Source organism: Eublepharis macularius, chromosome 3, assembly GCF_028583425.1.
Source record: "Eublepharis macularius isolate TG4126 chromosome 3, MPM_Emac_v1.0, whole genome shotgun sequence".
Taxonomy (NCBI): domain Eukaryota; kingdom Metazoa; phylum Chordata; class Lepidosauria; order Squamata; family Eublepharidae; genus Eublepharis; species Eublepharis macularius.
The window spans coordinates 154,329,404-154,617,761 of record NC_072792.1 but is presented as its reverse complement, the minus strand read 5'-3'; the positions used below and the strand labels follow the sequence as shown (position 1 = coordinate 154,617,761).

Genomic DNA, 288,358 nt, shown 5'->3' with positions numbered 1-288,358 from the left:
ACCAACTTATTTATTTCAAAGTGCCAGCACTGCAATTAAACCTGAATACTGAGGTTTTAGTTAAGAAAAAACAACTCATACAGTTGTCCCAACTAATTAACATCTCTCTCTCTCTCTCTCTCTCTCTCTCTCTGCTTGCCCTGCTTGCAAGCACTCTCTCTCTCACTCACTCAAGAGCCACGACTGAAAGTAAAGCAAGTTAAATCAAAGCATGGTTGTTGTGGGTTTTCCGGGCTGTATAGCCGTGGTCTTGGCATTGTAGTTCCTGACGTTTCGCCAGCAGCTGTGGCTGGCATCTTCAGAGGTGTAGCACCAAAAGACAGAGATCTCTCAGTGTCCTCAAGCAATCGGACACTGAGAGATCTCTGTCTTTTGGTGCTACACCTCTGAAGATGCCAGCCACAGCTGCTGGCGAAACGTCAGGAACTACAATGCCAAGACCACAGCAATACAGCCCGGAAAACCCACAACAACCATCCTTCTCCGGCCGTGAAAGCCTTCGACAATAAATCAAAGCAGTTTGCCCTTCTTTAGACCAGCAGCTTGCAAGCACTCTCTCTCTCTCTCTCTCACTCATGAGCCACGACTGAAAGTAAAGCAAGTTAAATCAAAGCAGTTTGCCCTTCTTTAGACCAGCATCCCTGCTTGCAAGCACTCTTCCTCTCTCTTTCTCTCTCTCTCTCACGAGCCACGACTGAAAGTAGAGCAAGTTAAATCAAAGCAGTTTGCCCTTCTTTACACCAGCATCCCTGCTTGCAAGCACTCTCCCTCTCTCTTTCTCTCTCTCTCTCACTTGCTCAAGACAGAGCCACGACTGAAAGTAAAGCAATTTTAATCAAAGCAGCTTACTCTTCTTTAGAAAGCCAGCCCCAACAGCCTCGCTGCTGCCTCCGCTTCCTGCTGCTAAAGAGATGGGCAGCAGGGAGGCAGCCTTGAGGAAAAGGAATCATGTGGGCAGGGCCAAAACCCATGTGATCTCTGCTCAGAGCTACTGGAACGCCGTTGCAGGCATTCCCCCTCCAGATGAGCCCTGGACCTAGCGATCGGCGACTTGGCTCACATGCCCACAGAGAGGCCTCTGCGTGCCAGCTGTGGCACGCGTGCCATAGGTTCACCATCGCTGTCTTATACAGACACACTCTGTATACACCTGTTCTCCCATTGTGGGTACGCATGCACCGCTAGGGAGACAGAGTACACTTGAATATAAGATCACACAGAAAGTAAGGGCCAAGCTAGAAGTGACGAGTTACACTTGAATGGCAAGTGAACAGACTCTCATGTATTCCTCCTTGTTCACTTGCACTCCACTTGCACTCCACTCGATCACTATGCCACTATGCCACTATGTGATCGAGTGGAGAGCAAGTGGAGCACAAGTGAACAGGGAGGAATACATGTGAGTCTGTTCACTTGCCATTCAAGTGTAACTCGTCACTTCTAGCTTGGCCCTAAGTCATTTGAGCATCCCTGTGTAAGATGTCTTGTGTAGAGAAGGTCCCAGCCTCCCTCCCTGGCAACTCTAGGTGTGGATGTAAAGTGCCATCAAGCCACAGCCACCTTATGGCAACCCCTTCAAGGCAAGAGACAAACAGAAGTGGTTTGCCATTGCCTGCCTCAGTGTAGCAACCCTACTGACTTCCTTGGTGGTCTCCCATCCATGTACTATCCAGGGCCAAACCTGTTTAGCTTCTGAGATATGATAAGATTGGGCTAGCCTGGGCCATTCAGGTCAGGGCAGCCCCCCCCTTCTGATAAAGAAGATCAAATAGCCAGAGTTGGGAAATTCTCTTCTCTGCCTGACGCCCTTGAGAACTGCTGCTGGTCAGAATAGAAAAGGTCAAGCTAGATAGACAAATGGTTTGACTTGGTATAAGGCAACTACGTAAGTTTATTTATTTTAAATATTTTTATTCTCTCACTCAAAAGATTGGGGCAGCTCACAATTGTAGAACAGGACAATAAAAATCATCTCCCCCTTCCCCCCAACGATTTTAAAAATACAAAGCAATGAGCATCTGAAATTCCAAAAGAAGCATTAAAAATGCGGTAAAACAAAATGAAATCAATACAAACCAAATAAAACCCAGTCAACGAAACTAATAAAAACTATTATAAGCAGCCAAAAAAAAAGTGCTCTGAAACTCAGAGTGCAAAAGAAAATCATGGGGAAACAAGAACGGCAAACCAACGAATAAGTAAACAACTTCAGCTAGTATGAAAAGCTTAATAAATTTAGTACCAGGAAGATGGCTGAGGGAAACGCATTCACATTTGAGGTGTCATTACTGAAAAGTCCCTGCTTCTTGTAGCAGCCTGCTCTACCTCCAAGCAAGGAAGAAAGCACAGCAGGATCTCACAAGACGCTCTCAGCTGACAGGCAGGTATATATGCTCAGAAGAAAAATAAAGGAGAAAATGGCGGGGGGGGGGGAGTTGATGACCTGAGTCCCATGTGTTGATGTCACTTCCTGTGAACTTCCTCTCACTTCCTTATGTCACCAACAAGGGCTCAACTGTGCATCTTCACTCACCTCAGTATCACAGCTCCTGCTTCCTTTCATAGCCTTGGGACCTCCAGTACTTTGCCTTTTCAGAGCTGGACTTACCATCTCTCTAAACAATTTGTTTCTCCACAGGCATGCATTAGTGTTAATGTGCTCCCTGCAGCCATGTGAGGCTGAGAGTAACTGCTTCTTTTTAAAAAAGGGAAAGCTCAGATAAGCTCAGAATGATACCTCAAGGAGAAGGGGCGCTCCTGAATTCCCCCAAGACATTTTCCTGTGCAAACAAAGCACAGAGGGGGATTTATTTTGTCAACGTTGCTGCAAATTCAGGGAAAATCAGGGAAATAATTACACTCACATGTAGTTTTCATGAGAGAAAACAGCATTGGGGGAGGGTAGGAGCCTTTTCTCCCCCTACAGCATCGGTCCGAGTTCATTTGATCTCTTCTTTTTAAAAAAGAAGCAGTTCCCCTCAACTGATACGTGGCTGTAGGAAGTACATTAAAACCAGTGCATGCCTGTGCAGAAACATATCATTCAGAGCCAAGCTACAAGTGACGCCTGACACAGGTTGGACACTTGTCAGCTTCCCTCAAGTTTTGATGGGAAATGTAGGCATCCTGGTCTTGCAGCTGTAATGGGGAGCCAAGCTGTAAAACCAGGATGCCTACATTTCCCATCAAAACTTGAGGGAAGCTGACAAGTGTCCAACCTGTGTAAGGCGTCACTTGTAGCTTGGCTCTTAGAGAGACCCTTACACTAGCATTCCCAGGTCCCTCGGGGCCTAAAGGAGGGGTAGGGGGATCTTGAGGGGGGGGGTGCCGGGGAAACTTACTATTTTTGATGGCAGATTTCAAGCCATTAAGCAAAAATATTCCCCGTAGGGGCCTTCCCTTCCTTGTCGTGCCAGGAATGTGGTCATTCCCCGGTGGTACAACAAAAGCTCCGGAACACACAGGAGCATGCTCTGGAGCTTCCATTCCCATTTCTTTCCGGAACACACAGGAGCATGCTCTGGAGCTTCCATTCCCATTTCCTGCACCCCCCCCCCACTGGCCAGGTAAGAGGTGAAGGGGGGGGCTGGGAGCTGGGGATGCCCTGCCATGATTGGAGGAGCTGGGAACCCTACCTTACACACAAGCTAAGTAAGCTATGGCTATAGTTTAGGACCTCGTATCATGAGGGGCAATTCAATACAAAAATATTATTGCATTTTACTAAAACAGTTTTGGTAATGCCATAGGGCCTCTTAAGCTTGACATTGTTTACGGACTCCTCATGCCTTAATCAGAGCCGGCGCCAGCGTTTCTGGTGCCTGAGGCAGCCTAAGGGGTGTTGGTGCGCACTCGCGCTTTGCACGCATGCATGCATCTGGACTGTGTGATGATGTCACTGCATGTGATGTCATTACGTGGGCAGGGAGAGTGCACAGGTGGCTTCCCAGCCCTCCTGTTCAGTTGCCCCATGCCTCCCTGGCCGCCTGCTGTGCCTGGCCCGCAGCTGTGTGCCGGCAGCGGCAGCACAGAGCAACTGAGCGGGTGGGCTGGGAGGCTGTCCACTCAGCTGCCTCATGCTGCCACTGCCAGCATGTGCTCCTGGCAAGGCGCAGCAGCTGCGGGACAGATGTGGCAGGCGGCCAGGGCAACACGCATGCATCCTCCCTCCGGCTCAGTTGCTCCACGCGCCACCCTGGCCACCTGCTGTGCCTGGCCCATAGCTGTGTGCTGGCGGCGGCAGCAGTGGCAGCAGCAGCACAGAGCTCCTGGCTGGGTGCGGCAGCATGGGGCAATTGAGCTCCATGGCGCACGCCCCTGCCCCCGGCACCCCCTCCGCCACCTTAGCGCTCGAGGTGGCTGTCGGCCCAGCCTCAATGGGCGCGCCAGCCCTGGTCTTAATCCAGCTGTTACTTTTTGCTATGGCTTTGAACAGGGTTTTTTTTCTGGGAAAAGAGGTGGCGGAACTCTCAAGAGGAAAATGAGGAAGAAACACACAGGATTCTTTGAAATCATATTATTTTCAAGCACTATTGCCAAATATTTTCAAGAGGTGCTGGAACTCCATTCCCCCGCGTTCCCCCTGAAAAAAAGCTCTGGCTTTGAGAAAAGCATGGCTCTGGTTACTAGGAAATGGGAATGGCCTTGTGCCTACTGCCTGAGAGCATACTAGACCGCACTATACGTTATCCGTGGTTTAAAAGCCACATCCTAATCCTAAAGGTATAAATAAGACATAAGGAACAAGAAAAAGCGAAGTTAAAAAAAGGAAGTAACAACAACAAAAAAACCTTTGCTAGGTTTGCTAAAATTCAGTGCTACAACAGGTGAGCAATGCCTTTTATTTAGTGGAATCTCTTGGAACAGTGAGTATGCATTCAAGTTCCTTAGAACTCTCATGCAGGCTACATGTTCAGGGGGAAAGTTGCAAAACATGGTGGAAAAGCCCAATAGTCTGTAGTTTGTCAAAACAGCTTAATTCAACTCTAAACAAATAATTTTTTGAGTCCCAAATATCTCCCCCAAACATTCCAAACAGCTGGAAAGATTTCTTTTCCTGCTGAATTTTTGCCAGAGCTTCTCAAGTTGTATATGTGCATATGTATGGGGGAAGAGTGGCTCTGCCTCCTGTGGCAATAAGATTACCCCCCTCCAAGTGGGGCCTAGAGTTCTTTTGGAATTACAACTCATCTCCAGGCTACAGAGTGTCCCAGGAGAAAATGGTAGTTTCAGAAGGTGGACTCTATGGCATCAAATTCCTGCTGAGCATCCTTCCCTCTCCATACTCTGCCCTTCCCAAGCTCTGCCCCCAAATTTCTAGGAATTTTCCAACCCAGAGTTGGCACTCTACCCATAATTTACAGTCTATACATGCACAACCCAAAACATGAACTGAGAGATTAAAATGGCTCTGGAAGAAGCCATGCTGAGTAGCACTGGGGAGGGAGGGGTGATGTGTGCACCTCTATGTCACTTCCAGGGAAAACCTGGTGATGTACAGTAGCTCTAGGACTCACCAGAAACCCTATGGTAAAACCATAGAGTTCCCTGTGATTCCTAGAAGTATCTCACATCATTTTTAGGTTTTCCCTGAAAGTGATGTAGTGCTGCAAATACCACTGCCATTTAAATTTCTCCCACCACTACTTGGAGCAGTGGCAGGCAACTAGGGCTGCTAGTGGGAGGTTTCCTGCTATACTATTTATAGTCCCACTTTCTCACTGTGACTCAAAGCAGATTACACAGTGTTAGTACAGTCAATTTCAAAGACATTTCAATACACATGTAACAGGGTATATACATGCAAATTTGCAAAGATTTAAAACCAGCAGAGATTCAACACTGAGCTGAAGAAATGCTGAAACAGAGCATAAGCAATTCTGACATATTAAACAACACAGGAACTATCCAGTAGGTTCATATATAACAATAGTAGTAGAGTCTATGGTCTATCATACTTATAGCAACAGTAATAATTATGGATCTCCCTGTTCCTCCCTATTCTTTTACTGGTGGATCTCTTTCAGACCACTTCCTTGCAGTACAGCCTTCCTATCTGAGTAAAAAGCCCTCTAGAATAATTCAATTTTGCATCATTTGTGGAAGGCCAGGAGAGTGGGAGCTTTTCTAACCTCCTCAAGTAGACCATTCCATAAAGAGGGGCCACCACAGAGAATGCACTTGTATGGGCAGCTATTGATTTTACCCATGAGCAAGGTGGCACCTGCAGAAGGCCCTGGTCAGAAAAGCAAAGCTGCTGTAGCAGAACATAGGGAAGAGAGGGGGTCCTGTAGATATGATGGACCAAGGCTGTGAAGAGCTTTATATGCGATAGCCAATACTTTGAAGTGATAGGTAGCTAATGGAGTGACTGCACAATGAGAGTAATATTCATGCTCCTCCTAATTCCCGATAATAGCCAAGCTGCAATATTCTGTACCAACTGGAATCTCTGAGTTAACTTAGAGGAGACACCTATGTACAGTGCATTACAATAGACAAGTCTAGATGTTACCATGGCATGGATCCAGATGGCCAAATTGGCCATGTCAAAGTAGGAGGCCATCTTCCAGGCTAAACTGAAGTTGTGGAAAGCATTTTTGCAGCTGCCTTAACCTGCTTTTTTAGCAGTAGCACTGGATCCAGTATAACCCCTAGGCCAGTGATAGTGAACCTTTTTGAGCCCGAGTGCCCAAACTGCAACACAAAACCAACTTATTTATTTCAAAGAGCCAGCACTGCAATTAAACCTGAATACTGACGTGTTAGTTAAGAAAAAACAATTCATACAGTTGTCTGAACTAATTGACTTCTCTCTCACACACACTCACTCACTCACTCACTCAGGAGCCACGAATGAAAGTAAAGCAAGTTAAATCAAAGCAGTTTGCCCTTCTTTACACCAGCAGCCCAGCTTGCAAGCATTCTCTCTCTCTCTCTCTCTCTCTCTCTCTCTCTCTCTCTCTCTCTCTCTCTCTCTCTCTCTCTCTGGCTGATTCCGCACACGTTGGATAATGCACTTCTAATCCTCTTTATAGATCATTTGGAACGGATTTTTTTGTGTGCGGAACAAATAATCCACCTCAAACTATTGATAAAGTGCATTGAAAGTGCATTATCCAACGTGTGCGGAATCAGCCTCTCTCTCACTCACTCAGGAGCCACGACTGAAAGTAAAGCAAGTTAAATCAAAGCAGTTTGCACTTCTTTAGAAAGCCAGCCCCAGCAGCCAGGTTACTGCCTCCGCTTCCTGCTGCTAAGGAGACGGGCAGCAGGGAGGCAGCCTTGAGGAAAAGGAATCATGTGGGCAGGGCCAAAACCCATGTGATCTCTGCTCAGAGCTACTGGAACGCCGTTGCAGGCGTTCCCCCTCCAAATGAGCCCTGGACCTAGCGATCGGCGACTTGGCTCGCATGCCCACAGAGAGGCCTCTGCGTGCCAGCTGTGGCATGCATGCCATAGGTTCGCCATCGCTGCCCTAGGCTCTTAACTGAATCTGCAAAGGTCAGATGAACTCCATCGAAAGTACAGAATACAATGTCCTTCAAGATCTCTGCCTTCCCAACCAGCATCACTTCCATCTTGTTTATGTTCAGTTTCAATTTGTTTGCTTTCAGCCATTTGACCACAGCTGTTAAGCGGTGACCCAAGATCTAAACTGCATCCCTTGGTGATTTGAATAGTGAGATATAGAGCTAGGTATTATCTGCATATTGATTGCATCCAATTCTGTAGCTATGAATTAGTTCTCCTAAAGGCTTTACATAGAGATTGAATAACATGGGGGATAAGATTGTGCTCTGTGAAATCCTGCAAGATAATTCCCACTCTGGAGTTAGCTGGTCCGCAACAGCATCCCATGGCCCGGCCTGAATCCCAACTGAAAAGGGTCCAAAGCACCAGAGTTACCCAAGAAGTCCTGGAGTTGGTCAGCTACTGCTCTCTCAGTCATCTTGCTCAGAAAGGGCAGGTGAGATATGGCAGTGATAGTTGGCCACATCATTTTTGTCTAGGAGTGGTTTTTAAAGTAGGGAGCAGATAACTGCCTGTTTGAGTGGTCAAGGGAATATGCCCTGAGTTAATGACTGATTTATGATAGCCCTCAAGGGCTCATTTATGTGGTCCTTACATGAGTTTAACAGCCAAGAGGGGCAAGGATCCAGTGCACAGGTGGTGGCCTTCACAGATAGAGTTATACCATTGTAAGCCCATTGACTTAGAAAGGTGTAACTATACTTAGGTTGGTACACCATCGCTCTTTTCAATCATATGCTTTAATTAGAGTTTTGGCTAGGTCTTAATCCTAGGAATCAAATATAGTTTACTTTATTGGGCAGGGCTGGGGACCTATGGGACAGAACTCTCCTTTTCACAGCCTTTGTGCTTTCCTGAGGCTTAAGTAATTTCTAACATGCTTTGTTCGGCCCTCCACTTCATTTGATCTGGCCATTTCCAAACCTGAGAAATGCTCCCCCTGAGGGCTGCTCACATTTGCTTTGAGTCGCTCCCTCCATTTTAGTGAAGGTGCAATGTGAGAAAACGCGCTTTAAAATGACTGCCTCCTGACCATGTCTTGCTGATGAATCGGAAACGCTGGGGGTGTGAAACCTTGCCTCTCTGTGAAACTTCAGCCCCTTTTGTTCTCATTTATTCATAGCGATACTCCTTTGCATTTGTTTGGGCTTTTTTTCCGGGCCCGGGGCCGCCTTCCACATTGCCTGCTTGAAAACTAGAACAAGCAGCCTATGACATGTTTTCAAATGTCATGCCATGCATTTAGGCCTCTGCTGAGTATAGTTGCATCCCCTTCCCCTGCTGGCCCACCCACTCTGAGACCAATTCTTCTGGAAAACACAATGGCCATTGACCTCAGAATGTGTGTAGCAAATACCATTCCTTTTTAATGTCTCTCATTGCTTCTGGGCAACACAGACTTTGTCATTTGGGAATTGCCCCTCAGTTGGCAGAAAGCCAGAGCCAGCTAAGATATTCCCATCTGAGAAGGGCAAACAGAAAAGTGTAGGGAAAAGCGTAGGAGGAGTCTTTTTAATGGCACATTGGGCTGTAATGAGGGAATAATGGAGGAGATTACCTATTAATCACTCATCTGGTGTTAAGATTCTATGATTCTCTGAAGATGATAGCATTTTGAACAGCTTATGGCAGTTCAAAAGAGAAATCACTTACTGAGGCAACAGCTTTCTTCACACACTTATCTTCAGATAAACAGATTTTTCCCTACTGTTCCAAGATCCTTCAATAGCTGACTGGCTGGAACCATCAATGGGACAAAAGAAGAATGTGTATATACTTTGTGAGAAGCAGAACCACTTTCATCTCTCCCGGACTGTGCATAGACATACACTAAAGAGAGACTTTTTGTGTACACAGTTTTCAATGTATACCTGATGGTAGCACATGAGTGAACCCACCACTGATGTATCCTACAGACCCAAAGCTGCTGCATTGCTGCTGCAAGGAGTGAATTGGAACGTCAGTTTACTGGGAATGTTCCTTGTGGGCTCCTGCCCTGGAGGGCCATGGACAGCTGGGATTTAGAAGCATCACAAGGGCTGCTCATCCTAGCTGCTGGACATGTAGAACTTATACTGAGCCAGGCCACTGGTCTCTTCAGTACTGTCTAGTCTAACTGGCAGCAGCTCCCCAGGATCTCATGCAAAGGTCTTTCACATCACCTGCTACTTTTTAATTGGCAATGCTGGAGGTTGAACTTGGGATCTTCTGTAAGCAAAGCCGATCTCTACCAGTGAGTCATGGACCCACTCCTGGGGGCAGTGATAACAGCTGCATGCTTGCCTGATGCCACCTCTAGCCAGGTGCTGCCTTCCCCACACTGCTGCTTGATGACAAAGGGAAGAAAAATTTCCTCTACTTCTTCTAGTGCTGCCGTCCTCCTTTCAACTGGAGTTCCTCAAAGACCTATCTTGGGTTTGCATCTTTCCCCCTGTATTTCCTTCCTCTTGGTCTTCCTATTCATTCTTTAGACATTATTTGGCATGTTGCCACAGGTATGCCAACAATAAGCAGCTGGTAGCATATGGTCTCTTGTAGTTTTGAGGTTTTCCTCCTTTCCCTACATTGGTTCCTTCTTCCCTTTTCTCTCACTCTGGGCTAATGCTTCTACTCTCTCTTTCATCCAGGCACCAAACTTTGGTATCCTCTTTGGTTTCTCTCTCTCTCTTTTTGACTCAGGGAGGCAGACCAACAGCTCAGTTCCAGATAAATCTGAGGTTGTGACAAGACATAGCAATACAGGCAGAAATATTAGAAAGGGAAGACAAAGATAGATCAGAAGATAAGCAAAGCTGCATTTCATTTATAACCCACTCAATCCATTAAAAACAAGCAAGACGACTTACAACAAAATCAATTATAGTATATATTTTATTCACTTCATTTATCATCTGCCTTTCTCATTGGGACTCAAGGTGGATTATAAGACAATGCAAAAAGACCAATAAATATACATGAAATGACCAGTACCATAAAACTAGATTACACACTTAGCAAAACAATGAAATAAAAGCAGTATCATATTGTCAATAAACAGTTTATTGTGAAGATGAGAAAACAAGACAGACAGGAAGAGATCACCGACAATTGTTCACAGATAATTAAACGAATTGCCCTTATTTTAAAAGTACTCTCTTGAACAGTTCAGAAAATAAAAAGAACCCAATATAATATAAATTTAAAAATTAAACTGGCACAGATTATTCACTTTCCATCCCCATCATAAAAACACAACAGACCAACCAAAAAATATACCAGTGCCTTATAGTCTAACAAATAAGCAAACAACAGAAAGAGAAGGGAAGGCTCTTCCTACAGACAGTGATAAACAGCAGAATTAAAAACAGAAATTGCAGATTCACTTCTGAACACTAACAGTGCAATCCTAAGAAGAGTTACTCCAGTCTTGTATTTATTTATTTCGGTTCACGACCAGCTTTAAACTAGTAAAATGAGACATTCCCTTATTCGTTAAGAATTATACAAGTTACAACTTCAGTTAAAGTAGCACAAATATAAATATTATAAAATCTAATTAGCATATACCACATATCTTACAATTATCATAAATATAAATATAGCCCTGCATAAACACTTAAAAATTAGAAAGCAGAGATCTTAAACAGCCACCGTATGGTAACCCCCTAAAGTGATCTGAATTAAAGCCCAGATACGCCTAGCTGGTGTTTGTTGCGTAATTTGATCACCATCGCACAAAATTTAGCTGTTGCCTTAGTAGTGGCTAAAGATTCATCTTTTGTTACTCCAGTCTAAGCCCATTGAAACCAATGGGCTTAGACTGAAGTAGCCCTTCTCAGGACTGCACTGTAAAACACCCTTAACAAACAAATTAGAAACAACAACAACTCCCATTCAAATGCATGTAATCATTGAGAATGTCACCCATTCTGATAAACTGACTCAATCTCCCATGCGGACGATGACCTCTTTGAATCAAGTTGTTTTCACAATATGCAAAATGTATCACGCAGCCTATAATCAAACTCTCTTTGTGTGATTTCATCACTCAGTTTGCTGCAGACACAAGAGTATATCATAACAATTATGCAGCCCTTTGGAATCTACGTGCTCCTCGGAACTTGCACATCATGCTAAAGACAGGTCACACTAGCTAAACCAGCTCTTTCTGAAATGCAAAAGCATTTTGTTTTCTAGTAAAGGGAGAATTTAATTTAAAGTTGCCTCATGTTTCCAAAAGTCCTATGTACAATATACAAAATAAACAACTTTTAGTTTGTGACAGTGATCAACAGTCAAAGTTAAGTAGCGCCTACCAGCATGATGAATGGGAGCAACTTGCACTCATTCCAAAATACTCTATCAATGGAATTTCAGTCCAACATAAGAAAACCATTAAAAATATAGACAGTTGAATTTTACTACATCTTTATGCTACTTGCATTTGCTAGATTTTTTTTGCAAGCACTCATTGTGACATGTACCACTGGGATAGGCTATTTCCAATTATGGTCTCAAGCAACTGTAATTCAGTTTTGGGCAAATGATGCTAAAGACATGGTGAATACATGCGTGGCACCAGGCAAATCCTGCCATGGTTACATCACATGTGGCTACCAGCACAGGTGGTAGATAGTTCAAGAAAAGGAGAACTGTGGTCTTGGTGCACACAAGAGATGAATTCCATGAGCACTTAAATTAATTAATTTATTTATTCAAAATATATATCCCACTTTTCCTCAAGGTCCAAAGCAATAAATCAGCAAAATAAAAAAATTAAATATTCCTCCATACACATTAAAACAACCACTAAAAAAAGCATTGCACGTTTCCAGTAGTTGTACACTCCTAATCTGGTTGCCATACCTTAGACAGTCCCATTAAGCACACCTTTGCCTCTCAAAAGGAAAGACGAAGGGCCAAACTAGACGTGCTTATTTTTAAAGAGTTGGATCTGGGTTTCCTTCATCCATACAGCAGCTGTGGGGGAATGGCTTTTAAAAAATAAAACAGAAGACCTCATCTGGTCTCAGAATGCCACTGGGAAGGGCGGGGGGGGGGGGGGGAGAAAGGACTCCTGCCTCCTCCCCTGGCCATTTTCTCAGGCCAAAACTGCACATAGGGGAGCTGTTGCCCCATTTCTGCTGCTCCACATGCAAAGAATACTCCATGTGGAGTAGCAAAAATGGGAAAATAACTCCTCTCAGCACTGTTTCAGCTTGAGGGGAGAAGCAGGAGCCCTTCCTCCCCCTGCAGTGGAATTCTGATTCCCCAGTGGGCTCTTCTTTGTTTTTTAGTAGCCATTCTCCATAGCTGCTGTGTAGCTGTGGGGAACCCAAGCTGCACCCAACTCTTTAAAAATAAATATCTCTAGCTTGGCCCAAAGACACATGGAAAAAGAGAAAGGTTAATTAAGTTCATTAGAAGAATAAAAGTCACCATTGGCCCCAATCACTACCTCCAGAGAAAGGATGTGGTTCCCCAGCCCCCAAAGCTGTCCTCATGCTGAAGTATTGGATGCCTACAAAGACATAATGAGGAGCTGGGAAGGCAGGTCTGGGGCAACAGGGACAGCAGTGCAGTACCCCATTCTGCACCCTAGGCTGGACCTAGCAGGTCCCTGCCCTGAGGTCTCCCTTTCTGTGTTCCCACCAAGGCTACATTGCTGCCCGAGGTACCCACATATGCTATCCCATGTACTGCATGGCCAGGGACCTTTCTGTGAATTTCATGCACAGAAGTACCCTGTGGGGAAACAACTGAAGCAAAAGTGCTTAAAGAAAAAGGAGGATGCTGTTTTGGGGAGGCGGTGGTGGTGGTGGTGGAACCTGCTGCAGAGGGTGATGCTTCTGCAGCTCTTCTGCTCCTGGCACTTGTTCCAGCAAGACCACCAAGGAACTCTCCACAGCCATGGATCCAAATGTGCTTGCTTGGTGAGCTCCATGCTCATGTGTTGCTGTGCTTCCCAGTATGTAGTCATCATCAACCCATGCCATGTTCCATTCTGGGATGGGGCTGTGGCTCAGTGGTACAGAATCTTCTTTGCACGCCTGGCTTAATCCCTGGCACCACTTGTAATTTGGATGAGGTGGTTAGTGAAGGTGTCATCCTGCAACTGGGCAAGATTGACAGCTGCCCATACCTGAGAATTCCTTGACAGGGCTCCCACCTGGTGGAATGGACTGCCTAATATGGACAGGAAAGTTCCTGTTTTTAATCATTACTCAGAATGTGGGAAATGGAACTGTCAAGCAGGGCCTTTTTATAATAGGGAATAAGGTTGTTTACCTTAGATTAACAGAAATTTATTCTTATGAGGTCTTATGAGGTCAAAGAAGCTCCCACAAGCTTATCATTCCACAGAATGTATAACATGGAACTGCTCTGAAGGGCATTTTATAACAGGCTATAAAGTGGCTTTATATTGGTCAGTTCGCACTGCTTTGTTTCCATTATAATTACACTGTTGATTGTATTGTTTGCCAGTTTTACGGTTCTGCTCTGTTCCATTATTTGTATCTGTTACTCTGGTTTTAATGCATTACTCTTTAATTTTGAGACCCAGGTTTTTCACTGTCTGTGTTACGTTTTCTATCTTTCTGATTAGCAGCCTGAATAGTTCCAACTAGCCACAGCTTGGGACGTAAGCAGGGTTAGTAACTGGATGAGAAAACACCAAGCGAGACCAGAGCCGTTTCCACACAGCTTACCTCTCTTCGTAATGTCCCGGTAGATTGCACAAAAAATGCGGAAGATCGCGTTTCCTCACGCAAGATTTGCGTGATGTCACGTGACATTGCACAAATCTCGTGCGAGGAAACGCGATCTTCTGCGGTTTTTGCGCGATCTACTGGGACATTACGAAGAGAGGTAAGCTGTGTGGAAATGGCCCAGGGCTGCTATGCTGAAGAAAACAATGGCAAACCACCTCTGCTCATCTCTTGCCTTAAAAACCCCGTGTGGGGTTGCATAAGTCAGTTGTAACAGGATGGCAATTAAATAGTGTTTTTACTGCAAGGTTTTAAATTGTGTAATCTGTCTTGAGCCTCTGAGAGAAACGCAGCATATAAATGAAGAAGATGGATAAATGGATAGATGTGAAAGCCCCGCACTGGAGACCCTGGAAACTCACTGCCCACCTGAGAAGACAACACTGCCCTTGATAGACCAAGATAATAAAATAAACAAACAGATGAGGCAGCTAGCAGTGACTGATCAGAGTCATCAGTAGTTACAAAGTGATGACAGGTAGCTATCATGTGATACCAGCCAGGTGATGTACTTCTCTGTAAATGTCAAGGGCACCTGGGCTGGCACAGTGAGTCAGCACTGTGTGGGGATAGGCTACTGAGTAATATATAAGGATGCAGAGTCTTGTATTGTAAAGAGCTCCAGCTCTGCGGGTTGCTGGCGAAGCACTTTGTCAGCCAACTGTAACATATCTGTAATGTATCCACCTGTAAATTGTATAATACACCATTTGTACTGAAGCTTGGTGTGTTGTGTCTTCTTTTGAACTCTGCCACTGAGGCCTGTGTAGCATACTCAAACCGCGACATGTTCTGGCTCAAGATAAGGGAGTTCCACGAGTGTTCATATGTTCCTTGCTATTGTTAGGTGCAATACCATATGAAAGTGCTTTGTGATGCGACTAGAGTGATTGGATGGACGGCTGTGCTGTTGTCCCTGAAGACGGGATGCTGAATGCATTGGGGGAAAGCTTGCAAAGATAGCAGGAATGGAACTTCTTCTCTAGAAAGAAGCATCAACTGCATGGGGAGCCAGGCCTGGAGAAGATCCAGACTAGACCATGGTGTTTAGGCTGTTCTGTAGTTTTTAAAATGCTAATTAGCAGCCCCAGGCAGTTACTTTGAAAAACATATCTTTGTAGCTGATGAAAGGAGGTTCACTCTTGAAAGCTTATACCCTGGAAAATCTTGTTGATCTTTAAGGTGCTACCGGACTTGAACTTTGAAAATCAAGTTATAGAAGAGCAGTATGAGGCTTTTAACCCTTTCTTTCCATGACTCTTACATGATTTACAGTTTATCTTCTGCAAGATACACACAGAATCGAGGATGCTTCCCCAAAAGAACTGAGTGCAGCTTTGGAAGGGATTTTTAAATTGTGGAGGAAACATGGGAGGGAAAGGTTAAATGCTCCCCACCCCTCTGAGATCTTCAAAGCAAGCAGCCTGGGGATGTTCATTCATTAGCATTTTAAAATCTGGGTGGAACAGCCCATCCTCTTTCTCATTTAAACCAGGTATGTTCAGTTTGAATGTTCCCGAAGACAAAACATGTGCTGATGTTTTCAGAGGACAATAGTGACAGGGCATTAACTTCTGCCTCCCTTTCAAGACAGTTCCCAGAGGATTACTTTATTTATATATTTGTATTCTGTACTTCATCCAAACAAACAGGTTCTTGAGGCAGCATTGCCTTATCAGGTCAGGCAGCCCATTCTCACACACCTCCCCTTCCAGTTGATACGGTTGCCGCAAGAGGAACAGGAGTGGCTTCATGCACTGTAGCCATGTATGCTCAGGGCCATAGACCACAGACCATGGGTTGGATCCCATAAATCATTTCCAGGCACATGAGAAAATCATCACAAGTAGCCCTTGTTCTGCTCAGACAACTTGACGGTATCCCATCCTGTATTTTTGCTTGTGCAGGACATAACACAAGGTAGATTTAAAAAAACCTCCTCCTGATAATGACTTTCTGCGATCCAATTATATCACACCTTCACATTGGACTGTAATGATGGCATCAGATAGTCTTTTGCCTCTTTGATTTTTGTACATAGCAACAGTGATAAGAAATGATACATCAGTCCTCCATCTAACAGCATCTCTTGAGCAAATGGAATCGCAGCTGGATGGGTTTCCCTCGTCGGAGAGCAGCAACTTCCACTTCAAGTGTGCTGTGTTATGAGTGGGGCACAATGGGCAGGTGGTCTTTAGCATAGAAGGCCCAGTTTGGTGCAGTAATGGGTCATGTGGGTTAGCACAGGGGAATGGCTAAGTACAGCTGCACACAGTGAACATGATAATTGTCCTGCACAAGTGAAGGAGGTGGACTAGATAGTGGCTTAGCAGTTGCTCGCTGATGGCAGGCAATCTCCCAGGGGTTTGCCTGGTTCCCTGCTGATTGCTGGCAATGGGCAGGAGATAGTAAACCCCCTCCCGGCGATCCCCCGCTGCCAGCAGGCAACCTGGGAAAGCACGGACAGGCTGAGCTTCTGGCAGGGCATGACAATGTCACTTTCTGAAGTGACATCATTGTGCTAGCCACAGGCATATTCCTATGATTTGCTGGGGCCAAATTTGGCCCCAAACGAGGCAGAATAAGCCTTGCACAAAGTGAGAGGAAATGACACCAGGTAATTCCCACATTCCCCATTATCAATTACCTCCCACCAGGAGGGTATAGGAACCTGGGAACCCTAACTAGATGGCATGGGGAGTGATTAGGTGAAGCTCCTCACTGCTAAGGGAGGGACCCAGGCATTACCTGAAGCTACAGTGTATACCCACCCACCCCCCAAATAATTTCCCTTCGCTAGCAGGACTAAATAATGAAGCAAAGTGGTGGGTGCTGGTGGGGCTTGATTGCTGCATGAGGAAGAAGTGAAACTACACGTGGTGCTGATCCCGGTAGAGATGCTTCATGGTACCTCCATTCCCATCCCTCGCATCCTCACACCTGAAACTGCCTCATACTGAATCAGGCCATTGGTCCAGTAAGATCAATATTGCCTACTCAGGCTGCAGGTCAAGGTCTTTCACATCCACTTCCTTAATTTAACTGGAAGTGCCAGGGATTGAACCTGGGACAATCTGCACACCATGCAGATACTTGACCAGTGAGCTGCAGCCCATCTTCCTGCCATGCAGAAACCCTCCCAGCTCCATCCTCAGAAGCAACAACAGAGTCCTTTGTGGTACCATGCATCACCATTCCAGCTGATCGACCTGCCTTCTGAGGGCATGTGAATGCCCCCTCAAGGAAAACACTGAAACGTGGAAAGGGAAGGGAGCAGGCAAAGAAGTACTCAGAGACCTCGGACTGTGACCCGAACACTGACCTTCACCAACATCCCTTTCCCCCTTACCCATCCCCTATATGTGCATTTGGGAGAACAGTATCCCTGCTTGCCTCTTGGCTGAAATGCATGCATGCTTCTGAAGGGTTCATCTTCCACTTGGCTCTGGCCTAGCTTCCCTCTCCCTCTCTGCAGTTTGTATACTAACCATCTTCTCCCTCCATCCCAACATTGCTTTGTAAGAATGTGTGTGTGTGTTATGTGCTGTCAAGTCGCTTCATACTTATGGATGCCCTATGAATAAACAACCTCCCAAATGTCCTGTTATTAACAGCCTTACTCAGATCTTGCAAACTGGAAGCTATGGCTTCCTTTATTGAGTCCAGCCACCTCATTTTGGGTCTTCCTCTTTTCCAACTGCCTTCCACCTTCCCTAGCATGATTGCCTTTTGTGTAAACTTACTGTAGTGAAATGACACCACCCCAGGTGTCTGTGTAAAAACACACCATGTTGCAGGGTGAATGCAAGGTAAACCCACCTTGCTGGATAGACAAAAGGTTGCAAAACCAGCTTTTCCTTCTTGTTTCAGTTTGCAAAAAGTAACAAGATGTCCATTCATCAGCTGATGGACCTAATTAGAAGGACAAAAGATACACCCGGAGACTGCACTGTAGATGAGGGAGAGAGTTAGAATTTTCTAGGTTCTGATAATTTCCTACCATATAACAAAGGAATGTTCCAATAGACTATATAGAAGAATCTTGGTCCTTTGTTAAGGAATATGATTGGAGCGCATGATGGGAATATACGGTTAAGTTAGAGGTGTGTGAGACCTCAAGGAGAAAGGGGAAAGCAATCAATTGTCAAAGAGGAGAAAGGAGAACATAGCCTGAACAGAAACCTGAGCTGTTTCCATGCATGTTGGATAATGCACTTTCAATGCACTTTAGCAATCCTTTGGAAGTGGATTTTTTGTTTCACACACGAAAACCCAGTTCCAAATGATCGCTAAAGAGCATTGAAAGTGTATTATCCAATTGTGTGGAAGTAGCCCTGGACTCTTTAAGAATATACTGCCTGCCTCTGGCTTCTTCATCTAACTGGAGCGGGGGGGTGGGGGGACTGAAGTTTTAAAACTGGCCTAGTCTAGAAGATCCATGTGTCACAATTTAATTTTCCAGTGCTCAGATGTTGTTAGATAATATACTTCTTTTTTTTACTCAGTGATGGCTTATCCTAGCAAAGTTACATTTTTCTTTTTCTGAAATCGGTGTTATTTGGTCTCCACACCTACATATGTTTCATAAGTTGGTACATACTTACCAAGTTAGCAAGAGGAGGTAGGTAGCTGCCAACCTAAGGGTGTATAACTTTAACAAATGAGTTCCCTAAGTTTTTTCCTACTTCCATAGTGGTTTGGCATAGGAGAGCAATTTTTAATTTGGAAAGGAGTCTCTTAAGAGACAGGAACAGATGTCTGGGGTGCAGGTTACCAAGCAAATGAATCTCTAACTTGTGACTGGATGGTAGCAGCCAAAAGGAATCCTAGACGCACTGAGGGTGGTGGGAGTGGAACACAGGTGGAGCGATCAACTCCTCATTGCAGTCGAGCAGCTGGAGACCTAGAAAGGCTTCCAACCAACCTCCCCTTTCTCCTTCCACTCCTTGGGGATCTCTAGTAGTGGTGAAAGGTGTCATCAAGTCACAGGTGACTTACAGAGATTCCTGCTGGGATTTTCAAGTCAAAAGACTAACAGAGGTGGTTTGCCATTGCCTGCCTCTGCATAGCAGCCTGGTCTTTGCTGGAGGTCTCTCATCCAATTACTAACCAGGGCTGACCCTGCTTAGCTTCCGAGTTCTGACAAGATTGAGCTGGGGATCACTAGCCCTAGCATATAGGATGGTATAAGAACCATCCTGTCAAGGAGCAACTAAACTGTGCAACTAAACCAACTGGTCACACAGAACAATCACTCCCTCCAAACATTTCCTATGTCTTTGTAATGTGTCCTTGAAAAGCTTGTTCTCTGGAGCAAAATACATGATACGTGTGACATGATTTGGGACTTGGGTGCCCAACCCAACACATTGTCACACATAGGATCAGTGTAACTCACCTTGGAAGTGTGATGTTGCTCCACACAGCTCCAAACAATACAAGGAAGTCTCATGAGCAACACCACACTTTCAAGGTGAGCTACACTGATCCTGTGTGAGATAATGAGATAGGTCAGGCACCCGTGTCCCAATTCATGTCACATGCATCTTGTATTTTGGCCATCAGATGGATTTGTGTGCATCAATGACACTACAAAACACCCCCTTCCTTTCACTGGTGTATCTCCTCAGTCAAAACTACATGTATGACAGAACAGAACAAATATTTCTGCCGTCGCCATTATCCTTGTCAACGTACACAAAAGCAAAGATGCTCTGTTGCTTCTTTGTTTGGATAGGCTCACAAATTTTAATTACCATCCTTGAATGCTTTAAAAAAAAGTCAAGGTTTTTTTTTTAACATTCAGAAATGGATGGGATTGAAAAGTAAATAATTTATGCCGGTGTGGTCTCCAGTGCTTTTCCCACAACAACGAAGATCATTTTTCTGAAAAAAGACTATTTTTCTGTCCAACGGCGGGAAGAGGGGACTTAAAAAAACAGGTTGTCTCTCAGTTAGGGATGAGCTCTCTGCAGCCAGAAGCCATTTATGTTTCCTCTAGATTTCTCAGAAGTGCTCCAGAGCTAAGAAAGTCATGGTCAGTTTTCATTTTGTTCTTAATCTAAACTATGAATCATTCTCACAGAGAACTGAAAATTGACTGAGAGCCAAGCTACAAGTGACGCCTGACACAGGTCGGACACTTGTTAGCTTCCCTCAAGTTTTGACGGGAAATGTAGGCGTCTGGTCTTGCAGCTTGGCTCTCCATTTAATTGAAGTTTACAGAGTGGCAGTCTATGGGAGGGAGAACATGCGGTTGGGAGGGGAGTGCAGGCGTCGGGCTCTTGCCGGGCACCCCCCTTCCCCTCTGCTGGGGGTGTGGGGGGTTCTGTAAACTTCAATTAAATGGAGAGCCAAGCTGTAAGACCAGGATGCCTACATTTCCCATCAAAACTTAAGGGAAGCTGACAAGTGTCCAACCTGTGTCAGGCGTCACTTGTAGCTTGGCTCTGAGTCTTTCTTAGACACTGAAAGTTTTAGTCCTGGAATTGGAATGAAAATCCCAGAATGGGAGACAGGTCATTGAACACTGGTTGGCTACCCTGCCTTAGTCACCTGCGGACTAGGCCCCATGGAGGTCCACCTCCTATAATTGTACCCTCCTATTCTACTCATCATGTCATCTCCTCCATGGCTGTGACTACGTTCACTCACAACCTTGCAGGGAACTTTCTGCTCTGGTGTGATGGTTTCTTCCATAGCATCCAGTTGGGAAGGAGATGTGGCTCAGTGGTAGAGCATCTCTTTGACATGCTGAAGGTTCCAAGCTCAAACTTTGGGATCATCAGTTAAAAGGTTCAGGTGGTAATGATGTGAAAGACCTCTTCCTGAGACCGTGGAGAGCTGGTGACAATCTGAGTAGACGGTGTGGACTTTGATGGACCAAAGGTCTAATTCAGTAAATGGCAGTTTCATGTGGATTTGGACATCTATGGGTGCATGGAAGTCTTTTTAAAAATCACATGAGTGATTTAAAAAGTGGTCCTGTGGTTATGATGCAGGGCAGAGGCACACTGGATATTGTCAAACTTGACACCTGTGCCATTTGCATCATGGCTGGGGTCAGAGAGAGGGGTCAAAGCCAGGAAAGGGCATCAGGGCAAGACAGACACAGGCAGGCCAATTAAGCACAGGAGGGACACTGGCTTCTGTGCAAAATGGAGACTACACAGCCAGATGTGGTGCTGGACAACCAGAAGGAACATTGCCCCAGATCACTGGTACAAACAATGATGGAGTGGGGTGGCTGCCAGTATCACTGCTCCCGGCCATCCCACCTGGATATGTGAAAACGCCAACAAGCATTTTAAAAAACCCTTAGCCAATTAGTGGTATGCTGGCTAGGGGAGAACTTAGGATCCATTCTTCCTTCAGTGTTTCAAATGGATACATCCTTCCCAGCTACATGGGATGAATGGTTTCCCATGTTTCCTCAGCGTGCTCGATTCTGTATGCTTTCCTGCAGAAGGACCAGTCCTTCCACAAATCTATCTACATGCTGACACACTGAATTACAGAGGGAGGTTTTAGCTGTTCTCTCAGGTTATAACATCCCAGTAACATTTAACACAGTCAATGACACAGAGGGGAAAAAAATCAGAAAATTAATTTCATTGTGAATTAATGAATGATTTGCTGATTGCAGCAAGAATGAAAACAAACCCCACCCCAGAAAATATGAAAACAAATTCCTGAGCTTTGCATGCCTTGGGGAATATGGAAATTATTCCAATAGATATCAGAAAGCATTTTTTGAGTTGTTGAACTCTAATTTTAAGATGGCAGATACATTACATCATAATGTAATTTCAAATCTTTTTGTGTACTGTTTACTCTATAATTAACAAGAGCCAGTGGGATGTTGTGGTTAGAGTGTCTGGCTGGGATCTGGGATGCCAGAATTCAAATCCCCACTGGGTGACCTTGAGCCAGTCACACACATGCTCAGCCTCACAACGCAGTAACGATGAAATGGAGGAGTGAAGAAAGATGTAAGATGGTTTGGTGTCATCTGAAATAAATAAATAATAAACCCCCCAGTGTTTCCAATCAGGAGTGCTGCTGAACACAGTATAAGAGTTTTTGGCAAAAGAAAAATAGCAACTGCTGCTTGCCAAAAAGGGTAGTGTTCAAAGCTCCACTTCTAACCTGCCTGCATTCTTCCTCACCCTCTGACTCTTCCCCCTGACTCACATACGCCTCGTCCCACAGAGCCATCCCTTTGCACCCTTCTCACATTAACAGAGGTTGCATCCACCCTGGATCTCAAACTGGTGTTTCTTTCAGAGCATACATACAACTTCATTCTCTGATTTATCCACTTTTCAGGGTTCATCCTGCTTGGCCCTGATCTTTCCCAAATGAGCCTTGCTATAATCTTTCCAGAAAGATTGCAGTCCAAGTGGATACGAAGGCCTTTTTAACCTCCCACTCATCTCAGCACCATTTTACTGCCATCATCCCTTTCCAAGCACTTTTTTCCTTGCCAAACCACCTGCAAACTTTTGGTTGGCTTAAAAAACCCCAGTATCTGCTATATTGCTGTAGCATTATACAGAACACTATAGCAATATAGAAACTACCATTTTTACAAAACCAGCAAAAAGTTCTCTGCTGGCACAAGGGGAAGGGAATGATAGGCATGGAAGGGTACAAAGGAAAACACAGAGAATATCCCTGTGTGGACACACTGTTGCTGTTGCAAATGCCTCTGTATTTGTAGCAGCAATGAGTGCCCAATGAGGAATCATTGCCGTGTGGACACAGCACAAGGCAGAAAGTCCTGAAACGCAATCTATTCATGAATTTCTGCCCATCTCTTTTTACATATTGAGACCCAGTGCTGTGAGAAAAGTGGCCAAGGCAGGGCCATGTGCCCGATGCAAAAAAGCAAGAAGTCCTCTGATGCACGTCAATAATTTTGTGTAAGGGATTATTTTTGGAAGGAGCAGTTTTACTCACAGTGCTCCAGGACTCTGCCCTGGAAGCAAAGCTCACTGTATGCGCACAACATACTTTCCTCACCACAAAACAACTATCATCCGCATCAATTTCCCTGAAATTAAAGAGGAAGGGTGACCAACTCTTCTTTAGAAACCAAGTGCTGAGAGCTAAATAGGGATCCTGAAAGGCAGAGGAAGAGTCTGCTGGTAAACTGTGGACCGATTTAGAGAACGATGGGAGGAAAGCAGAGGCTTGAAGGGCTGGAGGCACCAGGCGATTTGAAAAGGGAGGGCACATGACAGTATAGCTAGAAAGGGGAGTTCGGACAGACTGGGGAGAGGAGCTAGAGACTGGAACATGTTTGCATTTAAACATGGGACTCCAGGGGAAATGGGATTCAATTGGTGTCTGAAGGAAAAGAGATGAGGCTTGGAATGCAATTCAGCAAGCTGGGGCTCTGGAGAACCTACAGGGAAGGGAGGCTGGAAAAGCATGCTGTTTCACATAAGAGGGAACTCCTATTTTTCACCAAGCCACTACTCGCTGGGAAGTCTGAAAAGGCAGAGGCAGGGGAAGACTGGGAAATGAAAACAGCCCAGGAGTGAGCCAAGATGAACAGCACCTGCATGCCCCTCCCCCCCACCATGCTGTGTCTTGGGAGCAGAACTGGGCAAGGGAGGGAGGAACTGAGCCAAGCTGAGGCAGCTACTGTTTCGAGAGTATTGAGAATGAGAGTAAAGAGAACAAGAGCTTCTTGCTCTTCTACCACAATCACTAATAGTAAAATAGCAGATTCCGCCCCCTTCCCCATGTCAACCACAAATGCAGCAATACCAGGCCACAGACAAGACTGAGATCTGTACATACACAGGGAACACTCCAGCTCTATAGGGGGGAAATGGGAGAGGCAAAGCCCCCAACAGTCTGGATTAACTGGAAAGTTTAGCTCCATAGGCGTATGAGAAGGGTGGAGGGGCACAGTCCCCCCTGCAAGTGCTGTGGACCTGCCACATCCATAGCCTGACAGCAGTCTGGAGATTTGGGGCAGCTGGAGTCCTTTTTGGCCTTCATTTTAATTGCATTGGATACAGGCAGCCTGTGGTCACCTTTTGGAACAAAGTGATCTCATAATCAAGTTGCCCAGACCCAATACAGGTTTCCTCAGAGTTCAGTAGGGCTTCTTCCCAAATAAGTGTGCATTAATTAGCACTTTGGCACTGTGTAAATGGTGCTATCTCCTGACTGGATGGAAGTAAAATAAGTTCCAGCATGCAGCATACACATACATGCATATATTTATGACTAGACATGGGCACGAACTGCATTACGAACGCAAAAAACCCACGAGCCGCCTGATCGTCCATTCACAATCCGGCAGTTCATGAGCGTCTAAGTTCAACGAACCAGCATTCGTAAGAAGCCCGGTTCGTTGTGCATGTCCGCAGTTCGTGAAGCCAGACAGTCAGGCGCCATCAATCAGTTCTCTTGGAAACAGAGTCGGGGGAATGCCTGAAGTCTGTCTGCACTCCTTCTGTCGCCCTGGAAACCCAAATTGAAGCCCAGCTTACCTTGATTGGCAGATCTTCCTTCCAACCATGGAGCTGCAAAGTGGTTACAGCTTGGGAGAATACACCCGGGGGAGGGAGGGGGAGGGGTGTTCTGTAGCCATGGGCACTCCAATCTCATCCCTGCAAACCCTGATAGGCAGCTCTTACGGCCAACCACAGACCTCCTGTGTTGCTCTATGGGACCTCAGCTTAAAAAAAGCACTGGGCTCCCAGGCTGGGTTTCACTTTCAGCGAGCAGTGGAGTGTGACAGAGCTGTTGCTTGCTACTTGCTAGCCTTTGGGGAGAGAGACAGAGAGAGTATAATTGATCTTGGATTTTGGGGATAGGCATCTATCTTCTCTGGTTCCAGGGCTGCTGCCTGGCTCTGGGGCCAAGCTCAGTGGGCACCTCGGCTGAGGGCTCACAGTATTAATAGTGCCTGATCGAGTCAGGTCTCTGGCAGTGGTGGGCTAGGGCTCTAGTCCTTCTTGACCAAACTTAGGTGCTGGCTGGAGGAGAGCCTGCTAAACACTCCCCGTGAATATGGGCTCTCTAATTCCAACGGGGGCCGTTCTGACCCCCACAAACCCCGAACCCCGAACAGGTTCATCAGAGGGAAATGTTCGTCACAGTTCATGAGTTCGGGTTCAGCGGCGGCACCAAACCACTAACTGCAGGTTTGTTATTTTTTTTTGGTTCATGCCCATGTCTATTTATGACACACAGAGGAGGAAGAAAAGCAAAATAAACAAAAATAATCCTCAATTGGAGTAAAATGACTCTCTCAGAATGAAGGCAAGTGTTACAAGAGGTCTGTCTTTGATGGGATGAGGAAAGAGCACAAAACAATTCGGGGTGAGGGGGGTAGGCAGAACCTAGTAGCTCGGCCTTCAACACCTAAGGCAGAGAAACCAAAGAATTACTATGGAACAAGTCAGAAGAAAGGACTACTGAGGGCAGTAGAAAACTCACAGTGAAGCACCACACCATATTTCTCAGTGCTATAGATGAAGTAGCACAGAGGAGCTGTGTTTTTCTTATAGGTACTATGGGAATAAACTTCCCCTGTTTGAGATGGTATGTGGAATTGCACCACAAAATATTGAAGCAGAGTTGGGCATCTTCTGTCTACCACAAAAGTAGAAAAAGGTACTTTAATGTCTTTGTAAAACACCAACCAGTATCAAACAACTACCCACATTCCCACTCATCTCAGCTGTATCCTGGCTCATACCCACAACATATTACCGACCAAGTGAAAAGATCTCATGTGATGGAGAAATGAAAATGGAACTCTGATACTGTTCCGACAGTTGAAGAAAACAATACCATTTGTCATGTTAGTACCTTACCAACTTCCCCTTTGAAATGATTTGTTTCTACCACTGACTTTTCAACACGTCAATGGACAGATTTCAAGACTAACACAAGGAGGTGAGAACTGCCTGACTGTGGGACCAAACGTCCACCAAGAACACTTCTGTTCCAAACGCAGCAAGCCAGAGGCCTCCAGGAAGCTCCCAAGCAGGACACAGCCAGCCTTCCCTACGGTCAGTTCCCAGAGTCTAGTACCCAGAGAGGTATGTGGCACAAAGCATGGACTGCTAGAAGCATGGATGGAATGGTTTCTTCATGAAGACACAATTAAAATATTAACAGATATGGGGAGCAATTCTAAGCAAGGCTACTCAGAAGCAAGTCTCATGTTATTCAATAGGACTTACTCCCAGGAAAAATGTTTTTCAGATTGCTGCTGTGACATCATAACTATTAAAACAACAATAAATAATGCAAAATCAAAAAGAGTCCAGTAGCACCTTTAAGACTAACCAATTTTATTGTAGCATAAGCTTTCGAGAATCACAGTTCTCTTCGTCAGATGCATGGAGGGCAAAAAGAAACTGGTCAGATATAGAGGAGGGGAGGGGAGGGCAGAGTAGATGCAAACAGCTCCTTCTGATATGGAGATGCAAACAGCTCCTTCTGATATGGAGATCAGTTTGCTTCTGTTAAGGAAATCAGTTACCTCTGATAATGAGATAACCATTCATAGTCCCTATTCAGTCCCAGCTTGACAGAGTCAAATTTACATATGAATTCCAGTTCAGCAGCTTCCCGTTAGATTTTGTTTTTGAAAGGTTTCTGTTGACCTACAGTGACCTTTAAGTCTTTGATGGAATGTCCTGGTAGATTGAAGTGTTCTCCCACTGGTTTCTGGACGTTGCCATTTCTAATGTCAGATTTGTGTCCATTTATTCTTTTGCGTAGAGGTTGGCTGGTTTGTCCAATGTACAGAGCAGATGGACGTTGTTGGCACATGAGGGCATATATCAGATTGGAGGATGAGCAGCTGTAAGAGCCAGAGACAGTGTAGTTGATGCCATTGGGTCCTGTAATTGTATTCCCTGGGTAGATATAAGGGCAGAGCTGGCATCTGGGTCTGTTGCAGGGCCTGGTACCTGTGCTGGTGACTCTGCTAGCCAATTCATGATTGTAAGCGAGAAGTTGTTTAAGGTTGGGGGGCTGTCTGTAGACAAGGAGAGGTCTTCCACCCAGGGCTTCTGAGAGAGAGGTATCATTTTCCAGGATGGGTTGTAGCTCACTGATGATATGTTGGATGAGTTTGAGCTGGGTTTGAAAAATAATGCAGTCTTCTTAAGCATAGTTACACTTTTCTAAGTTCACTAAGTTTATGGGCTTAGAAAGGTATGACTTTGCTTAGGACTGCAGTATCTCTGCAGTGATACTGGCTCCAGTCCAGCAACAAATTTCTACAGGTTTATACAATTTTTTTTCCAGCATGTTTATTCTTGAGCAGAAAAGCTTTATAAAACAAATAAACATATCACTGAGGATGCTGTTATTTATTAAGAATTTTTTTTCAAATTTAACCAGAAATAATGTGAAAAGCCTTGTGAGATATCTCATAATATCTTTTAAAAGATTCTGGCCTGTTACAAGATTATTTTTATTACAATTTCACATTCACTATTCTTTCTCATGGCATCTCTGTTGAGTGTAAAAAATTATAATGGGACAGAACCTTTCAAAGGATGTAGTTGAAATGTATTACACAGCACTTCCATGTTTTGTATAAGACCTTTCCAATTTGCAAAGACTTCATTAAGAATTATATATTCTCCTGAACATTTTTTGTTCAAAATATATTGAAATTTTTGAAATGGACAAAGTTGCATACTGCTATAGAAGTTCATTATCACTTCGGATAGTTGTGCTTCCCTCTTGTAAAATCCAATCCACATAGGTGTCTTGTGTGCCAAAAGCTGCTATGTAGTTCTCTGTGCAGAAACTTCGGCTGGCAGGCCTGAGATCACACCAATCAAAAGAGGCAAGCCATTGACTTCTGCATGCAAAAGCACCTATCCATCCCATTTCACACCAAGACAGTGGACCCTCTCACCATCTCTGCTCACTCTCTTTCTCTTTTTCCCCTTTGTGGTTAGGTCCTACGTGAGGTTCCATGTTCAACTGATCCATGCCCTGTTCACCATATGCAATGCATACACACCCAGCACACAGTAGGAGGTCCCTGGATTCATCTTTATCAATGGTTGCACATTACTTTGCATTTGGGATTGAAACTTCTGTATGCTATTAGTTGATCTCAGCAGGAATAACCTTTGGAGAATAACCTTGCTTATTTAGCAAAAGAAAATATGTGCATACGTGTATATAAAAGTAATAGTCAAGATCAAACTTGCATCTTCCTCTCAATGTTTTCTGATTTAATATTTCTGGCAGCTGCTCAATGTCTGAACATGTTCTTGTATGTTTTGTGGGCTTTTAAGGTGACAATCATTTTGCTGAATTTGGACTGGCAAATTCACAAAACAAGATATTTAATTATAGAGAAAAAATGATTCTGTCATCCTCAGTCTTCTCAGATGTGCTGTAGCATGAGTGATGATGCCTTGAATTTGTTTTGATTATTTATATACATGGGCAATGCCGTTTTTCATGGTCTGACTCTGTTCTACAAAAGGACATCACCTATACACATATCTTTTTCAAGGGAGAGCCCTCTGTGGCAATGCAGTGTGTGTGCATTCATATTCACAGCATGCCATCATTTGCAACACATGAAAGAACAGTTCAAAAGCAGCCACCACTTTCATGTGATGCCTTAGAGCAGATGCATACACTAAGATAGCTTGTTCTTCTGCACTCACAGCACAAAAAACTTAGCTGATTTTGTTTTTCTTGCTTTTCAATTTTAGAGTAAAATGTCTGGTGAGAGCTGTCAAAACTCTGGCTGGCAAACCTATTTCTGCTGCTGTTACTATTACTGCGTGTCTCTCAGCTACGGAGAAGAGAAATAACCAAAGTGCATACCAGCAAGTTAGATGCTGGTTCAGCCATCAGTCTTGTGACAGTCTTGTTCAATCCCTCCAGAAGTGTTGCATCAATACTTATGCACTAGTCTCTGTTCATTAGGATCATAAGAGAAACCCTGCAAGTGCCAGACCAGTGGTCCATCTAGTGCAATATCCAGTCTCACACAGTGGCCAACCAGTTGCTATGGAGGATCAATAAAGGCATAGAGGCTGAGGCCTTACCCTGAAGTTGCATCCTGGCTAGAGATGGGCACAAACCGAAATATGAACCAAAGTTCAGCACGAACCAGGCCGGTCCATGATTCGCGAACTGGCAGTTTGTCAGAGCCCATTTCTGACAAACCGCCATGAACTTTAGGCCAGTTTATTTGGTTCGTTTTTCAGTCCATCACTGCAGACAGCCTGGCACCGATCAATCAGTTTTCTAGGCAATGGGGGTTAGGCTTTCTGCAGACCTGCTGACCTTGAAGTGACCGTCTGCTGACCCAGAAGTTATGATTTGCTGACCTGGAAGTGATATTTTCATGAACCGGTTCGCAAACCGGGACAGGTTCATGAAAGTTCAACATCTTAATCACTCATGTATAGAAGTATTTCCCCTTATCTGTCCTGAATCTAGTGCCCATCAGCTTCATTGGATGCCCTTGAATTCTACTATTATGGGAGAGGGAGAAAAGGTTCTCTCTGTCCACCCTGTCTACCCCTTGCATAATTTTATAAACCTCTACCATGTCCCCCCTTAGTCATCTCTTTTCTAAACTGAAAAGTCCCAAACTCTTCAGCCTTTCCTCATAGGAAAGGTACTCCAACCCCTTAATCATCCACTGTACTTTTTCCAGTTCTACAGTGTCCTTTTGATGATACAGTGACCAGAATTGCACACAGTATTCCAAATGAGGCTGGACCATAGATCAATATAAGGGCATTATAACATTGGCTGTTTTATTTTTAATCCCTTTCCTAATAATCCCCAGCATAGTTTGCCCTTTTCACTGCTGTGCACACTGAGAGCTGATACTTCCATTGAACCTCACGGTTTCTCTTCATCTCAGACTCAGCAAGTCATCATCATACATTTACCTATACTCACCATAATTTGCCATACTGTTGCCTACACACACAATTTGTGGAGATCAATCTGGAACTTTTCACAGTCAGCCTCGGTTTTCATCATCCTGAATAGTTGTTTGTCATCTGCAAATTTGGCCACTACACGCTTCATCCCCAGTTCCAGATCATTTATGAAGAAATTAGCACCAGCCCCAATATCAATCCCTGTGGGACTCACTCCACTGACTTCTCTCCATTGTGAGAACTATCCATGTATTCCTACTCTTCGCTTCCTGTCATTTAACCAATCTTATATATTTTTTAAAGGAAGAAATCTTTTAAGTGCAAAAATTCTCTGTGGATGATTGTATAGAGGGAAGATTCTTGGTAGCATCACAAGAGACCAGCCAATCAGGGCTGTGCACTCCTGGATTCTGCTTCAGACTTAATAGTACTTGTTTTTTAAAAAAGCTGAGCTTTGGAAAGGAATTGGAATGTTTATTCTAATCCCAGTGGTGGAGTTTCTGGTGCAAGTCTGCTCCTTTAAATAGCATGTATGTATCCTCCAGAAACTAAGGGAGCAAGCCAAAGTGGGAGTAAATTTGGGAGTAAATATGATGGTACTCAGAGAGACTTGCTTCTGAGTACACATACTTAGGATTGGTTTGCATGGTTACACACCTGGGTGTAAGTTCTATTGAACACAATTGGGTTTACTGCCAAGAAAACATACTAGGGGGATTAGGTTGCATTGCTAATTGGATATAAATAGCATTATACACAGCTGTAAGCAGTCATTGCATGTAGTCTTAAGGACTGGCATACTGATTAGTCAATGATTATCTACTGATCTATTTGACCGTTATCAAATATTGCATGAAGCTACGGATGCCACTGTAGATGTCAGTTTGAATTTTAATGTCATTATGGTGTTGTTTGATAGCAACAACTGCCTTTAAAAACTGGTTTTTAAGTTATTATTACTTTACTTTATTTCTGCTTTAATATCATTTATTATTATTGCTATATTCTTATCCTGCTTTTCTCTCCAATGGAAAGGCTTACAACATCATTTTTCTCTACTTAATTTTATCTTCTTAACAAGCCTGTGAGGTAGGTTTAGATGAGTTTGTGTGATTGGCTCAAGGTAACTGAGCTTCCATAACAGAACAGGAATTTGAACCCTGGTCTCCCAGATCCGAGTCCAACTTTTAACCACTGCACCACATGAGCTCTTGAAAATGATTGCCTCTGATGTTCCAGGATAGCAGCCAAAGAGAAAATTTATTTAGTGACCTTTCCCCATCGATAAAAACTTTTACCCAACATTGTTAACAGTTATAATTCATTGAGTTACTTCATTTGTTTCACAACAACAGTTAATTAATTTTAGTAATTCTTAGTATTTGTTTGTGTGTGTGTGTGATATGATGATTGGTCAAGTTGCTTCTGACCAGTCAAATACCTTACCTTACCTTACCGTACATCTATATTATTCACACTTTTTTTGGTATCGGAATTCATGCTGCACTTCTGCCAGAAAGGAAACTGCATTCAGTGAACTTCAGAGAGACTAGCTCAGAAACAGACATTCTCTGGTACTGCCAACTTTTTTTTTTGATGGAGCTTCTGTTCCTTTAATAGTTGCATGAGGAGAGGAAATTCAGCAGGTTCAGCTTTCCCCATCAGGGAAATGTCCTTGCCAGGAAAATGTCATGCAGCTACGGGGAACAGCAAAAGGGCCCTCCCCAACCTCAAGGAAATTGGCAGTCCTCTTCAGAGCACATTGGAAAGGGTGGAGTTGGCTATAGTTGAAAAATATTCCCAAGACCAAATAATTCTGGAAAAGGCAAGTTCTTGTTTTGAAAGAGAAGTTTGTATTCCTGTTCTTTTCTAGCTTGGACTCAGGGTTGAATGCCGAAATCTTGTAATACATTGCAATCCTAAGCAGAGTTACACCGTCCTAAAGCCATTAAAGTCAACTGACACAGCATGCTGTGACTCTGTTTAAGATTGCACTGTTTGTTTCAGAGCTCAACCATGGAACAATTCCATGGCAACAGAGTCCTCCACCCCCCCACCAACGATGTGTAGGGCTGGGTGGGTCTCTCCACCCTTTTTATGGAATTCAATCACTGCTTTAACTACCCTTTCAGGGAGAGCAGAGTTGGCGTTAAAACATGAGGAACAGTCCTTAAATCAAAATCAACATGCATGTGATCTGATCAAAGAGATAAAGCCGTTCCAACCACTCTGGATGTGCCTGTAGTTAGAGCTCAGGTCAATATGCATCAAGCCAGACATCAGATTGGATTCCTTAGAGTTCCTTTAACAAAAGGGGAGGGGTGGATTTTCTTTGATTCTCCCTTCCCTCTGCAGATCCACAATCTGCCCCATGCTGTTCCTGGGGGTCCCTTTCACCCAGGAGCAGTTTTGTGGGGACTATTTTGGGCTGCGGTGGAGGGGGAGGCAAGAAAATCCTGCTCTGCATTCAGAAACCTTTCTGGCCACAGAAATTCTGAGGGGGATCCAAGCCATTCCTTCTCCAATACTATGGAAGGTCTCTTTTCTGTGAAGAACCCAGACAATGTGGCTTGCTTATTGATTTTAAAAACGTATAGGCCACCTTTCCAGACACCTGCCCAGAAGGCTAACCAAGTAAAACAACATAAATAATACAACCACTGTAAAATTATTATTATTAAAACAAGGCATAGAAACAGCATGAAGACCACAAAAACCAGACCAAAATTATATCCATTAGTTCCTCTTAACATGTAATGTTTATAATGTTTACCATAAACAAGGAAGATTAAACAGCATTGTCATTTGATTTGTAATATCCAGCACAAGAAACAAAACTCTCAAGGAAAGCAATCCTAGCTGCTGCTTTTCCAGCATCCTTTTGTTTTGATCTTTTGCTTTTCAATGAAGACTACAAATCTTTTTGAACAAGACTGATTTTGGAATCACTCCAATGAGCCCTTACAACTGCATTTCCAAGCACACAATTTGAGTATGCCTTGTTGTATTCCCTGGAACTTACTGCTGAGTAAACCTACTTGGGATTGTATACATCAAATCTTGATACTTCTACCAGCAATCTTGCACAAATTTGTCCATTCATTTAAGAACTATGCAAGCTGACAGCTCAAGCCCAGCCCAAAGACATGCTGAAATAGACCAGAAATTATGTGCGTAATGTTCCAACAAGAGCTGCGCCTTTCACAAATCATGACACTCTGCTGATATTGCAGGAATGTTATGTTGGTGCTGCAGGCCAATGCATTACCACAAATGTTTGTGGGGGCAGTCATAGCAGCCAAGTGCCCTTTCAAAAAAGAAGCAAACATTAAGTGAAGGGATTTGAGATAGTGAGTTTTGTCCTTTGCAAGAAGAATAGGTGAGATCTTAACTTGACACTAGAGTTTTACTGGATCTTGGATTTTTTTTTTTAGGATAAAGGCAAGGCTCTTGGGCTCTTAAATGTGACTCACTGGTCCCTACTAGTTGTACAGAAAGAAGATAAATATTTAAGAAAGAAATCGTATTTAAATAACATTTTATAAAGTGATTGAAAACTGTGCTACCATGTAATATTTTTTCGGTGAACCAAAACCCAAAATAGCATTATTCGCTAAACAAAACTATACAGCACCACTATGTAAGAGAAACAATATGCCATTTGTTTCTGAAAGTTATCTACAAATTGCTGCTTTGTAAAAATGTACTGTTTGAATCCCTAGCCACTCCAACCTCAATGTAGTCTGAAATGGAACTCACTTCTTTCCATTCTACCTGATGAAAATTTCTGTACAACTCTTTCCATTTGCCAAATTTCCCCCTTCTCTCTTTTCCACCCCAGTTATATTCTGAACTTCACATTTCTAAATGACCTCCACATCTGTTGCTCACCAGCTATGGGAAAATGAGAGAAAGATGTGCATGAGGAGAATGGAAGGGGAAAACAAAGCTAGGAGAAGAAACAGATGCAAGAACAGGGGACTAGAAAAGCAGGAGAGGGTGAGAACAAGGGCAGAAGAGGGGAAGATCAGGAAGGAAAGAAAGGGAAAGAATACAGGTGAAGTTAAAATGAGGATAGAGACTATAGCAATCTTTTTGGCGCTGCTGAAACCCATGGTGACTTACCAAGGAAATGCAGTTGGCTTCTGAGGGCCCAGGTGCTTAGCCGGCCGCTCATAGTCAGTGGGGTTGTAAGCCCTCCCCGCCTGAATGAAGCCTTCTGTTTCCAGGTCTCTGAGTCTGGATGTTGCAGGTGGTTCTTTTAAGAGTGCGTCACTGACCACAAACCCAGCCTCTGTACCATGAAACCACTTCTTGAAACGCTAAAAAACCAACCCTGAAGGAAATATCTGCAAGGGGAGTAATGAGGGCTCTTCCTTCTGTTTTACAGGATTGTTGCAAACAGAGCTATAATAAATTAACCACATATGGTTATTAATAATAGAAGCAAAGTTTGCACCAGTAAAACCAATCTATTAATTTCAACAGTAAAGTGCTTCACTGCAGTGTTATTTGTATCGACACTTATTTGAGGATTAAGCTTCTGGAGTTTTCCTTTGCTTCCCCCAGCATGACGAAAACAAAATAGGGACTTTTCCATACTTTGACTTGGAACAGATAACACTATTTCCCCCCTTTCTTTCTGGAGAACAAAAGTGTAATGGACAGGACTGGCTCCATCTCTGCTTGTCCTGAGAGACAGCCAATGGAAGCAGGCAGAATGCTGGGCCACTGTGAGTGTCTGTTGGAGGGAAAAGTTGGCTCTTGGGAGCTGCTGAAGGGAGAAGGATTTTGTTCTGATAATTTGAAATATTCTCTGTTTGGTTTTTAGTTTAAAATCCATTCACTCATATGCTCCTTCTTGTAAATAAAGTTTATTTTTGTTTTGTTTAACCCTAGCTGGCCTGAAGTTGTTAGCTGAGGGGGAATATCTGACACATGCAAAAAAACTCTGGTCATGACCAATGGGCCTAGTGGATTAAACAGTGGCAGTATATATTGAGGGAAAGTAACTTCTGGGTTCCCTTTCTCCTAACAACCCTGGGCTGTAACTGGGTGAGGAGAGGTATGTATAGGGAACCTGCAGCCTGTCTGGTGGAGCCTCTGGAAGAGGAGAGAGGGGATATTGTGAGGATTTGAGTCAAGGCTCTCTGCCTACTGTAGTGGAGGCTAGACAGGTGGCGTGTGGTGGTAGACTCCCGGCTTTTACCTGCCTGCGTGGCAAAAGATGTTAAAGGTTTGTGTTTGTGTGAGAGGGGGTCTACCCACATCCACCAAAAAATTTACTGGTACTTCAGAACTATCCACCTAGTCTCAGCATCAGCTGTCAATAATTGGTTGGATATTGATTAAAGTCCACATCCTTGCAGTGCTGGAGCTTGACAGCATCCATGGAGGCATTCAAAAGCAGTATGACTTGTGCTTTTTCATACTGTGACACACCAAAGTCACAATATTGTTCTATATTATGACAATTCCTGTACATTATATATATTTATAGCTAAAGTAAGCTGTTTTTCTGTCCCTTCTGATACAACTAGGTTGTGTGGATTTTTCCAGTGCCACAAAAACATTTTGTCAGGGGTAATCTTCCAGTTGTTGGGATATATCCTAGCAACAGCAAATGATTTGTGAAATTTAGGGAGGTTAATGCTAACACCGGACTGACGTGCACAATTTTTTTGATAGGTCCCATTGAGTATCTGGGACAAACTGTGAACTTTTTGTGGTATTTGGGGGCGGGTCTGGTAGACTGAATACTCCCACTTCTATTGGCATCAGAGGATGCTTGATCAACTGCTGGTCTTTGAGTTTTCAGCTAGGCATACATGGCACGTGTTCCCTGGGTGCCTGCTGGTGGCAGGCAACCTCCAGAGGGCTTGCTACTTCCCACCGATTGCTGGGTGATTGCTAGGTGAGGGGGCAAATCCCCAGGAGTTTGCCCACCATTGGTGGGCCTCTGGTAACCCTAGCCCTGGTTGTAAAGAAAGGAAATAAAAAAGCAAACCCAATTAGTAATCAGTGGGGAATATGGATTACCCTCAGGGAATGGGATGCACATTGTGCTTAAAGGGGTATAATGCAAGAATGTCTGAGTGTTGTGACTCTCCCCTATGTAAAAAAAAAGTTGTCCTGAAGGGTGGTATATAAATCGAATGTTATTATTATTATTATACTAACAGTCAAGCTGCAGCATTTTGCACCAATTGGAGCCTCTTAGTTAACTTAGATGGGAGACCAATGTATAGTGGGGAATACAGTATCTTTCAAGATCTCTGCCTACCCAACAAGCATCACTTCGGTCTTGTCTATGTTCAGGTTCAATGTGTTATTTTTCAGCCATTGCGCTATGGCTGTCAGGCAGCGATCAAAGATTTCTACTGCATCCTGTGAGGACTTGGATTGTGAGATATAGATGAGTTTTTCAGATTAAGAATTTAGAAATTAGAAGGAATATTACTGCAGTAACATTTCAGAGTTACTGCCCTAATTGTTTGATTTAAAAAGTTGGAAAAGGAATTAGGAGAGCTGAAGAGGGAGAAAGTGGCTTCCACAGCCATTTGAGAGAGGAGGATGCAGCGCTACGATCCTTCTCTGTAAACTTCCTTGTATGCTTGCCAAGATTTAGGTGGAGATTTTTAGATTTAGAATTTACAAATAAGAAGGAATGTAACTGCAGTAATGCTCCAGCATTACTGCCCTTTTGGGAAAAAATGGTGGAAAAAAGTTCTTGGAGCTGAGGAGGGTGGGTGTGGTTACCAGTGGACAGACCAATCAGCTCTTGGGGGAAAGGAGGGGGGGATGAAAAGCAGAATGGGAGTATGGTGTTTCACATAGACATAACATGCTGCAGTGTCGACTAGGCAGCGGCTTTAAAAATAAATTGTGGAATGTGCGCACAGAAAAAAAATGGGGAAAAGATGGACAAATGTCGTATCTGCACCCCATGATTCTCTTGCTCGTATGGAACTCTGGAGAACATGGGAAGCAGAATGAAATACGAAACACTGTAAACTGACCGTGGAAAAAAGGGCCTATATCATTTATTTAACTGAGTAAAGTGTTTAATTGGAATCTGCCTATGTGTATTAATATCCTTATGTATATTCATATTAATTTTTCCAAAACAGAGGAAATAACAATGGTTTCCATTTGTCATGTACATTTTTATGTGTTGCAGGATAGATTTCATGTTGACCCAAACAACATTATTGTTATATTATTGGGGTTTGTGCCCAGGTATGTTAATGGTGTCAGTTGCCATTTCTGTTTAATAAATGGAGTAGGATTGGTTTGTAGTCCCCATGGACAGGATTTTGGATTTGGTCCAGTTGATCCACAGTTCTTCCTACAGTTTAAGACCATGGACAGATATGAAAAATGAATGCACAAAGTCATCTGAACTCTCATTACTTCCAGAGCCCTTCTCTGGATGTAAAGCATTTGAGGATCACAGGCTGTTTCTCTGGTGAAGAAGTTGACGGGTTGTAAGTTTTCAAATTCAAAGCAAAATGGATTTTTAACTCAAACAGTATATCCAGTAAAAGTGATGCTCTGTGTATATATATAGATTTCTAAAATTTCTAGATATTATATAGGACTCCAACTTGGAACAGCTATCCCTAGAACCTACTAGAGAGGAGTTTAGTAGTCCTGCACTTGAGCTCGAGTGGTGCTGAGGACCAGATCCAAGATGTAAACAGTGCTGAAACATATGGAGAACAGGGGCCATAGTGCTATGCAGCTCAGCATTCATTTAAATGGAATATCATTCATTTCATAAGAAAATTCTCAGAAATGAAGAGAAATGGGGGAATTATTTTGTTTATAAAGAATAGAATAAATAAGATGTTGCAGTTTTATAAAATGGAATAAGATCACATACTGACTTATTGTATATAGCTTATAAGAGGTTACAGTCTGACAAGGGGGGAAATGTATGAATATATAATCAATATATAATTGCTAAAATAGTTTGTAGATATGGAAACATTGATAAAGCTAGGGATAAGTAGAGAGGATTGCTATATTAATCAGTTACATAAAGAGATACGATTAAATAGTGTAATAATAATGGAATGAGGAGTTTTTCCTTTTTGATTATTAATTTTTATTACTAAGTATGGGGAAGGAGGTGGGAGGCACTAAGCATGTGTAGTATATAGTAATGGGACTTAACAGTTGCAATTTTTATTGCTATGTAGATAAATATTGAAAAAGATTAAATTTTTGTGCACTCTATATTCTAAGAACTCTTGTAGCGGTAAGTCGCAAAATCTTCTTGACCTTATTAACTTTTCCCTCCCCCCTTCTTTCTTTTTGTATCCCTGTTTTTTATTTTGATAAAATAAAATAAAACAAAATATATATTTTTTAAAAATTCTCAGAAATGAAGAGTGGTTTATCAAAAGAAAATGGGAAGAAAGACTGAAGAGTGTCATAGCTCTTCAAAGTGCTGGGAAGTTCATTGAAACTCAGTATATTTGCAAACCTGAAATTTAGCATTATGTCAGTCATCAGCCAGAGAAACAGAATCCTCCACAGACAAACTAGGGCATTCTGCATACTCAGGAGAACCCCCAGGTGGTTTTAATAAAAATAAAATTAAAGGACCAAAAAATCCCCTGCCTGCCAGAGGTGGTAGCGGGGTGGGCCTTGGAGTACTCCAGACTGATAGTGCTGGGGGACTTCAACATCCGTGTTGATGACGCCTCCTCTGTGCAGGCTGTGGACCGGGTGTCTTCCATGGCAGCACTGGGACTCTCCCAATTTGTGTCAACCCCTACACATCAAGCAGGCCACACACTAGATTTGATCTTTGGGATGGGGTTAAATGCAGATCTGGAAGTGGTAGAACTGGTGCCATGGTCAGACCACTCGGTCCTGAAGGCTTGGCTGGGGATACCACCACCCCTCACAAGGGCGGTGATCTTATTTATGCTTGCTCATGGAGACTTACAGACCCGATTGGGTCCCAGAACGCTTTGCGGGATCTAATGTTCCAGTTTTTCGTTAAATGAGCTGGTGGAGGACTGGCAGTGCCGGCTCTCTGAAGCCATTGACGAAATCACCCCCTGTTGCCCTCTTTGCTCCCATGCAAGACGGGCTCCCTGGTATACAGAGGAGCTCCAATGGAAGAAGCGGGAGCTAAGACGGCTTGAGCGAGTGTGGTGACAATCTCGGGTGAAGGCTGTGAAGAAAGAGTTTTATGCAGCCTCCATCACGTCAGCTAGCTCACGCCTGGCAAAATTGTTTAATGTGGTTCGGTCATTGGTCTCCTTGCCAGGGGGAGGCCGTCAAATTTTGAATTCAGATATTAGCTGTGAGGCTTTGGGGAGCTTTTTTGCTGATAAAATCTTGTCTCTCCGCTGTGACTTGCCACAGTTGATTCAGTGAATGAGCTAGAGACCTCTTGGCCGCCTTCGGGGCCAATATTTGATCATTTCAGCCCACTCTTTGGGGAGGAAATTGACAGGACCCTGCGATCAGTTAGGCCCGTCACATGTCCCTTGGACCCATGCCCATCGTGGCTGGTAAAGGCCAGTGCTGAGGGGCTGCAGTCCTCACTGGAGGCCATTGTTAACTTATCCTTGGGCTCTGGGGGTTTTCCTGGGCCATTAAAGGAAACTGTGGTGAGGCGTCTTTTAAAGAAACCATTGCTGGACCCCACTGACCTGGTCAATTACTGCCCGGTTTCGAACCTCCCATTTCTGGGAAAGGTGATTGAGCAGGAGGTGGTGGAACAGCTGCAGGGCTTCCTGAAGGATGTCTCGGCCCTAGACCCCTTCCAGTCTGGGTTCTGTCCGGGATATGGGATGGAGATGTTGCTGGTCACCCTCACAGATGATCTTCGTAGACATCTGGATTGAGGCAGCTCGGCACTGCTGATATTGAATCGGCAGCATTCGATACAGTTGATTACGATCTTCTGACTCACCGCCTCAACGATGTGGGGATACGAGGGACTTCCTTACAGTGGCTTGTCTCTTTTCTCCATGTTCGTGGACAGAGGGTGGCACTTGGGGAGAAATTGCCATCCCACCACCCTTTAGTGTGCGAGGTCCCACAGGGAGCAATACTCTCCCCATTGTTGTTTAACATCTATATGCGCCCCCTTGCCCAGTTGGTGTGAAGTTTCAGACTTGGGTGTCATCAATATGCCGATGACACCCAGTTGTATCTGATGATGGACAGCCGGCCCGACTCAGCCCCAGATGTCCTGGAACATGCTTTTGCAGCCGTGACTGGTTGGTTGAAGCAGAGTTGGCTGAAACTGAACCCAACGAAGATGGAGGTCCTGTACTTGAGCCACGAGGGATTAGGTTCGAGACTCGATGGGGCTCCGTTAGTGCCAGTTCCAAAGGTTAAGAGCCTGGGGGTGATCTTGGATGCCTCCCTGAAAATGGAGGCACAGGTCACAGAGGTTTTTTTTCTATCTGCGGCAAACCAGGCATCTTGTCCCTTACCTGTCAACCCGTAACTTAACTACAGTGATCCAAGCAACGGTCATCTCTGTGCTAGATTACTGTAACTCACTCTACGTGGGGTTGCCCTTGAGCCTGACCTGGAGATTACATCTGGAGATTACAGCATGTTGTTATGAGTGCCAAATAAGGCGCATATAACACCGTTCTTACGTGAGCTGCATTGGTTTCCAGTGGAGTACCAGATCAGATTCAAGGTTCTGGTATTGATCTATAAGGCCCTGTGTGGACTGGGACCAGCGTATCTTTGGAACCGTCTCTCCCCATATATTCCCCGGAGAACTCTCCGATCAGGGGACAAACAGCTGTTGGTGGTCCCTGGCCCCAAGGAGGCCTGCCTAGTCTTGACTAGAGCCAGGGCCTTTTCGGTCCTGGCTCCCACCTGGTGGAATGCTCTACCTGCTGAAATCAGGGCCCGGCAGGACCTACTATCCTTTTGCCGGGCCTGCAAGACAGAGTTGTTCCGCCAGGCAAATGGCTAAGGCTGGGCCTCCACCGGCCTGAAAAAAAGGATGTATAAAATCTTAACCCTCCCTGTGAAGGCTGTCCACCATCCTGTTTGAAATGTGTATTAATACACTGTTATTTCAATGTTTTAATGTAGATGAATTTTTAATTGTATTTTAATATGTTGTTATCTGCCCTGAGCCTGCTCGCGTGGAGGGCGGAATAGAAATGTGAAATAAATAAATAAATAGTGTAACCCCCCTGCAAGATGGGAACATGAGGAGCACAGCCACAATCCTGCGTGACTACCAGCCACTCCTCTCTAACAGCTGTTACTGCTAACCAAACACTTCCCATTCCTGTTGCCTTGTAGGATCAGAAACCTCTGGGGCATCCCCAGCAGAATGTGCCAACACAGTTCTAAAGCAGTATCCGAAAAGGGATGGGTAAATATTGGCTCTGAAAGTAAACTGTGTCCCCGAAGAGGTGCATCCTTTCCACCATATGGGAAACTTCAATGGCGAAGTGGAGTTACGGGAACTGCAAGAGTGCCATGGGAAGAGGTTTGGAACCCAGTTGCTATTTGTTGCTCCTATGGAATAGTACTCATTGTTGTCCTCATGCTACCTTAAGCTCTTTGCAAGAAGTCGTCCAACAGAGGGAATGCCAGGAGGGACTGTATTCACAGTGCCTTGCCAACCATCCGGCAGTCCGACAGCACAACTGATGGCCACAGTGACCAGTGTACTTGCAGCTGCCCTTCTGTGAAGTAGTGGCCAATTCTTTTGTTCCATGTACTGTTGCAGGCTGCTTAGCAGACTCTGACCAACAGTTTGTTTTTTATGTCATATCTGACTGGTTTTTCTCCCAGCAAGAATCAAAGAGGGTTGCAATTATTAACTTAAAAACCCATATGACAACATGATGAAAGCATAACGACTCTAAAATAGCGGAAAACTCAGATCCCTAATACAACCAAAACCATCTGCAAGGAGAACTCTCACAGAGATGTCCACCTAAATAGTTCTACATTATGTACTTTTAAAAAGTAGCAATGAGGGAAACTTTCTGACTTTGTCTAGAAGGCCATTGAACCAGTGGGAGCCATCACTAAAAAAGTTCTAGATTAGGCAGTCACCAATCTCGCTTGCAGATAAAATGTTAAGCAAGCCTTGTTCATCAGAGTAAAGTTGACACACATTGTGAGAGATGGTCCTACAGGCATCTGGGTCTCAAGCCAGTGTGGTATTGTGGGTAAGTGTTGGATTAGGATCTGGGAGTAAAAGGTAAAGGTAGTCCCCTGTGCAAGCACCGAGTCATTACTGACCCATGGGGGGATGTCACATCACAGTTCATATCTCCACTCCGCCAAAAATGCTCGCTGAGTGACCTTAGACCAGTCACATTCTATCAATCTAACCTACCTCACAGGGTTGTTGTGAGGATAAAATGAAGGAGAGAAGAATGTAAGCTGCTTTGGTCCCCATTGGGGAGACAGGGTATAAATGCCATAAATAAAATTCAATAAAAATAAAGGTAAAGGTGGTCCCCTATGCAAGCACCGAGTCATTATTGATCCATGGAGTGACGTCACATCATGACATTTTCTTGACAGACTTTTTGTTATGAGGTGGTTTGCCATTGCCTTCCCCAGTCATCTACACTTTACCCCCAGGAAACTGGGTACTCAGTAAAAATAATATAGGTAATATCCAACATATTGAATAACCAACACCTAGAAACTAATAGGTAACATAGCCTAACCTACTTCAAAGTGTTGTCATGAGGATAAAACAGAGGAGGAAGGAATCATGTCCACCACTCTAAGCTACTTGGAGAAAAAGTGAAATTTTAAAAAATGTGACGGACGAATATGAGAGTAGAAATAGAAATTCTGAGAGGGGAAAAATTATTTACAGTCATGGATATGTTAAAGAAAAGGAATACCTAGCAAGTTAGAAAAATCATAGAATACACTCAATTAAGGGGGGGATAGAATTCTTATTTTAACAGCATATTCACATACCTGTTCCAAAAGGTAGCAAATAAAACACAACAACTAGCAGGAACTAAGTATAAATAAATGAATTTTCACTTAATTTCAGCTACTTGCTTTAACAGAAAAGTAGGTGGCTAAAGCCAATCACAGAACAGAAAAACTAAGCCATCCCCAACAAGATGGGTCTACATACTTCAGATTTTTTAGGTATATAGTAAAATATGACTTTGAAAATGAACCAAAAGAAAAAAAAAACCCAAATGGCCTGATTAGGACTGAGCATACTCCAGGAGGCACAGAATACTGAGAGAGCTGAAAATAAGTTGGAGAGGGAGAAGCAAATACAAAAAGCTTTTATATTGTAGGGAGGGAGTCTTAGATGCTTTGCTAAAGAGTTAAAGACCATAGACTTCACCACTATGTTGCCTTACATTTTAAATATGTGCCCGTATGAGCTACCTGTGTTTCATGTTGTCTAATGACAGCCCTAGAATCGCTTATGTTCTGTTTCAGCATTTCTTCAATTCTGTATTGGATTCTTACTAATGTTACATCTTTGTAAACTTGTGTTTATTTACCCAGTTGTTTATGGAAATGTCTTTGAAATTGACTGCACTAATCTCACACTGTGTAATCTGCTTGGAGTCTCAGTGAGAAAGGGAGACTATAAATAAATAAATAAATAAATAAATAAATAAATAAATAAATAAATAAATAAATAAATAAATAAATAAATAATGTGTGTGTGTTATGTGCCGTCAAGTCTCCTCTGACCTATGGTGACCCTATGAAGGAAAGACCTCCAAAATGTCCTATTATTAACAGACTTGCTCAGATCCTGCAAATTGGAGGACGTAGCTTATTTTATTGAGTTAAGCCATCTTGGTTTAGGTCTTTCTCTTTTCCTACAGCCTTCCACTTTTCCTAGCATTATTGACTTCTCCAGAGAATCTTGTCTTCTCATGATGTGACCAAAGTACAATAGCCTTAGTTTTGTCCTTTTAGCTTCTAGGGAGAATTCAGGCTTGATTTGATCTAGTACCTACTTATTTGTCTTTTTGGCTGTCCATGGTATCCGCAAAATTTTCCTCCAGCACCACATTTCAAATGAATCAATTTTCTTCCTGTCAGCTTTCTTCACTGTCCAACTTTCACATCCTTACATAGTAATGGGGAATACCATAGTTTGGATTATCTTGATCTTGGTTCCCAGAGAGACATCTTTATCTTTAAGGATCTTATCTAGCTCCTTCACAGCTGCTCTTCCAAGTCTCATTATTCTTCTGATTTCTTCATTGCTGTCTCCCTTTTAGTTGGTGATTGAGCCAAGGAATAGATAATCTTGAACAATTTCAATTTCCTCATTGTCAACTTTAAAATTGTGTAATTCCTCAGTAGTCATTACTTTTGTCTTCTTGATGTTCAGCTGTAATCCTGCTTTGGTGCTTTCTCCTTTAACCTTCATCAGTAGTCGTTTCAAGTCTTCACTATTTTCTGCCAGTAACGTGGTGTCATCTGCATATCTCAAACTGTTAATGTTCCTTCCACTGATTTTCACTCCACTTCCTTCTAGATCTAATCCAGCTTTCTTTATGATATACTATGCATACAGATTGAACAGGTAGGGTGTCACAGCGGGTTGAGGCACAGGGAAGCTATCTGTAGGCTGCCACCACTCTGATACACAGGTTTCCTCTGAAGGGTCCAGAGCACCCAACTGACCCCTTCTGTTTTCTCTTTCCTAGTAGGTTTGATTTATAATGTGACTTGAGGAAGCAGGCAGAATTAATAAAGAACTTTATTTAAAAGGTTTATTAATGACTTGTGTTCAAAACTTTCTAAAATAAAGGGAATAGTAAAGGTTGGTGAATAAACAAACTAAAAATAACACAACTCACTTCACATCAGAGAATCACCCAAACACAATTGCTGTCAAAAACGGTGAAGTGGGTTGTATTATTTTGTGTAGTACACTGCTTTCATGCCCTGCTGTGCCTTCCTACTGTGTAACCTAAAGCAGTTAAAGAAATAAAGTGCTTTTGACAGCAATTTTTTGGGGTGATTCTTTAATGTGAAGTGAGTTGTGTTATTTTTGTGTAAGATACTGCTGCCATGCCCTTTGGTGTGCCCCCCTGCTGTGTAACCTAAGACTGTTCAAGAAATAAAGTATTTTTGACAGGAATTGTGTTTTTGTGATTCTCTGATGTTAAGTGAGTTGTGTTATTTTTGTGAGGTGGAATGCTGGAATGCCTTTTGGTGTGCCCCCCCCCCCGTGGTGTAACCTAAAGCTGTTCAAGAAATAAATTGTTTTTGACAGGAATTGTGTTTTTGTGATTGTCTGATGTTAAGTGAGTTGTGTTAATTTTTCTGTGTGGGGGACTGCTGGTGTAATGTGTCATAATGCTTTACCTACTTGTACTTTGAAAGGGAGAAAATAATTTTTTAAAAACTTTATTTTGTGTTGTTTGTGTTTTATTCTTTGTTGTGCAGTTGGTTCCCATCATAGGGAACAATGGGGCTGGCTGGCCAGCCATCTCTGTAGGTGGTGGGGGAATTTGAGGGAGGGTGTCTGTGGTTCAGGTGCTCTTTCATAGGGACCAGCTGGCACTCAGAAGTGTGCCCACCATTGTGGCACCCCTGGGCTGTGCAGAATTGCCCAGGGAAAGAGAGTTTAGAAGTTCCCAGCATAGGAACAAAGGGAGAGGGCTGGCCTTTGCCAGCCTGTTCCTGGGGTTATGGGTGTGGGGCTGCTGGGGGTGGATTTGGGTCTGTGAGGGGCTAATGTGGGGATTTGGGTCTGTGTGTGGCAGCTGGGGGGGGGAATTGGGTTTGTGTGGGGCTGTAGGGGGTGGACTTTGGGGGCTGAGAGCACCTACTTGGGGAGGCCATGAAATGCCCCCCCCCCAAAGTGGGAGCTGGCTGAGCCTTGGTGGGGGGTGGGAGTAGAGGTGGGAGAAGGGCCCCTGAGAGTTGGGGGGCATTTTGCATGCAAAATGCCACCCCTGGCAAGACAAGCCTCCCCCAGCTCTAAGTAGTAGAGAAAAGAGCACCTACTTGGGGAGGCCATGAAATGCCCTCCCCAAGTGGGAGCAGGCTGTGCCTTGGTGGGGGGTGGGAGGAAAGGTGGGAGAAGGGCCCCTGAGGGTTGGGGGGCATTTTGCATGCAAAATGCCACCCCTGGCAAGACAAGCCTGCCTCTTCATTTTTTCCCCATAGGAAAGAATGAAGAAGATTAGCAGCAGCAAGCTAAAAATACGTTCACGTTTCCCTTTCTTAGGCAAGGATAGGGGGACCTGGTTTGGGGGGCCATAACATGCCCCCCCAAAGTCCAATCGGTCTGAAACTTGGAGGGTTGTTAGAGAGGAGTTAGAGGAAGGTCCCCACCAATTTTGGCTTGATTCGGTGGGAAAATGCCTCCCCCAGGCATCCGGGAAGACGGAGACATTTTCCCATTGAAAAACCCGAAACAATACCCGAACTGCTAAACCCGAAACGACTAGCCGTTTCGGGTTTTGCTGTATCCGAAACGGATTCTCGTTTCAGGTAAACCCGAAACGAGAAACCCAAAACGGTGTGCCTTTGCACATCCCTACTCCCCAGGAGTGAACACTCTTCCACTTTGGTGAGGCCTTTTATCCCGACTCTCAAGCACCATCCCCCTATGTTGGGGCAATTTTTCCTCAGAATCTTCTCTTACCAATCACAGGGGCCAAAGGGAACCTGGGAAATGTAGGCCCTGCAGTCACTTTAGTGCAGGTTTCTCCAGAGCCACTAGGCCTAAGTTCATAACATAGGGAGATAATATGTTTTCTTGTCTAACACCCTTGCCAATTGGCAACTGTTCTGTTTCCCCATATTCTGTCTTGACAGTAGCCTCTTGTCCTGAGTTCAGGTTGTGCATCAACAGTTGTTGTGACACTCCCATTTCTTTTAAGACTCTCCATAGCTTTTCATGATCCACACAGTCAAAAGCTTTTCTGTAATCTGTAAAACGCAGACAAATTTTCTTCTGAAATTCCCTGGTATGTTCCATTAGCCATTGTAAATTTGCAATGTGATCTCTAGTGCCTCTTCCTTTTCTGAATTCAGAAAAGGAACAACAACAATCTCTGAATCCCGATTTTGAGAGTGGAGATGTCAAATAGTTCCCCCTCTCCCACAATTTCACGTAGTGGATCCCAGTTTGTTGATGGCTATTAGCCATGGTTACTAAACAGCAACCATGTACAGAAGCTACATACCAAACTGAATACAGCCGGTTGCTGGGAGAGGGAGAAAGGACAGTGGGTGAACTGAGTCTCTGCACCCCTGCTTGTGAGCTTGCTGGGACATGTATCCACTCTACGGTTAACAGAATGCTAGAAATGTCCTTGATACTTATTGTACTAATCTCACACTGTGTAATCCACCTTGAGTCTCAGTGAGAAAGGGAGACTATAAATGACATACAAATAAATAAAAATTAAGTTGGGTCAACACCATGAACCAGTAAGGGGGGGGGGGGAAGAGCTCCCAAAGTCTTCAGCTTATAGAAAAATTGAAGAGGAGATCAGTGGCACTGAAGTGACCTCTGGCAGCTTAAAGTTTATGTTTTTGGAATAAACTATGTCAATCTCTAAGGTTGGGTCTGCACTGGTCATAGGGTTGGCCAGGTTCAGATCAGGAAATTCCTGGAGATTTTGGGGCTAGAACCTGGAAAGAGAAGAATTTGGGGAAGGGAGGGGCCTCAATGGGGTATCATGCCACAGAGTCTACCCTCCAAAGCAGCCATTTTCTTTAGGGGAACTGATCTCTGTGGCTTGGGGATCAGTTGTAATTCCGGGAGATCTCCAGCCACCACCTGGAGACTGGCAACCCTATCACTGGAGCAGCAGGATTTGAGTCCAGTGGCACCTTAAGAGACCAACAAGATTTTCAAGGTGGAAGCTTTCCAAAGTCAGAGCTCCCTTTTTCAGTCTTTAAGGCGCCACTGAATTCCGGGCAAAAGATTCAACAAGAGATCTAACCCCAACGTCTGGGGGATGATTCTCCACGGAAGCCCTCACAGAAAACAAAAAAAGACTTCCTTTCCACAGCCGACCAGCGAGTCCCAACCGAGGCTTACTAACCCAGGCCCAAGTGATATTCGGAAATGAAAGACGCACCGCTGCCTCGCTTCTTTCCGAATATCGTTTGCCCCTGGACTAGCTGAGTTTGTTTGGGACTCGCCGCTCCGCGCCCTGTCAGGGCAGGGCCTGCCGCTCTAGGCCCGGATTACCCAGCGGGCCTCTCTCGCGCGCAGGCGCGCTCGGGAGGCAGCTCAGGAAGAGGAAAATGGAATAAACAACCCCGCCGCCGCCGCCGGAACCCTCGAGCAGCCTGGCCGAGGCTCCTCTCCTCACGCCTCACCCTCCTTGGTGGGCTCGCTCGGCCCCGTCCGCAGAAGCGCCCGCTTCTGTCCCCTCCTCCCGTCGGCGGCCCTCGGGCTGTGACAGCGGCGGCAGCGGCTGCTCCCGCCTCCCCGCCTGGCCTCCCCATGGTGCCGCGGCCGGCAGCAGCGGTGCCTCCCGAGGCGGCCTCGCTCCCGCTGCTGCTGCTGTAGCTGCCGCCATGAACAGCGGCGGGCTCCCCTGCTCCTCTCCGGTGGTGGCGGTGGCGGCGGCGGCGGGGCCAGCCGTGGGGCCCGGGGCGGGGGTTCCGGCGGCGGCGAAGCTCAAGTTTTGCCGCTACTACGCCAAGGACAAGACGTGCTTCTACGGCGAGGAGTGCCAGTTCCTTCACGAGGAGCCCGCCGCCTCCGCCGCCTGCCCGGGCCCTCCGCCCCCGGCCGCCCTCGGAGGGCTTCCGCTCGGCCTGCCGCCGGGCCCTGCCGCGCCGCCCGTCGCCGCCTCGCCAGGGCATGGAGGTGGAGGCGGCTACCCGGGACACGGGGCGGCGGCGCCGGTGTCTAAGAAACCTCCCGACCTGGTGGCGGGCGGCGGCGGCGCACACGGAGGAGCAGGCGGCGGAGCGGGGCTGGACGGACCCCGGCTGGCCAGTGAGTGCGGGCGAGGCTGAGGCGGCGGGCGGGTGTGTCTCTGGTCCTTAGCCTGCGGCCCTCTTCCACCAGGAGGCAGCGATTTCAGGGGCGGCCTACGAAGATGCTCCAGTAGAGGAGGTCGCTGGTACAGGAGGGGAAGCGGGTCGGAGCCAGAGAAGGCCCGTTCGTGTTTCGGGAGAGGGATTGAAGCCCAGGTTATTTGCGGTATTGAAAGGGAATGCTCTTTTTTTCCCCCTCCCATCTTCGCCCTCTCATGGCTGTACAGTGAGGGGGGCTGACTTGACCTGGATTTAGGATGAGGGAAGGCTAAACGAAATGATGGTGTGATGTGGTGGAGGATTTGGGGTCAGGATGGGGTGTGAGTTTGTGTGTTGTGTTGCTTTGAGCTGTATAGTTATATCACGGAGAGGCTATTTTAAGACGGACAGCCGTGTTGGTCTGGCGTGGAAGAGCAAGATTCGGGTCTGGTGGCACCTTAAAGACCAATTAGTTTTCCAGGGTGCAAGCGTTCAAGAGTCAAAGCTCCTTTCTTCAGATATGTTGAGGCCTTGGGTCTCAAGAAAGGTTCGAGGTGGATCACAAAGATATTTCAAAACTTGTAACTGCAGAGTGTCCAAAACTGAAGCCCTGTTTATAAAAAGGCCTTTCTTTAAAAAAAGAAGCAGCAGCTTGCCTTGTGTGTCAGGATATGTTTGACTACTTGCTCTCAAAGTGGGTAAGCTGTAGAGTAGCGATTAGCGGCATTTATTTATCTGTTTACCATTGTCAGTATAGTGTGTGCACACCCCAGAGTTCCACCCGTGTGTCTGGTCTGCGTCTGCCAATTTGCTGTTTTAAAGTGGATTTCCTTGCTTTATAACATAGGTAGTAGTGGAGTATCGCATGAGAAAATGGGCAGTTGAAATTTTGACCTACCTCTTTGTTTCTTTTCCTTTTTTTTTTTGCTTTGACTTCTGTTAGGAAAATGTGTAGTACCTTATGAACGTTTCAGAAGGGAAATAATAAACATTGTATCTCTTAAGATGTTTGAGAAGGTATCAGTCCGTCACTAAGGAAAAACTTTGTTGAATAGATTAGAAGTTCAGTTTGACAATTTTATAATATCCTTTCCCAACAACAATAAATCAGTAGGATTCTCTGCCTCTTCCCTATTTCTTTAGTTGCTAAAGTTATTAATTTATTCTGTCCTCTGGAACCTGGGCTTACATATTGTAACCTGACATCCTCTTCTAACTCCTGCATATTTCTAGGAGAAATTGTAAATATATTTGTATTGACCTGCGCTATAAAACCTTGCATGAAACAGCATTTGTTAAATACAATTCTTCCATGTAGGTTATACAAGAAGAAATGCCATTATAAAGCCACTTTTCTCTTTTAGTAGGATTTTTGAGATGAAATAGTCTGAAGAAGAGTCTGTAGGGAAAAACATGTATGTGCAGAATACTTAACAGAGTAGTGTAAAATCTGCAGTATCACAGTATTCAAATAATAGCAATAAAAACCCCTTCATTAGGATAACTTCACTTGGATAACATCTCCATTGTGCAGTAATTTGCAGTGGAGGTTCACCTAGATGTTAGCATTAAATTTATTAAGAAATGAATATGGTTTTTGCCCCCCCCCTGCCCAAAAGGGATAAAAATGGGCTTTTCTGTGCATGGGATAGTACCACAGCAGCACTATTGTTGAAGTCCTTTGTCAGCTGGTAATACACATTGATCTTTACCTTAAGGTGATTACAGAAAGTCATTGTGTTGTAGAAAAAGTAATAATGTGTATTATGCTGTTCTCCAATATTCTATACCATTTTATACCTGTTATAATGCAGTCCTGTGCAAAGTTACTCCAGTCTAAGTCCATTGATTTCAGTGGGTTTAGACTGGAGTAATTCTGCATAGGATTGCTCTGTTAGAGTTCCAAAAGTTGAAGGGAGTCTATTGGTTGCCTAGTCCAACCTGCTCAATTCAGGGAATCCAAAGCTAGAGCGTTCTGGACTTGCCTACATTTTGACTCTGTTAGGTGTTTGTATTGCTTCTAGTCTGTAATTCTTATGAAATGTCTTCAAAGTGATTTGCCACAGATTGGATGCAGGAATGATGCTCTTCTTAATTAGTGATACAAGCTTTGCAAAAAACATTGTAACTTCAAAGGGAAAATGAATTGCATGTTATGGTTTTACCATTCATTTTACCTGTCTGAGATGAAATTTGCAGAAACGTGAATGTATTATGCTTTAATACAACACACACATAATGGGAGTGGCTATTAGAATATACTGCTATCTTAATCAAACTCCTGGGCATTGAAGAGATGGTTTTCTGTAGAATGTTCCAGCCATGAGATGTATGTGTTCTCATGCATTTCATGTGCCACATTTAAGTCTTGATAGAATGTTAATCTTTGGTGAAAAGAATGGCAATCCAGCATAAGGTACAAAATTTACAGTAGTAGTAGATGCTGATTTTTACTTGGCCTCAGAGACTGAGTCATCTTGCTTTTCTAAAATGAAATCTGATTGGTTCTGATAGCCACAGTATTACTACCCTCTCAGCTAGCAAGAAGCATATTTTGCAGGCTTACTGTCAAAGCAACTGTGAGCTACTCGTGCCTTTGTAGGAATCCTAAATAGTTAAAGAAAACAAAAGAATGCCATCTTTAAGATGAGCTAGTAAGGTTTTTTCTCTTTTTTTAAAAAAGAAAGAACTATTAAAGCTGAACGTTTGAGCTGTGTTTCCTGTGGTACTCAGGCAAAGCATAACACCTAGAATATGGGACAAAACAATTAAGGATTGAAATTAAAATTAATGTTTCTATTATAATTACAATGATTTGGTCTATTGAAAGAATGACCTTACAATACTCAGTGTGATTTGTGTGTCAATTATTTGTGGCCTAGCAATAGCACAGTTGTTACTAAGAAATTATCTGGGTTTTAAAAAAATCTACATCATAGAATACAGCTTTATTTCTGTAATAATGCTGGTTGACTTGTGCACTAGACTCTTGAAGGTTGGCTTTACCTTTACAATATTAAATAAAGATTGGTAGCCATGTTAGTCTGCCTGTAGCAGTAGAAAAGAGCAAGAATCCAGTAGCACCTATAAGACTAACAAAACTTGTGGTAGGGTATACCCTACCACAAATTTTGTTAGTCTTATAGGTGCTTCTGGAATATTAAGTAAGCACTGAGAATTCTTGAATAATGAGTTGTATATACTACCTTGGTTCCATTCACAAGTTAGACATTGATTCCTATTTAACAAGTCTCACTGAGACAATCTTTTGTAATATATTTGAAATCATTGTCCAGATGTGTAATATTCTGTTGTTGCTGGACAGTTTAGTACTTAAAGGCTGCATGTATGTCAGAATTTTGTGAAATGAAAAAAGCAAGGGCTACTGACAATTCAACTGAGTACAAATAAAGCATATTAAAATATATAGTTCTAAATGTTGGTTTTAAGTGAGCATATGACCTTACAGTGAAGGTAATTATCAGATTCTATTTAGTGCATTTTGAATGCATTAATGTGTTTGTAAGCATGTTGTGATGGAGGGACCATACCAAATCAGATCTGTGGCAGTTCGTGTACCATTGTAACGCTGCTGTATAATTCTTGTGTGTTAAGTATGATCATTTCTATTCTTTGTACTTAACAAAAATGCTAGCAAGAAAGGGATATGTCTAAAACAACATGAGGATAATGAAAAAATGTGATAAATTTAACTTTCATAAACCGATATGGTTTCAGAGTAATTGGTATTTGATAATATGATGCTGGCCACTGTGTTTTTAGTGGGGCCTGTGGATTTTTAAAGTGGGTCCATTAAACCAGGCAGTGTTATAAGACAACAGAGTCTCTTTTTGTTGAGAGAGGATACATTGAAGATGATAGAATTAAAACTGGTAATAGTATTTTCCTTTGCAGTACTGGATTTGGGTATGGGGAATGTTCTGTATTGGAATCTAAGAAAAGATTGAGTCAGGTTAATTAAAACTGCTAATGGGCCTGACTAGATAGCCTTGTTTGAAAAGAGAGGAGATCTTGGAAGGTTTCTGAATATAGTTTTACTCTCTGCCTTAGCCAAAACTGCTTTTTAAGAGATATAGGTAAATAGGATGGCTTGAGTCTTGGTGAAAAAGATAGAACTTGCACCTGTTAAAATGCTGTGTGCATCACTGCATAAAGGACAGAAAGAAGTAGAGTAATAAATCATACTGCATGAATGGATATTTGGGTCAGTCCAGCTTAGAGGTGTTCCATTGCCACTTGAAAGGGAGTTAAAGAACACAGATGTGACTATTATGTGCAGTTGACTTTAAACATATTGTGGCTTTCTCTAACTGAAAAGATATGAGAATGCTATATGAAATTGATCTAATCGCCTATTTCTGGCATTTTCTACCTAGAATTCTAATACTGGGAATCACAGTAACTTGGCTGCAAAATTTCTTTACAGGAGATGAATGGAAGTATAGTAATATGGTATAGATGCTGCTGTAGCATGATATCTAGTTCTTATCTCTCTACTCAGAATTTGTTTCAGAAGCTAAACACAGACCTACCTGAGAGATACTGGATATAGATTTTTTGAGATTATTAAATTTACTCTCCATGTGTTATTTTTTTTGCACCTCATCATTGTCTTGAAAGATCCTCTAGAGTTATTGAGTGATGGTGTTCATGTGAGGAAAGACCAGGAGTACTTTTCACCGTTGGAAGAGTAATTCTCACATTTGGGTCCTAGGTGCCTGATGAGAAAATGGGCTAATAAATGTTTTATATAAGTATATAAAAGCATTACTCATATTTAGCAACGGAGCTTTAAAAGATTGCCTTTTTATTTTAACATTGCTAGAAAATGTTGCCTAAATGTTATCTTCGTATCCTTTGCTGTCAGTGTAATTCTGTTTATTCCAAAACTTTGACAGAGCACTCCCAAGAACTCTAACACTTGAGGGATACTGAGGAAGATATCCCTGTTCTGTAGTTGGTGGATCCTAACTCAGGCACCAGATAAAACTCAGCTAAAAAGGAAGGTTGTATCAATAGTGCAAGTAAAATGTTCTGAGAATGGGGTGGGTGGGTAAAAATGTACATACAGTTAAAAGAAATAGCCCTGTGGGACCCCATGTTGCATTTGGGCATTAATTAGGGTCCCAAGTCTGAAAAGGCCCTGGTTCAAGGTTTCAGTTATCAAAGAGGAATGTTTTTGGAGGTGGCTGTCTTTATTTTATTTTATATATTTTACTGCATTATTAGCAATATAGGTTTAATATTTAATATGTACTACTTGACACTCTTGTCCTCTTAATACTGCCACTTCTCACCGTCCTCCATTCTGCAGTTCCCCCAACAATATACCCGGGCAGTAGAAAGCCATTCAGCTGTGCTGTTGCTGAGCTAGTTGGGAGCTACTTGAAATGCAGTTGATTTTTGTCTATGTAAACATGCTAGAAGCTCCAAGTTTTTAATATAGAGTGACATACATAAAATCATTTAGCAGTTTTTGGAGAGTTTTGTTGTTGTTATTTTTGTCTAGAAGTTATCATTGATTTGAGAGTCAAAGCTCCCTTTTTCAGATAAAAGCTTGTGAAAGCTTATATCCTGAAAATATTACTGGTCTCTAAGATGCCACTGGACTCAAATCCTGCTATTCTGCTGCAGGCCAACATGGCTACCTACCTGAAACCATTGACAAATATTTTGTGCAGTTGTAATTAAAAGCAAATTAAAACAGCAACTGTCAACTTTTCTCTAAAACAGACTATGAATTTGGTAGTAGATGGGATATTGGAGACCTCTCTGGTTATGGTCATAATATTAGCACATAAAGCCATAGAATGCAGCACTGACTGTAATACTGAGCAATGCACACAGTACTCTTGATGGAGGCATATGGCTGAGGTTTCTAAAATGGAAAAATAGGTCAGCAGTAAGCTCCACATAACCAGCACTTTTTACTAAAGTGAAAAACAAATATCTGTAGCTATGCATGCTATCCTGCATATAAATGCAGGTTACAAGCACTGATAGTGAATAACAATACTTAATTCAGTTTTATCCATTATCTTAACCTGTAGCATGTGTTGCACTAAAAATGTTGCATTGCATTTTTGACAATCCAACAGAAGCATCTAGTATACATTCATGTTGAGCAGAGTAACTTTTAACCTTATATATTGTCTGCTTTTGCATCTTCCACGAAAAGCAACATTTCTCCCAAACAGACATTTTAAATTTCTTTTTAAAAATGAGACATTACCAGACTTCACTTATATAAAAGTGATGAAACAAACAGAACTTCTAAGATGTGCTAATTTGCATGGGCTTGTCAGGAAGACCCACTTAATTTTTTCATTATTCAGTCACCTTTAGGTCTGTTTATAGACTTCCTCTCTTCGCCAATCTCTATAGGAGATGAGACTCGGAGTAGTGGGTCTTGGATTCATATGTTCTGTCCTTTGCTACCTTCATCATGTTCAGAAGGTAATCACTGAACCCAGAGGTTATGTAGTTAAACCCAGATTCTCCTTACTTTAGGTAATGAAGCCTGGAGGTGAGTGGGGCAGGGGTAAAACTTCAGTGGCCTGTTTATTTCTTTCTCCTATTCCTGCCTTTTGCTGTATGTACAGCTGGTACAGGTTCCATTTCTTTCCTCAAACAATTGCCCTTTCTAAGGCCAGATGCTTCAGCAAGTAAATCAGTATCAAGTATTTGGAGCCACTTCTTCCATCCTACCTTTTATGTACCTTCTATCTTCAGTACTAGTAGGATAAAAAGAGAATTTCTACTGGTATAGGGTGGGGAAAATGGTATCATTACTGGGTCTCCTTAATAACATTTCAGAAACTTTTCTCTTAGTTCACAGAAAATTATATGCCTATAAAATAACTTTCAGTGCATGGTTGCTCACCCTTTGCTCCATTTGCCCAGTTATTCTTATTAGTCCTTACCCCCAGATTTGTTTATTCTAATTGTAGAGCTGGTCACATGCACCTGCCTTGGCTTAGCTGTGTCATCGAGACTGCCAATATGTAACGTCTCCCCTTCCCACCCAGAATAAAGGGCTTCTTAATCCTTGGCGGGTGAATGAAAAAAAATGCATTCATATGTTTGACCCTGTGCTAAACAAAATACAGCATTTTAGGATAGATATAGTTTGTCACAGCTCTTGCTGAGGGCAGCTGAAGCTTGCTGAGAGTATCAAATTGTGAGGCTCATGGCGGTTATTATTGTAGCAGTTTTTCTCTTGGTTATAGGTATGTATGAGTTTAAAGTACGTGTGGTGGGTGGAGAGTGCCTTCAAATCATAGCTGACTTACAGCGACCCCTGGCAGGGTTTTCATGGCAAGAAACTAACAGAGGTGGTTTACCATTGCCTGCCTCTGCAACCCTGGTCTTCGCTGGAGGTCTCCCATCCAATTACTAACCAAGGCCGACCCTACCTAGCTTCTGAGATCTGACAAGTTCAGGTTCACTTGGGCTTTTTAACTTGCATGCTAAGTGTCTGTAATGGTGGTATTCTCTAAAGTTAGTTTTCCATTTTTTTTCCAGTTCCAGGGATAGATGGAAGTGCCCTAGCTGAAGCTAGTCTTACAGACTCCTACTTCAGTACCAGTTTCATTGGTGTTAATGGATTTGGAAGTCCCGCGGAAACAAAATATCCTATGATGCAGGTAATGCTTCATCTGAGAAGCTTTGCAGCTAGCATGAAGTGTACCAAGGATTATAATTATTTCTGCAGCAAATTAGTTTCTTTTTATTGTTTGTTTTCCTTGCAACTTTGGGTCTATCTGAACTTGTCAACTAGTTTACAATGGATCAGCAGCTGGTTAATTCTTCCTACCAGTTTTGGAATCAATGCAATAGGAACTGGGACTTTGCCATCCTATTCAGATGCTGCTTCTCCATGCCAGTCTTTACAGATGGTGAGATTGGGAGCAGCTGTTGGGCTTACATATTTGGTTACCTACCCCTCCTCGCTGCACATAAGGCTGTGACTGCATTGGCAGATCCCATGTTCATTTGAGCATGGGGTCTGCTGGCATAGTTATCTTTGTTCTGAAGGCAGGGATGGTTTGGGAGAAGAAAGAAGGTCATGGAAGGAGCTCTGAAGCCAGATATCTGTTTATGAACTACATAAAGGTTTCAGGAAGCATTAATGACCAAAAATGTCTGTAGTTCCTTGGCTGATTTTTGTACCTGCTCTTGGTTTCCCAAAAGGTGATGTATGTGACTAGATGTGAAAATGTGAAAAGTGTAGTAATTCTGTAAATTTGGAGCCCTTTTTTCAAAGAAATCTTAAGCAACAAATCTTGCTGATTCATCCGTTGTAGGAAAACTAGTTACTGCAGCCTGTATCCGTGGAAAATGACCATGAGTTCAAGTTGGAGACAGGCAAATAATAAGTGTGAAAGACAGTCGGTAAATGAAAGTTTCACTACAATGAAGTCAGCATAGTAGTGTTGAATAGATATGTCCTGAGTTTTGTCTGCTTTTTTTACAGCGAGCAGCATATGCAGTATTTGAGGTATGGTTGAGGTGGGAGATTGCTTCATTAGAATTGACTCAATCATACAGGGCAAGCCTCCCCAGACAGAAAAACTGAAGCAAAAAGTGGAAAACCACAATCCAGGGAAATGAGTACTCACTAAAGTGAACAGATTAATTTATAACCTTCTATTAGGTATATTAGTGTAAAGTGTACAAGTGCAGAATCAATATAGACAATGTTAATATCTCTAGCAATTAATATAAGCAATGTTCTCCTACAAAAATACATCCATACAAAAATACTTCCATACAAAAAATACATGCTATAAATGGTACTCTATTCCACTATAGGCAACAGCCGGGCAATAAATAACCAAAAGTCCAACAACACCATGGATTGTATAGTTTTATAGGTGCGTGAATCCATGGTGCTCCGTGTAAATGTACAAAATCCAACAGGTAAGTGAGGGACAGGTCAAAGACCAAAGTCCAAACTGAACATTCACTGTCTTTTTCTTTCTGTAGATGGATCCAGAAGTGTCAGGACTTAATCCTTCAGAGAACTCGACAAGCGGCCAGGCTGAAGTTCTCTTGTTTCATATGTTACAATTTCATCAGGGGTCCTCAGTCCATGTCACCCCAGATCAGCAGACACATATAACGCTTCCCTGTGTGTCAGACCTGGCGCACCAAAAACCTTGGTTATTTATTGCCTGGCCGATGCCTTTAGTGGACTAGAATACCATTTATAGCATGTATTTTTGTATGAATGCTTTTTTTAGGAGAACATTGCTTATATTAATTGCTAAAGATATTAACGTTGTTTATATTGATTCTGCACTTGTACACTTTATACTAATATATCTAATAAAAGGTTATAAATTAATTTGTTAGCTTTAGTGAGTATTCAATTCCCTGGATTGTGGTTTTCCACTTTTTGCTTCAGTCATTAGAACTGACAGCATTTGAACTCCAAGGTTAAACTCAGAGGCTGCGAGTTAAAAAAATTATATGTGTGTGTTGGTGGTCATCTCGTTTCTTGGATCCCATAATTCATAAAGCGCAAATTGTCAGTAGCAAAACTAGTGGGCCAATGATAAATTCTCTAGGGAATGTTGATTTGCAGATCAACCCTGCAGCAGCATCACAGTTAACAAGTCTCTTTTATTTACTCAAATGTAAGGCTAGTGCACCCCCCGTAGATCATCCAGAAAAGGGGTCATCTTATATTTGCATACAGTTTAGAGCTATGTCCAGTAATTTTTTAAAAAATGTGTATAACATTTTTTAGGATGTATTTGCTGGGGTCAGCTACTTAGAGGGCCATATCCACGTGGAGCCAGGGGAACTGCTGCCTGCAGGGAGCCAAGAGATGCTGGTGGAAGGGAAGGGGTCCCCAGGAGAAGCTGACTCTCCAGGAGGGGAAGGCCTGCCTCAGGTGGAGCAGCTTGTGAATGATGTCCTTGAGCCTGAGAAGGGCCAGCAGAAAGCAGCAGCAGCAGCAGCTGGGAGAAGATGGGGCTGTGAGGCAGCTTGACCAGGCTGATGGTGGTAGGTTAGGAAAGCAGCAGCAAGAGGCTCTTTGTAGTGGCAATGCAAGAAGGATTTCCAGTGTAAGTGGCGGGACGGGTGCTGTTGTCTACTTCCTGGCCTGGCTGTATGATGCTCTGAATAAATGCCTGTCATCAAGCTAAATAGTGAGTCAGGCTTGTTCTTGAGCTAGGGGGAGACCCCTGGCACTTGGACATCTGCCTCACCTTCTAAGGGCTTAGTGCTCCTGGCAATCCAGGCACTGGCCAGCCCTGCCATAGGTCATCTTATATTCAGGAGTACCATCTTTCTTTTGAGTAAAGATGATATAAATCTATCTAATCTTAGAGATTGGCTTGTTACTTTGTCTCTTCCTGGGTGTTGTTTCTGTCCTGCTTTGTTTTAAGGTTGCATGAGTGTAAATGATTGGTGCTTTGAGTATTTTGTACTTAATTTGTCTTGCATCTATATGCAGAATGAATTTTTGTAAGGTTCCTCCATTGCACATATATTGCTAAACGGAGCCAAAATTTGAATACTGACTTCAGGTCATGTTACTCCTGTTTACTTTGGCAGCTGAGTGAAGGTCAGTTCCAGTGTAAGTAATCTTGGTACAGTTAAAGTAATGTGAGCAATCAGCATTTGCCAGCTGTATTCTGGAATCTCTAAAATGGTAGCTTTTATATCTGTGTGCCTAAAAGTAGTGACCATTTAAGGCTTCGCTCAGTCGTATGCGCTATTAGTTCCTCAGAAAATTGTTTTGTTCAGTTTCAATGAGTGGCTAACTTTATTCTCCAGCATCTTTCTTCCAGTGTTCTATGATTGTGCAGTAATTGTGAATAGTCTCTGAACTCCAGAGGATCATGTAATGAGCGTTGTGTGTCCATCAGAACTTTTAATTTCTGGTTCTTAAATAGCAGCTCTCACCACCATATAGAGTGCTATAAATCAGTGAGACAAACTGTAAAAATGTATTTAAGTACATCCTAAGTAGGAAACCAAACTGGAAGGAGGTTGAACCACTGGACAATAAAAGAGTTGGAGGATTGCTAAAGGAGGATCAGGAAATTGTAGTGGAGCACAATACTTGCTTTTCATTGATCTTTACTACAGAAGGACAGCTACCCGTTCTACAGCTGCTCTTCTTAGGGAAGGGTTCTGAAGACTGAATCAAATAAAGGTGATCAGATAAACTTCTATGGCTAATTGACAAATAAAAACGAATGTTGCTGAGACCAGCTGACAAACACCTAAGTCTTCTTAAAGAATTCAGATGAAGTATTGTTTATCTTTTAACATTAATATGGCAGCTTGGCCCAAAACTGTACTTCTTTCCAGAAGGGATCTAGGAAATTAAAGACCAGTTTGCTTAATGTATGGATAAATTGGTGGAAACCCCTTTGAAAGTTACTCACTATATAAAAAATACAAGCCTTGCTGAGGAAAAATCAGAATGGATTCTGCGAAGGCTTTCTGCTTCACTATTTTTTGTTGTTCTTTGAGGATATTAAAACTATATGGAAAAAGAAGAGGTGAAACTTGGATTTCCTAAAAAAAAAACCTGTGACAACCAAAAATCTGAGTAAACTTAGTAGTCATCAGATAAGACTGCTCCTCTTGTGGATCAGTAATTAGTTAAGCATTGACTTACTCATTCGTGGAGATGCCTAGGGATTGAACTTGGAAGTTTTTGCATGCCAAGCAGATGCTTAACCACTCTGCTATGGCCCCTCCACAAATGATGGAAATTATTAAGATGGTGGAAAGCAAAGTGGATTGTGAAAATCTCCAAGAGGCTCTTCAAGGTGAAGAGTGGGTTGGACATCAGTGTAGCAAATGAAGTTCACTGTCAGTAAGCGTAAAATGAATTGTATTTGGGGCTAGACTGATTTTGTATATCCACTGGGGTTTGAACAGTATGTGAGCAATTAAAAAAGGTCATGGGTTTGTGGTGGATAGTTCAATTAACTTGGTAAATATCAGTGGTAAAAAAGGCAATTTTCATGCTAGGGATCATTGGGAAAGGGATCAGTGATGTGTTCACATTAAGAATCCTGTGTATAATTCTGATTGCTGTACCTCAAAAAGGATGTAGTGCTAGAGAAGGGCAACTGAAATGACCATGGGTCTAGAACATTTTCATTATGTGGAAAGGGTAGAGAATTTAGTGTTCAGTTTGGGGAAAAATTGCATAAGATGTTTATAAAATCATACATTGAGCAGAGGAAGTGGATAGAATGTTCTCTTTTCTATAATACTGGAACTCACAGGTACCAATTGAAGTTGCTGAGTAATAGGTGCAGATCTGTCAAAGGAAGGTACTCTGTAGAATGCATACTCAGTAACTTTCAGGGCCGGCGCACCCATTGAGGCAGGCCTGGCCCCCTTGTTGAGTGCTGAGGCACTGGAGGGGGGCGGGGGCGCGCGCCACAGAGCTGGCGTGCCTGGCCTGCAGCTGCTGCCGCCGGCCAACCCTGTGCCACTGCCAACACACACCCCTGGCTGGGCGCAGCAGCTGTGGGCCAGCCATGGCAAGCATCCGGGGCGGCGTGCGGAGCCTCTGTGCGCAGTCCCAGCCACCCGCCAGCCAATGGAGGCGGCTTCGTGATGATGTCACGCAGTGACATCATCACGCAGTCTGGGGGCAGGGCGTGTGAGCGCACATAGTGGCAGCCGCGGGCGCCAGGGTTTCTGGCGCCCCTGGTAACTTTTAGAATTCACTGCCATATAATGTAGTGAGGACTCTTCAATGGCTTAAAAAGGGATTGGACAAGTTCATGGGAGATAGGTCTATCGGTGGCTCTGACAGCAAAATTCAGCCTCCATGTTCAGAGGCATTGAATACTTGTGTGGGGGCTTCAGGCTCCATATCCTGCTTGTAGGCATTCTGGGGGAAGTCTCATTGACTATTGTGTGAAACAGGATGCTGGATAGATATACCTTTTGTCTGATCCTGCTGGATTGGTCTTAGATTCTAAGAGATGAGGTGGAGTTTTGTGTTCTAAAATGAAGTTACAACAAAAGTAAGATGTATGATATCTATTGTATGTATATATGCTTTTCTGCTATACTCAGCTCAAAATACGGCTGTTGGAAAGAATGATGTATTGTGATATTCCCTATAGTGCAAAAACTCTGTGTATTAAATGTGATACCTTACTATATTTCCCTGTAAAGAGAAATTGTTTGTCAAATATGGAGAACTAGCACCAGTGCCTGTTGTGTGAAACAATACAACTGGCTCTTGCTGTAGGGTCTTGGGAGACTGTATTCAGGGCTGCAGCACTGTAATGCCCTGACACTGTGCCTCCCCGGCTCCTCAGAGGCCTGGAGCAGACGGCAGGGAGGCCTGGCACAGCCCTCCAAAGGCCCTGCAGTGGCTGCAAAGGCACGCCAGGCTGGGCTGACAACTCACCTTTTATGGGGGTGCAGGTGCACCCGCAGGGCCCTCAGTGCGCCTGTGCCAGGATAAAAAGTGAGTAGTTGTCAGTACGGCTCGGCTTTTATGTAGTAAGATAAATCCATACTCAGGGATGTTGCCCAGCAAGGAATGTAATAGCTTTTACTGAGTTTACTGTACATGCTAGTAGTGAAAGAGCTACAAACTCCATCAGTTCTCCCAGTTAAAAGGAGCTCTTATTAGGTTCCTCAGTTAATTTCAGCTGAATAGACTGAGATATGGACAAAGGACACTTTAACTACTCCCCATCTCCAGGAGTATGTGAACATCTGCATAAGGCTGTGCTGAACTGGTGACTACTATTGCAGAAAAGCAGTATAGAAGGACTGTTGCATAGCAAGTAGTATAGAGGGTTAGTTAAGTAAATGTTCTCTTACTGTGCTTCTCAGCTATCCTTGCTCACGATGAGGGATGGGTAGATGGCTTTAAGAAGGCCCTTGTCCCAGTCTCTGGTTTTGTTTTTTTACATACATGGAGGTGCCTTCAAGCTCTTTGCTTGTTTGCTTTGAGTGAATGAGTGGCTGGGCTGCTTAACGAGAGATGGACTTTAATAATAACCACTCTTCTAGACATATTAGTGCCCCACTGTGGTTGAAAGTTAAATATTGCTCCTGTAGGGATAAGTAGATAGCAGAAAGACAAGCCATTTCTCTATTACTCAGCTCAAAATATGGCTCTTGGAAAGAATTTTCCTGCATATATTGTGTACCTAGCCTTCCCCTCTCCCCAGGGTAATATGACATATAGGGTAAATCATTGTTGTCCATCCTCTTTGACTTCTATTAAATATTTGGAAAGTGTCATCATGTTCTCTCCTACTTTAACATGTTCTTTAATTTCATCATTTGGCTTGCCTTTAGCCCTTAGATCTTTCTTGTCTTTTGATTCCTTTTGTGGTGGAACAACCCCACTCACTCATGAGTTCTGATCCCTCTTCTGCACCCTCTGGGGTTAACCAATTGTAGTCCAGGTTTTTGCTTGGCACATACCACTCAACCCTTGGAGGGGCTTTCTCTACTTCTCATACCCGCTGCCACCACTTGGCTTTTTTGGGAATTCCTCATGGAGAGGGTCAAGTCTCCCCCATTAGTTCCTTCAGCTTCCAGATCCAATTGGCCAAAGAAACCCTCTTTTCTGTGCTGGGAGATTTTATTATCTCCCTTTGTCTATCCACTGGGCATGTCAGAGAGGCTTTTCCTGAAGCCAGAGGAAGAGTCCTCTGTGGCGTTTTAGACCTCCAAATCTCTGTTGGTGCCCTCCCCCCCCCTCCTGCCCCTGGCACCTGGAAGTGTCAGCTTTTGGCAGAAAGTGAAATCTGCATAACTAGCTGGGTGCAGCTTAGAAACTGGGGGGGGGGGTGAGATTTTTGATACAGTCCAAATCTGAAAATGAAAGCATTTCTTCACACCTTTCATAGACTGACATTGCATATTCATGCTGTTCTCTGCATCTGCTCATTTTCCATGTTGTAAGGCCATATAAATGCTTTCCCATATGAGTGCTGAGATTTTGACAAATTTCTGCCTGTCCTGTAGGACAGTTATACAAGCATCAGGCCCATGTGGTACTATTTTTTCTTTATCATAGTTTCTGCTGAAGCACAGGAGTTTGGTCCTCTAGGCCCAGGAATTCAAAAGGTAGTGTCTTCCAGATTCTACCTTCTTGGTAGATTGCAGCTCATTGTGAAGTAGGGATGGCAAAATAGAAAAGGAAGAGGTTTATTGGGCAGTGATTGATGTTTCTGCCTTTCTACTGATAAAACTGTAGCAGGAACCTAAAGAAACAACGTCTAGGGCTGTTTGGCTGTCTCAGCAAAAAAGTGGGAACAGATCACAGTGATGATGAGGAAATAAAATTCTAACCCTGGTGAAAGTCAAATTGGAGCAAACACATAACCAACCATGTAAAAAAGGACTGTTAAACGACTCTTGTTTTAATCCTTGAACCAAAAGCTAAGTTAAGAGTGGTGGCTCTTTCAAAACAAGCAACCCTTCCAGAGTCGAGAAAGAACTATTGGGGTCTTCACTGGTTAAAATAGGGCAGGGTGGTTGGAAGGTTAAGCTCAGAGCAGTCACATTTCCAGTGAAGATATTTGAAAGAGTGGCGAAGCCAGTTGGGTGTACTTCAAAGTCTGTAAAAGAGTTTTGCAAAGCCTGTGAAAAATAGGTAGTTGTCCCATTGACAGTCTGAAAATCCTATTCGCATCTGTCTCCTCTGGATTCTACAGGCATTTTCTTCTTGTTTCCTGTCCTATTACCTGGGCCAGAGATAAAAATATGCTTGTCTTGAAAAAAAGAAAAAAGCTGAGATGGTGTGCCTGCTGCCCATTTAGAATCTCTGGAGAACAAGCCCTTTATATAGTTTCTTGATTCGGTATCTATTGGACAGAACCACCATATTTTTCAGAGCCCTTTAGTGAAGTTAGTCGAGAGAGAGAGAGGGGGGCGGGGCTGAATATGATGGAGGATCTTATGACGTATTTGACATTATGACATATTTGGAACCATAGCAACAGTGTGGTGCATACTGAATCAAAGGATCAGCATGGAACTGAGTGTCCTCTGTGTGGAAGTGAAAAAAAAAGTGTGGGGGGGAGGGGGGAAGGGTGTAGGGTTTTTTCCCAATCTAGTTCTGTCAGTATGTTCCGTCTTGTGGTGAGCACTTACATTTGTGGAAGACTTTGACATTTGGAACTATGTAGTTCTATAAATCCTAAATTTAAAAAAAAGACTACTTGTATTCTAGAAAAGGTTTTGTTTCTTGGTTGTGTGTTTTTTTACCTCTTCATAGCTACCTCTATACTGAAAACATGATTTTCAAGTTCTTAAGATGGGTTCAAATATTTTTGCACAGCATTGACTTTTAAATTTTTTTAAAAAATTAATCAAGTTCACTGAGACTACTGAAATAGTTTGTGTCATGGCATTTCATTTTTTAAAAAAAATATGCAAAAGTATCATTGACCAGCTTGACCAGCTTAATCCTGTCAAGTACTACTGGTTGGCAGAAGGACTGCCCTAGGATTTGAGGAGCCCCTTACTCTGGATGAGATTGCCTCCCCCTCCCCCCCTGAAAGTGCAGGTCCATAGTTTGGGATTCTGCTGCAGGTGGGCCTACTAGCTGCAGCCTTTCCTAGGCAGAAGAGATCTAGTGACCCTAGGGGGCGCCCTGGTAACACCTAGATTAGATTATTGCAATGCATTCTGCATGGGGCTGTCCTTAAAAAGTGCTCAGAAACTGCAGTTTAGTATAGAATACTGCAGCCAGATTGCTAGGTGGAGTGGGTTGTAGGAACTCTGTCACTCCAGTCTCGGTCCGTCTACACTGGCTCCCCATTTGTTCCCTGGGCCAATTCAAAGTGCTAATGATGACTTTTAAAGTTTGGAACAGAGGTATTTTCAGGACTACCTACTTGTGTACAACCTACTTAACCACTACAGTCATCTTCTGAGGCCCCTGCATCAGATGCCCCTGCTTTTTGAATTTAGGTGGGTGGCAAGCTGAGAGAGGGCCTTCTTGGTCATGGCACCAAGATTATGGAACTCAGTCCCCAGAGATATTTGTCCATTAGCTTCTATCGCTGGGATAAAGACTTTTTTGTTCTGCTTTACATTCTCTCATTGCTTTCTCCTTCCTTCCTTTTATTTTAATTTGCTGTTTGGGATTTTATATATGCATTAACTGATTATAGCTGATTTTATGATTGTATTTTTTATTATGTATGTATGTTCTAACTTAACTGCCTAGGTAACATTGATTTGGCAGGAAGGTAGGATATAACTATGGGGAATGAATGACTGAATGCCAGTCAGGCAGCTGAAACTTTGTTTGCTGTCGTTGATTCTAATTTTTGTTGGCTAAGTAGGTTCACACAAAGTGGCTTCCCACATTTGAGATTTATCTTCACAGGATGTATCCTTTGTTGATCTTTGTGTTGAAAATAGTGAAGAATTAATGGGAGATTAATGTAACGTCTTCATACCCTTTCTCCTTTTACATTTTTTACAGCTGGAACCACTGACATAAAAGATATTTCAGTCTATGTTACCAGTACAGTACAGTACAGTACAGTATACTATTACTTCCACATATTTATGCTGCTCATGGCTTTTTAAAAATACTCATCTAGTTACTGATTTCTTCTTATAACTTTTTCTTTATTACCTGTCTTACCTCACTTTTAAGTCAAAATTGGTTCCCTGTGCAACTCTCAGGAACCAAAATCCAATGCAGATGACAAAGTTCAGTATTCCTCTGGTGGTTTCTTGATCTCCCTCTGGCCTCAGTGATGGTCCCCAGGAGCTAGAGAGAGGAGATTCTTGCTGAAACTGGATTCCGGGTGTCTTGTTTCAACTTTCACCAGTTTGCATATCCTAAGATAATTATGCTTTCAGTTAACCATCTTGTAACAAGTATCCATTTTAAATATTGAATTAAAGCTACAAATGGTCCAAATAACTTTTTTCAAAGACTGCAATTTTGTTTTTTCACTTTCTGCAGAGGATGACAAATAGCAGCAGTTCTCCTAGCCTTCTCAATGACAGTGCCAAGTCATATGCGGGCCATGGTAAGAGCGTTTTTGTTCTTAAAATCTGTTTTAAAATGTTACATGGAAAATAGTTGAGAGAGCTCTTTAACTGGAACCAGAACATTAAAAGTTTAACTTTACCTCAGTTAGTGTTTTTCAGGAGGTGGCTTCTATAGATTTTTCTGATATAGTTAACCCAACCTTCATGTTAATGTTAATATGAAGGATGGGCTAAACATTTTAAACAAAGAAATGCCTTTTAAAGCTGAAACAGCCTTTCGCCATGATCCAAAGAGAATTACTGAAAATGCAACCAAAGACTTGGACATACTTGGGAAATGCTGACAAGATCTTTATGGTCAGCCTATAGATTTGCTTTTGAAAGTCCCCTCAGTTACACATTGGGTAATACAGTTGATTTGGATCTCATCCTTTTTGAATAAAGTAGGATAAGTAGAATGAATTGATTAAATTCCAAATAGTTAAGAATACCTAAACATGCCTTGTTCTGTTGTGTTTTGGTGGCCAATAAGTAGCCAGTTGAACATTCAGAATGTTAGAATATTTCCTGTCATGTACTGATCATGTAAACATGGAGATATCTTTTTTAAAACTCAGGTGACAGAGGTAATGCTGGTTGGAAAGGCAGAAAGCTTGGCACGTGTTGATTGGCCAAGGCAAGCTTTCCATAGTAAATCAGACTAGAGCTTGGGGACCTGACTTTGTTAATGAATAAACAGGTTGGTGCTATTCCTAGAAGTGCCTTCTTTCAAGTACAGCTAGATCATAAACTGGCCCCTTATCTAGACTCCACTGATCCATGCTACTATAACCTCCAGATTGGACTACTGTAATGAACTCTGTGTGGGGCCTTTCTTTGAAGACATCTGGGAAACTCCCACTTATACAAAAGGCAGGAGCAAAGCTACTTTCTCAGGCTGGCTGCTTGGAATGTAATTCCAGTCTTTGTCAATTGTTCTAGCTGCCTATTCTGGGCTCAATTCAAAGGGCTAGTTATTACCTTTAAAGCTCTTCGTGGCCTAGGACCCTCATATTTATCAAACCCCATCTCCTTGTATCTTTCCCTGCACCGCCCTTAAAACTGTCCATACATCTACTGTGAGATCATTTTTGCACTTTTTCTGTGGTGGGACCAGTCCTTTAGAATGACCTGCCAGAATGGGTAGTAAGGAAGGCATCATCACTTTATTGTATTTACTTTCCGTGCATGTAAGACAGTCTTATTCAAGTGTGCATTTGGAGGAGGGTAAATTTCTTCAGCAGATTTGGCTATGCTTGTTCTAATCATTTATATTTTATATCTTGAGAGCTTTTACATTTGTAATTTGTGTATTTTAATTTTGGAAACTTGGATTGTTATAATTTGTGTCTACACAAGTTAGTTTCTACATTGTTAGTTGCCTTGAGTCTGAGGAGGTAAAGCAGATTAGACATTTTAAAAAATAAATAAATGAATTAGAATGAATCCTTGTGAATATGGAAGGTGCCAGACGATTAGATGTAGACATTTCATAGAATTGCCAGATACACATGTTAGCGTTTGGTTTTTGCTTCCTGATTATTGAGTAGTTCAAATATACACCTCTACCAGTTTTCAGGCTTGTCTTTGCATCCCTAAGAGGGATGCAAATGTACCCCCTCTCCTCATGGCCTTTCAGTTTCCTGTTTTCCCCTACACAGCTGAGTTGAGGTTAAAGAGACATTGCAGCTCAGCAGTGAACTAGAAAAAACTCTTCAAGACCTGTAGGACAGGAAATGCAAAACTCAGCTTCACCCCCTCCCTGGATTGGCTGTGGGTACAGTAAACCACATGGATGCTCTGCCCGCAGCTCCCCAGGCTTCCTCCTTTGAGCTGAAGCAAAGGAAGTTTCTCTTTGCTCCTGCTCAAAGGAGAGAGCTCCAGGAGCCCCATGTTGTGCTCAGAAAGAGTCCTTACATTGTGGGGAAGCTTCAAAAAGAGTGGCGGCATACTGCTTTCCAAGCACTGAAAAATCCATGCATAGATTCCTAGGCTGCTTCTAATCCCAGACTTGGAGCACTGTTGGAGCATTTTTCTAAAAATTGTAAAACATGGCTACAAAGGATAGAGGAGACTTTTCGAGAAACTTGGCTGAATCACCAGGCTTTAGGAAAAGTCCAAACAGTGTTTAAAAGGGTGAATTTTAAAAAATGAAAGTACAAGCAATGTGTGCTCACATACATTGCAAGAAGGAAAAGCATTCCTTGCTGCACATGTTCTCATGAAAACACATTTAGAGGTCTCTGCCGCCAAGGTAGCCTGAAACATATACGGATAATAAGGAGGTCAAGGTAGTGGACAGGAAGGAGGGAAAGGAAAACTAAGGCAGCAGCATTGCCATGGAAGAGGCAGAGGATTTTCCCCTTTCCTGTGAGTTCTCACAGGTAATCAGTTTATTTATCCTAAATACAGAACAAGGAAAATAATCCTAGAATGTTTCCTAGTTAGTGTTTTAAGGATTTATATTGTTACAATAATTTCACGAAATATTGTAAAATTTTAACATTAATTTTATTATTTAATTTTTCCTCATACCTTTTGGTTCAGAAGGATGCTCAAAGCAGTTTACAGAATAAAATTAACAAGTAAAATCCAGTTTCTTCTCTCATCTTAGATGTACAGCATTGCTCTAGTGTGGTTTCTTACTCTACCTTAGCAGTGGGGTTAGCTTTCGTTGGCCCTTTTGACTGGCCATGGGAAGGGCTGTGAGCTGAATTTAGCGTATGCTGTGGATTATCATGTGCTTTGCTATAGGTTGCTGCATTATGGAGTCTGTAACGGCTAAATTTTTTCCCACAGCTACCGCACGCTGAGTTGCTCATGAGAATAGACCAGTGTTTTGTGTATAGTAAGTAAGAGCAATCCAGTGAGATAATTGTTTCATTTTACAAGAGACACATGCTTTCTAGCATTTGGCTAATTCACCCTATACATTTGAAGTTACTGTGGTTTTGGCATTTGACTAGATAATAAAAGAAGTAGTTGTCATGAACTTTCCATTTAATTGGTTTGTTCAACACGTCTGCTCCTCTGGTCAAACTCTGTTCTGTGTGACCAGAACTGATAAACTGATTTGGTCAGCTGCAGCTCACCCCTTCCCTGAGCCTTTTCTGAGCAGGCCCCTGCCTTATGAGATGAGTTTAAGATGATCTGGCAAGCTGCAATTGTTCAGGGGGCCTTTTCACTGATGGTTATAATTGTAGGCTCATTTTGTATGCAGCAGTTTGGATAATCTTTGAGTTCTAATGCTTAATCTTTACTTTGTATTGTTTTTTGAAAGCCAGATTCATCTTGGGTGTGGAAAACTGCTGCAAGTGTTGCACGGATCATGGTTGTGAATGAATCCATAGGGATTGGTGCCAGAAAGCTTTATTATTATAAAACATACTGCCTGTGATTCAGCTCACCTCAATAATGATGACTAGTTTAAGTGACATTTACATGCTGTTAACTTTAGGTGGATTGAGGCCACTGTTTTACCAATTCTGGTATAATGTGCTATACTCTGGTCATTTCTTTTCAAGAAACACTTCAGTAAAGGTTTTTTTTTTAAAAAAAATTGAGACCATCAATTTTGGGTGTTGTTTCAGTTGAGGCCCAAGAAGATGTAGGTATGTAATATAATATTTGTAGACCAATATCCAAAGAACCTCGATTTAGTGGTTTGAACCTGACATGAAATAAGCCCCTTGGCAAACTGCTTTTAAAGCAAAGGGAAGCTTCATGTGCAGTTTGACATGGCCTGGAGCTCAATTGTTAAAAGGAAAGCGGTCAAAAGTTTCAGTGAGTATATGGAAGACCTTGTATGAGCCTAAAATAAAGTAATTAAAATGTCTTTCTCAACCCTGACTATGGTTTATAAATTTTAAAATCTGAATTTTATTTTTTCTAAATATAATGTTAAAGTATATATTCTGTGTCTTTTCCCCTTAAATTTTTGTAGATCCTCTAGCTTCACCTGCCTCATCTTTGTTTAATGACTTTGCTGCTCTCAGTTTATCTCAAAGGAGAAAGGTAGGTATTAACAAACTTTCTAATTTTTTAGTATCTAAATAACAGAGGAATGTATAGCACCATTCACAAAATTAGGTGGTTTTTGGAACCCCCTCAATTCCTTACATGGAGAAACTGACAGCAATTGGGGACTGCATCACTGGGTATAGCCCCTTGTAGTTCAAACTTCCTAGGCTTGTGTCATAATGTATTTATATAATTGTTTTGCACCCCTGCCTCCTGTAACAATCCCAAGAGAGGACATTCTTTCCTGTTGTACTGCAAATAGGAGTCCAGATGCTTTCCTCCTAAAAGTTACTAAATTAATTGAATAGTTATGAATTATTTGTGAAGGGAGAATGCAGCAGTCCACCATACCCATAGATTCAACACAGTGTAAACAATGTATTGGGTTTCTTATTTTCTGGTTAGCTTGAAACTGCTTCAACAATTCAGGTAGTTGGAAAATTATAATCATTCTCCCATCTGACTACTGTCTCTTCTTTTTTTGCAAGTTAGTGATTTTAACAAGTTCAGTCACCTTTTTAGGAAATGCTGCTGTTTGTATTTTGTCCGAATCAGATAGTTTTTCCCCCTTTCTATCAGAACTCCTGCAATTTACAATCATAGCTTGAATTTTTCGAATTGTTACACAGTGTCCTTTTATTGATATATTCTTTGTTTATCCAATTCGGCAGGGTAACAAATGAATACTTACTTGGTGCTTTCTCATGGTGACAGTAGAGAGGAAGAGCAATCAAAAGAATGCTCACAGAATTATATAAAAGCCAGTCTTTGCTTGTTTTTGCAGATGTTAAATAATTTATATCAAATCTTCAAATTACAAAGAAATGTCTTCCTTTTCTTTTTAGGACAGGGTTTGATAAGGTGTGAGTAATCGGATCCATCAAGATCCCTTGCTCTAAAAGCAGTGAGAAATTACCAATTTTCAGAGGAACCAAACGACTACTAAAATTCATGGCTCCTTCCCCCCCGTATGAAATGACATACAATACAATTAATTCTACTCAATTGAAGTGGACAAGAAGTCGTTTACTTTTAGCAATTACACTGTGCTCCCTACATAAATAAGGTTTTGCAGGTTTTGGAATTGCTGCAAAAATTCTGTCTAGTATTACTAGAAATCACCAATTCTACAAATCTCCTACAAACCTGGACAGGATCATTTGGAGGCACAGTTGCTATCAATAAGTTATTACCACTTATGTATAAAAGGCCACTGAGACTTGCACAGTTGCAGCAGCTCCCCCCCCCCCAAAAAGCCTACCCTGATCCTGCAAATCAAGGTAGTTGAGTATTCCTACACCTGTTAGTTCTTTGACCCATTTACCCTTGGGCTGCAGTGTACAAGTGTGTAAAGTCAATGGTTTCTTTATTTTTTGGAATATTCAGAACATTAATTGTTCTTGGTTTGAGGAAACCATTTCATAGGCAAAATTGAAGAGGTTGGGAATACTTGAAGTTCAAGATCTGTAGAGATTTTTGGTTAAACCCTCATTCATTTCTTTATAAAAACAATTTTGCTTGGCAGATTTTTTCCATACTGAGGACCAGGGGCGTCGTCAAAGGCTGGCATGATTGAGCACATGCTGTGAGGTCCAAAACAAGCCCATCAAAACCAAACTTGGCTCATCTCCTTATGGGAGTGACCAGTGGAGGAAAGAAAACATAGGAGAACCTGGCTTTGCTGCCTCCTCCAGGTCCTGATCCAGTTGGGAAATGGGAGATTACCCTTCTGGTAGAGAAGCAATAAGAGGATGGGATAGGAAGGAAGTTGCAAAATGTGTTGTGGGGAGTGAGGGAAGGGGAGAAAACTGAAATGAGCCCCATAGACACCCTGTGTCCAAAGACCCACAAATATCTGCAGAGTTCCTGTTCAGACTCTCTCAAGTTGCCCAAATAAAGTATATAGGGAGCTTCCTAGCTCTTTCAGTTTGTCTCATTCTCAGTATGTTGAGATCAGTCTTTTGGAGAATGTTTAAAGAGAATCCCTGTTCAGTTGTGGTTCAGTATATATAAAATATGTGGTATACCTAACTTCAGCCAGTGCAGCTAAAGAAACAAGGATTAGGTGTGCGAGCTAGTTCTGAGACTGTTACCACCAATCCAGACTGTCTTGCAGATATGTTGACCTTTTTTGCATTGTACCTTTGCATTGTGACTCCCTTCTTTGCAGCACCCCTCCCATCTTCTGACTGGGATATAAGGGTTCAGGAATTTCCATTCCTACTTGTCTGTAACGAAGGGAGCTTGACTCTCAAAAACTTATATCCTGGAAATCTTGTTGGCTGTTAGGGTGCTACTGGATTCAGAACCATAGAGCTTCAAAACCACTAGAACTTAACTCTTCTCTATAGTTCCCAGTAGCTCTCTTCACACATTTAAAATTATTCTGGAACATTGGAGTGGCTGTTGGATAAATGGTGACTAATGCAGTAAATGCAGGATTGGCTCAAGCCCCCCCCCTCTTTAAATGAATTGACCTGTGCTCCCCTCTCATTTACATAGACAACAAGCTAGCTGTGTGCCTGCACCAGAAATGTGCACAGTGTGTCACCAAGATTCTTACCTTGCTGAGGAAAGATACTTGTGGAATTTTGAAACCTCTACAGCTGTCGAGTGTATATATCTGACTAGGTGGCTCTGGGTGACTATTTCAGTACAGTATGTGTAGATGCATTTCATGGCAGCATTACTATTTTTTCTTCCTTTTGCATCTTCACAAAAAAGGAGTCTGCACGTAATGTGATAAGCCATTGATGGTTTCATTGGGCGTGCAGTGTTTCAAACAGGCTTGAGAATATTGGCATGGTTGTTTCAGATTCTGATAAGTACTCTGTTCGTTTAGACAGTTTAAAACTTCCAAATTAATGTACAGACAGCGTTCAGTTTCTTGTATGTAACTTTCTTGCCTCCATAGCTGCTAATTTGCTCCTTTAGTGCTTTTATTACCATGTTTTTTCATTCAAAAGGAATTCTCCAAGAATCTTTAAGGAATCTTTAATCTACCTCTCTGAGATCTTTTTCTCTTCTCTGCAGTCTGAAATTGTTTGAGAGTTAAAACTTTGGTGCACCAAACAGTTCATATAAGTAATCCCAAACAAATGATTCTGCACCTTTAAGAAGGTGTAATATTGGTTACGGGTTCTCTTGAATTCCTGGCTAGTTAAAGCTGAGCCACAAAGTAGCTGTGCATCGACAAATAGTCTGATGAAAGAGTCCCTTTTGCAAATATTTTTCTGCCCATGAACTTCTTAACCATATTCAGTGATACATGGGTACACGTCAAGAAAATATTTTTTACTAAAAGTGGGTTAGATCAATCTTAATAAACTATGCATTCAGTATATTTTAAAGCAAGTATAGGTCTAATCACTGCAGATAAACCACCCGTGGGATATAAATATAAGATTCTACACCATTTTTTTTAAAATAAAATTTACTTCTTTGCATAAGCTGATCCTGCTTTGTGCTGCCTGTGTGTAACTTGAAAATAGGTGTTTTCTGCATGGTCACTTTACAGTGTTTCAAAATCTATTCTGCTTCCCCTGTTCTCCAGAGTTCCGCACGTGCAAGGGAGTCATAGGAAGCAGAAACAGCCTTTGTCTGTCTTTTCCCCATCCCCCGCACACATTCTGCGATTTTTTTTTAAGCCACTGTCCAGTCACTGCTGGTACGTATTATGCCCATGCAGAATCAAAAACTACTGTTCTGCATCTTGTGCCCCCTTCTTCCTTCCTCCCAGGAGCTGATTGGTCTGTCCACCAGAAACCACTCCCACCGTCCTCAACTCTCTGAACTCCTTTTCCCCATTTTTATCAGTAAAGCGAGATAAGGGTCATAAGGCTGCTTCTCCATTCGCTTCCTCCCTCCTGGGTATGCGCACACATTTTTTTTTCAAAGCCAGGAATGAGTCCTAACATTGCTGCTTATTCCCTGCTGGCTTTAAAAGCCAGGAAAGGGTTAAATGGCTGCTTTCCCCTTTTTACACAGCCCTTTGCAAAACAGAGTCTCAGGGAAGCTGCTGAGATGGAATGAAGCAGCAGCATTTATCCCTTTCCTGGCTTAGTTCTAAAAAAAAAAAAGAGAGAGTGGAACAAACAGAAAAAGTACATGTTTTCCTCCAGAAGTCCACCCCCAATTGCCTTTCCAGTGGGCACAGGACAGCCCAATCAGCAAATACCAGGGGGGGGGGGGATGGGTTCCAACATTGCCATGTTACGACACATGTCTCCCCCCCCCCCATTTTTTAAAAAATGACATTAGCTCCAGTCCCCACAAAATGCAAATCCAAACAGACACAACTCAACGCGTCAGCAGGCACCAAATTTCCCCGAGGTCATATAGTGCAGAATGATGGGACCCTGAACCGTTTCAGCACTGATTGGCACGAATGCTCAGTATCGCTGACTTAGTGTGCCATGTGGAATGGGCCATAGAATGAAAATTTGTGGCTCTTTAAAGTCTAACATGTTTATTGAAGCATATGTTTTTGTGGGCTAGCATGCTTTTCAACTGATGAAGTAGGCTCTAGCTAGGAAGCTTGTGCTTCAATAGATTTTAAAGAACCAGAAGACTCTGTTTTGTATTTGCTGCAACAGACATGACTCGCCCAGTGGAATTTGTGGTTGTATATAGCCATCTGCTACATTTACATTAAATCCTTCTCATGATGCTTGAGCTGTTCTAGAGTAGTACCATAAAACATTATTTTAACAAAAATCTGAATTCTGTGAATGATCGTGAACTCACCTGGGAATTGACATAATTGCTGTGTGTCACAAAAATGGCAGCTAACAACTTGTGAACTTTTGGAGAAACAGTCCCCCTGCCCCGCCCCCGGGTTTACTTAGTGAAGCCATAGCTACCTTTTATCATTATTGGTGAAACAAAAGTTTTCAGCCCAATCAAGGATGTAAACATCAATCTGTGACTCAGCCTAGCATGCAGTTTGTACTGAAATTTTTTTCATAGAGTTGAATGTTCAGAAATGTGTGTTAATACTGTTTCTGTATCACTTCAAACTGAAGATTGGTTTTGCACGGTATCATATAAAAATAATTTTCCTCCATGTAGAAAGACAGCATATCAAGGAAAGTGCTATGCTTTAACTCTTCCTGATTTGTCTGTTTTCTACAGGGAGAGGATTTATTTTGTATGGAGGAACACTGGGTCATGTACGTCTGTATAATCCAGTCTGGTATAATCCAGACAAAGGTTTAGCCCCTCACCAACATTTGTGAGATCTAGTCCACATTCATCAGTCTGCTTATCTATGCCATTCTTGAATATTTCTGCACTTGTTACACAAGGCATATGAAAACTACAACAAAACTGCAGGAAATTACAGAATAGAGAAGCTGCTGAGTTATTTCTAGAGCTATCTTTAATATGTCAAATTCTCAACATGTCCAAATCTGTGGATATGTGGCCAGCAGCAACCATATACCACACAAGTTCCATGACTCACCCAGGCCCATCTGCTCACTGACGTTACACAGCAACCACCCCATGAAAGCCAGTGTGGGGTAATAGTTAGAGTTTAAGGCTAGGGTCTGAGACACTCGGGTTCAGTTCCCCATTCTGCCATGGAAGCTCAGTGATTGACCTTGGGCTAGTCACATATTCTGAGCCTAACCTACCCCACAGGGTTGTTGTGAGGATAAAATGCTTTGGGTCCCTATTGTGGAGAAAGGTTGGGATATAAGTGAAGTAAATAAAATAAAAAGTATTGCTGAAGTTGAGGGATGTATAAAAGGAAGGATGGTTGGTGGGTGGGTGGGAAGGAATCAGGCAAAATGAGGATATGGGAATTGCCAGGAGGAAGGACATAGGGGATGCAGTGGAAAGTGAGGTACCCCCTGAAAGACCTTGCAAGTTACTTCACTATGCAACTCACTCATCCAACCTAGGCAGCAGCATGCAGCTTGCCCAAGCCCAGTTGCTGGTGCCACACAGCTGTGCCAGACTTTTCCTGCGGAGAGGCTGCCCAGGGGAAGGAAAAGCTGAAGATGGGGAAGGGGCTGGTGGGTGGGAAGGAGAGAAGGAAACCGGGAAAGGTGAGAGGCTGTGGTGGCTTTCAGGAAAGAAAAAGAGGAAATGGGGAAAGGAAAATGAGATGTTCCCACAAGCCCTTGCTTTCTCCTGCTTGTCTGTCTGTATTGGAGAGGAGGGGAGAGGCTTGAGGTTTATTTTATTTTGCATTTAACTGGATTTTTTCCTTTAAAATTATTATTGTTGAACCATGTGGAAAGGTGGGGTATATATATTTAAATAAACAAATGAAGTGAGCTTGATTTCCATGTGGGACAGATCCATTCTGCTGAACCATCTTTAAAAGCCCCTCTCAGAGTCTACAGTCTAAAATGAAATGTTGTACTTGGTTTTGTGATGATAGAACTGTAAGATTAGAATTATGTCCAATGTACGTCACCACACCACAATTCTGGTCACTACACCTCAAAAAAGATATTATAGCACTGGAAAAAGTGCAGAAAAGGGCAACTAGAATGATTAAAGGGATGGGACACTTCCCCTATGAAGAAAGGTTAAAGCGCTTGGGGCTCTTTAGCTTGGAGAAACAACAACTGAGGGGTGACATGATAGAAGTTTACAAGATTATGAATGGGATAGAGAAGGTAAAGAGAGAAGAATTTTTCTCCCATTCTCACAATACAAGAACTTGCGGGCACTCAATGAAGTTGCTGAGCAGTCGGATTAGAACAGATAAAAGGAAGTACTTCTTCACCCAAAGGGTGATTAACACATGGAATTCACTGCCTTTCAAGCATAGACAGCTTCAAGAGGGGACTGGATAAACATATGGAGCAGAGGTCCATCAGTGGCTATTAGCGACAAGGTATAGATGGAACTCTCTGTCTAGGGCAGTGATGCTCTGTATTCTTAGTGTTTGGGGGGGGGGCAATCAGTGGAAGGGCTTCTAGTGTCCCTTCCCCACTGGCAGACCTCTTGAGGACACCTGGTTTTTGGCCACTGTGTGACACAGTGTGTTGGACTGGATGGGCCATTGGCCTGATCCAACATGGCTTCTCTTACGTTCTTATGTTCTCTTACGTGATTCAGACCTACTGAAAGCAGCCCAAGAAGATACTGTAATTTGAACAAATGGTGTGTGTGTTGTGGGGGGTGGGGTTGCTTTACAGGCTCCTGCATGGCCATTTCCCCAGAATCATCCCTGGTTGGTTTTCCTCTTTTGAAAAAGTAGCTGGGAAGGTTTAGTTTTTAATATGAAAATAGCTGGAGGGGAGAGTAAAAATGGTTAAGTAGCTGCTCCCTCTTGCAAACTCAATCTCTTCAGGATGGTTTGGGGTAAAAAAAAAAGCCAGCTGAAAGTTAAATCTAGATTGGACGTTAGTAGGGATAGATGCTATCACTAGATCCACTGCTTAAATATCATTCTTCAAGGCAGGGCTCTCCTGACCAACTTGCCCTTTAAAATGGATTCCTTTGAGGAATTTGCCTGTATGGTGTGATCTGAAGTGATCCTCAAGATCTGCTTAGAACTAGTTGGGCACACCTGTTAGCTCACATCAATCTAATAAAGAGTAATCTTTCTCCATAAACATACAAAGCAAAGAATTTACTATTTTGCAGAATAGAAATTCAGTTAATCTAGACTAGTGCATCCATGCTAGATCAGGCCAATGGTCCATCTAATCCAGCATCTGGTTACACATGGTGGTCAGCCAGATGACCTCCCCCAGAAGTGGTGTTCAGAGAGTTGCTACATTTAATCATCATGACTAATAGCAATGGATGGACTTCTTCCCCATGATTTTGTCTAATTCCCTATTAAAGTCCCCATGTTTATGAGTAATTCTTATTGCCTGTGTTGCCTTTACCTAAAAATATGCCCATTGTTCTAATGAGCAGGGTAGAAAAAGCACAAAACCCTGGTCTTTCCCCTAACTTTTGCAGCTGTGCAGCTACTCTGTGTAGCCCCTTTCCAACTTCTTAGATCTATGGATTTTTATACATTCCTAGTCTACTAGACCTACCATTTTTACACATTCCTAATCTACTAGACCTTCTTTATTGAAACGATTTTGGTCAGTTAAACACCATGTTTGATAGCCATTGAATGACTGCAGTAGACACATGAACTACCTACAAATATTGGGTTTGATTTATGGGCCTGTTCAGTCCATGTACATTTAGCTCAGGAAAAACTAGAAGTGGACCATGGGTCTCCCTGTTTTTGGTGTGGTGGGAAGTAAAAATTCAGTTCAAATAGCCATTTAGTTCGGTTGTTTAACTCTTCGTTTAGTGAGGGGAGCAGTGGAGACAGCATGCAAGCCTTAGGCCTGCTTCCAGTCTCCTCTTCTGTGGAAGACTCCCAGAAGGGAAATTCTGTTTTTGAAACAAGTTAGAATCTTTTTTTTTGTTACAAAGTTTGTGGGAATAGTAGTTGCTGTGGATTCTTGAAGCTGTCCCTAACTCTTCTTTAATCTGATCAGATTGATCTATATCTTCCCTAATGCATAGTTTCAGTTTCAGATGTTTCAGCAAATTAGTGTATCACTTTAAAGATGAGAGAAATTAAAACTAACTTGAGAAGGAATATTTAGGCACCATAGAAAACATCCGTAACAGAAGTTTTAATGTCAGTCCTTCATAGAAAGGTCCCTTGACCTCAGCTTTGACAGCTGTTATGCAGGTATTCTGAATCAAAAGTTAGAAAACATTGAAGATACTGACTTGACTTGTTTTTCACTTTAAGCTAGTTCCTGTGTAGTGGCATTTTACACAGGTATTTTAAATACAGTGGAATGTATGTCATAGGAATAAACTGCAATATTCCTGTGGTGTCTTTGTCAACTATTAGGTTTCCTTGAAGGCTTTAGAGATGATGACACCTCAATGCCTGCTGCCCCTCCTAAAATTGCCTGCAAGCTTTGCACCACATTTCTTTTGGATTCTAGCCCGCCAAGCATCTCAGAAAGTTGGCAGGGCCATTGTAAAGCAGGGCTTGTTATTGGTTGCCCTCATTCAGATGAAAGAGGTTTTCTTTCACTGATCAGGAGGACTGGTAAGCACTTGGGCTTTCTTCATCACTATGTGTGGTACCATTCCACTTTCAGGCTTTCCTTCTTCCTAGGAGGTATATGGAGGGAGGTATTCAATTTGGCTCCACCCCCTGCAGAAGCCATTTTGGGCTTGGCTCCACCTCCTGTGGAAGCCATCTTAGGGGGGCACCCCCCCTCTAAAATTCCAAAGATGCCCATAGTCTTAAAAAGATCGGGGACTCCTGTTGTAGTTGCTTGAATCCTTGTTTTATTTGCCATGACTCTTCTCTAGTGACATCAGTGCCTAAGTCAGGTAACTGCTGCTTATTATATACTTCTCAGGTAATAACTGCATTCATTGAGATTCATGATTTTAGATTGTACAGGAACTCACTTGGGAGACCAGCTTGTGAACCAGATGTTTGCCCGCTTTCTGCACAAACAGCTCTTATTCTCAAATGCATTATTGGATGATGACCTTGGGCTGCACTGTTTTGTATGAAAGTACACATTAACATCTTTCTACAAATTTTAATAAAACAGCTTTCCTCTTTTACCCTTGATGGTGGCATCTAAATCCCTATGAGCAGTTTTACTGCCAATTTTATATCTGTTTTATAGTTTAGAGCGTTCTAGGAGCATCTAAGTAGAAGTATCTAATGCATGCTGATTCTTTCCTTATATGCAAGGTTAATTTCAAGATTTACTGATTTCTTATAATTCATGAAAAGCTGTTCATCTGAGGCAAACAGAAACTTTCAGTGTGCCAATTCTTCATCACATAAAAGAAAAAAAAATAAAGGTTTTATTGGTTGGGGGAAAAATAATTTGATCCCTGTGGTATACATTCACAAGAACAGTTTGCTATTTAGAGCAGTATCACCGTTACGATTGACTCAAGTGTCTGCCATGCCTTTGTCTGCAAACTAGGTCTTAGTTCTTTAGTACAAATTCAGGACTGTGGTAGTACACCAAAGCCTTGTTCAAGGTCTTTGTCTGGTAATATTGTGTTTATATACTTATGGCATGCTTTTCTGTGTGTGTATCCATTATTTTTACAATTTTGTAAAACCATGTATGCTTGAGATTCTTGTTGTCTCTGTGAGTAGTGAGTCGTTAAGAATGTCTTGAATTGGGAAAATAATGTCCAGTTTTGAGAAGTATTCTGCAAGTGTTCCATCTTCTGTGTTTACCACTGAGTCTATTTCTGTTTCTAATTTATTGATTTTGACAGCAAATAAGTGAGGAGGATACCTCAGTTTTATAAGTGTTTTAATGTTAAATGTGTCTGTGTGATTAAATTTTTATTCCAAAACATTTTGACTAGCACCTATAAAGTTACTGAGGCAGTCAAAATAAGGTATCTGACTTTCTTTGGAATGAGCTCTTTTTTCCTATTTCTATTTTCAGAATAGCTTTTCCCTGCCAACATATTAATTTGAACAGACGCTATTTTGTGTCTTGCCCGGTGATTTCAAAATCTGGTTTTGAAACTCTTAATGTACTGTGATTTAAGGACATTAGGACTTTGGGGTTTTGTTCGAACATTTGTTTCCAAGATCAAGGCCTTCTTGACTTCTGGAAATCTGTTCACAGTTTCAAAGTGTGTCAGCCTGCTATCCTTCCTGGCAGGATTGAAGGTATATGCATAATAGGAAAGTTTCCAAGCTGATAGTCCAAATCCCCAAACCTTCTTTTTCTATTTTTGAACAAATCTAGGAAGTGATTTTTTTTTCTAAGAAAAAGCCACATATGACAGGACAGATTGTAAAGTTATGATGTTTTTGATTGTTGACCTATACAGTGTTTCTATTCCAAAGTATAATTAATTGGGATTGAAGGGAACAGTCTCAGAAATTTTACTTGCAAATTGTTTCCTATTCCACCAATCCAGAAGACAACCAGAGATATGTTAGCTCATCTAGTTTTAGTTTTGAGTTTCAGATTAAGGGATGTTGGGAGTGCCCTGGTTTTTTTCCTTCTTTTCCGTAGCCCAGGAAGTATCGTCTGGGGATGCTGGAGGAGAGGATAGTTCCTGTGGGATCAAAGGCACGAAAATCAAAGAATCCTATTGGCTGCCTGACTGACAGGTGTAAAACAGGAGTACCCATCAATATGGTTTGGTGGAACAGAGTCACAGAAAACAATTTACAGGTAAAATTAACTTTTTCCTAGTCACTTTGAATATGTTGACTACTATTTTATTTTTGGAAAATGCTCAAGTCAGATACATTTAGAGGGTTGAAAGCTGTTAAAAATTTTTCACAAAAATAATAAATGAATGACATGCAAAGTGTTTGACAATACATATTTCTCAGCTCATGTGATATGAGTTTGATCCAGACTAAATTTTGTACTCATGCAAGGCATTTTTGTCAGTGGAACAAAAGGTTCCTGCCTCTCCCTCCATCTGCAGCTCACTGATCTGCCCCAAATGCTGCTCCCGGGGGATGGGACCCTCAGTAGCAGCACAAGAGGCAAATCAGGGGTCTGCAGAAAAGAGGGAATTGGGGAAATTAGACTGCCCCTTATGTTAGTGGGAAATTTAGCCTGGATCCAACCCTATGTCTTCTGTTAACATGTGTGGTAGTGGGAATAATAGATTTAAACAACGTTACAAGTTGAAGCTCATTTCTTATGTGAGAGAATAAAGCTGATTATTAAATATTCACGTGAGAAACTGCTAAATAGCCTGTTCAGTTAGTTGAAGCACTTTAGATCATTTAAGTAGGAAATACATCTTTAGAATTAAGTAGGCATGCTGAGCTCCAATAACTTAAGACTAATGTATAATCCAGTCCAGGAAAAAGGAACACAGTTAACCTCCTGTTACAGCCTTCCCTTTATGACTACCTCCATTGGTTTGAATAGATCTCAGGTACTTCCTTTCCTGTGATTATAACCTTAGGAGCTTTATAGACTACAATAAAATTGTGAGTTGTTATTACAGGTGGTAACATTGCTGGTGTCTCTCCCTGACCCTGTATTAAAGAACTAGGTAAATACTCCCCTGTTATAGTTGTACTAGGCTGGCAATGAGGACACTACCAAGCCTCAGAATCAGGTAAAAATAAACATAGAATGAAATTGTTCACATAAGGGCATGCATTAGTCTTCAGTTGATTTTCTGAGTAGCCATAGGTGTATGTAAGTGGAGGTGGTAGACATAAATGCTTAAAACAAATAGCTGAGAAAAGTTGTAAGCTGAATGCAACTTCTGTGACAGCACTCTATATGGCAGTTGTAATACCATGCATTCACTTGTTGGAGACTTTTTGGATCTTTTGAGTCATAGAATTGCATTTTAAGTACAGCAGAAAAATGCTGCCTATGAGAGAGGCATTCCGATCACTTGCAACAAATGAGTGATTATATTACTTGTCCTTCAAATAAGCAAAGCCCTGGATATGGGATATTCCCTTGATTATGTCTTGTATCTATTTGGTTATGGTATACAATCTTCTTTTACATCAAGAAAGTGAAGAAGAATCCAAAGTTGATGAAACTTGTAGTAGGGACCTCAGGAGTAAGAGGAAGGAATAACTCCTAGTTGCCTTATGTCAACAAATACATTCTTCCTTCTGCAGCTCTTAATACCACAGGAAGCTATTGCAGTGAATAAAGCTGGTATAAAGGGCAAGATGCAGGTATCAAGTGTGAAGATCTCAGATCAGGTGGCAAGGAAGATGATGGAAAATAACCAACATTTATCATTGAATGAAATGAAAAGAACAAATAGTATTGATATGTTTCAGTTTTCTTATAATGCTAGACAATATAAATGAGGTATAGTTGTATTGTTGCACAAGAATGCAGAGAACTTTTTCTTAAGAGCTGCATAGTATGCTTTGAGAGGTTTCTGGGTTGTAATGACCTGATATTTCATTTATAATTTGAAGCTGGAATATGCTTTCTGCAAATAGCTTCATATTTGAAAAGGGTATGCAGAGAGAGAGGTAGGTAAAGGTAGTCCCCTGTGCAAGCACCAAGTCATTACTGACCCATGTGGGGACGTCGCACCACAATGTTTCTTGGCAGACTTTTGTTATGGGGTGGTTTGTCATTGCCTTCCCCAGTCATCTACACTTTACCCCCAAGAAACTGGGTACTCATTTTACTGACTTTGGAAGGCTTTGGAAGAATGGAAGGCTGAGTCAACCTTGTGCCGGGAAGGCTGAGTCAAGCTTCTGCCAGGATCGAACTCAGGTCGTGAGTAGACATGGGCACGAACAGCAATACGAACGAAAACCCCCCACGAACAGCCTGTTCATCTGTTTGCAAATGGGCTGTTCGTGCGTCCCCATTCCAAACAAACAAGTGGTCGTCGCGAGCCTCATTCATTGCGTTTGGCTGCTGTTCGGGAAGCCAGACACTCAGGCGCCTTCAATCAATTTCCCTGGCAATGGCAAGGACTGAACTCTGTCTGAACTCCTTCTGGCTTTCCTTCTGACTTTAACCCTTCAGCTTCCAGCAGACAGTCCAGTTTTTGCCTCTCAGAAGAGAAATAGACAGCAAAGGGGTGCATGGATCATACTTTTCTCGGACTGCAATCTCTCTGAAACTTGGGGGGTCTTCAGAGGACAGTGAGGGTTATGTCCTCTGCAAATTTGGTTGGCATTGGACATTGGGAAAGTCAGTTTTGTAACTCCTCAAAGTAGCTTCCAACAGGCAGTACAGTTTTTGCCACTGAAGAGAAAATGACAGAAAAGGTGGCGCTGCCGGCTCAGCAATTCTCTCTGTCCCTCTTGCACCTGGCAGCAGCAGCCCGGTGGGGCAGGGGGGTGAGGGCTGGCGGTTGTGGGGTGTTTAAAGGGCCCTGCCCCTTGCATGTGGCAGGAAAGGGCCCTTTAAACTATCAGCTAGCAGGTGGCAAGGGGGAATCCCCCCTGCCACCTGCCAGCTGATTGTTTAAAGGGATCTTTAAAGGGCCACGAACACCGAACATGTTAGTTAAGGGGACATGTTCGGTTCTGTTTGTTGTTCGTGGATGGCAACAAACAGGGTGTTTGGAATTTCCCCCCCCCCCCATTCATGCCCATGTCTAGTCGTGAGCAGAACTTGGACTGCAGTACTGCAGCTTACCACTCTGCGCCATGGGGTTCCTTGCAGAGAGAGAGAAAATGGATTGTACCCTGACTAGCCTTATGGGTTTAGGAAAGGGGTAGTTGAACAGTGGTCTCAATTCAGAGAAGCATGGTGCATATTAAGAGGCAAGCTTTGCATATTGCCATGGAGGGATACTGACACATTTCAGACTTTTTCTTAAATGAGCCCACAATTATGCTATTCTATTGGGTAGTCCAGGTTTCTCTTCATGTATACAGCCTAATAGAATGCAGTTATAGTTGTTTCAAAACGCTACAGATATATATTAAAATAGTTATTTAATTGACTGCCAGCATAAGGAACTGATATACAGATTTTGTCCACATAGTAGTCCCTTTTTACCCTTGGAAAAACAGTGACTGCAGGATTGCAATGAGAAGGAAGGGAGGGTGGTCAGCGTCTGGAGAAATAGAGTATGCAGGGAGAGCTGGCAGATACTGTTCTGACAACTAGATGTAACTCGAAAGTTTCTTTGGGTTTTGGTGTGGGGTTTTTTTGCTGAAGAGGATGAAGAGGCAAAACTCGATTTCTTTAATCTGATATCCTGATTTTGTGGGAACAGAAAATTGTAGTTTGATAAAGAATTTCTATATTTTGCATTGTTAAGGATTTATCAGACAGTTTGTTGAAAGGAAATGGCACCATAGTTTTCCAGTAACTAGGTTTGTGAGTACTCAAGATCCAGATTTCATTTATTGAGCCACATTTTTCTCCCAGACTATGGCCTCTATGCATCTTACAAAATCAACATAAAAATATAATCTTAACAACAACAAAAATGCAGTAGCCTCAGCATCCTGGAGGGGTTCTGTCTCCACTAGCCTGGCTCACTCAACCCATAGTCTGTAAGCTTCATGTCCTTCAGCACTAGCCTTTCAGCTCATGTCAAAGGCTATTGCCTCTGGCCATGTCCAGGTTTAAATACCTGGAACAAGAGGGAACAGAAATTCATCTGGCAGAGGAGTTCCCAGATGTTTCCCCCTGCTTGAGTCTCCCCTGTGTATATGGATGTTGAAGGCCTAACTTTATAAATTTTGTTCTTGCACATCATGTGTAGTAGGTTTTAGAGTACTGTACTTCTGGTCTGTGGTATAATATGTAACTTGCAATTTCCATAGCAATACAGAATTGACTTGTATAACAGAAGTTTGTATACGTGTTGTTCTTTTTGCATTGCAGATGGGGAGGAAGGGTAGACATGAGGAAGAGACTGCAAGCTGGTACAGTCTGTGTGTATAGCTGGTGTAAAATATGGTGACGGGGAATCCCAGCCCTATTATAGTAGCTGTTTAAACAGGTGATCTCTAATATTGTGCCAGTAAATTTTGGGGAAATGAAGACAAATGGACCCTTTGTTGTTTAAAAGATATGTTTTTTTAAAAAAACTCGTCTAGGGATATGTCTGTGTACATATGTATAGTATGTAATGAAACAATAATTTTTCTTACCTCAGAGTTATATTTGTCCCTAAAATAGTCCATGTTTGTGGCCCGTATCCTCTGAACCACTGAGGAAGTAAGACCAAGTGGTAAGGGTCAAAGTGTTTGTGCAAAGTTGTAACTGATGCTCATACTGTGAAACTTGGCACAAGCAGCAACATCTTTGCTGCTTTAGTGTAAAACTGGAAATATGAAAATTGAACCCCCTCCCAAATAACAGCTATGTAGAACAGGAAAATCTCAAGCCGATATTGCTCTTCTAGTCATCATGTGCACTGTATCTGCTGGCTTGGCTTGCCAGTCTCCTCCTCTTGTCTATACGTCTTTTCCATTTGTAGTGGAAACCAATCAAGGGACAATGTGTATGTGAACTATCACCTGAAATAACACACTGTCTTCAGACCAGCCAACATATATGTGGATTGCAAAGTACTTTGAGTATTCCTTGATTATTCCACTGCATCCACTTTCTTTGGTGTGATGATGAAAATTAAAATTAATCTTCATGATTGGTGAGATTTTATGGTCTAATCATTCTGGAAAATATAAAAACCATCATCGTAGACGTGTGATTACAGTGATCTCTCTTGTTCACTGTGGCTTTTTTATTCACTTTTATTCACTCTGTTCTTAATGTGCACTTTTTTAGGCAGGACCATGTCTAAATGTTAGACCAATGAAAATTTAATATATACGAGTGAGTGGTTTTTCCACACTTACGATTTTTACTGTATTATTGGAACTGCCTCGATACATCAGAATCTCAAAGGGTGGGTAGGTGAGAGGTTGATGCCTTTTTTTAAAAAAATCCATTTATCAGTTGAATTTGGTAAGTAAAATTTCTAATTTTGTTTTGTAATTGGAGATAACTACTGCCGGCTTGATTTACTGATGCTCCAATGAATATTTGCAGTTCCTGACTTGGCAGGCCATTTGGCAGGTGTTTGTATACTTCAGTGTGTCAGAGGCCTAATTAGGTTTATGATGTTCTTTCTAATCTTGGAAATAGGTTTAAAATATATTTATATAGGAAAACTTGTATCTATCTAGTTGCTTCCTGGACTGTTCTACTTTGGCCTCTCTTCTAAATAGATACAAGGGAGAAATTTATTAAATACTGTGTTGGATCCCGCCTAAAATTTTCACCTATACCAGGGGTGGGTGGATATGGTTGCAGATTGCCTCCTCCCACATTAGGCCTCCGCTCATGCGCTCTCTCTTCTTTCACACGCACTCTCACACTCTCTCTCTCTCTCTCTCTCTCTCTCTCTCTCTCTCACACACACACACACACACACACACACACACACACACACACACACACTACAGTTGAGTGGGGAGATGAAGTTGTGCTTTTATCGATGGAAATGGTAGGTGGTGTCCAAGCTTTTGGTTTACAGTATATTAAAATTACTTATATTTTAATGTAGCTATTTGTTAATATGAACCTGAAAAGGAACAGAACAGAAGGGAGAATGGATAATTTACGGAAAGATGTAGAATAAACAGGTTTTTGAAACAAATTTCCAAGGGACAGCTCAGGTTGTCTGTTGCATCTAAGTCTTGTGGCAAAGACTGACATTTATTATGACATAAGCTGTGGTTCAATAAATGTATTAGTCACAAACACTCATGCCATAGTAAATCTATTTTGGTTTTACGTTATCACAAAATTGTTTTTGTTAAGTTCTTGTTGAAGAGCTAGGGCCAGTTCTATACAGGTTATTTGCCCCAGGTTTGATGCAGTTGGAAAGCAGGGTTTTTTTCCTGCTTTCCCACAGGATTGATATACATTCATGCACCTCTCATGGTTCCCCCAGCTTTTCTTTGATCTTTCTCAACTCTACTTTGCTGTGAAGTTTCAGGAAAGATCTCAGCAAAGCCTGGATGGCTGCCATGTTTGTGGGAAAGCTTGGATCACCAGGGAAATCCCTGTCCCAAATCACCAAAAAGGAATCCTGCCATAATCTACTAACTACTAAAGTAGTTAAGATACTAGAACAAGTGTCACCATTATACAAGTAATACAATAAAGTAATAAAATAAACTAATACAAGAAGAAAAAAGAGAAAATGAGAATCAAAAGCACTGAAGATACCAATTGCACTAGACACTTCATTGGACTTATCTGAGATTCACATAATCCAGCAACATTGTGAATTTTTAGCAGTACTTTTTTAAGTGGATGAAATAAATTCTTAACTCTGTGACTCTTTGTTTGTATATTAACTTTTGCTTGTATTCTGTTACTTTATAGGAAATTTCTGTGGACCATGTAATTGCTCTATAAATGATGTAAAGGGTTGTTAATGTTAGTTGTGTTGTATAATGGTAATACTTGCTATAGAATCTTTGGTTGTACATTAGAATACATCATTCATTGAACCTTGTATTGTTTTGTGTCTTAGACTTTAGTAGTTAGTAGTTGGGATTCCTTTTTGATGATCTGGCCAATTATCGTAACACTCCTTTGCAGGTAGTTAATTTTCTCTACAACAAAAAAGGCTAGAAACTGACTTTGAAAAAGAAAAGAAAAGCTGGGAATCCTATCACTGTGTGGAGAATGCCAAGTTTGCCTGTATTTCATTTAGTTTCAAATACATATGGCCCTCAGTAGCAAAAAAAAAAAAAACCCTTGGCACCAGCTTTTGGGATCTCTGACTGGAGATAATGCAAGACAGTGCTCTATTTCATGAAGATACTATGACTGATATTATCAAAAGTTATAGAGAGATTCAAAAGCTCCCCATCAGCTGCCTGGCATAGATAAGGAAACTGGGGAAACAAGGCAGTTTCAGTCCCATAACTAGGTTAGAAACCAGATTGAGGGGTCTAGACAATCAGTTGCATGCAGGAAACACTGAAGCTGCACTGCCATCTTGCCCATGGAGGGCATATTTAATTCTGAGCAGAAGTGGTTAGGATGCCAGGAGTCTATTTCTCTTTAAAGGGGACCCATCATCTCCCCAATGAGGACCCAACACAGATTACATGATTGTGCTCTCCTCCATTTTATCCTCACAAACAGCCCTGTGAGGTACATTAGACCGAGAGTATGTGACTGGCCCAAGATCACCCAGCAAGCTTCCATGGCAGAATGGAGGTTTGAACCTGGATTTTACGAATCCTAGTCTGACACTCTAACCGCTACACCTTGCTGGTTCTCTAAAAGAAGGCTTCTTTAGTAAAGATTTAATAACTACTTTCTTAAGTGGTTATTAAACTCCACTTATAGTCGGCTCCAGCAATTAACTCCTCTCCACCCTAGCGGTTTTTATGAACTAAAAAAAGGCAAAAGATTAGAAGTATGATGTAGATAAGTGTCCATATAATTGGATACTTTCCAGCTTGTTTCACCCATAGAAATAGGACCAACAGAAGCCTCCATGAAATCAGCAACAGCTCTCCTGACTATAGAGTCTAAATTGGAAAGAATGTTACTTGCAATAATTTGCTGCTCTGTCTGAAAGAATATGTAACTGTGACCCTTAGTTTGAGTTTTTGAATATTCTGGTATGTTTGGGACCCACTACAAGTTTCCTTGAATTTAGCACTCTTGGTTGTATTACATTTTTGGGTGGTTTTTGTTTTATTTTATAATTATTTTATAATTATGATATTTTGAAATAAATTTGAATATTTATTCTCTGACTTCGAAGAACCTCCAATCTGGGGGGCAAATCAGCCTTTTTCTACCCTGTTCCCATATTAGCTATGCCATGCTACCTATTAATTTTGTAGCACTCTTCTTTTGTTCAGCTCTAACCCATGCTTATAAGCGATTATAACTTATGGTGGCCACCCCTGACTGACATGAGCAGGACCTGCCTAGTACCAGGTAACAGAATTGGAGCCAAAGTCACATGTGTATCTGTATCAACCAAATTTACTTTATGGCCTATCTCATTCCCCCCACCCCCCAAAGCTGCTACAGAGGTCTTAACTCCTTAAAAAAAAGATCTAAGTTATTTATTAAATATGTCTATTGGTTAAAAATTTAAAACCTGCTATGTTTCCATTTTCAAACAGACACCAAACCCTGCTGCAAGTGAGTTTATTCCTAAAGGAGGATCAACCTCCCGACTTAGTAACATGTCACAGTCAAATATGTCTGCCTTCTCTCAAGCCTTGTTCTCTCATCCTTCCATGGGAGGTCCTGCAAATGCTGGACTAGCTCCAGGTAAGCTTACTGTAACTAGTGAAGTTATTACACCTTGCAGCTGAGTTTAGATAAAATTGCTTACAGCAAAAAGCTTATGTTTGAAGTCAAGTTGGTATCTAAGCAGTACAGACTACAGCACTTCTAACTTAAATCAAACAGCGTTGAAGGTTTTCTGCTGCTCCTTAGCATTGCCAAGTTGTGAGAAAATAATGTAAGCTTATGCAAATGGTAGAATTGCTCTTAAATTTTTGTAATGCGTTGGCTATAGAAGAAACAACTGAAGTTAACTCTGAAAATGGATGTGTATCAGTGTTACATGCCCTACAGTAATTTCAGTTTGGAGACTTTTGTTAAGAGTTCTTTTTGTAAATTTATCTTCAGAATATTTAAATTTAAAATATTTAATACTATCATTAAAATGTGTTCTCTGCAAAAGGCTGACGTACAAGGATTGCCTTGGAGGTTTAAAAAACAAGCAGTTTGGAACATATCTTTTTATCACAGTTTGAAAGATTAAAAATAGTATTCAGGTAAGAAAACACTGAACATGTTTGAATACCTAATAAATCAAATTCTGGACAATATACAATCTGGGCTTTTGGAAAGAATTATTAGCATTGAATTCAGAGAAGGTATTTTATATAGTGTCATCAGTTTGCCTAGGGCTTTGCAGTGTATCAAGAGACAGGTCACTGCCCCAAGGAACTTAGAAGAAGCAAGGAGGATGACAAAAGGATGGGAGCTAGGGATAGGTAGAGGAAGAATATGCTGAGTTGTTTAAGACTTTCAGTATTAAAAAGAAGCTCATGAACCTGCTTAGAACAACAAAGAATAAAACACTTTTAGGATCTGATCAAATGGTGGCAGTATACAATTGCTGTTCCCACTACTGCTCAATGCAAAGGGCCTTGTTCTCTTTCCCTCCTGTTCTGCATTTGATTGGGTTTGAGAAGAAGAGGGCCAGTGACAGCCAGGCAAGCTGATGGAAGGAGTCTTGTTATGTATATTTAAGTTTATTTTTGACGGGCTGGGTCAAGGTTTGTAATAGAAAATATAGGTTTTTGGAAGGGATTGGAAAGTGAACTCACACCCACTGTTCAGGGATGCAATTGCAGCCATTAGGGGCAGCACATGAGAAAAGGCGAGCCACCTGATGGAGCAGAAGACTATGGGACACTTAAGGAAAACTTTGGAGGAGAGCACTGAGTCTCTGAATGAGGGTGTTGGAGGTGGGATGGTGCAAATGTATATGCACTGTTGAGTGATTAAAACACTATATTTTTTAATAAACGTAAAACACTATATTTTTTAATAAGCATAATTAAACAGATCGGAACATTAAAAGAGTGCTGAAGGTTGTAGAATGATTCCCAAGCACTGAATAAACGTGGTAGTTTCTAGGCAGTATTTTTGGTGACAGTGGTAAGGTGTTGACTTAAAATCCTGTCTTTGACAGTTTCATTGATTATTCTTTCAGTTTTTCTGTCACATAGGAGGATCAAATTATGTAATGAAATTTAAATTTCCATGTAGTAGTAGTAGTAGTGAAAGATAACCTCTCTTTATAAACATCTAGCTTACTTGCAAAACTCCCAGTTCCCAAGGGTCTTTTGGCCAGGTGATGATGATAGAAGAGGGTTTCTAAATTTCCAGTTGGTAGACTAGACATGTGGAGTTAATGTGTTTGAGTACCCAGAAATAATACAGAAATGGCATCTGCATCTTTCACGGAGTAAAAAAGCTACCTCATACCCTCAGTGGGGCACTCTGCAGCCCCCTTATCTCCTAGAGCTATCATCAGTTATAAACTTTAGGCAAGCAGTTATATTAACGTTTTTATTTTCAGAGATATTTTGAAAGCAGTTCCGGTAGTTTGCTGCAGTTACCAGTAGGTGCTGTGGAACAATTGCGCTGCTGTGTGTATTGTGCAGCATCCAGCTCAAGCTACTCCAGTTTATGATCAGCAATCTGTAGCTCATCTTGGTAATATTTCTCTCACCATCCTTGGGTGGCAGGTCTTTCCTTGCTTACTGCTAGTCCCTTAATCTCAAATGGCTTTATAAAAATAACAGTGGGCCACCTAACACCCAAGAACCAGATCCTGCAACAAACGTGCTCTATTACTGTCCACTGAACCATTTTAGGCTCATCCAATTTGATATATACCATCATGCATCAGTGCTGTCTGTATAGGAGAAATAGGTCACTCCTTTGTGAGTGAGAAGTGCCATCAAGTCACAACTGACTTATGGCGACCCCAGCAAGGGGCTTGCAAGGCAAATGAGAAGCAGAGGTGGTTGCTGTTGCCTTTCTCTGCAGGGTCTACCTTGGTGGTCTCCCATCCAAGTACTGGCCCTGCTGAGCTTCCAAAATCTGACAAGATTGGGCTATATCACGCTGCCTTCTCTCCTCAGTCGCTCCCCCACCCACCCACCCCCACACATGCAAACACACAGATCTCATATTCAAAATCACCATCTTCATACATCAATGGAAGAACATTTTAGTCTCCCAGGACGCTGTGGTTCTGTCCTGAAGGTTGCCATTCTTTAGCAAAAGAGCTTGAAAGGGAGACTCCAATGCAACTGCTGAGCTGGAGTTCTTTAAGAGGTTTTATGTTCTCCTCTTTCATTGAACAGAATCCTGAGATTTTTTCTTGTTATGAATTAAATATTGTAGCAAAATCTGAGACTCCCCACACATTGCAGATGTTGAGCATAACTAGTGAATGAATAATTACATTTCGCTTTGTATTTCCTTTTTATGGCTTCTTGACCCTTTCATGGCTTGAGAAAAATAACAGCATAATGATGACCCACATGAAGAAGTGGGCAGTAGTTCATGGAAGCTTATGATGGAACAAAACTTCTTAGTCTTTAAGGTGCCACATAACTCCTGGTTTATTTTTAATAGAATAATTTATGCTGTAGCAGGAATAGTAAAGGTCTTGGTTTGAATATTAGCCTTTCTCGCTGCTCACGTTAGTATGAAAAAAGAAATTGGGCAAGGAAGTACATCACAGAAAGATTTGGACTCTTATGTTTTGGACTCTGTCAACTGTATTATTTCTGTGCATGGCCCCCTCACCAGTCTGCTATTTGGATTAATAGCGAACACAAGGTTTCTGTATAGATTCTGCCTTCTGACCCAATAGGGCTTTTAAGATGCTATACAATAAAATATAGCTAGTACTCAAACTTTAAACGAAGCAAGCAAAACATTAACATAATCTCCAGTAACTATGACCAGTAACTATGACACTAACAGAAGTCAAGCAGAGTAAAAATGTTTAGTCGGCCATTTTCAGCGTTTTTGTGGGTTGGGGGGCAAATGTTAATTCTGGACAGAAGACATTTTTGCTCATGGTAGGGTGCTTCCATTCTGAGGGGGAGAGGGGGCAGACACCTCCTACATCCAGAAGCCTTAAGATGAGTTGGATGTCTTCTGCCCGTCATCTTCTCAATTAGATATCTCTGGGCAGAGTATTAATGTCTCTAGCAAATCTGAATTTAATACATAGTTCACAGGTCATATTGACAGTTTTACTGTTGAAAAGCACACTCCACTGCCATATCATGAATTTCCGTGTAAGTCATTAGCCATGTTGAATTTATTAGGGAGAGGGAATGCTATTTCAAAATTTCCTTGAGTGGGTGAAACTAGTTGGATGTTTTGCTGAATCTTTACCCCTGTACTTGGAAGTTAGTCCTACTTGATTTCAGTAGAACTTATTTTCCAAATGAGTATGTTTAAGCGCTGTCACATCTGGCAGTATAAATATTCTCTCTTTTGTGCATAAATGTCCATAATATCGTGAATTCATTCAGTTCAGTTCATTTTTATGATTAGTATATATTTCCAATAAATATTGTGCCACTGAACATGAAAGAAGGAAAGAGACTACAGAATGTTCCTCAGTAAATAACTGTAACATGGAATGCATACAATGGCTTGGTCACATCTGATGGACAAAATAATTGGCAGACTGGGAACAAATTATATTTTGATATAATTTTGTGCAAACTTGAATTGGGAGGGGCATACATGGGTTTTTCCTATGAAGTGTTTTATTCGATTATGACCATCACTCTGAACTTCTTGGAACAGTGGGTTGCAAATACTTTAAATCAGACAGGCTATGGTCCTTGAGTCAGCTATATGTGGTCTGAACATTCCTCTCTGGTTCACGTTAGACATGTACATCACATAGACTTCTATATCATGTTTAAAAATTGACATTTGAATGTGTGAACTGGCTGCACTAAAAAACCCCAATGCATTTTAAGTGACTTTGAGTGATATATAGAAGTTTTGTTTGTGGTGGTAATTCAGTTCTGTGGTCCCTTCCTACAGTTGAACTCATGGTTTGATTTTGTGGCCATCAGGTGACTTTAGAATTTTCTGAATCTCTACTTTCTTTTAAAATATATACATGTGTAACATTTGCAACTTAACTTTTTGTCCTAATTGCCCTCCCCTCCCCCCGCAGGCAATGATAGTAAAAGTTTTAAACGCAGATCTCAAATCAAATAATAAAATAGAAATTCAGTAAATACAGTAAAACATCAATTGAAGAACAATGGCAACAGCATTGAACTTTAGCATTCCTGAATTATCTCTTAGTAAAGAACATTTTTAGAACTCATCGTTACGGAAAATATGGGGAGAAATGTTTGAACATCAGGAAAAACAAAAGAACCTGAAACATGCTGATGCATAAAAAAAATCATGTTTTCACTCCTGCATTTTTAGTAAGTTCTTTGAGAATTTTAAAGTAGGCAGTGTACAAGACTTAGATTATCCTAGCTAGTTTGAACTATCACATTTCTTTGTGTCAAAAGAATAATACTCCCTGGAACAGGAGTGCCATATAATTGAAGCATTCATGAACATTTGAAATGGTCTTATACTGCCTCAGACCCCTGATGCATCTAGCTTAGTATTATCTGCTCTGACCAAATGGTTCTTGAAAATCTCAGATACAAGTCTGAGCCCTGTTACTGGAAATCCTGTTTCTGGAGAAGCCCCAGAGTTTTAATTAATTAATTTTTAAAATATTTATTCTAGTTACATCATAAAAAGGCATTTTTCACAAAAACAATTTTCAAAATAACAAGAAAGGAAGTAAAAAAAAATTATGACCATTTCATGGACCTTCTGAAGACTGCCCCCCTCCCCGCCCCCCAAACACCTACACTGTGGCTTAAAATCAGTAATTGCTTGCCACTGTTGAGTCATATTATCTATTTATCTTCACTATTTTAACGACTATATTGGAGCCAGAATAGATAAATATGTTTTCGAACAGGCCAATTTCCAATAACAATAGAATAACAATAAGCAGTGTGACACTGCAGACAGAAAAGTACATGAAAGTTTAGTAAAGAAGAGACCTAAAAGCAATGGAAGCATCAATGGACTTCTGAGGTGACCGCATATCATGCGCTTGCTGTATAACGTCAGATGACTGGGAAAAGTCCAAGATAGTAGATGGATTGACCAGAGAGTTTGAAATCTCAGGCTGTTGGATATCTTGGACATTACTGCAATGCTGAGAGGTTAGAATGTTCATCAAAGAAATATCCTTTGACAAATCAAAGTCAGTTAGAACTTGGGGTCTTCTTCATTCAGAGCATGTGCTGTGGAGGGTTCATAGGGTTGCCATAAGTCAGAAGTGACTTGACAGCACATAACACACATAGACACTCACTCTATCCCTACACGTGAAACAGAAACCAGGTATGTCTCCCATAAGATTCAGAGAAGTGCAGAATATACATACATGTACAGTAAATGTAACAATTTTACAGTAGGGAAAATAACAAAAAATTACATTGTTCCAGTACTAGAAGAACCCAGTTGTCAACAGATTGGTTAGATTTCAGTTCACAAGTTTGTTACAAATTCTTTGTTACAGTTTTCAGTATTGGTCTTTAACTCATTCAGAAAGATAGTTGCAACTGGATCGTCAGGTAATTCTTAATTTTCTTGATTGATTTAATTTGTAATGTATTTAATTAGTTCTATAATATACTACCATATTTGGCTTCCTCAAATCACCATGTTTTATGTGAACTAGCTTGGAAGATGTTTTAGCTTTTAAAAAGACAGTGGCAAAGGTCCACGCACAGCTTTGAATCTTCTCTACCATAGTGAGGGTGCTGTATCACAGTTAGGTGGAGTTATAACCTGAATAACTTGCAAGCGCTTATAAATGCTTGGTGCTGATGGTTTTCCATCAAGCGCAGAGCAAACTGAAAATGGTGAATGTGGTACAGCATCCATTCTACTGTTTTCTGTCAGTTACTATATTTATGGATATATTTTATTTGAATCTTACATATAAAATGAATTCTTTAGTAATAAATGGTATGTGCATCTGCTGTTAGCTGAAGAAAATTGGCTTGTCTTTATCCGCTTGGTAGTGAATTGTTTTTCAAGCCTTGGAGTCTATAGGAACAAATACCTTTTTACCTGTAAGTCTTTTTTCTTTCCTTTTCATAAGGAATGTCACTGTCAGCAGGATCTTCTCCTCTTCATTCCCCCAAAATTACTCCTCACACGTCACCTGCTCCTAGGCGAAGAAGTCACACACCAAACCCAGCAAATTATATGGTGCCTACTAGTGCCTCTACTCCTGTAACTAACGCCGTCTCCCAGCCCCCAGCTGCTGGTCAGGTGATTCAGAAGGAAACTGTGGGAGGCACAACCTATTTCTATACTGATACAACTCCAGCACCTCTAACTGGAATGGTAAGCTTTTAGCTTTACTGTGAGGATGTCTGCTTAGTCCATAAAATAGATTTTAAATAATCAAAACTGTGGGGTGTTAATTTGAACTCCTCCCCCCTCCCAAATGCAGGGCTTTTTTTCTGGGGGAATGCGGTGGAATGGAGTTCCGGAACCTCTTGAAAATGGTCACATGGCTGGTGGCCCCGCCCCCTGATCTCCAGACAGAGGGGAGTTGAGATTGCCCTCTGCGCCGCTCAGCGGCACAGAGGGCAATCTCAACTCCCCTCTGTCTGGAGATCAGGGGGCGGGGCCACCAGCCATGTGACCATTTTCTCTGAGTGCAACCCACTGAGTTCCCCCACCTCTTTCCCCAGAAAAAAAGCCCTGCCCAAATATATATTAGTTGTTCACCATTTAGAAAAAGAAGCTGTGTTCTCCTCTTTCCTCTAAAGCATTCTTCTCTCTGCTTGCTTGCAAAGAGCAGCTTGGGGAAGCCCCATAGTTCTATGGCTCAGTATATAAGCTGTGACATAGAAGGTGCTTAGTGTTCTCAATTATAGGTTTACAGGCAGTAGAGCTGAAAAAATAACTGCTTGAGACTGTAAAGAATTAGAGTGGACATTACTGGGCTAAGTGGACCAATGGTCTGAGTCTAACACCTTTTCCTGTGTTTACTTATAAGTAAATGCTGTTTACTAGGGGAAGTAGCAGGATGGGCTACTTATTCTGAGTAACCTGCAAAGGAAGGAGGACACAGATTCATTCTCTGGAATCTGGGGCTTAGGTGAGATGGCAGTGAAGAGTATTTACGTGTTAGGTTGCATGTACAGTTGTTGTCTTTCTGTTTTTTCAGGGCTGTTGTTCCCATAAAGAAACAAGCGTACCCCCCACCCCTATGTGGCGGTGATCAGTCCTGACTCCTAGCCATTTGTGCAGCTAGCAATATAGCATGGCTGGCTGCACAGGTGATTTGGGTAGCTTGCCATCTAGATGTTTTTTTACATAGGAGCAATTGCTGTTCACACAAGGTGATTGCATGCTTAAGATGAATCTGCTAATAATTTGTTCAGGTACAGTGAAACCTCCATGCACATTTGGGCTGTTGTCATGTTTCATCTTGTTTTGTCTTCTAGCGAGGATGCTGATTGCATACTTTCCCATACAAACTTGCTTATGGAATTGAAAACTTGAGTCTTTATTTTTTTTTTTTACTAAAGAAGCATGAATTTGCAGCCCTTCCTCTCCCCAAATCACAGATTACCCCCCCCCCAAAGGCAGGAGTGTGGGGTGGGATCATGCAGGAACTCTGCTCAGGAATCACACTGGAGATGAGTTTCATTTAAACAAGCTGCCTGTGGTGAAAAGGTACACCAGTTCAATGGCACAAATTCAATTTACTTAGAATATGATTTTAAAATGCCACACACGCCAACTTGTTTGGTCTTAAACATTCACCCTAACATTTATTCCAGTTACATGCACAGTCACCCCAATTACATGCAGAGATTACTAAGGATTGGAAAGGTAAACTATTAACATAATTCAATAATTGATATAAAAGTTTAGGAGTTATTGGTAATGGGAAAAATGACTCCAATCAGACCTTTCATAAGGTTAGGGCAACTGTGACAAGTTTAAGATACGAGTTCCCATGTAAACATTTAGAGGTTCTTTCCAGAGAAGTTGCGGTAAGATTTGTCTCTCTTGCTAAAGCACATAGATAGTAGTATAAAGAGAAGCAAGAAGCAACCTAGTATGTCCCATTTCCATGCGTGGGTTTTTGTCTGCAGCAGATTGAGTGAAGACTCATCAGTCTGGAAGACACATTTTCTCTAATGAATTAAGGAGATGTTGTATGTTTCTCAGTTGCCTGCCCATATTTGGCCATGGTTTAAGCAGCCCCCTGTGGCAGCTATGAGCAATTCTGGCCGATTTACAGAAACTTCCATGCGGAGACAGGCACTGTGAGGGCAAAGAAGTATTGGGTACTGCAGAGTAAATTTGGAATTCTCATACATTTACATGGAGTCATGCTTTCAGTCTGGTTGTGCTGAAGGGGTCTGCAGGACTAGCAGTGCTGTGGGTGACAGTAGGTGCATCAGTTTCGAACTCCTCAGCATGATGTGCTGGTCTCCTATTTATGTGTGAATTTGCTGTAACTGGCAAAAGAAGTCAGACTCAAACTTACTCCCCTCAAGTCTTGGGCCCTAATGTCTCACCTCATTGTAGGACCAGTTTAAAGAACTGTAAAAATGTTTTGTTGTTCTAAACTTTCCATGCTCTCAACAGTGTTCTTTCTAACCTTGATTCTACTAGGTATTCCCAAACTATCACATTTATCCTCCCACAGCACCTCACGTTGCTTACATGCAGCCAAAAGCAAATGCACCTTCCTTCTTTATGGCGGATGAACTCAGACAGGTGCGTCGTTGTGCAATACAGAGCGATTGTAACCGATCTCGTTTCTTTATTTGTAACAACTCTATACTGCTTTTCTATTCAAAGAATTCACACAGTGGTGTACAAGTCTGAACCATTAAAACAATGATATGCATTTCTGAGGAAGTAGGTAAGATACATTAATGGGTGCCATAGATGTGTTAAAACTGAAATGACTGTTTTTAAGAGATGCATATGCTATTAAGTGCATTTAAATCTGGAATACTCCATAACACAGATTTTAACAGCCTGTAGTACTTTGATTTACTTACTGCATGCTCTTTCTTAGTCATTGTATTTGAGAAAAACATGTAAGAGTTCATACATCATTTGCTATGCCTTGCAACACCACATGGATTTTAATCATCAGTTGACTTTAAGTCTGAAAAGAGATGTAAATATAAACGTTTATGTACAGAGCTACTGTGGTATTCTTTTACAGAGAAATTTGGTTATGAAAGAACCTCTGAGATTATTCTCACCAATTTCTCTTTTGGGAAGCATAAGTCTTTGCAGAATCAGTTCTAGCCAGTGGGCTTACCATCCACTTCATTTCTTCATCTTTGCATGCCCTTTTTAAAAGATTCCTGACCATGTGCTAACAAAGAGCATATGATGAATCTATTTACAACAAATATGTTGTGAATCTCTGCCACGAGATGAGTATTTGAAAGCCACCCATGATGGGGACAGTACTGATTAAGGAAGCTTAGCCCCTTGGTTTGTCACATTCAGTATACCTGATTATCTTTAGGATTGGGATGCCAGGTGAATTTGGTTTTTGCTCTGACACACCTGCATAGTTTGATTTGTCTTCCATGCCTCACTTCTTAAATTGAAAGTGTTTTCCATAATCCTCAGATCCTTGTAAATGTATATATTTGGGAAGACTGGAATATATATAATTCAGAATTTTAATAATGCAAGTCCTGTATTTGGTAGGAACAAATTGTTACCCAAGGAATACCTTTCTAGCACATGATATTGTGTAAAAAGTATTAAGACTCCTAATTAAAGACAAACTGAATATGTCTCGGCAGTCTAACATTGTGAGGAAACCAATGACCATAGTAGAATATACATTGATAAAGCAATTTCAGAGGAGGAATGGGAGGGTGCTTCTGCACTGTACTTGGCTTTAGTATGGCTTTTGAAATACTGTACTCAGTGCATTTCCAGAATGGCAAGGAGACGCTGGAAAGAAGAGGCCCAGCATCAAAAATGTTTAGTCATCTAGTGAGTCATAGGACTGAAGATTGAAAAAAGTGTTAGACATCTAATATTGAAAAGATTGAGAGGGGTCTTTAAGTGAGGATTGTCTTCAGCATAAAGTACGAGGACAAGAACTAACGAACTCAAAACTGTAGGCAGAAGTGTTTAGTCCCATCTTTAGGGAGAACTTTCTGATTGTTTGGGTGATAAAACATTGGGACGCATTGCCTGGAAGATTGTTGTGGAATTTCTGTGGAGGCCTTTCAAGAACAAGTTTGATTGCACTAGTTTACATGGGTTCCAACTATAGAGATTTTTAAGAGTACTTCTAACCCTATTCAGGAATGCTGTAGAACTTCTTCTTCTGTGTGGGTTAGACCTGATAGTCTCTTTCCTGGACTCTTGTTTCTATGGTGTTGTGACTTAAAGTATGTATGAAAAAGCAAACTGCATCTCCATATCTTGATCTGTAAGAGTGCAAAATCTGTTCCTGTAGGAGCTGATCAACAGACACTTAATTACGATGGCTCAGATAGACCAAGCAGACATGCCTTGTAAGTAACCAAACGCCTGAATCCTAGTTGCATTTCTAAACTTGATGGGGGTTTTCCTTTCACGTGCTTAGTTATGTAATTCTACTACTACATTTATTAAAACTCTACTGAAGCAAAAATATTCAGCAACTATTTAATAACTGCACAGTTAGCATGATTTTCCAGTATCAAAGTTTAATGTTTGTCTTCTATGCTAACTCTTCCATGGTTTCATTTTTTGTAGTAGCATAAAGCCTAAGTTTGGGTTTCTTTCTACTTTTTTAACTTTTCATGGACTGGATCATAAGTTAAACTCATCTACAATGTGCTTCTGTGCGATCTCTAACATAACATTTCCAGTAATTTGTGATATTCATTAAGGAATTGTCACATGGAAGGGTTTTTAAGCTTCAGGAAGGGGTAGCCTCTGTGCCAGTCTCTGTAGTCCAAACACTATCGGGTTTTAGACAAATTTATAAGCAATCCACAGTCAACATGAAAAAGTGCTGCTCGGTATTTCATGCATGGTGATTCTGTAGATCGTTGGTGCTACTTCGTGGGTGCTGCTTACTGTACTCCTGATTTTAAAGCTACAATGATAAATCAGTTGCATGGGACTTGCATCTAAATGTTCCAAAAGTCAACATTAAAGCTTTTTTACCAGTTAGGGAATATTTCTGTGCTCTAATAGTTGAACTTTCTTTAAACAAATGAGCAAGATGTGACCATATCACCTCTGACTATAGTCCAAAGCTCTTCAAGGCCTAATTTTCTCATGGCAAAACTTAAGAATCCCCTGACCTTTTCGAAAGAGCCCTTGCCATGTTATATGTGGGATGGTGCCTGTAGTAAGGAGGGGAATTGGGCAAAATTCCTTCATCAAGCCCCATGTTATGTTAATGCAAGATAATTGGATTTCCTAAAGCACAGGTTTGGGGTTCTGTGTGTGGTAAAGTATCAGTTGTGAAAGGGTTAGGCTGGACCTCTGAATCTTTATAACATCTGCTTGTCATGGGAATTGCAGGTTTTTGAGACTGTGTTGTATCATTCATGATGCAGGGGTTGATAGTCCCCCCCCCCCACGTGCCCCATCTATGGAGTGAAGTTTAGGATCCTACTTTATAAAGATGATGTCTTAGTGGCAGCGTTTTGTTCTCAACGTATATCTAATTGATTTAAAGATTTTTTTTATGTTCTGAAGTTTCTCTTTCACCAACTATACCTCTTCTCCATTTATAGAATAGACAATGCAGCTTGTGTGTTAACACTTTTTAATATTAAAAACGTAGGTCTTTCCTAAGGCAAAAGACTTTGTGTGAAAGCCATAAAATAATTTGTATTAAATGATAATTGCAAAATTCTAACTTTGACAGCCCTCTAAAACAATAGTGTGTGTTGTTTTGACATCTGATTGGTTTTCTTTTCTGTCTCTGTAATAACTGTTTTCTTTACAATTGAAAGTAGTGTCTAATGTATTTCTGTAAACTGGTTTAGCTGTCCCAACAGAAGTTGACAGCTACCACAGCCTTTTCCCTTTAGAACCACTGCCACCACCCAATCGGATACAGAAAACAAGCAACTTTGGGTACATAACATCATGCTACAAAGCTGTAAATAGCAAAGATGATCTGCCATATTGCCTTCGGAGGATACATGGTGAGGGAAATCATAAGTTGTCGTCTTTTAAAATTTCAGTGCTACATATACGTAAGCCTAAAATGCTTGTGCTTTTCTGTGTAATAAATCAAGAATTGGATTTCAAACAAAATAATTCCTTTAAAAATAAGCAACTGGAAAATGGCCCAACTAACAATCCATAGAGTAGGTTATGAACAAACAAAAAGTTTATTGTGGTGCGCCTCTGTTGGTGGCAGCTCAGTATTTTCAGAACCAGTGTGAAAAGATCTCTTTGGGAGTTTGAGATTCTTTCTTTGAATAATGAATTTTTTTTCTTCATTTTTTCAGGTTTCCGTCTTGTTAACACAAAGTGCATGGTGTTGGTTGACATGTGGAAAAAAATCCAGCACTCAAATATCGTAACGTTACGAGAAGTATTCACCACAAAAGCATTTGGAGAACATTGTAAGCTTCTGGTATTTAAATGTTGACTGATTACATTGGAAGACTTCCATCAATTGCATACCTAATTGGACTCTGTGTTTGTGTATGTGTGTTTTTTAAGCTCTTGTGTTTGCATATGATTTCCACGCGGGAGGAGAGACTATGATGAGCAGACACTTCAACGATCCTAGTGCTGATGCCTATTTCACAAAAAGAAAGTGGGGTAAGACAAATTAATAGTCAAAAGAAGAAGAAATGTCTGAAATCTCATGACATTTCCTTATACATAGTTTTGTTATATTCAACTCAAGCTGTTCTGTTTATAATGCAGTAATATGGTGCTCCCTGTTGTTACAGTATGTACTAGTCCCCCACAGCTGCATATTTCCTGTTCTAGATGGGGGTGAATTGCAAACTGACTCATGGCAGGAAGATGTTGGGGTTATGTTGACTTCTTTCCTCTTCTTATACCTGCTGGTGTCATTAAGGCCATTGGGTAGTTTTCTAATATTCAATAAAATTGGGAGAGATCTAGCTGATTCCTCAGAAAGGAATTTGCCTGAAAATAGGCTAGAAGTAACTAGTGCATGTCATCATACTTCAGCATTTCTTCGTCTGATGTATACAAGAGACAGGTTGGGAAGAGAGTGCAAAAGAACCTTTAGAATAGTTTTCTAGCTGATAAATGTTGATAACGTTATACCTGTTACTTACAGTAGTACATGAACCAAGGAGTAATTAAGAATATTTGAGATATTTAGGGATATTTGTGGAACTAAGGGTGAAGTTTATGAGGATAAGAATCTGTGTGCGTGTGTATATTCAGTGCTTATGTTCTATAGCCAGCATTATAGTATGTAGCGTCTTAAAACTTCTTGTTTAAGAAATCTTTTGTGTGTCGTTAGTAAAACTAGCATCTGACAGTTGAAGAGAGAGAATTGTGGTTACATGGCTGTTTTTACACACTGCATTCTACTTTCACAGTGTGGTTACCCTTTTTTTAATTTGTTTTGCTGTGTCATTTGCTAACACATTCCGCCATATTATTGTAAGGATGTGGTATAGAGTAGCTCTTTTTTTGACAGATGAATAAAGGCGTAACAAACTGGGTTTATTTCTGTTCTGAACACCTGTGCACAAATATATTTCTGTAATCCTGCTTGCTAATTTGAAACAGTTCTTTCTCAGATGGTCCCATTCAACTAGATATCTCCTCCTCCTGTGGGCATATAGTAGTGGCATTTTTGATCTGCTTAACAAAAGATTCTGTTTATTGAATCCCAGAGCAGAGCAAAAATGGAACATAAATGAGATTACTTGCATCTTAAAACTAATGGCTTGGATCCAGTGATGCGCAAGTGAAAAAAAGGATTCTGCACAGTTCTGCTTGTGCAAGACCTTGTACAACACCTGGTGCTTGTCTCCTCCCCATATATTTTGTAATGCTCATACATTGGTTGCACAATAGCATGCACAAATGGAAACAAGTGGAGATACAATAAATTTGACTTAGTGAAAGCAGCTCTCAGTCTTTTTCTTATTTTTCTGCTATCACAAGAGCACTAGCACAAACAGAAATTTTTGCATAGGATCCAACCCAATCACTTGACAATTTCCATAATTGCAGCTGTATTCATCCAAGTTTGCAAAGGTTAGCAGTTTGGGCTAGGAAGTGGAACATCTGGGTCAGAAATCAGACAATCTAAAATTCATCACCAAGCAAAATCTATCATTACATTTTATTGTCTTGGCATTAGGCCTCAGCAAAATTACAAAACAATAACAGCCTTGTATAAAAAACAGAAGCTACAGTTTAAATGAAAATGATGTACAAATTCTTAAAAGCATCATTACACTTCGGTGTTAACGTAAAATAACTCTTGCACCTTAACTTTTCATCGTAATACATTTTTCTGTAAAATATGGGATGTGTTTATGTCTTTTGGATTTTGCATGTTGATTACTTTTCCCACAGGTTTACTGCAGACTGAAAGCATTAGAGAATACTTTGCAAGTTACTAAAGTATTTTTAGAGTCACTGTGTTCCTTCAGTTAATGCAGCTTATATAAAAGTATTAAAACAATCAATGCCTTTTTTGTCAAGTTGAAAAAGAACACAGCTTCAGAAAATGCTACTTCAAGTGTGGGCAATACACCATCAGTATGCCCCATCTGAACACCTTTGGATATTTCAGCTGCTGAAGCCCAGGCAGTTTTTGTGTATTTGCAGTAAGTGTTGCATAATGAGAAACATGTCTTTGCATTGCAAGGTAAATTTTGAAAAGAAGGCAGCTCTTTGCACTTACGTGCTACACCCGTTTTTAAAGTTGGAGAAATTTCAAATCTTGGTTCTCTGTCACTGCCTTTCTATTCACTGTGTGTTCTGCTAAGGTAAAAGCATCCTTTTCGCAACCCATATTAATCTGATATCCTAGATTCATTTGAAAGGAAATGACAATTGTGCATCAATATTTGTTAGTGCTGAATAAGTTGCTTAGAGAATGAATTATTTTCTGAATTAAGTGGTTGATTCATTGCAAAACTATCAGATGGTTATGGTCAAACTTCAAATAGATACTCTAGGAAAGAATTGGCAACATTCCAAATGCATTGGGTCATGCATTGTTTTATTTTGTAGCTGATTTGGAGAGGAGTTAGTATATTTGCGTGAGTTGGTATTATAGGAAATTTTTAATATTCTCTAGAAACACAGAACAAAATATTGTACGGTCTTGGGCTGATTTTAATGTGTTATGTGAGAGAATAGTTGTACATTTTGCTTTCTTTTTGATGCAATGAGATTATAGCTAACCAATAATACTATCTTTGTATTGTGTATTTTTTAAAAAATTAATGTTAAAGTTGCGATAAAAGTCATGTGGTTATTTCAGATAAAGCAGATTATGGTATCTGTTATTGAGCATTTAAAATTAGTTTATGCTAATTTTTAGCATTAATCACAGTGAAACAAGCTTTGAAGTGCATGTTTGTTCTGTGATTCTGGTGATAGGTCAACACGATGGACCTCTACCCCGGCAACATGCTGGGTTGTTACCTGAATCTTTGATTTGGGCCTACATCGTGCAGCTCAGCTCTGCGTTACGGACCATTCATACAGCAGGATTGGCCTGTCGAGTAATGGACCCCACAAAGATTCTGGTAACGGGTAAAACAAGGTAACAATCCATCTTTTGCTATTATGTTGTTGACAATGAGGGCATATGTACACAGAGACTGCTAGCATTATTGCAGATGTGATATAAGGTAAGTGCATGTGCAGGTCTTTAGTTTGCCAGTGAGCTGTGCTAAAGGAATTAGGCAGGGGTTGCAGGGTTGCCTTGCATATGCCCATTGTGGGTCAATTCTCCCTGCTCCTGTAATGAGGTCTGGGCAGTGCTAAGCTGTAGGTGGATGGTTGGGAGACGTTTTGCACATATAGAAGCAGATGTGAGGGAATATGTGATCTTGATCCCAATTAATGCATTGCAGTCAAGCAGAAGAAATAGAAATAAGACGAAACCTATTTGGTTTTGATACTTGATTCCAGCTGCCATAGCCTTGGCTTCTCTTTATATTCTTACTGAATTCAGTGTGGTTTTCTGCAAAGTGGAGGTATGACTAAATGGTAGAACATCTGTTTTGCATGGGGAAGGTCCCCTGCATCTTCAATCAGAAGAATCAAATCAAAGACCTACAGCCCCGGAGAAAGGCACTGCCAGTCATACTAGACAACACTGGCCTTAATAGACGAGTGGTCTGGCTAAATATAAGGCAGCTGCACGTTTATGCCTGTGTGCATCCTTAACTTAGTCAGGGAGTGTCATGTTTAACTTTTAAGTTGTTGTTCTTCCTGAAGCTGTGTTCAGTTCTTAGTATACCTTCATAAGCAGCATAGAAAATGTATACAAACTGACAACAAAAATGGAATTTTGTATATTATGCAGACAATACATGGATGAGTTCTCAGATATCACTTGATATATGATACACATTAAGTGAACGGTGTTTAAAACTCCCCTTTTACTCAGATCCTTCATGTGAATGTATACAATTGCTTATGTTCATACATATATTCTTTGCTCAACTTGTATTCATCACAATGTGTACATGAGCACACCTGATGAACAGTTGCCATTAATATTGATGACAGAAGTCTTGAAATCATTTTGTGATCAAGACTATAAAAATAATTTAACAGGAAAGCAAAGGAATTTTTAACCTGTTCTCCTATAAACGTTCAAGGTTGCGAGTAAACTGTGTTGGAGTCTTCGATGTATTAACATTTGATAACAGCCAAAACAATCCCTTGGCGCTAATGGCCCAATACCAGGTAAGTTCACAATACATTATTTTCATAATGGACATTTATCAATGCTTGTCTTGAAATATAGCCCATTATGCTTTGACATGTTGGGGAAGTGTGTGTGTGTGTGTGTGTGTGTGTTGGGGGGGAATTATCAGGAAACCTGAACCACGACGCTGTAAACTTGTAAATACTTGAGGAAGTCAGTTTCTCCACTCCCTTTCCCTTTTAACCAGTACCCAACTGCTGTCAACTTTCCATGCCTCCTAAAGTCCTCGTCAGTTCCTTGTGAATAGACAGGATTCATTCTTAATTATAAAATAATTTTCTGTATCGCATATGCAGATGTTCCTGCTATATTTGTAGGTTGCCCCATTTCACTTACCCACTGATAGGTTGTCTGCCATCAAAGTTACTAATGTAGGGGATAATTGTCATCCTTCTCCCCCCCCCCCATTAAAACTATTTGATTTTAACAAGATAAAGATGATTGCGTTTGTAAACTTTAATGTGATGTAATTTTTGATTTATTGTTGCTGTATTTATAATTTATATAGCACCATTAGTATATATGCTGCTATACAAAATTCTGAAACCCCAAAGTAGGTGGATCTGTCCCCACAAGGTATCTATAGTTTAGTGTTTGGACACAGAGCTGATAGTACAATTGGGGTTTCATTGACTGTTTCTTCCAAGAAGGACGAAGCAATTGCAACTAGATTTGAAATGAATTTGTGGGTCATAGTTCTCAGAACAATTTTTCTTCATAATTTTGCTTGGAAAAAATCACATACATCTCTTTAGACCTCTATAACACTCCCAAATTTGCTTAGAAAAGAAATGAGATTACTTTTTTCCTACCAAGAAAAACTATTTTTTTAAATTCATTTATTGATTCATATGGATGAGAATGTCCCCCCTCCCTGCACCCACTTTGACCACCAGACCACCAGTCTTTGACCACCACATTCTCTGCCAAATGTTATGTAAAGACTCAAGGTTGTATCCAAAGTTTCTGCTCCACTAACAGTGAAGATTTCCTCTTATGCAAGGCCCTGTGGCCCAGCAAAAAAACTCTGTTAAGAAAGTGGAAACTTAAGATCCAGTTTGTAGGTATTTTTAGAGCAGAGGTAGCAATCACACAACACTGCAAGTACCCAGTTAAGCAAGACAATGAAATATGTTGTAGTCTGCTAGATTTTGTCTGATAAAAGTCAAAGCTAAAAATAGTTATCTGCTGGATTTAACACAGATGGGAAAAGGCAGAAGTTAGGCATAGCCCAAGAGGTCCATGAGAAAAGAGTGCATTGTTTGAAAAGAGTGCAGTCTATTTTTCATAGTTTGTTTCAGACACATGAATAGAAACTGTCACACAGTAAATGGACATAAATAGATCCATAGGTAGAATCGAAGGGGGGAAAGACAAGAATTGAAAAGCAGGAAGAAGCATTGGTATTGAGGGGGACAATTAAAGAATGTAACAAAAGTGGGGGGAACCCATGGAGGTAAGAAACAGACATGGTGGGGAAAGGTTACTGAAGCATATTTCCCTGCATAATTTCAAGGTTTTTTTACTAAAGGTAATGGGAAGATGAAAAAAGATTGAAAGTTGTATTGTGCCCTTAATTCAGCCTTTGTGCAAATCATCTCTTGCTAGTTCTATTGTTACTTAACAAGCTAACAGATATGCACAAAGGGATCTTTTTAGTCTCTTTTGTCTCTTTGAATACATGTAAGGATACTTAAGGAGGTATGCTAGCAAGACAGTGTTTATGCATGCGTCATGACCTAATAAAAAGGAATTTAAATTTATCACACGTGACTGCACTGGACTTTTGTCACCCCAGCACGATGAAGTGGATGTCTGCTAAAAATGTATTCGCATTCAAGAACTACTTTGAATAGTATTAAGTATCTGTTTTAAAGTTTTAGAATCTTGCAGTTTATCGATAGCTGAGCCTGATAAAATTTACTTTTTCTTTTTCCTTAGCAAGCTGACTTAATTTCCCTAGGGAAAGTTGTGTTGGCTTTGGCTTGTAATTCTTTGGCAGGAATTCAGAGAGAGAATTTACAGAAAGCTATGGAACTGGTGACAATCAACTATTCCTCTGATTTGAAGAATCTTATTTTGTAAGTTATTTGAAATGTGGTATAGTCTTTCCCCGACATTCCAAAGGTTAACTTAAGATGTTATCGGGTTTATTTGCTTAGTGTGTGTCACATGTGTTCAGATGTTCTTATAAGGTTATGTCTGAAAACAGATCCTAGAAAATTTGTGGATACCTAACCTCTTTCAACATGATTACTTACGCATCTGAATAGACCCTGTCCCCATGTGACAGGAATTCTTTCAGTAGCAGAAACAAGAAGGATCCCTGGTGTGTGTGGAGGGGCACGGTAGGAATAAAGCAAACTCACCTACCTGCTCATGAGTATTGTAATATTCCCCAGTTTAATGGAAACTGAAGAATCTTTACCTAATATTGAAACTGTTATCATCCTTGTTTAAGCCTCCTTTTGTACTTAACCCCAAGCTTTTGTAAGTCTTCCAAATACTTCACTTTACACCCATCTATTGCAAATGCCTTCCAAAACCTTGTACTTAAACATATCTCCCACTGCGCTGCATCAGCCAGTTGTATTCAGCACCACCAGATAGTGATAAATCACATCGCTGTCAAATATATGTAACAATGATGAGGTTTAGAGAGAATAACTGGTTCCTGCAATGGGATAACTTTGAATAAAATGTGGAAATATTGACAGCTTTGTATTCCAAGATGAACCAACATAGATAAAGTGTTAAATTCAATAACCTTTTGTTGTAGTGCCTGGGATAAATACATATATTCACAGGGTGTTAACCTAGCACTCATCCTTAGTATAATACTTTGTTAATGTAGTAGCTATCCTAGAATCAAGACAGTACTGTGGCTCAGTCATAGAGAATGTGTCTTACAGACAGGAGGTTCCAGCCTCTGCCAGTTGCCTCTCCACAGTCTTTAGGCAGCAGGTGTTGAGAAGGACTTTTCTGAGAACTTGTAGCTCTGTACGTACCTTGTACAGAACACAGATTGTAAGAAACAACCAATGCATTTTCATTTGAAAATAAAACTGGAACTAGTACCTGGATAAATGTGAGTTTAAACTGTGTGTTCAATAAAATGCAAATTAAATGTTGCATAAGAATGACTGAACTTGCATCCAAAGAAAAATGTATACACCATACATTAATGTTCCCTGGAATATGTGTACAGGGCTGCTGATGATCTGAGTGGACAGTTCTAAACTTCAAAGGTCCAAAGTGGTCTGCCTTGGTATAATGTAGCTTCATGTGTTCATAGATATCCATTAAAATATACTGCTCCATGATACTGAATTTTTTTTAAAAGATCATTTTTTAACATGGGAATAACCACGTTGTATTCATTATAAATAAAACATACCCATGCAAATTATTAAAATTTATTGTTTAGATTTTTCATCTGCTACAGCAGTATATGATAGAACTTATTTTCCTTTCTTTTTGCTTTCTAGCTGTCACTGAAATGTTAACTTTCAAAATACTTAACTATAAAAGTCTTCACTGTTGGATCTTCTTCTTATGGCTTTGTTTTGAAGCCTTTTGTTAAAAATTGTTTGCTGTAGGTATTTGCTGACTGACCAAAACAGGCTTCGAAGTGTAAATGATATCATGCCTATGATTGGTGCACGATTCTATACACAGTTGGATGCTGCCCAAATGAGAAATGATGTAATAGAAGAAGACCTTGCAAAGGTAAATTATTCTCTTACGTATTCCACACAGCAGTTAAGGGTGGCAGTGATTACTAACACTTTTACAATTTACTATGCTTAATTACTAGATTTGTATACTGGCTTTCAAAAGGAATGTTTTCAAAGCAGTATGCACCCCACAAAAATTAAAATGACACATGCAGATTAAACAACAATGTTAAATGAAAGTATAAAATGCATTAAAAATACAAAATAGCAGTAAACACTAACAAAACATCAGATAACCAGAAAAAGATGATCAAAAACGTAAGAGCTGTGTGATGTCTTCTGGGCATGTGTCTGCCATCAAGTAATATTTGTATTATGGATTTGTAGCACAAAGATGATATTTTGAGGCATGATTGAAAGTTGCAGTATATTTTGAAAAATGAGGGCAAGCCACTTATTCAAACAAGAAGTACAGGAAATATGTACTGTAAAACTTTATCCAGCACTCATAGGGAATGAGTTGCTGGTTAATCAAACATGCTGTATACTCAAAGTTATTTGTCTTCATTACCCCCTACTCAGAGTAATCCTCAGCTACCTAAACCCACCCCAATAAGCACCATGGCAAAAGCCCCTCTTCCCATGCCTGGTAGGACCTTCCCTTCCCTCCCTCAAGCCATGGAGCCATCCTACTCAGCAGGCAGATAAGTAGGGTACCTGCCCAGAAGCTCTCCAATCGAGCTGATACACGACAGCTTGAGGCAGGCCTAGAGGGGGAAGGATGTTGCCAGCTGGCAGCACTGATTGTAAGAATCTCAGCAACAACCAGAGGCATCAAGCTGGCCAGCTGGAGATGTGGAAGGTATAGTGTATGCATGCTGGAAGACACAGGGATATTGTGGCAAAGGGAAAGGAGCTTACCCTGTGGGTAATGTCATTTAACAGAGCATTCTGGATAATTGGGTGTTGCATAAGAAAGCTTTTACTGTACATCAGTCATTTAAAGGAAGGACTATGTTTAAAACATCCCTTGACTCCTTACTAGTATTATTTGAAAATTATCAGTGAGAGAAGTCTGTGGCTGCTGGTTTAGTCCTTTATGAGATGAACAGCTGCTAGAAAAGCCTCTTGCTTTCCTGAAGAAAAAATAATAAAACAAGCACTTCCATCATAGTTCTTCTGTGCAGTCCTACATTGGGGACTGCGCATACACAGGCCTGCTGACAGAGAAACTTTCTAGCTTCTTTAGAGCTCCATTAGGGGCTGCTTTTCCTAGGTCATATAGAGAAACCGTTTTCCTGCCTAAACGATCATGTGACCACCAGAGGAGTGACACCCCCCCCCAGTTCTCTCTTAGCCACTGCAAAGAGAGGAACTGTGCTTCTGAGCTTGTTCATGTTTGTTAGTATTTGATTTTTTTTCTGACTGCCTTTCTTCAGGATTTTGGCTTCAACTGTTCTTTGACTATGTACATTTTCTTACTGCTTCAAACTTGGTGATTTCGGCCTTTCTACTTGAGCTGTGCCAGTTGAGTGCGACTGCTACTTGAGTGATCTTGACTGTATCTCAGAAGGCACTCCTTAAGAAATGTTTCCAGTGTGGAACAAAAATGACACATTCAGATCATAGAATCATAGAGTTGGAAGGGGCCATACAGACCATCTAGTCCAACCCCCTGCCCTGTAGATCCTCCCCTGAAGGATCAACACGATCTGTGTTTGTTATGTCTGGGTGAGAGGCATAAGGTTGGCGTTTGTTCCATGTGCCAACAATTCACCCCAAAAGCGAGAAATGAGAGAGCCCAAAGACTAAAGGCTGCATTGTGGGAGAGAGTATTCTCTGGCACTGACTCTTTGGCAGTGAAAACTCCTGCCTCTAAAGACCATCAGACCTCATTAGATCCAAAATCTGCTAAGGCCTTGGCCACTAAGCCTAGAGATCTAGGCCTGGCTCTGTGACATCGTTGCAGTCAGTTCCAAGGTCAGATCCAGTCACCACAAAGACTCACACTCTGCACACCTCATTGGAGCCAAGATCTGCCTCCTACCAGCAAAGAGGTCCAAGAAAAACTAGCACTCCTCCCGTTCCTGATCTAAGACCAATCGGAGCCGGTCCAAGCAGGACCCACCGCAGGAGCAGATGCCATTCCCGGTTCCAAGGACCCTGTAATTGCACTTCGACTCCCCTGAAGGATCATTCTCAGAAGGAGAACTTCAGGAGCCAGAGCCAGCCCCGGTCGGTACAGATCCAGAAGTATGGACAACGGAGGATGGGTTTGAACCAGACCCCTACAAGCAGCTGATGCTGGCAGAGAATCCTGCACCCTGGATCCGAAAGTCAACTTCATGAGCCCATTCTCCAACTCCGAGCGGACATAGTGAGCACAGATCCGACTCTCAGTATTTGTCGGATCTGAGAGGGTCTTTGTGTCTTCAGTATCATATGGCTTGTTGTATCCCATCACTGTACCACTGCTTGTGGTCTGGTGCTACTCAAGGATTCGAGGCTGTGGGACTGAGGCCATCAACTTCATCTGGGAGAGCGTGACTCCCCTTGTCACTGGTGCAGCTCCAGCAGCAATATGATTCCAAAGATGAAGACAAAGATCCTATAGTGACATCTCACAAGATCAGTTCTGAGACATCTAAAACATTGCCTGGTGAGAATGTTGGTCTGTCCTCTGGTTTGCCTTATGAAGACTTGCATCTTTATGCAGAGCAGATGTCCAAATGCATGGCACCTGTGATTGCCTAGCTGCGAACACAATGGTGTTCAATCTTTCCTTATTTAGATGATTGGTTGGTATCTGCCCCATCAGAGGAAAAGTTATTACAAGATGTTTCCCTACAGGTTGATGTATGCTTACGTTTGGGTTTGATAATAAATATGGATAAATCCAAACTTGAGCCCTCTAAGAAACTAATTTACATTGGGGCGGTTCTGGACTCCACAGTTGGCAAGGCAACTTTACCACCAGACAGGACGCTATGTATTCAATCCCTAGTATCTCTATTCTTGGAATCGATTCCAATCTGTGTGGAGAATACTGAAACTTCTAGGCCACATGGCTGCCTCTACAGCAGTGGTGCCTTTTGCACATTTACATATAAGGACATTACAAAATTGATTTGTAAGGGGTTTTAAGGCAACACTACATTCTCCTAATCATATATTTTCCATACCTAGGTAAGTAATCAGGTCTTTGCATTGGTGGTCTGTGGATTCCAATTTGTTAAAGGGTGTCTCCTTTGGGGCAAGACACTGGGACATAATTGTGACAACTGATGCGTCTGCCCAGGGCTGGGGTGCTCATTGTGGTTCTATGGCTATACAGGAGAGATGGTCAGAAACAGAACAATGTCTACACATATATGTACTAGAACTCAGAGCCATCTGCTTTGCTTTTGTCTCTTTTGCACTCTTTTTTCAGGACAAGGAGGTCCAGAGCCAGATGGACAATACTATAGCAATGTATTATATAAACAAGCAGGAAGGAACAGCTTCTCTAACTCTTTGTGCAGAGGCTACGGCCATTGCCAACAGGGTTTCCCTGCATGCCATTCACATAGTTGGATCAGACAATTCCAGGGCAGATGGGCTCAGCAGAATGTTAACTGCCAGTCATGAGTGGTCCTTGAACGTGACTTATCTCGAGCACGTGTTTACCCAGTGGGGCTTCTCAGAGGAGGATTTGTTTGCTACTGCAGACAACATGAAAGCCCCATGTTTTGTTGGCTAGCAGGGATCCTCACTCTATAGAGGATGCATTTCAATACTCTTGGACAGGCCGGCTGTTCTACATGTTCCTGCTGATCCCCTTCATCTCAAAGATGTTGTGCAAAAGGTGTAGTGCAGGACAACACTGATTGATTACTAGTAACCCCATTCTGGCAAAGACAACTATGGTTGCCGAAGTTACTAGAGTGGTTCAAACAGACTTACATCACACTGCCATCAGCCCCGGACATACTTGCATAGGGAATCTATTTCATCACAACCCCAACGGGTTACATCTGACTGCATGGCGCATTTGCCCCCAGTAATAGGTTGTTCGCAAGAGGTACAGCAAGTACTTTTGAATGCCAGAAGGCCATTTACGAGGCACTCTTATGCATCCAAATGGAAGCAATTCTCTTACAGGGCCAAGGATAAGGGATTGTCACCTACAAACTGCCCCTTATATGATAACTTAGACTACTTGTGCCATCTAAAATTACAAGGTTTGGCCACTTCATCTGTAAAAGTGCACTTAGCTGCTATTTCAGCCTTTCATGAGAACATGGAAGGAAACAGTGTTTTCTCACTGAATCTCCCAAAAATTCCTTAAAGGAATCTTAAATTTATACCCTCCGATTGTACAGCCGGTCCCTGTCTCTTGTGTTATCACAGTTTATGTTGCCTCCATTTGAACCTTTGGCAATGTCCTCTTTGCTACTACTACTCATGGAAAGTGCAGTTTCTTGTAGCCATAATTTCAGCTAGGAGAGTGAGTGAGTGATCTGCTCTCCAAGCTGACCCTCCTATCTTGAATTCACCCTAATAAGGTGGCATTGAGACCAAGCTTAAAATTTCTGCCTGAAGTTGTTTTGTCCTTCCACTTATCTCAGGACATTACCCTCCCGGTTTTCTATCCTCAATCCATAGTCAAAAGCAGAGAGAGCTCTCCATTCTCTGGATCTAAAGAGGGTGCTGTCTTTTTACCTGGATAGAACAAAGGAATTCAGAGAGGACACACATTTGTTTATGTGCTTTGGGGGTCAAAATGAAAGAGAGCGTCTCTCCAAACTATATCTAGATGGATCGTCTGCAATTCATACAGCATATAGCCAGGCCAAGGCACAGTGTCCCTTGCAGGTAAAGGCTCCTTCAGCCGGGTCCCAGGCTTCCTCTTCTGCCTTTTTTGAAGGGAGTTCCTGTGGCACACCTTTGCAGGGCTGCAGCTTAGTCCCCTTCTGACAGATTTATTAATTATTATGCTGTTGATGTTAACACATCACAAGAAGTGGCAGGGGCACGAGCAGTATTGCATTCCTTGTTTGCATAATGTTAGTTATAAAATTGAGCGTAGGGCACTACCTGGATTGTATTAACCCCTTTCTAGAGGGGTGCATATAGTTGTTAATGTTTCCTACTTCTAATTAAGTGTATTCTATAATAAGATATTTCAGATTGATGTATACGTATATGACATTACCTTTCATACTGTTTATATTTAACCAAGGGTATTATGCTGATGTTGCACTTGTTAGTTGCACTGATGTTGATGTTAATATAATAAAATTGAGTTGGAGAGATTCACCCTGCCTCCTTATTGTGTGTACCTTGGTAATCTCCCAGTGTGGGACTGCACAGAAGAACAACGATGAAAACAGGATTGTACACCAAGTCCTTCTGTGCAGGCACACATCCCTCCCTGGTAACTAGTGGTGGTTCGTGGTGGCTCAGGAGAACTGAGGGAGAGGGGGTTGCTCCTCTGGTGGTTACATGACTGTTTAGGTGGGGAAATAGTTTCTCCATCAACAGGCCTGTGCATGGGTAGTCCACAATGTGTGCCTGCACAGAATAACTCAATGAAAACTAGTTACAGGTATGTGCAACCCTCTTTTCCTGGCTGAGAGATTATTCAGCACTATGCATTGAAGAACCTTCAAGAAATAATAAAACAGACTGATCAGACTGCTCTGATAGGTGCTTCAGTTTAATTAAGTTACACCCATCTGTGCAAAATTTTATATGTATATATTTTTAATTTTGTCTTCCAGGAAGTTCAGAATGGAAGATTATTTCGGCTACTTGCAAAATTGGGAACAATCAATGAGAGGCCAGAGTAAGGAATTCAGCCATTTCAGCATCACAGTGCTCTATAAAGGGCACTGCAAAGAGTCAGTGTGCATGTGTCTTATTGAAGACTTACAAAGTCTAGAATGTGTAGGATGAACTAGGCTACCTTGATCAGTTTTCTGGCATTCAAACTAGGACTTCCTTGTGTATAAATATAGCCTTAACATCTTCTGGCCTGGTAACATCCTGGCTAGGAGTATGTGTTTTGGCTCAGTAATACTGAATATATCCCCGGGGGAAAAAACCTGTTTGGAAATATTCAGATATGCCTGGCATATTCAGATAAACCAGTATTTACATTTCTAGAAGGAGAGGGAGGGGAGGTAACTTTACAGTGCTTGTCACTGTGTCAGTGTGGCTTGCTTGCAATATGCCATTGCCAGATCTGGCTGCTGCCTTGGCATTAGTGGTTTGCCAGATTGGATGATGGGGTTTTCTTGCTTGATACTGGTTCTGATGGGATTCTCTGGTTTGACATTGGTTCTGTTGGGCTTGCATTGGCTCTTGATTCTCCTTGGCATCGTTGAGTGACGCTTCAGTTTGGTCCTGCTGGGATTCTCTGGTTTGATGTTGGTTCTGTTGGGTTTATGTGGTTGACATTGCTTATGTTGGGCTTTGTTAGTTCTCTTTTCAGTGGGAAGCTTTTGGTTATTGGTTGCTGTTGTGAATTGGCTAAAGCTCCCTCTGCCCTGTAGAAAGCCGTAGATTTTTCTCCCGTAAAAAACAGTGGATTCTGGCAGGTGTGGGGGAGTGCTTGTTCAGAGGCCAGTAGAACTGGTCACTTTGGTACTATTGGATCTAGATACCAGGAATATGGAATCTGTCTCTCTGTCTGTATGCATGCGTGTCTGTCTCCCCCCTTTCTCTCTGTGTCTGTCTGTCTCTCTTTGGGTGTGTCTTTCTCTGTGTCCATGTGTGTCTGTCTCTATAAATATCTTTATTTTTGCTGTACACCCCTAATCCTAGCTTGAGGGTTGTCTGGCGGCAGAAAATAACTAGTTCAAGGTGACATTTCGTAAGAATTTTTGCAAGACTTAAAACTATTTTTTTTTAAATTGCAAACTATAAGACTTATAGTTTTGGTCATAGTATAAGTGCATCTTTTCGAGACTATTTTTCTCCTAAGAGCAGAAAATATCTTCCAAGTGCTACAGTGCCTCTTGTGGAAATAATATTGTTGGGTTCAGTCATACCATCTAATTCTATCAGCTGCTTTGCTTTCTTTTGATGGAAGGGCCTTTCTGCTGATGCATGTAAAAGTTGCTATAAAGCCAATATTCATATACTGTCTTGCCTGAAGTGTTTTATGATGTTACGCTTTTAATGAGAGAGGTGAAAATTCTGTTTTATGACAGATTTCAGAAGGACCCAGCATGGTCAGAAACTGGAGACCGATATCTCCTGAAGCTCTTTAGGGATCATCTTTTCCATCAGGTGACAGAAGCGGGTACTCCTTGGATAGACCTCAGCCACATTATCTCTTGTCTTAACAAGGTAAATAAGAGCTTAAGTACCTTCCATCCTTGCACATTATTTCAGTCATGTTTCCTCTTCACTTTTATTAAGAGAATTTACTTTCTTCAGGTACTTAATCAGTTTTCAGAATGGGGCAGAGGGGGTAATGAGACCTTAAAATGTGCATGGTGGCTACAGTGCAGCCATATCCCGTACAATGTGGTGGTGCAAATGAGTGTCTTGGTGATTAAAGCAAAAGCGTCTGGAATCCACATTTGAGAGGCTTTGCTGGTCTTGTCTAGTTTAAAAGTGTTATCTAATTCATGATGGTTCTCTTTAAATTTAGGACTATTTACATAGTGGTGTTCACAATTATAGTAAACACTTGGTTTAGACTCAGCAGCAGAGTGCTTAATGTAGTGTAACTTTTTTTCATGCGGAGACATTTTGATTTGTTCCTCCGCCCCCAAGCAAGCAATCCCTCCGTGCGGTCCGAGTTGGTACAAGCCCCAGAGACGCCCATACCATGTGCATGCCTAAGTATGTAGAGTGTCTTGACAATTGATCTGCAGTTTTGAACATCTCATCTTCATTGTAGATTAAAATTTCCCTTCCTTTTCTATTGTCATGGGACTAGTTCACCTGTTGCTGTTTAAGTCATTAGTAAGCTTATCTTAACTAGGTGGCTTGTTAGAATAAGGTTTTGGACTAGGGCTATGGATTTTCCATCTATTTGGAAAATAATAATTACTATGAATGGGTGGAGGATCCTTTCTGCATGCCAGAAAGTTATCCAGCCTTTATTATTGCGTGTGTCAAATCCTGTTATATGGTTATGCATAAAGCTTATGCACTTTTTATTTCAGCTAGATGCTGGTGTGCCAGAAAAAATAAGCCTCATTTCCAGAGATGAGAAGAGTGTACTTGTGGTAACGTATAGTGACCTAAAGCGCTGCTTTGAAAACACTTTTCAAGAACTGATTGCAGCCGCAAATGGGCAGTTGTAGTACTTGCTGAAAGCATGCAGGACATTGCTGAGGAACGTAACCAATAGCAAATTGCACTACAGCTGAATTGTCGTCATCTCATTTCACATTTTGGGAAACAAACAGCAGGAGATGTTGCACTTCAGTCAGGTACACTGTTACTTGAAGGGAAGAATGTTTTTTGCTTACCCTTGAACTCTGGCTGCCATTGGAGGCTTTATCTGTGAAGAATTTATTTTAAAATATGGAACGCATCAGGGCATGATGTTCCTGCTTTTATTTTTTTTCACTCGTATATGCACTAATTTTAATTTTTTAAAAAGACTTTCTGATCTCTGATGTTTTGCCACATTGGATACTTACTAAGGGAATCTATTTGCAAGGACATTTCTAGGATAATCTCTTTTTTTGCCACTGAGTATACTGCAGAATTTATTCATTTTGATATTATTTGCACCCCAGAATACTATAAAGGACCAGGTGAATAATTTTATAGAAATTGTGTTCTGTAAATTACAGTGTCGCTTGTAACCTCTGTACGTGTATCATATGCCACCCAACTCGTGGTTAACCAATCAAATCGGAAGATGCATATTTTTAAAAAAAATCAAGTGAAGTATAAAATTATCACATGTAAAATTCCCCTTTTAACTGGTTGAGGCTTTGTCTAAGCAACATAGCACCGTATGGAAACAGAGAAGCATCTGTAACTTCCAGGAGCATATCCAAATTGCTCTGAACATGACCAGCGCCTTTTAAATAAAATACCTGTTTGTATATTTTCCTGCTAGTCAGATGCATTTACATTTATGCAATTTTTAATATTTTTTTAAAGAAATTGTGCTACAGGCCTGAGGTTTCAGAAGTGTATTCCTTTAAGTTACTTACAGTATAATTTTTTTGTATAAAGTTCTGTTCTTTGAACCACAGCTTTATTATGGTACTTTACACTGGATACAGATACAAAGACACTGTTCAGAAGATTAACTACCACACAGCAGTTGTCTGGCATTGAGAGCTTTTGAAGTTTTACAGCCTGATTCTGGAAGAATGGCGGTCTGCTGTGCCTTTTGCAGTTGCTGCTTAGTCCAAAGTAACATTACTGTTGATAATAACTCAACACATGAATATTCAGTCTTCAAGCCTGGACATTTTTTTCCTCCTCCTCAATTAACTTTCTGATACTGGACCTGCAGTTGACTCCAAGCTTGGGTATTCAAGGGAATTTGTAGTAGAAACATCTACACTTTGATACTGAAGACTGCCAAATATGTAGAATTTTTTCCCTTTCTTAAAGCAGTAATGAAGACTGTATATATCTACATCCTTTTTTCCCAGCACTGAACGTTTCACTAGCACTGGGTGCTCACCATGAAGAAAATGTGGAAATTCTTTCAAAAAAGTCAGGATTGACTCCAAAAGCACTTGCAACTGATGTTACTAATTTTCATTTTATTAATTCTCAATATTTGTAATTTCAGAGAAATTTTTAATCTGTCCAGTTTTATAAGCTTTAATGATGACACTTCTCCTTGAGATTTGCCTCGTGGATAATTAATTCTCTTCATAGCGGAGGCATCAGAAAGCTAGGGACACCCTTGACAAACGAAGGAAATGTATTAAAACCTGCAATCGGTAGCATCAGTTGATGAGCTTAAATAAAATCAATTATCATTTAATCTGAACAGATTTTAGAAGACTCATAATGTTTAATATTCAGAGGAGAACAGTTGCCATAATATTGTTCTTTTTTTAATGTCAAAAGGAACAGGGACTTTAAAATATGAACATGGCAAAACCAGTCTTTTATCATTAGCTCATGTATTTGAGGAAAAGCAGCTGTCTTTTATATGTTTTTTGGAAAAATCATATTGTAATTCTTTTGTACAAAAAGTAGTACTTGTATTCTAGAAGAAATATTGAATGCTTAATTTATAAGCGGGCTGAGGCTTTTCCCCCCCACTTTTTTTTAATGAAAGGGGATCATCTCTTCAGTTGTGGGGATTGGGAACCTTTTGACAGGTTATTTTGTGGACCAATATTTTGGGACAAGCAAAGGCAAAGGAGTGATGCAGGGCTTTGTTCTCATTCTCACTATACCAGCAGAATCTGCTTCTGAAAGACAAGTTGTATTTTGCCAACTTGTGTCATTATGTTAAATGTCCATTGCTTTGGCCCCAGTAATCTCAGGACTTGGTTTAAAGTGTGTTTTAAAAATAAAGAGCAAATAGCCAATAAGTTTCCATGAGTAAATGCCATCCAGGAAATATTTGCTGTTCGGTAATGCATAGAACATTGTGGAGTTTTATTTGGTCCATGTTTTGGATTTTTCTTTTTTTTTGCTTTGGTGTTTTTTGGGGAGAGCCCTTCTAGTCCAATATAATTCCATTTAGAAGGCTGTCCAAAAACTAGCATGTTCCATTCATAGGAAGAGTTAAATATGTAATCCCTAAAACACAGAAACAAATAATCTCCCAACGTGTACACTTTCCATATATGGAAACGATTTTGGCCTTCCTATTTTTACAGTTGTAAGCACAGAAAGGACAACCTTTTCCCAAATCATGTGATGCTATTAATTTTGTTTTCCTACCTGTTTTTTTTAGGTTGCTTGTTGTTTGGGTTTTGTTTTGTGTGTTTGCTACACTGTAAATACTTTGGGGGTACAATTTTGGGGGGCCTTTGTTCTGGTAAAATTTTAGATGTCAACAGCTTCCCCTAAAAAGCACCAGTATGTTACATTCTGATGTCACGATCCCACTGTTATCTTTTAATCCTGTTTTTTTGTTCTTTTCATGTGTACAGCAGTATTTTTAATAAAGAATACGAGAAATAAGAGAGCCTTTTTTTTAGCACGTGAAATACTGTAGATGGAAGCTGTATTCCACTGCTTCGTAGCTGACTTGAAACTGCATTCCATTTAATAGACTTTTTTCTTTCGTCAGCCAGGGGATGGAACAGTTTGACTCAAAAGCAGTACTGAATGCATCTCACTAACTGATAGTCATAGAGCCTGTGCAATGTACCATCTCTGTAGACTGAATAGAACAGTACTGTGCACTTACTGCTTGCATATGAATCAGCAGAGCTTGTGTCAAGTTAGTGTAATGAGAGGAGACATACAGTTATGATGGTGGTAGTTTCTCCCATTCAACTTTTTAAAAACTTTGTCTGCATTGATATGTGCAGGTGTGAAAAGCCACTTCCAGTTTGACACGTGCTGAAGCTGGAGAAAAGATATTATACAAACAAATTCTCTGGAAAGTAAAAAAAAAATAATTTGGTTGGTTGCTTATAGAAACAATAAGCAGAAAACTCAAGACCACGCATCTATAAATGTATGACAAATACATTTTAACAGATTTAATGGAGTACTCTCTTTGGGAGGTCTTCCCTTCACCTTCCTTTCAGATATCTCCTCTTCCAAAACATCTTGTCAGTGTCTAGGGTTCCCAAATCAGCATGCTTCCTTGTTGGACAGGGCAATGAGGGTTTCCTGTCTTTTGTTTTGGCTCTAGAAGGCTTGTACGTAAGCTCCTCAAAACTTGTTGGATCAAACCACAGCCTTTATGAGCCCTACTGAAGAGAAACTGACCTCCCACCACAGACGAGAGATGAAAATTCCACACACAGGCTTACCGAAGCCCTTTTACTATTGAGCAAAGAATCTCTTTGATGACAACCTTTTTGGTAGTTTGATGAAAGCTACTTTCCTCATGTTGAAGCTGCCATATTTTGTTTCTGTAGTGTGCATCTTTTATCATTGTTTAAGAAGGATGTCAGTGTCGAAATCTTGAACTCAGTATCTGGCTGATGAAAATATCTCATTCTCTGAATAACTTGTGGCTTGGTGACTGCATCTGAATGTGTGGCTTGTTTTTACTGTTTGAGGGAGTATGAAAGCTGTGATGATTGATTAGTGGCAGTGGTGATTTTCCTGTATGCAAGCCATCATTTTGGAGTTCTTCAGTGAACTGCTGAATCATGTAGACTCCCAGCCAGCTATGACTGAAGAAGGATCCCTTGATTGCCCTGACTAGTAAAAAACACAAATTTAATAGCTATTCATGAACATATGACCCTTGACCTTTCCAGAACTTAACATATTGTGGCCGTGTGGTACTTCAAGGAAATTTGTTTCATGTTTGTGCCTCAAATCGAGTCTGGTTTATTCCCCAAGACGTTTATGTGTCACAAAGATGAATCACCCAGACAAAACAATACAGTCCCTAGCAAAGCTTGGAAAAACTTTATTGGGAGACTTTAGAAAACATGTTCAAAAAGTTAAGGCCCAGGTAATAAGATTCATTTACATCCTGTTATTTTATAGGACAAGAATTTTAAAATTCCAGTTTTTTAAAAGTTCATTAAATGCAAATGTAAATAAATACTTTTATATACAGTTGCTAATGCCTTGCTTAAAGATGCACAAACCTCTTCATAGCTTCTTAGTTTTCAGTAGGCAAACTATTGGAAGAATTGGTTAGTGCTGCTCTGTCTGTATAGAAAGATCAAAGACTACAACTGTTCAAAGGGAGAGCATTCTCCATTTCTCTTCTGTTACTGCACCAAACACTGTTCTGTTGGCCCTGATTTGGCTAAAGTGAGTTGTGCTCAAGTCCCATTGACTAACCCTACTGCTTTCCATGGGAGGTTTATCATGACTGATTTTAGTTGAGACGGGGTAGCTGTATTTAGCTGCTTTTCTAGATCAAAGATCTCAATGGTTTTACCCTTAAATGATGGTTCACTAATGTACATTGAATAAAAGTTTGCACTTAGCTTAAATGAGCCTAGTAGCATAGTCTTGGCCCTTAAAACTATATATTTTTAATAGTAGCAGCAATTAGATGCAGCAGCTATTTCCGCCAAAGCTTCCCTGGTCTCCTTGTCTTTTTTAGGTTTACCAGCTGTCAGGGGAGGAAATGTCCTGTCTCTTTCATATATGCTTAATAGGATGTTATTTACTGAGTGATGTAATTTACCTCCATGCCATGAAAAGTTTTAACTGACCATTTCTATGTATGGAGCCTCTCCAAAAGGGAAAGGACATTTTTTCTGCAGGCTTGTGGGGCAAAAATATTTCTATATGCATAGTTGCAATGGTGCATTTATGTGGTTTACCCTAAATTAGCACTTCCTGTTACAGCATCCTTTGCAACTAGTATACACAGGCTAAATAGAGTTTATGTACAGAATTGTGTATTCTACTTTAAAAGAAAATAGCAAGCATCTGCCATGGAAATCCTAATTCCTGTAGCCTATATGTCTTAGGCATATTGTTCTTTCACTAAATGTCCCATCCCTTTCAAGTGGAAATTTTGTCTGGGATCTGTGTCTTGAAATTGCATTTAATGTTGTCTGCAAACTTTCAAGCCTATATTTGCAGCCCATAAGGGCAAGAAACTTAGTTTAAAAGATAAGGAGAAATAACAGCTGAAGTCTCCTGAATACAAATAATACGTAAGGCATGTATATGTTCTATGCTTAATAGTCACTTTCTTTCCCCTGGGAATTGTAGTTGTTTACTGGCTTTTAAAATGTTCAGGAATCTTGCTGATCCACTTTTGAAGTGGAAAGTGGTATAAAACCAGTATGTTTTTAGTGTGGCTATACCTTATGAGAATGTTGTAGAGCTATCCATGTCTAGTATATTCATCCTTGTAATCCTTTATGATTGCTGCTTGAATAGCTTTTGCAGGTTTTCATAGCATTTCAAGCTGTAACCTTGCAAAGCTGGCTCCAAGAAGTTTGACTGCCTGAGATGCATGAGAGACTGGCACATCAATCAACTGGAAAACAGCTGTAAACTCTCCTGCTACTTCCTCTGCTCCAAAAACTGTGTTTAAAAGGTTTTTAAGGTTTTTGAAACATCCATAGGATGTTAAGCAATAGGAACATAGCTACATGAATGCTCATACAGTTATTTTCAGTAGTGTGCTGCTAACTATTTGCTCTTTGATTTCCCTACTCAACTCACTTGTACAATAGCAGGAGAAGAAGCTTCAATTAGGAATTCTGGGGATCATGGCAACCAGGTTAGCTTCTGTTGCACAAAGCACCTTTTTTCCTGAGTGCATTTTATCAAGCTACTGAGCCTGGATCAGAGTTGGTGCCACAACAAGGAGGGGGTGCAGGAGAGTCATTCTGTTGCTCAGTAAAAATGTGCTGGTGTGGGGAGCAGCAATGAACCTGTTTAAATAGTGGTGGAGATGAAGAAGGGCCCACCAGCCAAGCAGCAGCTGCTCTTAAATTACTAGTGCTTAGAGATCCCTGCTAAACAGGCGGTGGGGAATACAGAACCACAGAATTATAGCGGGGAGGAGGGAAGGCCTGGGCTACTTTCTTTTCCCATGTTGTATTGCCACAGTAAAATGGCTGAGTCACATCACTGATGTGGCCACAACTGAAACTGTATAAGTTTGGCTTTGTGCTTTCCAAAAGCACAGAGTCCTTGCTTCTGCTGGCAGAGTGGAGGCTGTAAATAAAAGCAAATTCCCTTTAGATAAATGCTTAAAGACAGATTCTTAGCCACTAGTTTTATGAGCATGCAATCACTTTTCAAAACAACTTCTATGCAAGGATGATAAGTTACCCAAAGATTTTAAATGAAAAATAACACAATTTATTTTAAAAGTACAATAAATGGAATAAAATCTCCCAGAAGCAGCATTTTGGGGTGCTTTTGGGGCTGCAGCAGCAGGAGATAGGTGAGAAAGTCAGGCTTGCTGATGTAAATCATATGGACACCGTTTTGAAGGATGTTGCCTTCTCTTCAAGGGAGTTTTGTTTAGCTTGTCATGATTAACACGGGTAATCCAGTTGTCTGAGAAAGAGAGCCCCCTAGAGCATGTGGTTTGCTAAAGCAGTTAATCCAAGGTCTCACACTAAAAGCAAAAAATTATTCATGACTTTTTAGACCAGTAAGCCTTAATGCCCATTCACCACTTAGAAATTCCTGTTAGAACAGGAGTATTATTTATTTACTTCATTTATATCCCCATCCCATTGGGGGACCAAAAGTGAACCCAAAATAGCTCCTCCATTTTATCCAAACAACAACCCTGTGAGGTTAAGCTGACTATATGTGAGTTGCCCAAGGTCAGGGCCATATTAACCCATGGCAGGGCCCCTTGGCTTTCATGTATTTTGGGGCCCCTCCCACACTTCATTCTTTCACCCCACTACAGCTGACAGCCTGACTGGAATGGGAGGTACTAGACCGCAGTACATAGCCCATTTTGAGGGTCTTCTGAAGGATTCTATTCATATATACTTATGAGAGTATATATATGGATAAATCTATATGTACACGTATTGCTACAGTGCAGATTGTAAAGTGCCTTTAACCACTGGAGCTCTAGGGTGCAGGTAACTGTACCTCAGCAAAAAAAATTGATGGGTCCCCAGTCCTTGCGGGGCCCCTAGGCTTCAGCCTCGTCAACCTTATGAATAATATGGCCCTGCCCAAGGTCACCTAGCAAGTTTCCATGGAAGAGTGAGAATTTGATGCTGGGTCTCCTAGATCGTAATCTGACAACTCTAGCCGTTACACCACACTGGCTCTTCCTTGTTAGTGTGACGTACTGGTAATCATGGGGTAAGCTGTTGTTCCCTAGATGATGTCTGGCAAAGGAAGGTGACTAACATAAAATGTTGGAGCTAGAAAAGAAATAATGATCCTGTATTCTCCATTATAATGTTGCCATTTTAGTATCCTTGAGAATTGAATGGCTCACGTTTCTGCCAAGTTGTGAAAAGAAAAGGTATGTGCACCATTAGGCTGTGTTCTGCTTGCTCTGTCACAGGTGAAATGCAGTTTCCACTACCAAGTGCAAACTTTTTCTTCTATGTGCAAGGCTGAATTAAGTCATGTTGAGGCTCTAAATAGTGTGCAATTTAAAAGGCTCTAGTATTACCACAAAATGGTAATTTTTAATATTTTAATAATCTAAGGTACTAAGTCAAGGGACCCAGTGACACCTTTCCTAGTTCCAGGGGTGGGTCGGGGTTGCCAAGCAAAACTAATTGGCCACTAGAGATCTGATAGGCTGTGCAGCTGCTACCTACCACAACAAAAGGATCTTCACTGTGTGACTGAAGGCAAGCTGTGTGCATACAAGAAAATATTTTTAAACAGTATGTTCATTTAAAAGGCAATCTGATAAACAGAGTTTATGCTTGAAATATTGAAGAGTTACTATTAACTATGCAAGGCCTTGCTCTCTGACATTTTGTGGTTGGTCTTGCCTCTTTTGGCAGCCATTTTGTGGCTCCACACACCACCCCATGTCAGATTTCCAAAGGTGCTCACAGACTCAAAAAGTTTGCTGAGGATTTTAGTAGGTATCTAGTATGCATCTATGTGTGACCAGATATCCTGAGCCATAAGGTTCCCAGGTGCACCCCTGGCAGGCAACAAGGGCAAGTGCACAGCTGGCATGCTCCTGGCAGGAGGTGATGATGGCACCTCAGGAAGTGATGTCATTGTGTTGGGGTTGGGAGCATGTGTGTGCTTTGTGCACACACAAAGATCATCATGCCCGTGACTATTGAGCCCCCCCCCCTCCCACTGGGAGGATACGGGTACCTGGCAATGCTACTGAGCTAACATCACACTGTGTGTATTCTTTTTAAAAAATTGTTGGAAAGATACTGGCCCAGAAACTCTGAATAAACATAAAGATCCTGAACTGTCATGATGAATGCTACTTACTAGCATGGTTTGGTTACTTCAAGTTCGACCACTATGAGGACCGTTTTTATATTCCAGCGACAGTGTTTCTGGTGCTAAAAAAAGCTGCTATAACATATGTATGGGCCTTACCAAATGGAAAAGTATTGTTGTCTGACACCATCCTCAACATACTTGGCATCCCAACTATTTTCAAGATGACTCTGGACCAAATATTTAGTTAAGTGCAATCTAAGAATGTATTTGAACTGGTTGGCTTCTCACAATCTGTTGTGATGAACAACATACAGGTGTGTCTTTTAAACACACTTTTTCTCTTTAAAAATACTAACACAAGAAGAAGCCTGGTTTCCAATAGTGAAGCTTCCTCTTTCTACCCTGCATATACCCAAATCAAGGCTGCATGAGCTTCCAATTAGCATTGAATGGACGGAATGAGATGCGTGATCTTCAACTGATCTGTTTAAGCCTTAAAAGTTGCCGAATCCCCAGTGTTTTGACTCCTGCATTTTAGAGTCCAGGCTGGATGATGTCATGGGACAGGACCTAGTGGTGTCATGCTCGCATAATATCGTCCACTTAGTTCCTGACAAGGTAAGTCCTGGCCTGGGTAACTGTCTGATTACTGCAACCCTGTCTTATTACACGGATTGCCCTTGCCTCTTCCCAGTACATTTCATACTGTCTGAATTCCCTTCACGTTCCAAAACTAGAAAGGTGACCTAAAGTCTCATCACAGTCGCCATCTGTTTTTATTACCTCTGCATATACCTGCCAATTAAAGTAGACAGTGAACTTGAGAGACCAATGGTCTGACTTGGGATATAAGGCAGGTTCATGTGTTGTGTATGGTAGAGACCGCTCCTATTTTACCTTTCTTGTAGCAGGGATTAACACACTTCATACATCTGCCCCCCTTTTGAATTTGGATAAGTCTCAGTGTGCACAAGCAGCACTACCGTGGAGTAATGGTGGCTGCTTTGACAAAGATGTGCCTTTGAGCAACCGCTGAGATTTTCTTTTTAAAAAATGGTATAAATAGAGCCTGTGAGTCAATATTTAAATGAAGATTGGTACAAGCAGTTATTTAGACAACGCCAAGAGATAGGGGCAGGGGGTAACATGAATTGCAGAAGAAAGGTGAGAATAGACATCTACACCAAGATAATTTTCCAACAAGCTGCTGCAGCCCTCATTTTGTAAATGAAGTGTGGCTTCACTCACATACCTGAAGAGCATTTGCTTTTGTTTGCTGCCTGTCCATGTGAAACGTTTGAGCCGTTCTGAAGGCAGCACCAGTCTGCTCTCTGCTTGGTAACCCTGGAAGAGAACCGAGAAGAAATAATACAATTCCATTCTTTGAATGTGCATGTTAGACAGTGCGGGAGTTTTTTAGGGCCTTTTTTGTTTTTACAAAATGTTGCAATTTAAATGGAGAAGAAACTACCCCCATCTTGCTGTTATTTCTCCCTCTGGGGAGAAGACTTAGGAATAAAAAAAGTCCTACCTAGGCTGCTTGTCCTGGGTATAGTGTAGAGATCCCCAAGGCCCCTGGTCTGGAAGTATTCCGCAGCCATGCCAACGCCCACTTTAGAGGTGTGGCCCAGGACATCAGGGTGCCATTACAGCTAGAGGGCTGTCTCAACAATAGACATGGGCATGAATCAAAATATAAATCAAATTTTGTGACAAATCCAGCCGATTCATGTTTCGCGAAACTCATTTCGTGGGGCTGTGGTTTTCATGAAATTCATGACTTTTTGGGCCAATCAATTCGTGATGCTAGACAGGCTGGCACCGATCCATTGATTCCCTAGGCAACATAGGCCTGGAATGTCTGCAGACCTTTTGTTGCCATTGGAAACCCCAATCTTAGCCCACATAACCTTGATAGGCTGCCAACTGGAGAGCTTCCATTCTGCCCTATACAGCAAGGAGCAGAGGGGTTAATCCCCTAGGCAACTGAGGAGATGGGCCTTCTGTAGCCATGGGAACAGCAATCTCATTTCTCCAAATCCTGTTAGGCAGGTCTGTCTGCCAACCAGAGGCCTCCTGTTCTGCTCTATGTGAGCATTGCTTATATAAGGCACAGCTCTCTGCCTCATGCGTTTTGGTTCCAGTAGACAGAGGAAGAAGGAGGACCTGTTGCTGGGATTTGGAGTGAGAGAGTGGAATTGGGAGCTTTTGGCTGGATTTGCCGCTGCTTTAAAAGAGACTGAAAAGCCTCTTTCTTATTTTCAGCTCTTGGCCTTGCTGGGAAAGGCGTTGGGTGAAGGTGCCTTCTTTCCTCCACCCCACCCAACCCCAGTCTCAGGGCATTGTCTGGCTCTGGGGCCTATCTTTTTTTCCCTTTAATTTTCTTTGCTTGTATTCTTATTGAGAGCATTTGTTCTTGCTGGCTTGTTGGATGAGGGTGGGTGGAGGAGAGCCTGTTGAAGTCTCCCTGCGAGTTTGCCGTCTTTGGGTATGAAGGGGGCCATTGAAGTGCCCTGGGTTCTGACGAATCATGAAACTAACGAATCATTTCACGAAACGGGACAATTTTGTGAAAGTTTGTGATCCGTGGAATGCGACGAAACACGAAACGCTTGTTTAATTTTTTTCCCATTTTGTGCCCATCTCTACTCAACAAATTTCTGTCCCAACTCATAGTTTTAACTGGTCTTCTGCACTCATAGTTATTAGCGAGGGAAATTTGTATGATTCCCTTGTCATGGACTAACTGCTACTTTGATGTTTGGATTGATGATTCCTCATAATCTCTGCAGGGACAGGAAACATTATTAAACTAGTATGCCCCCTAGGTTGATGGATCCAGATGATTCCTGATAGTGAGTATTGCACTGACTTAGCTGCACCTCTTGTGGAAGGCCTGGTTGTGGAGCTGTCCCAAGAGACTGACACACTTGGGCCTAAATGCGCACAGGGGTCACTCTATTCTTTGTTTATCTGGAGGTGAGAGCAATGAAACAGGCTGGAAGATAGCTAAAGCACAAGTAGAGTCAATGGAAAAAGAGCATTTGACTGATCATATTAGCTGAGTTTTTCTACACTGTGGGTATAATTCTGCCCCAATTATGTAGGATCAAAATATCTGGTAGGTCACCATAATACTTTTGCAAGGAGTTTTGCAAATAAAATTGCTTGCATCCATCACAATTTAGATGTTAACAATTCAGCAGTGCAATCTGGGAACACTATTAGAATTTAGAACTCCAGATAACTTATTGCTTGGATGAATTTAAGTTAGTGCAGCCAAGGATGTGGATGAGTTACTTTGAGGAGTTCAACTAACGTCCTAAGTGGTTGATGCTTGCTCATCTTGGTTTATTAAATCTAGCCAGAAGTAATTATCTGGGTAGGCCAGGGAAGAATGAATGCTTCTTTAAAGCAGGGCTGAAAAATATGACACTCCCGTCCCATCTTAGTTCCTATCCTGAGCACATCCTTTTCTCCCCTATACATGAATGGTTGCCATTCACTGATATGGCAAAAAAAAAAGATTACAGCTCTACACTAAAGGACACTGGAAGTACAAGCAAAAACTGTCTGTGCCTAACTTCAGTGACTAGGCCTGCTTTAAGGGCATACAGTGTTTGATGTGCAATGTATTGCCTCTTTCCAGCTCCCTGCAACACAAAAGCCATCATCTATATGAATGGTGGTTGTAGAAAGTCATAGCTGAATTATGGTGGCCACTGCTGGAGTTTTCAAGGCAAGAGACTAACAGAGGTAGTTTACCATTGCCTGCCTCTGCAAGTCTGACCTTCATTGGAGATCTCCCATTCAATTACTAACCAAGGCTGACTCTGCTTAGATTCTGAGAGCTGACCAGGTTGTATAAATTGGATGTTTTTAGAATTGTTAATTATAACAACTGTTTTATATATTTTAACCTTTATGTATTTTGTAATCCGCCCTGAGCCTGCTGAAAATGTGGGGAGGGCAGAATAAAAATCGAAAATAAATAAAAAATAAAAGTGGCTCTTAAAAATATATATACAATTTTAGAAATGTCTTACATGAAGTCCAAATCTTTCCTTGGGTGTCAGTTCCTCAAAGGTCTTGAGACTCTGTGGTGGTTTCATTTTGAAAACATTAACATATCTTCTGAAAATAGTAGGTGGAGAAAAAAGCTTGTTATTTCAGAACCAAGCATCTGTGGGTAACAAACAACATTGCTACTGGCTTTGTATTCTCCCTGCTTATGGACACCTGCATACTACTGAGAAGATCAATATATCACTATGTTCACATATCTTACGCTAAAGAGGGACGAATGATCACAAACTGGATTTGAAACTGTAGATGCTTCAGTTGTAGTACAGTTGTTGCCTACAGACCTTGATCCTGGCATGTAGCCATTATCCTCATGTCCTGTTTATGGACTTACAGGGTCATCTGGTCAGGCTAAATGGCCAGTGGCTTAGATACATTAGATACACTGCTCCCTGTGAACATATCTGGCCTTGCATACCCCCCCCCTTTGCAACTGGCCACAGCAACAAAGAAAAGTGATCTACTGAACTTGATTCTCAAGGGCTCATATAAATTATTGATATCACTGTTTTACCTTGTCAATCAACTTCTGTCACTGCTAAAAATGACAAATACCCTACTGAGGATTGCCTGCCTGGGACTGTATAATAGCGGCAATATACATATGGCTATGATGATTCCTTAGGACTGTAGTTTCATGTTATGGCAGGGCATTTATTATTTAAAAGAAGATCACACAGTAATAACAACTGCAACATGTGGACTACAGTTAAAGAGAATCCTTTAGGAGTTTATTTACAAATCACATTCAGTTTACACCATCTTCTATATAAATGAGGCATAACGATGGAATTTTTCAATGGGTCAGCTTTGAAACCTACAAGACATATGCATTGCCCTTTTCATTTCTTCCATTGGTAACTAGACTGTTTGTACAATATTACAAAAATAGAAGCAGGTGCAATAAAAATGATCTGCTTACCATCTTTTGCATCATTCTAGGGATTGTGCTTTAACTTATGCTACCTGCCATCAATCTTCTATGCATAAAATATTTCATTAATTTATGTCTTACCCAGAATTTTCAATACATTCATAATACAAGGTTGGTACTGATTCATCTTCCTTTCTTTGAGGAACAGAGGAGGTAGAAGAGGAGTGGTCAGATATGGAATCTACTGATAATATATTCAAGGGGATGTAGTCTTTGCCATCCTATATGTGTAAAGATATAAAATGTATCATGCATACAGGAACAGTGCAGAAATAATACAGATATGAGAGACCCCCACTTCACTCCTCCCCTCTGAGGCAGATTTTCCTATGTTTGCCTGCTTTGGCTGAGCAGTATCACAAAAAGAACCAAGCCCAAGAGAAGTTCGTGAAGCCTAACAACGACAATGAAAAGAAACATTTATATAATTCAATCGCGTGTAATTATTATTATATCATAAACCATAATGTATCAAACGTTGTACATAATATATACAATTTTAACCACACATCATCACCGCAACCACATCAAAAATTGTTATTCAATACATCAGTTTGTTACAGGAGGTCACAATTAAAGTGCTACGTGCTACACCTTGCTGTAGAATAATAAATATTTTCTTAAAGTGCAACTGTAAGTAATATTCTTAGAGTGCAAGGTGCTAAGGCAAGAAATTGTTCGTTCAAGCACAATGTGCCTCACAAAATATTCCAATGGTAGACTGTTGAAGTGCTGCAGGTGAGATTAAACCAGGAAGGAGCAGTCCAATCACAAGCCATCTGATGGATGGACCAGTTCTTGAGAAACCGTTTTGATTCTTCTTCAAAGATGGCGAGATGGTACCAAAAAGGGTGTTGACACGTTTCTTAATAAATTCATAACAATATAATAGTTCCACACATGCATCAACCCCTCTCCTTCATGAGAATCAAGTATAACAGCGTGTATTTATTATTCTATAGCAAGGCGTAGTGGTGGTGATGTGTGGTTAAAATTGTATATATTATGTACAACATTTGATACATTACGGTTTATGATATAATAATAATTACACGTGATTGAATTACATAAATGTTTCTTTTCATTGTCGTTGTTAGTTAGGCTTCACGAACTTCTCTTGGGCTTGGCTAAGCTGTGTCAAGTAGTGTGTCTGTTAGTGATTTTAAAGTTGTGAATTTCCTTTTGTCCCACCCTGATAAGCAGTTATATAGTTTTCCAGACATTAGTTCAGCACAGTTTTCCATTTACAACAGATCTAGGGTCCTCCGTAGAGCCAAACCCCCCTTTCTAGACACTAGGCAGGAATTATTATTCTTCATAAGATATAACCCTATTCATTTGGCTGAATGGAAATCTCCACTTACTACCCACTCACTCTGCCAAAAACATGCCCCCTATCTTGGCTGTATAAACGGTTTTCAATTTGTGCTGGCTTTTATACTTGGACTTATCAACTGAAAATCCTCCTTAAGACAATGGCCGATTCCAGATGACTAACCTTAAGGTGCTTCATGCCGTCCTCTTCCGGATCGCGATGGGGAAAATGCGAAAAATCACGTTTCCTCGCGCGAGTTTTGCGCGACGACACGCAAAACTCGCGTGAGGAAACGTGATTTTTCGCATTTTCCCCGTCGTGATCCGGAAGAGGACGGCATGAAGCGCCTTAAGGTTAGTCATCTGGAATCGGCCAATGTTGTCACAGTTAAGGCAAACATTCTATTTTTCCTCACTTCAGAGTGGTACGAGTCTGACCCTCCTTGTCAGACTCCACACTCTCAACTCTACTCAAATTCCTAACTGAATTGAAAAAGCCCATCAGCACCAACTGTCATTCTGACTAGCCAATCAGAGAGGGGGGAGGGAGAAGCTTGTCAATCAGTCTCTCATTCCAGGCAGTTATTAACTCCTTCCTTTCCACTCTGAGTGCTGCACTGCACTTGCACTGTCATTGCGCAATTAAAAGAATAATGATAAGGTATATGTTCTGATCTTTGCAAACTGTCATTCTCAAATTGTCCTCTAAATACATTCTAATAACTGTTGTTGCACCTCACAGGATATATTGTAACAATTGCAAGAGTAGCCATGTTTGTATATATTTCTGTAGTGAAATATACTTGTAAGTGGTGATTCTGTACATAATCATTGGACACCAACCCTTATTCCACCATTGTATAACTGATGGAATTTTTTGTTGCTTCAGACTTGAGCCAATAGCATCCTGGCTGCAATCATTAGATATCTCATCTGAACATCATGCTGTTTTCTCAATCCAAGAGGGACCTCTCCTAATAGATAGGTCACTGGCATTAAAACAAAGGTACAGCCCATACTAGCAGCCTGAATAGCCCTTGTTAGCCCAAGCTCTGGTTAGAATTTAGATGGGAGGCCACCAAGGAAGTCCAGGGTCGCTAAGGAGAGTTAGGCAATGGCAAAGCCACCTTTGCTCATCTCTCGGCTTGAAAACTCCAGAAGGGTCATGACTAGACTTCTTATCTCTCAATACATTCACTATTACTTTAAATATTAAATTCCAGAACTTCTGAACTGATGCAGAAGTCCACCATAGATAAAAACGTACCTTTTTCTTTACTGCATTTCCAACATAAATCTGATTCTCCTGAAATCTTAGTGCAACTTTATTACTTACCTGTTGCACGTTTGCCTGCAGGAGGTCCCCTAATCTTTTCACCAGCTCTGAGAATCTCGGCCTTTCATTTGGCTCACTTTGCCAACAGTCCAGCATGATCTGATATCTGGCAAAAGCAAGCATAGCCCAAGTCTTACTTCTCCTGTGGCTTATTTTAATTTATTTTTATTTCTTCAGAACACCAAGATGCCTCCTTTCCATGCAACATAGCATCCCCAAGGTGGAGAATCAGCCAAACAGTAAAACAGCATATAAAATACAGAAATATAGATAAAAAATATTTTAAAAGATTAAATAAAGCATACATAGATTCACAAACGAGGAGGGCTAATGAGAGTTATCAAGGGAATGCCAAATAAAACCAAGTCTTCACCTGCTGGTGGAAGACAACAAGAGAGGGAGATATATGAGTAGTCAACATGTCCAATTTTTTTTTTTTACTCTCTCCCTCTTTTTCTGTGTCTTGTTCTCCGGGGGGGAGAAAACACATGCTTGTGTTTTCTTGGCACGACTTCTTCCTCACCTGATGGCAGGCCACAGCACTCTTGTGAGTCCTAGGCCCATCTATTGAAGACCAATGCTTTATATAACCTTTTGCAGGGATTTCAGGATTTTTTAAGATAAGATAGATAGGTCTGTAGATAGGCAGGCAGGCAGACAGAAATAACATGTTCAATTTCATTATTTTCACTATATTTGGGCTCTGCGTCCAGCATATGATAAAGCCAGCAATGAAGACCAAAGGAGTTACACTGAACATTTTCCAGATTTTTTCATATTAATTCCCCTCTCCTTTCACATACAAATCACCAAAACATGTTTCTTTAAACTCTGTTTTAAAACTTTCGAGAAATGGAAGGTAGCATGACTTAATGGTTCAATTGCCTGACTGCTCTTGTAGCTAGAAAAATCCCTGCTGCATTAAAACCTAAAACCTGACTTCAGTTTAAGCCTATTAACTCTTCTTTTCCATTCAGTGGCTGTGACTCTGCTTATACGAAGCTTTCATGTGTTAGAAAGTCTTTGCACAGCTTTCTCTGCTCTAGGATAAACTTCAGCAACTCCTTGTAGCCCTCTTTTCAGAGATACTTGATCCCAAAACCTTGATAACATCTGCTGCACTTTAAATGGTTAAGATTTACTCTTCCCCCTGCCCTGTTCCAGCCAATTTCACCCAGTAGTTTTGCCTTCCTTGGGATGATCAGTAAATTCTTATCACGTGTCTGGGTTGGCTGAACACAGTGGAGTTGGAACACAACAAGAGAACAGGATAGAAGCAAGGCTCAGATGCTGCAACAGCACATCATTTGGTACATTTGGAATCTCAAGCATGCAGTTGGAAGACCGACTTCAAGGCCATCAACACAGCTCTGGAAGTGTGTGGGAAATGGGTGATGACAGCTGGAGGGGGTGAAGGTGTCATATAGTCATACAAGGAGCAAAGGGAAAGAGGCTCCTTTGGGACTACTTCCTGCTTTTACACATTTGGGGGTTTCTGTTATGTCTTCTTGGGAATCATAGTGCAACCCAGAAAAGAACAACAACAACTTTTAAAAATTAGAGTGGGGGGTGAGGGTAGCTCAGTTGCAGAGCATTGCATAAGAAGGCACCAGGCTTAGTCTTTGGCATCTCTGATTGCAAAGGATCTCTGGTAGCAGTTCATGGAAAGATTCTGGCCTTTGCAAAGCCAATACTAGTAACAGCAGATGGTCCCAGGCTAAATGGACTCCTGAAAGTCCACTTTGGAGTGATACTCCAGAAATCCAGAGAATATGCTTCAAGAAAGGATCCCCAATGCTTTGTGTATGAGCTCAATAGGTGGCCTTGGGTAAGCATCTCATTCTTAGCTCCCCAGCTATGTTGTGGGGATAATGATAATAACACTGACTTCCTTCACTGCTCTGAGTGGGGCACTAGTCTGCTTAGAAGAGCAATATACAAGTGAACTGTTGTTGTTACAAATGGACTGTTGTTGTTGCATGCAAAATGAATGTTCTGCCACTGAGCCACGGCATGGTTTTCTCTTGATCCTGGGCACTGACTACACATGATATTTTTGCATTGTATGCACTTGGGAGGGACTTGAAGTGTATGTGTTTTGCATTCAGAAAATCTTAGGTTTGATCCTCAGCATCTCCAGTTAAAGGTTTCAAGTGGTCAGTGCTGGGAAATAGTTCTACCTGTGTCCTTAGAGAACCACCAAGGGCTGTCTGGGGAATGACTGGTTTATTTGATGCATAAATGAATATTTGTGAGGGTAAACTACTCACCTGCACCCCTACAAAGGGAAATGCAATAGGAGCGATTTGCAACAGGCATGCTCTACCCCAGCCACCCACTCCAAGGACTTGGACTTGGGAAGATAAAGCTGTTGAGGTTTTGTTACATGCATGCAGTGTTTACTTAGGACTCATTCCAAAACAACATTCAACAGCCCCCTTACATTTCCGCTGTTGCAAAATCTGGGGCTTTCATTCGTACACCTTCCTTTAACTTGCTGAAAAAATCTTCATCTATTTGAATACCTGGGTATGGAGATGCACCTAGAAAAGAATAATTTTAATGTAATTCTCTTATTCACTACTTGTGAACAATTTTCAACAATTTTCAACAGCTGAGCATTCTCAATTCCCTCTAAAGTAAGCATATTTTACTTTTATTTTCTATTTTGTTGAGTAATATGCAGGGAGCATGGATTGTGCTTTAGAATTTATTTAAGAGATTCCAGCCATTTTCAGGAGCATCCAAAACAGGACAGCCAATGAATTTCAGGGCTTGCGATGTGCCTTTTCACTGCTTATAACAGGTAATGCTGGCCGCCCTTATCTGGATTCTCTTGTTTCATCTGTACTTAATAGCATCATTAGCAAAAGGCATTTCAAGGTGATGTCCTGCTTTTGCACTTGGTCAGTTGGCCTTCTTCAGTCCTGGAGGCTGAGGCTGCTGCTGACCATACTCAGTAGGAGCCTGGTTACTTTAACCCTTTGCTCTCTCTGGTTGGGAAATCAGCCTTCCTTCCCAATAACTGAAATTGATTTGATTTGTACAACAAGGGCCAGAGTCCATTAGCCCTCAGAGCTGTTAAGCAATTACTCATAATCATAGAAGACCAGGAAAGCTGCATATGGTCCAAAGCACATTATGCTTCATGGTAACCTTCATCTGATCTTTACAAAAACAAAGCTGGAAGTGGGTCGGTGGACTTACTGTATGACCAGCTAAGGGGAAAAAATCCTCCTGAACAACAAACCAATGGACTGAACTCGGTATCTGGCCAGGCACACCATCACTTTAAGACGTCTGCATTAGACATTGGCACAAATCAAAATACGAATAAAATTTCGTGATGAATTGGCCGATTCGTGTATCACGAAAATGCGTTTCATGGGGCTGCGTTTTTCATAAAATCCATGATTTTGGGGGCTGATTAGTTTGATTCACGAATATTTCGTGATGCCAGACAGGCCGGTGCTGATCCATTGATTCCCTAGGCAACATAGGCCTGGAATGTCTGCAGACCTTTTGTTGCCATGGAAACACCAATCTTAGCCCACGTAACCTTGATAGGCAGCTCTCCCTACCATCCTGAGATCTCCCATTCTGTTCTATGAGAGCAAAGAGCAGGGGGGAGATGGGCCTTCTGTAGCCATGGGAACACCAATCTCATCCCTCCAAACTCTGTCAGGCAGGCCTTTTCTGCTCTATGTGAGCGTATCTTATATAAGGCACAGCTCGATGCCTCTGGCTTTTAGTTCCAGTAGACAGAGGGAGAGGGAGGAGCTGTTGCTGAGATTTGGAGTGAGAGAGAGTGGATTTTTGCTGGATTTGCTGCTGCTTCAAAAGAGACTTAAAAGACTCCTATTTTCTGCTCTTGTCTTTGTTGGGAAGGTTGTTGGGTGAGGGTGCCTTTGAAGTCTCCCGGCGAGTTTGGCATCTCTGGGTATGAAGGGGGCCATTGTAGGGCCCCAGGATCATTAAAGGAGAACAATTACATGAGTCCAAAAAAGTATCTTACTCAAAGATTAGCTGGTCACAGGCAAGGAGCCCCTTCTAGGAAGGACCTCCCGATGAATTCAGCTTCTCATATTTATAGGGTATCAGAACCATCTCCTGACTGTCCCAGTTGATAAGGATTCACATTCTTGGCTAACTAGTTATAACGTCAAACACCATGCAAACACCATGCATATTTGAAACAGCTCCTTAAAGTATATAAAAATTGTTAGTTCATTCTTGCTACTTTTTATCTTAACTAAGTCTTTGTAAAATTCTGAGGAAGTAAGCTGTGGCTCACAAAAGTTCATACCCTACTACCAATTTTGTTAGTCTTATAGGTGCTACGGGACTCTTGCTCTTTTCCACCGCTACAGACAAACACAACTACCCATCTTCATCTTTGTAAAATTAGTGATCACAAGTTTCTCATATGGATATCTTTTGGCCCTCAACCAATACTTCTGTCCTTGAATCTTATCTTCAGTTCTGTTAAGCTGATATTCCTGCCATTCTCAGAAGCTCTCTGCACTTGGGTTTCAACACATAGTATCTATTGATATGGGTTAGGCAGCTCTTCAAATCTACATAAGGCTATACAACTGTGTTTCTCCATTGTTTTAAGGTTGTTCTTTTCTAGGCCTCTAGACTGCCTCTGTGGCATGTGTCACTATGGGGCTGGACAAGCTCTGTTTTTGTCTGCTATGACTTTCTTAGTCAAATCCAGCAACAGTTCTCCTAAAGTTCTAGCTATATCCATGACAGCCTGCTTGCTTCCAGCCACCAAACTGCTCATTCCTCTTCCACATGGAACAACTCTGTGCACAACAATTCCCAAATGACATTGTGATACGACTTGGAAAAACAGTTTTATTTCCCTCAATAATTAATAAGGGAAGTTCATAATTACAGGCCTGAATATAATTTGAGTACAGCATCGGGGATAAACCTTCAGTACCAAAAGATTCAGTTTTTCAAGATTCTGCCCTTTTCAGATCATCCTACTTTTTAACCTTACCATCTCCTTTCTCTGAAGTTTTTGCTTACCAATTCTCTTCTTTTTGTAATAGGTGGACTGGGTGAGGTCCATGAAACATTTAAGCTTAGGAGCACCATTAATTTAAAGTAAGGCCTTTATATTTTCTATATCCTTTCCCTGAGCTTAGACTTCTATCTGGTCATCCTTTCCCAGGGTACAAAGAGTTAATTTAGAGGGGAGAACTCCACCCCCCACACCCAGCAACATATCCTAGACTACCCAAAAGACTGTTTGTCTAAGGAAATACAGGCATGGGCCGACTTCCTCTGTTGTTGTGTCTGTCTCTCCTCCCATTCTTCTTTGATGAATGAAATTGTTGTTTCCTTTGCAGGATGGATTTTGTATCCTGCATTTTGCATTTTTTTAAAAAAATTCCTCACTCAGCATTTTCCTCTCCGATGCCCTGCTCTAGTTCATGCTGAGAAGATGCTTTTGCCATTGGTCTGCCCATGAGCCCCACTGATTAGTGTAAGGAGGAAGCAGCTGGGAATGGCAAAGGCCTGGCATTGTATGATCCAAGGGGTTATTGTAGGTGCTTGTTATTGCCCCTCGTACCCCTTTCCCTTCCTCTCATACGAAGTGCTGCTGTCTGTCATTGCAATCTGGAGAATACCAGTGGCTCTGCAGAAGCGTCTGGGCTATTCTCGGCTGTTGTTGCTGTTGTCCATGTGAATTAGGACTGTTTCTCCTCTATATATTGTGCCCTTCAAGGTAAGCTGGAAAGTTTTGTTAAAGCAGGCAGGAAATGTTGCTGAAGATCCCATATCTTCTGGGATCAACTCCTGAACACAAATTCCTATAACTCTGCTAGGAGGATTATTATTACATATTCCCTAATTACTCTTTTATGTAGAATATGAAACTTCATCAGCATCCACCTGTGTCAGTGTTTGGGGAGGGAATCAGTACTGCCACTAAGAACAATGAATTTACCCATCGTGCCATCTTGTTTGCTTACAGCAATCCTTATTTTAACCAAACTTGGTACTACTGACAAACTAACAAACTAAGCTCATACACCACTTCAGGGAAGAGAAGTCGAATAGCATAGACAGGAAACTTGGGGTTATAAGTTGTGGTGTGCACTCCCCCCTCCAAATCCTATAATAATCATTTTAATGGATCTGTGGGTTTATTAACTTCACTGCTATTCTTGACTGTAGAACAAAGTGCAGGATCAGGCAATAAAAAGAAAAGAAGAAATAGATAATGTATACCCCAGCACAGATAATGTATACTTCAATGGCATCAGGGCATCTTGCAAGATAGTTTTTCCTCTTGAGGAACTATTGCTGTAGTCATAGTCAAATGGCACATGACATTTGCCAAAAATTATCATTAACTAATCAAGTATAATATATATATATATAGGAAACTCATTAAGTGCAGCAAGATTATCTATGCATGCAACACGTACTGTATAGTGACTCATAGAATTATAGAGCTGAAAGGGGGCTTTACAGACCATCCAGTCCAACACCCTGCCCAATGCAGGAACAGCCTAAAGCATCCCCAACAAGTGTTCTTATCCTCTTCCAGGGGCCATTTTCCAGAGGCCCATCCAGTTCTTGTAGCCACTGAAATCTTTGCAAAGAATGCTGCACTAGGTAGATACACTAGGAGGAACTTGTTCTGATCCAGCAAAGTGCTTCTTAAGTTCTTAAGCAAGAGGATTGCTGAACACAGATTATTTATGCCTTATTGCCCAAGCCTTGTATGCATTGGGGGTGCGGGGAGCTGTGGCTTAGTGGTAGAACATCTACTTGACACTCTTACTTCCTACATTTAAAACACAGCGCCGGACTACCAGGGGTTTGGGGTACCCCCACTCCCACTAGGGGCAGAGTGAAACTAATGGAGGGGCAGCTAATTACCCCACTAGGTAGCAGTGTCCCAGTCATAGTGGGAACCCCATTGGCTACTTGGCCAGGAGTCAGCAACTCAGACCTTACCCAGCAGAAGGCTGGAGATTAGGAGGGCAATGGCGGAGTTAAAACAAGGAAAGAAACAGTTAAAAGAGGGATGTGTGAGGCTAGAGCTAATGTCCAATCAGAACTCCAGCTCATAGGGGAAGGCCCTCCCTCCTACGAGATCCAGGAAGCTGGCCTTTAAAAGACAAGGGGAGGCCCATGAGTACAGGCAGGCCTGGTCTCTAGACAGTGGATAAGCCATTCGGGAGAAAGGAGGAGGATAGGAGTGATTCTGGAACAAGAGCTGAGATCTTATACTAGGGTTGCCAACTTTGGGTTGGGAAATTCCTGGAGATTTGGGATAGAGCCTGGGGAGGGATGGGTTTAGGGAGGAGAAGGACCTCAGTGGGGTATAATGCTATAGAGTCCACCTTCCAAAGCAGCCATTTTCTCCAGAGGAACTGATCTCTGCAATCTGGAGATAAGTTATAAGTATGGGAGCTCTCCAGGCCTCACCTGGCTTAGTTGACAACCCTGTAGGGTTCCCAGTTGCCTGCCAGTGAGTTCCTCCCTCCTAAGAGTTTGCCCTGTTGCCCACTGATCATCAGGGAAGGTGGCAAGCCCCCTGGAGATCGCCCACCACCTGCTGGCACCTCGGGAACAAGTGCAGCATGTGCGCTCCCAGCAGACATGACAATTTCAATTCCGGAAGTGACGTCATTGTGCCAGCTGCAGGAGTCCTCCCATTCTTTGTTTGGGGCTGATTTTGGCTCCAATTGGGCTGAATCAGCCCTGTGCAGAGCGCAGGAGCTCTTCTGTGGCTGGCGTGATGATGTCCCTTCTGGAACTGATGTCATCATGCAAGAGCCAGGAACGCATGTGAAGAGAAGCACGCAACAGACATGAGGTAAGTGCCAGATACCCCCCTCTCAATGGGAGGGTACAGGAACGAGGCAATCCTACAACCATGTCTTATAAAGAACAGGTAAGCAGCCTGCTGTACAGGGTGATGGACTGACTGAGGAGAGCTGGACTGCAAAAACTGACATGAACGATAACAATTCTAGTAAAAATAATAAACAGACCACGTAAGACTTTCATAAACTGCACAATATAATCTAATATATTAGATGTTGGTTTTATATCTGTGAATCTTAGGATAGAGTAGGTTAACATTGTTTTTAAAATGTGACTGCTACTTACCTAAAGAAAATATTTCCCACAGCAGCACTCCATAAGACCAAACATCACTCTTAGTACTGTAGATTTTATCAAATATAGACTCTGGTGCCATCCATTTGAGGGGCAGACGTGCCTGTAACAAAAACAAAGGATCCAGATTGCTCAGGGAACTCAAAAATTAGCCACTGAATGCATGTGTTGTTTTACAGAATTAGATTTAGGTTGACCTCCTAAGAATGAGGGAGTAAGTTCCATTGACTTCAACCAGATGTACTTCTGGACAGAACTGCTTAGGATTGCTCTGCTTGTCATTTGGGTTTCCCCAGAAAGGACAATCTTCATGGATCTTATGCAGTGAGGAGGAAAAGTAACCTAGACTGACTTAACAACATAATGGGTTGGATCTGCAGATGCTATTCTGCATTCAGAAGGTGTCTTCTGCTCATAAAAGAACTCTTTTACAGCGTATGCCAGAGGAAAGTGAAAAGATGTTCTGCCTGTTAAACTATCTTTTCATGCAAACTGAAACATAGCACTGTGTGAATTCTTGCACAAGCTTTTATTTTCTGTGGATTCTCTGTAGGTATAGGTATAGGTACAGGTACAGGTATAGATTCTAAGCCGCTGGGGGAGATTTAATGTGCAGAAGTGGGGTATAAGTATTTAAATAAATAAAACGAGTTTGTGCAAGCCCTTAGGGTAGCTTGTCTCTGGCACTGTAAGTCCTGGGAAAATGCGATATTGCACTACACAGTCACCTCATTGTGCACTGCCACTGTGAGGCAAGGAAGCTCTTTCCAGGAGGTCTAACTTGGGCTTTAGTTGATGCCCAAGTAGAAGTCGTTCTGGGCAGCCTTGTTTGTAACTAGCACAAAGATTTGGTGAGGCAGGGCCAGAGATTAAAGTGCCTGGGCGGGAGTCAAAGGGCTCTTGGCTAGGGCTTGGGCATCTGGGCCCCCAGGCTCCCTCTGGCATATCTTCCAGGTATGTACCTGGAAGTAATAGCATGGCGTTGTGCAATACTCTAGGAATTTCCCAAATGTCTATCGTAAATTTGAGGAGATTTGGTATAACTGGAACATTCGTAGTGTTATGCAATGCTAAGTCATCGTTTCTGGGTACATCACAGTGTTGAGCAACACTGATTTCTGCAATCTCTGCCCCTCAATCCTCCAGAGGTTGCCAGCCACGGGCATCACAACCTGGAGCCTGTGATGATCATCTTGGAGGACCCAGACCAACCCAGTTTTATTTGTTTTTGTTTGTATATTAGTTTTTGTAATTTGGAACTTTTCTGGGGATAAAAGTGGTCTAAAAATGCTTACATAAAGATATCATTATTCTATGTCATGGTAATGATAAGAACAGGTGAACCTTGCATTGTGTGTAAATTACACAAATCAAGCCAATTTGCAATTTACTTTGCATCATTTCTTCTGCTGTTTCTGGAAGGAGCAAGGGGAGATGCCGGGAACCAGCCCCACTTCAGCCTTAGAGATTTTGCTAAGCATTTCTCAGATACTTTCAAGCGAAAGGGCTACATTTTATAAAAAGCTGAATACTAAGGTTCTCAGAATGCTAAATTCTGTACCCAGTCCTAGATGAAGTGCTTTTTCTTGAACTAGTGGAATAATTTTGTTTGTTTGTTTGTTTGTTTATATTCCGCCTTTCTCACAGAGACTCAAGGCGGATTACATAGTGAGAGATTAGTACAATCAGTGGCAAGGACAAGGGAAGGCATTTCCACACAGTGTCAAGAACACTTCCAAAAACAACGTCATGGGGTAAATGAATATAAGTTTACAAAGACATAGTATTAGCAAGGATCCAGTACGGGGTTGAGGAATTGCTGAAACAGAACATACCTTTGGATTAGGTATGCTGTACCTTATTCCATTCTAGGGACACCCCCTTGAGACATTGCTCCTTAACCCTTCAGAGGTTTTCCAAACTAGCAAGACCTCTTGATGACTGTTGGCATTATTCTCAGTTTCATGTCAAAGGATATGAATTCACAGGCTCTTTGGTGAGCCCAGAAGTGATGACAGGTTCTGGAACCGAGTTAATTGGTTCTGGGGCCAAGTTTTGATGAGCTCTGGCTGAAATTTAAGCCCAGCTAAACCCTGATGAAAAAGGCAAACCTCCACTTTCTTTTTGCACAAAGAATTTAAGCCCTTTCACAGCTTCTTTGGCAAGGCTAGCCAAGGAGCAAATATCAACACGTAAACTGTTCAGAAAGCAAAGCCTGGGGAGCATTTCCGAGCATTGTTGGGGAGGATGCAAACGGTCCCTGTGTATACAAATCATCTGGATTGCTCATCTTCACATAAAAAAATCCACGGTGGCTTTCAGGGGCCTTTTAAGTGCAGGGAATGTAAACATTTAGAGAACATTTTTGCAAGTGCTTCTGTGTGATAAACAACAGGACAAATAATAAGCAGCGTGCCGACTTACATCGCCTTTTCTCACATAATCAGGATTCTTATAAATATCTCTTGCAAGGCCAAAATCACAGATCTTCACGACATTGTTTTCAGATAAAAGGACGTTTCTGGCTGCTAAGTCACGATGGATGCACTATAAGAAAAGAGTTGCACAACCTCACTGCAATTCCTTAATTTTCACCACAAGCTTCTTGCATCTTTTCTGCAATTTTCAATTTGTTGTATTTTCTTATGAAACTGCCTTTAATTTAGCATATAATTGCAACTTTTAAATACAAGGCCGCTTCCCAAACAGATGCTTTTTGAGAATTCAAAAAGTTGCGCCGTTAATGTGTAAATCATTACAAAGAGATGCATTAAACTGTTCTAGATTCTGTAGTTCATATAGCTTGAAACAACATAAAAACTAAAATGAATTAGGATCGGTCCCATCCCCAGCTAGTTTGGGATTGTGGACCTGCCAGAGAGCACAGCTGTCTCCAGGAATCCAAACTGGATGACCAAATCTGCAAAAAAACCCAAACCCAAATCTGTAAAAAAGAAAATTTTCTGAAGAATGCTATAAATTTCCATGTTGGAATCAACTTCACTAATTCAAGGCCATGTTCTCCATGGCTACGAGAGCAGCACATGTGTTTTTAAGCTTTGTTGTGATCCGCCCTGAGCCTGCTGGTGTGGGGAGGGTGGAGTATAAATTGAATAAATTAAATTAAATTATGTTCCTGTCATGGGGATGCTGCCAAAACCGAATCTCCCAATGGTGGAGACCCTCCCCTTGTGCCTCTTTCGTTAAGACCTGTCACCATATTGAGATTCCATGTTCCAACTCTACATAGCGGGCACTTGCTATAGGAGCTATGACATCTCGTGCGCTGAACAAGCAACTTATGTAAAATGAGGCCTGTATAACTTGTCTAAAAGTAGACCACCTGCCATGTGCTGTGGGCTGCCTTGAGCTCAACAACCCAACTTATTTGTTTTCCTAGTACCCTCAAAATGAGGGGGATGGGGGGGAGGACAACAAAATGCTGTCTTTATGTATTCTTATCAGTATCTTTTGGAGGAGTAAAATGCTCAGGATGACACCAACCTTTTGAGATGACAAGAACTCCATGCCTCTGGCCACTTGGAAACTGTAAGAAATTAGATCTTCCATGGTGAGGGGCCACTTGTAAAAATCATCAGCATCTGAAATGAATCCAACGCATGCAAGATTAACGTGACTTTGTTCTGTCAGTAGTTTATGTGCACTCCACAGAATGTCTGCAGCTCAGTTTACTAGTCAGGGGGAAAAAAACAATTCTTGCAAGTTGCCGAAAACTTCTCCCAAGGATAAGGAAGAGCCCAATGAAACAGTCACATACCTTCCTGTTGGATTGTGTAATGCTGTAAATAAACTTATTTTAAACCATCTTTTCTGGGATCTAAGTATCTCCCACGGATGTTTATGAGGGTGATAAATGGAGAAAGAAAATGTCACAGATGCAGAGTGTGCTGTAAAAATATCATCAACTGTGGAGAAAAAAGAATGAATACCTACCCTCCTCTTCCTCCTCCACATCGCTTAAGCTTTTATCTTCCAGAAATCCAGAGCTTGCTAAGCTCTCGCTACTTGGGATGCTGTCCAGCCTCCTTTTTTTACCACCCATCGGCTCTACATCCTTCTCGCCTGTCATCAGCTCTACTTGAATGGATGCATCCTTTAAAACAAGGAGAGAAATCATCTTGGCAAAATACCACAGGACAGAAGAGGCAAAGAAGAGAACAAGAACCAGTGGCACAATCCAGCCAAAGCTAAACACTTTGGGTTTCAATGGTCAGAGTAAAAGTGAACGTCTCCCCTATCGAAATCAATGGGACTTAGTTTTGGCTCAGTAGCGCTACCAGGTTTTTGCATGGTTCTATCCAATTAGTCATGAAAGGGTCTGGTGAAGTTTAATCACCTCTTCCCACAAACTAGTGTTCACTCTGCAAAACATTCATTCCCTTGGATGTAATTCAGGCAACTGAGTAAAGCCACTGTACATTATCAGCAGGGGCTGTCTCTCAGGCCCTTCTGCTCACCTCCAGGTTACTAGACAATTTTCTGTCTGGAGAAAAAATCCTTCCCCATCCAAAATATAGTTGGCTATATGAAGCTGCCTTATACTATGTTTATTGAGATCATTATTGTTTACTCTGACTGGCAGTGGCTCTTCAGAGCCTCAAGCGGAGATCTTACACGTCACCTCCTACCCGATCCTTTTAGCTGGAGATGCAGAGGATTAAACCGCAGCATCTTCTGCATTCAAAGCAGATGCTCGACCACTAAGCCATGGCCCATCAGACTCTGATAATGACCAAAAGTCATTCTAACATCTGCTATCCCACATACAACATTTCTGTCCTTAGCTGTTATCAATTCCTGAAGGCCCCAGAAGGGTAGGGATAAAATCCCAGGATTGCACAGGAATTAAAAACTATCACGGATGGCTAGAGAATCATGTTGTACTCAGCCAAATTTGCAGGGCTCCTACTCCTGACTGTCCACTAAAGGCCCCCATATTTCAGGAAGATTGGACCCTAGTGTCCAGTTCTATGGGTCCCTGAGCCACTCTCCATTTGTTTCCTATGGCAAGAAAAAAATGCTAACTTTCCATGCAGAAACACACAGGGGCAAAGCAGCCACTGGCCAAAGGCACACTCTCAAATGCAAGAGGGAGCCCAACAGAACCACAATGAAGCATGGGAATGGAATCCTCCCAGAACCTAAGTGAAGCAACGGGAACCAACATCAAACCAGAAAATCATGTCAAACCAACGAATTCCACCAAAACCAAACTGAAACAAGGGACAATCAGACCACACAAAATGAAGGCTGCTCAGAGCGAAGCCTGATTTTTCAACTCTTGCAGGCATTTTGAAAAAGGCTTTCTCCTTCTCCAAGAATCACATTCGCCAGACAAAAAGAGCTCCTACATGGATTGGCAACTCACCCCCGCTCTTTGCCTTACTCTTCCTCCCTTCTGCCTCTTCCTCACTCCCCCTCCCCCTCCCTTCTCCCACCTGTCATGGAAAAAAAAGCACTGGAGAAGCCCAGAGGCTGAAGCTGCATTTCCTGAATTATCTTTTATTCCCATATCAGATCAGGGATTCTCTAATTTGATTCAGGAAAGCCAGATTTAGCCAGATTAACAAAAATCAGACTTTTTTGCTGGTTCCCAGATCTAGATTGCACACTCCTATATATGGATCATGCTCAGGCTTCAGACAGGTGCACACCTTGTAACACCCTCCAAGGAGGAGGGAGGATATTACCCAGCACTGTCTCTTGTGTATATTTCCATATATATATATGCGGGGGAGGGGGGCAGTCCTAGACTCCCAGTTGTGCATTCCTTAGAGCAGTGTTTCCTGACTAGGGTTCTGCAGAGCCCTGGGTTTCCCTGGGACACCACCAGAGGTTTCACAGGAAATCAGGCAAGAATTCACATTTGTGCAAAAATAAGCCCACATATCACACTGAAAGTAAACCTTATATTGACTTTGGATATGAATGTTATTTTGATGTTTAAGAAAACTATTTTTGTTTAATATTTTGAAATTTGAAAAAAAAAGATAAGCCATACAAAAAGACAGGAAAATGGCTTCATTTTTTTCTTACAATGTAAGCTGACTTGTGTATGTGTATTTGTATGCACATGTAGCAGCTCTGTACAAATAAAATTTCTTGACAATAACTTAGCAGTAGTTGAATTGCATTCCCCACCACCAACTTTTTCTGGTCTATAAACTTTTTAATAGGTAGAAGTTTCCTGGGATTTGAAAAATTAATTTAGGGGTTCTTCCATAGAAAAAGAGTTGGGAAACATTGCCCTAGAGTACAGCTCATAAGTCTGTTTTGGAGTTCATGGTTAATGTATTAAATACAAAACCCAAATGGAAGCATAAAGTACAGGTATCTCACTTTGTATATTTGAAGCTGGTTTTCTTACTCTTAGAAATGAAACTGTGTGTGTCTTTTTACACCACCCCAGATTTAAACTTGTACAGGCAGACAGTAGACAAATAAAATCTGGAAAGGTCTACTTGGAAGCAAGTCCCATTTTATTCATACAGTCATAGAAACATAGGATTGGAAGGGACATCCAGGGTCATCTAGTCCAACCTCCTGCATAATGCAGGAAATTCATAACTACCTCCCTCCCCACAGCCCCAGTGACCCCTGCTCCATGCCCAGAAGCTGGCAAAAAAAACCCCTCCAATATCTCTGGCCCAAATGGCCTGGGGAAAATTGCTCCCTTACTCTGGTGGTGATTGGCATTACCCTGGACGTGTAAGAAAGGTTCACAGAATCAGCATTGCTGTCAGACGGCCATCTAGCCTCTGCTTGAAAACCTCCAAATAAGGAGAGCCCACCACCTCCTAAGGAGTAGGGGTTCACTGGGCTGCACTTTCAGGAAATCATTCTTAAGACTGCAGCCGTGGTCCTGTGGAGTTACGCCTTTTGCTTTGGAGGCAGTCTTCCTTTTCTATAGTTTCAATAATGCCCTCATGTAAGGACTAGGGAGGGGAGCTGCTAGGTAGAATGGCAGTTGAGCCTAGTGCTGACATGACACATCTGTGCTCATCTCTGTGAGGTGACCCTACCCTCATGTAATTTGTACAAAATCTTGCACTGTGGACGAGGCTACAGCAGTGCTAGAGAATACTGTCTTGAATGGCTGCGTCAAAGGAGTAACAACTTGAATGTATTTCTGTATCTCTGCAGCAAGATTTATTGCAATAATCTCTGCACACTTGCCAGGCAATCCTAAAAACCAATTTCCTGAGAGTAAGCCCCATTGAGTAGACTTGAGTACGATTCTAAGTAGACCTGCTAAAGATTTGCTGTCTTGATTTTTTTGCCATACTCAGCAAGACAAGGCCCAAGATGGGTGTGGAAAGTGCCATTAAGTCACAGCTGACTTATGCCAACTGCTCAGCGTTTTCAGGGCAAGAGATGAATAGAGGTGGTTTTGCTATTGCCTTCCTCTGCATAGCAATCCTAGCAACTTACTTGGTGATCTCCCATTCAAATACTAACCTGCTTAACTTCAGAGATCTGATGAGATCAAACTAGCCTGGGCCATCCAGGTCAGGGCAAGACCCAAGATACTGTTTTTGTCAGGAAGAAGTTAGAAAGGAAACAAAGATGCCATTTGAACATTTTACCTTGTTTGAAGAGAAAAAATTCCTTTTGCTCTTCAAGTAGCTTGATAAATTCCCGTATTTGCAGTATTCAACAATCACCATTAGTGGCCCTGTGAACAAGAGCAATATATCTTTAGTGAATTTTTGTGTTCAGTGCTCTCTTACATTAGCTCAGTGCTATGTTATAAGGCTAAGTCATACTTTAAATAATTTAGAATATAATTTATTTTTTAAAAATCCATGTTGCTTTAACTTTATGCCAGCCCTGATCATTGTTTCCTCTTTTCATTCCTAATTGTTGTTTGGGAGATTTGATCCACTGTGATTGATAAAGGTATTCACACCAAAACTCATCTTAAGATGAAAGAACCATCAAAATTAAGCACAATGATGTCAAAATCATTTTATGGGTGTGCATAATTGCCATCTTACAAGCTGTTTCAAGTGAGAAGGTAGGGCATATGGTTTCTATTTATTTATTTCATTTACACTTCATCCAGCACCCTAAATTGGGAGTAGGATTGCCAACTTCCAGGTGAGACCTGGAGTTCTCCTGGAATTGATCTCCAGACTACAGAGCTCAGTTCCTCTGGGGAAAAGGGCAGTTTCAGAAGGCAAACTTTATGGTATAATGCAGATGCTAAGTGAGATTCGTCCCTACATTCTCCCCATCCACAAGCACTGCCTCCAAATCTCCAGGAATTTCCAGACTGGATTTGGCAACCCAAATGGGGACCCAAGTGGCTTACATCATTCAGTTCTCCATTTTATCCTCACAATAAACTTGTGAGGGAGGTTAGGCTGAGAGAGGATGACTAGCCCAATGTCACCCAGCAAGCTTCCATGGGAAAGTGGGGATTTGAACTTGGGTCTCCCAGATCCTAGACCAATGCTCTAACCACTACACCACACTGGCTTTCAGTCTAATCATATACATATTGTTCAGTTGAGCATAACATTGAAAACGAAGCACCAGTGTATCATAAATAGCAAATGGGAACACAGTGTTTAATCTGGGTACCTCCACTCTTTGTGCAAGCTCCCAGCAGATTCACAACATTCAGGTGATGTCCAATGTGGATCAGGATCTTCAGTTCAGTCATCAGAGCTTTATACTCACTGGCTGTGGCTCCTTCTGCAAAGTGAAGAAAAAGTATTTCTTTTTTATTGTTTTACTCAGGAGAAGTCAGAATCAAACTTCTCAACTGGATCTTTCTAATAAATCATAATTTTATTCACTTCAAAGGATTGCAGTATTGAACAATTATACTCTCAAAACGTGCTTTACTGAAGAGTTCTACTCATGCAATAAAAATTGTGAATAGAATTCTTCAGGAGATTCTCAAAATGGATACAGGGCTATGTACTGTGGTCTAGTCCCTACCGTACCAGGGTCAGGCTGTCAGCTGTAGTGGGGTGAAAGACTGAAGTGCCAGAGGGGGCCCGAAATACCTGAAAGCCTAGGGGCCCTGCCATGGGTTAATACGGCCCTGCAGGGCCTGTTGCACCAGCATTGTGCCAGCAGACTTACATCACTTCCCATTTTTACTGGAAGTGATGTAAGCATGCCGGCGCAATGCCAATGTGCATCCTTCCTCCCACCAGTGCCCATCGTGCTGGTGGGCAGCAAAACAGGATATCAGGGGGCCTCTTATTATAGCCTGATATCTATACAGGACATAAAATCAGTGTAAAACAAATAGAGCCTGGAGTCTCAGTAAGAGAGCTGGACAATAAATAACTAAAAAAAATTAGAAATAAAAATGACATTGGTAAAAAAGTCCTCAGGCTTAGAACACACCATAAAACCAATTTTAAAAGATGGCTTCCTTTAAGTAAAAACTTAGTTTAAGAGAAATATTTTTGTTTGGTGCCTAAGAGAAAGAAAAGTAAGTCGCCAGGTGATCCTACAGTTACCAGCCTCCAAGTGGAACCTGGAGAATTACTCCAGGCTACAAAAATCAGTGGCCTTGGAGGAAATGACTGCTTTGCAGGGTGGAGTCCAATGCATTACATCCTTGCTGAGCTCCCTCTCCATGCACTGCCCCAAAATCTCCAGGACATTCCCAAACTGGTGGTGGCAAATCTAGGTGAGCCTCAAGTGAGAGGAGGGCGTTCCAAAGACTGCAGCTCTGCAATAATTAAAATGATCAGGCAGTCTCAGCTTGGCTGCAGATACTGGACAGCTGAAAAATGGGTGCCCACACTCTGACCGCAATAAAGTGAGACAGAATTGTGCTGTACCATACCTTTCAACATCTTCACAGCCACTACTTTGTATGTGGGCGACTTCTTAATTCCAAAAGCAGCTGCTTGTACTACTTTTCCAAAAGCACCTCGCCCAAGCGTCTTTCCTACATCAAAAACAAACCAGGCTTTAAAAAAACCCACTTTAAACACATCCCTATTAACATATTCATTACATTTTAAAATTCTCTCTAGTCAGATTGTGTGAAATATATGGGTGCGCACGCGCACGCACACATGCACATCTGTTTCATTGAACAACGCTCTAAACCAGTAGCTCTTTATTATAGGAATTCCACTGAGGATAGGAAAGGATAGAAATCGCATTCTATGGAGGGGAGGGGAAGTGGCTGGCAAAACGAGAGTAGCCAATCACAATGCAGTGGACTGGCAGAGGGCAGAAGAGGGGGGAAGAGGGTGGAGCACCAAAAATGGAATAAAGAGTATGCATGGGGAAACAGCTGACTGCAAAGTGCTTTTTTAAAAAGTCATGGTATAAGCGATCCCAGGAAAGCCTCAGAAAATCCACATAGTGGATTGGCTGGAGTAGGCTGGAGTGCCTACTCACAATAGCAAATCCGGTTCAGGCCATCATGAAAAAAAGCTGCAATATGGGAACTGAGCCAGTGAAATTGACTGTGCAGACTCCGCTTCAGTCTGAACTTCAAAGGGATAGTGCCAGACCAAAGAGAAAGAGCATCGAAAGGCTCTGTCCTGATCCTTCTCTCTCCCTGACCCTAGCCCATCTCTGTAAGCTGGTATTTGTGGAGTCCTTCACTTCTTACAATTTATGTTTACAGACATTCTGTTATCACATTTGCCATTTATGGTAAGTTTTAGGGTATTAGAAAGGGTTACTATTAGCATGTCAGAAGGCCACAAATGGATAATCTCTGGCAGGTCCTTGACAAAAGGATTGAGGAAGAATTCAAAATAAACCCAGGCATGGTACATTCCTGGGCGGTGCAGTGCCCTGACATGCTCCTGTGCACCGCAGCATCCGGATTCGGGCCCAATTCAGCCCCAATTTGGCCAGATTCAAGCTGGATTCAGCCCGAATCAGGCCGCTGCAGAGCGTCGGAGTGCTCCCGCACTCTGCAGTGGCTGGATTCAGGCCGATTCAGGCCCAAAGCAGCCTGGATTCAGGCCAAATTGGGCCCAAATCAGGCTACTGCATAGCACGGGAGTGCTGCTGCACTGCACAGCAGCCCAATCAGGGCCCAAAATTGGGCTGAATTGAATCAAATTCAGTCCCCTGGGGAGCACTGGAGTGCTCCAGGGCGGCCCGTGACCCACGTGATGATGTCACTCCCAGAAGTGAAGTCATCGCACAAGCCAGGAGCATGTGCGCATGCATACCAAAGGTAGGAGAAGGGACCCTGATTTCCTGCCAGGGAGATCGGGGGACCTGTCAACCCTAACGGTAGCATTCCAATAATTCCTCGAGCTACCCTACTTTACTTCTGGGTATCCCATGGAAGTTATGTAGCAACATAGCTGGTTCCCCCCCCCCTCCTTCCTGCTCAGAGTGGTAGAGGGCAAAGAGGGCTGCCAATGGGAGGCCTTTCACCATAAAAGGAGACCTGGCAGCCCTAACTGGAAAACATGGAGTAGACAGGGACCACGATCTCTAGCTCTTGCTCCATTCATTCTTTTCCCTTACAAGCACAGGTCAGGACTTTGGTACCCATAAAATATTTATGCTGCCATGAAGCTCCTGCCCAGAGATGTCCCCAGACTTTTTGGTGCCTGGGTCAGAAAGCCTAAATAGTACCTTTCATAGTGATAAAAGTACAATAGTAAACCCAGTGACTGAAAACGTACTGCCTTTTAATGATACCTCCAAAATCTGTTGCTCGAAGTGTGTAATGTTTATGTTTATAAGACTGCACTTGTGATTCAGCAGGTTTATTCAACTCCATCCACAGGCTTCTGGCCTGTAAACTGGAAACAGAAACCTTGCTGCAGAACTGACGGAAACGGGTTCTTGCAAGCTTCTCTTAAACCATCAACTTCTTACAAAGCGGGCCATTTAATTCGCCCTGCTCCTGCCCCAACTACAAAGTTTCTTCACCTGTCCCAGAGCCATCTTCCTGCTTCCCTGAGAACCCTTCTCTGCCCTGAAAGGGGGAGTTGGATAGCGTGACTTGTAGGAACTCCATGCTGCTCGGGGGCCCTTAGGACCTGCAGGCTGCCCAGGGAGCAGTTTTAAACATATCCTCAGGAAGCTCCTTTGTTCGATTGTTGTGTCCACCACAATAATAGTTCATTGAGCACACTGCAATAAACAACTTATAAATCTCACTCTATACGCACCCCAAGGGTATTAAACACCAGTATATATTCCAGATATATTTTCCATCTGAAGAATTTCAGTTCCATGGAAAACTCTCATAAAAGCCACAGATCTTTTTTTTTTTTAATTCCAATATTCAGTTTTCAGTCACATTACATTTTAGTGCCAAACACGGGCTTTTAAGCACTTGTACAGCATATCTGGAAATTTTAATTCTTGAACCAAACTCTTTTTCATAAGCTACAAAAAAAATCCCCTCCTTTAGAAGATAATTGCATACAGAGCAACTGTATTGCAAGTGTAAGGTGCAATCCCTAGGCCACTGAAACCGATAGCAGATCTCACACTGCCACTCAGAAATTCCAGAGAGATAGCCCTGATATACCAACAAAACCAAAAAGTCTTGAGGTATCTTAAAGCCTAGAAGATTTGTTGAAGGTTTCATGAACTGGAACCCACTAATCTAAGATCATTGTTACAAAATGGTTGCTGTTGCAGATCTTTTACTGTTATGCAGGGTTTTTTTCTGGGAAAAGAAGTGGTGGAACTCAGTGGGTTGCCCTCAGAGAAATGGTCACATGGCTGGTGGCCCTGCCCCCTGATCTCCAGACAGAGGGGAGTTGAGATTGCCCTCCGTGCCGCTAAGCGGAGATCAGGGGGCGGGGCCACCAGCCATGTGACCATTTTCAAGAGGTTCCGGAACTCCGTTCCCCTGCATTCCCCCTGAAAAAAAGCCCTGCTGTTATGTAACTACATACCTTTAAGCTGAAATTTTATTGGGACTTCAGAACAGTCAGGGATGTAACTTCCGGGCATACAGGAAGTTACACTGTCATGAGCGTAACTCACTGTCATTAGTGTAACTCATGACACCACAACCCAGTAAGTCCCCCAATTTCTTCCTTCACTGGGCCAGCTGAGTGGCAGTGAGGCTGTGGGCTAGGGTCGGGGGATTCCTGGCTCCCACTAGTGGGGCGGTGGTGGCAACCATAGTAGAGACACAAATTTAAACTTGAATCGAGATCCTGCTATATTGATAAAGCAGGAACAGAGGAGCAGTTTCCTGGCCGATCCAAAGGCTTCCTATCAACTGCCAACCATAGAATTTGTAGTTATCCAACTCTATTCTGTGTGGTAGTTGATGAAGCCTCAGTGGCCTAAGCATAATGTGGTGGTCTCTGTCATTTGGACAACTCCAGAAGACCTCCAGCCTCCCCTTGGAGTTTGGCAACCACACGTACCCTCAAGCTCATGATGTACCCAATTTCAAGTCCAGGAATCCCTTGCAAATATAGCCTGGCTTATTTCAGAGTAAATAGGAAGCATGACCTTTAGCACAGTAATGGAACGACACACGTCTGGCGTATTTGGCATGTTATAGATGGTCTGTGAAGTTACAAGACTTCTGTTTTAAATTATTTTAAAATTATTAATACTTTGAAGGAAAAGAAGAAATTCCTTTCATCAAACATGGACCCAAATGACTTGAACTTAGCAACAAATACTCAGGGAACACACCGCTAAAAATGTTTTTTTACTTGTACTGCTGGAGTTTTAGAGCGTACTGACAGTTCAAAGGCAGTGTAGCTGCTGTGGGTGACAGACCATCATGACTGAGGGTTAATTGGCATCATGTGCTCTGATTGCAACCTTCATCAGCAAGAACAATGTTGAACTGCATGTGTTTAATCAGGCACAGAGTGTAATAGAATACTTTCTAGGACTGATCCGAAGGGATGGTTCCTTGAATTTCCCCAAACGTTTATTGCTGGCTCACTTGTATTCCAATAACCAGCTTCATGGGTGCCATTTTCATACTGAAATCCATTTCTTTGGATTTGCCTATGTGACAACTTCAGTGATGGGAAATGAAGTGCACCCAGCATCAGTGTCATGGAGCCAAATTACATAGGCTACGGTCCATTATCACCAGGTTGGATTCTACCAATCCCTTTGACTAAAACAGGAGACTTACTCCAGATGAAGGAGCCAGGCTCAACTGAAGGAAGGCTTCTGACTTTGCAAAAGCGAGTCATACTCATAGGCTCCATCCCACTGTTTCTAGGAAGGAGCTATTGATTTGTAAAAAAAAAATTGTAAAAAAAATCCGGTATTGACCTATAAGACCCTGTGCGGACTGGGTCCAGTGTATCTACGGGACCATCTCTCCCCATATATTCCCTGGGGGACACTCCAATCAGGGGACAAACAGCTGTTGGTGGTCCCTGGCCCAGAGGAGGCCTGCCTAGCCTCGACTAGAGCCAGGGCCTTTTTGGTCCTGGCTCCCACCTGGTGGAATGCTTTGTCTGCCGAGATCAGGGCCCGGCAGAACCTACTATCCTTCTGCAGGGCCTGCAAGACAGAGTTGTTCCACCAGGCATATGGCTGAGGCTGGGCCTCTGCCGGCCTGAAAAAAGGGGTGTATAAAATCTTAACCCTCCCTGTGAAGGCTGTCCACCATCCTGTTTTAAATGTGTATTAATAGAAATACACTGCTGTTTTAATGATGCTTTAATGTAGATGAATTTTTATTGTATTTCAATATGCTGTTATCCGCCCTGAGCCCACCTGCAGGGAGGGCGGAATAGAAATTTTAAATAAATAAATAAATAAACAAATAAATAAAAATAAAGTAAATAAAATATCACCAACACAGCAGCCAACCGGCAGGCCAAGAGATGCTGCCACCCACCGGGTTGAGATTGCCTTTTTGGCAAACCATACTGAGGAAACTGATGCTGAGGAAGAGCACCTGTGGGGTTGAGAAGCAGGGAGCATGGCTGCCAGAATGTGTTGGTGTGTAATGCAAATTCAGTCTCCCACAAATGATGAATGAAAAAGAAGAACGCATTTTTTCATCATGCCTGATGAACATGTCTAAAGGGCCATTGGCCTTCATTGACCATAACAATGGTTATGAGGTACATCTGTCAACCAGGATGAAACCAAACAGGGCTGATGAAGGAGTCGAGGCAGAGAAAGAATAATCTGATTAAAAGCACAAATAGCATGGCCAAAACTGATGCTCAATGCTTTTGCAAATATTCCCCCACAGGGACTGGTTCCTTTAGCTTCAGTCAAACTAACATGGATTATGGTTGTTGTGGGTTTTCCGGGCTGTGGATTACCTTGCAATCTGAGGTGGCTTTCAGGCCAGACCTTCTCCCAAGTGTTAATACCTGTAGTAGCCACCCATAGACACCATGGTTACCTCTGACAACTTTCCTGATGCTCACGAAGTGCTTTTAGAAGGTGAGTAGGGCTAGATGGGGAACTGGTCCAGCAGAGGTTCTGACTGGCCAGTGGAGATCTGATCAATTGTGCAGATAAAAATAACATTATTTTGTGGTAGCTGCCACTATAGTTTAGTTTTATTATTCCTCTTTTCAAGTGTATTTTTAAAAATACCCCTCTTTCCCCCTGCACTTGGTCTTTTTCTGTGTGAGTGTGTCTGTGGCTCTGCCCCTCACAGTGGCCATTTTGTGGCTGGTTTTGCCTCCCTGACACAGGTTGTGGTTGCCTCCAACACCCTGTGTCAGAATTCCAAAGGTGCCAACAGGATCAAAAACGCTGGGGATCCCTGCTGTAGATGGTTAACATTATACTAGTGCTAGCAGTCTACTCTGTCTCCATTGCTACATTATGGAAGGAATGAGGCAGCCATGTCAGGTTCGGGATTTTTTTTTAAATATAAAAGCTATAAACTCAAGCAGTGCAAAGTGTGAGTACATAGTCTTGGAAGAGAGAAGAATTTAAAATAGAAAAATGGGGTGTCTGTGAGTGTGATGTAGTGGCTAGAATGATGAACTAGGATCTGAGTGACCCAGGTTTGATTCCCTGCTCTGCCATGGAAGATCACCGGGTGATCTTGGGTCAGTCACAAATAGAGATGGGCACGAACTGAAATACGAACCAAAATTAAGCACGAACCAGGCCGGTTCGTGGTTCGCGAACTGCAGTTCATCAGATCCCATTTCTGACGAACTGCCACAAACTTTTAGGCTGGTTTGTTTGGTTCATTTTTTGGTTTGTGACTGAAGACAGCCTGGTGCCAATCAATCAGTTTCCTAGGCAACAGGGGATGGACTTCCTGCAGACCATCTGCTGAGCCGGAAGTGACTTCTGCTGACCCGGATGTGACCTTCTGCTGACCCGGATGTGCCGTTTTCACGAACCAAATGAACCGTTTTGTGAACCAGGGACAGGTTCGTGAAAGTTTGTGGTTCATGGTTCATGAAATTTGACGAACCACGAACCACATGGTATGTTTTTTTTCTGGTTTGTTCCCATCTCTAGTCACAAACTTTCAGCCTAACCTACCTCCCAGGGTTTATCTGAGGTAAAAATGGCGGAGAAAAAAACGATGTAAGCTGCTTTGGGTCCACATTGGGGAGAAAGGTGGCATGTAAATGAAGTAAAATATAAATAAAGTAGTCCAGGACATGTGATAATCTCAGAAGATCTCAGTCAAGGCTGTGGTGATTGAGGGTGTTTCTTTGCGAATCCTCAGCTCAAACCATTTAGTGGTTTAGACGTTAAACCTTCCACAAAGGGAATTTTTGCTGAGGCAACATCATCTAATGGTTCCGCCAGGGTCACATCTGCTTCTATGGAAACAGTCTCATCTGGCCATGACTGAAGGCAAAAATTCAGACCAGAGATCCAGGTTTAGGAACACAGTAGAAGAATCTGTTTTACACTTTCAACAGTCATTTAATAGTAATAGCCTTACCTTAGGGCAGTTATGAGACCAATGAAGGGGGCCAGAAATTTCTAGCAGAGAATTCTCCACACCCTTACAAATCTATAACTATCACTTCAGTTGGAAGAAGAAATGACAGTTAAACCAGTCTAATACTAACAGAAGCTGGTAGAGAGATTAGCCCTATGGACATGTCCATCAATAACATGATAGGAGCACAAGATGACTTGGAAAGCATTTATTTAGAAATGAATGTTTTTTAATGAATTGCAGTGAATGGGTCTTAAAATGGAAAAAAATGGTGGAAAGGGATGGTATGCCTATAATATCTGCAGGACTAAAAATACACTGAAGAGAAACTCCCCAAGAATATGTCATATTTGCAATATAATAGCTGCACTCGCTGCCAAGGTCAATGAGAGGTTGGACTGACTCCCATGTAGCAGAAGGGGATTTCACAAGCACAGTGTACCCAGCCAGCTTTGCAGAATCTGGTTTTCATTCATGATCACAACATTCTTTACTTGTTTATGCCATTTTCCTCCACATTTAACTGATAGGATTAAAATCTGCTCCCACTCCAAGTTTCTGCCTTAGCTCCTTAGCATAAGATGGAAACTAAATTAAGTAATTTTCACCAGCAGTTATTATTTAAGATGTCCATTATCTATAGGTAAATTCTGGACTTAAAAATGGACTGTTCTTACTTTATTGAATTTACACATCAGCCTAGGATTGCCAGGTCCCCTTACCCTCCTGGCAGGAAGGGGGACCTGGTACTTACCTCTTGGATGTCCTTGGCCCATCATGAAACCCAGAAGCACTCCCAGGGCCTGCATGATATCACTCCTGGGAGTGACATCGTCGTGCTGCACCAGGAGCATGCCAGGGAGTCCCATTTATGTGCCTTTCCCCCTGCTGGCCTGGTGAATGGTGACTGGGGAGGAGGCCGGGAGTGGGGGATCCCCTGCCCCCATTGGGGGACTGGCAACATTAACTCCCAGAGAAGGAGCCCATGTGTACATTCCCTCCCATAATCAGGGATGCAGATTTCTGAATGTTTCTGATCACAAGGAGGCACACATGGGCACTTCCTATTGATGGTAGGCTTCATATTCACTTCATCGGGATGCCAGACCCTTGCCAAGGAAGGGGGATCCCCCCACCCCCCAACACCCTGCCCCCGCCTACCTGGCCAGCGGGGGGAGCACACCTTCCGTGTGCGCTCCCCTGCGGCGGTGCACGCTCCTGTGCGCTGCAGCCACCTGGATTGGGTCCATTTTGGCCTAGATTGGGGCTGTAGGAGCACTCCTGCCCTCCACAGCGGCCCAGCGGCCCAAAACGTGCCCGTTTCAGCCCAGATTGGGCTAATTTCAGGCCCATTTTGGCATGGATCAAGCCTGTTTTGAGCCACTGCAGAGGGCAGGAGCACTTCTATGCTCCACAGTGTCCCCAATCTAGGTGCCTGAGGAGCGTGGGTGTGCTCCCAGGGGCAGCGTGATGACATCACTTCCTGGAAGTGACATCATCATGCTTGTGGGAGCGTGCACGTACTTTGCGCACATGCACCCCCACCCCCACAGGTAAGTGCCAGGCCTCAATCCTTCGCCGGGAAGTTGAGGGGGCCTGGCAACCCTAGGTGATCATGAGGTGTAAATGGCTGCTTTGGAGGGTGGACTCTATGACATTATACCCTGCTGAGTCCCCTCTCCAAATCCTGCCCTCTCTAGGCTCTACCTCTCAAATTCCCAGAAATTTCCCAACCTGGAGCAGGCAACCTTAGGGGAGTTGAGGTCAGCACTGTCGTCCCTGCTCTCTCTTTTCATATGTTCAGTTACTATGTGAAGGGTCATGTATACAATTCAATAGACATTGGGCATTAGGAATATAGAAGTTTCTGTTGGTTATGAATAAAATATTGATTTTCCATTCATTTATTTGAAGCCCTGCCAAGCAAGGTGGCAGACCCACCTAGCATGAAAGATTGGCTACGACCTTAGGCTGAAAAAAAGCTTTTTTTAAATCAGTGCCTAGCAGAAATTTATTATCTTACCAAAGCATAGTTCTTAGGGATCAGAATAGTTCTGTTGCTAACTAGGTTGATAAGTACTACTTCATTAATCTGTAATATAGTAACTCTCTTGAATAGACATGGGCACGAACCAAAAAAATTTATCGCACCAGTGGATCGTGGTTCGGTCCGGACCACGATCCTGAACAGCAACGACCATCTCCCGTCCCCGAACCGAACCCGGATCATGGATCATGGAAAACGCAGTGGGGCACGCTGCTGTTCCCAGCCCATGGCTATTTATAAGCATGGATCCCATTTAGCAACACAGGAGGTCTGTGTTTGGCCGTCAGAGCTGCCTATCAGGGTTTGCAGGGATGAGATTGGAGTGCCCATGGCTACAGAACACCCCCTTCCCCCTCCCTCCCCAGGTGTCTTCTCCCAACTTGTAACTGCTTTGCAGCTCCGTGGTTGGAAGGAAGCCCTGCTCATCAAGGAAAGCTGGGCTTCCATTTGGGTTTCCAGGGCGACAGAAGGAGCGCAGACAGAGTTCAGGCATTCCCCCGGCTCCGTTGCCAGGGGAATAGATTGCTGGCGACTGAGTGTCTGGATTCCCGAACCGAGCCCGAACGCCACGATCCAAGCCTTCCCCGACCACTGGATCGTTGGCCGTGGACGATCACGATCCGCTGGGTCATGATCGCGTGATCGCCATTTTCGTGGGTTTTTGATGCTCGTAATGCGGTTCATGCCCATCTCTACTCTTGAACATTAACATGAATTGAAATGAAATTGGATATTCACATTCAGGGCAGAATTCAACTCTGGAAGCTCAAATACCAATTCTACATCCTACCCATTTTCTAAGGAGGAGAAAAATGCAAAGTGCTACCCTGCATAAGATCTCCTTTTAAGACTGAGAGGCTGGAATGGATGTTGCTATATGTATGTACAAGTCTGAACCCCTGTTTGATTACAGGTTTACAAGGGAGCCAGGAAACAGAAAACATGAGATAAGTTGACAACTTAAAGTCACCTTTTTCCATCCAAAGAAGTCCAAACACTAAAATCCCCATCTAAGGCAGTATTGCAGGTGTCCCTTTTTAGTGAAGCTATAAAGGGCAGGGCCTTCTTAGTAGTGTCACCACACACCTCTCCCTGTGGTTACTTGACTGGTGCTTTTAAGTTTTAGGTGCCAAGTGAAATTGGCTCTGTTTTCCCAACATTTAATAAGTTAATCTTCCCTCCTTTTACAGCAGACCTTCACAACACAGTTTGAAATCATAACCCTGTTTTAATCCACACTGCTGTTCTCCTGTTTTATTTATCAGCTACAATGGGTTTTAATTCATTCCGTATCTCATTGCTAACCAGATTGCTTTTTAATAATGTTACTTGCTGCTGTTTTGTGTTTAAAATGTTGTTTTACCAATTGTGTTGTTATTGCTTTGTTGGCATTTCAAAAGCTAATTGCTGAGAGGCAGCATAAAAATAATCCCCAAATGAATATCTTCCTTGAAAAGCAAGATGTTGCAACGAATATGTACCCTTTCAGACGTTAAGCCAGTCAAGCAAAATGCATATCAAGTTCAAAACTGACTTAGTTCTAGCACAGAAATGCAGAATAGATTGTAATGGAACATCTGAAGCAAAGCCCTTTGATCACTATGCTTATTTGAGGCCAGAAAAATCCTGATGGCTATTTCCAATACGACTCTCAAAAATGCACCTGCAAGTTACAATATGAAGTCAGAACTACCAACATCTGTATCTGCTGGAGGCTCAGATGTGGGTTTGTCCCATTGCTTCCAAGATTATAGGCACACTTGTATATGGGTCACATGGGGACGCAGGTATGAACCCCCACAATGCTACAGTTTCAGCACGAGTGACTTGTGAATTAATCTCCCTGGGCAAAAAGGGTTCACTTTTTGCAAATCAGTTCTGAAACAATGTTCATGTTCACACAAGGGAGGAGTAACTGCACAGACACTTTGTTCTCTGCATCTGGATTGTAGATACATTCTGCAAAAGCCTGATAGAAACAATTGCATTGAAAGTTATTTTTAAAGCTATTCAGTAACAAGAAGATTGCTTAGCAGAGTTGCCGTAGCAATTAAGGACCATAATCTTAAGACCCAAGCCCTATCCAGGTGTTCTTCTAGGGACAAAGGAACATACTAGGGGAGGGGGAAGTCCGGATCATGTTTACTGTTCCCACACCTAACCATATATTCAGAGATCTTAGCTGCATAGGGCCCAGGCATGGAGGGTCCTGCATAGGCAGTCCATGACCTACAATTTCCAGTGTACCTGTTCACACATACAGGAAACTTTGCATGCAAGTTGCAGCTGCATGAGACCCTTTAATATATGGGTGGAGCGAACAAGCACAACCGAAATCACTCTGCCTCCAAGTGCTCAATGAATATATGGATGGGTTTGTAGGCAATTTGGATTCCTGGTTGAAAACAATGGAGTCAGTAATAAATCTCCACTAATGGAAGCATTTCCATCAGCAAAATGGGACTTCCTTGACCTCCTTTCTTCCGCTGCCCCCCAAAATTGCCCCCCAAATCTGCTCCAGGAGGAACAGAAGCCTTTCAGAAGCAGCATAAAGTGGGTAGTGGAAGGTTTGCAGTGAGAAGGAGGAAATCTGTAAAAAATTGCCCACTTCTGTTCACAAAAATTTATTGTGGGATTCAAACTGGTATCTTTTTATAATAAAAGGACTTAGTTGATAATTAAGAATATCTTCACATGGTCTGCAGAAAAAGTAAGAAAGGAAGTCATTTTACTTTCCATTTCATCTGTTGATTAATGATTAAAATAAATAATACATACTACTAAAGCATGAATAGACATGTCTATCTGAGGAAGTTGAAGGAAGTGTGCGATGACTTTCTATGTAGTAAACAAGTGTCAAACTTAAAAAAAAGCCCTGTTACGGTAGTTTACCAGAGGCATGATGGCTTTAAAATGGCATGGTTCACCACTTTCCATGTGTGCAGCTCTCCACATTTGGGAGCATAGCCCCCAAGACACATTAAGCCCCCGCCCCTTTAGATGGGAGTTTGGCACACAACAATACAATCAACCACTATTTTTGTTGAAGATCTGTCCACAAACACCACAGCTGTACCTCTCCTCTGCAGTGTGCAGGCTCTGGGCCCTGGAGAAGAGAAGGATTCCCCCTGTAGGAGGGGCCAGTGGCCTCCCATTCACTGTAATGGCTGAGCACACGGCAAGCTGTCAGGTATGACCTGCACCAGCTGAAGATTGACTAGCAAGTTGTAGCATAGTAGTTAAGTAACTGGGCTGCAAATCAGCGTTGGGTAAGCCACTCCTTCAGTCCCAGCTCCCCAGCTGTATGGTTTTGGGGATAAGAATACCACTGACTTTGTTCACTGCTCTGAGTGGGAGTGTTATGGGGCTCAGTGAGGGTGAGGACTCCTCGGAGGAAGAAGAGCCTTGAGTAACCAGCTGAGCTAGCTCTGGTGCAGCAGAAGCCGGTAATCAGGAGGAACAGCTGCTGACACATCAGAGCCTATCGCTGGCAGCTGAGCTAGAAGCCCTGACACCCTCCAGCAGCAACACCACTGGTGAAGCCCAGTCAGCAGATACCAGAAGCCCTCAGTCAGCAGCTGAGCCGGAGACACCAATGCTGTCCAGCTCCAGCACCACTGGTGAAGCACACCCAAGGACGCCCAGCACTCCTGCTTCACCCAGGGAGAGGTGCAGACAGAAGCAACTTATGGAGCTGCAGGAGAGGCGGCAAAGTGCACGCCTCCTGGCCAGACATCAGCTGCTTGGGGACAGCGATGAGGAGTAAGCACAGGATAGCTCCCAAGCAGCTGGCTGCAAGCCCAGCCTCTCTCTATAAAACCTAGCCACAGACAGCCAGGAGGTGTGGAAGCAACGCACCAGTCTCCTGCTCCTGCTCCAACCAGTGCCTGAAACCTTGCCTGGCTCTTGTATCTTTCAGACCATGCCCTGAATCTTACCGGTTCTGACCTACAGACCCCCTGACTTGGCTTTCGGATTTTGGACTTGGCTCTTGGACTCTAACCCTCAAATTTTGGACTCAGTTCTGGTACTTTGGCTTTTGGACTTTGGACTTAGGGTGTTGGAACTCGTGCACTGACCTCGGACCGGACTGTGACAATCCTGCTTGGGCTGGCCATGCCCACAACAGTAATCTAATCTATCTAGAAGAATAGTATATAAGTGCAATTGTTGTTGTTAAGTTCAAAGGACTCAGCAAGGCCCTATGAGGTTTCTGTGGTTCCAGACATGTGTACAATGCTAATCTGATCATACAAGAAGAGATGGGTTATATTCTATGAATTGTGCCCTCAAAATAAGTCTCAGCCTCTATCCATTATATTTGTCTTTGCAAGAATGCAGCCCTAATGAAAAACAACTGTTTTGTCATCACCAACCCAATATCCCCATGTGACAAATGTATTACCCAGTTTGAGCCTTTCCCGGGCAAATTCCCACTTGCTGGCATCATAAGGCAGTCGTTCACATTGTTCATCTAAGGGGACTTCTTCCGGATCCATTATGATTGATAAATAGTCTGTCTTTATTCCAGAAGAATAAGGCTAGAAAATAAATTAAAAATTCCCAAGTCACTGCAAAAGGTACAGCAGTCTCAGATAGATCCCCCTGGCTTTGTTCAAGAAAATGGTTGGTTAATTTGAACTGACTGTTGCTCCTCTTGCCATATGGATGCACATTTCACACTCCAAAATACAATCTGTTAAAGATGCTTCATGTTAACATTGCGATGCCTTTTTTTCATTACGACTGTATTCCCACCACTTTCTCTCATAAAGCATGGTTGATTTCTTTCAATCAAATCCATATGGAGTCCTCCTCAAACAATTGCCATGTGACTGAGACTCCAGTCTCAGAAAAATAACTAACCCTAGCCTCTAAAAATAGCTTTGGCAGGTGACTGTACAAAAGAAAAATGCTGCTATATGTAACAAATGAGTTCAGCTGTCAATGTTGTTGTTCAAAAATATGGCCAAACATGGTTTTTAAAGTTGCACAAGACCTAAATGTAATCTGCAAAGCACTCACTAGTAACATTTTGTGTCCACATTTTTCAGATGTTCAAGAATTCATATTTCCCTGTAGGCTGTTGCCTACGCAATCTTCTTTCCCCATAGTTATTCATAACAAATAATTTAGAATTATTTGATTGTTAGAAGGATTAAGGATGCAAACTCTTAAGTTCACTTGTTTGGAATGGAGCCCCACTGAGCCAAGGAATTTAATTCTGAGTAAAGAAACCCAGGATCAGCCCACATCTGTGCTTTGGGGAGAAATGCAGAAATTGTTTTCCATGCTAAAGGGACTGTGGCTTACCAAGACATCCAAATAAAACTAGTGATAGGCATTTATAGACCTGTTGATCCACTTCTAACCAAAGCAATCATTTGGAAATAAAGTCACCTTTGACTTCATCCTCTTTTTTAAAAAAAACCCTGCAGAGATGTAATTTTTATATGACTACAAAATATTTGTAATGTGTTGTATCCTATGCCACTATTCTACTGATGGCAGGACTTTCCATGAGTGTAAGGAAGTTTCCAATGGAATAAGGCGACTTCTCTGTTGGCTGAGGGAAGTTCTGCCAACAATAGAATGAAATCAGAGGATATAACCATTGACATTATATTTTACATAGGCTATCGTTAGGCTGGATTCACAAAAACATCTCTCTCATTGTTAAGGTGGTCAGTTAAATACATCTTTGATTTTCACATGGATCAATGTGGATTCCATTAGCAGCCAACATAAATTCAGCATGTTCCGAATTCAGCTTACAAGAGCATAGATGCAGAGGAGTTAGCCGTGTTAGTCTGTGGTAGCAAAATCAAAAAGAGTCCAGTAGCACCTTTAAGACTAACCAATTTTATTGTAGCATAAGCTTTCGAGAATCAAGTTCTCTTCGTCAGATGCATGTCTGTAACATGCATCTGACGAATGTTACAGTCTCTGTAACATGCATCTGACGAAGAGAACTTGATTCTCGAAAGCTTATGCTACAATAAAATTGGTTAGTCTTAAAGGTGCTACTGGACTCTTTTTGATTTAGCTTACAAGAGGAACATCATAAGTCAACACAAAGCTTCCTCTGACTCTGAGACGGATTTAAGTATATGACAGTTTAGTTCCTCATGTTATGAAGGGCCTCTAAATGCAACAGACGCATCCTAAAATTACTAAATTGCCATTTTTGGCAATACTACGGAGCCTCTTAAACCTTGATATAATTTAGGGCCTCCGTAAGTTTTAATCCAGCCCTGCTCTGACTCCATCTGTGGCTGTCAGTCTGCTGCAGCTGACATTAACTGTGCAATACTATAAAAAGTTACTCCAGTCTAAGTTTACTGATTTTAATGGGCTTAAGGTTGGAGTCACCTAGGCTGGCGTTGTCGGTGCCCCCCCCCCCACTCCTTTGCTTCTTTCCTTGCTGCTTAGAAGTCGCACTGGTCAGCGCCACATTAGCCACTGCTATGACCATTCTAAAAGAAGTACTTTGTCAGTCTGTTGTCACAAAACAACAAAGAATATTGTGGCAGTTTAAGGACTAACATGTTTATCATGGCACAAGCATTCATGAACAGGTGCAAGAAGGGCCCCCTCTGTTTCATACATCTGATGAAGTCAGATTCTGGCATCAGAAAGTTCATGCCACAATAAATTTATGAAGAGTTCATGGTGCCAAAATTATAAGTTTTGCAGGGTCAATGGTATCTAGAGGAGACAGCATTTTAAGTCCACTTTACATAAAGATTCCTAACTTTAATGTATTGTCGAAGGCTTTCACGGCCGGAGAACGATGGTTGTTGTGGGTTTTCCGGGCTGTATTGCCGTGGTCTTGGCATTGTAGTTCCTGACGTTTCGCCAGCAGCTGTGGCTGGCATCTTCAGAGGTGTAGCACCTTTTGGTGCTACACCTTTTGGTGCTACACCTCTGAAGATGCCAGCCACAGCTGCTGGCGAAACGTCAGGAACTACAATGCCAAGACCACGGCAATACAGCCCGGAAAACCCACAACAACCATTCCTAACTTTAGCTTGTTATTTTTGTTGGAAAATCAGGCCTCTTTAGCATGAAGTAATAGATGTATGTCCACCAATGAGGTATTTCTGGCTAAGAGATATAATAATAGAGCATTTAAACTAGGGCAAATGCCAGTTAGACAACCAGGGGAGGCTTAGTATTAGCATCTTTTTTCCTTACCCTTTTTAACTTCCGAATAAAGAGTGTCAAGAGAAGCCAGAAGAGTGTGGCTGCCACACAGGTGCACGTCAGTGTAATCAGTTCTAGGTTTGAGCTCTCTGAAATTCCTGGAAAAATCAAGCAACAAATGGTTTTTTCCCCCATAAATAACCACTTAAAATTATTAACATATATCAATAGAAGATTATACAGTTTACAGCAGCTTCAACCTAATGGCTTTTCACTGAACACTGTCCTAAGAATGAGTTCATCAGAGAAGTGAGATTTGAGGAAGTTTTTAGATTTATTGCTCAGTGGTAACTCAATATACTACACCAATGAAGCTTCCTTACACAGTGTTATATCATTGGAATATCTAGCAGACCATATTATAAGGAAAGATGGACTAGATTTAAATGGAGGAGAGTGAAAATTGGTGGAAGGAATATCAACAATTTAAGATATGCAGATGACATAACTTTAATGGCACAAAATGGTAAAGACTGGAAACTACTACTGGTGCAGTTTAAAGGAGAAAGTGCCAGAGCAGGATTACAGCTGAAAGTACAAAAGTGACTACTGAGGAATTACAAGATTTTAACACTGAAAATGAAGAAATTGAAATTGTTAAAGATTTTCTATTCCTTTTCTATTCAACCAAAAGGGAGACTGGAACCAAGAAATTAGAAGATTAACAGTGCAATTCTAAAAAGATTTACTCCAATCTAAACCTATTGAAATCAATGGGCCTAGACTGAATTAAGTCTGCTTCAGATTGTACTTGGAAGACCAGTTATGAAGGATCTAGAAAAGATCCTTAAGTGTAAGGAACTGTCACTGGAGACCAAGATCAAGATAATTCATATTGTGGTATTCCTTATGTAAGGCAGTGAAAGTTGGACAATGAAGAAAGCTGACAGAAAAAAAAATGACTCATTTGAAATGTGGTGTTGGTGGAGAGTTTTATAGATACCATGGACCACCAAAAATACTAATGTATGGGTTCTAGATCAAATCAAGCCTGAATTCTCCCTAGAAGCTAAAATAACTAATCTGAGACTATCATACTTTGATCGCATCATAAGAAGGCAAGAATCATTTATAGATGGGCACAGAAGAGTACTACCACTGGCAAGAAAAATACAATATAAAATATAAACATTAAAAAACCCTCTCAATTTTGCATAGGAGTAAATAAAACCAGTTCACATAACAGATAAGCATTAAGAATGATTTAAGTGGAAAGACCCAACAAGATTTTTTTTAAAACCTACACAATCTGAACAAGGGCAGTATTAAATATTAATTATTTAGCTAGTTGAATAAAATTATTTTACCAGGTGCCAGCCTCTTGTGTTCCCTCTGCCATCTGAAAGAAGGCAGAGACATGTAAAGAAGGACAAAACCAGCACCCAGAATTGAGTCTCAAATAGAGAGGGGCACAAACAGGAAAAAAAACACAAACATGATGTTCGTTGTTTGTTGCCATCCATAAACAGGGACTCATGAACAACCACAAACATGGCTCTGTTCACGAACATGTTCGTGGTTGGCTGTTTGTGGGGGCCAGCAGGCTCTCCTCCAGCCATCATCCAAGTCAAGATCCCTACCGCACCACTCCCAGAAACCTTACTTGAGCAGGCACCAGGAAAGGTACCAATAATAAATAATAGCTTGGCCCAGAGCCTGGCAGCAGCCCTGGAACTTGAAGGGGTAGATCCCTATCCCACCACACACAAAGAAAATTCAAGCCCCAATGCACTCTCTCTCTCAAAATGCCAACAGCAACTGTCTCTCCACTGTCTGCAAAGTCAGAGCTGGGAGCCCCTTCCCCCCTAGTTTTTCCTCCCTCATTGTAACAAATTTAGAGCTCCACACTTGAAAGGAAGACCTGCCTATCAAGCTAAATTGGACTTAGATTGGGGTTTCCAGGGCAACAGCAGGAGTTCAGACAGAGTTCAGACAATCCCTGCCTAAGTTGCCAAGGGAACTGATTGCAGGTGCCATACTGTCTGGCTTGACGAACAGCAACAAACGAGGCTTGCAACAACCACCTGTTCGTTTAGAATGGGGCCTCACAAACAGCTTGTTTGCAAACAGCAGATTGGGCTGTTCGTGGCTTTTTTTTTGTTCGTATTGCTGTTTGCACCCATCTCTAGTCTCGAAACATCCTGGAGGAATGTTCAGTATGGGCATAATATTGGACTTCTGTTTTATTTTGCTACAACAGACCAACATGGCTGTCCCTCGGGTGTGTCTGTCAACATCCTGGCCACCGCATTTTGGACCAGTTGCAGTTTCCAAAAGAGGCGTTCAAGGGCAGCCCCAGACAGGATGCTCTAGAATAATCTTACTTCAGTGTACCTTGAAGATGACTGTAGCTGTATCATTTCTGTTCTGGAAATAGCAAATAGCTGGAAAATGGTGCTATGACTCATAGATGCCGCATGAGACAAAACAGGTTCTTCATCCCACATCCTGAAACTGGTCTTTTAGAGGACACTACCCTATTCAGAAAAGGTAATGGACCATAATCCTGCTTTGAAAAATGCATAACCAACGGCACCTCCATTTTGTCTGAATTCAGCTTTAATTTATTAGTCTGCAGCAAGCTCATTACTATCTCTAGAAACTAGTTCAGTATTTCTACCAGTTTAGGACATCCAATTTCTTTGAAAAGAGATGAAGGAACTATAGAAAAAGGATATTGGAACAAATTAATGTTCAGACATAGTTTCCTGTTACTAAAGTGACATTCCTGGTGAAAAACTGAGACAATGGTGTCGCCCAGGGAAAAAATCCTCAGTATTCGTCTCCATGAAGTTGGCAGTTCTTTCTGCTACAAATCTTTTTTTCTCTTTTGTATACACTCAGAGTGCATACTATAATGAGTTTAAAAGTTTCATTTTGTTACACTGTGAAACATGGTGTCCAAACTGCTGTCCAGATGGGATTGCAGGGTGGAGATAACCTCAAACTGCTCATCTCAAACTGTCAGGTAACAGTTTTACAGGGTTGCAGTTAAATAGTTTGTTATTACAATCAGTACTCTCTAAAACTGCAGGTGCAATGACACATTTACATGCTCATCAGTTATAAAGAACTGCATGCTTATCATCTGTTCAGATTTATATCCAATCACCTGTTGATACATCTTCATGTCACTCAATGGCCATTATGTTTCACTCTTGAAGGCAAATGTTGGCTGGATTCCTAAAGCTGGGTCAGCTTGCCCTGAGAAGTTTTCATCTTTAAAATGTCAAAAAAAAAGAAAAAAGAATCTGCTTTGGTTGCAAAGCTTACAGAGCATAAGCCTCCTTTACTTCTACATATTTCCTGTCCAGATGTTGCTGCTGGGCATCCTCAGTGGCCTGTAAATGCTTGAAAGGAATTTCCTAATTCCTGCGAGACAGCCCCATGGGGTGTGAAACATTCGTATGTCTTCCTTGAGACTAATTAATCGCTCAACACTTGAAAGTGCTTAGTTGAAATTTCTCTTCATTTGCATGAGGTGCATAGACTTCGGAGTGACATCAGCTTTTCTGATTGGCTGTTGCAAGCCTACCACTCCATATATGGGTTGAATTCTCAAGGGAGGGCTAGTCTTTCACTTCTCTTTGGAAGACCCACTTTCCTCTATTAAAGAAAATGTCCAGGAAATTCAAGGAAGAATTTTTTCCCCAGCTGGAAGTGGCTGAATATAGAGTAGGCTTCCTATTTCCCCCCATTTTTCTTTGTTCTGGGACAAACATACTTGGGAGTCATGGAAGTCACACTGGATATGCTTGCATTTGACAAGACAAAATGTTGTGTGTGACTAATAACACACAAAGACCACAGTACCTCAAATTGTTTTTTGTATATTTGAGATCTCTTTGGCAAAGGCCTTTGCCACCCTGAGCATTGGAAGTAAAAGATATAAATCAATTATCAAATTAAGATATTGGATGTAGATTCACATCTGAACCAAGAAACAGATGAGAAGGTTCATATACCCTGTTTAGAAGATGAATTGGTATGCACATTCCAATGGATCTATGGCCTCATCTGTTGGTTGCTTATGCTCCCCACACATAAGAACATGCCTAGTTGATGCTACAGTTTTACTTGTAAGCAGGGCTTTTCTTCTGGGAAAAGAGGTGGTGGAACGCAGTGGGTTGCCCTCAGAGAAAATGGTCACATGACTGGTGACCCCGCTCCCTGATCTCCAGACAGAGGGGAGTTTAGATTGCCCTCCACACTGCTGGGCAGTGCGGAGGGCAATCTAAACTCCCCTCTGCCTGGAGATCAGGGGGCGGGGCCATCAGCCATGTGACCATTTTCAAGAGGTTCCAGAACTCCATTCCCCCGTGTTCCCCCTGAAAAAAAGCCCTGCTTGTAAGAACCTAGGAACATATGAAGCACACTGCTGGATCTATATCTTGCCCTGCAAGAAGCCCATGTACGAGTTATGAAATCAACAGCCCTCTCTGTTGTGGTGCCTCATTTTTATAGTTTGATATTGGTGCTTTTACCATACATTTAGTTTACTTTACTATAGGTGTGATGATCATAAATTTGTGAAATAGTAAACAGTAAACTGTGGAATGGTTATTCCACACAAGTCAGTAACTTAGCCCAGGATGATTATACAACTGGTAGGAGAAGTCAAAAAGTGCTTAGCATCAAGAGGAACATGTTCTGCAACACAGAACTTCCCTGCAATGGCCAAAGCATGGCAAAAGTGGAAACAGGATCCAAGCCTATATACTTGTTTAAAAGGATTAAAAATAGCAGTTACCTTCCTGCTTGAGTCTCAGAAACAAGGGACAATCCACTAGTGTAATCTCACTGAAATCATTAGATTTACACCTGTATGAAGAGTGTAACATAGTGGTCTCACTGTCAAACAGTGGAAGTGCTAGCCCATATTGGTTTACATGACATGGCTGAGAACCAGTCTAGGGCCTGGGAGACCCAAGTTCAAACCCCCAATTTGCCATGGAAGCTTGCTGGGTGGCCTTGGGCCAGCCACAAACTCTCAGCCTAATCTACCTCACAAGGTTGTTGAGAGGATAAAATGGAGGCTAGGTGAACAATATTATAAGCTGCTTTAGGTTTCCAGTGGAGAGAAAAACAGGATAGGAATAAATAACATTTTCATTTATTAAAGGGTCATTATAACAGTTGAGGTGCCTACCAGGTAATGGAAATATGTCCCGCAAGATGGGCTGTATATGAATGGATTGGAAAGTGCCAATTTCCATCTTGTCCCATTTTTCTGTTCTTTGCTCTTTCCTTCTTCCCCATCCTCCACTGCACCTTATTTAAGCTGTCCCCTTCACTTCTTCCTTTCAGTCTTATTCTACTGTATCACATTCCCATGTCATGCTTACAAGATGCCCACCAATTAGTGTAAATGCATATGGGAATGTGGTCTACAGGTGGGGCAGGTCTATGCACACCGAGCTGACTTGCTTTTTTGTTTGCTCTGTAGTTTGGATGATGTGTCCCATCTCTTCGTTTCTGCATTCAGTTGTGGTTCCAATCAGTAGTTATGCTCAGTATTAGTTACCTGCATTCAATCTTGACCTTCTGCTTCCTGGTCATTTGAGCAGTCACTGCATCTTTCCTTGGCGTGAGATATGTTGTTAGATAAGCAGATAGGACTGAGATGAGAGTAGGGATTGGAGTAATGGCTATTGATGTCACAAGGCATTTAGGGCTTCCTATAGCAGTGCTATAACTCATGAAGTTCTCAGGGGAAGTGTCATTGTCTCTCAGGTGATAGAGTGCAGGGCCGAATCCACACTACCGTCGTTCTCGTGGCAGTTTTTCGCTTCCGCAGCGCCATTCCTTCATTTGTTCACACGCATCGTCTCCGAAGCCGTCATTAATTCGGCATGGCGTCGCCACAGCCCATTGCACTTTCGCTGCGGGTTATCTTTTGACAAATAACTGCCCTCCGTTGAATTCCGAGCCTCTCTTGACCCGCCTCCCAATTAAGGAGTAATTCTCCGCCTTTGTCCCCACCCCTTTTTTTAAAAAATAAAAGAGTACTGTGTCGATATGGTGACATCTCATCATATTAATCTCATTTTTAAAAAGCGGGCAGACCTCAAATATCAGAGGAACAATTTCATATGTTATATATCCACATGGCTATATATCCACATGGCTCATGTTACGCCCCGACACAGACTGTGCCGACGAGTTAGGCGCAGATGTCAATTTGCCAAAGACAAAATGAAGCTCTGCTGTGGGATGCTGCTGTAGGTGATCGTGACCACTCACCCATTCCCGGATGATTTCAACCACCATGCAGGCTGTGAAGTTCCGAGCGCTCATCGTAAGTGTCTCGGGTGATTTTTTAATATATATTATATTAATGGTGTCGTTGTACCATTGAACCAGGATGCTTACTTGTCGATATAGCGTCAATTTGTCCTTTTTTAAAAAAAACAAAAACGCGGGGCCATTCGGGTTTTCCCCGCCCCTTTACCCGTCTTTTTGAAAGGGGATGTGATCAACGGATTGCGCAGGAGAAGCACTATTCAAAGGGTGATGTGGACAAACAAGCAAAGAATGCGCAATAACAGATGGAGCAATCATTGCACAAGAAAAGCGGGAGCTAAGGTAGTGTGGAATTAGCCCAGGTTACTCAAACTTAGTTACTTTCCTCTACTTTTCCGTGTTTCAGTTGTACCATTCTTGCTGGCAAAGCAGTTCAGGAGAAGGCAGACAGACAAGGAAGGAAACTGAGGATAAGAAAGCAAATAATTCTGAAATGTATGTTATTGGACCATTTTAAGATGGGTTTGACATACTGTACTTAAACGAAAGTCACAAAAAATGACAAACGTATCTTATCCTGGTTTCTAGCAGCCTGAAACAGGAAGCCAAGCATAGTAATGTCTTTAGCAAGGCTAAATATATACTCTTCTTCTACCCTGACCCTACTTTTCTTGGTTTGCAGCAAAGATTATTTTCAAGTCAGTATAAACACATTCTGATCTAGCATTTCCCTTCGGCTTCCTCTCTGACCTGGTGCATTTCCCCTGTTGAGGCTTTGTTTCAAAAATATCGCACACAGTCAACAAGCCACTTTACCCATCCTTCCAGGGAGAGCAAGATCGCCACTGTGAAAACAACTGGTGACTCAAGAGCAGAGCAGAGGAAAAAATAAATCAAGCACAATCAATTGCTACTACTCTCCTTCACATGAAATGCTTTACCTTCTATGGTGACCAAGGCTGAGCTCTCCACTGCTCCTTTCAGGTTAGCAGCCAGACAGCGGTAGTGCCCTCCATCATCTTCTTGCACCCTTTCTATCAGTAGACTCTGGCTTCCTGGCCCTAATATTATACCTATAGAATGAGACATATTTGAAATGAATTGAAATGGCATATAAGCCTCTGCCACCCAGCTGTCTTCTGGAGGAACTCTGAGCTCCCAAGCATGTTCGGTCTTTCATACAATCATTGTTGCTTTGAATCTTTAATGTGAAGGGACATCCCTTCTTCATATTTTTGGGAGCTGTCAAAGGTATGTTAAAGACTTAATTTACAGAACTGTAAATACACAAGGGATAAGTATCAGACCTAGAGTGGTGATGTGACTATTGGTTGTCATTTGCTAGAGTGACAGATAATGCTTTTGAAAAATACATTACAGGGGAAGTGTCAGTGAAGGAAGGGCTTTTGTTTGCTATGCAGTGATGATCCAAAAATGTGCGTGCACACACACAAAAATACTTTACATGTGTATTGTGCTCATGCACCACTCAATGCATGAGCAGAAGAAATTGGCCCCACCAACTTCAAACTTTACCAGCCGCCACTGATCTAAGCACTTCTCGACATGTTTTTTTTTTTAATAGCATGGCACTCCCTCCAGTGACTTTAGCAACAACAAAGGAAGTGCGGCAAGAGCACCCAAAGTGAAAGTGAAGCCGCATACATAGCCAAGCAGTGACTGCTGCCATCTTGGGAACTTATTATTAAAACTGTTTTAGATTATTATAATGTTTTAAGATTTTTTATGGAAATTGCATGAAATCATGTTTTATTATTTTTAAATGTTGTGATCCGCCCTGAACCCGCTCAGCAGGGAGGGTGGACTAGAAGTCTAATAAAATAAATAAATACCTAAATATCTCAGAAAAAAGTGCCATTTTCTAGTCTAGTGGTTAGGAATAATAATGTATTGTTTGATACTACTAAAACCCTGCTCTTTCTGCTGACCAAGGCTGGCTCTACCCTGAAAAAAGGATGCATGGGGTGGTGTTAGGCTTGACAGGCGGCCCAGGGGCCCAAGCAGGGGTGCAGAGGGCTGGGGGACAGTGGGGCACTTATGCCCCATGTGCACACAAGCTCCCGCACTCTCCCCTGCAGAGGAATCCCAGTGCAGGCTGACTGAAAACTGCCCCTTTGGAGGCAGTTTTCATTTTGAGCCCTCATGCAGGCACCACAGCTCCTTCCTTTGTCCCATCCCATTCATTTTCCAAGGGGATGAAGGAAGGAGCCATGGCGCATGTCTGCACACTCAAAGTGAAAACTGCCTCCAAAGGGATGGTTTTCAGTCCGCGTGAACCTGGATTCCTTTGTGGAGGTGGAACATATACATGTGCTTCCCTCTATCCTTATGGTCCCCTCTACCTGCTGGCCAGGTGAGCAGGACTGGGGGACAGGTCAACGCAGGGGGTCTCCCAACCCGGGCGGGGGGTAGGAAGCCTAAGTGGTATTGGACTAGGATCTGGGAGACACTGGTTTGAATCCCCACTCTACCATGGAAGCTTGCTGAGTGACCTTGGGCCAGTCACACACTCTCAGCCTAACCTACTTCAGAAGGTTGTTGCTGTGAGAATAAAATGGAGAAAGGAAGAATGATGTTGAAAGTTTGGATCCTTAATGGGGAGAAAAGTTGGATAAAAATAGATGGCTGATTTCAGATTCCAGTAAAGGGTATCAAATTGTCAGTTATTTGATTTATTACATTTTTGAACTTGGATCTGTATCAGAGGACAATTTGGATATTTTATCTCAAGCATTAAGCTGCCTTGGCTAGTTCTTGTGTTGACTAGGATCACTTAACAGTGAACAGAATGGAAACCATCACACAGTTCCCATTTGGCACTCAAAAGAGTGCCCCAGTTGCAAAAAGAGGCAACCATTTGACTGGCGGAATTACTACAATGAAATATGAGTTAGATTACAGGGTATATATCTAGAATATAAATGTGAGTAAAAGTTACACTTGCCTGGTTGTTGCTGTATTTCTTTGTTGTTTTTAAACCAGGATATCTGAGGCTCTGGCAGACCACGAACAAGACACTCCAGAGTAACAGAGTGACTGGTGTTGACAACCTGATCAGTCAGGTTCCGTAATAGAAATGGTGCTTCCTGAGCTACAAAACACATGGACAGATTGATTAGTACATTCTTATAACCATAAAGCAAAAAACCTTGCCCTAATCTTGCCCCAAGGTGCCCTGAACTTCTTATAAATGGATGATAAAAGAAACAAATAAAATAGTATCTGATGTTACCATTTGTGCTTTTTCAACAAAAAAGGATGACCAATAAAAGATATCTGCAGAAGAATATCCACCCACCCCCAAATAGATGGATCTTCCCTCTTTAGGTAGTATTGCCTAGAGTCAATGGTCATTATTAATAACAGAGACCACAGCACAAATGTTCCAGGCTAGTGAGAGATGGTGTCTTCCTTCAAAATCAAAGGCCATGGATCAGAGCCAATGGTTTCTTCCACAAGCAGAGAGGGGTTCTTGTATTCTTGGGAACAGAACAATTATCACCAGTTCCCCATCCCACTAAACCATCATATGCTGTTCCCAAGAGTCTTCCCACCCGCCAAAGCAGCATTTTAGAGAACATAGTGGAAAGGGGGAGGTAGGAAAGATCCATTTGGATTCTGCGCAAAGAATCAGTGGAGAATACAGAACTTTATTCTCAGACACAATATTAACAGTCACAATAAAACAGATTATTGCTATTATAGAGTCTATTTCCTAGAGAAGTGTTTATTATCATTATTCATTATGCTGGGATACAGAATTCATGTGGTTTAATTGTATACAACACTAACCAAACATAGAATCAAGATGATTTCAGTCCTGTCTCCATACAGTCAGGCTTGGCTCATCACTTAACCAGATTTTCCACACAACTGTGATATTCACCCCAGTTAAAGCCACCTTTCAAATCAGCATCCATGCAGACAGAGGGTGCCTCTGTTCACTCCAGGTTAAAGGAAGCATGTCTGCTCCAACGACAATCATTACTCAGGAAGACAATTGATCTCACATAGGGCTGTAGATTCTTGAAAAAAGTTCCATGAACTAAAGCATTGTAGATTCCACTGAATTCCCAGTTCAGACAATTCTTTCGTTCTTCAAATGTCCCCTCTAGAAAGAATTCAGACCGAATGTTCACTACAATAATAAGGAACTTTTATTGGCAAACAAACCAATCAGGATTTGTCTTCATTTTTGAAATAGCATGTTCAAATGTGACAGGATCAAGCACATCACTGGATTAGTTGTTACAATGGGTATTTCCTGTCTTTGTAGGAGACTAGAGTATATCACCTGATGAACTTTTCTGTCACGATTATGGAAAACCAATTATTCAAAAGAACAACTCGTTTTCTAAGGAACCACAAAAGTATCTTTTTCTATATGACCCTAAGTACAAAACAAACAAATTGTATATTTCTAAAAGCAATGCCAGATCCTGAATAAAATCCCTGTTAAAGCCTTGTGTCAAAATTTGCATTCAAGTAGTAATAGTCATTTCTTGTTGCAATGCAAGTAAGTTGCCTGTTATCGGTATTTTCAAAATTATCAGAAAAGTTCACCATCAAATTGATCGACTTCTTGCCACCTACAGATCCTGGAGGTTTATAGACTGATGTCTTTTTATTTCATTTTCTTTCGAATTAACTGTCTATGAAGTCATTTAAAAGTGCAGTCCTAAACAGTTACACCCTTCTAAGCCTACTAACTTCAGTCAGCTTAGAAGGGTGTTGCTTAGAACTGCTTTCTTCTTCTCAACTGCAACGGTGGGTTGCCTAACAGAGACACAAGCTCAGAGGCTAAGCCCTGCAAGTGCTAATTCTGTCCTCACTGCCTATTCAGACAACACCAGGGCTTTTTTTCAGGGGGAACAGAGTTCCGGAACCTCTTGAAAATGGTCACATGGCTGGTGGCCCCGCCCCCTGATCTCCAGACAGAGGGGAGTTTAGATTGCCCTCCGCGCTGCTGAGAGGCGCGGAGGGCAATCTAAACTCCCCTCTGTCTGGAGATCAGGGGGCGGGGCCACCAGCCATGTGACCATTTTCTCTGAGGGCAACCCACTGCGTTCCACCACCTCTTTTCCTGGAAAAAAAGCCCTGGACAACACAATTGTAGGACCTAAAACATTAGCTATCAGTAGCTCATTCATCATTTTATTTGCACATTTTAGGGGCTCATATGCATTGTCTGCCCACAATGCCTTTTTGTTGTCTACCTACAACAAGCACTGCAGTCTCTGCACAAAGGAAAAGCTGGACACAAAAAGGCAATATTCAGAAACTAGTGAGGCAGCATTTAAATCTCACAGGACATTCTGCTGTTCACCTGAAAGTCACAATTCTTCAAAAAGGAGCAGCTAAAGAAGTCTGAATCATGAAAATGCTGAATTAGATCTTACCATCAAGTTTGATTCTATTTATTTAGATCTCAATAGGTGCTACATTTTCCTCTCCCACTGTAGGTTAATTAATTTAGCAAAGCTTGGAAGGTTCTGTGAATGGTCAGCTTTGCTTATCTCATAGTTATATAAAGTGTCAGAGACTATACTTCTTGCATGTCATCACCTTTTGGCCCCCACTGTTCACATTTTTTCCATACTTGTGTGTGTTTGTGTAGTTTGATCAACTTTGGATAACATTTCCCACACTGGCTGAGTGGCTTCTTGTCCACAAAAGTTTATGGCATAATAAATTAAGATGCAGCTAAACTTTTTGTCATCCTTGAAGGCAAGAAAATACATTTGCCCACAGAATGCCAAACCTAAGACCCCATGCGGCCTGGGCCCAGCATACCTTCGGGACCGCCTCTCCCCATATGTTCCCCGGAGGTCGCTTCGATCAGCCACTAAGAACTTGCTGATGGTCCCTGGCCCCAGGGAGGTCCGCCTGGCCTCTACCAGAGCCAGGGCCTTCTCAGTTCTGGCTCCGACCTGGTGGAACTCTCTGTCTGAGGAAACTAAGGCCCGGCAGGATTTGTTATCTTTCCGCCGGGCCTGCAAGACGGAGATGTTCCACCGGGCATTTGGTGGGGGCTAGGCTGTCCTCTCGCTGGCCATACCACTGAAGACCTTCCACCACCCATGCAGGACAATGCTGCATTTTAATATTTAATATTCTACACCCGCCAATTTTAATGGTTTTTATACGATATTTTAATGTTTTTATAATGTTTTACTGTTTTTAATTTGTTGTCAAACCGCCCTGAGCCCGTCTGACGGGGAGGGCGGTCTAAAAATGTAATTAAATAAATAAATAAATAAATAAATGTGTACATCTTGTGTTCCACAAATTACTCTATAGAACAGCATATTCAAGTCACTGAAGATAAAATGTGAAAACATGAAAAAAGAGGGCACACAATCTGTAAGTTATTTCTGATTAATTTTAATTTCTTTATAGCCATACACATTTTTCCACATTGAGAAACACTTTCTCGCATCACTTTTCACATACTTTGAATATGATGGTTTCTTTAACTGGCTGATTTTCAAATACTTGATTAAAGCAAGAAATCATTATTCCCTTATTTCAGCTCTTGTGTTTACTAGGCAGGGATTTTCAGATTTGCCCTTCAGATTTGCTCAACCCCTTTCACCTGAATTCAACAGAAATCTACCTTAGATTTCAATTACAACCACAACCAATTCTGCACACAATCAACAACAAACTTTCCCCATGGAACTCTCAAAATCAAGAGAAGTTCATGATGGGCTGTAACTTCTATCCACAGAAACATGAATGAAACTACAGCAGACGCAGCAATTCCTCTGCCAGAGATATTGTTCATCCTAGGCTTGACAGAAGAAAATTCTGAGACAGACTCCCCTTCCCCAAAGAACTGATCAACAGAGAAAATGCAAAACATTTCTAGCTCCCTTATTTTATGCAGCTCTTTTCAAAATTTGCTTCACTTTCATGAGATAATGTACATTATCAGTTCCGCTACCAATTCCAAGTTATTCAAATGCACATCTGAATTTTAACACTAGTTTAAAAAAAGAAATACAAATTCAATTCACAATTATTATTTTCCATATCCTATTTTGGAGTTATAGGTCATGTGGAACTGAACCAGATTCACCCCTTTCCAGTGAAGTAAACAAAATCAGTATTGGTAGTGGGTTAGTGCGTTGGTTACAACGCAAAAGATGTTCTTTTAAGCCCTATTGCACAATGCTGTTTCTTTCTTCACGCATTCCAGCAGTGTAGGAACAATAATTTATAACATTGCAGCTCATGGCTATTGAGGCCTTGGGCGATGCCAGTTAAGGAACAGTTGGACTGCCTTTCTTCCCATAGGACAACTTATTGTAAATCATTATATAACAGCTGCTGTAGCATAGTGGTTAAGTAGTTGGACTGTGACTCAGAACTCTGCTGGTTCAAATTCTGCTACTGCCATGAGCTTAGTAGGTGGCCCCTCCCCATCTGTGTTGCGGGGATAGTAACAACACTGACTTTGTTCACTGCTCTGAGTGGGGCACTAATCTGTCTAGAAGAGCAGTATATAAGTGCAGTAATTATCACTGTTACTAATTCCATAAGGAAGTACTATGTTCTAAACACTGCATCAGTTTGTATATCCCACTCTTACTCCTATTCTTCCAGTTCACCCTGTGGAGCTGTCACAGAATCAGTACTGGGAAGACTGAATACAACTATTTGCTCCTTTTTCTTTTTCTTCTACAAAGTCCTAAAGTCTTGTTTCCACCAGCTATTACAAATTCATAATGTCCTGTCACTGCAGCCCAGAACTTGCTAAAAAACATGTTCTTACATATAACCTCTACAGCGATGAGGCCCTCTTTTCCTGTTTTTTCCCCAACAGTATATAGTACTGTCTCTGGAATGTAGTTACAAATAACCGGATTGGCTTTGTAACTATATTTTTTTTAAAAAAAAAAACACCAACAGAACATTGCTTGTACAAGAACAAAATTGTTTCTGGAAGCCATCATGGTAGTATTGAAAAAAGATCTACTGTATACAAGAAGGCTATAGGTGAAACTTCAAGACAGAAACCATTATTCTTTTCTTTACTCTGACAACTTCCAGGTAGCTAATTGTTTTCAAAGCTTTTTAGGCTCCACAAAAACTGGCATGATGTGGAAATGCTATTGTTTACCCTTTCACACTTGACAAAAGCAATTCCCACGTGAACGACAGGCTTGGCTGGGGGACATAGCCTTGCTACCTTAAAGGAGGAAATGGGTGGGTGAGTTCTCAGGCACAAGAAATCGTCATGTTGTCACCCTCTGTTTTTAATAGCAAAGCTGCTTTTGTTCCCACTTTTGCTGTTACTATTGTGATCTTCAAATGCTTGGCTAAAATTTCTATATAATAATTAATCATAAATGAACCCCCCCCAATATAATAAAGATATGCATTGTAAAAAAATAAAGTTATCAGATGTATTAAAAATAGTAACTTCTTCCTTATACAGATTTTATAATACATAGAAACACCTTGAAATTAAATCACAAAAGAGAGTAAAAATGAATACTTAAAAGGTTAGATTACTTTAATTCTCTATCAGTAGTTTAGTCATTTCTAAATCCCCATGTTAAATCCTATTGCCATTTGCATCTGAATAAGAAATAGATGTGTGCATATATTTCCTAATCTCTTTCGTTTTAAATTTTAGATTTGGACAAATACATTGAACTTTTTTCTCTGATGGCTGTAACTTCGTCAATAGAGGCAAATATGGCAATTCTTTTCTTGTAGGTTACACATTTATTCCCTGGAATGCCATGGAAGAGTTTCCCCCATTGATGTCAATGCACCTTTAACAGTTCTACTGTTATTTACTTGAAAGGAAACCAATGAGAGGGCAACTGGGAATGTTCCCTCAATGTGAACATTCAAAGGAACAGAGTTATGGCATGCAAACAATACAAGAGGGATGTGCCTTATTTCAACATTTTTATTTCTTATTCTGCATCCTCAGAGCCTTCCCTGAGAAAAGTTGCTTTTTAAAAAAAGATTAATATATTTAATGTAGAAAAACAATTTCAAATAAATAAGCACAACAACTTGCTCTGCAGGCAATATTTATAAATCCACAAAAATCTTATTAATATATATATAAAAAGTAGTCCAGTCAATCTCTCCAACTGCGCCATTCTCATACTGTACTTTAAAGTTAATTTATTAAATGTCCAATGTTGACCAAAGCCAGGCAGTTTTCTAACAACAACAAAAAGTTTTCAGTTTATGCAGCTTTGACACTTGGGAGGAAGTCGAATATTAAAGCCGAAGAGAAGCTGGGTCCAAAGATTTTCATTAGCACTTGGTGGGAGACAGCAAAGAACAATACAACATAACACACAAAATGCCGTGCAGGGGGTGAGGAAGTCTTCCAAATCCCAACTTCCACCACTTTGTCAAAGTAGAATCTCTCTCTCGCTCTCTGAGCCAAATTGGAAGCCCAGATGGGGAGTTTGCTGTTTTATTTATTTATTTATTTATTTGGGTTTCTTTTTGTATTGCTACTCCTCCTATGTTCAAGCCTCCCACTTTCTGGAGGACCACAGTAGTAATCAAGCGAGATAATAGGAGAGAACTATGACTTTTTAGTGAGTCCTTTAGTGTTTTATATTGTGTTGTGTTGTACAATCATTCCTTGCGCCCTTAAATCTGTAGATCCGTGAGAAAACAGCCTTTTTGTTACAGTGCTCACCTCTGACTGTAACGTCTTTCTTTTGAAGCACTTCTTCACCAGTGTATATGTTCCTTGCTCTGCAGGCATAGGAGCCTGAATGTTCAAGCGAAATGTTCTTGATTGTGAGAGTGAGGTCAATGGAATACTCCTTAGTGGCTGCCTTTTTGACTCTTGTTTGGTTGTTAACTGTTCTTGGTAAAATCCAGGCAATGTCTTTGTACAGGAATTTGTTGGCTAAACAGGATAGCACCAGATTTTCTCCTTCAGTGGGCATTTTCTCTAAGTTAATATGAAATCCACTTGGTACATCTGTCAAATCAAGAGAGAGTGTTTATTCAGAGGAAAATGTGAAAGGTCAAAGACATATACTTTCTGGAGGTATTATCCTCCTCAAACCTTCTCCCTACAATAATCCTTATGAAGAAATTTCTTGTTGCCAACTACATCTCTCTATTGATAGCCCTCCCATAAATAGTTAGACTTTTGAGATAGCTGAGCACGATTAAAGGCATGACTCCTGTTTATCCCTATGAGGCTCCCCCCCCCACAGGAAAGAGATATTCTTAGTGCATTCCCCTTCAACACTGTTGCAGGAATGGCTCCCTCCTTTCCTTTTGTGCAAAGCAGAAATTATAGACTTCCATTATCTCTAAACAGAACTAACTAACAAATTATGGTTTGTTGCAAAACCTTTGAATCCCAAGCCGTGAGCCAAGGAAACAGGATGGGTAAGCATGTCAGTTCTTAGACTTCCAAGACAGGAACAAACCTTGGAAGGATGTGAGCTCATGTGCTCACCCCACTCTCTTGGTATGCTTTGCTGTAATGTGTGGTAGCTACAGCCTGTGTTTACCACTGTTTCTCAGCCTTGTAGAACACAAGTATTTGGAATAGAGACGGAATGTTTTTCATTTACCCAGGGACCATTACATCAGAAGAAATAGGTACATCCTGAAAACCTTGAATGATTGTTTTGCTCAGAATTAACACTGGAAAGCTAGTTTGCCACTCCTGCTTTTAAAAACAAATCACAATTACTCTCCAATAAATGAGAATAAGGGTTGATTCTTGGTGTAATTGTGGTTTGTTTAACATAGTATGAGAATATCTATCAGAAAATTATCAATATTAAATGGCCACTAGTACAGGGGTGGGCAATTGTTTTGGCTCGGGGGCCACTTTGTGGGAGTGGAGGTTAGCGGAGGGCCGCACCTTTTAAAATGATTGCATTCATTAGTTAATTTTGCATTTCAGAAAAGGTATAAATTGTATCATAAAAATCAATAAATATAAATTAAATAAAATAGTGGTAGTTTTATTCAATTTATTTATTGTGCTAATTTCATATCATCTATAGCTGCAAGCACATTTAATTTTAGAAGGAAATCTCGGTTCAAGGTGGATTTTTGACTGTCTTGGCGGGCCACAAAAACCTCTGTAGCGGGCCGCATGAGGCCCGCGGGCCGCAATTTGCCCACCCCTGCACTAGTATATACATTATTTCTGTGATAATAGCCTTTTCCTGCCCATGCATTATGAACTGATCCTTCCAGGTAGAATGCTAATTTAAATAAATAAACAATAACAAAACTACCATTCTTAATTATGACTTCACATAGTGGCTGCTTTGAGCTGACCATTGGCTCAATTAATTTCTTTTACATCAGAACAGGGCAAGTTTACATTGCTTGTATGATCTTAACATCCATTGCTGTTTAATTTTAGTTGTCTAATTCTAAACTAGGAAGATTGACGGGTGATAATTACTTGTTAATTACTCTTTATCAGATGTAAATAGTTGCTAAATGCCTGATGTCATGCAAACAGAAAATACATGGGCTTCTTTTACATCTGGAGGAACTGGTAGAGCTATAGGCGGGGAAATTTACCTTGCCAGAAATAAACTTTTTTTAAAAATCTGGTGATTTTTCCATCTGACCAAAGGCAAAGTGCAGTCATATCAAAATCTGGGTACTAGTTCAAACTATCAGTGATACGTAACACCTGTAGGACATACCACGTTTGCCTTTCTTTTAAACTAAGGCCAATTTGCAAATGAGACTTAAATTGTTTGTTGGATTTTCTACATTTTTAATTTGCATAAAAACGCTACATTGTTTACAGTGTGTTGGATTTAAAAATGGCTGCCATCTGCTTTCTTTCAAGCATTAATCACATTCTCAAGTGATGCATCTCAGTATAAGATATGTTCTTAATGGCAAAGGCTTTTTGCTTATTAGTCCGTAACTATGAAGACTGATGGGTGATAAATACCTGCTAATTATTTCTCTGTAGTGATGCAAATAGTTGCTAAATGCCTGATGGTATGCAAAGAGGAAATACAAGGGCTTGTATCTTCCTAACTGTTCCATTTAGCCAAGTCTAAAGTCCTCCTCTGGCCCAATGGAAGAAACTCTTCCATCAGAAACTCTCCTTGGGCTGAACCAGGAAGGCTTCAACTTGGCTGAGCAGAGTGGTAGGATACAAGCTGTCATTCCTGGAATGATTCTAGAAAGGTACCTATGTCAGTTATTTTAACACCTAACAAAGGTCGTTTCTATGTCAAAAATTGAAGCCAAAACCAACAAAAACCCAGGAATCCCATGATCCCTTAATGGCTAATAACAATGGTACTAGAAGTGTCACAAGACTCCTGTTTATGTCATCAGTATATTGGATTGCATTAATATGCTGATGACACCAAGCTTTACATTCCTTTGTCCAGGCTGCCCCACCCTGCTGGTCAAATTGCTGAACAAGTTGAAATTAAATCAGTAACAAGACAAAGTTGATGCTGGTTGGGAAGGGTAATGTGCTTTCTACATTTGATGGGAGTCAGCTGATCCTTGCTGATTCAGGTCAAAGAGTAGTGGTTATACTGGACTCAGTATTATTGCTGAAGAAGAAAGTTAATTCAGCTGCGAAAAATGCTTACTTCCATCTTCACTTAGCCCAGTGGATAGCTCCCTACTGTGACCTGGCCAGTTTGGCCATGTGGATCCATACCATGATAAACTCGAGGTTAGACTGTTGAAATGTAATTTACATCCACCTGCCCTTGAAGACAATTTGGAAACTTCAATTGGTACAGAATGCTGCAACCTGATTACCATTTACTCCACCTGGTGGAGTAAAAATTAATACCTAGTATATATAAATTTCCCCTGACTATAGCTCTGCCCTGTTCTACAGTCACTCCCTTGGTTTCTGATTAATTGTATAGTTCAGTTTAAGGTGCCGATTAGTACTTATGAAGTCATTCATGGCCTAGGATCCACATATCTAAAGGACCACTTCTCCTGATTATGCCAGTTGTGCAACAGCTTTGTTCAGCTGAGCATTTTAGGTACTGTCAAAGGTTTCCTGCTATTGCACACCAGTTTGCAAATACAGTCTGGTTTCTGCAGATCAAATATTGTAAAAACTGACTGCAGGGTAAGATTCTGCAGGATAAGATTCTGATGTCAAATGCTATTGCATGCCAGCCGTCAGATGCTGTAAACAGGTAAGCATTACTGGAAAGTTTTTTGAGGATAATATTTTGAGTGCAAATATAGTTAAACTGCACCTTTGGGTCCAAATAAATATTTAATGGCCTTTAGTCATGTTCTGGTGAATCCAGTTTTAACTTTCTGCATATATATTATGAAAGTTTTACTCTGTATGACTTAAAGGATCCCTTCTAACCTTTGGCAAACCTACTGTCTTTGCTGTTCAGTTTCCACTGGCACCTGCTTCAGTGTTTTACCTCCTAGTTAAATGTGTCTACCTTCTTAAGAACAGTATATCCTACTCTGTCTGCAAGGCTAAAGAGGACACTACCACTAGGAGCCTCATGAATCTGCCAGTATTTACAGTGAAAGCTGAAACTCACTTTCAAACTTCTGTGTAGTCAGATGAAGCTCCTGCAGCACTACGTGCCTAAGTTTTGCTTTACAGCTTCTGGATGATTTCTGTGACATGATATATATTTAAGACAGTCTTGAACAGCGTCAGCATCGGAGTTAGATATTGTACCACATTTCTTTCCTGTCTTTGTTTACTAGATTGCTCCAATGGTAGCACTGGGAACAATTCCACCAAGAGAAATTCCAGTCGATACAACATGTGGCCTAACAGGGGAGCTACAGCTCCTTCCACATAGCATGGCACTGGAATATGTAGAGATATATTTCGGTGTACCAATAACAGAAGAGAAGGTGATGTCTTTACACAATAAGGGTCAAAGAAAAACAAAACAACATTTTTAAGCCAAACTCAGGTACTGTATGCTTCGGAGTATATCTATTTTAATTTTAACTGTGCTGTCTGATTTCTTCAGTTACAACTTCAGCAAGTTTTTGCATCCCAGAAGAAAAGAAAAAGAAATGAAGTGCGGTATGGTGTGGTGTGGTGTGCGTGTGTGTGAGAGAGGGGGGGGGAGAGAGAAATGCCATCATGCCTTTCATTTAAAAGACAAGAAACTACTAACTTGTAACACCTCACAGCATTTGTTAAAGCCTGCGACAAGCTGGGTAAAGAGTGACTGGAATAATGTAAAAGACTTTTATTTACTTTAGTGATTTGAAACTTCCTGTGGAAATAGCTCCCAGGTTTCCTGATGGAAGATTTTGTTTATCTTTGCCAAGCACCATCAGGAATCTCAAAATAAAATGCCTTTAGTGACACTGGTCAGCTAGAAGATAAGGCAGTGCTGTTCCTGTCTCACCCACAGTAATTGCAAACACGCCCATGGTCCTGCTGTGTGCCAACAAAACAGCCCAAAACAGGGGAAGGATCAGACTGATGGAGTAGAATGGAAGATACAAAACAGATCAATTTGCTTTACAGAAATAACTTGAGAAACTGGACTGACCATGAAGCACCCTCCACCTGTTGAAAGTGGTTGTATTATTAGTGTTATTATTATATAGTGTTATCAGTGCACATAAAATAGGCTCTAGTGAACAATCCACTGTTATGTCACTGTGATCTACAGGACTCGTTCCAGTTTCACCACTCCTCAAAAACAGCCAAAGAGAGTTGGCGGAATGCTTGGTCAGTGACAGTTGGAGTCTATTGGAAGGCAGTTACTGGAGAGAGAAGGCTTAGAAGTTACTTAAGAAAAGCAGCAGAGAGATAGCTGGCTGTTAATCTGTTCTGTTACATAGAAATGTTTCCCTGTTTAATAACAACTTTTTAAAAATCATTCACTCCAGTGTCCAATGTTGTAAATAAAAGTTTTTAAATCATTCACTCCAGTGTCCTATGTTGTAAATAAAAGTTATTCTTCTTTCTGTTTTAATCCTGGCTGGCATGAAGTTGTTGGCTGAGGGAAAATAAATTGCACACACAAAATCCAAACACTCCGGTCATAGCAAATGGGACTAGTTTAAACAGGCGGTGGCAGTGCATTAGGGAAAGTAAGCAGCTGGGTGAGGGGAAGTAAATATAGGGAAATTGCTGCTTGTCTAGTGGATCCCCTTGGAAAAGGAGAGAGATGACCTGATATGGATTTGGATCAGGACTCTCTGCCTGAAAAGTAGAAATTTGACAGGTCACGACTCAGTTGTGACTGCCCTTAACTGACTATGAAACCCCAAACCTGTACAGGGAGGTTTATGTTGTAAACCATTTCTGGCCTCGTTGGAAGGAGAGGCGGCATAAACATCTAATAAATAAATAAATAAATAAATAAATAAATAAATAAATAAATAAATAAATAAATAAATAAATAAATAAAATGGTGGGTGGCAGTGTGTAAGGTGGTCACAGTCAAATAAATTTGGTAATCTTAAAAATGCTACATACATATATGCTGTCAAGTGACAACTGATAAATGCCAACCCCAGCAAGAGGCTTTCAAGTTCAGTGAAAAGGAGGTATGGTTTGCCATTGCCGCCTTCTGCCTTCTCATCCAAGTACTAAACGTGCTTAGCTTCCAAGATCTGATGAAATTGAGCTATACCATGCTGCCTTCCCTCCCCTTAAAGGTGCCACAGGGCTCTTTATTACTTATTTATTTAATGTATAGCCCACTTTTCTCCCCAATGAGGACCCAAGGTGGCTTTCATAATTCTCCTGTCCTCTATTTTATCCCCACAACAACCCTATGAGGTAGGTTAGGCTGAGAGTGTGTGACTGGCCCAAGGTCACCTGGCAAGCTTCCATGGTAGACTGAGGATTCAAACTTGGCTCTCCCAGATCCTAGTCTGATGCTCTAACCACTACACCATGCTGGCACTGCACTTTACAAAAGAGCAGACTACTTGCAGTGGTGACAGCCCACATGCACAAAGAAGGGCCAGACCCCATTGTGTCAAAAGCAGGGTGGAAAAGGTCTGAAGTGTCAAAGGAACAAGAAGGCAGGGAGCAGTGAACTTTCCTCCCATCTGCCATCTTTCCCCCCAAACACATTGGTCTTCTCCACGGAATCATCACCGGTGCAGATCTACAGGAAAGAGCCATGTGATTAGTCCTGTCCAAATGGTTGCATCCCTAACTGAAGCCCATCAAGGAACATTTTTATTTATTTTTATTTATTTCATTTACACCATGCCTTTTCTCCCCAGTGGGGACCCATAGCAGCTTCCATTGTTCTCTCCTCCATTTTATCCTCATAACAACTCTGTGAAGTTGGTTAGTCTGAAAGTGAATGAATGAAACCAGAGAGTTTATGAATGAAATCAGGGACCAGTACCTGGATAAATGTAGAGTGTATATAACACATTGAGCTGTACATGTTGACTGTAACATGAGAATTATTCAACACACTTTCAAAGAATAACCAATTGCACACTGTACACAGATTGTACATGTATTCATTGTAACTTGTGGATATGGGTCTTATCAGTGTTTAATAAAGGTATACTTCCTGCCAAGTAATGAATGATTCAGACGTTTTTTTTAGTGAGATTGACTGCTGAAGACTGCTGCTAGTATACACAGATAGCCCTTAATATGACTGACATACCATCTGGTAAGAAATCAGAAATGCACGGAATGGAGACAGATATCTAAGACCAGATACAACCAAAAGATCAGTACCAGGACCAAAACCTGTCCAGACTCCACTTGTCTGCTTTCCCTTAAAATATTCAGTGTTGCATTTATTGGCTAATAATAACAACAAAGTAGTCTTCCTGGTCAGCCATCTCTCATGCATTCCTTACAATCTTTCAAATGGATTTAAAACACCCAGAGCAGCCAACCAGTAGCCTTTGGCTACTGACACAATTAACTATGGGTCTTGGGGGCCCAGCAAGTCCATTCACCAGGACCCACAAGCTTGATCCAAGAAACTACTTTGTAAAGTACCTGATGCTGCCTCAAAAAGCTCTGATTTTCTTGGTCTTTCCACCCCTACTAACATATCTGTATGGGCAAAAAGCAGACTAAATGGCTCAACTGGAAGTGTCCTTCCCTAATGCATTGTGGGTCCAGCACATCTTCTAAGAAACATGCCTTAGTGGTTAGTCAAGGGGATGGGCTGTGGGTCAGTGGGAAAGTCTCTGCTTTGCATGAGTAAGGTCCCAGGTTCAATCCCCGGCATATCTAGTTAAAAGGACCAGGCAGCAAGTGTTATGAAAGATGTCAGCCTGAGACCCTAGGGAGCCACTGCTAGTTTGACTAGACAATACTGACCTTGATGGATGGATGGTCTGATTCAGTATAAGGAAGCTTAAAGTGTGATTTTATACAAATTCCAGGACATTTCCTACCCATCCACAGACCCCCTACAAAGCAGTTTCTTCTTGTCCCAGACATGTTCCTGTTCCACTGCCATTCTTTGTTTAAATGAGCCATTAAATGAAAAATAGTTTTGAAAGCTGTTCAAGAACTAACAAACCTCAAGTAATCAGTCTATCTCTGAAGTATCTATTTTGAATACACTAAAAGGAAATCCTTCTTAACATCCTGGTCATTTGTTCACAGCCATCAGCATTTTGTACTGGGCTGGCATTCGTTTAAAAAGGTTCCCCCCCTTTCAGTGAAGAGCAAAGAATTGGGATATTTAGTTTCTCATTTGCATAGAAAGAGAAAAGGTTACTTGATTATAGAAATGGATTCATATAGAATTATAGAAATGGATTCATACAAGCACAAACTGACTATAGTCTATCATGGCAACCACGTGAGAAAAGTTCAACATGCTTTTGGCTTCTTGGATAACAAGCATTTGGTAAATCTCAAAACAAATGTTTTGTGTGCAGAGAAGGGACAAATGAATTTAAGGGCTTGCTTCTGTTTCCTGAACTTTATTTTATTTTATTCCACTTTTCTCCTGAATTGAGACCCAAAGCAGTTTTTCACATCATTCTCTCTCCTCCACCTTATACTCTAACAACCTTGTGAGGTAGGTTTGGCCAAGAGATTGTGACAGACCCAAGGTCACTTGGTGAACTTCCATGGCAGGGTGAGGAATCAAACCTGGTTGTCTCAGGTCCTAGTTCAGCACTCTGCTATGTGACACCAGCACTTTGAAATGGCTACAACTGCACTGGCAACACAACTGGCTCAGATGGAATGTTTGTAAACATTCTGTGACATTACAGCAGCTCAGTCAATAAAGGGGCATGAGAATATCTCATGTGTGATTGCAACCAGTGATGAGCAGTAGCATGTGGGCTATCATATTTCTGGTATACTCTATGAGTTAATCTGTTTGCTCTCTAAAAAGGAAGGCACTTGCATCCACTACAACCATTGCTGGAAGAAGAATGAAAAAAAGTTTTTATGATCTGATATAGCATGAATTGTATTTTACCTGTTACAAAATAACGAATGCTTCTTTCATCAGTTCCTAATTTATTGGAAGCAATGCAGGTGTAGATTCCAGAGGCCTTGGATTCAGCCACAATCAAAATGCTAGCAGTCTGTGAAAAAAAGAATCATTTTAGTTCTCATAGGATTCACTGAACTGTTTTTAAATGATCGTTTTGAATCCTGACACTGATATGATTCTTTTGTTCCGTTCACTTGGTGAAAGGCAGTACAGCAACTAGGAGTTGTCATCATGTAAAACCATGGAATTAATAGTAAAATAACAGAAAAGCAGCTTTCCCAATAGACATTTATATTATCAGCATGGTTACATTCTAACTCTTTGTATGAGGTTTAAAGATTGCTTTATCTTGTATGTCTGATGTATGGATAACAGGTTACAATAAATGAGGTGTGGCACAGTGAGCCGTATCCCACAAGCTGCCTCTCAGTCACTCAAAGGAATTGGAAAGAATAACATTGGAAATTATGGCAACAGGTTCATATGTTGAATGAGGAAGCAGCCGAGGCAAGTTACCATTGCATTCTCAGCTTTTCCCAGAAACAACCGTTTTGTATCTTGGCTTTAACATACTGGATTCAGTTGCAAGGGATGGTTATTTGATCTGGGACCTCAGTACAATTGTCATTTGTGGAAAATGGAAACAGTCACACCAGTACATTTTAAGAACACGCGCTACTTTTTCTTATAGGATACTATAACTATGGCAACCCTGGACTAGATCTGCACTACTGCTAGTGAAACAAAGCTGGCTGGGAAGGATTTCCCCATTTCCACACTCCTACTGGGCCCTGTGAAACTCTCCTCATGGGATTAAGAGACACCCAAGAACAGTATGGAAAGCACAGTGGCTGTATGGAGAGCACAGTCTTTAATGGGAGGTAGAATGGATGGAAATCAGCTTCCCTTCTCAGCTAACAAAGTGTTATTGTTCCAATAGAATGACTCTTTTTGATCAAATCCCTTGTCAATAAAAGCTGGCCACCTTTTTGTTCAATTATTTTTTAGCACAAAAGGCATACCTGCCAAGTACTTATGTCCAGTGTTTATAATATAGCCAGTATTCCAAATCAGTGATCTCTTCAGACATACAAGAGATCCTTGGAATAACCACATGTTCTTGAGTACCCAAGAAAGAAACCTCCCTAAATAGTCCACCTCTGTAGCCCTCAAAGGCTAAAATGAGATCTGGCCACACTTTGAATCAATCATCTGGATAAAATTTGGCAATAGGTTGTTAGAATCCAGCCTGGAACTTGGAAGTTTGTACTCATTGGGATATTTTGCTTGGTCCTATTAAAAGGAATTACACTACTGTTGTTTTTTGATTTTTTCATAGATGAACCTACAGTTTTTAATATAAATATACTTTTAATTAACAGATGAACCTACAGTTTAATTAATAGATGAACCTTTAATCATAGATGAACCTACAGTTTTTAATATAAATATACTTTTTAATTAATATACTTTTATGTACTTTATCTGGGCATATTTATCCTACTCATCCATGCCTTAAAATACATCATGGTACTCTAAGTGATGGTTCTATCAGTGGCCAGTTTTTCTAATGATTATTTATTGATGGCCTGAGAGAAATTGGTTTGCCATTTCAGTCACCATACTTCTGTCATCTCCAAACTACGTTGTACACAAATTGTGAGCTGCCTTGAGCTGCCTCCAGCAGGACACTGAAGAAGTGGCACAGAAATATTCTAAATAACTAAATCAATAGCTGTAAGGCTAATGATAAGCTGCCTCAAACCGCATGGAAAGACAGGGTATAAATGCTTTAATAAAATAAATAAAAAATAAAATAAACAAATTATGTCATGATAGGATTTTATTTCCAACAAACAGAAGACTCAAAATACTACTACATTCTAGAATAATCAGTAAATCCATATATTCAATGTCGCCTCATCTGTGAATATTTAAATCCAGAGACTAAAGCTATGAACAGACAAGGTAGATCTTTCTACAAAAACTGAGACAAGCCCAGGTTTCCAGAAAAATCTGAAATCTAACACACACACAGAGGAGGGGGATTAAAACTCCTCAAAATAATAGAAGTAGCACCTGTAGCTTTAAGAAACAAATAACCTCACTGGCTGTGGCTAGGCAAACACACAATATTGCCAGCCTTCAAGTCTTAGTTCTGTCAGTAAAAGGCATGGGAGGGAGTATAGTCCTTTCCAGGGGTTGTTATGATCTTTGAGGGAGGACTCACTGGGGCCAGTTCTGGCAGCAAGCACCTGGTGACTTGATATCATATGATTTGCCTGACTCATCAAGGATTGGCTGGTTGCTACTGTTCAACAGAACCCACCCCCCTCAAGCTAGTGTGGTGTAGTGGTTAGAGTTTCAAGCTAGGATCTGTGAGATCCAGGTTCAAATTACCATTCTGCCATGGAAACTCACTGGGTGACCTTTGGCCGGTTACATGTTCTCAGCCTAACTTATGTCACAGGAAAGAGCAAGTGTTCAGTCTTAGGCTCGCACCTATAAGACTAACAAAATATGTGGTAGAGTATGATCTTTTATGAGGCACATCTCAGTTCTTCAGATACAGCTAGAATATGAGTCCATCTGTCCTTATATCTTGGAGAGCGATTTCAGATGCCGAATGACAATACAGAATCTCAAAGGCATTTCTTAGTTTTTGGTATGAAGGTGCTCCAGTTACAGTCTGATTCTATGTACTAGCATGGTACAGTGGTTAGAGTGTCAGACCCAGGTTCAAATCCTCACTCTGCCATAGAAGCTTGCTGAGTGACCTTGAGCCAGTCACTCTATCTCAGCATAAAGTACCTCACAGTGTTGTGGTGAGGATAAAATGGAGAAAGGCAAAATATTGTAAACTGCTGTGGATACCCATTGGGAAAAAAGCAGATATAAATAAGCAAATAAATGTTTTCTTGAAACTGAGTCTATAATCCTAAACATACTTTCTAGGGAAAGTCCCATGGAACCAAATGGGATTTACTTCTGAGTTAACCTACTTAGGCTCACACCGCACATAACTGTTCAATGGAGCTTACTCCCAAGTAAGGATCCATAGAATTGTAGTTTAGTCCTTTACACATTTGATGTAGTAGCTCTGGCTAACGAACAGTGCCGTTCTTAACAGACTTACACCCTTCGATTGAAGTCAATGGTTTTAGAAGAGTGTAATCTTGTTTAGGATTGCACTGAACAATATAATGCAACAATATAATTGTTGGTCTTTAAGGTTTAGCAGCACTTTACACACACATAGGGTGTCAAAGGGTTTTCATTTGTTTAAGTCTCAGTGCTGCATTTGAAGACACAAACCAGCTAAGGTAGCACTCCTGAGAATAAGGGTCATTGAATATAACAAGACTTACTCCTAAGCGTATCAGCTTCAGATTGCTGCCTAAATAACCTCGCAGTCAGCTCTGATCAATGGAAAACTGCTATAATCATACACAGACTAGTACACACCCTTTCCACTGCCAAGGTATTTTAAATGCTAGGGGAAATTCCAGAACTATGAAAGCAACATTTTTCAGTAGAATCCGTCAGATCATGCATGAAAGAAGCAGCTAATAATTATTGCCTTTGTAAATGTTTCCCATGTTAGAGCTACAATCTAAGGGTCAAACTGCCCATGAACTCAGGAGACCCATGAACAGATCTGCATTTTAAAACAGTAAATAATGGCCACTGGGGCTCCAACTCAAACTGGGACTGTGACACCCATTTCTTTCCAACCCATGTACAGAACCAGAATTCTTGAAACAACAGTGAGAAATATCCCACTAGGATATACAATATTAGGGCATACAACAAATGTATGAATGGCTACTCAGTCTCAAGGCACTCTGTTCTGCTACTCACACTTATTATACAGAATTCAATTCTTTAATTTCCATAGCTTCATCATGATACATTTCTCATATGGTGCTCCCTCCTAAGCTCTAGAGGAAGCATTTTTGTATGCAGTTGAGCACTGAGAAACCAAAATATGGGAAACCAAGAACCAAGCCACAAGTGACGCCTTACACAGGTTGGACACTTGTCAGCTTCCCTCAAGTTTTGATGGGAAATGTAGGCATCCTGGTCTTGCAGCTGTAATGGAGAGCCAAGCTGTAAAACCAGGATGCCTACATTTCCCATCAAAACTTGAGGGAAGCTGACGAGTGTCCAACCTGTGTCAGGCGTCACTTGTGGCTTGGCTCTAAATGGCCCTTAGATGCTGACACCACCAGCATCAGTGTCAGGAGTGGGGCTGGGGAAGCAAATTTGGCCCCTACTGAATGCTAAGTCTGAGTGCAACTCTAGTTTGTTCCACAGAATGCTCACTTCTTTGGGAGACAGTGAAAAGATATACTTAGTAACTGGGAGCAAAGTAAGTCCCAACAATTCTAAATAGTCCCACTGTCCCAATAGTCAGTATCTCTGGGTCCTCTGACAAGGACTGATAGTTTGCACAACCCTTTATCATTTAATCTGATTTATAAATATTCTTACTTAAGGAGAGACTCTTTCTCTCTCAGGTCTTCAAAGGGTGTGTGTAGGGTTGCCAATTCCAGGTTGGAGATTTTGGGGAGATAGAGCTTGGGGAGAGCTGGGGCTGGGGAAAGAAGTGAGCTCAGCATGATATAATGCCATAAAGCCCGCCCTCCAAAACAGTCACTTTCTCCAGGCAAATTAATCTTTGTCATCTGGAGATCTGCTGTAATTCTAGGGGATCTCCAGGCTCCACCTGGAGGTGGGCAAACCTAGGTCTATGCTTCTACTAACAGTTCTCAGTTGTGAATACAACCCCAAAAGAGCTCAAATTGTTTTCTGGAAATAAAAAGCTTTGGGCAAAACTGTGATATTAAATAAACCAAGTAGAGAACACAAAAGTATTTTCAAGGTGAGGAATTTGACAAGATTGTTTACCTGCACTTTTCAGTTTTCTTAGGTTTTTAAATTGGGGCCAGTTTCTTCCTGTCTTTTGTTGAAAGGAGAATGTTTTCTGTTCTCTTATATGCAAATGCCAGCAGGCTTTGTCTAGGCAACAAAGCGCATACTACTTGCAGTCCACGGACCTTTGCCCCTACCTGTTAATGCTTCACTTTCTTGTCATATTTTCTTTATCTGCTTGGACTGCTTTTTGGAATGGACCTCAACTTGTTTTTCCAACCTATTAATTTCATCTTACTCCTCAGACACCTGGATCCAACCATTTCACTAAGCTCAACTCAGTAAAGGTTGAGAGGCTCTTGTCATTGTTTCCTGCACCCCCTGATTGTTGTTCAGAACTAAGAAATAAAGCTGTTAAACTTCCTCTTTTTCTGATGTTTTTCAAAAGAGCTTCATCCCATACATATGCACTGAAGTTCTGTACAGAAACAAAGTCAGGCATGACTTCTAGGGAAAAAATTGGCCATTCTTGGACTTTCAATGGAGTTCGATTGGCCCTTGTAGATTCAGTTAAGAGCCTGCGTGTTATACTGGTTCCAGTGCTACTAATAGAAAAGCAAGTTAAGGCAGTGGGGAAAATGCTTTCTACAACCTCAATCTAGTCTGGAAGATGACCCCCTTCCTTGACACAGCTGATCTGGCCACCTGGATCTATGTCATAGTAACATCGACTACTGTAATGCACTGTACATAGGTCTCCCCTCTAAGTTAACTCAAAGACTACAGTTAGTGCAGAATGCTGCAGTTCAATTATTATCAGTAACTAGGAGGAATATGAATATTACTCCCACTCTGCAGTCACTCGGTTGTCTATCAGTTAGTTACCTGACAAAATTCAAGGTATTGGCTATCAAAGTTCTTCACAGCCTTGGTCCAGCATATCTATGGGGCCACTTGCTCCCTATGTTCCACCACATCACCTTTGTTCATCTGAACTGGGCCTTCTGAAGGTACCACATTGCACATGGGCAAAATCAACAGCTGCCTATACACGTGCATTCTCTGTGGTGGCTCCCACCTTATGGAACAGCCTACCTGAAGAGGTCAGGAAAGCTGCCACTCTCCTGGCCTTCTGCAACTGAAGCAAAACTGAATTATTCAAGAGGGCTTTTTACTCAGATAAAAGGGCTGTACTGTAAGGAAGTAGTCTTAAAAAGATGCATTTGTAAAGAGACAGGGACCATAGACTTTGTGTGCTACTATGTACTGTTACTTTAAATATGATCCTACTGGGTAGTTCTATGTTGTTTAATATACCAGTCTTAGAATTGTTTATGCTCTTTTTCAGCATTTCAACTCTGCCTTGGATTTCTGCTGGTTTCAAACCTTTGCAAATTTGCATTTATATACCCTATTACATTGTTTATTGAAATGCCCTTGAAACTGACTGTACTGACTCACACTGGATAATCTGCCTCAAGTCTCAGTGAGAAAGTAGGACTTATAAGTAACATAAATAAATAAAAATGAGAGAAGAATAATGTGTGTTATTCTATATTTATTGTCTTGTTTTTATATGTTTATGTACTATATTTGATTATAATGTTGTGACCCGCCCTGAGCCTGCTTGCAGGGAGGCCAGGCTAGAAATTGAATAAATCAAATCAGTTAGCACTGAGAACAGCGGTGTGGTAGTTCACTGGTGGTGTGAGTGTTCTCAGCAGCCCTTTCTGTGGTTTTAGACCCATAAAAAAGTTACTTTTTTCTTTACTAATCATTTCTGAAGAGATGGTGTAAATAGTAGGGTTTATAGCAGGTGGGCATATAGATGCTGTTATCTTCCTGTCTGCTGCTGATTAGAGGTTGCTAGTGCAGTGGTTCCCAACATTTTAGATATGGTGGTGACCCACAAGTCCAAATGTGCTTGACACAGTGACTCATCCAAGGTTGGCCCAACGTTTTCTGGCACCCTGGGCAAAGTATGACCTTGGTGCCCATGTAGTTCAGCATTCCACTTTCTACAGTGACCAACCAGATGTTTTTGAGAAATTTTTGCTCTGAACATTGAAGTCAGCATCAAGCACTCCCAAGCTACACAAAAAGGAATGGTAAGTAAACAGTGCTTCCTCTTCTTGGACTACTTGCATTCTACTAGGACTCCATATGAAACCATGAAGTGTTCTCCAGCATTATTTCCTTAACCCGGAGGAAATTTCAGGCTGTGTTCAAATCAAATTCCCAATCTTCTTTTTTGTGAGACAATCTTATCAAGACTTCAAACATCCCTGTGGCTTGTGTTTGAACCCTCTCCAAATTTCCAACAACCTTTTTTCAAACTGTGGACCACACAAACAGACATGGGATGGAGTCCAAGAAACTAGCACCACATCACCTTAGCAAGCTCACTTAAAGACCAGATATGTGGATAATGTTTGCAAGGAAATTACACAATGGCATCAAATGGAGTGTTTGGCATTCAAATTAGCTGGGAGAGGCTTTCAGAATTTATGGGGTTTCATTTCACTCAGTACTTTATCCAGTCTGATGCTTCACTTTTTATCTTGTCCATTCCCAGACAGTATCAAAATGAGAACTTGGGACTCCAAAGAGATTTCTATTGCTAATTGTTAACAGCCCATTTAATACTAGTTGAGGCAGATTAACTACAGTGACTCACTGGAGAAGCTGTACCTTACAAAGCCAATCTGCTCCAAATTTCTGCTCAGTATTTGAAACTCACTGAATGCCATTGTACATGGCACTATTTCTCAGTATAATCTAAATCTCAGGGCAGTTTGCTCAACTTTTTTACTCATAAGTGAGTAAAATGTGGAATTCACTGCCAGATGATGTAGTGATGGACACAGACATATATGGATTTAAAAGGGGATTAGACAGAGTCATAGAGAATAGATCTGTCAATGGCTGCTAGCCATGGTAACTAAAGGGAACCTCCACATTCAAAGGCACGACATCTCTTAATACCAGTGCCAGGATGCAATATCAGGGGAAGGCCTCAGCCTCTATGCCTTCCAGAGTAACTGGTTGGCACTGTGTGAAACAGGATACTGGACTAGATGGACCACTGGTCTGATCTGGCAAGGCTCTTCTTATGTTCTTTTGTTAACGAGGAGTTTGGAAGTACTTTTCAGCATCATTGTTTGACAAATGGTCACCAGTTTTATAACAACAACAACAACAAATTTATTCATTTATTTATTTAAGTTTGCTACACCCTGTGGATCATAAGGATATTGATGTAGGGTGCAAGGTGGGCTGCCTTCATGTGTTTTAGTGATATTTGTATGATTATTGTTTACTGTTTTCTTGTATTTATATCTATGTGCCGTGAACCTGCTCTGAGCCCGCATGCGGGGAGAACAGACTACAAATAAAATAAAATAACAACAACAACATTCGATTTATATACTGCCCTTCAGGACAACTTAACGCCCACTCAGAGTGGTTTTCAAAGTGTATAATTATTATCCCCACAATAATCACCCTGTAAGGTGAGTGGGGCTGAGAGAGCTCTAAGAGAGCTGTGACTGACCCAGCTGGCTTCAACTGGAGGAGTGGGGAATCAAACCCAGTTCTCCAGATTAGAGTTCTGCCACTCTTAACCACAACACCACTGGCTTATCCAGCATTAGTAGCAATCCCATGTACTTTCTCTCCAAAATGACAATACCTTATTCTTCCCCTCTATTATCGCTGTTCTCTGGGTGATGCTTTGGATTCTGTTTCCTGTAGTGCTGCCAGATTTCAAAGTGAAAGATCTCTCTGGATTGGAGCAAAAGTCACGCCTATGACGGGAGAAATGAGATTGAAGCATGAAGTTGAATATCTGAATCTCTCTTGTATGCATGTACTGGTAGTTAGATTCCGGTCTAAAGTTAGGTCAGTTTTAAGGCTTAAAGTGATTATTGGCCCTGGATGGAATTCAGCAATACACTTCTCCTGCCAAACCCCATGTATACACACAAAATCAATCATACCAATGTCATCTCAGGCAGATTTTAAATAAATAAAGCTATTTTAGAGGATATATGTTTGAAAGGGGAGAGGACCTAAGTGTGTCACTGAGCCCTAAGAAGCTAGAGAAAGGAAAAAAGGGAGGAGGGATAAAGCAAAGAAGATTAAACAAAAGACAATTTGAATATTTTTAAAAATCTATAATTTGCCTTTTTTGCTCACTTGTTCTTGGATGCTGCCACCCATATTCTTTAGGCTGGAAGCCTCACTGAACTTAGTTCTGAATACATCTGCTTGAACAGTATTCTTTTTCTGTAGCCCCACAACAACACTTGCAGCAGGCCATTCCACTTTCACTTGGGGGCAGGGGGACAGGATGGGCATGGGATATGGAAAGATGTGAAGGCCTGGGGTGGGAGGGGGAATAGAAGCCCTTGGGAAATATTTTCCCCTAGGACTTCTTTTCAGTTTCTCTAATGGAAAATCTGGAAATGTTGAGGAGCACTGAAAAAGATCCTATGAAGTATTTTCTCTTTCAGAATGAGTGAAATGCTTCCTAAAACAAGGTTTTACTCACTCAAAATGTCTAGTATTTTTATGTAAGACAATCTGTAATGTTAAATAGCAACCCCAGTATTTACTGGAGTCATACACAGCATATTTTCAAAGATATGTTCATTGTTTAAATGTGATTAATTTTGTCCACAACTAATATCCTATTGTGTATGACTAGCAACCAGGCCCGTTTTTAAAAAAATGGGCTCTAGAAAACAGAGCGCCCTCCAAAGGGATGGGCCACCTCATCTGCCCTTCCCGCCGTGGCAGCACCCTCTGGAGGTGCACCAGGATAAAAGGTGAGTGATCACCAATACGGCTTGCCTTTTATATAATAGAATGATAGTATATTATTAAAGAGTTCAGTATTTTAATGTTCTAAAATTTAACCTGATAACCAAATATGCTGCTTATCCATTGTGACAAGAGTGAGACTGTTGCTCAGGTGAAGTAGTCTGTAGTGCTCTCTCAGGTACTGGGTAATATTTTTGCAATTTTGCTTGTAGAAAACTAATGGCACAAACCAAAGCAGAGGTACACCCTTCTAAGTCCACTGAAGTCAATGGGCTTAGAAGATGTAACTTTGTTTAGGGTTGCATTGTAAAGCATGTATCTAAATATGGCAAAGAGAACAATATGTCAAATAGTGCAAGTATAAATTTATGCTGGTTCAAGAAGTAGAATAAGCTGAGGTCTGATAGGTAAGACATATATTTCAATTTCTCCCCAAATTCCTGTTTTTTTCAGGGGGAGGGGAGTGGTTGGAGTTTTCCCCCATAGCGTCATAACTTCTGGAAATGTTACATCCCTCAATATGGAACTTCCTTTGCTGAAGGGAACAAAAACCTTCCCTCTCTCGTTTCCCCTTGAATCTGGCAAGTGTCTCTCTCCTCTCCCCCGTGCTGATCTTCCTTCTCCTTGTCTTTGAGTTGGGAGAGGAGGAGGAGGAGGAGGAGGGAAAGAAAGAGACCAGCCCTCATTGCCTTTCTAAGCCTCAAAGCCACTCATGAGTGCTGGAGATGGACAGTTGCAGCCTCCCAAAGGTGGAGATGCTGTAGTCTACAGAAGTGTAGAGGAGTAGGAGGCTCAATAAGGAGGAAGCTGGGGCATGCACAATGAAGGTGGATTGTGTAGTATGCTTGAGGCTATGACAGTCATCCCTCTGGATACCTGAGAGTGACTTTGAGGCTTGAAAAAGCAGTGAGAGCCGTTCCCATTTCTAAGTGCCATCAGAAGCATGCATCAGCTTCTCTCCTCATCCAGCATCCTGCTCTTCTCAGTAGAAAAGCCAGATTTGTGGTTCCCATCAGCACTTTGGTACAGGACACAGGACCGATGACTCAAGAAGAGGATTGTCTGGTAAACAAAACAAACAGACAAAACAAAGGGCCCGTGCGTTTCTTCTTCCAACCATTAGGAACACAGAGCAGAATCATAACAAGCAGGTTCTGAATCCTATCTGCCACACGAATCTAAGCATCCTGAAATATTGTAGATTTTTTAAATTATATGGATGGCAGGACATATTTGGCTGTATCTCAGTGCATCCTGGTGTATAGCTGCACTGTTCAAATAAAATTATTTTAAGTATTTTCAGAATTTGTGACCAAGTTTTCCAAAGCCCAAGGCTTTCCATCAGGGGCAGTTGTTCTCTATTTTGCACAAGATGATGGATCGCCCTAAGTGGTAAAGGGGGGAACAAGGTCAGTTTTAGTTTTAAATTCATGAAGGATAATGGTGTTTGTCTGTTGCAGCAAAAGCAAACAAAAAAGATTGCATCTTGAAGACCAACAGATATATCATCGCATAAGCGTTCACAGATTACAGTCCACTTCATTATTAGAGACTGCTGCTATTTCAGTGCCCTGCCTCCTTTCAAAGCATCCCTTGCCATTCTTCAACTATGGATCTTCTTGGTAGCAGATGAGGATGTGGCTAGTCTGGCCAGTTAATGGAGATCAGTTTAGGAACTGCAACTAGTCTTGAGCTGATTCTAAGTGAAATCTCTTATAGCAACTATAAACTGGAGCTAAAATAGCTAGCTGCTCTGAATGAAAATGTGTGAGAAAGCAGGATACAAATAATGTTCATAGATACATAAACTGAACAGCACAAATGCAAGCCTAATTGTTATGCACGTCATACATATCTGATCCTGGGCTAAGAGTGTGGGAAGGGAAGCTTCTGCTTCAAAATTTCCGTGGATCATGAACTTTTGGTGTAGCGGTCAAAAGTGGCAGGACTCTAATCTGGAGAACCAGGTTTGATTCCCCACTCCTCCGCTTGAAGCCAGCTGGGTGACCTTGGGTCAGTCACAGCTTCTAGGAGCTCTCTCAGCCCCACCCACCTCACAGGGTGATTGTTGTGGGGATAATAATAACATATTTTGTAAACCACTCTGAGTGGGCATTAAGTTGTCCTGAAGGGCAGTATATAAATCAAACGTTGTTGTTGTTGTTAGGTGGAACTTGGGAAGTCACTATCTCTGAACTTCAGCCCCCTCCATTTCAAATATTTTTAAAAGGACCCACATACAGGGTGGTTGTAGGGATTACAGGGCAAATGTATGTGAAGCACTCTGAACACTCAAAAAAAGCATTACAGAATTGAGATCTTTGTTCTAATGCAGATATTAATTTGCCTGCCCATATACCTAAAACTTTATTTATAGCTTCAAAATCTTGATGATAAAACATGTTGTTTGGATCTTGAGTTCTTCACAAATGTTCAGATTCAGTGGCAGAGTTATTTGTGTTATTTATGGTCAAAAATTGAGTTTCATCCACTGACATGAGGACTGATGGAAGAGATAACTTCCTACAAAAGTGGATGTGGGGGTTTGTGGGATGAACTCTGTTTGTCCTTGACTTTATTTATTTATAACCCCACCTCTCACCCTAATGGGGACCCAAGGTAGCTTCCATAATTTTTTCTCCTCAATTTTCTCCTCACAACAACCCCGTGAGGTAGTTTAGACTAAAAGTGTTTGACAGGCCCAAGGTTACCCAGCAAGCTTTCATGGCAGAGTGGGGATACGAACTTGTTCTTCCAGATCCTAGTCCAACACTCTAACCATCATACCATGCTGGCTCTCCACTTTTTACTCTATTTCTGTGTGAAAGGATGGCTAACTCATTGGAATTCTTGTTAGAAAAGCGATATATGAATATTTTAGTTCATTAAAAATGTATTAATGCCACAAAGGCCAACCAATCAACTGATGAGAAAGTGGCTTTGGCTGGTTCTTGTGACAAGTGTACTCAGCACCCTGCACATCTGCTTTTCCTGGTTGCTTCTGGAATCATTTCAGTTTGGAAGTTTCTATGTCAGTTCAGCAGGGAGGCAGGGGTGAAGACGGGAATTTGTTACAAGAGCAGATCCACACATGAGCACATGAAATTGCCTTATACTGAATTAAACCACTAGTCTATCAAGGTCAGTATTGTTTACTCAGACTGGCTGCAGCTCTTCAGGGGTTTCAGGTGGATGTTCTTCACATTGCCTAATATCTGTTCTTTTTATCTGGAGATAAACCCAGGGCCTTCAGCATGCGAAGCAGATGCTATATTCCTGAGTCATAATGACCCCAAGATACTTAGCAAGTTCAGTATTCTAGCTCTTTATGCCTGTCATTCTTTTTCTGGTATCAGTTTTTTAAAATGCAAGATCTCAAATTAATTTCTGCCATAAAGGAGAGGGCATAATCCAAAAGGGGCCTATGGAATTTGACTAACCAGTCAAGTTGGCAGTGCTGCTCTGGGATTTGGCTGGAGCCCTGCCTTGTCATGTAACCAGCATTAGTAGCCAGGTCTGTTTACATTATTGCAGAAGTTCCATGAAAACATCTGTTAGGATTAAGACCCCCCCATGTATGCTCAAATACCTTATTTACTTTCCCAGAAAAATGGGAATGCCTTTCATAGTTTACTAGACTTGGAATGAAATCTTCCGGATTGTAAAAAAAATATGTGCAATTAGATAAAACAGTTTCTTTAAACTGGGAAGGGGGGAAAGGTGAAGGGAGCCACAAAGTTGTATCAGTTATTAGAAAATTTAAGAGTGAAAGAGAAAACACATACTATTTACTATACATAATGGACTGTTTTTTAATCAGAGCGTGCAAATATAGCCTTAACGGAACTAATTTGTTTTCCAAACATTAATTTGATACATATGAAAACAAGCACATTGGAATGTTTGTTATGTTGGGTCCATCTCTTCCTGTCCTTTTGAGGAGCTTCTTTTTTGTGAGACTAGATGGTTCAGTTCTATTTTTGAATTGTATTTTGTTAACCTTTGGTTTGCATGAAAGTGCTTACTTCTCAAAATTTTGGTAGTAGATTCATTAAGCCTGTGTAAAACAACTGAACTAAAGGTCTTCATTAGTTTCCCATGTAAATATTTCTCCTCAGAAAAGGGGCATTTAAAACCACAGGATTGTATTCTGACAGCCATGGTTGATGATAGATGAAGCATCAATCTTTCCTAAAGCTTTAATTTCCTGTGTTGTTTTATTTCACTGAATAAAATAACATCTGGTTGTTTTGCATTGCATCAAAGATTAATGTTATGTTAACTAATTTAAAAACTATTCAAAAGACATAGTTCATTAACTATTTTAGGATCGATTACAATCTATCCAAATTTTGCCATTGATTTCAGGGTGATGAGGAAGATACATCTTTCATTTTTAACAATCAGAACTGAGACAAGGCTTTTCATTCTGTAGTGTACTTTCTTTTGGGGATTTCAAAACTGTAGAAGCTACAAAGCTTGTCACCTTCTTTCCATCCCTTCTGGATTTATGGTTTCTGATGAAAAAATCAAAGGACAGTGGATAAAGTCTGTAAGGACATCTCTTGAGTAACCTCCATTTTGATAGGAGGGAGTCCCACACAAAAGGAATGAGGTTATAGAGAAGCCTTGCCGGAAGGAACGTTCTCTTGAACGGAAAAATGGTTCTGTTTGCACCATTAAATGGGAGAAAAATACCTTACAACTTGGGAGATATTTCTGAATTTAAACATCTTTCAGAAATCTAGTACCAATTGCTGTAAGATAGGGGTCATAATTCCGTCAATGGTAAGCATTTTAAAATCTCATTGATTTCACTGGAAATAATAACAGAGGGAATCAAGAGAACTAATACAGTGGTTCTTGCTCCGATAAGCAGCAATCCATATATCCAAACAGTTTCATGGTATGTACGTTAACTAACAAACATGACAACTGGGTAGAAAATGAGTAAATTACATAGGAACCCCCAGATTTAAGTATAAAAGCTGTAGTGAAATTTTATTGGATTCAGATAAAATGCAGTAGCTCTTGGCTTTCCAAAAACCTTGAGCTGTTGGCTTTCCAAAAGCCTTAAAATACTTTGCATTAATCTTGATTGTGATGATGATATCATTTAAAGGTGGCAAAGATGCTGCTTTAAGAGAGCAAAATGAAAAGGCCAACCATTTAAAGTGAAAAAAGTGACTGAAACCAGACATGTATGAAACCATAAGCACTCTCATTACTGGCTTCTATCCCATTATTATTTTCTTTCACTACATCCATCAATCAAAAATTATCTATAAATTTCCCTATATTAGAACAATTCAAAGATCACTTTGCAACATATAAAAGGACACAAATGGCCATTAAGCCCAAAAGCTTGTTTCGAAAGGAATGCATCCATTAAGAACCATTAAAAAAGACAAAAAAGGCCTTTCATGGCTTGGTGAAATGGTGGCTGCAGGGGGGCTGGGGCAAGGACTGTGTACACGGGAAAATGCTGCATGGGTGCTTCATTGCCACCATGCCCCAGCATTCATAGCAGCAATAAGAGTTACTCAGAGAACTGATGCCATTCAGAAGTGGCCTTTGCTGTTCTGAAAACATACTAACATGGCTAACCCTCCTGAATCCTGCATACGGCAAATCAATGAAAAATCCTCCATCTCCAAATTAAGAGATCTCAGTAAGGAGGAAAAAACCAGAGCATCAAACTAAAGAGAAATGCTTATAATGATGCTGGAACAATGAATAGCATGGTATTTATGACATTAGGGAGCCATTCATTAATGCTGTATCCCTTAAAAATAGGAAACAAAGAAATTTGGAAAGGGGGGGGGGAACGCCTATAATAAAATGTCTCCCAAAACATCTTTAGTGCATTATACAATTCAGAATATGTTTATATCCAAGGAGAAATGCCAATTAATTGGGGAAATCTCCCTGAAAGCATTAGTGTGTGTATGTACTTTAGAACATATGAGAATTCATGCTGAATCAGACCAAAAGCCTATCTTATCAATTCTAGCATCATGTTTCCCTAAGTGGCCAGCCAGATGCCTCTAGAAGCTCACAATAGGGATGCCTGGAACCCTCGGGAGTACAGGAGGTGGGGCAAGGTAGGAAATGACATTGCACAAAACTAGTTTTGAGTGAAATCCAGGGTGTCACCTGGCATACTGATTCCACATCTGGAGTCTCATCTGGAAATGACTGTAGTACATTGCACGTTATTTTTGCACCGCCACATTTCTCCCACCAGCCAAAAGCAACAGTGGGTTTGAGGGCCCATTTGCCAGGAGGACGTCCACCCAAAGCAGGCAAATGGTAAGCATAGATCACAAGCATGAAGACAACACCCTTCCCTCACTGCCACCCCCAATAAACTGGTCAGAAGCACACTGGTCAGAAGCACATTATATCTAGGCTTGCCAGGTGCCTGGCAGTGGCAGGCAAACTCCTAGCAGTTTGCCTTTCTGCCCACTGATTGCTGGCAATTGGCAGGAGGAGGAAGGCAGCCTGCCAATCTCCCACCACTGGCAGGCATCCCAGGCAAATGGCCACATGTGTGCTCTTGTGCCCCACGTGATGATGTTACTTCCGTTTATACCACAAGTGATGGCATCTCATGAGGGCCAATTCCTTAAGGATCAGTCCAAAATGCTATATTCCAAAAGTGATGTCATCTCACGGTGTCTGGGAGCACATGCACACAGAGTGCAGCCACAAAGACTCATCATGGTAAGTACCAGCAACCCCAGGGAGATCTGGCAACATAACTGATGCTTGAAAAACTGTTTTAAAAAGCCAAATACCTGCCCTAAGGAGAGGGGCAAAAATTCACATCAGATTCCAAGAGCAGTCTGGAAGGCAGGGACAAGCAGAGCTCACCCCACAACAGTGCTGATTGTGTTGCAGTTCCACCATGGAACATCACTGTAGCATTTAACACAGTTGATCATTTCAACAGATTCATCGTGGAAAATGAATGGGCTATCCTACCCTATTACGGATGGACCCTATTACGGATGGTTCCAATATAGGCAGATTAAAGACTTATATGATTCGGATCGTTTAAAATCGGGATTTAAATGGAAAAACTCGGAATTGGAAGAATGTATACTACAAGAAGGCAAGAAAAAGATTTTTAAAGTTTATAAGATCTTGTTAAAATGGTATACAGAAGACGAAACTGTTAAAGTCCAGATGGTGAAGTGGGCTATAAACTGCAATAGAGACATAACAATGGAGGCATGGGAATACTTATGGAAAAATACACTGAAGATATCAACTTGTACTAATATTAAAGAAAATGTTTACAAGATGATATATAGATGGTACTTAACGCCGAAGAAAATAGCATATGGGAATAACAAAATGTCAGATAAGTGCTGGAAATGTAAAAACCATGAAGGTTCACTATATCATATGTGGTGGACCTGTGAGGTAGCAAAGCAGTTCTGGGGAGATATTATAGAAGTTATGACTGCAATTTTACAAATTCAAATAAATAAGAACCCAGAACTGCTGTTGTTGAATTTGAACTTGGAAGGGATTCCCAGGCAATATAGAACATTATTATTTTATATGACAACAGCGGCGAGAATTTTATATGCTCAGAAGACAAAAGAAGTACCAACTATTGAAAACTGGATACAAAAATTGCTGTACATGGCAGAAATGGACAAAATGACAAGAAAGCTGAGAGAACAGAATCCAGAGAAATTCTTTAATGACTGGGGGAAACTAAAACAGTATTTGGAAAAGAAGTGGGACGTAAAGGGAGAAATGTGGGGGCTAGATAACTATTAACTTGGCAGAAGGGAAGGGAGGGCGATCTTTACAAGAGGAGAAAAGATAAGTTAGAAACATACTGTAATTGTTAATTTGATATTAGATCTTTTATAGTTTAACATATAATATCTATTTTAGTAGCATATTAGAATGGATAAGAAAAGAAAAAGAGATATAAGTAGTAGATTTAGACAGCGGGTTGGAAAACTGTTGGAAGTCTGAGATAAAGGGGGGAGGGGAAAGGGTGGGGGAATATGGAAATGAGGGTATTAATTAAAAAATTTGTAATATTAAATTTTACTCACCCAATTAAAATCTTTAAAAAAAAAAGAAAATGAATGGGCTATCCTGTTTGTTAATAAGAAGTACTTATTAGCTCACTGGGACTGTTTGTATTTGAAAAGTATCCATGCCTTAATAACAATGCATTAATTGCAAATATCCATAAACCCTGGAGGCTGATTTGAAAAAGAAATCACCAGAAAAAAGTGAATATTTGACACAGTGCCCTGTTACAATCTACATGCAATACAGAGACAGAGTCAGACCTTGAGTATACACACCATGTATTTATCAGTTCAGTGAACACTGTCAAAGTGATGGTATGTTTCAAATCCACACATGCTGACAAGCACTTTGTTGTTCACACACCCACACACATACACTTACGGGTCTTGGATCAAATGTCTGGGAAATGAGCAATTCCTTTATTAACCCATTAGTTTTAATTTCCGGGTGGGGGAGACAAAAGGGGAGGGAGAAGTCAGAATTGCTAGTCACTCATTCCAAAACTCAGAGGCACATGTTGCATCACAGTTCTGTTCAGAGTTCATTAAAGACTCCACCTTGCCAATGAGGGATCTGACTCACAGTGGATAAACTTACTATGTTAGTCTTGTTAGTCTATGATTCCGCAAGTGCACCTTCGAAATGTCTAGTTCCTGAGAAGGAATCTGGGACAGAGGTGGGGGAAGGGAAGGGGGGGAGCCAACTTGGCTTTTAAGGATACATCAAGCTCTTAAGGAAGCTGATTGTGCCATGTTTGAAGATGCAAAGATAATCACTGTGCTGGGAACCGTCTTATATAGAGAAGGAAGCCAAACAACAAGAGGAAAGCAGCATATGCTCCTAATTTCGTACAGGAAGCTCCCAGCACCTCCTGCCTAAGTAAGATAAGAAAACTCCCATGGCCTATTCTGGACAAGGCCACCGTTATCACCCTTAGCTTCACGCTGTCCTCTCTCTACTCCACAATTTTGCTCTCTTAATGAGTTCTTACCTCCATTCGCTTATAGCTTGCCAAATATAATAAGTGTGATATATTTATAGCTATGGATGGGCAAGTTTTCCAGGCTAAGAGTTTACTACATGTCACTTTGGCATGTCTATCCATTGATTCAAAGAACAAACTAGCTTCTTGGCTGAAATAAAATTAAATAATTACTCCTGAATGGCATTTGGTCATAGGTAAAGGGTAGAAGCACATATATTTACTATAGGACTACAGTCATTAGACAGCTTATGTTTTATGAGATCAAAAATAAGAAAGACACTGTAGATCTGTCTCTCTAATGCTGTGCCATTGATTTTATCTGGTTTTTTTTAAAGTGGTCAGTTGGCTTTAAATGTTGCTGTTGCTTGTTTTACATTTTTTTGCCAACTTTATTAAGCAACTACTGCTATTTTCATTTTATTTTTAATCTTAAGATTATAGCTATTAGCTACGAGCATTTCAGCAGCAATTTGGGGCAGACTGGACAATTTAAATAGGAAAATAAATGAAGGACACTTGCAAGGTACTTGAAAGGGCACTTGAAAAAAAACACTGGTATGACAATAGTGATTTTTTAAAAGAGACCAATAAATGAAATGATAGCAAAATCCTTCTTTGCAGCCTCATTGTCAAAGCACGGTATCAGATTTTTTTAAAAAAAACAGCCCATTGGGGGAAAAAAAGTTGCTCTAAATAATGTGAACCACATTGCATCAAACATATTCAGCCAAATGATAATGACGGCATGACCAGAGGATGGCAGAAAGAGAATCCTCTTTCCTTAGCACGTCCATAATTAATGAAAAGAATAAGGGTACATACATTGGCTTATATACACAAATAATTGCTTATGCAAGTGTTTTATTCACATGAGCAGTGTAACATCAGAGGTGACTACTGACAGAAAATTACGGCAGCTACTTTTGATGAAGCGGATTGTCTAGAATCTTTCCTATCTGGTTTCAGGCCTTGGGCGCCCTTGTGAATGACCTGTGGCAGAAGACGGACAGAGAGAGTGCAACTCTGCTGATTCTCCTGGACCTCTCAGCAGCTTTTGACACCACTGATCACAGTATCATTCTGGACTACCTTTCCAGGCTGGGATGGGGAGGCACCACTTTGTGGTGGTTCCAATCCTACCTGGAAGGTAGGTTTCAGAAGGTAGTGTTGGGAGACTGCTGCAAAGCCTTTTGACCTTTGGAGTTCTGCAGGTCTCCGTCTTGTCCTGTATGCTACAACATCTACATGAATCCATTGTCCTCTGGATATTTGGGCTGTGTTCTTATCAATATGTGAATGACTTTGCACTTCCAGTGGATCCCAGGGAAGCTGCAGAAACCCTGAACTGATGACTGGAGGCAGTTTTGGAGTAGATGTGATCTAATAAACTGATCCTTAAGAATAAAGATGGGTTGCTGGGGACCAAGATCAAGATGACTCATACTATGGTATTCCCCATTACTATGGATGTGAAAATCTGACAAAGAAGAAAGCTGATATGAAGAAAAGTGATTATTTGAAATGTGATGCTGGAGGAGAGTTTAACAGATACCATGGACAGCCAAAAAAGACAAATAAGTGGCTTCTAGATCAAATTAAGCCTGAATTCTCCCTAGAAACTAAAATTACAAAAAGAGGCTAACATATTTTGGCCGATGGCCATATCACAAAAAGACAAGCCTCATTGGAAAAGACCATGATGCTAGGAAAAGTTGAAAGAAGCAGGAAAAAACGAAGAGATGACTTGATAAATGGCCTGCAGTTTGCAAAATCCGAGCAAGGCTGTCAATATGTCGTTTTAGAGGTCATTAATTCCTAGGGTCACCATAAATGACACACACACAATGAACTGAAGCTTCATCCAGACAAGATGGAAGTGCTACTGGTGAGCAGAAGGAAGGTCTGACATTGGACTTGAAGTGTCACCCATTTTGGATGGGGTTGCACTCTCCTTAAAGGAACATGTCCATAGTTTGGGATGCTCTTGGACTCACGCCTGCTGCTTGATAAGCAGGTGACAGCTGTGGCCAGGAGTGCCTTTTACTAGCTTCAACTGGTAAAGTTGGAAAGGCTGAGGCCTTTCCTGGGCAGATAAGCTCTGGCCACTATGGTGCATGCCCTGGTTGCTTCTAGATTAGGTTACTGTAATGCGCTCTATGTGGGGCTGCCCTTGAGAAGTGTTTGGAAACTTCAGTTGATGCAGAATGTTGTCTGGAGTGAGTCATATGGAACATGTCACTCTGGCTTTGACCTATCTACACTGCCTTCTAATTTGTTTCATGGCAAAAGTCAAGATGTTAGTGTTTTATGTTTTAAAGGCTGCTTTTATGTTTTTGCATGCATATTTTAGCTTGGTCTTGTTTTAATAGGGTTTTTTTGTTTTAATGGGTTTAAGATATGTTTATTATGTATGTTTTTAATCTATTAGCTGCCTTGGTGCCTCTGATGAGAACAGAAAGAAAGGACACAAGTTTTGTAAATTAAAATTAAAAATATAAAATAACTATCCAATTAAATGATTCTCTTCACCACAAGAATAAAAGAAACCTAATATCTTGGTCCAACACACATTTCTTTGGAAATGTATAATTTATATTAATTTATTTTTACTTAGCTTAGTGTCAAATTTATGAGGCATATGGTGGGAAGAAAAAAGCTATTGAAAGTCATTATGTTTCATACTATACAGCAAAATAAAAAGAACATAACTATCAATACAGTATTCTCAGGACAATACAGATGCAAAGGAAAGATTTAGGTAGAAGGTATAGTACTGATCTGGAGAGGAAAACACAATATTGATGGGACATAGTGTTGTGTGTTTTGTTCAGTAGCAAAACTGGTATTCCAAGTAGCTCCAGGGCATGTGAATGGGCACAATTAATAATACAGCTACACTAGGAAGACAATGCACCACACAGATCCAATGTGGTGTTTTGGATAGAGTGTTGGTCTTAGATTAGAGGACTTGGGATCAAGCCCATTATAGTCAGTGGATAACTTTGGGCAAGCCACTATCTCCCAGTCAGGATCTATTTAGTAAGCATCTCTTTTATCCCTGTGTACACTAACCATTGTGAGAAGACTGGAGTGCAATGAAACAAATAGACATAATCAGGCATTGCTACATATCCTACCACATGCATTTCCAAAGCCACAGAACAGATCCTAATGAGAAGTGCACTGAGCAAATGGTCATACAACTCATGCCAGCAATTACCGAATTGTGACTAGGACAAGGATGCTAAATGGCTTGAACTGGTGAGTTTGCAAGATTATCAGGCATATATGAGACCAGACTACTAAGAGTACTTCATATAAAAGCTATCTGAAGGACCAGTCTGGGTATTTGAAGGACCATCTTCTACCATGTGAAGCTGCCCAAAAGTTAAAATCATCACTGCCTCTCTGGGACTGCAAAAAAGGATGGAGAATAGGTCTATCAGTGGCTACTAGCCATGGTGACTAAAGGGACTCTCCACATTCAAAGGCAGTAGACCTCTAAGTACCAGTGCCTGAAAGTAACTTCAGAGGAAGGCCTCAACCTCTATGCCCTGTTGTTGGCCCTCCATAGTAACTGGTTGGCCACTGTGTGAGACAGGATGCTGGACTAGATGGACCACTGATCTGATCCAGCAGGGCTCTTCTTATTTTCTTACAGTTGCCCAGTTGATAAGCAGTATTTGGCTTGGTGGATCCCAATTTGTGCAGGCCTGGCCTAAATCTAGGCGTTCTGCTGGAACGCCAACATTTCCCCAGCACTTGAAGCATCACCACAGGTTCTCTCTAGCAGGGAAGTCTGGGAATATCACTGCCAGCTGCATAACATCCAAGCTGAGCTTCTGCTTCCTTTTCTTTTTGCAAGCATGGTAGTTTTCATGAGTTGGTCCCATCAGCAGAAGGTACTGACAGTTGCAGAGCTTCCTCACCTGCCCCTCCCCCAGCAGTCCCTTCAGACTCCAGGAAAGTCACTACAAGTGATTCCCAGGGTCACTACAAGTCTCAAGTGCAGTAACTGCCTTCAGGTCAGGAGGATGCAGTGGGGAGGGAGAAGAGCTGAAACCAGACTTCCTGCCTCTTCTGCCAGCAGAGCTGTACTGATGGAAGAAGGAGCAATTTTGTGCCCTTTTCATTCCTCACAGCAGCCTTCTGATCCATGTGGCATTATTCCACACTGGTCCCTTGATTTTAGGAACCAATTTTCTTAGGATTAGAAGGGCCTGTGGAGGAGGAGGGGAAAGTGGGGGAGATCTGCAGTGCTTATGCAAGTGAATCATCAGATACAACTCTGAGTCGAATTTATATTGCTACTGCTATTTTTATAGTTAATGTCATTTTATGTTGTGTTTAAATTTTCTATCATGAGCAATCTTGGATAACCTTGTGGGAACAAATGTAGCATATATATTTTTAAATAAATAAAAATATAGATCCAGATTCTCAATATGCTAGATTTTCAAATACTCTTTTCCCAAACTAAACCTAGATGTTCCTCAACCACCATTGAGATCTATATTAATTTCCCTTCAAAAATAAGACTAATAAAGGGAGTAGAAAACTATACATGAACATATATTGCATGTCTGGAGAAACCCTCAAATATGGGCAGGTCCCAGCATTCCTAATTACACACACACAATTAACACTTGTTCTTTACTTGTTAATTTTGCATGGCCTCATTAGTATTCCAAAGTTCATTGTCCCTAAGAAGCTGCCCAACCACATAATAATGATTTGCTTATTTGTCCCTTTTGTTAATATATTACACTAATAAACAGTGAAGATTTGGAATTAAAGTGGTTTTCAGTGCCTGGAGAAGACTGTTCATACTAAAATTGGTAGAAATTTGTCCATTCAGTATCAAATATCAACAGATCAAGTGCTCCATTACTGCCATTCATTTCAATGTTGTTTGTTCAAGAGAACCTTGCAACTGATTTTGTCCAAAGAAGGGTAAAAGAAGTAGGTATTTTGATTGATAACATACTCCAGAGATACACGCGCACACACATACACTCAGCTTCTTTCAAAAATAAAATTTCATGTGCGTAAGGCCTAATTTAAATGCAGGCCATGAAGGGGGATGGGAGAGAAGACTTAGGCCACTTCCATACATCCTTAATGAGACAGCCTGCTAACGGAACTTTGGCAGGTTATCTCACTCGTTACATACATCATCAGGGGTCATGATGATTTAGGTTTTTAAGCGTTTGTTCTGAAACTTGTTCTGTTTTCATTTTTGATGCCACTTTTTCGCGTGATTATCTACCGTATCAATGCATCTGGAGGCTTTTTTTGCACTTCTGCCCTCCCACAAATTTCCAACCCCTCTTCTTGCCATTATTCCTCCCACACAAGCATCTGGCTCGCATGCGCAATTGTATAATTCCCCCCTTCCCTTTTTTAAAAAACGTTTTAAAACAGTCCTTGCGCTATTACAATGCAGTGCTTGCTGCATTGGATCACTCAGCAATCAGACTATCAGTCTAGGAACAACACTGGGAACAGAGTGCCATTTCTGATTTTATTTCAAACTAGCATTAAAGCCTGTTTTGGAAAATCCAACAGCCCCTAGCAGTGCTTCCCGCCACCCCCACCTCTCCTCATGGCATCAGTCAAGGGAGGGATCGGAGAAGAGAGCAGGGGCTCCCTCCTCCTCCGACCCCTTGGCCACCACTCGGCTTGTGCGCAGCCCTCTCAAGGCCCTGCAGAGGCAGTAGGGAGCACCACCCCCACTGCTGTGGGATGTTGGGAGGACCTCGCCACCACGCTGAGCCTTCCCACAGCCTGTGCTGAGCTCTTCCGGGCCTCTGGAGGCCCCAAGGAAGCAGTGGAGAGGCAAACTGTTTTGCCTCTCACTCGCTTCTTATCCCTGCATACTGCGCCTCCATGGGGATAAGGAATGAGTGCTAGGGAACATTGTTTGCCTTTTATATAGTAGGATATGAAATTGCATGATTGCATTACTGTACTGTTTGCATATTTATTAAACACTTTTGCATTTAAAACTTTAAGTGAGAAATCAGCGGTAGAGAATGGAGTACTACTTGCTCAGTTTCTACAGAAGCTGAAAGACAGGACAACGATATAGCGCAATCCCGCATGGAAAGTTGGGCGGGAATGCACCAACGTCATTTGTGACAAGGTGCAGAAAAAAAGCGCTTTCTGTTTTGGGACCTTCCCCCACCTGCTACAAACACACACAAGATACACATGAGGATGCTGAGTGTGGAAGGTGAGTTCTGAAAGTGGGCCAGGATTCAGGAAGACAACCTGGGGACAGAGAAAGCCCGAAAAAAAAGAAACATGTGGAAGCGACTTTAATCTCTGCACAGTTTCACCTACTGAATTGCCTCCCACAAAAACACATATACAGTCCTCTATTTGCCTTGGAAGGAAATGAAAATCAAGCACCCATTTCTCCCCTTCCATGGATAACAGGAAGTAAAGGAATGAGCATTTCAACAGTGACACCTCACAGGGGTGGGATGATAAAATCTTCATTACCCTCTCTGTATAATCCCAATTAAGATAAGGGCCAGAAATTTAGCTTCAAAGAATTCTAGGACCCTTAATAACTAGGAAATGAAATTATCTGCACAAATGAGGAAAGAAGCCCCTTCATTCTTTTAAAGAAAACCGTCTTTCTGGGACAGTAATTGGAGTGGTTGAGGATTCAGCACTGAATTCTGCTCTAGAAAACCATGTTCATAGTGGAGTGAATCTTATTACTTGTAACATTTTATTTGCATGTTGTTTCTACAGGCATCGTCCTTAAGAGCTGGCCAGAAGGTAATATGATCATCAACTGGAAAAGGCTTCCAATGGTTGAATTCTTATCAACCTATCTCACTACTGAAACACATACAAGATTCTGGCCTCAATACTAGTGAACAGATTAAAAGGTACTCTGGCAAACTATACAGTAGAGGACCAAAATGGATTTCTAAAGGAACATCAGTTAGTGTGGAACATAAAACAGAGAATTAATCTTAACAGCTTGGCTACAGAACAGAAGATTCCAATTGCATTTTATTCTGTGGATTATAAGAAAGCCCTTGACAGAACTGAATGCAGGAATGAGAGAATCTTGGTTCTTTTAGTTTTGGTTTAGGAAGGGAGTACATTTGATATAATTATCTCCTTCGGCTTGCATATTATTAAATGGTCATTTCCCTCGAAAATTATCTGTATAACATAGGGTCCTTATCCTCTTTTTTTATTCAAACTATGTACTGAAATCTTCGTAATTTTAGTTGGGACGTAAAGGGAGATTCAAGATAGCAAGAGTTGTAATTCTATAAATGTATGTTATATACGAACAATGTAATTTTTTTCATTTCAAAATCTGAAATGTCCTCTTTAGGGAACTAGGAGAACTTTAATGTCTTGATTTTTTTAAAAGTATGCAGAATAATGGATTTTTAAAGACAGGAACCATATTCAGTCATTTCTTGAGATGTTTCACTCAGAAAATTCATCCAGATAAAGGGTTGGAACTACATAAAAGTGAAAGACAAGTTTTACTTAACATAGTTCCTTTGCGCACCAAATTGCCAAGAGCCACTATACAACCAAGTGCTCATTTTTCATTTCCAATCAGTATTGTGTAAAAAAATTAAAAGGCCATTTGATACAGTCATTACAATATGACCTGATTGAAGAAGATCATTATCAGGAAGAGAATTGCTCAAATATACCTTACATTACATATTGCACAAGTAGAAACACAAGTCAAGTTTGCACGGGGCAATGTGATGACTTTCTCATCAATGTATCTAATTCTCAATATAGCCAAATCTGCGGATACTTAAATCCAGAGACTGGAGCCATGACCAGACAAGACAGATTTGAAAAATGCCCCATGTATGCAGAAAATATATTTTTAAAAATATATTTTAAAAAATTGCAGGAGGGGAGGTTAAATCCCCAAAAGTAATAAAAGCAGCACCTGCAGCTTTAACAAATGAATGGCATCAGTGGCAATTGCAAGGCAATCTCAACAGTATTGCCAGCCTTCAAGCCTTGGTTCCTGCCAGTAAAAAGCAGGGGGAGGGAGGATGTCCCTTTCCAAAGCTGTTTAGGCCTTTGAGGGAGGACACGTCAGGACCAGGACCACCATCAACCACTAAGCAACTTGCTACCATGCATCTTGCATGGCTCATCCAAGCCTGTCTGCTTGCTAATATTCAACCGGAATGACCCTATGAAGCTAGTGTGTGATGCAGTAATTAGAGAGTCATACTAGGATATGGGACACTCAGGTTCACATCCCCTCTGACACGGAAGCTCACAAGGCAACCTTCGGCCAGCCACACATTCTCAGCTTCTTTTATTTTACAGGGTTGTTATGGGGATAAAATGGAAAAGAGGAGAATGATGTGAGCTGCTTTGCGTCCCCATTGTGGAGAATGGGGTATAAATGAAATAAATAAATAATAAATATAGTTGAACATGGGGAGGAAGATAAAAGATAGGTTGGTGCGTACATAGGGAGAAAAGAAGGAAGCAAGGAAAGGTGAGGCTATCGGGGTTGCTAGGAAGAAGGAGAAGAAACAGTATGGGGAAGGGGATACGGGGGAAATGACATGCTCTCTGCAAATCCTTGTGGCTTCCCCACTGAGCAAGTGGGCCTCGCCTGGCAGCACTGCAAACCTGTGCCATAGTTTTCCTAGGTAGAGGCTGCCAGTGCAAGAGAAGAAGGGAAAGCTGAAGACAGAGAGGCAGATAAAAGTAAGTTGGCTTGCAGGTAGAAAGGAGAGAAGGAAGCAGGAAAATGGGAGAAGGTATGGAGGCTTTCAGGGAAGGGAAAGAGGAAATAGTAATGGAGGGGAAATGAGATGCCCACTGCAAGTCCTTGTGGGTCACTCATTTCTGTTTCCAATTGTGCTCTTTTATAACTAGAAATATTCTGGGGGGGGGTCAGCTGAAAGTGTCATTCTTACAGTCTCTTCAAATTTGCACTCTTATAGAATATTTAGAGATCTATGTGAATGAGTGGATTTGTTAATTCTCCAGCTTCTTGTGTGTTGCTATCTAAGAGTCTCTCTACACGAGACGAATTACATGAGGACGCTCAGTGAAGGGAGATGCAATATTAGCCAGGAAGGTTAGTTAAAAATACAGAGTAGAAGGCTCTGTCAGTTTTACCTCTCTAGAGCTGGCAAAGATCGCTTCTCAGAGGGTTTGTTTAGTTCATCTTCGCCTTCCCAACCGCTCTGTCAATTTCATCTCCTCTTCTAGCAGTCTTTTTAATTACCCTTCCAAGCTAACATTGCATCTTCCTTCACTTGAGCATCCTCGTGTAATTCATCTCATGTAGAGAGACTCTCAGATGCATGAGTCCGGTAGCACCTATAAGACTAACAAATTTGTGGTAAGATATGAGCTTTCATGAGTCACAGCTCATGAAAGCTTATAACTCATGAGAGCTCATACCTTACCACATTTTTTTGGTCTGGACTCTTGCTCTTTTCTACTGCTACAGACAGACTAACACGGCTACCCATCTTGATCTGTCTCAGATGCATGTTACTTTAACGGAACCAGAAAACAAAAAATCCAAACACTGATAGAAACAATTGCATGACTCTCATTGGGAATATCTCTCCAAGGTTTTAAATAACATGTTATTAGTTATTACTTTTGCCTGATAAATTAGTTGTTTAATCCTTAAATTAAGGAACTGTATATTATATATAATTCCTGAACACGGTTTCAATAAAGTTATTGAGAGTCTCTTATTTTTTTTGTAAAGATTAACTTAAGAAAATGGATACTGTGGGTGAAAGATCATTCCAGCTTTAAGCTCTTTTAACAAACATTTTAAACTGACTATATGCAGGTTCTGCATAGCAAAATAAGCTGTGCTGTCTAGTATGTATATCAAATTTCTAAAATGGTTTTCTTCTGCTGTCTGTATCACATAAACAATGTTAATAAAAGACACATTCCAGACTAGAAAAAGTGCTTGGAATCAATGATGAAAATTTCTTTTGTTTACTGACCAAAGATCATTTGGAGTCATGAATCTATATATAGTAACTCTATTGACTTAAGTGGGATTATTCACATTCTAAACTCTGTAAAGATAAACATATTTTATCTTTACAGAACTCTTTTGGTGCTGGGAATATTTCAGTGATTTTTATCTGTATGCAATGTTGGTATTATAGCTTGGGTTAGAAATAAAACAATATAAAGAAAAATGATCATTTTCACACAGTAACAAAACATGTTTAAAGTTGCTGGAAAAAAATGACTTCCTGCCCTCAAGTCATAGTTGACTTAAGGTGACCCGTAATGGGGTTTTCATGGCAAGAGACTAACAGAGCTTGTTTGTCATTGCCTGCCTCTGCAACCTTGGGCTAGGTTGGATGTCTCCCATCCAATTACTAACCAAGGTTGGCCCAGCTTAGCTTCTGAGATCTGATGAGATCAGGTTGTCCTGGGTTTCATGTCAGGGAGGCTGCTACTTCTAGCTAAACCAAAATTGTTTCAGGCTACTTCATATATTATAGCAACAGTACAGCTGCTGCCAAACATTTTTTCCATGTGGCTGCTCTATATTATGCAATATTTGATTGCATAATGTATGTGATTCACTATATAGATTGATTCTGTTTGTCACATGGAAAACTCTTCACACTAGTGCCAGCAGCTGTCATGACAACCTTCCATAAGATATTTATATAGCTAGCTATTTACATATCAACTGGAAGTAAGCCCTACGGTACATCATAAAAGTTCTTTTGGAATGAAATAATCTTTTGTTGATTTATTTTTTCTATCTGAGTACTTTCAAGCTTCCTAAGAAGAACATGAGGAAGAGTTTTTGCAAAGCATTCATGCTTGTATGTATGAGTCAATACTCATAAAGACAGCTGACAGTTTCTGTTTTCTTGAGAATTTCAGTGTAGGTGGGTACTAGCAATGTTGTGACTACAGTGTAAAGGAAGCAACTTGGGAAGCAGTCAACTCTTGAAAATATTCCTGCAGAAAGCCACACTTTGGTTCATTTTGAATGTGTTTCCCCCTGCCTGTTGGCCCTGAAGCCCAGTGGGGATTATCTTTGGCTCAGGGGATAACATGACAAGACATGGTGCTCAATCTGCAATAGCATTTGGGTTGAAAGGAAGTGGTGGTGAGAGAGCTCTCCTTTGGCTACTAAATTTATTTTGACAGAAAGGATTCTGCTCTGCCTTCTTAGAGACCGAGCCCCCCCTCCCCCTGGCAGGAACCTTCTAAAGAAGCATTGCTGTTTTTATCTGAACATATAAAGCTGCTCTATACTGCGTGAGGCTGTTGTTCTACTGAGGTCTATATTGCCCTCTGTCTAGCAGCTCTCTCTTTCACATCACTTAGTACCTGTTCTTTTAACTGGACACCCCAGGAATTGCAAATCAGATGTTCTACCATTGAGCTACAGCCTAGCCTCTATTTTTTTATTCCCAAAGGCTAACAAGGCAACATACAATCAAAGCGCAAGTAATGAACTTTTTCCCCTGTGGCAAATTTACAAAATCTGTCAAATCATTCTTAAATTTTAATACATGGTTATTAAAAAGGAGTATACATTAGCTTAAGATAAAGGTTAGTATAAAATTTAGAAATTACAAGCAGGAGCCCCACAAGGATTTGTGTGTGTGTGTGGGGGGGTCTCATTTTCCCCCTGCAGTTGTTTGCAGCAAACAACTTCCCCACAACAAATCCTGCAAACAACTTACCCACTGTTTCATCTTTCCCTTTCCTGGCAGCCCCCGCAGCCTCTCCCCTTTTCCTGCTTCTTTCTCTTCTTCCCACCCACTAGCCAACTTTGCTGTATCTGCTCCCGTGGCTTCAGCTTTCCCTCCTTCTCTTCCCTGGGCAACCTCTCCCCAGGAAAAATCTGTCCAAGGGCTGAGTCCATGTGCAAGGTGGCTGGTGGCTGCCAAAGCTGATCCAGTTGAATGGCGGCTGCTGGGGCCAAACCCAGCGGTGTGGTGGCCACCAGCACCAGGCCAAGAAACATGAATAGTCTCCAGTTGTTGTGACTGGAGCTGTCCCTGGCAAGTCCTCTTCCATCAGGTCACATGAAAAGGGAGGGGGACGGGACCATTTCCATAGCTGTTCTGGTCTCCATGTTTCCCTCACCACAGCTTTTTGTTATAGAAACCATGGCTCAGTAATATTGTTGCTTTTGCCTAGAAAACTCCAAACTGGCCAGTGAGAGCTCATTGAACATTCTTTTCTTAAAGATACAGGCATTGTTTTTGTTATTTGGGTAGTTTAATCCCCCAATTGTTTTGTTTTTTTAAGATTTCAGATTTTTCTGCAAACATGGGACTTTCTTCATGTTTGTAGAGAAAACCCTCCTCTCTCTCCTTAGCTCTTTAAGCAGATCTGTTGATCCACACTCTGTGGCCTGGTTTGGAATTAGATATATGATGCAGTGCAAGAAATGATGGCTCCCAGACTCATCTGGGAGCTCGAGTTGTGGGCGATGCGGGGGAGGCAAGAGGGGACGGCACGGTGGCTGCCATGTTGTGGAGGGGTGGGGAGTGATCAGGGGCCAGGTGAGCACGCCCAGGCACATCCGATGCAGGCCCCTGGTCTGAGAAGCTGGCCCATGCCCCTCGGCACTTGGCCCCCGGTCTGAGAAGCTGGCCCCCGGTCTGAGAAGGGCCCCTGGTCTGAGAAGCTGGCCCACGCCCCTCGGCACTCGGTGTGGGCCAGCTTCTCAGACCAGGGGCCCGCATCGGATGTGCCTGGGCATGCTCACCTGGCCCCTGGTCACTCCCCGCCCCTCCACAACATGGCAGCCACCGTGCCCTGTCCCTGCTCGCCTCCCCCGCATCGCCCGCGACTCGAGCTCCCAGATGAGTCTGGGAGCCGTCATTTCTCTGGGGAAGAGAGAATTGGCATGAAAGTGCATCTTTCAGGCTTTTGTGCTAATGGGAATGAAATTAACCTAGTCTAATCTGGTGCAAGAAATTTTATTTCCAAATGGAAATTGTGAGCTTTTGGCTTTCTATCGTTATTCAGAATAAGGAACAGAATGAAGTGATTCCTTTCCAGCCCACCAACACTTTAAACAGGGCTGTGGAAGGGGTGAAGCTGCCTTCCCAACATTAAACCACCAGAATTCTGAGTTGCTGAAGAAAACTGGTTTGTCTAAGCCAACCCCAAGCTTCCCAAGTGTGCTGGGCTGCACTGAGGATACTGTAAGGTGCCTGTTGTTCTATACTCACTTCTACACTGGGAAAGTTTCATTTACATAGTACATAATAGTCTCAAAGAATGATTGATATCTTTTAACAATCACAAATTTCAGAAACAGACTTACAAACCTTACGGAAGAGGTTTGTCATGAACTTTAGCAAAGGGGGAGCACTGGGGGGAAGTATACAAAATAGCCTACCTTGACCTGGAATGATTCTGTTGGCAAGGATTCCAAGTCCATTTAATTGTAGGCTGAGGAATACCATAAACAGTGCAAGTCAGAGTTTGCTTGCTGCCCACTTGATAGAGATTAGGACCAGGAAATGAGGACATTTTTTCATAAATCTGAGGTTTCACTGTCAAAAAATGGAATACAACAGAAACTGAAATTACCCAAACAGTCTTTCTTGTCTTCAAATGTAAATAGGAATCAGCTTGCAGGAACTGATGCATTTGCTGAACTGAAGTAACTCTAGCTAAGAATCTGATCGTTGTCATTATTATGGATTATGTTACCAACTCACCATTTATTCTGAGTGTGACTGTTAAGTTTTTATGCAAGTTCCATTGTCGGGTGCTCAGTAGTATAGTGTAATTTCCTGCATCTTCTTCTGCAACACGTTTTATGGTTAGTGAATAACTTTTAATTCTATACCGGGCACACATTTCAGCAGCAGGTAAGCCATCCTTCAACCTGTTCAAGGACAAACACAAATTATAATCATTTATAGTGACACTGCTTATTCTGCCTGTATGCCACATGTACCATTTTGATACATGATCATGTCCCCAGGGTAAATATCACTAAATAATAATAATAATAACTGTGCTTATATACTGTTCTTCTAAATAGATTAGTGCCCCACTAAGAGTGGTGAACAAAGTCAGCATATTATTAATAACTGACAAATCACTGTCCTTTAATCATGTCTATAATTCACCTTGGAGCATAACAACAATTGACTACTGGTGAGCCACACCCTTTGCATTATTTATAAATGAAATACATGATATGACAGCAGTTTGTTCTGTGTCACTCAATATCCTGCAAAGTTGCAGCCAATGAACTGGAGGGAGGGCAGCAAAATAGTGAATGTAACTGAACATACAAAGCTGAGTCACAGAGTTTCTCAGGGTTGGTACTGTCTACTCCAACTAGCAGCAGCTCTACAGGGTCTCTGGTAGAGATCTTTCAAATCACCTACTAACGAATCATTTTAACGAGAGATGTTGAGGATTAAACTTGGGGCCTTCTTCATGTAAAGCGGGTTGACTACCACTAAGCCACTGCCCTACCCCCTCGTGTCATGTGTTTCTTTTACCAAACGTTATCAGGGGATGCATGGAGATAGATCAAGATGGGTAGCCGTGTTAGTCTGTCTCTAACAGTAGGAAAGCGCAAGAGTCCAGTAGAACCCATAAGACTAACAAAATTTGTGGTATGGTATGAGCTTTCGTGAGTCACAGCTCACTTCTTCTTCTGAATGAGGGTATGAGCTGTAACTCACAAAAGCTCATACCATACCACAAATTTTGTTAGGGATGCATGGAGGAAAGGAGACAAGTGGATTGGCAGCAGTTATGTGTCCTCTGTAATATGCAACCAGGCCACAGTGACTCTGTTATGATAAAGGCAGGACTGATGGAAATGAAGTTGTATACTGTATTTCGCTATCCAAAACTAACTAGTGGTGCTCTATTCGTAAACTCTTTTTCAGATTGTCCTATTTAAAAACAGAGTAGCTATATTTCCAATGCTTTGCTTAGAATAAGCACAGAAACATTTTAGCATGTTATTAAAAATCCAATAGTTTTAATAGAATGCTAGTACGTTAAAGTATTTCTTAGCTTTGTCTTTTAACTAGGTTGAAATCAGCTGTTCTCTGTGCATAGGAAATATTTTGCTTGCATATAGATTAGAGTTGCAATCCTAAAAACACTTTCCTAAGAATAAGCCCAATTTAATAAAATGGGACTTGCTTCCAAATTCACCTGCTTAAAATTGCTCCCTCTTCGTTTCCAGAGAGCGCTTCTGTCCCAGAGAAACTAGATGACACTGCACAAACAGGCAAAGCTTTATTATAAAGCAACCTGGAAGTATGTTCCAGCGGATGTATCATTTCTCTTCCCCTGCCTCTATCCCTGTATGTCATTTTAAAATCAATAAGGGTCAAGTCTCATTTGCCTCAAGCCTCATAATTAACCTGCATATGTAACTTAAAATAATACTCCTGTTTTTATTTTGCCTTCCATACCTACACCTAATATTATTTCAGAACACAAAAAGTATTTAGGCTATTTTCAAAAGTGATTCTTAAAATCATTCTGTATGTATTATTATTCTGTATTACATTCTGTATTAGCACATTACAGAAATATTGGTTGTGCTGTGTGTGCTGGTACATGTATGTCTCATTCACTCAACCCAGGTGGTGTCAAGCAAAAATACAATCAACCAAAAATCAACCTAAATGTGTTGTGCTAAACAGTCCTAAAATGTGTATTGGTGAATACTCCAATGAAGCAGCATTTCATTATACAAACTGGAAATCCAGTCTTTGAAAGCTAGTGTTGTATAGTGGTTAGAGCGTTGGACTAGGATTTGGAAGACTCAGGTTCGAATCTCCACTCTGCCAGGGAGGCTTGCTGGGGGACCTTGAGCCAGTCATACATATTCAGCCTAAACTATGTGTTGAGGATAAAATGGAGGAGAGGAGAAAAACATAAGCCACTTTGAGTCCCCGTTGGGGAGAAAAGCAAGGTATAAAGAAGGTAAATAAATAAATATTTGGCAACAGGCCTGGAGAAAGACATCCGGTCCCTTTAACTTAAACCCTTTCCACACCAATTAATTTTGCTGGTTCATTCTCTAAACTCAATTTATTTGCAATCCTCCACACCCTATTTTGTGCCATTAGTTGTGGGTCCTTTTTTTGTGGATTTTTCCTGGGTTTTCTGGGAGTACTTTTCCAACTTCTTTTTAAAGCCATTTTCCAGTCAGTGTTTCCCCATCCTCACCCCATGCATAATCTTTATGCCAGGTTTTAGTGCTCAGTCCTCTCCTGCCCCCTGCCAGCCCACTTCTTTGTGATTGGCCACTATCATCTATACAGCCACTCCCTCTTTCCCCCTTTCCCTCCCTCCACCCCTTTTAATTTTTTTTCTAAATCCATTGAATCGATGCACTAATGGTTTGCAAGCATGCAGGTGGTGCAGAATTCCTCATCACTTTCATTTTTCTGTGTTTATAAGGATTGGAATATTGTATAGGGGTAAGAACAGAGCCGAATCAGATTAACAAAGAGGGGGCCAAGAGGGAGAAATTCCAGGAATAGCAACCCCTTCAGCATTCCAGCAATTGAACGATTCACTATATGCTGTTCAATTCTGATTTATTGGAGTATGGAGCAGAATAAATAAAGCAACACCACACCACCATTACATGGAAGAGGCATGGAAGGAATGTGGCCAAGTTGATTGAATTGGTTTCAGCTTGACTTCTTGAAAAATGAGGAGTAAGTCTGGAGTGCAGAAGGGGCTAGAGACTTAATATGTGGAAATGGGAAGCTGAAGCTTTTCATGGCATCAAGGTAAGTAACATCACCTGGTAAATAATATCTCATTAAGCTTCCATTAAAGGGGTAGGCCATTTTCCTTCCAGGCTTATTGTTAACTCCAGTCTCAGAGTTGCTTCCTTTTACAGCAATAATAATAATAAATAATAACATTCGATGTATATACCACCCTTCAGGGCAATTTAACACCCACTAAGAGTGGTTTACAAAGTATGTTATTATCATCCCCACAACGAACACCCTGTGAGGTGGGTGGGGCTGAGAGAGTTCTGAGAAGCTGTGACTTACCCAAGGTCACCCAGCTGGCTTCAGTTGGAGGAGTGGAGAATCAAACCCGGTTCTCCAGATTAGAGTCCCACTGGTCTTAACCACTACACAAAACTACTTGAATACAGCAGATGTACATGGTACATTTCTGAGTTAAATTCCTGGCATGCAATATGATGTAACTTATACAGTTAAATATATATTTATTTCACTTTGGAGTCAATCGTTGCTATCTGCATCAATCATGCATGGTGTGCATAAAATGAAATAAATCCCCATATCTGCTTCCCATGTTAGAGTGTGCACAATGAGACACATGCTAAACAACTGATAATCTATAATGTGTGAAGCTACATTTAAAAGCCCCAGAGCCCTCAAAAAGGTGTATCAGCACAGCCTAACACTGGCAATACAACATCACTGCTGTCTTGAACTTGTACTGTTTATGTTCCATTTAAAACAAAACAAAACAAAACAAAACAAAACACAGGACTGGAGCAAAATTATAATCTGGCTACAGATATTGTGAAATAACATTGCACTTCCTTGTAATGAATTGTTATCCTAATAAGCCTGCGTTAGAAATTAATAACTTCAGCCATAGCCACCCTTTTTACAAGCAAAAATAAGAAACACTGAAACATTGTTTCATATAAAAGTAATGCAAAAAGCCTGAAAAGTAGAGCATACAAATTCCATACTAGAAACAGCTTGTGGCTAGTAGAGTGTTTGTGTGGAACAAGCTATGAAACAAGTACAGACTTTATGGGACACACACACACAAAAATCAAGAACCCAGAACTTGTTATAATAATTTTTGTTTGTTTTTCATAACAATATTTGATATGTCACTTCATAATCAGGCAAAGCTGCATAGATTTCCAGCGGAATACTCATTCACATAGTGAACCCAAATCTAAATGTGGCTCTCCTTTAATAGTGTTGATCTGCTCTAAGAGGAAGTATAGGCAGGGAGAAACCTATGAGATTAGGAAGGGTGTGGCCTCACACAAAAACTTTCCAAAAGACAACAATAGATGTGCCAAAAGGGATTGGGTTGCATCAGGGGAAGTTCCTCCTCCAATAAATTACACCACTTACACTGAGCAGTCAAGAAAAATCAACATGATAGTGCATGACCCTATAGCTTTAGATCCATCTGGGAGAGGTAAGAATATTCTCCTGCCAGGGGAGCAGGATATCATGCTGTAATCTGATCTACTTAAAGAGAGAGAGAGAGAGAGAGAACAGGGTCTCAAGCATTGTCTCTTGGACATGTTCATGAGTCTTTTCTCAGAACAAAAGACCTGAAGAATTTGATTTCTCTAGTGAGAAGTCTTTACTATAGCTCAGCTCTTGCTCTCCCCAATAAAATGTCCACCTTACAATTTTCACCTTTTATTATGAAGAAAAAAGGTCTTCCAATTAAAATGACAATGGGTAGGACCTTCCAAATGACTTTCTGTGTTACCATACACCTCTACTGTTCTAAGAACAGTTTCCATTTTGTTGTTCCAGTATCTGGTACATTGTCCGTATTTTGTCTTTGGAAAATGTCTTTTAAAATGTTTAGGGTGCACACTAGCTTTCTTTCCATTGTGTTAGCAAATTCAGTATAAAAAGGAAATGGCTATGAACAGCTTACTACAACATCTTGCTTCAGAAGCCAGTTTCCAACAGGCTAGTAGAGAGTAAATTAATTCCTGCCCGACAACCAGACTTGTCAGCTTTTCAACCAACACCTGTGGCTGTGCCTTTAAAGGTGATCAGCTCTATAGCATTGACTAATTGTAACATTTACTTCCACAATTAAAGACAAAGCAACAAAAATGTTACAAAGTTGGCAAGTTGATATATATCAGGCAAAAAAAGCTGTGAACAGTTTGTAGCAGGGCTGCTAAAAGTATTCAAGTATCCTTATTTTTCAGCTATGATATGCTGTAGCATATGTGATACAATGCCTTTCTGTTTCAAAAATCCTAACAATAAAGCATAAGTGAACTGTTTGAAGGAGCTGATAGCAGTATATCTTTTCCTTGGAGATTTCCTTACAATTTCTCACCGTACACCTCAAGAGATTTTAAACATAAGAATTAGATGTGTAAATATGAGTTCAGTGGGATGTGATTTTTTTTTTTACAACTCTATTCCTTTAATCCGGGCCAATGTTTTAGACAGCCCACTCCAGAACTTAGTATGAGCAAGAACAGGGAGAAAGGAAGCTCTACACAGACATTAAACTGTACTCCTGTTTCAAACTGTGCTGCCTCCTTATTCTAATGATTATCATTGAGGACACAACAGAGAAGATGCCCTGAATAAGCCAGAGATTCATGACTGAACATCAGGACTCAGTACTAAATAACTAAACATTTCGTACTTAATGATTTGCTAGTGTTCAAGACATTTGCTAGTGTTTAAGATTTGTTGCTAGTGTTTAAGATTTGCTAGTGTAATATCTATCTGTCTTCTCTGAGGAGTTCAAGGAAGCTGAGAAGAAGCATCTGGTTTAAGGCCATACTATGATTCTTGGCAGAGGCGAGTCCAGGTCTCTTCGATCCTAGTCCAATATTCTAAGCACTACAGTACACTGGTTCATCAGTGTGCCTTCAATGATAGCCAAAACTACACAGAAATGAATAAGACTATTTTGTGTATCTTGAGATAGTGGAACATGCAGTACAATTTTATTCCTTTAAATGCCAAATCTATATTAAGACACCTTTACTCTACTCAGCAGTAAAATAGTTAATCTTAAGCAATATCTTTCCAAGTAAATAGTTTTCTTTGTCTATGCAGAAGAAACTGTTTTCCTACCATATAACCTCAGGTGTGGGAAATGCTTTCACTTTCATAGAAATTCGATAGGATTTCTTGCCAGATATAATGTCCAGCACATTTTTCTTTCGGTGCTTCAATGTGATGAATGCTTTATCTTAAAAAAAGAATATGGTGCAATGAAGATAGTCATTTTGATTAAGAATAAATACATCAAATAAGCACAATGGGATATTATGGTATAATATACAATCTTAAAACAACCCCTTACACAAAGGCTTCTTGAATGGTTTTGTCCTATGAGTGTCATAGGTATTCACTAAACAAGAGCTGAGTATAGACTTAGGACTATGGGAATAACCATCATTTTCCACTTGGGATTAATGAAAGTGGTAATTTGTTTGGGAGAGTTACAGCCACCATATGGAGGTCACTTTAAATCACTTGGTGAGGTGATTGGTACCATGTGATGAGTAGTTCATTTGCAGCAGCTTTCTGTTCAAGGTAGGCCCTCCCAGCAGCTGGCCGAAAATTAAAATCCATTTAATATTTTAAATGACAGTTGAAAAAAACCAGAAACAAGGTCCACAAACTCCATAAATAGCACATTCCATAGTATTTCTTACCATAAACATGGACAGTTGTGTTAACCGATCTAAGAGACGGGCCACTCTTCACATTGCAAGTATACTGCCCTTTATCAATATCACGGACTTTATCAACAACAAGAATACTGTAGAATACATTGGCTTCATAATTCTTTTGGTTAATGCTTGAAGTTATGGTGCCTCTTTTGCTTCTCTAGACAGAAAAAAATGTTTACAAGAAAAATTATTAGCGTTGGCAATTACTATTCATGGTTTATTCAGTGATAACTTGAGATTCTAGTCGGGTGAGTGTTGCAACAGAGATAAGCGGACTAATTCACCACTGTTCAGTAGACTGCATGATCTGAAATGGGGTCCATAATACTATCATGAACAGAATTTGAGAAGTATCCTTATATCTGACAGATTAGCAAGGATTGCCCTTCATGTATTATAAGGATCCTTTATGCCTGCTCTCATAAACTGACATCTCTCTGCAGGGGTTCATGGGACCATCAGACTGACAGATGTCATTTCTAATAAACTAATAATTCTCCATCTTTAAGCATTGATGAAACTAATCTAAATAAGCAGGATTTGAGTCCAATGGCACCTTAAAGATCAACAAGATTTTAAGAATATAAGCTTTTGAGAGTCAGAGCGCACTTCTTCAGACATGAATAGGAACAGAGATCCCTGAGCCCTTACATCCCAGACAAAGGTGGGTAGCCATCAGGACATAAAGGTACAATGAAAATGTATTCCTTCAAATCATCGGCACAGCCATGGGCACTTGCATGGCACCACAATACACCAACATTTTCATGGCTGACTTGGAACAGTGCTTTCTCAGCTCCCACCCACTAACTCCCCTCTTGTACCTGAGATTTATTGCTGACATTTTCATCATCTGGACCCAAGGGAAAGAAGCACTGGAGGAATTTCACCAGGCCTTCAGCAACTTCCACCCCACCATCAACCTGGCCATGAATCAATCCATACAGGAAGTACATTTTCTAGACACCATAGTACAAATACATGAAGGATGCTTAAGAACCACCTTATACCAGAAACCTACCAATTGGCAAACATATCTATATGCCTCCAGTCACCATCCCAAACACACCAAATAATCCATCGTCTACAGCCAACCTCTATGTCATAACTGCATCTGTTCCAATCCCTCTGACAGAGGTTCTCAACTACAGGATCTACATCAGACATTTTTGGAACTACAGTACCTCCTTGATGTAGCAAGGAAACAGATTGACAAAGCCAGAATGATACCAAGGGATGACCTGCTACAAGACAGGCCCAAATGAACACCATTGGTGGTCACATACAGCCCTCAACTCAAACTAACATATCATTAATAACTTGCAACCTCTGTTGGACAATGATTCTCTTCTCTCACAGCATTGGGAGGCAATTCTTTTCTTGCCCACAAACAGCTTCTTAATCTTAAACAATTTCTCACTCATAATAGTGTACTTCCCAACACTGACACAGACTCTGGGACCAGTGCCTGCAATAAACCAAGATGTCAACTCGGTCCCGATATATACTCCAACAGCACGATCACTGGATGTAATAACACTAGTTATACCATCTCAGGTTCATTCACTTGTCCGTCTTACAATGTTACGTATGCCATCAAGTGCCAATAATGCCCTTCTATTCTCTACATTGGCCAAACAGGTCAGTCCCTATACAAAAGATTACATGGACATAAATCTTATATTAGACATCACAACACTCAAAACCCAGTGAGAGAACGTTTCAATCTTCCAGGACATTCCACTGCTGACCTAAAAGTGGCGGTCCTCAAACAAAGAAATATCAAGGGGAAATCACAACATGAGATTGCTGAAATGGAGTTCATTCACATATTCAGAACAATTGACCCCCCCTTCCCCAGGCTGAGCAGAGGCTTAAGATTCTTATTTCATTACAGTGCCAATTTCTGCTCTAATCAAGTTGCATTGTACCTTTCCATCTTGATGCCCTACCTTGTAACATCCCACCCACCTCTGGCTGAGATATGAGGGCTTGGGGATTTCCATTCCTACTTGTGTCTGAAGAAGGGAACTCTGATTCTTGAAAGCTTACACTCTGAAAATCTTGTTAGTCTCTCAGGTACTACTGGACTCAAATTCTGCAGTTCTACCACACAGCAATACAGCTAGCTGCCTAAAACTAATCTAAATAAAAGCCACTTGATAGCTGACAATGTGAAATATTTTTCCAGCATTTTTTATATTGTGTCTGATACCTTTTTCTTTTGCATTGTTTTTCTAATCCTAATCCTATTGCATTATTTATTGGATGTCTTATGTTTTCTAATTATATTGTTTATACTGAGTCTCAGTGAGAAAGGCAGGATAGAAATAAAGTAGATAAACACATAAATACTTGTTGGCACAATAATAATGTGCCATCATAAGACACTTGTTTGGTATTGAGAGTTAGAAAAAATTAAAGGAAGGAAATGCCTAATGTAAAAGCCGCAGCTATATTACAAACCACCTGCCTGAGGAGGTCAGGAAAGCTCTCATTCTCCTGGCTTTCTGCAAACTATGCAAGACTGAATTATTCAGGAGGGCTGTCTACTCAGATTATAGGGCTATGTCATAAAATATACTCAAAGAGATGCCTTGGTAAGGGATAGGGAGTGTAGACTAGGCTATTGGGTACTGCCTGCTGATGTAGATATGCTCCTACTGAGTAATTTGACATTGCTAAAGATGTCATATTAATTACTTACATGTTAATTCAGAAAAGTTTCATCTATATGTTTGGCTTTATGCTAGTTTTCAAATTTGTGGCTACCATACCATGTTGTATCTGTTTTCATTTAATGTCCTAACTGTTGGTCATATTGTATTTTTGCTCTGTGAATGTCCTAGCTATTGATTATATTGTATTCACTTACACTTTGTAATCCACCTTGGATCTCAGTGAGAAAGGCAGACTATAAATAAACAACAACATCAATAATAATATCAGTATGAACAATGCCAATTGTTGATATTATAAACAACCATAACATGGTTGTTGTGGATTTTCCGGGCTGTATAGCCGTGGTCTTGGCATTGTAGTTCCTGACATTTCGCCAGCAGCTGTGACTGGCATCTTCAGAGGTGTAGCACCAAAAGACAGATCTCTCAGTGTCACAGTGTGGAAAAGAAGTTGGCAGGTAATTTATATCTACTCAGGAAGGTAGGGTTGGGCTGAGTCATCCTGTAAGAGTTTCCCAGGGTGTGGAATGCTAATGGAGGGAGGCTTCACTGTATCCTGAGGAGGTTCTTTTGCATATGGATTGGTGCTTGATATGCTAATCTTCTCTGCAGGGCTATTGTCGGGTATAGAGTATTTTGTTAGCCTGGTGTTTTTCAGGACTGGAAACCATGTTCTATTCATTCTTAAGTTCTCTTCTTTCCTGTTGAAATTGTGCTTATGCTTATGAATTTCAATGGCTTCCCTGTGCAATCTGATGAAGTAGTTGGAAGTGTATACTCCTGCAGAGGTGCTTTAAGCACAACCTTCAAGCAGTATTCAGACCCATGGGGAAAATACAACAGACGCTACAATCAGCAAAAGACAGTAGAGACCCCCTCACCTCTGCAGGAGTATACCGCATACCCTGCAGCTGTGGACAAGTTTACATCGGGACCACACAGCATAGCATCCAGACAAGAATAAAAGAACATGAAAGACACTGCAGACTTGGCCATCTGGAAAAATCAGCAGTGGATGAACATTGCCTAACTCAAACAGGACACAGTATCCTATTCCAGGACACTAAAATACTTGACAACACTTCCAACTACTTCATCAGATTGCACAGGGAAGCCATTGAAATTCATAAGCATAAGCACAATTTCACCAGGAAAGAAGAGGTCTTAAGAATGAATAGAGCATGGTTTCCAGTCCTGAAAAACACCAGGCTAACAAAATACTCTATACCCGACAATAGCCCTGCAGAGAAGATTAGCATATCAAGCACCAATCCATATGCAAAAGAACCTCCTCAGGATACAGTGAAGCCTCCCTCCATTAGCATTCCACACCCTGGGAAACTCTTACAGGATGACTCAGCCCAACCCTACCTTCCTAAGTAGATATAAATTACGTGCCAACTTCTTTTCCACACTGTGACACTGAGAGATCTCTGTCTTTTGGTGCTACAACTCTGAAGATGCCAGTCACAGCTGCTGGCGAAACGTCAGGAACTACAATGCCAAGACCACGGCTATACAGCCCGGAAAATCCACAACAACCATTGTTCTCCGGCCATGAAAGCCTTCGACAATACAACCGTAACATGAATGTTCTAGCACATAAATTAAGCTCGGGTTCCACAGGACTTTAACCAAGTTGACTTTAACATTCAGCAACATCTAATGGATTCACAACAAACATTTGATAAACTGCACCTCTTTGTGCCTTGGATCCACTGGAGTGTTTCTGTAGACAAAGGAATTTCTTCCCATAAAGCATGAATTTCTCATTTTCCTTTATATGGGGGAAGGCATTCTGGACTACAGCAACGGGTAGGCAAGAAAGTTATTCTGTGGTCAGATAGCCTTCCCTCTGTGGAAACACTCGAGTACATCCAAGCCAGTGCTTGCTGTTAAAATAAGTTGTTCATGTTAACAACTAAGATCTTGGACGATAGTGTATTCTCTAAATGTGTTTCAGTTGGAAACTTGCCTGCTTCAGTAGATAGTCTTGATACTTTTGTTGCAAAGAGAATTCAGAACATAAAAAGAACCCTGCTGAATCATTCTCAAGATCCATCTGTTCCCGCATCCTGTTTCTCACAGTGGCCAGCCAGTTACTTTTAAGAAGCACAGACATGGAATAGTTGTCTTAGCTGCCACTGGGCAACAAATACCAGATCATGACCAAATTCACCAAGTTTCCGCACAACAAGTTTCCATGCTTTACAGTTTTTTGCTTATGATTATGAAATTGATGAGTCCATTGTGCAAAGTCTTGTTTGTTGAATGAAGCAATGAAACAGAGAAAGATTCAATAGATGATGATCTGCTAGAATGTGAAATATGAGAGACTTATCTAGCCCAGCCTATTTTACATGCTTGTTATTAGTGGGGTGTTCTTTTTGGAAAAGAGAAATAGCACCTACCTCACCAGGATAACTCCATGTTATAAGCACTCTTGTGTTCCAGGATGCAGTGACGGTACAGTTAAGAACAAGGTTGTCTCCTTTTAGTAATTTGACTGGTCTTGAAGCATTTAATTTGACATTAACGATTTCATTATCTATATAGTACACCAAAGCAGAAGAATTAGTCATATAATTAAACGGCAAAAGAACTGAAATGAATAAATGGAAGGATACTTACTTTGTCTGTATGTCAGGTACATAGTGTTGTATTTATGTCCACCAATTATTGTCTCACATCTGAAGAGGCCTATGAATTCAAATGTGGCATTTGGTATTATAAAACCTTTAGTACTATCCCAGATAGTCTTCCCATCGGGAACTTCACCTGGAATCTGAAAATGAAAATCTTGTCTTACTCCTTTTTGTTCCTTGTACTACCTTTTTTCCAAAATCAATTAATGGCCTGTTTGTTAATGGAAAAAATATCCAAAAAATATCAATTTATGTACATTATTATAAACACATAAGAATTTTGAAGAGTCAGCAACCTACAACAGGAAAAGTGATGCCTGAGCTTCCACAAATGTCATGGGATGAAACAACTCCCCAACAATGAAAAGTGGTATGCTGGTGGGAGGAGAAGGAGCAAAGAAAAAACTGTGGGAGAAGGACAGTCCGCAAAGAGGAAGGGAACAGCAGGAAGGGCAAGTGAACGGAAGGATGACAAACCAAATGGACAGTTAAGCAAGAAAATAGTGGGTGGCAGAGGGTAGGCAACTGCAGAACTTGAGTGCTGAAGAAGTGAAAACAGAGGGGAGGGAGAGCAGCAAGTGAAAGTGGAACAAGAGGAGAGGAAGCGGAGGCAAAGGAATTTTCTCTCCCTTGCAAGAATCTATTACTCAGAGGAATTCAAGGAACAATTTTGCCACATTACCGACATCTTGGTGAAAGAAGACTATTTCATGTATTTCCAAAATTTCACAATTTATAAACTAAAGCAAAATCAAATGAGTTTTCCCAAGATTGTCATGTTATTGACTTATTTATTTCTTTTTATAGAACATTTGTATGGCCCTTAAGCCATATAGGGCTTTAAAGAATACCAGAACCTTGAATTCAGCCCAGAAGCAAATTGGGAGCCAGTTTCGGAGAAATAAGACTGGAATCATACAGTCCCTGAGGCCCACTCCTGTCAACGTCCTGGCCACAGCATTACCTGTACCAACTGCAGACTCCAGACGCACTTCAAGAGCAGCTCCACATACAGCACATTGCACTAGCCTACTCCAGATGTTACCACAGCAGGTACCACAATGGCAAAATCTTTTCTGCAGAGGAATGGCAGCAGTTGGCTTACCAGCCATAGCTGGTGAAAGTTGCCCCTGGCCACCATTGCTACCTGGGTCCAGCACTACCCCCAAGCTACAAGCGTGCTCCTTTAGGGAGAGTGCAACACCCTTCAGAACAGGAAATATTCCAATTTCTGGGTCAAACCCTCCTCCCACTTCTTTTTGTTTGGGATTAAGTTTTGGCTTGTTAGCTTTCTGTTGGAAGTATGTTTTGATCAGAGGACTTTTCAGTTTGCCTCTCCCCTTCCCCTGTTTATTTCTACTGCTTTTTTTTGTATTGTTGGTTGCTTTGGGTCCCCACATGGGGGAGAACAGCAGGGTACAAATAATTAAGTAAATACAAGCGTTAAAAACCCAGACAGAAAATCACAACATCATATACTGTCAAAGGCCTTCTGGAATAAATGCATCTTTATTGTTATCATAGAATCATAGAGTTGGAAGGGGCCATACAGACCATCTAGTCCAACCCCCTGCCCAGTGCAGGATCAGCCTAAAGCATCTCTGACAAATATTCATCCAGCCTCTTCTTGAAAACTGTCAGTGAAGGGGAGCTCACCACCTCCCTATCTTAATAGGGTTATCTTAATAGCTGCACAGGTACACATGGAAGCAGGTGGTCTTTCAGGTACAACAGTTCTAGATGGATTATTTATTTATTTGATTTATATTTCAGCCATTGTCCAATGAACTCAGAGCAGCATACATTGCCAGCTACCATCATTTACCTCACAACTCTGTGAGGTAAATTAGGCTGAAGGACTGGATTTAAGGATTTAACATAAACAAAAAAACAGGCAGCTACTTTCATTATTGGGGATATAGGTTTCCTTCTGCCTTTATTAGTCAGTAGTCTTGCAGTTAAATTCTTAACCAATTTTAGTTTCTGAGCAATCTTCACAAACCAAAGATAGTGGACTATATCACACTTTTCTATGTACACCATGTCCAGATGTATCTCTTGAGACAAGGGGTTAGGACCTGCTCTGACCCAGACTTAACGTAAAAAGAAAATTCATAAAAGGAAGATTCCTTAAGGGCTGAGGAATCCCTTCATGGTCCCCACCACACCTGAGACTCCCTTCACTTCAAAGCCCCCAGGGGAAGACTTATTTGCCAGAGCAGGCTCCAAATCAGTAGAACAGACCAGAAGCCCTGAGTGCACCTCTCAACCTCCATTGCCCGCAAAGTCATCCCCAAGACCCCAGGATCGAAACAGGGAGAGGCATAGCCAAAACCTGGACCCAAAAAGAAGTGCACACTTGGCAGCTCAGGGCATCCTGCACAGAAGATCCTGCACATCCCACTTTGTAGGATGTCGGGACCCAATTCTGGCAACTGGACAGAGTGGGGCTGTCAGTGCCATATATATACATCTTCCATTGAGCTTTAGCTCTCTAGCCTAGCTCATGCTAGTTCTAGATGGCTCCCTGCAGCAACTGCTGCTCTCCACCTCTCCAACCCCATCCTCTGCACAAAGCGATTGCTCCAGCTGGGCTGACCTGAATACTTTAGCCCCTGGGCCTTTTCCTCTAGTTGTCCAGGTAGAGTGCGGGACACCAGTCCAGCCACCCCCTCAGTCTTTCCTCCTAGGCAGTTGCTGGAAGGAAATGCAGGCTGGGCAAACAGAGTCTTTTACCGCTGATGGGTAAGTGCTGTGTGCATTGATAGGGATGTTATAAGAGCAGCATTTAATGCACTAGAGTAAATGAGAAAGGTTGACAAAACAATGCAAGCAAAATGTGTGATGCAATATACAAATAATAATCAATTCAATTGTGTGCACAAGGTACTACACAAATGATTTTATATAATAATGATTCAAAAACAGAATATAAATAGCCACATATAACAGAACCCAAACAAAATGGCAGTTGCTTACATTATCAACATAATTAGTGCAGTCACATGCCACTCACGCAGTGGAAAACCATAATAAACCACAAAGACTAGTTAGATAGCCAAATTAAGAACCTGGAATATATCATCAACTCCTTATAACAACAAAGCACGAGGTTTCAATAATTTCATTCACATCTGGTCAAACTAGCAGCTCCAATACATAAGTGAATGTATCCCTGAACTAATAGAAAAGAGCAGGAGTCCAGTAGCACCTATAAAACTAACAAAATTTGTGGTAGGGTATGAACTTTCATGAGTCACAGCTCACTTCTTCAGATCTTGGAGCTGTGACTCATGAAAGCTCATACCCTACCACAAATTTTGTTAGTCTTTTAGGTGCTAATGAACTCTTGCTCTTTTCTACTGCTACAGATAGACTAACACAGCTACCCGTCTTGATCTATCTCCCTGAACTAATAGTTGGGCATCATGGAGTCCCTGGAGGCAGCACCTGTGGAAGGGCTGTTGTAGCAGGTGAGCTTGGTCTTTGAGGAGGGTGCAGTGGGACTGCAGGGGATGTGAGGAGGTTGTTGGGGTGGCCTGGCCCAGCTCTTGCAGCTACTGTGGCCCCTGGACTGATGGACCTGAAGCAGCTGCCAAGGCTTGCAGCTGACACAGCACATCTCCCTTGTCTGCAATGTGGGTGGTGATCAAACGGGATCATCTGGAGACTCCAAGTGAGTGATGGGATGCTGCATCCTTAGGTCACCAAGGCATAGAGAGACTGGTTACATCCCTGGGGGTGGCAAATGGGTTCTTGGACCAACAAGTGGCTTTCACTAGGGTCAGAGAGGGCAGTCAGGCATACTTGGTGGAGCTGCTGAAAGACATTTTGGTGGGGATGTGTGGCCTTGTGCTAACCTCCACTCCTGCACACCTCCCCCACTCTTCCAGTAGCAGAGATCACACAAGGTGCATCCTGGCAGCTCTCTTGGAAGCATGCCTGTGGGGCCAGGAGGTGGCCCGCTGCTGACCATCTGGCACCCGTGACTGGGCCCATTCTCTTTCTGCCCTCCCTGTGCCCTCCCTTTGAGCCACGTGAGGCAAACTTAGTGATGGGTTTGCTGGGGATCACTTGTAGTGCACAGGGTAGTGTAGGGGTCTGGTTATTTTGCTACTGCCCCTGGTTTGATTGCTAGGCAGCTGTGCCTTGGGGGTGGGAAATGTGCCAGTGATGTGGCCGTGCAGAGAGAGTTCTCCCCCTTCCCCACCTTTCAACTCCTGTGTCCACTGGCCCAGGTTGGCTCTTGCCCCATGATTGGTTGGTTCCTCCCGTCCATCTGGGCCTCACTGTCATACCTCTTGACCTCTTGGAGGTACAATTGCTAGGGTCTCTGGCACAGTCATGGCCTATGTGGCCTCCCTGGTAGCTTTTTTGCCTGGCCCCTGGCTTCTACTGGAACCTTTTAGGGAATGGAATTGTGGCACCACATTTGTACCAATGGCTGGCTGCCTCTGCCTTGGTGGCTCACAGGATTGCACTGAAAGAGCTTTTGAGAAAAGTGAACAATTTGGGATTACACCAACTTGTCCTATCTGCATATAGTAAAAGCAACTATAACAAGTGGTTCAGGAGCACTTGCCCACAAATAGTCCTTTCTATCTGCTTTTAGCACCAGCTCTTCCATGCTCCTATCCCACTTATAGCTAGGCGAGCATGCTAGAGCTGACTAAGATCCTTCAGAAGCTTTGAACAGGGTATGGTACTGATATGTTGAACCATACTGTGGATGTTTGAAATCAGACTTATATACTTTTATTTGGTGAATTAAATACCGTTTTTTTAATTATTTGTATTGCATTTTTTGTTATACTTAATTGTTTTTTTTCCTTTTGGTTCCAACCTCTTTGGTTACCCTTCTTCTGCAGGGTTGTTGTTTTTTCTCCTCTTTCTTGTTGTCCTTATCTGTTTTTGTCTCTTTCTTGCCCCACTCCCACACATTCAAGCCATACTGGGAATGGAAGATTTTTTAAAAAATGCATATTTAACTCCATCACTAAGAGAGCACTACTTCTAATTTTCTACCTATTATGGACTGAATGCGGGAGAATCAACATGAGTGTTACTTCCCTGTGGGAAGAAAGGACAGAATAGCTAGTATCATACCTAACCAGACAGGTACCCTAGCTGTAGAAAAACTGGTGGCAAGCAGTCTTTTCCTTTACTAGACATTTTTTCCTGTAGACAAAACCCAGAAACCTGTGCTGAGATAGTAGGAGCTTCTAACTATCTGACTTTTTTCTGCATAGGCATCTTCTCAGTAAAATATAGCACCTTCAGGGATTATGTATCAAAGCTTGGATCTGCAAAGGAAGTCCCCTCCCTTCATTCCACAGATAGAAAAAGATATTTAAATAGAATCAACAATAATGACACTAAACACCAAAGTGACACAGTAGAATATACTTCCTTATCTTTACAGCATCTGCTAAGAAGCCATAATAACCATTGAAATAATTGGAGGAACGTGCCCTAGACATATAAATACTGTCTGTTATTGTATGGCATGCTGGCTAACATTCTAAAGTGTCTTAAATTCTAAAAATTCTATTGTGTACTGCTGCCCAGTATAAACATTTCCTATTTTGTTCCCTTAAATGATTCATCACTGCATATATACACACTGACAATAAGTGGCAATCATAATGTTTGCTATAATGGAGGTTCCATCTGCTATAAAGTTTTCACCAAAATGTACCTTCCACCATTCCATTTTAATTATAAATCCAATCAAAATTATGTTTCAATCTAATCAAAACCTTTGGATAAGCACTTAAACATATTTAGCATTCTTTAATCAGTGCCCATCATAGTCTATTACTTGAGCCTACTGATGAAGTAAATAGTAGCCAATATATCTTACAGGACTTTTGCCGACAAGGCATTCGTACGCAGAGTTGCTCCAGCCTAAGTCCACTGAAGTTAATGGGCTTAGACTGCAGTAACTCTGCATAGGGACTGCACTGTCAGACTTCAGAGTTGCCAACATTCATAGTTTCTTAATCAGGGACAAGAGGAAAGCCAAAACTGGTCCACAATCCAATGAACAACACTAGAACTCTTCTTTTTAAACAAACACCACATCACAACTTTAATGCCCCATGGCTAGAGATGTGAAGGGCCGGAATAAAACTGGAGAAAGTTCTGACAGAAAAATTGGAACATTTAGGGACCATTGCGAGGAAGGACTCCTATGAAATATTTTCTATTTTGAAATGATTGAAATTTTTTCTTCAGACTGGGTATTACTTACTCAAAATGGGTAACATCAAATTTTTATATAAGACAATCTACAGCATTGATAAATGATAAATGATAATGATAAATCCTATGTATGCTATAGATATATACAATGTATTTTCAAGGATATGTTTATTGTTTAAATGTGAATAATTTTGGAAACAATACAATAATATATTTCATAAGAATATATGCTTTAAAAGTACAGTATTTTCAACGTTATAATGTTTAACATGATATCCAGATATGCTAGTAGTTCTATCTATTGCGGCTGAACAAGATTGTTTCCATCCAAACAATACACTTTATTTACTATAAAAATTTGTTTTCTAATTTCAACTTTGCCACCATAGCAAATGCAGCTTTTGAAAAATTACCTTCTGTGCCATAAGGGTGAAAAAAAGAGAAGAAAACGCGGGGTGGGGGGGGTGGGGGTTTGAGTTAAAATGGATATTTTTAAAAAATGGCAAAAAAGATAAAAGTTGCATGGGCCATAATGAAGACTGATGTTGATGATAAATAAAATAAGTGCAAAAAATGTGAGGTTTATATGTCATAAGCAGAATGTTCTAGTTGCAGTTGATGCTCCTGAGATAGTCAGAATAAAGCAAATTAGAAAAGTCAGAAAGTGCACAATGCCAAAAATAAGCCTCTTTTATCAGAGAGCTCTAGAACCCATGTTTTTCTCAGAACATATATAGCCTTAGATGTGGGCAGGCACAGAGACCATGAAGAGTAAGTAGCATAATTCCTTGCCTTAAGTAGGTCTCTTGGCTAGGGTCATTTTTTTTAAAAAAAAGGTTATTATATATTCAGGTTGATGGCACTGAATTGCAAGCTTTCAAATTCATATGTTATTCAACAGTCCATATGTACAAAAAACTTTATAAAGAAAAGCCCTGTTAGTAGGGACACACACATTCTCCTCATGGTTTATTAACAGTGCAATCCTAAACAGAGTTACAACCTTCTAAGCCCATTTACTTCAATTAATTTAGAAGGGTGTAAATGTGTTTAGGATTACACTCTCCAATTCTCCTCCTGTCGTCAAAAAATGGCCTCAATATTGACACTCTAGGAATTTCCACTAGTCTCTATAGTCTTCATAGAGGTTAGGGGAAATTTCTGCAGCATCACACCTCACATATTCCTCAAACTCTACCCTTCCCTGGCACCCCCCCCCCAAATCTCCCAGCATTTGCCTAAGTAGTTTTAGGAACCCTAATGGCAGGTGATACTTGGTATCTGAGGAGAGGAAAGTAGCAATTGCCGTGTGGAAGTAGTGGAGAAAGTATCTTGTAGGGGAGGCTTTACCTCTGAAGTACCAATACATATTTTGCATGCAGAAGATCCCAGAAACAATCTCTGGCACCTTTAGTTAAATAACAGGTGTTGGGAAAGGTTTTCCTGTGCCTGCCAGTCATAGTACTGGGCTAGATGGACCATTTGTCTGACTCAGTATGCAGCAGCAATATACATTCATAAACTCTTTAGAAGGCTGACAGAGAGACTATAATCAGTGTAGACTGCAGGAACCTGCTTCTGTTTGGTGCAGTAAGAACTCACAGGAATTAAAGCACATTAGCATGAGGCCATTCTCCCTGTGCTCCTATTTTAGAAGCGCATCCTGTACTTAGATGTAGTTGGATTACTGTGAGGACTATCTCTGAAGTTCGATGGGTGTGGTTTCATTTCCATCATCCTCTGAGACAGTTCCTAAATGGGGTGCAAAGTATGAATGAAGACCCGTCTTCTAGCTTCCTGTCAACACAGGATACAGACCTGGTGTCTCTATACTGTTCTTCCAGCTTTAGAGGTCAAGATGTGGGGAAATTAGCTTTTTACTTCATTAAATGGAAATTAGAGAAAGCCTGGTTTGCCAATTTCTTGTATAAACCATGACCCCAGTGAAGACAACCCTTTACTATGTAGAAGCAGAACTTTTCATATCCAGGTTGTACTTTGTAACAGCTGAGTATTGTTAATGTCTAACAGCCTCTAGCAAAGGAGGGGAAAGCTAAACTCTGCCCAGATGAGACCCACCTGCAGATGCTTTTCAAGAATATCAAATGGATTCAGGGATCTTAAGCCCAACCTCATCACTGATTTTTTGTGTTTCATATAGTTTGGACATTTACTGGCATCCATTTTAAAATTTAAAAAATTATTAAATCACATAAGTACTATGTGATACATACAGCAAACAATTAAACTTTTAAAAAGCAAAAAGTTACCATTCTTAATGTAACAGGAATATCTGGCGCTGTCACTCTGCATGGGATGATAAGCTCTTGTCCATCTGTCATATGTATAGTTTTTGGTATATTGCTGTGCATCTCTACAAATGGGCTGTGTGTATCTGCAGAAGGAGAATAAAAATAAATTAAGTCAAGAGGTAATGGCAGAAAAACAATGAAACCTACATACAATCCATTAGGCAGCAGTTCACAAACTTTAGCAACTCAGGACCCCTATTTTGATTTAACATTTTTGCAAAACTATTCTCTTCTCCTTTTCGCTAATATCCCTCATGTGCCCTGTAGTCCTCCAATTAAAATACTCTGCAAGCGAAGCTATCCATGCCCCATGAGGTTTCTGTGCTTTAGTGTCCTCAAAACAATGCAGTGAGAATCACATCAGCTAAACTTTAAAAGCAAATGATACGTTTTTATTGTCTGCATGTGGAATACAAAGTCAGAGTCTATAAGGCCACAACTCAAAAGGCCCCGATCCAATTTTATCTCTTAATTGGAAGTGACTTTGTACTTGAGAGAGCTTCCATATTGGCTAATGACTTCTAACCAAAACCCAATTGAACAGGGGTGGGAAGAGACCTGAAAAAATCTTTCAGTGGTGCTCATAGAAAAAGAAGAAAAGACCAGCAGTAAACAAAACACGAATTTCTGGCGGTTAACTGAAAGCAATCATTGGTTATGTCTATGGATGAAGACTGGTATCTCTATGTCACTATGGTGAAATCCTTCATATTGGGAATAAGATTGCCATTCTCCTGGTGGGGGCAGAAGATCCCCTGCTCCACCCTCCACTCCCACTCACCTTGCTGGCAGGGGGGAAAGGTGGGGAAACAGGTCTCCTGGGCACACTCCTGGGGCAGCGCAACAACATCACTTCCGGGAGTGATGTAATTGCACAGGGCCCGGGAGTGCTCCTTCGCTTCACATTAGGCTGATTTGAGCCCCAAAGGGGCAGGCCCAAAGAACAAGGTAAGTGTGGGATCCCCCCTCCCACAAGGAGGGTAAGGGGGCCTGGCAACTCTAATTGGGAAACAGAATAAAAACTAGTTCATTTTTGTACATGAAGTAACTGTATTAGGCCTGTACCTCCTTGGTGCTACTTTGATTTTCTAGGGCTGAGCTACTGGATCCCAGTAACTAATCAGCACATTTTTGGGCTAGTGCTATCAGATTATCTGGGAACCAGGTGACTGTTAGCAGCAGCAGCTCTGTGAACTTCAAAAGAGGGGGAAGTCCTGCAGCAGAGAATCCCTGCTCCCATTCCTAGAAATCTGAATTTTCATGTCAGCTGGATGAGTATGAGATTCACCCTCTGTCCTTACAAAGGACTTGTCATGGATCTCCAGTTTGGGTAATACTGAGATAAGGAGTTGGGCCCTTAAAGCTCCTTGAAGCCAATGGGCTTAAGCATTTCTTCATTCCATATCAAGTTGAGGCCCATATCACATGAAACATTTTTGTACCAGATATGCCCCAATTCAGCTAAAACTAAAATCTTGCTTGAGGAATTCGATTAGCTCTGAAGAAGTGAGCTGTGACTAGAGGTGGGTACGATCCAAAAAAAAATACTGATCAAGCTGATCGTGGATCGGCGCCGGCAACGATCCCGAATTAATGATCCACACTGGTCATCTCCCGTTTCCGATCCGTGGATCGTGGAGGCAAAAGCGGAGGGGCGCCCCGCTGTTCCCAACGATACAGGAACGGTGGCTGAAGCTGGCGGCATCTGTGTTTGTGTTTGGCTGACTGTGTTTGGCCGTCAGAGCTGCCTATCAGGGTTTGCAGGGATGAGATTGGAGTGCCCATGGCTACAGAACACCCCCTTCCCCCTCCCTCCCTTGGGTGTCTTCTCCCAGCTGGTGAGTGCTTTGCTGCTCCATGGTTGGAAGGAAGCCCTGCTGATCAAGGAAAGCTGGGCTTCCATTCGGGTTTCCAGGGCGACAGAAGGAGGGCAAACACAGCTCAGGCATTCCCCTGGCTCCATTGCCAGGGGAATAGATTGCTGGCGCCTGAGTGTCTGGCTTCCCAATCCGAGCACGATCGCCCTGATCTAGCCCCCTCCCAACCGCTGGATCGTTAACTGTGCCTGAGCACGATCCGCCGGGTCCCGATCGCGCGATCGCCATTATCGTGAGTTTTTTCGATCGTAATGCGGATCGTGCCCATCTCTAGCTGTGACTCACAAAAGTTCATACCCTACCACAAATTTTGTTAGTCTTATAGGTACTACTGGACTCTTGCTCTTTTCTAATCATAAGGCAAAATGGAGGCAGGGGGACCATGCACACTGCCTTGAGCTCCTTAGAGGAAAGACAGGATGAAAAAACTGTAAAAAAAAAAAAGCAAATTATAAAATAAATCCAGTGAAAATCTCAAACAAAACATAAAATAAATCCAGCAATAATCTCAAAGTATTAACAGCAAACATAATTTGAGGAGGAAAGAGGATGTGCTATTCTATCCATGTTCATATTTTCTTTTCAGCAAAAATATCTTTAATCTGTATGACTAAATTAGGAGTGTTTCCAAAAGCCAAGGAAAATATGCTTATTTCTAACAACCTAAGGTCCAAGGGGCAACAAAGTTTTTCTACAGCAGTCACTATGACTGTATTTTCACGTAATGCATTTAGGATGAACAAGCTTGTATAAACCCATTCTTTTGGTGGGCTGGAGTGAGTAAAAATTGTTCTAGGCAACTTCATAAGTTTCACAAAAATGGATTATATTCTTCTTTTAGTCCAAAAATGCCCCAGAGGCAAACTAATAGGATGGCAACAAACCAGTAACAATAATGTCATTGCCAACTCTTCATAAAGGACTTACAGTAAGGGGTTTAAGTGCATTAGGACTAGGTGGGAAGGGGTTTTGAACTCTTCCTTGGAAAAAATTTCCCTGATTGTTTTTCTGTTGGTGGGGCTCTGAAACCAAAAGTAAACCTTGCCAGGAGAAACTCAGCAGCAGCGAAAGAAATTTGGATGGAAGAGAATGGGTAAATATAGGCTGGACCCACTCCCCAGCCCTACTGTGCTTCAAATCGTCCAGTTCTCTGCTTCGTAAGGAAGCCTGGCCCATGTTAAGTCATTCTGCCATCATACCTAGTTTGCCACATGGGCAATGGGAAGCAACAGAATAGCTAGAAAAAACTCGGTGGGCAAAAAATATAGTTTCAGGGCCTCTCTTGTAAGGCTGGTATTCCAGTCAATTCACAATGCTACTTGATGTTCTTTGCAGTTCTTTTACTTTGCCCACAGGAATACATATTTGGAGCAACTGGATAATGAGTTGTCAAGTGTGCCAGGACCAAAAGCCACAACTTTGCTCATGCTCCTCTCTAGCCACGTCCAAATGGTTTGCAAATCTGAGCAACATGATGATTTCGACTAGAGATGGGCACGAACTGGGAAATTCCAAACTGTGTGGTTCATCGTATTTCACGAACCACGAACTTTGATGAACTTATCTAATTCATGAACCGGCTCATTCAGTTCATGAAAACGTCACTTCCTGGTCAGCAGAGAGCGCATCCCCCTCATTGCCTAGGAAACTGATCAGCGCCAGGCTGTCTGCAGTTATGAACCAAAATATGAATCAAACGAACCGGGCTAAAATTCATCACAGTTCATGAGAAATGAGCTCCCACGAACTGTTGGTTTGCAAACCATGAACCAGCCTGGTTCATGATGAACTTCGGTTCATATTTCGGTTGATGTCCGCCTCTAATTTCAACTACTAGTGACTGATCCAGACAGTCCCTACCAAGTGATCAACACAGTGAGATTGCCTTAGGTTTCAACCTGTCTTTGAAGCTCACTGCTGTCCCAATCACCTGTTGACAGAAGAGGATTAAGAATAAGAGGACCTGGACATCACACGGCACCAAGAACAGAAACATCTAAATTGCAGTTCTAGAAATAAGCCCCTTTGATTGAAATAGGATTACTTTGACATATTGCACATTCAGTCATATGCATTCAATTCTCTCAGCACAGGGGAACATTTTTGTTTATTAGGAAAATAAATGTTTTAATGGGATATTGTCTGTGTTGCCTTTAAATTACCCAGCAAAAGCAAGAACCATATCTTACTTACACCAAGAGTTCAAGAGGGTGACATCTGATCAAATGAAACTACCCTGCAAAAGTGTATTTGAACTGAAAAAGACTGCACATTGGTAGGAAAATTACACTACTCCAACTGTGATCGCCAAGGACGTATTTTAAAAGAAAGACAAAAAAAATTACATAAGTATGAAAACAACCCAGCAACGTTTCCTTTGCAATATTATCCAAAGAAAGACCAAAAGACCACTATTATAAAAGGAAGATTTTTTTAAACAGAGGTTGTAGTTATAAAAGAGGGTCACCAGCTCTTCATATCTCCAGCGCAACATTACTTCTTACTACTCCCTTAAGACTCATTTATCCTTGTCACAAAATTAGAAGCTGTTTCCCCAAACCAGCAAACTTTACAGAGCAATTTCCTGTATGCATAACCTGTAAGCCATTATAAGTACAAGGAAGAGCTGCCCTGGAGAGGGATGGTAGCGTCTGCAGACAAAGTGTCACCACTGGCTGATGCCAACAATGTACCGGTGAGGGTCATCTTGTGTCTTGCAGCCCTTTTAAAAAGAGGGACAGGAAACTGGTACAAAATGTAAATAATGTTCTCACTCTAATGGATGTATTTGTGCCACTGTCACACATCAAAGTGACAAGACAGGGGTAATTAATGGAATCTGTTTGCTTCAACAACTCTAATAAACATGAGTTTTTGTCTGAATTACAATAGTATGTTTAAATGTAAAGAGCCTTCCAGGGAGTGGGTGGAGATCTCCTGGAATTACAACTGATCTCCAGGCCATAGAGATCATTTCCCCTGGAGAAAAAGCTGTTTTGGAAGATAGACTTCATGGCATTACCCAACACTGAGGTCCTTCCCCCCAAACTCCACCTCCCAAATCTCCAGGAATTTCCCAACTGGAGCTGGCAACCCTACTTTCAGGTAAGATCTGTGTTGACTTCTATGCACTGTTTGTGTATAAACATTTCATTCATTTCCTTTGACTTTTACCACCTTCCTTGCATGTCTCATATTTGGGTTGCCAACTCCGTATTGGAAAATTCCTGGAGATTTGAGGGTGAGGGGCTTCAAGGGTTTGCCAGCTCAAGGTTGGAAAATTCTTGGAGATTGGGGGAGGTGGAGGCTGGAGGGGGGGTTGGGGAGGGGAGGAACCTCAGCAGTGTATAATGCCATATAGTTCATCTCCCCAAACAACCATTTTCTCCAGTGGAACTGATCTCTGTGGCCTGGAGATCAGTTGTAATTCCAGATCTCCAGCCACTACCTGGAGGTTGGCAACCCTAACAATGCCATAGAGTCTGCCCTCCAAAGCAGCCACCTTCTTCAGGGGAACTGATCTGTATAGTCTGGATATCAGTTGTAATTTCAAGAGATCTCCAGATTGGCAACCCTGCTCATAGCCTACCCTTCCCAGTTCCCAGATAAGTTAGACCAAACTAGATGTGATGCCGGAAAGCCTGCAAGCAGGGAAACAAAATTTATTCCCTCTCACTGTGCTGTTTTCCTTAGTTCAACAGCACCCCCTCCCCTACAATTCCTGGATTTCTCCCAGAATTACACCTCATCTCCAAAAGCCAGAGATCAATTTCCGTGTAGAAAATGGCAATTTGGGAGTGATGGTATACTCTGTGGCATTGCAGCTCCACCAAGTTCCCTCTTCTCCCTAAATCCCACCTTCCCCAGGCGCTGCCCCCAAATCCCCAGGAATTTCCCAAGCTGGAGCTGGCAGCCCTGAACAGCAGCAGTTCTGGGGGCAAGACTGAGATCAGGAAAAATGGCGTGGGAACAAATGGTCAAAGCCCCTTTCTCCAACTCCTTGCAGTGATCCAAATTAACTCCTGTGCAGCCACTTAGTTTGACAATTAGCATAATGTTAAATCAAGCAAACAGGGAGGAGAAGGAGAAAAGAAAAGCAAAATCAATGAATCTGGAGATATAGAATATAAAAAGGAAGAAATAGAGTTTATGATAATAGGTTGAATTTATTGCTATCTGTAGCTTACTAAAGATTTGATTTTCAGGCTCTAGGCTCCTGAATGCCATTCTTCGCTTGAAAAGCTGGTCATTCTGCTAATCTATGAAGCACTTTTACTGATATCCCCGGGGGCTTCTACACTGCTGCCATTGGCACTGTGCGCAGTCTAAAGTTTTCCAAATGTTTTCCTACTTTATTTATGTAAAATCAAAAAGAGTCCAGTAGCACCTTTAAGACTAACCAATTTTATTGTAGCATAAGCTTTCGAGAATCAAGTTCTCTTCATCAGATGCATGGTACTGAAACTGGTCAAATATAGAAGAGGAGGGGGGAGGGGGGGAGGAGAGAGAAGATGCAGTTAGGGGGGGAGAGGGAGGATGCAACCAAAACATTCCTTTGCTTCCTTTGGTTGCATTCCTTTGGTTGCATCCTCCCTCTCCCCCCCTAACTGCATCTTCTCTCTCCTCCCCTCCTCCCCCCTCCTCTTCTATATTTGACCAGTTTCTGTACCATGCATCTGACAAAGAGAACTTGATTCTCGAAAGCTTATGCTACAATAAAATTGGTTAGTCTTAAAGGTGCTACTGGACTCTTTTTGATTTTGCTACTACAGACTAACACGGCTAACTCCTCTGGATTTATTTATGTATTTATTTATTTATGTCGGCCTTTTTCACTGAGACTCAAGGCGGATTACACAGTATGCGATTAGCACAATCAATAACAAGGACATTTCAATACAATATCAAAGACATTTCCATAAACAATGCCATATGGTAAATAGATACAAGTTTAAAAGACATAGTATTAGCAAGAATCTAATCCAGAGTAGAAAAAATATTGAAGCAGAACATAATCAATTCTAGGACTAACATTAGACAACGTGGAGCACTGGTGGTACATGGGAGCAGGGCTTTTTTTCTAGGAAAAGAGGTGGTGGAACTCAGTGGGTTGCCAGCACAGGGGGCAACTCTTGGCAGGAGGTGGTGCCCCTGGTACCATATGTGCACGCGCAAAGTGCACGCATGCTCCCAGGGCCAATGACGTCACTTTGGGTCAGCTGGCACAAGGGAGGAGTTCAAGAGCGATGCTCTTCCCAACAAGCATCGCTAAAGTCTTGTCTGGATTCAATTTCAATTTGTTGTTTTTCAACCATTTCACCACGGCTGTCAGGCAGAAGGCCATTTCCAGGTCAGCAGAAGGTCTGCAGGAAGTCCATCCCCTGTTGCCTAGGAAACTGATTGGTGCCAGGCTGTCTGCAGTGCCAAACCAAAAAACGAACTAAATGAACCAGCCTAAAGTTCATGGCGGATCATCAGAAATGGGCTCTGATGAACTGCCAGTTCGCAAACCACGAACTGGCCTGGTTTGTCACAAGCTTTGGTTCGTATTTCTGTTTGTGCTCTAGTTAAAAGTCAGAATAAAAAAAATGTTAATATTCAGACTGCATTTCCTATTCTGTGTCAATATAACTTACAGGTAAAAATGAAGTTGTGTTAGAAACAACTGCATTTTGTGATGGATATAGCTAGAACTAGCTGGATTTGACTAAGAAAGTCATAGCAGATGCCTTTGCGGAAAGAAACAGGGCTGATCTGGCCCCACAAAGGCAGTCTAGAGGCCTAGAATAGAACAACCTTGAAGAGGGGCATGAAACAGAGGAGATTAGAAGAGCCATCTAACCTGTATTAATATATACAATGTGTTGAGGCCCAGGTGCAGAGAGCATCTGAGAATGACCAGAATTAATGATGTATGTAGTTGTTATAATAGATGGTATGATTTTCTGTTGACTGAGGCAATATTAAGAATGCTGAATAATCCTGTTTTATTAATAAAGGCTTGTCCTGATCTGGGTAGTTCGGGCAAGCCCTATCTCCATCAGATCTCAGAAGCTAAGCCAGGTTGACTATGTTTAGTAATTGGATGGGAGACTTCCAACGAAGACCAGGGTTTCAGAGGCAGGCAATAGCAAACCACCTCTGTTAGTCTCTTGCCTTGAAAACCTCATTAGGGGATCACCATAAGTCAGCTATGACTTGAGGACACTTTCTGCCAGCACCATTAATAAAGGCTTAGAATGGTAGCAGAGATTCTGTGACAGTATGTGTACTATACCTGGTAATGAACCTAAAACATTATTTGTGGTATTCTCTTTTAAAGATTAGTGCTTGCTGTAAACAGTTGAGAGCCTTTATTTTATGATACTCATTATTTCTCAATATGTTGGGGGAATGAGCCTCAAAAATATAGAACAATTTTTTTTCTGTATCAATGCCTGGGATTCTAAAGTGCATTAACACATCATAACATATGGAAAAATAGCAACCTGAACAATCATGAACTCTGTACAAGATCATATATGTCCCTTTCCACTGACAGCAATAGGAAAGCTATGTGGTCACAATTATTAGGATTGTAGCTAACAGGGCCGGTGCCAGTGTTTCTCCACATGCGCGCGCACCCAGACTGCGTGATGCCGTCACTGCATGTGATGTCACACACAGGGCATGCCGCTGGGATGGCACGCGTTCGTCCTCGCAGCCCTCTGGCTCAGTTGCTCTGAGCACCGCCCCAGCCGCCTGCCGCACTTGGCCCACAGCTGTGTGCTGGCAGCGGCAGCAGCAGCACAGGACAACTGAGCGGGAGGGCTGGGAGGTTGCCCACCCAGTTGCCCCGCACTGCCGCCACCAGCATGTACTCTTGGCCGGGTGCAGCAGCTGCAAGCCAGGCACAGCAGGCGGCTGGGGCGGTGCACGCGCATCCTTACAGCCTTCCGGCTCAGTTGCTCTGTGCGCCGCCCCGGCTGCCTGCTGCACCTGTCCTGCAACTGTGTGCTGGCGGCAGCAGCAGCAGCATGGGGCAATTGAGCTCCCCGGCGCACCCTCCGGTGCCTTAGCACTCGAGGCGGCTGCCGGCCCGGCCTCAATGGACGCACCAGCCCTGGTGACTAAGTAGCATAATAATGGATTTGATTCAAGCACTTACTAACCTTGGAAATAAAACACCCATTTTCTTAAAGTCCCTAACATTGTTCTCTGAGTTTCCAGTGCTCTTTTGACTGGCAATAAGATAGCATTTCACACCTTTGGGCTAAAAACACACACACACCCAGCAACATTATCATACCAAGGATATTACTGAATTTGTATTAGATATAGTTCATGCAATATACTTAATCATTTCATAGACACATTTCTGGTATACTTCCTTGCAGATAAGGCATCCAGAATTCCACATGCCCTAAGTCCTTCCTGTTCTTTTTTCCCCTTAGGCTGGCAAATAAAATGCTAACTTTTGTTTTGCATTGTGATTCATCCCTACAGTAAGAACTTGTACTCCTGGAAGTTCACAACAGCCTAAATCCAAGCGTATTGCAGAAACAATGGAAGACCTTTCTGTTTGGATAAGAATCATGTTGTTTTACTAGATTTCATTTTATGTTTATACCTATTTCTGTTTTTTTTTAAACTTCCAGTGCAGGACTTTTAGGGCAGAATGCTAAATGAAATAAATAACTGATGCCTAGCCAGATTTCTGTTCACATTAAAACAGTCTTTCAAAAAAAGAAAAGATTATTCATATGCCTCAATATTAAACATACTTAAAGGATGATTCATTGAATTTCTACCATTTATGATAAGTCAGTGTCAAGATCCTAGCAAACACTCCATATTAGCTTGAGTAGCTAGTTCCAGATTTTATATCAGAATAAAAAGCTATAAGAAACTCAGGGGAGAAGAATTTGTAAGACTTTGTCTGTATGCTTATATGGTGCCCTGAAATATTAAACCAGTCTATTTAACTTTATAAGCTTGAGGCATCAAGGACTCTTCAAAATTTATTAGCTGAACACCTGTAATTTAATATATTAGGAAGAGTACTACTGTTTTATGCTGGGAAACCATTCTTTTTGAATATATAGATAGAAAGAAATATTGATGTTTGTATCGATCACATTTTAATGTTGTCCTTACTCCATAGTTTTCAGAGTACATGGTTTTCTGCTTCTCATTTTATTCTCACAGCAACCTGTGTGGTAAGTTTGGCTGAAAGAGAGTGGCTGGCCCAAAATCACCCAGTGAACTTCATGCCAGAGTAGGGAGCTGAACATAAGTTAGCTCTCCACTCATAGTCTGACTCTCTAACCGCTGCATCACACCAGTTCTGTTTGTAGGTACTTGGATTATTTTGGTGAAAAGATATGGGACCTGATTAATAATAACATTAATAATAATAACATTCGATTTATATACCGCTCTTCAGGACAACTCAATGCCCTCTCAGAGCGGTTTACAAAGTATGCCATTATTATCCCCACAACAAACACCCTGTGAGGTGGGTGGGGCTGAGAGCTGTATGTCCTACCAAAAATCCATAAAGAGGGATTTCCACCGCCGGGGCGCCCAATAATATCAGGAAGTAATTCAATTTTGGAGCCCTTATCTAGATCAGAGGGAAAATCAGCAACCACCTACGTTCTTTCTTATATCACTCCTGGAAATAATATTGGAAAATAATTATTTTAGAGTGGAGGATAACTTTTTCGTTCAGATTCGAGGCGTCGCAATGGGTTGCTCTGCGGCACCCTGCGTGGCGAACCTCTTCATGGGTAAATTGGAACGTAACTTTTTTTGTAACCCTGCCAGCAACCCCTTTTGGAAGGACATTATTATATTTGTCCGTTTCATAGATGACCTCTTTTTGGTGACCAATGGGAATGTTGACACTCAAAAATTGGGAGAGTGGATGAATGGAGTACACCCAAATATCAAGCTCTCATGGCATTCAAGTAAGGAGTCTGTGGACTACTTGGATGTGACAGTGTATAAGGGGGAGGATGGTACTTTAGCAGTACGATCGTTTAGGAAAAAGACTGATAAGAACTCATTATTGCATTATAAGTCCTTTCACCCTGGTCATCTAAGGGCTAATTTACCCTTTGGACAATTCCTGCGGATAAAAAGAAATTCTACTAGGGATTTTGATTATAATACCAAGAGCAATAGATTACAGGAGAATCTAAAACAACGGGGTTATCCAGAGAGGATATTACTTACAGCTAGGCAACGAGCTGATGAGGTAAATAGGAAAGAATTATTAAAGGAACATACAACTATGGAGCGTTTAGTTGGCGTTTTTGATTATAGTGGTAAGGCAAACGCCATTAGACGAGCAGTGTTGAAGTACTGGCCATTAGTTAATGACATTCCGGGCTGTGAAACTCCCCCACTGATAGCATTTAGAAGGACACGGAACATCAAAGATCTTATTATTCATTCCGATTTAAGCCATAGCACTAACAAGATAGATACTGGGTTGCCAAAAGGTTTCTACAGGTGTGGGAGATGTAAGCAGTGTTCCCTAATCATGAGCCTAGACGATATGAGACAGCTGGGTCTGCATACCATATGTGAGTTTGTCAACTGCAATACTGAGGGAGTTGTGTATTTATTAAAATGTCCATGTGGTTTGTTGTATGTGGGCAGCACCACACGTTCTGTTAGAATTAGACTCAGTGAGCATCAATCCAGAATAAAGAATAATGTATCGGAAGCCCCGCTGGTACCACATTACCAGGAAAAGAAGCACAGTGAAACTGACATGTGTTTCACTGTGCTATTTAGGACTCACAAAAGAGATCATATGACAGCAATGAGAGAACTGCGCCAAAAAGAGACCTTCTGGATCCATAAACTGAACAGTCTTATACCTAATGGCTTAAATATAGCCAATGACTTAACCTGTTTCTTAGACTAGTGACCCATAGGAACGGAGATCCCTTTAAGGGAGGATAATGTACTAACTGGGCGTGGATGGGCTATTGTAGATAAGATGGCTAGGAGATAAGGACTTGTAAATGGTGGTAATTGGAAAATTGATTGGTGTGAAGGGGAGCTGTATGAACTCCTGAGTGAGTATTTGTAAAATTTATTACAGAATTGTAAATATATGTAATTTATTTGTAGATGGTGGTGTAATATGTATTATTGTATGTTTTTCCAGTGACTGTGTTCTTTGAGAAAGAATTTTTGGAAACGGATTTATTTTGGATCTGGACCATCCGTTAGAGTATTGATGTCACAGTATTACCAATGTACACCAAAAGAATACTACAAGGGTTTACTTGTAATCTGTGATTCACACAGTTTGTTGGAACAACTTTAAGACTACACCTGATTACAGTTGGAATATTCGGCGAGCTTGTTCCTGGACAAAAAGACTAGTGTTTGTATGGTGCTAGGAAGCATTTGCACTTTAATATCTACTGCAATATCAACAAAGCACTTAAAGCACTTTATATTGATTCTGAACATATATGACGCCTGTAATAATATTTTTTCCATGACTGTCACAATGGGTGTAATTCTTTATTAAATTGTATAATTGTGTAGAATAAAACAAAACAAAGAGGGAGACATTTTTGTCACACGGGTAGTTGTTCTATTGATGCTATATATTACCGTGTTGCTCTATATTTGTACTGATTATTATCCCCACAACAAACACCCTGTGAGGTGGGTGGGGCTGAGAGCTCCAGAGAACTGTGACTAGCCCAAGGTCACCCAGTTGGCTTCAAGTGGAGGAGTGGGGAATCAAACCCGGCTCTCCAGATTAGAGTCCTGCGCTCTTAACCACTACACCAAACTGGCTCATTAAATTTATGTGTTGTAAATAATAATAATAATAATAATAATAATAATAATAATAATAATGTTTATTTATCGCTCTTCTAGACAGAATAGTGCCTGACCCAGAGCAGTGAACAAGTTAGTGTTATTATTATCCCCACAATACAGCTGGGGAGCTGGGGTTGAGAGGAGTGGCTTACCCAAGGCCACCTACTTAGCTCATGGCAGTAGTAGTAGGGATTTGAATCAGTAGAGTGCTGATTTGCAGTCGAATCACTTAAACACTGTGCCACAGAAGCTGTACAGATTTTTTCCCTTGAGAAAGATATATATTTAAAATGTGTTAGGAATTTAACACAATTTTTCCCCAAACTGAAAAAAGTATCCTTAATTACCAGTACATTTTACGTGTAAGTTGGTATTGTTACCCATGTAATATATAAAATCATACCATATGTATATTTTAACTATATGTTAATTAAATGTACACATTGTGAACAAAATATCTACTATGTCCCATGTATATACCCCCATTACATTAATTCCTGCTTTACATATTACCCTCTAGAAGAAGCACATGTTGTCTAGAAATGTGATTAAATAAATAAATAAATAAATAATGGAGCCTCCAGCTGCCTGTATAAGCTTTGAGAAAAAGGGAGCATGCTTCCTCCATACAACAGCCATTACAGGCAGTAGTGGCTAGAAAGCCTCATCTCAGCATCGACAAAATCATGCATATTATTGTACCACAAAGAAATTTCCCTAGGTTCTATCCCACACAACCACCACAGTATGAGCCCTCTTTTTTTTCCAAAAAGGCAGGGGAAATGAAAAGAACATAAATCATGGCTGGTTATTCTCCATCTACTGCAATGTGTACCAGCCGCCAAAAGTAGGGAGACTGCCTCTATTGTCTGGAGTCTAATACAAGCAGCAGAGGTCTTAAAGACAGCAATGGTACCTGTGTGAATTATTTAGTTGCTTGCTACTAAGACTTGACATACACAGGGACACAACGCCATATCCAACTGACTTCAGTGGAAATACAGGATGCAAGGGGACCATGACTCACCTATTGATCACATATCTCCCTTTTCCTTTTCTGCATGGCAATAGAAGTCAATAAAATCGCTGCCATTAAAGAAGGGGATGGGAATCTTACCATTAATAAATATATATATTGTAGATGCTGTCTTCTTTATCAAAGCACTTGAGGATTGATATTGGCAGCTATAATATCCTGTGTCACTTGCTTGAGCTTTATTCAAAGTCAGGGTACTGCAGGACTGCCTTCTGTTTCTTCCACAAGTAAACATAGTGATATTCAGACGCTTGATGTCCTTACTTAGGCTTTCAGGCAAAGACCAGGAATGGGCCACTTCCCCACTGCAAATGCAGAAAAGGGAGCAAAAAAAAAGCAATTATGTTAGGCTGCATTATATAGTTCTAATTCCCAAATTTTTGTTTCATTTCATTAGGCTATTTCTGGGATTTCCTTTAATATCTTTCAAAAACAACAGAAAATTTTAAGAAGTGCTATTAAACTAGTGCCCTTTCGTCATATCACTTTTTCCAGTTTCAGTCTCAAGAAAAATAAAATACAGCAAGGGAATACTTAGGTTAAATTGTACAGAGCTAATTACCTGCACATGAGGTGTAAAGAATCTCCTGCTTGTATGACATGTTGTTTTCCAGTTATATTCAATTTTGGACCTCTCAGTTTGGATCCTAAACTAGATCCTAAAAAACAAGTAAAACCAGCATTATTAAAATGGGCAAGGCAGAAGCTTCTAGTATATATATTTTCTCAGTCCTCTGGCTTTAACACAAAGGCATTAAGTTTATTGTGCCCTTTTCTTCTCTTTCCTCTCAACCAAAATCATAAAGATATTACAAAGGGTGAAGAAAAAATTGCAAAGAATCCTGTGGGATAATTTTCTCAGGAATATGAAACAATTATTGTGACCATTAAAATACCACCAAACATAATCCTAGTACTGCAGCTCCTGCGGACCTATCATAGCAGAAAGTGCACAATATACATTTACTGCCTTAAGGGTCCCTAGCTGCATTATCTTTTAAGAAAACACTGCTAACATCTGGCATAAATTCATTATCAGTTTTGTTCCCCTCAGTGTCAAGACTCAAAAAATAGATACCAAAAACAACTTTCCATGTGGTTCTGGCTTGTAAACTTACTAAAAGACACATTGGGAATCTTGTTTTTCAGCCACATGATGAGGGGGATTCTTTTATATACTTGGCACCTTGCATTTCGGACCAGTTGCTCCAATATAAAAAATTTTTCTTCCCCATGTGGTCAAACACTACAGATAATACTGTTCCTCCATCATTAAGATCTGGCTTTTTGAAGAGGTGAATCCAGAAGGCTCAGTGGCTCTAGGCCATAAAGGTGGTTGATTTATGTGCCTGATAACTTAAAAGCAGCTTCTACCATGGTCAGTGATTATCTATAACTCAGCATGTCATCTGTGTTACAGATAAGATGAGGTAGATGAAATGTTATGCAGGTAACTGGTCCGTATTTTCAGACAAGACTGAAACTTGTAGGCTTCAGTTTAATTTCACATTCAATCAGGGAAAACTGAAGCATACCTAGACAGTATAAGCAGTGTGTGATTATTTATTTATTTGTGCCATTTATAGTCCACCTTTCTCACTGAGACTCAGAGCAGATCACACAATGTGAGATTAGTACAATCAGTATCAATGACATTTCATACAGTATCAAGGAGGTTTCCATACAGCGTCAAGGACATTCGATAAACAATGCCATAGGTAAATAAATACAAGTTTACAAAGATTTTAGTCCTGCCAAGGCTTTTTGTTCGCCCACACAGGGTAAACATCTTTGTTTCTTTGCATTTTAATCTTCCAGGTTTATTAGAGAAGGACCATACACTCAGGCTGCAATCCTAAGAACACTTTCTTGGAAGTAAGACCCATTAAGTATAATGGGACTTCTGAGTAGACCTGCTTAGGCTTGATCCTTCAATGTACTATCAGCCATATTTAAGGTTGCCAACCAGAGAAAAAATATCTTTGCTCTTAAAAAGAGACTTGATCTGTGGAAATGGGCTGTTGAATTTTTTCATGGCCCAGGCAGGGGGTGGAAGGTGGAAGCAGCGGGTCCCCCAGCCCCGCTTACCTGGGAGGACTGGCATCCCTACTACCAACCAGACTTTGGTTAGGATTGCCAGGTCCCTCTGTTAAAAGGGCAGGACATTTTTTCTCCAGATTGTTGGCACCTCGACATTTGCTACCTACTTCCTGTTTTATAATGGCCAAAAATTGCTGAATGATCAGCATTTTTTCCATATGACATATAAAAACCTTAGATGCAGTTAATAATAAAAACATGGTATTTACATAGCAAAATTTTATTATAAATCACAGTGCAATGTCATTCAGTATCTTGGTGCTATGTTGACATTTAAGACAGAGTATGAACAAGTATGAAACGTTATTTCCTTCCATAAAAATCTACTTCTTAAAAAAAATTACACCTTTTTACAAAACACTTCACATTCGCCAACTGTTTATATAACAGTTGGACTCTAATTTTTATACCGGAGCAAGATTCAGGTCCAGTAGCACCTTAGAGACCAACTAGATTTCCAGGTTGTGAGTTTTCGAGCATCAAAGTCCACACCCTGGAAATCTAGTTGGTCTCTAAGGTCCTACCGGATCCAAATCTTGCTCTTCTACTACAGACCAACATGGCTACCCACCCAAAACAATTTTTATACTGTAGCCTCAAATGCTAAAAGCAGCCTTGAGCCAAATATCCAGAGGTCTAAAAGCAACCTTGAGCCAAAAGAAAAGTCAGGGTATATTCTAATTCATTTCTCCCCTACCAACAAAATGCCTCTTAACATTACCAGTCTCCTGGCAGGGCCTGGATATCTCCTAGAATTACAGCTCACCTCCAGACTATAGAGAGCAGTTCCCATGGAGAAAATGGCTAGTTTGGAGAGTGGACTCTACAGCATTATACCCTGTTAAGGCTCCTCCCCTCCCCAAACCCCACCCCAGGATCCAGCCCCAAATATCCAGGGATTTTTCCAATCCACGGTTGGGCAACCGTGCTTCATGTACAATAGCAAGTGCAATTCATTTACTTCTATGTAATTTGCTGATAGATTCATGTTACGAGCTACCACTAAAAATCACTACAATAACATCTTTTAGTAATTTCTATAGTTGAAAATACAAGTATTTAGAAAAAGCCCTTGGTTAGGATTGCCAGGTCCCTCTACCCTCCTGTTGGGCGGGTAGAGTCCCTGGCACTCACCTTGTGCTGAGCACTCAGCTTGTGCATGCCCCAGGACTGACATGATGACATCACTTCCAGAAGTGACATCACTGTGCTGCCCATACAAGCGCTCCTGCGCTTCATACAGGGCGGATTTGGCCGGTTTAGGGCCCAGATCAGCCCCTAATGAAGTGCGGAAATGCTCCCGTGGCCGGCACAACCATGTCACTACTGGAAGTGACGTTGCCACGTCTGTTTGGAGCACGCACACAATGTGCATTTTTGAGGTGCCTGCTGGTGGTGGGGAACCACCAGGAGCTTGCCACCTCCCACCAATTGCTGGGCGATTGACAGACAAGGGGGCAAATCCTTCAGAGTTTGCCTGCCACCAGCGGGCACCTGGGAACCCTAATTTTGGTTAAGGCTCTTTTCCAAGAAGAAGGCCCCTTGCGCAGATCTCAAGTCTCAGGCAGGACAGTATGGGTGCAGACAGTGCGTTAAGAATTCAGCCCCAAGCCATTTTGGGCTTAAGAGCTCAAAATTAGCACATTGTACTGGCCCCAGAAACAATTTAGAATCCCATGTAGATGGCACAGCACTGGCTTAATATGATGATGGAGATGTGCCCTAGTAAGAACTGTAGCTGTGGCAAATGTGCCATGGTAGTCAAATCTGGAGGTCACTAAGGCATTTTAACTGAGGCAAGATTGGCAGATTATGGGGCTCATGAGTTTAAGCTACATTAAGACATTTGAGGAAGGACTACATGCTGGACTTGGCCTGTGTTTGTGCGGTGCCCTTAAGTCAGAGTTGACTTATGGCGAGCCCTAGTGGGGACTTCATGACAAGAAGTGGTTTGCCATTGCCTGCCTCCACAACCCTGGTCTTCATTGGAGGTCTCCCATCCAATTATTAACCAAGTCCGACCCTGCTTATCTTCTGAGATCTGATGAAGTCAGGTTTACCTGGGCTATCCAGGTCAGGGCTATCCCTGTCCGACTTGGCCTAATGCTACTGATTTTCCCCAACCAATGGATCAGATTGTCATATGAGATTATTCAGAGTGAGGCTACTCTATATCCTTAAATCCAAAGTCAAATACATTTGAGCTTGATAAGTGTGTATACATCACCATTCTTCCTAATGGTAAGCTTCTGTGGTCAAGTGCCCCTTGCATAGGTAGCTGCAAAGTGGTGACCACTGGCTGCAAAGGTGACTGTATTAATGACTTTGAATTGCTCAAGAGAGATATCTAATACTTGTTTTCTCAATGTTTGATAATGCAACACTCACTTCATTGAACAGCATTGCATTGAAAGTGATGTGTATGCTATCTGCTAAGTTTGGACCTGTAATGACTAAAAGACACGTGCAAGTTACCACTTGATGCTCCATTAATCAAACACTAAATGTGAATGTGCTGACCAGACCAAACAAAAGTAAGTCATTCTATCTTTTCATTTACTGTTCTGTATTTAAGAACAATGCTGAAATACATCTGCTGGCTGACTGTGGCTAAAATTAATTTTGATATGATAATGTGTCTTGTTAATATTTCAGGTTTTTAAAAAACTTAAAATTAATTCTTAGTAATTACAGTATTAGAGAGGGAAGGCGGCATGATGGAACCTAATATCGTCATATCTTGGAGGTGAAGTAGGGTCAGTACTTGGATGGGAGGCCACCAAGGAGGACCCTGCAGAGGAAAGCAAAGGCAAACTACCTCTGCTTCTCACTTGCCTTGAAAGCTCCAGCAGGGGTCACAATAAGTAAATTGTGACTTGACAGCACATTACACACATACACAATTACAGTACTGATTGTGATACACAACTGCTTTCAGTACAGTAGAGATTGATTTCAGCATTAGATAACTGATGGAATGTAAATGGAAGCAAAAAATCTAAATAATTAAATAAAATCCCTTGTGTGGCAAGTAAAATAACCACAGTTGGCAGGAAATAGTATCAGATCTAAAAAAGAAAGGCCTTGAAAACAATGGCACTTAATTTGTAGTTTTAGAATCAAAATGACTCAAACATTCTTTAAGACAACTTTTAAATTATAATTTATTAACTATTAAACCCAAAATCACTGCATGTATTAATTATGAGTCATGGGGTAATGTTTACACATAGATATAAAGAGCAAAGCAAACACTTGAGGGTCTAACATTTATCAACACACAGATTTAAAATTCTTTAGGCCTGGATCTGTGAAGGATACATTGTTTAAAATATTAGCTTTCTTAAAAAATATTACCACAATAAAGGATATCTTTGTCAATACCATTTTGAATCTTGGCCCCAAATTGGGACAGCCTCCACATATACAAAACAATGACATTTCAGGTATGCACATGAAAGAACTATGTACACATAGACTTGTCCACTAGATTAATTTCTAAGAACACTTTTTCCAGTGTCAGCTAATGAAACAACTATATATGGCACATAACTGCATGTAATGAAACTGCAACAACCTTTTCTTTCTTTTAAAAAAGAAAATCAGCTTCAAAAGAACAATTCTAAATTGAAGTCAAAAAGAGTCCAGTAGCACCTTTAAGACTAACCAATTTTATTGTAGCATAAGCTTTCGAGAATCAAGTTCTCTTCGTCAGAAGCATGGTTTCTGTACCATGCATCTGACGAAGAGAACTTGATTCTCGAAAGCTTATGCTACAATAAAATTGGTTAGTCTTAAAGGTGCTACTGGACTCTTTTTGATTTTGCTACCACAGACTAACACGGCTAACTCCTCTGCATCTAAATTGAAGTGTGATTAAATGGAGAGGGAGTGCTTAACTCTTCTCCTGCTAGCCGCAGTTCTGCTCGAAATCACTCCTGCCTGCTTTCCCCCCCACCTTGAGATTCGAACACATATTTACTCTATCTGAAAGCTATGCTAGTTAGTGAGTGACTGAGTTAGTTAGTTAGTTAACAAAAACACATCTCATTTCTGCTCAATCAGGGTCATCAAGGCACTTTCATCATATAATTTTATTAATGCGTACCGTGCAATCCTAAACAGAGTTACTCCGGTCTAACCCTTCAATTGGCTGCTTAGGATTTCATTGTGACATCTGTTAGTAAATTGGGCAGTTTTGCACCAGGCATCAGAAATAAGTTTCTCATTATTTCCAGCCACCTTCCCTCCAACTTAGCTATGGCTTGTGCTTTGGGCACAAAGAGAGGCTTTTTATACCTTTCCAACAGACATCTGTTTCGAAAACAACTTGTAGAACTTTAAAAAACTGTGGAGCTTCTAAAAGCCAGCAATAAAGCGATGGTGGCCAAGCTGCATAAAGGCTTTAAAAGCTTAACATTGCATGGGGAGACAGTACTATACCTAGTGACTATGCATACCTGTGCCATTTTCACCACTGAAAAAACACACTTATATGGATGAACCCTAAGAAGCTGATCATGCTTGCAGCAATGTGTATCTGAGGAAACTTGTTCTCATGCTTCAAAATCAGAATTCAGTAATTCAGTAATGAGAGCAGTGGTCTTTGTTTTTCTTCTGATAGCTTAGCCTTCTAAAATGTTTACGGGGCAATTTTAAAGCCAAACCCAGCCAGTGTAGAAATACCAGCGGTATCAAAGTAAAAAATTATGTATTTATGTATGTATTTATTTATGTAATCTATAGATTGCCTTTCTCACTGAGACTAAAGACCATTACACAGTGTAGGTCAACATGATCAAAGGCTGGGACATTCAATAAACCATAAAATGGGGTAAGGATTGCAGAAGCAGAAGTCTGATACAGAGCTGAAAACAATGATGAAACAAAACATAAGCAAATTAGTATGACATTTTACATGATGCAGATCTATCCAGTAGGAGCATAATTACAGCAACAGACAGTGCACAGCAGTATAGTCTACAATTCCCATTCCTTTACCAAAGGATCTCTCTGGACCATCTATTGCCTGTGTAGAAAAGGCCTCCTGAATAATTTGTGGAAAGCAGGAAAGTAAGAACTTATCTGACCTCTTCAGGCAAGATGTTCCACAAGGTGGGGGCTATCACAGAGAATGCATGTGTATGGGCAGCTGGTGATTTTGCCCATGTTCGGGGTGGTACTTGCAGCAGGCCCTGTTGAGATGTGTGAAGCTGCCATGGAAGGGTATAGGGAGAGAGACGGTCCTGTAGATATGAGGGACCAAGACTATGAAGGGTTTTGTATGTGATAGCTAAAACCTTGAATTGAGTTTGGTAACTGATGGGCAACCAATGAGGTGACTGCAGAATGGCAGTAATATGCCATGCTCTGCCTAGCTCCTAATAATAGTCAAGCTGCAGCATTCTGTACCAACTGGAGTCTTCAAGTTGATTCCAAAGGACCAAAGGACTAAGAGTGCATTACAATAGTCTAGCCCATGTTATCATTGCATGGATCCAGGTGGCCAGCTTGGCCATGTGAAGGCCTTCTAATTCAGGCTAGACTGAATTAGAAGAAGCCCTTTTTTGCAGTTGCATTAACTTGTTTATCTAGCAGCAATGCTGGATCCAGTAGAACCCCTAGGTACTTAACCAAGTCAGCAAGGGTCAACAGAACCCCACTGAAAGTCCTTCAAGATGCCTTCCTAACCAGTATCACCTCTGTCACATCTGGGTTCAGTTTCACTTTGTTCACTTTGAGCCATTGGACCACAGCTGTCAGACTGTGGCTTAAGGCCTCTACTGCATCCCCAGGGGATCTGGATAGTGAGAGATAGTGCAGGGCGCCATCCCCATATTGCTGATACCCAATCCCAAAGCTATGAATTATTTCTCCTAAAGGCTTTACATAGAGATTGAATACTGTTGGAGATGAGATGGTTAAATGCTCTTATATTGTCCAGATCTTGTATCCCTTACATTCCAAACAGAATAAGCAATTCATTACTCTATAATGTACATGAGAAAATTAAGAACCCATCATTTCTATAAATGCTCTGATCTTACCTTGTTACTGGTATAATTTTATTCCACCCATTTGTCATTTGTTTTTGCTAAAACAGAACTGCATCCAAAATCCCCCAAATGCTAGCTACAATGAATACCTCTGGTACTTTTGAAGTCTACGCTATCCAGAACCATTTTCAAATGTTACCATAAAAAGCTGCCCAAAGTAATAATTACAGGTGAGCTGCTGAAAAGCAGCTCAAAGGAGGGGGGCAGTAAATGGGAGCAGAACCTACATCGAGTTTGAAAGTACCTAGGTGGAAAAGAACCTGAGAAGCCACCTGTACTGCACCATTTGGGCAAAGCAAGGAACTCTATACCTTACACCAATCAACCGATACAGACTAGAGATGAGAAAAGGCTCTCCGGGTATCACCATCCTTTCCAAACCAGGTAAATTGGAGTAGTGGTGGTGTCAGCATTTACTTACTGCATGACTGCAGTCTACAAACTACCAGTTCTTCACCTAGTTAGTGCCATGTACCATGTCACCTTGTCAGGCAATTTATTCATGCTTCCAGATACCCAGCTCACATACTGAGAACCACTTAAAATTACAATAATTTCTTTATATTTACAAATAGCAGTTTACACAGAATTTCAAAGCTAATGAATCTAACATTTCTCCAGTGGGCAATGAAGATCTCCATCAAAGATCATTTTCCTGTAGGCTGGATTAATATCTATTTGAAGCCTCATTGAGTATGTCTCACATGTTCTGTTTTCTACTGCCAAGCATAATTTCCTGCAGCCAAAGTGAGAAATTCAATCAAACTAATGATGTTGGGGTATCCATTTTATACATTAAGAAACACGTCGTTCACAGGTAGATGGCTGGTCAAAGTTTCTTAATATCTGAATTGTGCTCTTCTAATTTCCATCATTCAAAACATTTTCTTGTAGCAAGGCTCATTTATTTTAAATACCAGAAGTCACACTATGTAGCTTGGCCAAGAACATCTCTATGGATGTCAGTGAGAATATACAAGGATGTGGGTGCTCACATATAAATGTACATATGTAAATTATATAAACATATAAATCTTGTAAATAAAATGTTAAATACACACACATCTGTATCTGTATATCTAATTCTGAACCTGGCCTCAGGACATGGATCCAAACATCTGCACAATGGTGCCAGGGCCAGAGAGGAGAGATGTTTCCGTAAACCTGAGGGAAGCCATATGTTTGAAGAGACACCCCAACATATTTTAGTAAAAAAAATGGAGGATTCAAAATCTCTCTAAATAGACATGCTGACTGAGACCTTGTAAAGTCTTGTAAGATGACTGCCATTGGGTGTTGCCTAGCAACTCTGGCAGGAAAGGAGGTTTGAGGGAATGAGAATGTTTTCTGATGGGTCTGACACATGAACAGAGCTTCTTTGCTGTGCTCACATGCCCCCTACCTTCTCATCTCTCCTTCAATCAAGCATTAGTTTACTATGATGTCCAAAACCAGGTGCCTGGGCGAATTTGAGTTTGTTTCCTCTGCACAAACTGGGATTCCAAACTGGGAGGTAGGAGGAAGAAAGCACGCAAGCATGGCACACAAGCTGGGTTCATACCCTTCATGAGCAAACTGGGTTTATCCTGATGTCCAAATGCTGACTATGTGAACAGAGCATATTTAACTATTATACTTCCACATGTTCTCACCACGACCAGATTTTGATCTTGAAAGTATACAATAACACTGGAGATAATTCTGGAACTGTTTGCTATCATTTAAGACTGTGTGCAAATACAAACCTCTGTTCTTGCCATCAACTAAAATTATAAAACATGTTGGAAAATATAGTGATACACGGAAAACACTACAATCTACAATGCAAAAATAAAACAGAGTTTGATTGTCTTTGCCCGGGTTAGACAGCTTGAGCTCCCCAGAAAAACATTTACAGAAAAACCCTAAAGTGTACAACTGGTGTAAATGAAACCTTTTGGTACACAAGGAAGGGGAAAAGCTAGACCCTACATCCTAGTTTGGGTGGTGGAGAGTGCTATCAAGTCATAGCTGACTTATGGTGACCCCAGTGGAGTTTTCAGGGCAAGAGACAATTGGGGGTAGTTTGCCATTGCCCGCCTGGTCTTCGTTGGAGGTCTCCCATCCAAATACCCTGTTTAGCTTCTGAGATCTGACAGGACAGCAAAGTAGTCTCGAACAGTGTGGCCTTATCCTAAACTGATTAACCAGTTTTCCTTTTATTTTTAGCAGAAAATAGGACAGAACTGGCCAGCTCTGTAATGTCTATCAGAAACAGGCATGGGAATCACACAGGGGAAAACATCAACATATTAAAAATGGCTGAAGGAAAGGCTTTTTCAACTAAATGATATTGTGAAGCTCACTGGCACACAGGTCAAGAATTAATAATATTCAATTTATATACCATCCTTCAGGACAACTTAACACCCACTCAGAGCAGTTTACACATATGTTATTATTATCCCCACAATCACCCTGTGAGGTAGGTGGGGCTGAGAAAGCTCTGGAAGGTCACCCAGCTGGCTTCAAGCGGAGGAGTGGGGAATCAAACCTGTTTTTTCAAATTAGAGTCCCGCTGCTCTTAACCACTACACCAAACTAGCTCTTGTTCTCTCAAAATTAAGTCCTGGTATAACTTATTGCCAAATATGTGTAGGCAATTGTTATCTAACTCAGTTTCAATACAAGAACATGTACTTAATTTTCTAAAATAAAACCCCAAAAGCACTCCAAACTCAAAAAGTGACTCAAAAGTGCCCAACTTTAGCTGAGGGCCAAGCTAGAAGTGACGAATTACACTTGAATGGCAAGTGAACAGACTCACATGTATTCCTCCCTGTTCACTTGCACTCCACTTGCACTCCACTCGATCACTATGCCACTGTGATTGAGTGGAATGCAAGTGGAGCACAAGTGAACAGGGAGGAATATATGTGAGTCTGTTCACTTGCCATTCAAGTGTAATTCGTCACTTCAAGCTTGGCCCTCTGTCATGTTCATAGAGTTTGAAGAGGCTCTTCATTGTCAGTGAAAATGAACTGATGTATTTATGGCTTCCTGACAGTAATCTCAAATAGTTACCACTACAAACTTCAGATCCCCACCTTATGCCCCATTGATTTCTTGCCTTCTGTGTAGTTTCCATAAGAATAAATTTGGATCTGCATTCCGCTACTCCTTTCAGCACCTTACAATCTCCTTGCCTGTGATCATCCGCTATTCTATCTACTGAATGGCTGCCAGAGGCACACTTGTTACATTTGAGAAGTGAGGAATGCTTACAGCATCAAAACTGGGTAAAAGGAATGCTCATGAGCTTAAGGCCATTTTCACAAATGATAATTAAGCCAGGTTTTGTATTTCTAACAGCTATAATTTAAATGCATGACCCAAATTAGCTACAGCATGCATCCAATTTAATGGCTTTCCTAAGTGACACATTGCAAATTATCTGCGTTTTAATACATGACAAGGAGCATCTTTGAGCCTCTCATAGACTTTTTGTTCCATTGCAAATGATGCTCATGGGAGATAAAGATTCAGGCGGTTTTTAAATTCAATTACATTCTGGTAAATGTGGCTTAATATTTACAATACAGAGCAATTCAAGCAGGAAAAAAATCCAAGCCATTTAAAGGAGGGGAAAATGTCCTTACAATTCATTACAAAATCCACTTTAACTGCCAATTTTGAATTTAACCTAAGCCCAGCCCAATGCTAAGCATTTTTACTGAGGAGGAAGCTTCGCAAAGTTCAATGGCATTCACTCCCAACAGTTTCTTGTTCCACACAATCAATGAAACTTTGCTTCCAGGTCGATGTATTTAGAAGGCAGGCATTTCCCTTCAACTTTGCTAGCTCCAAACTGGCTTCAGTCCAACACTTTGGCTCAGTATATTCTTTTTAAAAATCAGTCTATTTCCTTATAAAATGTGCTGGCAAGCAAACCTCGCTTATTTCAGACAATGTACTTCCAGACCGCGTGGTGGGGGTGGCAGCCTCATTATTCCCACGCGTTTCTGTAAACGCGGGGAAAGAAAGCGGCACCTACGATTCAGACAAAAAGATCAGGGAGGGCGCAGATCCAACTCCGGCGCCCTCAGCCCATCGCTCCGACGTTTCCATTCCCCACGGACTATCACCGTTCTAAACCGGGCCCGCGCCCTGCTTGCGAGGTTTTCAACACCCAGCTTCGTTCACTGCGCGGCTTTCCCAGCACCCCCGCGCCTCCTTCTCTGCCTTCTACCGCGCTAAGAATCGAACCCCACAAATGTTGCAAGCGGTTGACCGACGAGAAAGGCAGTCGGATGCAGCTCTGCGTTGCGCGCCCCGCTCCGCAGTCCCCTTTACTGCGGGTAGCCCTTGTTTTGCTGTCGGGAAGAGTAGCCGTTCATCCCTTCGCAGCAGCATCTCGCATTTGCTTGGATGGACGATCCTTGGATTTGCAGGGGATTCGCTTGCAAGTCGGGATGCCTACGAGGCGATCCTAAGATTTTTATTTAGAATTTGCGGCAACTGTCTTGGAACTTGATTCGCTTGCACGTGTTAGGACTTGCAGCTCTGGGAGCCTTCTCTACGGGCAGCTAAATTCGTGCCAACCCGGACCACGATTTAGCCTCTAAGCTTCCCATGTATGTCACCATTCACTAGCGCCGGTAAAATACGAAGGTTCCTTTTTGTAGGTATAGTCATTCTTCCAAGCTTTGGACTCGACAGTTCCCAACCGACGTCAAAGGAACCAGCGAAGGAGGGAGATAACCGAGGAATCTACAGGCACAAGAGGAATTGGAGGGGGGGGGGGGAAGTACCATCCACTGGGGGAAAATTAATGTCATGTGGAAGAGCCACGCAGCTGGTTGTGTTCTCTTTAGGTCACCGTTAATCCACCGGACTCCGTTAAACACACGGGAGGCTGTGAAATGTGTACCTCCTCCAGAGCAAAATTATGCGAAACGCGCACGCCCATCCCTAAACGCCCTGGAAATTTGGGTGGGGAAAACCCTTCAGAAGCCGCTGGGAAACATTCTTTGTCTGCCGATACTTCGCGGGGGCGCTGGAATTGCAAAAGGAAGCACAGCCCAAGAGGACCCGAACGCTCGTTCTCCCTTTGGAAGGGACGGCATGAGCCGCTCCCTTTCCCTGTTGGAAAGAAGCAAGACCCGAGGACGGGGATCCTCCTTCCTGACAGAGTGCAAAGTGGCCGTCGGAACGCCGGGCTCTTTCCGGGGAGCTCAGGAGACGCAGGCGAGCGCAAGGTTGTAGCGCACCGCCGGGCAATGACAACTTTGAGCTTAGCCTCGAAGCAAGGCGGTGGGCGGTGAGACACGGGCGGGCTCCCCGGAGCAGCTTTCCAGTCGAGGCTGCTATCCCGATCTCAGCTATCCTCCATAGGGTCCCGAAAGAACGCCGAGAGATGAAGCCGCGCGCACAGCGAAGCGCAAAGGGGACATCCCGGTGCCGGAGAGCCATCAGAAACACTTACCTGCTAGAAGGAGCCACGATCCCAGCAGCCCGCCCAGCACGGCTCCCGGGAGCCCCCAGCCAAACATGCCGTCCTTCAGAAGCACAAAGAGAGCCCCTGGGGACCGAGAAGATCTGGCCGCTCCGGAATGGCCCCGCGCCGGAGAAGCTCGCCCCAGAACCCAGAATCCGGCTAGTCCCGGCGCCACAGAAGGGCTTCCAGCTGGCGGTAGCTGCTCTTCCGGCAGGCAACGCGGGAGCGACAGCCAAGGCACTATCCGAAGGGCACCGAGCTTCCCGGGCTCGGCCTCTTTATAACCTCCCGCCCCACGTCCTCCTTTCCTCAATCACGCCTCTGGTCCCACGTCACTTTATCTCCCCCCCCCCCGCACGCCCCCACATTTACAGTGATACCTCCGACCCGGCTTCCTGCAGGTTGGGAATAAAGGAAACAAGTTTACGTCCCTGGCACAACTGGATCCTAAGTGTCCCTGTTAACGGAGAGGAAGAGAGGGATTCAACCCCCCCCCCCCAGCTGCTTTGGAAACGTGAATTCACTGGCCCTATAAGTTTGTTTTGAAAGAAAATCCCAATAACCTGTATTGCTTCCATGTAAGGCGTCACAAGCCTGCAGAAGAGGGAATGACTTTTGTGAAAAAAAAATTAGGGTTCCGCTTAAAAGGTAGTTCTTTTACAGCCAAAATGTTAAACCTTTCCACCCTCTGCTTAAATGGATGTGCACAAAATGTGTAATGGATGTGCAGAAAATCTATTGTGAACTTACAGGTCACATCAACATCCACAGATTGAAGTACACAAAACATGGATCCACTTCTTTATAGCACACCACTATGGTACAAATCATGGATCCAAGGGACGGAACCTTGTGGATCCTCACCACTGTAAAATCTTTCAAAACATACATCACATCCACATCCATTGACTGCACTACACAACACACACACACCTATAGAAGAATCCAAGTGCTTAGTGGTACTGCTTTGTAACACAATAGATCCTCACTATTTCTATAGGGCACCTCCTTAAAGTTCACAGATCACATATCCATATCTACAAACTGCATCATAGACTACATGGATCAGACGTTTTGTGGCACCAAAACCAGCATAGGTACAAATCTACAGCTCCTTATGGAATTTCCCAAGCTTGACTGTGAAATCTAAGATCATATCCATGTTCAAGGACTGTACTGCAAAAAACAGGTTCCAAGCTTAATTATGTTGCCTTTAAAAATGTGGGTCTCAGGCACAGATCCTCATAGATTTTCATAATTTTTACAAAGAGGCTCCAGGAATTCACAGTAGAATCAAATACCACATTGGTGTCTATGAATTTCCCAATAAAAACCCTATTGAATGTTTATTGAATGCCCCAACCATTGATCATATTGTTTAATCTACTTTGAGTCTCAGTGAGAAAGATCAACTATATATAACATAAATCAAATAAAAATAAAGTTAAAATAAACCTGTCTAACCATTAAAAGAGCCAGGATTAAAAGCACCCCTAAATTCTGAACACCATCTGCCAGAGACTAACAGTGCAATCCTAAGTAGAGTTACTCAGTGGTCTTAGACTGGAGTAACGTTGATTAGAATTGCATTGTTAAGATACCCAGTCTAATATTGGTAGAATAATTTCTTCCAAACAATCAAACTTTCCAACCAGCATCACCTCTGCCTTGTTGTTTATTATCTCTGAGTCTTTCTACACAAGACATCTTATACTTGTTCTCCCATTGTGGATACACATGCACCGCTAGAGAAACAAGAGTACACTTGAATATAAGACCACACAGACAGTAAGTCACTTGTCTCCATGTAAGATGTCTTGTGTAGAGAGACTGTCAGGCTGTGTGGAATGAGGTATGGAGTTGATATCATTAATATGCATATGACATCCAGACCAGGTCTATGTTCCCTTGACCAAGCCTCCAAGAATCCAGGCAAGACAGGAGTCATGCTTTTTCAGTGGGAAGGAAATGATCCCCCAATTTTAAATAGAGTGAAATTATCTTTGTCAGACCAGATAGAAAGCTTTTGAAGCTGATGTTTTTAAACAAAAATTCAGGTGGCAGAAAACATGGTTAAGAAATTATATCCCTGCTAGACTCATCTGATCTATGCTACTTGAACTCTACACTGGGTTATTGAAAAGAGTCCAGTAGCACGTTTAAGACTAACCAACTTTACTGTAGCATAAGCTTTTGAGAATCACAGTTCTCTTCAGTTTGGTGTAGTGGTTAAGAGCACGGGACTCTAATCTGGAGAGCAGGGTTTGATTCCCCACTCCTCCACTTAAAGCCAGCTGGGTGACCTTGGGCTAGTCACAGTTCTCTGGAGCTCTCTCAGCCCCACCCACCTCACAGGGTGTTTGTTGTGGGGATAATAATAATGTACTTTGTAAACCGCTCTGAGTGGGTATTAAGTTGTCCTGAAGGGCGGTATATAAATCGAATGTTATTATTATTATTATTAATCAGATGCATCTGATGAAGAGAACTGATTCTCGAAAGCTTATGCTACAGTAAAGTTGGTTAGTCTTAAAGGTGCTACTGGACTCTTTTCTAATTTGCTACTACAGAATAACACAGCTAACTCCGCTGGATCTATGACGCTGGATTATTGTAATGTATATTATGCAGGGCAGCCACTGAAGACAACTTGGCACCATCCACTGCAAAATGAAGCAGTCTGTGTGCTTATGAGGTGGTGGGAGCTGATACGAACTGATACTATAGCTGCACTGAAATCATTGCATTGGCTACTGCTTCTGAGTTCAGTTAAACACACTAATCACCTTAAAAACCCTTCATGGCCTGAGCTAACATATCTGAAAAACTACCTCTCCTGTAGCAAATCATGTGTTTTCATAGATCTCCTTTCACAAATCGTGTGTTTTCAAAATCCTGTTAATTAATTGTTCCTATGTGAATTGTCCATGTGTCTCTTGTTAGAAATCCGGCCTTTCAATAGCCCTCCAAATAATTTATTTATTTAGAAACAAATGTATGCTACTTCTCCAGAGAACCTGCTAAGCACTAGTTTCATTCCCTGCTAGCTTTTTGAAAGGCCTGGGAAAACTCTGTTATTTCAGAGGGTGTTTTGTGGAAAACTGATAAAATTTGAATGGAATCCAGAATTTCTGTGACTGTGTGAAAGGCACTGAGATTATATTTTGTGGGCTGAATTTTATCAGCTTTGTTATATGACAGACTGTAGTTATGTTTTTAATACTTGAGCTTTGTCAAAAAGGCTGAATAAGTTAATACAAAAACCTAGATCTAAGACATGTATCATGATTTTGTATGCAAATGCCAAAAATTCAGTCTAATTATTGTGCACATTGATGGTGGTGGAAATAACCATAAATATAATGAACCTAGTGATTTGTGGCATTGCTTTGGTATTCAATGAACAACAACAGCTGGATTTAAGCACACATAATCATGTAACTTTATCTCTCCTGGAAACACAACTCTGACATTGCTTAAACCCAGTTCACATATTTGCTTACTCACTTGCAGGGCTCATTTCGAGGGGGAATGTGCAGGAACGCAGTTCCGGCAGTTCTCCAAAGAGGTCACACGTCAGGTGGCCCCGCCCACCTGACCCTTGGCCATTTTGGGCCCATTTCAGCCTTGATTGGGGCCAAAACGGCCCGGATCAGGCCTCTGTCAGGTGGTGGATCACTCTCCCTCTCAGCAGTGGCCCGATCTTGACCATTTTGGGTCCCTTTTTGGCCATTTTCATCCCCTTTTTGCCATTTTGGGCCCAATTTCAGCCCTGAATGGACAGGATTGGGTCCAAAACATCCAGGATAGGTGATGTCAGGGGATGTGGCATATGCAGATCAGTTATGCCAATGACACACTTCCGGTGATGGCAAGGGGCATGGCATATGCTCATGAGTTATGCTAATGAGTTCCTCCAGCTCTTTTTCTACAAAATGACCCCTGCTCACTTGAATGCTTATTACTCACTTTTTCACTGGCATGCTCCAAGCAGTTAATTGACTAAGTTATCCACAATGATGGCACAATCATTTCACAATTCTACTGTACTTTGCATGACTGTAGCATGAAAAATCAACCTGGACAGTTCTGCAAGCATCAACATGATTTCTGAATCACAATAACACAAGTTATGTTTCATAGATCACCATTTATATGTAACAAGCACTTCCTGAAATCACTCATTATTTTTCTTAAAGCACCCACTGACACATTCTTTTAGTAAGAGAAAGAAATCAGAAATAAAAATAAGCCATACTGACAAGGTCAGTACTGTTATCAAAGCTCTGGTCGATCTGTAAAGATCTGGAAGTGGGTGACATGATCGTTTCCAGATATGCTGCTGGGTGACTTTCAGCAGTGAAGCCTAGGAGTTTGGGCAAGTTGCTTGTGAGTGGGCTGCCTGCCCATCAATGCTGAGCCTTTGCCATTCACAGCTTGTGAACTTTGCCTTGCAGGTTACCTGGTTGGATCCAAGAAAAAGTGAAGACTTGACTGTGGGGAGGACTGTTGATTAACGTGACAGAGAAGTTTGTGAAACTGCTCCTGAAGAAACAATTTCTTGGACCCATATAATTTGAAAAATTATTGACTGGTAGCAAAAATCTCCCTTTGGGGTAAGTTGCTTGAACCAACGATTGACATGCAGCTCTAAGCATTCTTGGATGAAATGGATTATCTGAGCCTGATTTTTGGGACTAAGTCACTCTGGCTAATGACCTACATTGGAAGCATGATGGGGAATCTGATTCTGTTGATTTACTTGCCCCTCTCAATGACTTTTGATTCCAGTGATTATGTTACCATTTTGGACTGGTTGCCTGAGTCGGGTATTAGAGACACCTTGTTCCAGCGGTTCTGATCCTGTTTAGCTGACAGGGTACAAAAGGGGTTGCTGGGGTTGTCATCTTTGCTACAGAGTCCAGAAAAGTTCCATCCTATGTCTCCCATGTGGCTTAACATCTATATGAATCTTTTGAGAGAGGTTATGAAGTGTCTTCATTACTATGCTGATGACACCCAGCACTAGTTCTCTTTGTCAACAAAGTCAGGAGGATTACTGGATGACATTAACAGATTCTTGGAAATGATGATAGTTTGGATGACAGCTGATAAAATGAAGTTGAATAAAGACAAGATGGAAGTACTGCCGGCTGATAATGCAGCCAGTCAGAAACTGAGAAGCCACCCTGTTCTGGATTTAATTGCATTTGTTCTAAAACAGCAACTCTGTTTTAGTTCATAAGATTGAGGGAGTTACCTGATGTAGAAGGATCTAGATGTATTTATTTACACGTCCCACCAGTGACATGTAAAGCATAGGGGGAGAGCCTATTTTAATCAGAAAACAAAAGTATGCAGTTAGGGGAGCTAACCCTTTCCCCCTCTCCTGGCTTTAACTCATTGTACTCTGGTGTCCTCAGCTTGTTTCTTCCAATCCATCTATAACATCAAAAGGAACTGGGCAGGAAGAAGCTTCTTAATATGGGAGAAAGGACAAAGTTTCACTCCTTTCATTTACAGCCTCTATTTTGATTTTAAAAAATAGATTCCCATCCCACTGCTTTATATATGAATGGGAGGATGTGAATAAATATACATGAATCCCATTTTGTTGAGTTTCATCGTTAGTCACAAGTAACATTTGCTAGCCAGGACATAGTATTAATAGTTACCAGTGAAAAAGAAACTATCTCACAAAACTTCAAATAGTAGTTCCCTTCATAAGTGCACTAACATTCCCTTTGTGTGTGGGTGGGGGGGGGGTGGAATTGAAAATGAAATGGTTGCTTCTGACAATTGATTTAATGAATTTGATAATGTTCAGCAAAAAAACCAGGAAGCTCCATGACAATTCAGATTATTTATTTATTGTCATGGTGGCTCTTTGAAGGGCTGGATGAGATTCTTTATGGTGCAATATGTGGATATGGATGTCATCTGTGACTTGGCACTGCATTTCTAAATATGACATGTAAAATTGGGAGGCTCAATGAAAATCCATGCCATTTTTTAAAAATCCATGTTCTGGGTTGCCATGATGCACTAGATTTGGATATTTTTAAATGGTGCAATCTGTGTACATGAGCATTACCTGTAATTTGATGGTGCATTTGGGGGGATTCTATGTAAAAATCGTGAGGATCCATGTTTTTTACTGACTGGTTTTGTGGCATGGCAGTGTGATACAAAGAACTGGTTTTGTGGTATAGCCCATAGCTGTGGATATGATTTGATTGTGAACTTCAGGAGCCCTAGGATCTGTATCTTGAATGTATGTCTTTGTGTCATGGTGGCACTATAAAGCAATCCCCTGGAGTGGATGCAATGTAATTAACACTGGATTTAGGGGGCACAGTGTACAAATCATAAAGATTCATGAGGATCCAGAGTTATCCATGTTTTCATACCATTGTAGAGCCATAAAGCGCCGCACAGATTTTTTTTTGTGGTATAGTAAATGTATTTGCGTATATGTGATTCCATGTTGAATTCTAGTGGGAACCATGTAAAACTCAAAATCCAGTTATTTTGATGTACAGCAGTGTCATGAAATGCTAGATTAATGGTTTTGTGATGTAGCACAGGGGTGTGGATATAATCTATGATATTCTAGTGATTCCCATACAACACTGTAAGGATCAGTGAAGATCTGTGCCTCACACCCAGACTGTTCAAGATGCCAAAAAGCATTGGATCCATGCACTGTACAGGATCCATACATACTTGATGCATGATTTTACTATGAATTGGGGTGGGGATCTGTGTGAAATTCATGATGATAATCCATGTTTTCTGGCATGGTGGCACCACAAAAGACAAATCCATGATTTTTCTATGCTGTCCATACTCAAGGATATCAACTACAATATGATGTGTTCTGTGTAAAAATCATATGAATTCATGAGTATTCAGCTTCAAAATCTGAGGAAACTACCCTTCCAGGATGTTATTTCAACCTGCAAGCTCTCCCTCTCAAACATATGCATGTCATTGCCTGCTTTTTTCTATCCCACATTGCATCAACAACAACAAAGATGATCACGATTCCCCTTTACTCTGAAGTCCCCCCTGCTGATAGCCCCCTGAAGGCAGCAGAAGATAGCAGATACAGTCACAAAACCAGTTCTTTGGGCTCTGCAGAGATAGTTGATTGGTTCAGAAGCAGCCAAGGGAGTAATAAACTCAACTAACAATGCTGCCATCTCATATAATCAACAACTTGCATTACAGATGGCACATAGGAGTAATCTGACTCAATGGTAGTTAGCAATCATTATCAATAAATCTGACTAAATTTAAGTTGCAAGTGACAAAAATGATTGGATAACATCGACATTCTATTTTCCCCTCATATCATTTAGTCTTACTATTTTATTGCAATATGAGGTGCTTCAGAGTGAAGGCAGAAAGGGTTGGGGAGGCTCTTCCATTATTAGTAGGGCTTGCATCTGTATTTATATCTTATTTTTCTCTGTGTTGTGTTTCTCACTGGGTATGCTTAGATGAGAATGACTATGGGAAGACATGTAGTGCTTGATGGAAATGCACCACTTTGTGTGGTAGGAAGCATGAGTCTGCAAAGCCACTGCAACCAAACATTCCCCAAGCAATATAAAACAGAGGCTAAAGAGTTTTAAAAACATATGCAAAATTCCCTTATAACAGCCACTGGAATCCCACAATTTGATGCAGCTTGTAGATAGATTTATATATGTACATAATAATTTCCTGCCATCATATATCCGAAACATAATGAACTCGTGGTTGGTAAAACACCAGCAAACAACAGATATTTAATTAATATATTAAAATGCGTAAGAAACAGATTATTAGATGGTTTTATATTAACTATTTCACCTAAATTGTTTTCTTCTTAAGGGTCACACATTGAGAACTATACTATGGAAATCTACTATGGCAAGGAAATAGGGAGGCTGGGGTTGGGTGGGGGGGACATGGAAAAGTGGCTATCAGTGATATCGTGCCTCTCTAGAATCACCAGAAGCTCTATGGTAAGACCATAGAGTGTTTGGCAATTCTTAGAGAGGACTGATGTCACTTCCAGGAAAAACCCAGAAATGGTGTCAGTTTAGTGATTCTCCAGGAATCACTAAAAATATCTATGGTTTTACCATACCGTTTCCAGTGATTCCTAGACATCACTTTCAGTCTTTCCTGGAATTGACATGACATCACACCATTGCCAATGTTTTTATTTGCCTGCTGGTTGCTGAACATCTTCTGTCTCCAGAAGGCATGTGGCAACCCTACTCCATCTGTAAATTCTAATTTTGGAAGATTACATTTTGCTTGCAATTTGTCTATTATTCGTAATAGATTTCTTTGATTAAATGCACTTCATATTTTCAAGGAAGCAAAGTCACTTAACCATCACACTACACTATAGTCAGTGCCATGTACTAATTATATAAGGTTGTGAAAAGACTTGGGAGGCTTAGGTTTAAATCCCCAGTCAGTTATTAAATTTACCGTCAGGGCTTTTTTTTCTGGGGAAAGAGGTGGGGGAACTCACATCTGGGGCAACTCCTGGCAGGAAGTGGTGCCCCTGTCACTATATGCGTGTGTGCAAAATATGAGCATGCTCCCGGGACCGTGTGCTGATGTCAATTCTGGGAAGTGATGTCATTGTGCGTGGAATGGCTGCTGCGACCCCCTCGCCTGGAGAAAGACATGGATAGAAGGAAACAGAAAGGGAGGGAGGGAGGGAGGCAGGGAAAGAAGGAAAGGAAGGAAGGAAGGGAAAGGAAGAAAGAAGGAAAGACATGGAGAGAAGGAAAGAGAAAGGAAGGGAGGGAGGAAGGAAGAGAAAGAAGGAAAAGAAGGAAAAACATGGAAAGAAAAATGGTAAGAAGGAAAGAGAAAGGAAGGGAGGGAGGAAAGAATGCATCAGGTGGGAGGGGGGAATCCCCCTCCTCTCAGCTGAAGTTTCAAGCCCATTTGGGGCTTCCTCGGCTTCAGCTGGCCCTGCAGGGAGTTCTTGGGCTGCAGGAAGAGGTGCCAGAACCCCATTCCACTGCGTTTGGGTTGAAAAAAAGCCCTGCCCACAGTACAATCCTAAGGAAACTTTCCTGGGAGTAAGCCTCACTGGATAACATGAGGCTTGCTTCTCTGTACAGCTGCTCTGGATTGCTCCCTGGATGACCTTGGCCCTGTCATGCTTTCTTAACCTATCCTACCTAACAGGGCAGAGAGCATGGAATGGGAGATGGGCATGCTTCCCTAATTCATTCAAGAAAGAGTAAGGTAAAAATGTAATATATGGACAGCTTCTGTAATCTCAAAATGGTTATTGTGATACATGGTTTGCTAAAAATACAGTGGTGTGTCACAAAATGAATGATGCGGTGCAAGAACACAGCTGTGATCAGAATACATAAAACTTAGCTTTGAAGTACACTGAGCCCAGCTGATTCATCCAGGAATAGCAATACATTATCTTACTGTCTTCACAATTATAAATGTTAATGAATATGTTCCCACACATCATGGCCTTAATTCATAGAGAAGGAAATTCAAGCACTCAGAAGTTAAGCAACGTCACGGGAAGCTAGTGACAGAACCAAGACCAGCCTAAATCTCTTGAGACTCATAAAGCTGTATTCTACGTGAACCAAGATGATTTTTTAAAAAAATGATTCAGCTCTCCAGTTTTAAAAAGCGTGATTAGAGTGTTTCCTGAAGACATTGTGGGAAATTATTATTACAGTTTAAGAAAATAAGAATTCTTATAGCAGATTCAGCCAAGCATCCATCTAGTTTCATATCCTGCCCTTGATAGCGGCCAGTAATACATTTCTCAGAAGAAGTGAACAAGAAGCTACAGGGTAACTGAGCTTCAATTTATTCTATTTGCTGTTAATGATATTTACCTAAGAAGTTTGTTCCACATGTGTTAAATTTTCATGCTTTAGCTAAGAAAATAAACACACCACTCTACCTTTCCATTCATAGAACAACCCAAATTCATAGTTTCCCTTCATATAAGTACTGTCAACTTATTTCCTTGTTTCAGTGATGGGACACAAGGCCCCAGTTTTATTTATTTAAGACTTTTATTCCACCCTCCCCGCAAGTGGGCTCAGGGCAGATTACATCAGATAAAAACATTTCATACAATTTACATAACATAAAAGCAGTAAGACAGTTTAAAAATTTCAGACAAAAACATCCTAATAAATGTAATGGCTAATATGCCAGACAGCAGCAGTCAATATTCACTAATTAAAAGCAAGATGGTAGACGACTCTGATGGGGAGGGCTCAGATTTTCTCTTCTCCTCTTTCCAGGCCGGCAGAGGCCTAGCCCAACCTCAACCATATGCCTGACAGAACATATCTGTCTTATAGGCCCAGTGGAAAGATAGTAAATCCTGCTGGGCCCTAGTCTCAACAGAGTTCCACCAGCTTGGAGCCAGGACTGAAAATGTCCTGGCTCTGGTCGAGGTCAGGCAGGCCTCCCTGGGGCCAGGGACCAACAATAGTTGTGTATCTCCTGATCAAAGTGTCCTCCAGGCCCTAAATAAAACAAAAGTCCAGTAGTATTTTACAACTAAGAGAATTTATTCCAGTAGAAGTATTCAGGGCCCTGGTCTGGATAGCCCAGGTTAGTCTGATCTCGTCAGATCTCAGAAACTAAGCAGAGTTGGCCTTGCTTAGTAATAAGATGGGAGACCTCCAAGGAAGACCAGGTTTGCAAACTCAGGCAATGGCAAACTGCCTCTGTTAGTCTCTTGCCATGAAAACCCCACCAGGGGTCACCATGAGTCAGCTATGACTTGAGGGCAGAGGACAAGATCAGTTTATCAAAACTTTAAATTAATAGCACAAACCAACATTCCTCAACCCAGACCTTACCAATTCCTTCTACAGGATATAGTTTCTGCGATTCATGATTGCCCAAGGAAGATTCAGGGATATTTGCAGCTTCTCTGCAGTTAAGTGCCATGACCCAAGTCTGCTGAAATCAGCTTAAGGCTCCATCTTACACAAAAAGCCAACTCCGTCAGGTAAACAACATCAGTTAAGCTAATTTTTGGAAACTGCAGAAGGTAAAAGGCTTCAGGGAGAGCCACAAGAGGGGTAAAAGAAACATATGCTCAACATTCTCTAATCCCTCCTTCCTGCTCAATGTTTTACGTGTTTTTATGATTTTGTATGTATTTTACCTCTGGTTTTAATTGTTTTAATGATGTATTTTTGTTAGTTTTAATAGTTTTTAAGATGTGATTTTATTATGCATGTTTCAATTTGTTAGCTGCCTTGGCATGGCCCTTCCGAGGGCAGAAAGGCAGGGTATGAATTTTGTAAAATAAGAATAGAATAAACAAACAAACAAACCATCTCGCTGGCTAAAATGGAGAATAGCTCCTTTCCCCACCTGCAGACATGATTATAGTTGATACAGTGAGAAAGCATCATGAATAGATTTCTAATGATATTTATTTAAAACCCTTGTATAAATTCTTTCACTATAAAAACAAAACTGAACAGATAGTAAGTTGGGAGCAGGATATATGTATAACTTGATCTATAGTATTGTATTTGGGGATATGGGAGCATTTTTCATTATGTGTTCAGCTGAATGAGGACTGTTTTAAATCAATGTCCAATGTTATAGGACACTTGAAGGTAATAAATACATGTGGGCTCCATCTTGTTGAATACACCATAAGTAAGACAGCTTCTGTTTATACATGTGCACATGAAAATACTGGAATAAGATCAAGGTAGTGATAAAAAAATAATCCAAAGTAAAGCAAATATTTGATCCTTTAATTTAGGAATATGTAAAGAATAACCTAACTAGCATTGTGAGCTAATGTCATTGAGGTTGCTAGAATTTGCTAGGCCAAATGTTTCAAAATTTATGGTGCAATCCTATGCAGAGTTACTCCAGTCAAAGCCCATTGGTTTCAGTGGGTTTTCACAGAATTGAGTCTGAATAGGATTTCTCTGATATTCTATTCTGTTTTTAAAGAAATATGAAAGCAAATCACAAGAGTATGTTGCACTTCCTAAATTAACCAATTTTATAAGAATAAAGGAAGACAACATACTGCAAAAAAGGGAGACAGTAGGCAAGTATTAGTATAAGATTAGTAAATTTGCTTAACATACTAATATTTGCTTACTGTCTTTTTTACTTTCTAGGAAAATCATATTCTTCATCTGACATGACATACCTAATCAAGTTTGCTGTGCTATGGGTTTGTGTTTGCTGCTGAGTTTCCTTGGATATTATATTTTAATAAAGTATATTTAAAAGAAACATTCATTTTGCTTTGAGAAATTAAAAATTCAGAGTTGTATCCCTCTATATTATGTCTATATTATAGACATAAAAGTTTGTAA

At 41.4% G+C, this 288,358-nt stretch overlaps 2 protein-coding genes across 4 annotated transcripts; one reads left to right on the top strand and one right to left on the bottom strand.

Annotated features, from left to right (window-relative positions):
• Window positions 1-48,440: 48,440 nt before the first annotated feature.
• On the top strand, window positions 48,441-123,081 carry PAN3 (poly(A) specific ribonuclease subunit PAN3). Of its 3 annotated transcripts, none has more exons than XM_054973055.1 (19): window positions 48,441-49,148; window positions 56,714-56,835; window positions 67,143-67,209; window positions 71,154-71,224; window positions 82,243-82,404; window positions 90,825-90,975; window positions 97,463-97,710; window positions 100,006-100,110; window positions 101,837-101,894; window positions 103,368-103,529; window positions 103,839-103,955; window positions 104,056-104,157; window positions 106,945-107,110; window positions 108,177-108,264; window positions 110,228-110,367; window positions 111,886-112,015; window positions 117,726-117,790; window positions 119,160-119,298; window positions 120,126-123,081. In XM_054973055.1, exons 1-19 carry the CDS (start codon window positions 48,722-48,724, stop codon window positions 120,264-120,266), a joined length of 2,661 nt encoding a protein of 886 aa, XP_054829030.1. In that variant the 5' UTR covers window positions 48,441-48,721; the 3' UTR covers window positions 120,267-123,081. The 3 variants fall into 3 exon arrangements, with proteins under 3 accessions (XP_054829030.1, XP_054829031.1, XP_054829032.1); XM_054973057.1 differs by lacking the exon at window positions 48,441-49,148 and adding an exon at window positions 49,289-49,345; XM_054973056.1 differs by lacking the exon at window positions 82,243-82,404.
• A 1,432-nt stretch (window positions 123,082-124,513) lies between these two features.
• Window positions 124,514-276,215, bottom strand: FLT1 (fms related receptor tyrosine kinase 1). The gene is made up of 30 exons (XM_054973761.1): window positions 275,973-276,215; window positions 262,915-263,011; window positions 262,434-262,657; window positions 248,559-248,683; window positions 240,071-240,224; window positions 239,851-239,987; window positions 234,741-234,915; window positions 234,154-234,271; window positions 228,019-228,188; window positions 227,694-227,850; window positions 204,110-204,224; window positions 195,526-195,634; window positions 186,798-187,088; window positions 180,060-180,206; window positions 178,036-178,167; window positions 170,843-170,949; window positions 168,051-168,186; window positions 154,573-154,677; window positions 153,345-153,458; window positions 152,345-152,433; window positions 148,692-148,851; window positions 148,242-148,339; window positions 147,162-147,284; window positions 144,729-144,840; window positions 139,027-139,126; window positions 136,584-136,689; window positions 134,015-134,154; window positions 132,963-133,050; window positions 130,169-130,260; window positions 124,514-126,723 (listed from the first exon to the last, which is right to left on the bottom strand). The coding sequence occupies exons 1-30, from the start codon at window positions 276,037-276,039 to the stop codon at window positions 126,522-126,524; spliced, it is 3,990 nt and encodes a 1,329-aa protein (XP_054829736.1). The 5' UTR covers window positions 276,040-276,215; the 3' UTR covers window positions 124,514-126,521.
• Between the last annotated feature and the right edge of the window lie 12,143 nt (window positions 276,216-288,358).

Excerpts from the sequence above, each read along its gene's own strand:
- PAN3 (XM_054973055.1), top strand. The coding sequence starts at position 48,722 with ATGAACAGCGGCGGGCTCCCCTGCTCCTCTCCGGTGGTGGCGGTGGCG. Across the intron at positions 67,210-71,153 it reads CAAGTCATATGCGGGCCATG|ATCCTCTAGCTTCACCTGCC; the intron begins GTAAGAGCGTTT and ends AAATTTTTGTAG. Across the intron at positions 103,530-103,838 it reads TTGCCTTCGGAGGATACATG|GTTTCCGTCTTGTTAACACA; the intron begins GTGAGGGAAATC and ends TCATTTTTTCAG.
- FLT1 (XM_054973761.1), bottom strand. The coding sequence starts at position 276,039 with ATGTTTGGCTGGGGGCTCCCGGGAGCCGTGCTGGGCGGGCTGCTGGGA. Across the intron at positions 133,051-134,014 it reads GAATGTATTGAAAATTCTGG|AAGATATGTTAATGTTTTCA; the intron begins GTAAGACATAAA and ends TACTATTTTCAG. Across the intron at positions 126,724-130,168 it reads CAAAAGCAAATGCTCTTCAG|CCTCCACTCTGCCAGCAGAA; the intron begins GTATGTGAGTGA and ends TTTTATTTACAG.